This window comes from Pangasianodon hypophthalmus, chromosome 7 (assembly GCF_027358585.1).
Source record: "Pangasianodon hypophthalmus isolate fPanHyp1 chromosome 7, fPanHyp1.pri, whole genome shotgun sequence".
NCBI lineage: Eukaryota > Metazoa > Chordata > Actinopteri > Siluriformes > Pangasiidae > Pangasianodon > Pangasianodon hypophthalmus.
Window position 1 is genome coordinate 10,920,834 of NC_069716.1, and position 288,358 is coordinate 11,209,191.

The 288,358-nt window shown below is 39.0% G+C and overlaps 2 protein-coding genes, 2 long non-coding RNA genes and 1 other non-coding gene across 10 annotated transcripts; 2 read left to right on the forward strand and 3 right to left on the reverse strand.

Annotated features, from left to right (window-relative positions):
* The first annotated feature begins 6,899 nt into the window (after positions 1 to 6,899).
* sh2d1ab (SH2 domain containing 1A duplicate b) lies at positions 6,900 to 9,700 on the forward strand. The gene is made up of 3 exons (XM_026940355.3): positions 6,900 to 7,073; positions 7,546 to 7,609; positions 9,079 to 9,700. Exons 1-3 carry the CDS (start codon positions 6,937 to 6,939, stop codon positions 9,238 to 9,240), a joined length of 363 nt encoding a protein of 120 aa, XP_026796156.1. The 5' UTR covers positions 6,900 to 6,936; the 3' UTR covers positions 9,241 to 9,700.
* Positions 9,701 to 19,431: 9,731 nt separating this feature from the next.
* Positions 19,432 to 160,919, reverse strand: LOC113542771 (teneurin-1). Of its 2 annotated transcripts, XM_026940520.3 has the most exons (29): positions 160,696 to 160,919; positions 152,244 to 152,476; positions 135,409 to 135,564; positions 129,407 to 129,609; positions 122,060 to 122,261; positions 119,253 to 119,354; positions 116,416 to 116,610; positions 114,527 to 114,727; positions 100,873 to 101,058; positions 100,380 to 100,406; positions 99,047 to 99,193; positions 91,105 to 91,327; positions 86,734 to 86,853; positions 82,832 to 83,093; positions 80,872 to 81,139; positions 78,589 to 78,732; positions 76,072 to 76,321; positions 75,568 to 75,588; positions 69,715 to 69,947; positions 58,675 to 58,829; positions 47,192 to 47,558; positions 32,987 to 33,497; positions 32,328 to 32,500; positions 30,313 to 30,548; positions 29,408 to 29,701; positions 27,076 to 27,463; positions 24,372 to 25,592; positions 23,744 to 23,886; positions 19,432 to 20,904 (listed from the first exon to the last, which is right to left on the reverse strand). In XM_026940520.3, exons 1-29 carry the CDS (start codon positions 160,812 to 160,814, stop codon positions 20,152 to 20,154), a joined length of 7,533 nt encoding a protein of 2,510 aa, XP_026796321.3. In that variant the 5' UTR covers positions 160,815 to 160,919; the 3' UTR covers positions 19,432 to 20,151. The 2 variants fall into 2 exon arrangements, with proteins under 2 accessions (XP_026796321.3, XP_026796322.3); XM_026940521.3 differs by lacking the exon at positions 75,568 to 75,588.
* A 40,702-nt stretch (positions 160,920 to 201,621) lies between these two features.
* LOC113542731 (uncharacterized) lies at positions 201,622 to 222,818 on the reverse strand. Its single transcript, XR_008301983.1, has 3 exons — positions 218,736 to 222,818; positions 213,155 to 213,433; positions 201,622 to 211,361 (listed from the first exon to the last, which is right to left on the reverse strand). It is a non-coding gene; the product is annotated as an uncharacterized LOC113542731 (transcript).
* Positions 222,819 to 233,374: 10,556 nt separating this feature from the next.
* Positions 233,375 to 255,244, forward strand: LOC117597688 (uncharacterized). The gene is made up of 3 exons (XR_004578433.2): positions 233,375 to 241,931; positions 254,079 to 254,122; positions 254,229 to 255,244. It is a non-coding gene; the product is annotated as an uncharacterized LOC117597688 (long non-coding RNA).
* LOC128318577 (uncharacterized) lies at positions 251,996 to 260,842 on the reverse strand. Of its 5 annotated transcripts, none has more exons than XR_008301979.1 (6): positions 260,604 to 260,842; positions 253,214 to 253,306; positions 252,983 to 253,116; positions 252,751 to 252,868; positions 252,350 to 252,658; positions 251,996 to 252,238 (listed from the first exon to the last, which is right to left on the reverse strand). It is a non-coding gene; the product is annotated as an uncharacterized LOC128318577 (long non-coding RNA). The 5 variants fall into 5 exon arrangements; XR_008301981.1 differs by lacking the exon at positions 260,604 to 260,842 and having other exon boundaries at positions 252,350 to 252,426; positions 252,554 to 252,658; positions 253,214 to 253,928; XR_008301980.1 differs by lacking the exon at positions 260,604 to 260,842 and having other exon boundaries at positions 252,350 to 252,426; positions 252,542 to 252,658; positions 253,214 to 253,928.
* Positions 260,843 to 288,358: the final 27,516 nt, after the last annotated feature.

A 288,358-nucleotide genomic window follows, 5' to 3' on the forward strand; every position in this document is an offset into this window, starting at 1 on the left:
TTTGGTGGACTGAGGTCTGCTCACACCCCAAGGCCACCAAGGCTTGATATGTACTCCCTTGTATATTCACCAGTATGTGGTACATTCTTGCTCGATCGGGGGAGATCGAGCATATGGCTCAGTGTTATCACCTCCATGTGGAAATACTGAGCCTGGAAATGCCCAGTTTCCCTGCAGTGCCAACACACCTGCCTGGGCTTTGCCCCAGGTCCAGTGGGCTTGGGATGTTTCCTCTATGGAGAGAGAGACAAAGCATTGGGAAATGTTAGAGAGGCAGGGGAGGAAAAACGAGGTGGGAACCAGGTCCGGGGTGTCAGTTTCAGGGCCCTGGCACCTTGTTTCTGGGGAGGTGTAACTGGCTAATAAGAGGGGAGAGAAGAGAGCTAGAAAGACCAGGGATGCTTGGACCAGGAAATGCTGCCAAGTGATCTTTCGCCAGCTACATGGCTTTGTCCAGGGATGCAGGTTGATGGCACTGGACCAACTCCACCATTCCTGTTGGGTGACGAATTGATCCAGTACCACCAGCTCAATGGTCTGTTCTGCATCCTGCTCCTCTGCCATAAACCGGTGACAGGAGTCCCTTAGCTCCTGTGCGTAGGTGAAGGGGCAGCCAACCTTGGGGAGCTGCAGCAACCAGAAAGCTTCAGTGGTGCTCTTTAGGTGTATAGTCAAAGTGCTGCAGGACCACCCTCTTGACACTGGAATACTCCAGCTGTGTCCATGGAGGCAGCTGCTGGGTGGCAAGCTGAGCTTCCCCCGGTAGATAGGAGTCTCAGGGACCATTCCTCCTCTGGCCATTCCCACGCAGCTGCCGCATGCTCCAAGAAGGCCTCCAGATCATCAGTAGAAGCCATGTTGGTGAGCATCACATGTGGCAATGGGGGCAGGGGACACAGCTGGAGATGTGGTGGGCTGCAGCAGCTTCTGGAGTGCCCGCCGGCTCTCGGCTTGCTCCTGTGCAAGGGCTTCGAAGTGCAGCTGTTGCTCCTTGCCCAGGTCGAGGAGTGCTTGGTGTTGATGTTGGGCTTCCATGGCGGAGTCTGAGTCTTCCCCAGTCCCAGTTTTCAGCACCACTGATGAACCCAGTGTTTAGGAAGACTTGGGAGGCATGCGGAATTTTAGCCGAGCTCTGGACTCGCATTTATTCAACCTGCGCTTTTCAGCGCGCTTTCAAAAACCCAACAAAAAAGAGGTCCATCATGGACTCTCGGCCTTCACTCCGTCATGTTCAAGTGCATGCTTCTCGGCGTGAGTGTGTGTATGTGTGTGTGTGTGTGTGTGTATGTGAGTGTGCGTGTGTCTCACAGTCTCTTCCAATCTCCTCCTCTGGATAAATTTAAGTTCAGCAGTTTGAGTTCTATCATGAGCTGGGTTTGCAGTAAGTCATTTTAGCAAACTTCATAGATTGGCAAGGAGGAGGCAGGAACCGACTGAACTCCAACATAAAGTTTAATCACAAACAGAACTCAAACATAACAGAAACCATAAACGTAGAACAAACATAAAACAAGGGTGCATCTCTCTCTCCATCACGCATCTCCAGCGACTCCTTTATCACTTTCTCCTGCTCAGTGCCAGGCATGTGTCCTCACAGCCTGGCCCCTCCCTCCTCCTTGTCACAGTCATCTATTTCAATTGGCTCTGCCGGAAAAGCATCAATACTCTCAATATCTGTATCGTATCTCTCAACCTCTAAGTGGTATAATGTCACATTTTGAATATGTGCAGTGACCCCACTAGGAACCCTTAGGTGTAGGGAGGAAGGGGCTAACTTCTCTGAGCAAATCTTCCATTAGCAAACCATCTCCACATGGGCATAATCATAATGAGGAACATGCATAATTCTACCAAGCCTGTGAACAGTGTGATACAGCAGTGATGCATGTAAATTACCTGCTACAATAATCCCCTCCAGTGTTTTGCCAAGGTTTTGTAACTGGCACTGCTGGTCAAAGAGATTGTCCTTGATCACAGCTTTCTTAAGACCCCTTCTAAAGCTTTCACTTGCTTCTTCAGAGTGGAAATGCTAACAGTATTAGCTGCTGAGGTGCAACCTGGTGAGGTTAGGGAAGAACTTTTTGCAAATGCCTGCAGGTTTAGCAAACGTGAAGTACATGACCTTGTCTTCTATCTCGAACTCCTTGTCAGTCGCTTTCTGATCATAATAAGCTTTCCTGCCTTCTGCATTTTTTCAAGGTTCTGCTGAGCCCTAGCAAAGGTAGCCTGGAGATGGAACCACAGATCAGCTACATACTGATTGGTATTATAGGTGGTACCTACACTGACATCCTCAGTTTGATAAAGGAGATGTAGGGGAAGAGTCATCCTCCGTCCTGTCATCATCTCAAATGGCTTTACACCAGTGGACTTATGTTGCTGTTAAATACCAATTTTCTTGTGTGAACAGGAAGGTCTTGGTTTTTTTTTAGTACTTGTTTTTTCACGCTTTGATAAATGATTTTCCATTATGACCATTCTGTCTGTTTCAGACATTTTTTCCTTCAATATGTCACTGCTCTAGGGCTGCAATTATTTTTTATCCAAAGATCAAAACTTTTAATTTTACTTGATTTTACCCATGCAAACCATCAAAAGGACATCAGCATTTGTTCACTCTCTCTGGGTCCAACAGGCAACCATGATGGACAGTAAAATAGAAGATCTCTCTCTTAGGCTGATCACTATGTGCAGTCTAGCTACAAAGTGGAGGCCTACTTTTCTCTAATCTGAGATGTTATTGAGAGAAATTTTCTTCTCTTCCAATGGCGTAAAATTTCTTTTTTTCCTTGCAAGTCTACTTTCACTTTTAACAGTAAACAAAACAGCTGCTTTCAACTTTGTTGGATGGCCGAACCTCCATGAGTTATGAAGCTGACTGAATTTCATCAGGAAGTGAATCCATGGACAGATCAACCTGCAAAATACACATGAAGACAAACTAAAACATGCTGCATCACCATTCCTCAGCACTGAGCACTGCATGAAGGCAACTCCTTCAAAGGCCACTTCGGCGCTCATTCACATAGATGCTTCAAAGACTCACAATGATCTAAAAACAACTCCAAGTAAGACTGTATATCTGGACAGGAAAAGAAGTGTTGACTATTAATTATTTATTAATTTTACTTTGTTGAGTAATTTCAAGCTGCAAACTGTTCGTTAAATTCAGCATTCTTTTAAACAAAGGGAATCATGTGCACCACTGCAAATATGTCTGTACTGCCTCGCTTCCCCCACCTTTGTTTATGGTGTCAGCTCTCTCTTCCAGAAGACCTAGATCAGTCCACGGTGTGATGACGATTTCGCAAGGGAGTTGAAAGTTGTTTAATATGTTGTCTGTGTTGCTTTAACTGATGTCTAGCAGTACATGTTGGCTATATACGCAAGTTTATTCTGATTGAATAAGATTGTATCCAGTAGAGTAATAACTATTAAATCTCAAAATCTGAAGACACAGAGGGGTCATCCTCATCAAACCCAGCTCAATGACCTGGGCATCAGCATCTCCATATGCAGTTGGATTCTGGACTTCCTAACCAATAGACCTCAGTCTGTTAGGTTGGGCAACCACATGTCCTCTACCCTCATCCTGAACACTGGTGTCCCACAGGGTTGTGTGCTGAGTCTGCTGCTCTACTCCCTGTTCACACATCACTGTGTGCCTCTGAATAACTCCAACATCATCTTGAAGTATGCAGATGATACCACGGTGGAAGGTCACATTAGAACAATGATGAGTCGGCCTACAGGGAGGCGATCCAAAGTCTAGCAGCATGGTGTTCCACCAACAACCTTAACCTTGGGGGCAGTGGTGGCTGAACGGTTAAGGCTCTGGGTTACTGATTGGAAGGTCAGGGTTTCAAGCCCCAGCACTGTCAAGCTGCTGCAGTTGGGCACTTGAGCAAGGCCCTTAACCACATCTGCTCCAGGGGCACTGTATCATGGCTTACCCTGCGCTCTAACCCCAGCTTCTTAGCAAGCTGGGATATGTGAAGACTGCATTTCATTGGCTGTACTCATACTCTGCACAATGACAATAAAGCTGAATCTTAATCTCAATGCCAAGGAGTCCAACGAGCTCACTGTGGACTTCCAGAAATCTAAAAGCAGCAGACACTCTCCCATCTACATCAATGGGACTGAAGTAGATCATGTCTTCAGATTCAAGTTCCTGGGTGTCCACATCTCTAAAGATCTGTCCTGGCACCATAGTATTTCAATTCTGGTTAGAAAGATGCAACAGTGTCTTTACTTCCTAAGAAGACCGAAGAAAGTTCATCTGTCTCCCAAGATCTTAACAAGTTTCTATCACTGCACCGTTGAGAGCATCCTGAACAACATTCACAATGTGGTACTGCAGCTTCACAGTGTCTGAAAGAAAAGTCCTGCAAAGGGTGGTGAAAACTGTCCAACACATCACTGGTACCTTCTGTTAACTCACTGATAGTACAGGTTGATTCAGAACCCCTGAATTATGAATGCATCATATTCTTCTTTACAGGTTTATGCTTAGACTGTCTGTGAATGTGTTGTATTTCTTTTTCCTTGTATCTCAGTATGTTGGGTCTCAGTATGTGACAGAACAAACCAAGGTCAGAGGTGATAACATTCTCTGGCATTTAATTGCTAAATAAAATTAGTCAAAACATGCCTTCTGTTTTCTTCCTGAACATTTAATTTTGACACAGGGAGGAAAGTGATCAGAAAGTTACTAAGTGAACTGATAATTGATAATTCATATACTTCTTTTGGACATTTTTTAAAATAATTTATTTGTAATAGCAAATTTTCTCACTGAAAGTTTAAATTTCTCTGAAATTAAGGCACAGCAGATGGTATAATTTTCAGACCACTTTCTCCATAGTTTTGTCAGTTCTGTTTTCTTTAAATAAAAAAAGATGCCTGGTAATTATATTGTTATTGCTTCTTATATATTGCTATATATAAGTAGTCTTATAGATAGATTTACATTCTCCAAATGTTTTTTGTACAGTGTGAAAATATAAAAAAGAGATATTTTTATAAAACACAACTTGTAAAAACAACCAATCTATAGCAAGGGAAATCCCTGGAAACATTTTTTTAAGCAACCATCAGAGGGAGACATTTTATATTAATTGGGTTATTGTGTCCTCCATTGCACATGGTTTTGAGAAGCAGATGTGCTCGGTAATATCAGCGCAGTAGAGAGAAGGAGAAATGGTTCAGCATTTATTTTTCTTTTACTACAAACAAATTTCTAAAAATGTATTTATTCATTTATTTATTTTTTTAATTTATTGTTTGGTTTCAAAAATATTTTATTTGCTTTCTGATGTATTAAAAGTGCAACAGAGAGTTTTTTTTTTTTTTTTTTAAAGATTATCTTCAGTATAAGGGACTATGGGTTATTCATAATAATTCAGCATTCATCAGTAAAAAGCAGTGGGATTGCATCCATGAACAATGTAAAACCAGATAAAACATGACAGCCATTTGCATCTGGCTTTTTTCATATGGATATGGTTAAAGCAGTACTCTCCCAGCTGTAAGCTCAGTATCACTTGATTAACCTTCTAAATCAACTTTAAATGTATAGGTAACAAATTAGTTGATGCTCTTTCAAAGCCCAAAGAAATACAGTCCCTCGCTCCCGTGTTCTCTCCAAATTCACACCTCAAAACATTCGTATTCACTTACTAGGCTAGAACACCTCAATGCTAATGCAAGTCGGGAAGCTTTCTGAATTGACAAGCAAGGAAACATGTCTCCTTGTCCTCAATGGTTGGATGTTTGTGGTCCAAATCTTGAGTTCTCAGAGCCTGAGATGCCACGTAGAGCAAAATTTTTTCCTCTGAACAAATTTTTTAATTCACGCTGCCAGAACTTAAAAATAAATATTATGAAATGGTTCTGACTTATCCCCTGTTCATTTACTTCAAATTTATCATTTAATTCACATTAGTTCAAAAGTAACAAAAATCATGTCATGATAAGCTGTTTTAGATATCAAAAACAGATTATTTATTCATTATAATCATTATATTATTCCCAAGGGCATCACATTTTTAAAAGATGTCTTTTTATATTAAGGCCTCAGATGAAACTTGGCATTTCTAAAAAAAAATAAATAAATAAATAATTGAAATCTGTTTCTCAAATGAAATAAATGTGTCAATTTTCCATGCTGAGATCTGTGTGGCTTACATTATTGAAAATGAATTTTTTTTTAAAATTCTTGTTTGATTTTTGAAACCCATGTCCCAAAAGACATCTCCCAAACAATCACAAATCTAGCCACAACATCTGGACAGACACCTGATCGAACTCAACTTAGTTTCATAGACTTTTCTAAAATTTATTTCAATAAATACTTCCCAAAAGCATGTGTTGGTTCTTTTGTTATTCTTTAAACACCAAATCAATTATACAAGATTTGGTAACTTACAGAAAGGGTCAAAATAGTATTCTTTTTACTTTGAAAGCATAGTGGCCTTCCTTCCTATTCTGGTCTACATTCTAAGAAATGTATATACAACTGCAGACAGCAGTACACATTGCAAAATTAAAACATGTACCATAATATTGCAATGCATTATACAAAAGCTTTCCAACTATCAATAATGGCAATGATAATATTCAAAATCATGATATATTCAAGGTAGAATATGCACAACCTGTCCTTGTTTCTTATGTATAAATAACACTTGTAGTAAATCCTGAAAACATTTTGCACAAATGTCACCTTTACTGAAACAAAGTGTGCTTTATCTCACCTCAAGTCCACACCCAAACTGTTTAACTGACATTTTCCTCACTTGCACAAACATTTCTTGCGGAAAACATGTTTTGTCTTTTGATGTGATTTCCTGCCTTTCACGTCATTTCCCGTAGAAGGAACCACTACCTCTTGGTACTACTGAGATAAGGCAGAGAACCGCAACAAGCGGCACAATGGAATCGCTGTCTGTTTATCATGGGGCCATCAGCCGAGAGATGTGCGAGAGGCGCCTGGGTGAGGCGGGCAGGGATGGCAGCTACTTAATCCGAGACAGCGAAAGCGTCCCTGGTGCTTACTGCCTTTGTGTCCTGTAAGTTAATAAATATGAGCCTTTTTCCCCCATTTCCTTAAATGAAAGTGTATTGGGGAATTCATGGTAATGGCATACTTCTCTCTATGCATACTTCTTGAAATTTGGATCACGTAGCTACATATATGCACATAAAACAATTACAGATTTTGTGTGTGTGCGTGTGTGTGTATTTATATATATTTTATATATATATATATATATATATATATATATATATATATATATATATATATATACATACAAATATATAAATTATATATATATATATATATATATATATTATATATATATATATATATATATATATATATATATATACACATACAAATATATAAATTATATATATATATATATATATATATATATATATATATATATATATATATATATATATATACACACATATATACATATCCAGTGTCATGTTAAAGTATGCTGATTTGAGTTTGATTTGACAATGCATTGACAGGTGCAATGGCTATGTCTACACATATCGCTTACAGCAAAATAATGCAGGCTCCTGGGCAGCAGAGGTGAGACATGTCTAAAGTTTTTTTCATGAAAATCTCTCGTGTGTATGATGACCTGTTTGCATGTTTCAACTCATTACTTTGCATGTGTTTGTTGTAAATTAAAAGATTTGACCTATTAGCAATTAAAAATGTTTCTGTAGTGGTAATATATAAAAGCATGTCAGAGCAAAGCCAGATGTTTGGTGGGGAAAAATATTGTATAAATAAATAAAATTAAAAAATTTCTTCTTTTAGAAGCAATCCAAAATATTTATGAAGTAGATAGTATTGTAATTTGAATTAAAAATAAGGGCAGGAATTAAAAATTTTAGGCTGGGATTAAATCATTTTACATGCTTAAAGTGTTCTGTTCAGAAACTGCACCTCACAAACTGGCTTTTAATTTTATAAGAATCACTACAACTGGTTGCAACTGCATCCTAGTAAATAATGGAAGAATATATTAACATGACAAAAACAATTTAGATTCAAAGCTGTAAACAGAAACTGATCATGGATAATGCGTGCATGTGGACCATGTTGACCCAGTAAATTGACCCAGTGTATCGGCTGAGCTGTGAATTAATTCTATTTCTAAGAATTCACAATATTCTAATGTGCAAATTTGTATCTATTTGGTAAATCAGTCTCACTTTTCACATCAACTGAAGTACTTGGAATATATTGAGATTAACAAAACAAAGGAGCAACAAATAAACACAGACATAAATACATAAAGGTCAGCACTAAAACCTCATAGCTTCCTTGGAGTGCACAAATGTATGTTGTGTTTTTCGGAATTTGGGATTAAACCAGCTGCCTACAAAAAGAAGAGCAGATATTCTTTCCATTGAACTACTTTTTTTTTACTGTACAGATGCCAATGCAGCTTCTATAAAATATGATAAATAATTGTTGGAATTGTTTTCTAGCAAAAAGAGAAACTTTTGACAACCTGAAATTTTCTACAGTTAAAGGGTCTTTGAAGACTTGTGATAAAAGTATAAATATGATAGAAGTCATAAAGTTACAATCATAAAATAAACATTTTTTAGTAGTAATATGTATCATCTTAGATATGGGATGCTTAATTTTATGATCAGTAGTCAGCAACAGCTGGATCCCATTTCCTGTAGAAAATATCACAGGAAAAAATACATTATTTAGCCCTTTATGAAAATTGTTACTTCAAGTAAAAAAACAAAAAAACAAAAACATAGTTTCTATTGTGTGCAGCGGCATATGTTGTGGCGGCCTGAATCTGAGCTTAGATAACTCCCTAAAAAAGGGAAATGAAGTAGTATAAGAAAGACAGTAATTCAACAAGCAAGAAGTAGTTCAGGGAATATATTGGTATGCACTGAGTGACATTTTTACAAATGCGTAAGTGTTAGATTCTGCTGAGATTACTAGTTTTTTTTTTTTTTTTTGACAAATAGCCAGCATTAATAAGTCCAAAGTAATAATGCTTTCTATCTGTGATTTTGCAGACAGCACCCGGTCAACAGAAACGCTTGTTTCGTAAAGTGAAGAATTTGATAAGTGCTTTTGAGAAACCAGACCAAGGCATTGCCATTCCCCTACTCTACCCTGTGACTGTTCAGAATCATTATAACAGCCCGAATACATCCCAAATAAACCCCTCGGCATAAGGAGCATGGAAGAAGAAACTGAAACATATTGACACTCATTATGATTTTTCATAATAATAATAATAATAATAATAATAATTATTATTATTATTATTATTAATTATTATTATTATTAATATCAATTATTATTATTATTTTTATTATTATTATTATTACTACTATTATTATTATTATTATTATTATGGATTTGCATTTGGATTTGGACTCCATAATTTTTTCTGTTATACTCTTTATTATAAAAGGCTATAAATCCATACCCAGATATGTATATATTTTATGTTGGGCATTTGTCTAAAAAACAGGACAGTAGATCATTTGTGATTGGTGATTGTACAGTAGGTGTTATTCATTCTATATGCACCCCTTAATATGTTCCTTCTATTTGACTATAGTAAGTGAAACCTAAAATTTTGTCTATAAATGCAATAAAAATGCAAAATAAATACTAACTTCAAGCTGAGTGAAACTTGCTGTGCATCTTTGTAGACAAACATCTATTCCTGGTCTTATCTTGCATATGTTCTCTGAAGATGTTTTTAAAATGCATCTGATTAGAAGGTGTTTTCATGGAGAAAAAAATTGACTGTGCATACATGAGTACATACAGACTTATGATTTTGAGCACATGGCTTTGCATCAGTCTGCACAAACCAGACAAGCTCCACAGGAAGAGCACATTGTCTCCTAGCAACAGCACTCTCAATTCTCTGCTGGTGTCAGTGCTCAGGGCTGAAATCAGCCTTATTGCATGGAATCAAAATGGCCCATTTTCAATTATTTCTCATCCTCATGGATATTCATGGCTTCTGGCATTTACATATAGCCATCAGTGGCTTCAGAGGTGAGACAAGTAAAACAGATCTTGAAAGCCTTGCTGAATTAAAGGTTAAAAACCAAATGAAAAAATCTTGCCATACAGTAAGTAAAAAAGCAAACTGTTTTCTAGCACATTAAGGTTTTTCACTTCTGTCATGGGAATGCATTATTGACCACAAATAATATATTAAGGTACTTGATCAGCTTCTTGTCAATGTGGAAACAAAGTAATTATGTAACATGTCTTAAAATTACACAGTAAAACAAAACACTATTAGTACAATGATAGGCCACTCATTATGAAGTACCCAAAGCAAGAACATTCCAAGCATGCATTTAAGCTACAGTGCATGTTTTTTGTTAAAAATGAAAGAAAAAAAGATTATTGAGACAGACAATCCTGTAATAGTAATTCATAGACAGTGCTGTCACAGTCAAACAGATATGTCAGGTACAAAGGAAGTCTGGGTACATGAGATTTGCAGAAGCCACAGTCAATCAGGAGTGAGAGAGTTAAAGAGTCTGATATTATACTATTAGTGGAAAAAGGATTCAGGGCTAATGATGTTTTTGCTTTGTTCTTACTGAACAATTCAATTCAATTTTATTTGTATAGCGCTTTTAACAATGGACATTGTCACAAAGCAGCTTTACAGAAAGGTAAGATATTTAATTGTTCTCTGATTTGATGGGAATCCAGTTTATATGACAAATGATAGTCAGGCAATTTATGCTCATTACTGAATTTTGTAACCCAGTTGAGTTGTTGTTGAACTCATGATAGTTGGTATTGCCTAATGGGAGGTATTGGTGGGTTTCTCTCTATTTTTGCATTTCATATTTCTTATTTAAATATTGAACAAGAATGAGTGATTTGAGCCCTCTGCTTGCCTGGTCTATGTCTTGGTTGGAGAACACAATGCACAGATTTGATATGAAACTATATTAAATAACCAAAAGTTTCTGGAAACTTGACCATAACCATTAGGCAAGAGTGAGGAGGCCTGGGGAGCAGCCAGCGTTCCAATTCATCCCAAAGGTATTCAGTGGGGTTGAGGTCAGGGCTCTGTGCAGGCCACTCAAATTCTTCCACTTCAAATTTGGCAAACAATGTCTTTCTGGACTTCAAGTTGTGCACAGGGGCAATGTCATGCTGGAACAGGTCTGGGCCCCTTAGTTCCAGTGAAGGGACAGCATACATCACAGTAAGAGCTATGTCCTGATGGTAGATAAAAGATAAGCTGAGAGGTTTTGCTCTTTCATCTGATACTCAGATGATTAGTTATATACGTAATACCTGGTACATCTGTTTTAAATACATTAAAACCACTGAGAGGTGAAGTGAATAACATTGATTATCTCATTACAGTGGCACCTGACAAAGGGTTGGATATGTTAGGAAGTAAGTGAACAGTCAGTTCTCGAAGTTGATGTGTTGGAAGCAGGAAAAATGGGCTTTAACAAGGGGCAAATTGTGATGGCTAGACGACTGGGTCAGAGCATCTCCCAAATGGCAGGCCTTGTGGGGTGTTCCCAGTATGCAGTGGTTAGTACCCACCCAAAAGTGGTTCAAGGAAGGACAACTGATGAACTGGCAACAGGGTCATGGTGGCAAAGGCGAATTCTAGCCTGTCTGGTCTGATCCCATAGAACAGCTACTGTAGCACAAATTGCTGAAAAAATTAATGCTGGATATGATAAAAAGGCTTCAGAACACACAGTGCATAGCAGGTTGTTGCGTATGGGGCTGCATATCTGCAGACCGGTCAGAGTGCCCATGCAGACCCATATCCACCACGAAAGCACCTAAAGTGGGCATGTGAGCATCAGAACTGGACCATGGAGCAATAGAAGAAGGTGGCCTGGTCTGATGACATTTTCTTTTACATAATGTGGACAGCTGGGTGTGTGCACGTCGCTTACCTGGGAAGAGATGGGAAGAGATGGTACCAGGATGCGCTATGGGAAGAAGGCAAGACAGCGGAGGCAGTGTGATGCCCTGGGCAATGTTCTGCTGGGAAACTTTGGATCAGCTGCTAATGTCTTGGAGCCAGATACCAGCACACCTTCAGAGGTCTTGTGAAGGCCATGCCTCGTTGGGTCATGTTTTGGCAGCACAAGGAGATCTACACAATATTAGGCAGATGGTTTTAATGTTATGGCTGATCGGTGGCTGTATATATATGTACACCGATCAGCCATAACATTATGATCACTGACAGGTGAAGTGAACCATATTGATTATCTCATTACAGTAGAACCTGTCAATGGTTGAGATATATTAGGCAGCAAGCGACCAGTCGGTTCTCGAAGTTGATGTGTTGGAAACAGGAAAAATGGGCAAGCTTAAGGATTAGAGAGACTTTGACAACGGCCAAATTGTGATGGCTAGATGACTGGGTCAGAGCACCTTTAAAAAGACAGGCCTTGTGTTGTGGTCCCGGTATGCAGTGGTTAGTACCTGCCAAAAGTGGTCGAAGGAAGGACAACTGGTGAACTAGCGACAGGGTCATGGGTGCCCAAGGCTCAGCGAAGCGTGTGGGGAGTGAAGGCTAGTCCGTCTGGTCTGATCCCACAGAAGAACTACTGTAGCACAAATTGCTGAAAAGGTTAATGCTGGCTATGATAGAAAGGTGTCAGAACACACAGTGCATCGCAGCTTGCTGCGTATGGGGCTGTGTAGCCACAGACCTGTCAGACTGCCCATGCTGACCTCTGTCCACTGCCAAAAGTGCCTACAGTGGGCAGGTGAGCATCACAACTGGACCACGGAGCAATGGAAGAAAATGGCCTGGTCTGATAAATCAAATTTTCTTTTAAATCATGTGGAAGGCCGGGTGCATGTGCATCGTTTACCTGGGGAAGAGATGGTACCAGCATGCACTATGGGAAGAACACAAGCAGGCAGAGGCAGTGTGATGCTCTGGGCAATGTTCTGCTGGGAAAACTTGGGTCCTGGCATTCATGTGGATGCTATTTTGACACATACCACCTACATAAACAATGTTACAGACCAGGTACACCCCTTCATGGCAACGGTATTCCCTAATGGAAGTGACCTCTTTCGGCAGGATAACGCGCCCTGCCACACTAAACTAAAAATTGTTCAGGACTGGGTCGAGGAACATGACGAAGAGTTCAAGGTGTTGACTTGGCCTCCAAATTCCCCAGATCTCAATCCAATCGAACATCTGTGGGGTGTGCTGGCCATCAAGTCCGATCCATGGAGGCCCCACCTCGCAACTTACAGGACTTAAAGGATCTGCTGTTAATGTCTTTGTGGCAGACACCACAGCACACCTTCAGGGATCTAGTGGAGTCCATGCCTCGACGGGTCAGGGCTGTTTTGGCAGCAAAAGGGGGACCAACACAATATTAGGCAGGTGGTCATAATGTTATGGCTGATCGGTTTTTCAGATAGCTTTTAAGAATGCCTGTTGAAATGAAACAGCCATTTTCAACAAAGTACCTCCATTTTCAGGGGCTCAAAGGTATTTGGACAAACTGACATAATTGTAAATATAATTTTAATACTTGGATGGAAATCCTTTGCAGTCAATGACTGCCTGAAGTCTGGGGTCCATGTTCTTAAAACTCAAATTCTGAGTTTCCTCCCTGGAAACAGGCCTTCACTGCAGCCACCTTCAGTCTCTGCTTGTTTGTGGGTCTTCCTGCCTTCAGTCTTGTCTTTAATAAGTGAACAGCATTCTCTACTGGGTTGAGATCAGGTGACTGACTTGGCCATTTAAGAATATTCCCTTTCTTTGCCTTCAAAAAGTCGAGTTGCATTCACAGTATGTTTAAGGTCATTATCCTCCTGCACTGTGAAGCGGCGTCCTATCAGTTTTGTAGCATTTGGCTGAATGCGAGAAGAGAGTATAGCCCTAACCACCTCAGAATTCATCTTGCTAGTTCTGTCAGCAGTCACATCATCAATAAACACCAGTGAGCATAACACTGCCTCCACCATGTTTGACACATGATGTGGTATACTTTGGATCATGAGCTGTTCCTTTCTTTCGCCATACTTTTCTCTTCCCATCATTCTGGTACAAGTTAATCTTGGTTTCATCAGTCCAAAGAATCTTATTCCAGAACATGGGAGGCTTTTTTAGATGTTTTCTGGCAAAGTCTCATCTGGCTTTCCTGTTCTTGAATGTTACCAGTGGTTTCCACCTTGTTGTAAGACCTCTGTATTTACATATTTACGTAGATTTTGACAATGATATGTCCTACCTTCTCCAGAGTATTCTTGACTTCTGTTGATGTTGGGAAGAGGTTTTTCTTCACCAAGGAAAGGATTCTGCAATTATCCACTTTAGTTGTCTTACGTGGTCTTCCAGGCCTTTCGATGTTGTTGAGCTCACCAGTGCTTTCTTTCTTTTTAATAATGTACCCAACTGTTGATTTGGCCACACCTAAGGTTTTTATGATAGATTTATGTTGATTTTACAGCCTAATGATGGCCTCCTTCACTTACACTGAGATCTCCTTGGACTTCATATTGGTAGCTCCAGTCGAACAGCTCAACTCAATACCTGATATCAACTCCAGACCTTTATCTACTTCATTTGTCTTGAAGTAACAAGGGAATGGACCGCACCTGGTTAAATAACAACTTGTCAGTCAATTGTCCAAATACTTTTGAGCCCCCGAAAATGGAAGTACTTTGCTTAAAATGGCTATAATTCCTAAATGGTAAATGCCATATTTTTGTGGAACCTCTTAAAATAAAGCTGAAAGTCTTGATTGTTTTATTTCAAATCCATTGTGGTGGTGTATAAAGGCAAAATCATAAAAACTGTCATTGTCCAAATACTTCTGGACTACCTGAACCCTCCAGACATGATCAGGTTTTGTGAAAAAAAAAATAGAACAACCTAATCAAATGTACATCCAAAACCCAATTTGTGAAGCAGATGATGGACACAAACAAATAAAAGGGATATATTGTCATTATTTATTGAACAAAAGGGGTTAATCTCACAAAAACTAGAAATTTTACTTGTGCAGAAGTATGTGAAGCCTTTTATTTAGTAGCTTGCGGCACCTCCTTTTGCAGCCATTACTTCAACCAAACGTCTTCTGTAACCACTGACCAGTCTCTCACATCTGTCTTTGGGGATTTTTGCCAACTCAGTCAGCTGAGAGAGGTTGGAAGGACATCTGGCATGTACCGCCCGCTTCAGGTCTAGCCACAACATTTCAATTGGATTGAGATCCGGACTTTGACTAGGCCAATCAACAGTGTGAACCTTCTTTCTTTTAAGCCATTCCTTGGTGGATTTGCTTGAATGCTTAGGGTCGTTGTTTTGTTGCATCACCCATTTTCGGCCCAGCTTCAGCTCTCTGACTGATGGCAGGAGATTCTCTTCAAGAATTTGTTGATAGGTCTGAAAATTCAAGTTTCCCTGAATAATATGGAGTCGCCCTGGCCCGGAGGCAGAAAAGCAGCCCCAGACCTTCACATTTCCACCACCATGCTTCACTGTTGGGAGGAGGTGATGTGTGGGTTGGCCTTTACCTCATTTATTATTTTTCCGGTGCTTCTTGATGATAGTTTTGATGGGCGTCCACTTCTAGGCAGAGTTGTGGTCATGTTGAATGCCCTCCATTTGTAGATGATTTGTCTTACAGTGAATGGGTGGAGTTGGAATCTCTTGGAGATGGTCTTATAGCCTTCCCCAGACTGATGGGCTGTCACCACCTTCTTCCTGATGTCCTCGGATATCTCCTTTCCTCTTGGCATTGTTTGACTCCTTGGCACTACAGTGGTTTGATTGGTGTCCTCTCTCTTTTAATCAGTGTTGCCCAACCATTTTCCTAATGATGTCTAATTTGATTGGTCTGCTTAACTGATTAATTAAGCACCCAAATGTGTTTCTGAATCTGTTACCCACTTGACTTTACCAATGCAGCTGGGGCTTCACTTACTTTGCACATACAATAATTCAATCTTTCATGTAGTTTTTTGGCTACTCACAAAATTCCCTCTAAACAAACATATGCAATTGATCAACATACATCTGACATTTAATTTATAAAAAGCAGGTGATGATAAAATAAGAAAATCATGGTAAAACAACAGAAAACTCTGAACAGTTAAAGGGGTTCACAAACTTTCAAGCAGCACTGTATGTATATATATATATATATATATATATATATACACACCAATATACACTTTGACAAGTTAGCCCATCTGGCTAGCCTAATCTACATTACCCTCAGATCTTCAGTACAAAATTAAAGAAGCAAACATGTTTTGGCTGATTGACTTCATTTGGGCTAAGGGGGCTTGGAGGCTTGTCTCAGAGCAATGGTCTCTTCTCTAGAGCTAGACACCAGTTACTACAGTTACGTACCAACAAATAACTTCACCAAATATGAAAACTCGTAAATAGGTGTTATGCAAATAGAAAGTATGTAAATTAAGAATTCGGCAGTCAGTGTATTGGGACCACATGAAAGAACTCTGTGAGGCGCGGGTGGGCTGTCTCATACCCACATAACTGTGTCATTCATTTCCTCCTGCAGTGATTCATTTCTTCTTGTATATTTTCGTACTGCATTAAAAAATGTGCCATTCAATTGACATTTAATTTTAATCTCAGGCTTACAGCGGTCCAGGAGGTGTTTCTCTGAGGGATGAATGTGTTAAAACTACAGTGAGCACCATTTTAAAAATGAAAATTGTTAAAAAAAAAAACAAAACAAAAAAAAAAAACGATTATTAAGTCAGGGAAGAAAAAAATATATAATCAGATGTTCCTAAGCTGATGAGTCACCCTGACAAACTTGTAAATACTTGTAATAACTCACAGTCAAGTGACTTGGGGGGAAATTTGTACACACACATATCAAAGGCCAGCTCAAAGTGAAAGAGTCCAATATCACAGATCCCTGAGTAAGACATGTCACTCTGACATCAGCTGCGCCTCCTTGTTGCGGAAACATAGCATGAGTCTATAGTGATTTTTAATAGCAGCTCTAAATTTGTTTTTGAAAATGTCTTGTGCTGTTGGGTGCCAGAATTGGAAAAGTGTTTGTAAACATGCTCATTTTTACGGCACACTGCTGAATCGGACATGTATCCAAGCCAACAGATGCTTGTGGTTACAGACAATTAGGAGCAATAATTGGTCTGAGGAGCTCCTCAGGAACAAGTCATCTCAGGTAATTAGCTAACTGTCATATCAGTGAAGTTGGCTTACGAACTAAGAATTTAACAAGGCTTAGCTTACTAGGTAGTTACCATGCCCAATATATATTGTGTTAACAAACCTGCGTAGCTCACCTAAAATCTACATCAAGTAACTACCTAACGCTAGATAGCTACAGGTCACGTTCTTACTGAGGAGTTGCGTATAATGGAGGCTGTTCCTGGGAACTCGCAATATGCGGCCCAAAGAGATGATGCAAGTGAAGGAGGCCATCATTAGGCTGAAAAAACAAAACAGACCTATCAGAGAGACGTAAGAAACGTTTTGAGTGGCCAAATCAACAATTTAGTACATTCTTAAAAAGAAGGAATGCACTGGTGAGCTCAGAAAGACCAAAAGGCCTGGAAGACCACGGAAGAAAACTTGGATAGATATCTTGGAAGATAAATTGGATGATTGCAGAATTCTTTCCTTTTTGAAGAAAAACCCCTTCACAACATCTAACCAAGTCAAGAACACTCTGGAGGAGGTAGGTGTATCATTTACTTCAAGATGCAAACCACTGGTAACACTCAAGAACAGAAAGACCATATTAGACTTTGCAGGAAAACATCTAAAAAAAAAGCCTGAACAGTTCTGATGCAAGATTAAATTGTACCAGAATGATGGGAAGAAAATACTATTGAGAAGGAAAGGAACAGCTCATGATCCAAAGCATACCACATCATGTGTCAAACATGTGGAGGCAGTGTTACGGCATGGGCATGTATGGCTGCCAATGGAACTGGGTCACTGGGGTTTATTGATGATTTGACTGCTGATAGAAGTAGCAGGATGAAGCATATAGAGCTATATCTTCTGCTCAGATTCAGTCAAATGTTAGCAACCTCTTGGGGGTTGGCGGCTCAATTCCCACCTCCGCCTCTGTGTGTGGAGTTTGCATGGTCTCCCGGTGCTTCAGCGGTTTCCTCCCCCAGCCCAAAGACATGCATTGTAGGATGACCCGGCGTTTGCAAATTGTCCATAGTGGGTGAATGAGTGTGTGTGTGGGTTTGTGCCCCGAATCCCCTGCGATAGGCTCCATGCTCCCCCGTGACCCTGTGTAGGATAAGCAGTGCAGAGGATGGATGGATGGATAGTTACTTTTGAGCCTGTGAAAATGGAGGTACTCTGTAAAAAAGTGCTGTAATTCCTAAATGGTTAATGCAATATTTTTGTTAAACCCCTTGACTTAAAGCTGAAAGTTACACTTCAATCACTTCTTGATTGCTTCATTTCATACAGAGGCAAACAGAGGTGGTAAACAGAGGCAAAATTATGAAAATTGTGTCACTGTCCAAATACTTATGGACCTGATTGTATACACACACACACACACATAACAATGCTGGTCTCACAAAAAAGCTGATGTGGCCTGAGCAGACTTTGACTTAGCAGCACTAAAGGGTGATTTTAATGTTTCTTTCCTCTGTATTTTGTCTTTCAAAGACAGTAATATGGGGTGAGGATAAGGTAAATGTAGCCTTTATTTTCTGAATCTGTGTCTTAATTTGCTGCACTTTTTTTTAGCTAGCATGCTACTGTTAGCCAGCTAATGGCTAAAGAGGTGTGTCTTGCTCTGAACGTTATGCATTTCAAACTTGGTAATATCAGGTAAGCTAATCAACTGATACAAGCTATTAAGTTTTTATTCACAACATACTTCTGTAAATCCAAGGGGACAAATAACTGCAGATTTAGTTACCTTCAGATTCACAAATAACTGGGGCGTGCCCCACATTTTACTATTCTAAAACAGTATGCTAGTCACAGTTACGGTGTCAGCGCTATTTAGCAATGCTATTTTGTGCATAGAATGGGCTTGGGACATAAAGTCTAATTGAATGTGAATTACTTGCCACCATCAAATTAATCAGCATGGTGGAGGATGCAGCACATCACAATGAGAAAATTAGAAAATGTTCTTCCATATGTAGCTTGCAATACTATCAGTGTTTACTACTAGAGAGGGTGGGAAAAAAATTACATCCTGCAGATTTAAATGTTTCATCAGTAGTAGATGTGGGTTGTAATCTTCCACTGTTGAGCTAAACTATTATCACTACAGCCTTGTGTAAAACACTCTGCAGTAGGTGTCATTCTTCACAATTAGTGGTAACTGGAGGAAAAAAGAGAAATGTTTGAATAAATGAGGTATAATAATACAGTAATATACACATAATAGCTTTAATAAGTTATCTTAAACTCATTATACTCTGATTTCCAGGTTAGATATGTCCACATCATATATAATTAAAAAAAATTCTAGTCATATTAACACTTCATTATGGATAACAACATATTTTAAAAGTTTTAGTACTTTCTTTAAAGCACCTACATTTTCAATGCATATGTACAATATCTGTTTCATGACAGTATTTTTTTATTTTTTTTTAAACACGCCTAATCTGAAGTCCTATTCAGAAGGGATTTCTCTGTGACATGTTCTTTTGTCACCTCATTCTTTCATATCATAATTCGTTTACAAGGCCTCTTTTGCACAAAATGTAAACTCTATGTTGAGGTGTTCTATGTAATATAACAACCAAAATAATACAAGGATAATGCAATACTGATTCTGTGTCGTCTTCTTCTTTTATCATTACAGGTTCATAAATATGAGGAGGCAGTAAGAAAAAATACTATACTTAGGAGAAAAAAAGATTATCTTCACATACAAAAAGCTAAGCCACGGTGAGGGAAAAAAAAATGCTTGTCCCACGTAGAATCTCCACCCAGAAAAATAATAAAATACCATCATTTTGTCACAATTAAAGGCGGATGAGGTTTGCTTCTGGCAAATCTCGTTTTATGTAATAATATAAAGAGTCTGATTAATCTAGAAAGAGGCAGTCTTTGGTGAAAGGACCAGAAGGCATCATTTGTACCACCGTTACCTTTGGCCTATTTCGCTTTGCCTCATGAAATGAATGTTGTTAGCACTGTCGGCTAGCTCAGGATGCTGTTCTACTGACAGTACAAAATAGCCATCATAGCCAGACACTTTTCCACTAGAAAGCAGTTGCTGCTTCTCAGCTTCGGTCCATGTTCGGCTGCCACCTTCACTACAGAGAAGCCTGCTCTGTTCGTGTGCCCATGCTTGCTGCACTGCTCTCTCCCTTGCCAGCTCCAACACATGTTCCCTGGCCTCACTAGCTGAGACGCCATAGCGCACATTCAGGCCTAGCGCCCCCGACTGGAGCTGGATGTCCGCCAGGCGCCTGGTCCTGCCACCAGCCATTGATGTCATCTGTGTCACTGTCACGTTGACGCCATTCTCCAGGACACGTCCCCCAGCACCACTCATCACAATAAGGTCCTCCTCCAGTTGCCCAAGCTTGACGAAGTGGTGCGTGTCTCGCCCATCCACGGTGTAGCGTAGGCCCTCTAGGTAGACAGCACCATGGATAACAGTGGCCAAGCGCCGACTATCCTCACTGGCAACACCAATGATGTTAGCCAAAGCAACCCCATTCATTATGGAGAATTTTATGCCCTTGCCAAAGATGGTGGGGAGGGTCGAGAAGAGAGGCGTCTGGGCCAAACGTTGGTGGAGGCAGCCAATGGACTGAGACATCGGTAACCTTTCTAAGGAGATGAAGGATCTTAGTTGTCTCTGTAGCTCACACTGAATACCCAGAACAACCTAGGAGCACAAGCAGAAAGCACAGGGCTAAATTTGAAATATAATAGTAAAAAATCAATAAATGGATCCTCCCAAAGTACATACAGAGACCTAACAACATAAGAATCTAACACAATGTGCCATATCATTTTCTATGATATGAAATACAACCATTATTTATGCAATCCTCTATAATCTAGTAATACGTTGACAACACAGACCATATCATAGCATTTGAAAAATGAATAAAGACTAAAAAGTGGATTCACAGTTAAGAACACAATGGATGAATAAAGACACATTACAAACTGACACAAAAGTATTAAAGATATACACTCATCGGCCACTTATCAGGACCCCTACCCATTCATGTAATTATCCAATCAGCCAATCATGTGGCAGCAGGGCAACGCATAAATGCGCATACATATCAATAGCTTCAGTTAATGTTCACATCAAACATCATAATGGGGAAAAATGTGATCTCAGTGGCTTTGACCTTGGTAACAGACATGATGCCCCCCCAGTGCACTGAGCTAGACTAGCTCATTGCAAGTGACACAGAGAAAAGGGGGAATGTGCAGTATACAGTGATATGAGGTAAAATGGCAAGTGACTAATTACAATTCAAATGACATAAAGAGAAGAGTCAGTAATGTGCAAAAAGGCAAGATAGTACAAGAGGTATTATACTAGCAATAATACTGAGATATAATGGCAGAATGCCACTGCAGTGCAAATGCCACTGAGGGCTGTATCACCACCTATTGCTAGCCTCTAATTCGTCTTGTCACTGGTGTGGAACTGCTGTTTTCTAGCAAGGAAAAGGAATTAAATGGGATTCATGTAGTTTGCCAAATGGTTCCCAGTTCTCTTTAATATCCAAAAATAGACAGCTAGCAAAGTACACACCATAGCTAACTAATACTAACACAGCTTATCATGGGAAATTGTTTGAGGGTTCTTCCTAAAAGCAGGCAATTCTGATCAGCCTAATTGAGACATTAAGGAACATGCTGGAGAAATGTTCCTTAGGATCATGGAGACATGATCCTGGTCCAGCTGCAAATAAACAGAAATGTCGTACATTTGAGAATATGCGTTGCGTTCACAGCCTGTTGACTATTTTATTTATGTTGAGTAAACGATGACTGTATGCAACAAATGTTAATTAAACATCAGTTTTACTTGAGGCTGTCATTCTTGTATAGACCAAAATTTCAGGGTTTTCTTGCAGTAGTAATAATTAGTAGTATGTATGATCGGAATTATGACTGGTAGTAGTATGACTGGAATTATACTCATTTGTCCGGTAAACTGAATTGTTCCAGGATATCGTGACCGGCATCCAAAAATTCCCACCGGAAACTCTGATAATGGGCACAGACTCACCAAAACTGGACAGTTGAAGATTGGAAAAAAGAACAGTTTTTTTTCCCTAATCTTCAACTGTCCAGTTTGGGTGAGGGTGTGCCCATGATAGCCTCAGATTCCTGTTCTTGGCTGAGAGGAGTGGAACCCGATGTTCCGCTGTTGTAGCTCATCCACCTCAAGGTTTGATGTTTTGTGCATGCTGAGATGCTTTTCTGCTCACCAGAGTTGTAAAGAGTGATTATTCGAGTTACTATATCTTTCCTGGCAGTTCAAAACAATCTCACCATTTTTCTCTGATCTTTCTTATCATCAAGGTGTTTCCACCCAAAGAACTGTTGCTAACTCAGCGTTTTTTTTTTTTTTTGTGTGTGTGAAATTCTCAGCTTAGCAATTCCTGAAATACCAATCAAAATACCATCAAACCAGCCCTTCTGGTACCAACATCCATGCCACGATCAAATGTCACAGATATCACACTTTTTCTTCATTCTTATGTTTGATGTGAAAATCAACTGAAGGTCTTGACCTGTATCTGAATGATTTTTTGCATGCGCTGCTGCCACATGATTGGTTGATTAGATAACTGCATGAATGTGCAGGTAATACAGGTAATTAAGTGGATGGTGAGTGTATATACAGTGCATTCACAAAGTATTGAGACCGCTTCATTTTTTTTTCACATTCTATGTTGCAACATTATGCTAAAAGGCTTTTTTTCCCCACTTCAGTCTACACTCCATACCCCATAATGACAAAGCAAAAACCAGATTTGTGATAAATTTATTGAAAAAATCACACTGACATAAGTATAGTGTGTGTGTATGTGTATATATATATATATATATATATATATATATATATATATATATATATATAATACACACACACACACACACACACACACTGTATGTATATATATATATATATATATATAGATATATATATATATATATATATATATATATATATATATATATATGTGTGTGTGTGTGTGTGTGTGTGTATATATATATATACACACAGACACACTGATCAGTCATAACACTAAAATGCCTATAAGACTTCTGAAGGTGTGCTGTCGTATCTGGCACCAAGACATTAGCAGCAGAACCTTTAAGTCCCGTAAGTTGCGAGGTGGGGCCTCCATGGATCGGATTTGTTTGTCCAGCACATCCCACAGGAGCTCGATGCTCCTTCCTTGGACCACTTTTGGTAGGTACTAACCACTGCATACCGGGAACACCCAACAAGACCTGTCATCTAGCCATCACAATTTGGCCCTTGTCAAAGTCACTCAGACCCTTATGCTAGCCCATTTTTCCTGCTTCCAACACAACTTCAAAAACTGACTGTTCACTTGCTTATGCCTTGAAAGGTGCCAGTGTAATGAGATAATGTTATTCACTTCATCTGTCAGTCACCTTTAATCTTATGGCTGATCGGTGTACACAATATTATGTGTATACGCTGTATACCAAATGCTTACTTTACTTGTGTCCCAGTCCTGGGTTTTGGTTTGGGTCTTCATCATTTCATAAGTCTGTTCCATGCCTTCCACATCAGGTTTAGGAAAGCCAGGCACAACATTATGGAGCTGAAATCCAAACAGTTGTAGCCAGCTTCCAATATCTGCTTATACAGACACACAGAAAAAACAAATACTTGTCTGTTTCCATAAAAGTATGAGCATATTTTCATTGATACTTCTCCAAAGTCCTTGAAAAACTCTTCAAAGAGCAAATTATACTACTTGTCAATAATTTCAAACACTGCAAATATCAGAACAATCCTCTTTTTTTAGATCTCTTGTTTAAAACAATCAATGCTTAAATTAGAAATCTCAGGATGGGACAGAGTAATCCTTTTTTTATTTTTATTTTAAAGCATATTACCCAAAAGACCAAATAGTTTGAAAGATGAAGACTTCATTTGAAGTTTAGTTTTAAGGTTTAAGTTTTTAATGCAATCTTTACTATAACAACAACAGCGTAAGTCTATGTGATGTGTCTGATGTATACAACATTCAACTATACAGTGTAAGTTTATTATTTACTTATAGCAGTAGTGACTACTGTATATAATGTATAATTAATATACATGACATGCTATTTCACCTGAAGTGAACTGAGTGACCTCCTCAATATCTCCCACTGGGCAGTTGTTTTTAAATGTGTAGAGATTGAAAGGTTTTGGGTTGGCACTGAGCTCGGCCCACAAGTTGTAGTCAGGTGTTGTCCACCTGCCTGCTACCACATCATAGTCCCTTCGCCCAAAATGAATCAGCTTGGTGAATGGATCACAAAGTCCACCGTGGAATCCAATAATCAAGTGGAATGATGGGTTAGAGTCTTGATAAATGTCCCCATAAGGAGTGTACTGGACCTCCCTGATAATTTCTCCTTGACTACTGAAGATAGCTCGTGGAGTTCCAGTATTGTCACAAGCCACATAGTACTCCTCGCCGCTGCTTAGCTCCATGGCGATGATGTGGCCTTGAAGGTCATAATAGAGGGAGGTGATTTCAGAACTGCTGTGGTTGTACATATGCGTTATTCTTGTGGGATTAGCCAGATCTGCATAGAAGAACTGCAGGTGGTGCCCAGTGCTGGACTTGCTAGCAACACGCCTGCTGAGGCCATCGTAGCGGTACTGGATGCTTTCCTCTGAAACCTTATTGTAGACACGTATGAGGAGCCCATTGGAGTTGTAGTCAAAGATGTCATTGCCTCTCATACGGAGAAATCCATCGTCATCCATTTTGTATTGGATTTCACCCAATCTGGTGATTCGGTCACGGAGATCATAACGAAGCGGCGTAAGCCTGGCGCTGGTGCCATGGCTCAGGAGGTTGATGTTACCATTGAGGTCATAGCTGTAGCGCCACTGGGGACGTTCATTCATCAGTACACTCTGAAGCTGGCTGTCAGCATCGTATTCATATGAATATCGTGTGATGTTGCCATCCACACCAATCCGGATTTCGCAAACAACAGTGCGACCCATGTTGTCATAGTGCACTGTCATCCAATAGGCAATCAACTTGAGGATCTCATACTGTACCTCCACTACTTGCCCATAGGCATTGAATATCTTGGTGTGCTTCATGGCATGGGTAGTGATGACCTGGTTAAGATCGTAGTTTATAACGCTGAACTTTCCAAACTGCTCGATGCGTCCAGATACATCCACATAACGGTAAAGATCAATGGGAAGAGGGGTCTCATTGATCATGGCCTGCATGCTGGTCACACGAAAACTGTTATAGCTGTAGTCAAAGCGCGCATTCACCAAGCCCTCCTCACTGAATCGGAAGATCTGGCGTCCAACCAGGGGACCTGGAAAAAATGGATTTAGTCTAAATAACCATGTGCAAGGGGTACATATGTCATGTGTAAATTCTGTACAAACCAGATTATGTCCATAACTTCAATCATCTTTAAACTATTAACAAAATATTCTTTTGACTCTGATGTAATGGAGAGCTTCTTAATTTTGATAAAGCTACAGCCCTCAACTCATCAATAAATGAAATGAAATGGAAGAACAACGATTCTCGTGAGAAAACCAACATGGCTTTTAAACATAAAACATTAGGTTTAGTTGTTTTTCTTGCCATTTAGAATCACAATTTGCTCTAAAATATGATTAATATGATTTAAGCCTCAAGTCAAATGCTGTTTTAGCATTAGCCCATTTGCTGGAACCCATCCAACTAAAACACACACACACACACACACACACACACAAAAGAAAAAAAATGCCAGCAAAGTGGAACCTACCCCATCTGTTGTGTAAAATCTAAATGTGGAGAGAGGTTACTTACCAAGTGCAGTTCATCTGCATCATGACTCTTTTTCTCTGTTTCCTCCATCTCTGTTCTATGCCAGCATTTTAAAGCATCCATTGCTGTTGCTTATTTCATTCGACAAATAGCATTATCTCTGCTTTCAAAAGGCCCATTTTGTTTGAGTGAAATTAGATCAGTTAAAAGGAAGGTTAAACCCAATTGGTTCAGAGGAGAAAATGATAAACCAGTCAGCAGGGGTGCTGGGGCACAGAGATTAGCTTCATCTGACTTAGGGGAAACTATTGTGGGATTGTTACATAGGATGCAAGAATCCTCAACTCAAGGGAATTGTTTACTGATACCATGAACCACTGGTTTAGAAATCTACTGCTGCTCAAAAATGAACTAATCACAACCTGCTCTTAATTAATACAGGGGCTGCAAGACGGTAATGATTGGTCTTATATTTCTGCTTAAGTTATTAGAGTTATAGACCTTTAAATTGGAATTACACAGGGGATGTTTACTACAATTTGTTTTAATGAGCGCATAAAATAACAAAGATACTGAGGGTTATAAACAAGATCTTCTGGATAACAAGGTATATATTATGGACATAGATTCTAATAAAATGCTGTAATGGTACAAAAAAGGTCATGCCATTTCAAGGTCTAGTTAATTAGCACAGTTTATCGACTTACATGTTAGGCCAAGTAAATTTCCTCAGAGACAGTACGGACAGTACAGGGCACTCTGCCTCTGTATGTGCCAAGCAAAGGCAGCAAAAACATTATAATTGTTTTTTTTTTTTTAACTTTCTTTTTTGTTCAGTATAATAAAGATATTATTATAACCTGGTGTGTGACCAGTGGTTTCATACTGTAGATTAAAAAAAAATTAAGTAATTCATGTTATGTGGAGTCCCAATTAATCAACATGCATAAAAAAACAACAAACATGCAAAAGAAAGGTATATTTTTTGGTATTTTTCAGTATGTGTGACTGGTATCTGTAAATAAAGGAACACACACCTGTTTGCCTGTATCTGATGGTGCATATGAAGCCATCGTGCATGAGGTGGATGGTTTTAATCATTCCTGAATAGTCATCATAGGTGAAAGTGACCAGTGTGGTGTCATAGATGATCTCAGACAGACGAGTCTGCTTGGTGTATTTGTAGAGGACACGGCGGCCTGAGCCCAGGTAGAGTGTCTGGAGCAAAAGCCTGTCACGGGTGAAGTCCTGAATGATGTGAGCTCTGCTGTCTGGAGGACTGTAGATGTTTCTGTAGTAGCCCACTGACAGCATGGACTGCAGGCTGTGACGTACCATGCTGGGCATGGTCACGGCCAGAAGCCGATCTGTTTGGTCATACTCAAAAATGTATCTGCGTTGGCTATGTAACTGGAGCATAACAGACTATGGACAAATGAAAAGAACAAAAAAAGAGTTAGGAAATTAAAAATTATATATATATATATATATATATATATATATATATATATATATATATATATATATATATATATATATATATATATATATATATATATATATGTTAGTTAGGTCCGGAAGTATTTGGACAATGACAGAGTTTTTGTGATTTTGCCTTTATACACCACCACAATGGATTTGAAATAAAACAATCACGATGTGATCATGTAGACTTTCAGCTTTATTTTAAGAGGTTCCACAAAAATATGGCATTTACCATTTAGGAATTACAGCCATTTTAAAGCAAAGTACTTCCATTTTCAGGGGCTCAAAGGTATTTGGACAAACTGACATAACTGTAAATATAACCATAATTTTAATACTAGGATGAAAATCCTGAAGTCTGGAGCCCATGGCCATCAAGTTTCCTCCCTGGAGATGCTTGCCAGGCCTTCACTGCAGCCACCTTCAGTTGTTGCTTGTTTGTGGGTCTTCTTGCCTTCAGTCTTGTCTTCCGTAAGTGAAAAGCATGCTCTCTTGGGTTGAGATCAGGTGACTGACTTGGCCATTGAAGAATATTCCATTTCTTTGCCTTCAAAAAGTCTTGAGTTGCTTTCGCAGTATGTTTAGGGTCATTATCCACCTGCACTGTGAAGTGGCGTCCTATAAGTTTTGTAGCATTTGGCTGAATGTGAGCAGAAAGTGTATATACACCTCAGAATTCATCTTGCTACTTCTGTCAGCAGTCACATCATCAATAAACACCAGTGAGCCCGTTCCAATGGCACCCATACATGCCCATGCCATAACACTGCTTCCTGTTGATTTGGACACACCTAAGGTTTTTGCTATCTCTCTTATAGATTTATGTTGTTTTTTAAGCCTAATGATGGCCACCTTCACTTGCATTGAGATCTCCTTGGACTTCATATTGGTAGCTCCAGTCGAACAGCTGCCAAATGCCAACTCAATACCTGATATCAACTCCAGACTTTTTATCTGCTTCATTTGTCTTGACGAGGGAATGGACCACATCTGGTCAATTATCTTCTTGTCAGTAAATTGTCCAAATACTTTTGAGCCCCTGAAAATGGAAGTCCTTTGCTTAAAATGGCTGTAATTCCTAAACGGTAAATGCTATACTATTGTGGGACCTCTTAAAATGAAGCTCAAAGTCTACACTTCGATTACATCTTGACTGTTTTATTTCAAATCCATTGTGGTGGTGTATAAAGGCAAAATCACAGAAACTCTGTCATTGTCCAAATACTTGTACTGTATATATATATATATATATACGTATGTGTGTGTGTGTGTGTGTGTGTGTGTGTAAAACACTGCTTGACAAGCTAGAGGATAAGTTTTAATCAAAACAGCATATCTGGTTCAGTTGTAACTGATTAAATGCTAGTTAAAGCTTATAAAAGTCATCTGAAAAAAAAAGGATGTGCAAAAGATATTAAGTTCTAACTGCTTCTACAAACTGCCACAAACTATGAATAACTGTTTCCTGACAGAAAGGACAATGAAAATACAAACACACATTGGGGGGAAGTTTCACAATACTCATTCACCTCATTGTATTTGATACTGGGCAACCACAAAATTGGATAGCTGTCTTATATCTGACACATAATGACTTTGTTTTGTCTTCACAAACAAAAACAAGGCAATGGTTCTTTAGAGGCAACAATTTGGTTGTTTTTTTCTTTTAATATATGTTTCCACAGGGATTTATTATAGAATAATTCTGAAAGTATGCACTCTATGACTCATCATCAACTGTTAATTATAACTGTGCCACTGACTATAAAAAGAAAATGCCCACATATCCATTTGCAATATTTCCACAAAGGAAAAGTCTGTGCAGTAAAAGAAAATGCTTATGCATAACCTCTAACATTGACAAAGGAGGAAAGATCATGGTACCTTCTCCATGAAAGAGTAGCTCCAGATTTTGCCATTGATCCATGTTCTAGACACCACCCTACCATTTTCGTATTCCAATTTTTCAGACCAGTTTCCACGCCGAATGCTGGTGATGAGGCCTGCAGCTGAGTAGGTGACATTCACCTCATTGTATTTGCTACTGGGTGACCACAGAATGGGCCGTCCTAGCTCATCATATAGAATCCTTAAAGTAAATTTGCGATGGTCATCATAGATCTTGCCCATACGTGTGGTGTGGTCAAAGTCTATGGACAGCAGATTTCTGTTATGAGCCTGTTGATAAACACAACAACAAAGGTGTAAGGGAAAAAACAGAGAGATTGTATAGGCTGATGTTATTGGCACGGATTAGGCCAAACCCTGAAATAATGACACAGTCAATAGTGATTCTCCATTGAAAATCCATATCTGAGATGCTATAGACCAGCTATTAATCAATAATTCACAGCCTCTTAGTAAATAAAGCATTACTAACTAAAAGCTTGTATCATAACCAAGAAAGGCTCAAACAAAAAAAAAATAAATACTTTTGTATGTTCCAGTCACTCATTCTTTCCATTTACCACAAGTGGAACTAGCTGACATTTGTTATTTTCCCTTTCCATTAAATGAAAAATGATCGATAACAGAAGTCTGTGACCTTTTTTTGTCACTTGGCAATTAATATGAACTCACAAATGGGACTTTAGTACTGAAATAGTTGTTTAGTATTTCAAGCTAACATCATATGACTTGAAGTAAACTTTAAAGCAGACTTTTTGATGAGCCTGGTGATTTTTTTCAACATGTCTTTCACTGAGTGATAGGGTGGTCTGTTGTATAGCATGCTGATGAGTCACAGATACACCCCCTTTGGCAAGTTTTAGGTAACTGATGTTGCATACCCGCAGCTTGCATTCATAGGTTGTGTGGTTGGTCTTTGACTGCTCTCGCCGCTGCCTCCATTCGATCAGACTCGGACTGTGCTCGCTGGGCAGTGTGATGTTGCACCTGCTCACTGCTGGGTTGACCGTTCCAGCTGACACATGTGGCTCAGTAACAAGTGTCACATCCATGCCACTGGCAAAGGTCACATGGAAAGAGCCGTCAGTGCTCACACGGTATGTGTTCTGTGCATGGTCTGCAAAAGGAGTGGTTAACGTGTGAAAAGAAGTTGTACCCTAACAGCATTACAGAACTGTGCAAAATATGAATATGGCTAAGGTGTTGCTTCTGCTTTGCAAACAAAGACACTTTTGGTTTTCTCTTCATCTATTTCCACAGAGTAAAATCATACACATTTTCAGGGTTGAAAGGAAAGTACTACAAACATTGTATGAAAAAATGTTTCCTACTGTGCTTGCTTTTATTTTGCAGAAGGGGTCTGTTGATTCACACCTCTGCAAAATGTTCTCACAGGGAGTACAGCAATGAATTAATATTTAATATATATGTATATACAACATAAAAATGCTAAACTGTCAGTGTTTACATAACCCCCTTAAAATCTCAGCAGATTATTAAATTACTCATCTTAAAGCATGTTAATATTTTCAATTCAATTCAATTTTATCTGTATAGCACTTTTAACAATGGACATTGTCACAAAGCAGCTTTACAGAAATAAACAGATTTAAATTAAATTAAACCAAAATAAATTATAAATATGTGAATTTATATATAAATATGTAATTTTATTTTCAATTAATACTACAAATTATTCAGTAAAACTTATTCAGTGAAATTGAAATGTGGTCACATGTGGTCACAACAGGGAGTAATATAAATCTGTACTTGCTATTGAGGGATTTTTTCAGCAGTTTTTCATCAGGACATACACAGAAGACAAAATGCCTGATCAAAAGTAATCTTTCTTTCTGAGGCCACATTAACCTTGGAGATTTTCACTATTTTAACAGTGGTAACCAGATAGCACATATACATCACCACAGCATGTGCACTTTACATCTCTACAATGCCTCAGTGACATCACAATGACTTCACTAATTGGGAGGATGGTGGCACAGCATTGCTTATTTGATCATAAGTTACATTCAGCTATTTTTGCGTATGATGTGATTGAAACCCATCAAGTAAGACAGTAGCACCTCCTGGTGACAAACAACAGTTGGAATAGACATATCTGGGGTACAACAGTTGGGAGTGGCCTTCAACAGTTCTGCCTGCAATATTGAGCCAAGTACTAAATGTACTGGCAAGCTACTGAAATAACAGAAAGAAAGGGAATATCTGCTCTAATAGTCCTGCCACAACCTCTTTGTCATTAAAAAAGCTACTCATGCTGCAGTCTATATGCTATAGTCTGTGCTAATGAACTGGAAAATGGCTTCCGGGGAAAGAAGTCCTGGCATATTAAATTCTGAGAACACTTCAGAATTAAGGATGGTGACTTGTCCGCACACTAAACATGTATTCGGAATAAGGATATTTCATTAATTTCAAGATGGAGAAGGGCAAGCAGCAATAAATAATAAATTCAAAAGACCTCAAATGTCTACCCCACACACACACTGTTCCATAGTATTTCTTTCTTATTGATTGATTGCTTAACTTGCCAACAATGAAATACCAAACTGCAAAATGTTGCTAAATAGCCAAACAATTATTTATATAGAATGTCCTGTAAAGTGTAGCTTAACAATGTGTTTGATATCGTCTAGTGCTTGGTAAAATACCAAAATATGACAAAATATACTATTTTGTTATTATAACTAAAATATTTTGACAGTGTGTTGATTTCTTTTTGTATGTATGAAGGGTATGAACAATAAAAGCTATTGTAGGGTACTGTAACAGAGGACTATAAGATATCAACACTCACAAAGAACATAAATCACATATAAATTTGAGGAGTCGATAGAAAATCTATACATGACTCATCGCTGGTCGAGAGACATACCTTGGCGAAATGTGAAAATGGTGTCAGAGGAGGAAAAGTTAGTGACTGTAATGAAGTTCTCTGAGTTGGAGCTGTCTACTTCTACCCGAACTGACTTCTCCATGTTGTCGTGGAAACTGCTGACTTCCGCAGTCGGAAAGGTGACATTGACAATGTGTCCTTCACTGTTGTACCTATTCATATAAGAAGCCTTTCTCAGCAAAGTCACTGCAGCACAGATCTGATTTATGTAACACAAAAGGGCAAATGAAACCTTTTCATGAAGGACTGTGGACACTTATTGAAAGGTCATTTTTAGGTAAGATGCATTTTGCCAAATGTTTGAGCTGAATTCCTGTTGATCACTTTTCAGGATTTCTGTTGGGGTGCCTGGCTATCATATATCAAGAAGCAGCTGCTCCCAGTGTAACCTGCAGTTCTGACATGGAGGCTTGAAGTGATTTAAGTTGAAGACACCACAAGATGGCACTGATAACTCACACTGACACTCAAAGCTCAGAGAGTATTCTGAAATACTGTGAATTATCTAAGAGCTATATTCTGATTAAGGGAAGCCACACCAATTGCATGCACACAACATCTCTTTTAAAGATTACTTTTCTAAACAAGGGCAATCCAAAATGCACAGTGCAGTTATTATATAAAAAGCTGAGCCTTACTCATATACTGTGGTCCATCCATTCTCGTCAGTCTTTGTTGCTAGGAGACCAGTGTTGCCATGGTAAGTGAGCTGGGCGATGTCATGGCCTTGGGCAGAAACCCTCTTGAGGAGACGGCTGTTGCTGATGGTGAGCCAGTGCACCTGACCTCTGGGTGCCACTAACCAAAGGGGTATTCCATTGGCATCGCGTCGCACATGGATGGCACTGCCATCCCTACTGACCACAGCACTTAGGTGCTGATCAGGTGAATAGGTGAAGTTGTACAGGAAATCACCAGTGATCAGATGTTTGGTATGAAGGTGCATGCCATTGTGGCTGAATAAGTAGACCTCCTGGTCCACCACTGAGGCGATCTCATACATTCCAGCTGCATTTAGCTGTGGCTGGTTGGTGCTCACTGAGCGGATCCGGATATTTCCCAGGTCAGCAATGTAGAGTGTGCCATTGGGTGCAACTGCTAATGAGGAGGGTGCTTCTAAGCGGGCATCACGGGCATAGCTGCCATCACCTGTGGCCACAATCAGAAACAACATTTAAAATAAGAGCTCTGGATATTCATTTCATTTCCCTCAGGCATCTCTTTCATCGTATGTATTTGCTCTTTATAAAACTGTGTAAAGCCAACTATTAATTTGGAAATATAAATTCCCTGGAAATGGAATGGAGGTAAATGAATAATGCCATTATGAATCAATTTATTCTCTCTGATACAAATGATTAAGGCAATCCACCAATTTAATATATAATATCAAACTCTTATGGGTAAATTAAAAACTGACTAGTATTACCTCAAACATCTCTTTTCCAGCTTTTTAAATGACACTCCATTATTTATCATTCTATCTTGACTGACATCCACACATAGTGAATAATAAATCAGATGTTTTTACACCTCCACAAAGTGATGATAGGCGTTTCAGATTATATGGTACTAGCTCTCTGAAGTGTTTGCCAGGTTTAATTTTTAACCTTTTTTTTGGGGGTGGGTGGGTGGGAAGACAATACATTTTATGGCAGTACTCAAATATTCTCATCAACACATCCCTAGCAACACCCACTCAACCAAACATTAGCTGCCTTTGAATTGACCATGCACTGATCTAATGTTGGAACATGACAACTGTTGTGACAACTGACTTTGTAGCTCAGTGTATTTATGTCAGAGTCACATAAGTTCAATACTGTAACATTATAAGCAAAAACATCTCAACCAGAATAACTTTTTTCCTTACTGCAATTTGGTATCACTCTACCACCTAGACCCCACCTCCCAAAGTTTGAAGGTAGAATTGTACCCGAAGGCCAAAATTAATTGAAGTCCAAAAATTTGTGGAATGGCATTTATATATAGATGTATCTATATCTATCTATCTATCTATCTATCTATCTATCTGTGTGTGTGTGTGTGCTGAAGGTGTGCTATGGTATCTGGCACCAAAATGTTAGCAGCAGATCCTTTAAGTCCAGTAAGTTGCGAGGTGGGTTGTCCATGGAATGGATCGGACTTGTTTGACCAGCACATCCCACAGATGCTCGATCGGATTGAGATCTGGGGAAGTTGGAGGACAAGTCAATACCTTGAACTCTTTGTCATGTTCCTCAAATTATTCCTGAACAATTTTTGGAGTGTGGCAGGGCACATTATCCTGCTGAAAGAAGCCACTGCCATTAGGGAATACTGTTGCCATGAAGGGGTGTACATGGTCTGCAACAATGTTTAGGTAGGCGGTAAGTGTCAAAGTAACATCCACATGGATGCCAGGACCCAAGTTTTCCCAGGAGAACATTGCACAGAGCTTCCTCTGTCAGCTTGCCTTCTTCCCATAGTTTATCCTGGTGCCATCTCTTCTCCAAGTAAGTGACGCACATGCACCCATCTGTTCACAAGATGTAAAAGAAAATGTGATTCATCAGACCAGGCCAACTTCTTCCACTGCTCCATGGTCCAGTTCTGATGCTTATGTGTTCATTGTAAGCACTTTTGGCGGTGAACAGTAGCATGCTCAATTGGGTTGAGGTCAGGTGACTGATTCGGCCATTTAAGAACATACTATTTCTTTGCCTTAAGAAGCTCTTGGGCTGCTTTTGCAGTATGTTTTGGGTCATTATCCATCTGTACTGTGAAGCACCATCCTATCAGTTTAGTGTATAGCTCTATACATTTCAGAATTCATCCTGCTACTTCTATGAGCAGTCACATCATCAACAAACACCAGTGATCCAGTTCCATTAGCAGTCATATGCCTCCACTATGTTTGATAGATTAGATGATTTTGCTTTGGATTGTGAGCTCTTCCTTTATATACTAACATTTATATTAAATATTTATAAATCTGTGGTAATACGGGCATATTAACAGTAATGTAGGGGGTGCGGATGTTGTGCAAACAAATCTAAAGTCTAGTCCTAGGTGTTGTCCTGGTTCAGGGCACGAATGGCCTGGGGGAAGAAACTCCTACTCATTCTCTCTGTGTTGGCCTTCAGGGAGCAGAAGTGCTTCCCTGACCACAACAGAGAGAAGAGTCCATTGCTCAGATGGCAGAAGTCCTTCACTATCTTCCTGCTCTTGGTCCAGCACCACTTGCTGTAGGAAGACTGCAGGTCAGGGAGCTCAGTGCAGATGGTGCGCTCAGCTGATTGCACCACCCTCTGGAAACCCCACCTACCCTGCTTGGTGCAATTCCAAAACCAGGCCATGATGCTTCCCATCAGAATGTGACAGGACCATGACAGACCCTGCGTGATGTGAACACCAAGTTACCGGAAAACTGTCCACTCTCTCCACAGGAGCTCTTACGGGGGTGGTAGCTTTAGGGGGTGGTAGCTCCTCTCCTGCTTCAAGTCCACTGTCAACTCCTTTGTCTTGCTGACATTCAGGAGGAGGTTGTTCTCCTGGCACCAGTTTTTAATACCAGGCTTTTAATCTCCTCCAACTAGGCCTTATCATCATTATCAGAGAATTGTGGTAGAGATGGAAGTAGTGTATAATGAATACAGCAGGGGGCTCAGGACACAACCCTGGGGGGACCAGTGCTGAGGGTGAGGGAGGGTGAAACATGTCTGCCCACCCATATTGCTTGTGGTGTGCAGAAAACTGGAGGTCCACTGACACAAGGATGGGCTAAGTCCCAGGTGCTTCAACTTGGTGGTGAGTTTGGAGGGAATTATAGTGTTAAATGCTGAGCTGTAATCAACACACAGCATTTTAACATAAATTCCCTTTCTGGTGTCCAGATGGCTCAGGTCTGTTTGTAGGAAGTGTGTGATGGCATCATCTGTTGAGTGATTGGGATGGTATGCGAACTGAAATGGGTCCAGTGTGTCAGGTAATGAAGAGGTGATGAAGTGTCTGACCAGCCTTTCAAAGCACTTCATCACAACTGAGTTCAGAGCTATTGGGCAATAGTCATTGAGGCAGGTGGGGTGGGGTTTCTTTGGGACAGAAATAATAATGGACTGTTCAAAGCAGATGGGAATTACTGACTGTACCAGGGAGAAGTTGATTATGTCTGTCAACACGAGTGCTAGCTGGTCAGTGCAGCATGTAAGGCACCGACCTGAGATGCTGTCTGGTCCTACTGCCTTCCTGGTGTTCACTATCCTCAAAGCCTTCCTCTTCTCATACTCAGAGATGATGAATGCATTTACTGCTCTACGTTTGTGCTGATTTGTGCCACAAAAATGAACGTTTGTGCTGGTTTGGTGTTTGAGATATTAAACTTTTTTTTTTTTTTTGGGCTGTGTGACATCACTCTCCACCCCATGTTGCTCAAATCACTCCAAATAGGCACTGGTCATTTGTGTTTGGTCTGTGCCATTAAAACAAACACTGTAACTATTTCCCTTCCTTAGCTATAACAAGAGTTTAAATAGCACAAAACTGGTGCTGTTCATTTGTTCTCGATTAGTGCCAATTTGTGCCATTAAAATGAACATTGTGTCTTATTTCCTTTCTTTAGAAATAACAAATATAATTCAGGGCAGTGACGTCACTCACCGCCCCATGCTGTCCAAATTGTTCCAAACTGGTGCCATTCGTTTGTGCTCGATTTATGCCAGTTTGTGCCATTATAAGAAACCCTGTAACTATGATCCCTTCTTAAATATAACAAAACTACTTTTAAGGAACAGCTATGCACTTTCCACCCCATGTGGTCTACATCGTTCCAAACCGGTCCCATTCGTTTGTGCTTGATTTGTGCTGGTTTATTCCGTTACAGTGAACATTGTATTTATTTCCCCTCCTTAGAAATAACACATTGGATTTGGGCCAGCGGCGTCATTCTCCACCCCATGCCGTTCAAATCGCTCCAAAGTGGTGCCATTCGTTTGTGCTCGATTCGTGCGGTTTTGTGCCGTACAAAGGAACATCATAACTTATTCCCATCCTTAGACATTACAAAATCTCTGGCAGAGCAGTGACGTCACACAAGTCACTCTCCATCCATCTCATCGAAATACCTGTCTCATTCGTTTGTGCTCGCACGGTGCTGGTTTGTTACCGTTGTCATTGTTTTTTTTAGATATGGAAAAGTTTTTATTGTCAGTGACTTCGTCAAGCTCCAAATCCAACACACATGGTCTGTATTTGTTGACATGTATCATTTGTTTGAAAATTCACACTGTGTGTATAGTGATAGTGATAGTGAAGTGACTTGTGGCCAAGTATGGTGACCCATACTAGGAATTTGTGCTCTGCATTTAACCCATCCAAGTGCACACACACAGTAGTGAACACACACACCGTGAACACACACCCAGAGCAGTGGGCAGCCTTTTTTGCTGCAGCGCCCGGGGAGCAGTTGGGGGTTCGGTGCCTTGCTCAAGGGTCTCACCTCAGTCGTGGTATTGAGGGTGGGAGAGAGCACTGGTCATTCACCCCCCCCACCTACAATCCCTGCCGGACCCGAGACTCAAACCCACAACCTTCAGGTTCACCTTCGGGTTGCAAGTCCGAGTCTCTAACCATTAGGCCACGACTGCCCCCGACTGTATCACAGTGTATCACAGTGTTTGAAAACTTTGTCAGCATGTCAGAACATATTGCAACTTAATATCACACCCTTTGTTTGTGTTCTTGTGTGTCGCTGAAGCAAGTATTTAATCTCCTTTGTTATCATTATGTTTTTTGGATTTTATTCAAAGTAAGTAGTAGCCTTACTTTACCACAGGGAATAGTTTACTGTGTTATAACAACCGTTTGCTTGAGTAATAGTATGTAACATGATTAAAATATAGTTTGTTTTAAATGTGTATTGTGTTATGTATATTGCATATGATGAAATAATCGGAGCATATCATTATCTTTCTCTGAGGAAGCTGCATAACCAGTGAAGCAAGAACAGGTGAGGCGTGTTTCATTTTATTTAAAATATTTTTAAAGCAATAGGTCAAGAATTTGTTTTAGTTTCCTGCCAACTTCACTAATTAGTGTGCTGGTTTGCTGTTCTTAGGTTGTTTAGCCTAGTCTCCCCAGTTTGGCCATTTGAAAAGTGCACAAAACCCTTCTAAAGCCACCCATAGATCGTACTAGCAGAGCAGTTAAAGGGGTCCAAAATTGAGCTCTCTTTTGGTCAGCACTGACTTTCATTATATGAATAAGAACATTCTTGAAAATATCTTCTTTTGTTTTCCTGGAAACAAAGAAAGTCAAAGATTTTAAGACGACACGAGGGTGATTATATATGATGACAGAATTTTCATTGTTGGGTGAACTATTCCTTTAAGAACAACAAACCACCTTACACTGGTTGAAGCTGTTTTTTTTCTCAGCAAGGTAACCAGCTGAAATATTGTCACAGTCAAATAATGTTGCTTAGTTATCTATCTGTAAATTTCAACACATTAACCATACTGACAATACTGAACGTGTCAAGCAGAATACAACATCCAGCATTATCTATGTACAAATAACAGAACAATTAATGTGGAGAATGTATAAATTAATTTTCAAAGAATCATGGAAGTGTTTAAACTGGTGTAATGTCTATAAAAGATCAAATCAACTAGAAAAAAATTCTATTGACTATTCATGTTAGAGTAGGGTAAAAATGAAGAGATCTCTGTACAAATAACAGAACAATTACTAAAGAAAAAAAAAGAACTGCTGTTCAAAAAGATCATGGAACTGCTTAAATGGGCACAATGTCAGTAGAAATGAAAATTTTTTTATGGACTATTCTGTTATTTATTATTAACTCATTTCTGTGGAGACTAGTCCAAGAAATTCATTAACCAAAGATTTTAGTCTTCCTTTGTGAACCATATGACATGGGGTTGTATTTTGTTTATTGTTTATTGTGTTTTTTATTTCTCCCAGCCAATAGAAGTTCTTCTGCAGTAAGCCACGTAATGTCCAAGAGATGCCCTTGTATGTACTGGAATGAATGCGACATCCCCTCGCAAACTGAAGAATGATTGTCCAGCTGCATGTTCACAGGGATTTCAGACAGTGGATGGCTAGTATCCTCACTTGTTTCGATACACAGTAGTTGTCCAGTGATGCAGCTGTGTGTGACTGAGCCATTGCAGAGGAATTTCATTGATGAAACATCTTTTATTTTCCAGCTATCTGGGAAAGCTATCTCTTTGGGTGATTTCAGTGGCTTCAGACACTTGGACCTGTTGAGGTGTAGTCCATCTTCCAGTGCTTGAAGATTTTGTATTTTGACTGCAGTATTGAGAAGAGGACTCAGTTGTAATTGTTGCATTTGGTATGTGTTTCATTGCTGATGTGATTATGTTAGCAACATTGCAATCCGTGTTAACCTGCCTCACACCTGTTTTTAGGTGAACGCATTGAAATGTTTCAAACAGCATTTTTGCCCTCTTTGCATAAGCATCTTTTCCAACTCCTTTTGTGACAATGGTCTTCACCAAATCAAACATTTCAGTTGAGATAATGGCAGAATGATCCACTGTCACAGACTGCAGAACAAAGGCATGGGCAAAAGAAGTCAAAGGCTCAGGTATTATTTACACTTACAAGCATTTTGTCAACCGTGGTGGGCATTTTAGCCTGGTAGTTGCCATTTTTCAAGACATCAATTTTTCTCATTTTTTCTTTTCAGAATTGTGTTTGCATGCCACCACTCAGAGAAACGGGTCAGGTAGGACAGCCGCTTTTTTGGAGGAACACTGATGCCTTTCGAGTTTTCAACAGGGTCTTCTTCCACTGATTGTGACATAACCTATGATACATGCTCACTATGGGCAGTTTTTGGCTCAGTCTTCTGAAATATCATTTGGTGGTCTATACAACTTATATGCACTATAATCCAAGTCGTCTGAAGTCATTAAATTAGCTTTACATCATGAACAGACTGAAATTTAAGTCATTCACAAAAAATATTGTCATCCATCCTATATTTGCCGTGTTCAGTTATGTGGACATGCTGTGGACATGCTCATGTGAATTTTTAATATTCAATATTTCAATATTAATAAAAAGTGTCTATCAATTTCTTGTATTTTTTTTTAACTATGCTGTAAATTGTCCTGACATGCACACATGCCTTTAGTACTTTTTTTTTTTTTAGCTATTTTATCTCAGAGCACATGCTTATCTTTTTCCACAGCCAGATGTTATTTCCTGTTTTATTTTCCCACTATGCAGTGCTTGGGGTAAATAAACATTTTTTTAAGGGGGCAGAAAGACTTTAAACATCTATTACCTGTTAAAGAGAACTTAAGACACCACACAATTAGAATCAGAAGAATCAGAATGAACTTTATTGCCAGGTATATTTACACATATGAGGAATTTGTTTTAGTGACAGAAGCTCCACAGTGCAACAGAATGACAGTGACAAGACAAGACACAGACAATAAAAAGAATAATATACAAATATACAAATAGACAATGTACAAATAGCAAAAATACAATATACAAATAGACAATTTTGTATGTACAGTTATGTTATGTGCAAATTTGAAAAGTAAATAACTATGCGTATTACGTAAATAAATAAATGTATGATAGTGTTGTGTGCCATGTTTTATTGTCAAGTGTTCATGAGATGGATTGCCTGAGGAAAGAAACTGTTCCTGTGCCTGGCCGTTCTGGTGCTCAGTGCTCTGTAGCGTCGACCAGACGGCAACAGTTTAAAGAGGGAGTGTGCTGGATGTAAGGGGTCCTGAGTGATTTTGCCAGCCCTTTTGCTCACTCTGGATAGGTACAGTTCTTAGAGAGTGGGAAGGGGTGTACCAGTGATTCACTCAGCAGTCCGGACTATCCTCTGTAGTCTTCTGAGATCAGATTTGGTAGCTGAGCTGAACCAGACAGTTACTGAGGTGCAGAGGACGGATTCAATGATGGCAGAGTAGAACTGTTTCAGCAGCTCCTGTGGCAGGTGGAACTTCCTCAGCTGGCAAAGGAAATACAACCTCTGCTGGGCCTTTTTAACAATGGACTCAATGTGAATGTCCCACTTCAGATCCTGAGAAATAGTGTTGCCCAGGAACCTGAATGACTCCACTATCGTTACAGTGCTGTCCATGATGGTGAGTGGGGGGTGTGCAGGGGGGTTCCTCCTGAAGTCAACTATTATCTCCACTGTTTTGAGCGTGTTGAGCTCCAGGTTGTTAAGACTGCACCAGACAGCCAGCTCTTTTACCTCCTGTCTGTAGGCAGACTCGTCACCGTCCTGAATGAGGCCAATAAGTGTGGTGTCATCTGCAAACTTTAGGAGCTTGACAGAGGGGTCTTTAGATGTGCAGTCATTGGTGTACAGGGAGAAGAGCAGTGGGGAGAGGACGCAACTCTGAGGAGCTCCAGTGCTGATTGTACGGGTGCTGGATGAGAATTTTCCCAGCTTCACTAGCTGCTGCCTGTCTGTCAGGAAGCTGTTGATCCACTGACAGACAGAGGTGGGCACAGATAGCTGGGTCAGTTTGGACAGAAGGAGGTTTGGAAGGATAGTGTTGAAAGCCGAGCTGAAATCCACAAACAGGATCCTCACATAAGTCCCTGGTCTGTCTAGATGCTGCAGGAAGTAGTGCAGTCCCATGCTGAAACTGAAATCAGTGAAATGTTGTTCTGTGTCTGTGATCTGATCAGTGAGTTTGTGTAAAGCCAGGCTCATGTGCGCTTGTGGAGGAATGTAAACACTTACGAGAATGAACGAGCAGAACTCCCGCGGCAAATAGAAAGGTTTACAGTTAATGAAGAGAGCTTCTAGATCGGAACAGCACAGCTTCTTTAATACTGTTACATCTGTACACCACCTCTCATTGATGTCAAAACATGTCCCGCCGCCACGCGATTTCCCTGCTGATTCTGCGCCGCAATCCGCTCTGAGCAGCTGGAAGCCTGGCAGATTTAAAACGCTGTCCGGTATGGCGTCATTAAGCCAGGTTTCTGTTAAACACAGAGAAGCAGTGTTTGAAAAATCTTTATTTGTCCGGAAGAGCAGTAGTAGTTCGTCTGTTTTGTTGGGTAGAGAGTGGAGATTCGCCAGATGGATGCTAGGCAGCGCCGTTTGAAATCCGCGCTGACGAAGCTTCACGAGCATGCCAGCACGCTTCCCCCATCTGCACAAACAAACGGCACCAGTTTGGAACGATTTAGACCACACAGGGTGGAAAGTGGCAAAGCTGTTCCTAAAAAGTTGTTTTTGTTATATTTACAAAAGGATCATAGTTAGAGGGTTCCTTTTAACGGCACAAACGGGTACAAATTGAGCACAAACGAATGGCACCGGTTTGGAGCGATTTGGGCGGCATGGAGTGGAGAGTAACGTCACTGCCCCGAATTATATTTGCTATTTCTAAAGAAGGGAAATAGATACAATGTTCATTTTAATGAAATCGGCACAAAGCAAGAACAAACAAATGGCACCAGTTTGGAGAGGTTTAGATGAAAGTGGGTGGAGAGTGACCCCACCACTCCTGAAAACATTCTTGTTATAGCTAAGGAAGGGAAATAGCTACTGTGTTTGTTTTAATGCCACAAACCGGCACAAACCGGGCACAAATGAACAGCGCCGATTTGGAGCGATTTGAGCAACATGAGGTGGAAAGTGACGTTGCACAGCCAAAAAAATTATGTTTAATATCTCAAACACCAAACCAGCACAAATGTTCATTTTTGCGGCACAAATCAGCACAAACATAGCACAAACTAATGGTATAGTTTTGGTGATTATTTAATTTCACTGGGTGACAACTTCATGCAGATCAGAGTCATGCAGATCCAAGATGGCGGCGTGGCAGTAGCACGCAGCAGCCACTCCGGATACAAAATGGTGCTATTTTTGTCTTTAGCCCGACTTTTAATGGCACATGGACATCTGAGCTACCGGTGTACGTGTATACCACCGCCAGACACTTCTAAGTTTCAGAAACAACACTACAGCTATTCTGCATGATAATCTGCTGGATAAGCTACGCGATCTCTGCTTGCTGCGGGGGCCAGACCTCCAGCCCTCACGTCGCCTGATGCCGGTGGCCAGGGGAGGGGACGTCACAAGCGGTGTGTGAGAAAGCAGAAGCGCGGCAAGAGGGCGGGGGTCCATGCTAGGCTAAAAACAAACCCTAGCCGGCCGGCTCTCCCGCCCCCACCTCGGCTACTCAGACCACATCTCTGTTATGCTAATCCCAGCATACAGACCGCTTGTCAGATGCTCCAAACCGGTTCTGAAGCAGGTGAAAACCTGGCCAGGAGCCATCTCTGCTCTTCAGGACTGTTTTGAACACACTGACTGGCACATGTTCAGGGAAGCGGCAACTGATGGCAAATTCACCAACTTGGAGGAATACGGAACATCAGTGACCAGCTATATCAGCAAATGCATTGATGATGTCACCGTCTCCATGATCATCACCACACGCTCCAACCAGAAGCCGTGGATGACTGCAGTGGTACGTGCGCTACTGAGGACCCGAGACTCCGCCATCAGAGCAGGCGACAAGGTGGCCCTAAGAACAGCGAGGGCCATACTGTCCCGGGCCATCAGAGAGGCAAAGTGCACACACGCACAGAGAATCCACAATCATTTTAAGGCCAGCAGAGACACGCGGTGCATGTGGCAGGGCATCCAGGCCATCACCAGCTACAGGACAAAATCACCTGCCTGTGACAGTGATGCCTCCCTCCCAGATGCGCTGAACAACTTCTACACTCGGTTCAAGGCACAGAATGGCGTCACGGCGAGGAAGACCACCCCTTCTCCCAGTGACCAGGTGCTGTGCCTAACCACGGCCGATGTGAGGAAGACACTACACAGAGTCAATCCGTAGAAGGCTGCTGGACCAGACAACATTCTTGGCAGGGTGCTCAGAGGATGTGCAGACCAGCTGGCAGATGTTTTCAGACATCTTCAACACCTCCCTGAACAGTACTGTCGTTCCGACATGCTTCAAGGCCACCACCATCGTCCCCGTGCCAAAGAAGTCTTCAGTGTCCTGCCTCAATGACTACCATCCCGTTGCACTTACACCCATCATCATGAAGTGCTTCGAGAGGCTCGTCATGAGGCACATCAAGACCCTCACTGGATCCCCTGCAATTCGCTTACCGCCCCGACCGCCACCACCCTCCTCTGGCTCTCACCCACCTGGACAATAAAGACACGTATGTTCAAATGCTGTTCATAGACTTCAGTTCAGCATTCAACACAATCATTCCTCAGCACCTGATTGGAAAGCTGAACCTGCTGGGCCTGAACACCTCCCTCTGTAACTGGATCCTGGACTTCCTGACTGGGAGACCTCAGTCAGTCCGGATCGGGAACAGCATCATGCAGTGCTGTGGATAATGGAACCTCCTCCGAAGGGGCCTCCATCTAGGGCTTGGATATGAAGGGGTGTTGGATAGGTCGAAGGTAGAGCTTGAGCTCTTTGGTGATGGTTCTGTCGATGATTCTGGTGCAGCAGGAAATTTCAATCAGTGTCGTAAGAGTATACACATTGAGTGCTTTATCTGATCAGGAATTGAGAAAGCTTGAGGAAATAAATATTCGGAAAAACTCACTGAAGGTGGGCATTGATTAAGGGGAGCCTGCTCCTTCATGGTTGGTAAAGGACTAGAAACTGGACATACTTGACATTGAGCGACTTGATGTTGGTTGCTGCCGTAGTAGAAACACATTCCAGCTTTCCTTCTTCGTTCACGTTTGGGGCCTGCGAGTTTGGCCTGGCTAATGTGCATGCCTTTGACCTGGTTTGCATTAAGGCAGTCGTACACTAGGATTTTGAAGCAGACAGAGTTCCATCAGTGAATCCAGTGATTTCTCTTCGTCACAATAATAAAGCTCTGTGAGGAGGTTTTGGTTCAGCCTGTGGCGACAGACAGCCTTAAGAGCTGGTTCATTCCATCTCAGGTTAACGCTTTGTCAGTGAGAAGGTTGATGAACTGAGTCACCTTACGTTGTCCAGAAACTCAACAACAAACTGGACTGGTCAGACCAAACTGAGGTCCTCTATAGGAAAGGACAGTGCAGGAAGCTCAAGTCCTTTCATGTGTGAATTTGGCTTCTATGGATGTTTTACCAGTCTGTGGTGGCCAGTGTTATCTTCTTTGCTGTGGTGTGCTGGAGGGTTGGCATTGTGACTTCTGGTGCCAACAAATTGAGCAAGCTGGGGAGGAAGGCCAGCTCTGTGGCGGGGATGGAACTGGACAGTGTGGTGGCAGTGACTGAAAAGAGGGTGAGAGGGAAGAGGAAAGCTAGCAAGGACAATCCTTCTCACTCTCTCTATGCTGAGCTGAGGAGGCTCAGGAGCACGTTCAGTCACAGATTCATCCAGCCACGTGCCTCAAAACGTCTGGGGGCTCTTTCGTGCCATCAGACTCTACAATGCCACGATACCCAGTACCTACTGCTCCACTGACTCTGAGTCTCACAAAAACTGTCATTCCACAGATATTGCACATGTATATAAATACCAAAGATATTGCACATGTATATACAAATAGAACTCTATCATATGTACATACACACAAATCTATCTTATTATTTCTATTGTATAGGTATTTACGGAAATTCTTTACTTGTGCTGCTGTGTCAAATTGAATTTCCGCTATGGGGAATCAATAAAAGTATAGCTCGTCTGATCTTAGTAAATGTGATGTACTCATGCATTTCAGGTGGATGTCAGACAGCAATAGGAACAGTTATTACACTAATTTATTATTTAATTATTTATGGCACAATCTACCCCAAAAAATCTTTCCATATTTCCATATGACAGTTTCATAAAGAACAGAAAAATGCATAATTGAACTGGGTAATCCTGTTTCTTCAGAAAAAAACAAAACACTTTTTATATATACTCATCATAATCAGTTAATCAGTACAATAAATAAGTAATAATAAATAGTGCATGCACTTTAATAGATTCTGTTATATATATATATATACACACATTATATATACACATTATATATACACTCTGAATATATATATATATATATACACTCACACACACACTGGAAACAGCATTTTCATCAAAGCCGATAAAAAACTATTAAACTATTTAAAATAGGATGTGATGAATCAAGTGTTATTTCATAGACTGGCAGCCTATAAATGTGGGCGGAACTCGTACTGTTAAATTGAGAAATTTGCACTGATCATGTGATTATCACGCCAATGATCCTTTGCTCATTCTGTTCATGACAGTCAGCTTTCATATAATCACAGTAAATTAGACAACTACTGTTAGATGTTCATTTGAATGTTTGCCTATTTCTCATTCATATTTCATCATATTATTCTAAATTGTATTTTTATTGTCTCTTGCTTTTATGCTATATCATATTGCAATTAACAGCAAAAAGGGAAAAATGCAACCTGATTTGCCAGTTCACATTGTCCATTGCCTTATCTTTTGGGGGTTTAAAGAAAAGAGCTTGTCTAAAGATGGTGGTTTAAACACAACTGAAAAACTTCCTAGAGCTTCACACAAGAAAAATCCAGCATGTTTGGAAGCTTGAAACGCACGCAGGTAATTTTAATTTCTGGGCCACCATGAAGTCCAAGTTAATCACCTCCATAAGACCAGTCTGAATACTGGGAACTTTCCCTACATAAATAATTATGTGAATTTTGAATGCAAGTCACCAACTCTGGATACAGCCTTAAATGTACTTGCCTATTATTGTACAAGACAATCAATCTCAGGGTCAGGTGTTTTATATCACCGGCCTGCCCCACATCTTTGAATTATAGTAGATAGCATACTCTTGGCTTCCTGTCCACTTACCAGAGAAGCAGTCGCAGTTGGGGTCAATTTTGCAGTCACAGTCGGCTGGAGCTCCAGCCACCACAGAAATCTCACCACTGGTGGTAACCTGCTGGATGCGGTTGATCTTTCGCTCATCTGTCTCAGCAATGTAAAGCAGACCCTGGTGTGACACAGCGATGGCTTTAGCTGCCTCTAGAGCAGAATGCACAGCCAATTTGTTGAGCAGGGAGTAATCAAGCCCCAGGACTTGGCAATGGATTGGCCGGCCAGCTACAATGCGCACCTCAAGGCTGTCTGACACCTGCAACACGATGTTGTTGTCCAGAATGTAGAGGGAATCATCCAAGGGATTAATAGACAGGTCTGTTGGCCATTCCAGACGCACCTACATTGAAAAAGGTGGCCCAAATATATTACATTATTACTGTAATGGTTGTCTACCTAGTATTTTCATCTTGCTAACAATTAACACCATATTTTCAGATTTACAGCTCCTTTTTCACAGTATGTCAAGAATAAAGATTAAATTAGCGCCACTACAAATGCAGCTGGTTTGGTTGCAAGTAAGATTCAGAATTCCAACCTTTCTGTTGCTCATCTAACCTTTCTGCTGCTCATTATTTTCTGAAAAGTTGTGTAATAACCATGATCAGTTGCAGTTCAAATTACAGTCCTGCGGGGTATATGTACCTCGGCTGAAGCTGCATTAGTTGGCAGTGTCAAACATTGCAGGTGGCCAAGAATATTCTGCACACTGACTCTGAAGCTGATATGACCTAGGACTGCTTCCCTAAAAACTGATGAGCTCTATGGTTAAATTAAAAAATAAAAATTAACATATTCAAATTGGAAATCACTAATTTAATGATTTAATTTTAAATTTAATTCTACTCCATTTGATTCCTATGTGAGGCAGGAAAGGTAATTAGGAGTCTTCATCAACCCTTCAGAAGAATATCTATTATAGAGGAGTACAGCAAGTCATTATTTATTTGGTTAATGGATTATCTTGATTAGTTAGTATAAAAAAATACTAAATACCAAATGATGTAATTTAAATAAATGACACGTCCCTAACAACAATACAGTTTTACTGCCCTATATACGTATACACACACACACACACACACACATATATATATATATATATATATATATATATGTTAGGGCTGGGCAAGTTAACGCATTATTATCGTGTTAACGCATTAATTAATTAACGCAGACAATTATTTTATCGTGCATTAATGCAGTTTTTTAAATTACTACTTTATTTCGAAAGTCCGTTGCTCACTGGCTCTGAATACACATACAGACAAACAATGGGTCAAAAGAGGGGTGGGATGTTGATCAGTACTGGCTTGGGATGGGCGTCATCACGCATTTCAACCAATGAGAGCATTTGGGGTGGGCCTAAGACTGCTGAAGCGGGCACATGAACCAGGAAAACTGGAACAGAAAAATAGAGAAGGGTACACCGAACTTTTACATGGACATTTTCAGTTTAAATCTCTTCCCTGACATGTTCAGAACATGTTCATTTATAAATGTTAACTTGCTGTTGCTCTGAATGTGTTAAATTTTTAACTACTACTACGTAGGGAATACTGCTGTAAAAAGCACCTTATCTGTTTAAAGTGTTATTGCACTTTTGTTCATATAGCAGTACTTCTAAAATAAAAGTGCACAATACACTACTTTTGAATTCATTATTTAATTTTACGCTTAACAATGCGATTAATCACGATTAATCGCAGAAAGATTATGCGATTAATTGCAATTAAAATTTTTTATCATTTCCCGGTATGTATATATATATATACACACACACACACACACTATATACATATATATTAAACATATCGACATTTGATCTTCATTTTAACAATATTGGGAGGTTCAAGTAATATAACTAAACAAATAAAACCAAAGAAAAGTCTTTTTAAAATGATCTATAAAATGTAATTTTAAAAAAACCCAATTTCTTGTGAGGAAAAAGTAAGGACACCCCCACATTTATTTGTACTTAAAATGGCTAAAATTACCTACAGCTGTATCACATCAGGTGCAAATTATTAGAACATCCTTACAGAGCATTTTGAAGGAGGCTTGCCTTATTTAAACCTCAGACATTTAGTTTGGTTTGCTCTTAATTTTTGAAGTGAGAGGTGTTACCATGGTGAGATCCAAAGAGCTCTCTGAGGCCTTCAGAAAGAAGACTGTTGATGCTTATGAGTCTGGTAAGGGATATAAAAATATCTCAAAAGAATTTGTAATCACCCATTACACTTTCCGGAAAATCATTTACAAGTGGAGAACATTTAAAACAACTGCCAACATGGCCAGGTCAGGCCGTCCAAGCAAATTCACCCCAAAAGCAGACCTCAAGATGCTTACAGGAGTCTCCAAAAACCCTAAAATATCATCACGGGACCTAAAGTTGATGTCAAAGTGCATGAATCTACAATCAGAAAGAGACTGCACAACTTTAATTATCATGGGAGGTGTGCAAAGAGGAAACCTTTGCTGTTTAAGAAAAACATGAGGGCGAGACTGAAGTTTGCCAAAGAACACACAGACAAAGGCCAAGACTTCAGGAATAATGTGCTTTGGACAGATGAGTCTAAAACTGAATTATCTGGACAGAGCATGTTTGGTGTAAACCAAACACAGCATTTCAGCAAAAGAACCTCATACCAACTGTGAAACATGAAGGTGGAAGTGTTATGGTTTGGGGATGCTTTGCTGCAGCAGGACCTGGCCAGCTCACCATCATAGAATCCACTATGATTTCTACATTATATCAGAAGGTGCTTGAAAAACAAGTGAGACCACCTGTCAAAAAATTGAAGCTGAAGCAGAACTGGACCTTGCAACATGACAGTGACCCAAAACATACCAGTAAATCCACCAAGGACTGGCTGAAAAGTAAAAAATGGAGAGTTCGGGAATGGCCAAGTCAAAGCCCAGATCTAAATCCTACTGAGATCCTGTGGAGTGATTTGAAATAGACTGTGCAGAAACCCCTCAAACATCACACTGCTGAAGGAATTCTGCATTGAGGAGGAAACTTTCCAGTCGTTGTCAGAAACTGGTAGATGGCTACAAGACACATCTCATTGAGGTTATTTCAGCCAAAGGGGGAAACACTAGCTATTAGGGCATAGTCCTAACTTTTTCCTCAGTTGAAATAATCATTTTTGTTTATTTCTTTTGCTTAATAATTGAAAACAAAGTGATTTTTTGTTGTTTACATGCAATTACATTACTTTCATCTACAGGTACAAATTAAAACAAGACCAGAAATTGACATGTTGACATTTCTTAATAAAGAACTGAATATTTAATGAGGTGTCCAAATTTTTTCACATGACTGTATATATATGTGTGTATATATATATATATATATATATATATATATATATATATATATATACATACACACACACACACACACACACACACACACATACATATATATATAGGTCCGGAAGTATTTGGACAATGACAGTTTTTGCCTTTATACACCACCACAATGGATTTGAAATAAAACAATCAAGATGTTATCGAAGTGTAGACTTTCAGCTTCATTTTAAGAGGTTCCACAAAAAAAAAAAAAAAAAAATTCACAAAAAAACAACCCATTTACCATTTAAGAATTACAGCCATTTTCAGCAAAGTACCTCAATTTTCAGGGGCTCAAAGGTATTTGGACAAACTGACATAACTGTAAATATAACCATAATTTTAATACTTGGATGAAAATCCTTTGCAGTCAATGACTGCCTGAAGTCTGGAGCCCATGTTCTCAAAACTCAAATTCTGAGTTTCCTCCTTGGAGATGCTTTGCTAGGCCTTCTCTGCAGCCACCTTCAGTTGCTGCTTGTTTGTGGGTCTTTCTGCCTTCAGTCTTGTCTTCAGTAAGTGAAAAGCATGCTCTATTGGGATGAGATCAGGCGACTGACTTGGCCATTGAAGAATATTCCCTTTCTTTGCCTTCAAAAAGTCTTGAGTTGCTTTCGCAGTATGTTTAGGGTCATTATCCTCCTGCACTGTGAAGCGGTGTCCTATCAGTTTTGTAGCATTTGGCTGAATGTGAGCAGAGAGTATAGCCCTATACACCTCAGAATTCATCTTGCTACTTCTGTCAGCAGTCACATCATCAATAAACACCATTACTGCGCCCGTTCCATTGGCAGCCATACATGTTTGACATATGATGTGGTATACTTTGGATCATGAGCTGTTCCTTTCTTTCGCCACACTTTTCTCTTCCCATCATTCTGGTACAAGTTAATCTTGGTTTCATCAGTCCAAAGAATCTTATTCCAGATGTTTTCTGGCAAAGTCTAATCTGGCTTTCCTGTTCTTGAATGTTATCAGTGGTTTGCACCTTGTTGTAAACCCTCTGTATTTACATTCATGAAGGTGTCACTTGATTGTAGATTTTGACAATGATACGCCTACCTTCTGCAGAGTATTCTTGACTTCTGTTGATGTTGGGAAGGGGTTTTTCTTCACCAAAGAAAGGATTCTGCGATCATCCACTTTAGTTGTTTTCCATGGTCTTCCAGGCCTTTCGATGTTGTTGAGCTCACCAGTGCTTTTCTTTCTTTTTAAGAATGTACCCAGCTTGGTTATCTCTCTTATAGATTTATGTTGTTTTTTCAGCCTAAGGATGGCCTCCTTCACTTCTTGGACTTCATATTGGTAGTTCCAGTCGAGCAGCTGCCAAATGCCAACTCAATACCTGATATCAACTCCAGACCTTTTATCTGCTTCATTTGTCTTCAAGTAACGAGGGAATGGACCGCACCTGGTCACTTAACTTCTCATTAGTCAATTGTCCAAATACCTGTAATTCCTAAATGGTAAATGCCATACTCTTGTGGAATATCTTAAAATAAAGTGGAAAGTCTACACCTTCAATCACATCTTTATGTCAAATCCACTGTGGTGGTGTATAAAGGCAAAATCACAAAAACTCCGTCATTATACTGTCCAAATACTTCCGGACCTAACTGTGTATGTATACATACATTTTATATATATATATATATATATATATATATATATATATATATATATATATATATATATATATATATATACATATATATATATATATACACACACATACACACACACACACAACTTATGGTGTGAGGTGACATAGTAAGTGCCACAATGTGCTTTAAAATATAGACCAACTAATCAATAACGAAATTCATTGCAAATTATATTTTGTTATTAAATTTTTATAAATTTTGTCAATTAGTTGTTTCAGCCTTAGGGCAGAGGTACAACAACTAGAGTCCTAGCAATTAGCTGATGAGTTGAATCCGACTTGTTTGAGCAGGGAACTCTGTGAATTCTGGCCAATCACAGAGCAATAGAGCCTGAGACAGCATCTAATCCCAATGTAAACTGACTGTGCCAGTAAACTTTAATATGAACACATACATTAACACATATATGAATAGTCAAATCAGAGAAAAATAACTGTTACATGATGTGTAGTCTGTATTGGAGGGATGTAAAGAATGAAATGTAAGACTATATGAATATAACACACATTCTTCTTTGAATTTTGATACTGAACATCAGCTTAAGTTTGCTTACATAATTTACAGATACTTTCTCTCTGTTGTCACAAAATACCTGAACAAGTATAAAGTTAATCTACTGATTGCAATTGGGAGAGAAAAAAATAGCTAATTTTAGGTGTACATATGTTAGTAATTTCCATTAAAAATGTATTGACACCATTATAGTTCCATTGCAAACACTGGGAAATTTGCTAATTGCTGGTGCACTTGGTGCTCTGTAACATGAGCCACACAAAATTATGTTTAATTTAATAATTGCCAAGTCCTTCATAAATATTATTAGTTATTAATCCAGCGAAAACACCAAACCCCTTTCCTCTAGAAAGATGCATGCCAGACTGTTGGAAGCAAGACTATTTAGCTGTGTAGTATCTCACTTCTATACAGGAACCAAAACGCCCCCTGCTACTCTTTTCTGTGAAGAAGCTCATTGTGATTTGTTCATCACTATTCATGTGGCAGTCTGCCAGCTCAGAATGCCTTTGATCTGATCTGTGAATAATCAAAAATTAATACACTAAGAGGCCTTCCTGGCACTTCATACTAAAGCCCTTGTTACATCTAAAGCAGTGAGGACAAAAATGAAACAGTACTACAAATTTCTGGTGCCAAGAGAATAGCCAGCTCCAAAATTAGTGTGATATCCCCAAACACAAACAATTACACACACACACACATACACACACAAAAAAAAAAAAAAAACATGGAATATAATATATAACCATTATATACATTCACAACTGTTGGTGTATTAACTAGACCTCACTATCAAAAGGGGAAGAGAAATTAGTATGGTTTATGCTAATTATTGTATGCATGCTGTAGTTGGGTCAGTACTGTTAATCAGAGGCTAATTTGGAGCCAGCCTACCTCCCCCGGCTGATCTGCACGGATGGCCAACTTCCCTGCTGAGATCACAGGCTGTATGCTGCGTGTGTGTATGAGGCTCTGTGGTGTATGTTCAAGGCTGTGCATGTGTCATTTTAGAGCCCAGGCTAATGCGTCCTGCTCTGGCTGATCTCTCAGTGGAGCAAACCCTCTTCTATCGACCCCCTCCAAACAGGTGTTTGCCCTTGCATCAAGTAATAAATAATTCATTAGTGTTTTGACAGGACATAATGCTCTGCACATATCCCTGCCATCCCCTTCCCTGCTTCTACTCACCCAACCAGACAAGCCAGCCTGTGACAGAGGAGTGTTATGTTGCGTCCTCGAGGAGTCAAGAAGCTGCTTGAGGAAGTAAAAAAGCCCGGGTGCCTGAGAGCTTTTATTAACTCTTCAGCATAGACAAGAACATAAATTTTCACTAAAACCCATTTTTCAAAATAGGTTGTGATTTTTTGCGCTGTGGTTGAATTTTTTTAAAATGAATGGATAAATGAATTATTTTTTATACATTAGCTTTAGCATGCATATACAGTTGAGGTCAAAAGTTTACATCCCCCTTTCAGAATCTGCAAAATTTTCATTATTTTACCAAAATAAGAGGGATCATAGGGTCATTTTTATAAATTCAGCTATTGTTTTCTCTTGTGGACTATATGTAAACATCTTTTATGTGAAATATCTTATTCAGGTCAGCACTAAATAAACAATAACATGCATTTTGTATGATCCCTCTTATTTTGGTAAAATAATGAAAATTTTGCAGATTCTGAAAGGGGTATGTAAACTTTTGACCTCAACTGTATGTGTGTATATATATAAAATATACCCTCAGAGGGAAACAAACAGAATAAGGGAGAGGGTAAATAAATTGCTGACTGAGTTTGTTTAAGAAAAAAAGATTTTCAGGCTTTTCAAACAGTTCTTTTCCAAAGCTTGGCTAATATCAGTAATTAAATGGCAGGCAGAGATGTACAAGGACAGGACATTCAGCCCTTCAGTAGAGTTGGAGCTTAAAAAAAAAAAAAACTACAGAAGGCGGAGGCAGCAGCTTTCAAACTGAAGCAGCCTTCATTTTCTCTTTCTCTCTGTCTTGTTTGTCCTTCATCTTACATTTGAACGAAGGGAGTAAGAACGTAAAAAACACCAACACTAAGCCAGAGGGGGAATATGACCTTATGGCTTGCCATTTTGCTGCCATCGACACTCTAATCTATGCAAACTGTAAGGTATCACATGTTGCTGTAAGATAAGTAAGAGCTGCTCAGGGCGTTCCTATCAGGCTTGTTTGGCACTGTTAGCCGAGGGCTTTGATTTGTTTCATTTTGGCCCGTACATGTGCCCCCTACGCACCCAGCAGACTTTGAGCTTTTTTTAAGTCTACCACAGGCACTGTTTTTAACTTCATTATTTATTAAAAACCAATACCCAAAATGTTTCTCAGATGATACTTATCATTCAAGGATACATAATTTAACAGAGTCAAATAATTATTTCTAGCTGTATGAAACTGAAATACACTACCAGTCAAAAGTTTGGACACACCTGTCAAGGGAACAGACAGGATACTCTACCTAAGATACTTTTTATGAAGAATATAATGACTGAAATATCATGTGACACATCCACGGGCTTAGAAGCACACTAACAGAGCACTGCACTTACAGCCCTTTTTTCATTTGATTGATCATTTTAAAAAAAAAATATTTAGTGGATATTCCTTTACTTTCAATGTACCCAAATCGCAACAGTTCAAAAACAGCTGACACCCTCATCTTCTCCGTTAAAGAAAAAATCTAAGTCAGATCACCTCCGAGAGATCTAGCATGGGTAAGATGTAAACACCACTGCTAGGCTATAAGGCGTTCTGAAGTCTGACTTAGCTGCAATGAGAAGTGAATTCTCCTCACACAATTCAGGCAGACTACAGTTCAGACTACAATGCAGGCAGTGTGCTCTGAAATTTATCTACTAACAGGTAAACAAAGAACAGGTGAACAAGTACGGCAACTAGATACGCTTAAACAGCTGGTTGTGGATCTGCAGGACCATAGCCAACAGAACAACCTCTGGCTGCTGGGGCTGCCTAAAGGGGTCGACAAAGATGATGCAGTAGGCTTCATTAAGTGATCGTTAACATTGTGAACCCCTAACTTCCGCAAAGAAACTGAGGTGGAGAGGGCACATTGTATTTACACCAGAGTTTTTACAGATCGCAAAAACAAACAAACAAATAAACAAAACGTGGGTTCTCATTTTCAAGCTCCTTCATTACAGCAACAGAGACAAAGCCAGGAAGCCATCAACTGCAAAAAGAACAGACCTTCTTCACGGCAGTCAGAAAAGAGCTAAGAGAAGTAGGCAACCATTACCTTTCTTCTCTACCCAGCAACAATGAAAGTCATTTAGATTGGGGAGACCAAATTATTTGTATCTCCAGAGGAAGCTCGCCAACTTCTCAGCTCTTAACCCTGACCTTATTCAATAGGTTTGGACTGATTAACAGTGCACCTGCTGTTGATCTAATTGTACTGAGAGTTAGCTAGCAGGCTCACGAACAGTATGCTTTACAATGTTTGCCTTTTCCCCTGTCTCAGTAACTGATATCTTTGTTAACTTGTTACTTCACTGTTCTGACTGAACATTTTATTGTATACTTTAGTTATTTGTTCCTTTCTCAATATACAACTATTATACAACTATTTATATAACTATTTGCTGTATAATGAGAAAAATAGCTCATTTTAAGACTATGACTGAAAATAGGAAGACAGCCTTGATTTATGTTTATGCTCTGCCTACTAGCACCCCTGAATTTTTTCCTGAGGTCTCAGCTTTCCTACTCAAGATGTCTTGAAAGACTTGAAAGTGGCAATGGGAGCAGATATGAAGGCTGTAATATCCCATAAATTAGATAATTAGATAGGTCTGGAAAAAAAGAATCATATTTGCATGCACTTGCTACCAATAGATTTAGACAATACATGTTCTCCTCTTCACTGTCTGACATGTGGCATCTGCTTAACCCATTAATAAGAACATTTTTATCTTTAAGGCACAAATCACATTCAACTGACTTGGTGTTTCTTTCTGGTACTCTCTCTTCGACAGCACCTACAGCAGACATTTGGCCTATGTCCCTATTGTTCACAGTGGTAACTTCTTTAGACTCTCATTGACTGCTCCATCACTGCAACTGCAATTACTGCATTATAAAGGATTCTGTTCTTCTGTTCCTCTCTCCTCTACTATTTGCATTTGCACCTTTAGGTGCACCCTTAGGCTGTCTGTCAGTTAGAATCTATTTTTCCTATCATTGTTAGAAACACGTATCATCATATTTCATTATATGCAGATAATATCCTGTTATTTATTGATAAACCAGCACTTTCAGTTCTTCATGTTATGACACTATCAATTTTAGCCATTTTGCAGGTTTTAAGATAAATTAGAATAATCTTGCTTTCTACCTGTTTATTTTGATGTAGCTTCTTTACCTCTTCCTGATGTTGTTCTAACTGTCAATTCTTTTAGATATAAAAATGTGTCAAATGTCAAATTGGACAAACTAACAATTATGAATATAAGCAGTATTTTTATTATGACTGCCTGAAGTGTAGAACCCATGGACATCACCAAATGTTGAGTTTCCTCCCCGAGATGCTTTGCCAGGCCTTTACTGCTGCCGCATTCAACTGTTGGCTGTTTCTGCCTTCAGTTTTATCTTCAGTAAGTGAAAAGAATGCTCATTTGGGTTAAGGTCAAGTGACTGACTCAGCCATTTAAGAACGTTCCAATTCTTTGCCTTAAGAAACTCTTGGGTTCATTTGACTGGATTTGAGCAGAAAGTACAGCTCTATACACTTCAGAATTCATCCTGCTACTTCTATCAGCAGTCGCATCAACAATAAACACCAGTGACCCAGCTATACATGCCCATGCCTTAACATTGCCTCCACCATGCTTGACACATGATGTGGTATGCTTTGGATCATGAGTCCCTCCTTTCCTTCTCCACAGTCTTCTCTTCCCATCATTCTTGTACAAGTTAATCTCTGTTTCATCCGTCCAAAGAATCTTGTTCTAGAACTGGGCAGGCTTTTTTTTTTTTTATGTTTTCCTGCAAAGTCTAATCTGGCCTTTCTGTTCTTGATTGTTAATAGTGATTTGAAAGGCATCTCTTGATTGTAGACTTTGACAATAATATGCCTACCTTCATGAGAGTGTTCTTGATGTGGCTAGATTTTATGAAGGGGTTTTCTTCACCAAGGAAAGAATTCTGCTTTAGTTGTCTTCCGTGGTCTTCCAGGCCTTTTGGTGTTGTACCAAATGTACCAAATTGTTGATTTGGCCACTCCTAAAGTTTCTGCTATCTCTCTGATAGGTCTCTTTTGTTTTTTCAGCCTAATGATGGCCTCCTTCATTTGCTTCGACATCTCTTTGGACCACATATTGACAGTGCCCTTGAACAGCTACCAAATGCATATTCAATGGTCCAAATACTAATGGACCCGACTGTATCTATTATCCTATTATGCATTAATGTATATCTTTCTCTATATAATATTGTTACCAAAAATGTTATCCTCTCAAGAGTTCAGAACTCTCATATTGCTCCTCCCTCACATTAGTTTCTATAGTTACATGATCCCTCTACTTCTGCCTGTTAGTTACTGGGACAAGCTAAATTCAATACTCTCCCTCTACATTTGGAATAGGATAGAGGATTGGAGAAAAGGTTTCATGGCTGCTAAAAAATTATTAGTTAATCGTTGGATCTGCCCCACCCAAAATGTTTAGGCATATGTGGGCCCTCACTTTAATGAATGTTATCTTAATGGAACTCTCAACAGCTCGCATTCATTGTAATCTTACGCAATATTAAAAAACATATGAGATCAAATAATTTCTTGTCATTCATCTTAGACCTCAGACTTTTTTATGCTATGTGTCAGCAAGACCGTATTTCACCTGTTCAAAAACTGTGATAAATGTGTAACAGGCACATACCTGTGTGATGTCCATTCGGGAGTCACAGCTGAGTGGCTGAGTGGACATGAGGCCATTGGAGCCGATGAAGGTGGTCAGCACTCCTTTCTCATTGATCCTCTGGATGGTGGTTCCATCCACAAAATACACAAAGCCCCTCTTGTCCACTGCAATTCCTGCAGATGGAGACAGTAGAGCTATTATTAAAGATTGTCAGTGACAGAGAATCCAGGTTTATCCCCATTCTGTTACTCATTCTGCTCAACAAATGTCACTTTCAACAAACTCAATCCACCACAAAATGTAATTACATTTCTTTTAGAACACTAAAAAGATTAGAGCAATGCAAGGGAAAGAGAATCAGTAATTTGTGAGATTATACTCCAGGAGTATGGCTTTGAAAACAAGAATGCTTAGGATTGCATAAAAGTGTTGGTGCACTGCAGCAGCACGAGCATTTCTCTTTCACTTAGTGGATGGTGAGTGGGCAAAGGGGTAGCGAACATGATGTAAATGTTAGGCACATGATGAATCATTCAGGATGGACAACCTTCAGCTGATTTTTATAGTTTCTAAATGGACCCATTCACTCAACCATGATGATTCACACAATCTACTGAGACCATTCCTTACAATGTACATCATTCAGCCTTCCATGAGAGTGCTTTCTGACATTTCTGATCTCTCACATGTAGGACCAAACAATTGTGCATGTCCTGGAAATCAGAAATGTCATAGTGATTTATAAGAAAACATCTGTGAGTGATGTCACTGCTAGTGACACTCCTCTCACATTGCTAATCTGACACGCTCATGTCAATTTCTTCTTTATAACATCAGAAGAATTCGTCCATTTCTTTCCACACAGGCCACACAGGTACTTGTTCAGTCCCTTGTCATTTCAAGACTGGACTACTGCAACTCACTCCTGGCAGGTCTGCCTCTGAGCGCCATTCGTCCTCTGCAACTGATCCAGAACGCGGCTGCACGATTGGTTTTCCCCTAGATGTCCGAACAGCTGAGTCACTGGCAGTCTTAAAACGACATCTAAAGATTTACCTCTTCCTAAAGTACTTAAGTTAGCACTTACAAAACCAAAAAAAAAAAAAAAAAAAAAAAGGGGGATTGTCTGAGTGCTTGTCTATTACCTCCCCAACAGAGTTTTGGACTGATGGTATTCCTAGTTTGTGACCTAGTGAGCCAGTATCAGAATGTATTTTTGATAGACTTCAGAGCACTTTTGTAAGTCGCTCTGGATAAGGGTGTCTGCCAAATGCCATAAATGTAAATGTAGGTCAACATGGGACTGATATGCACATATTTATGAAGATTTGACTGAAGCAAAGAGGCAATAGAGAACAAAGAGACAGCAAAGATTTAAAAAAAAGCCCACAGCTTGTACCTTGCTTCAGCTACTGAAAGCGATGATGCAAACCACCAGGTGAAACCCCTGTTTAGCTGCAGTGGCATCACATTTGTCATGCTCTTTTATCTAAGGGCATCACAGTATACACAGGGCAAGTCATAGCCTATTGACTTTGCCTGTGGAAAGACTGTCCTCTCTCGCATGGCTAATGAATTCGGCAAGCAACAAAATGGGTCAGTGCATTACCACTATTATCACTATGGCAAAGGTGACTATGACCTCTGTTGCCTCCTCACCCCTTCATCATCCTCCCAACACTGACAGATTATATGGCTGAGCCCCTCCCTTCCACCTGCGCCCTTTAAAATACTTCCCTAAGCACCCATGCTGCATCAATTTCTCTTAAAAAGCAGGTTCTTACTTTAAGTTGGAACACTCTAAAGGCTCTACATGCATTGCTGGGTTCTGATATGCTTAAAGCATCTGCTAAGGCTTTAATGAGAGAACATTACTTAGATCATAGATTGCAGTTCTTTGGGGCTGTAAAAGCATGTTGGCTCTATAAGGAGACAAGAACCTTCAATTATGTTGGCTGTTTGAAAAGCATGAAATATAGTACTTTCTTTAAACTCTTTCTTAAATTTCTTCTTTGTAGTAGCAAAATAGTAACATTGTTGAATGGTTCCTACATTCTATGTCACCTCTTCACACAACTTTCTCTCAATGCATACAGTATCTTGGCTGTGGCAGCACATATGTGCTGGTTAAATAATACTGAAACCTGTAATTAAACACTTTGAAGATATTCACTAAAGCCAAACTTATTGTTGACCTTGAAATAAGAAATACATGAATAAATCTCATCTACATAATTAATCTCCATCTTTAAACTCTGGTTACAGCAGTCTTAATGTTGTATTTCATCAGACACATTTCCAAAAAAAAAAAAAAAAAAGCACAAAATATGCCTTGGGTAAATATGCATTCTAATCATCTGTCATACCACATGTTGTTTAAGAGCCTGCCTGATTTCTGAATGTATTAAAAGTCTATTTGATTTCTGAGCATATTCCCAGTTGCCACAGTCATCAGCGTTAATAACTGCAACACATTTGGATGAGAGCTGAGTAACTGTTAGACAATTTCTCAACCAATTCTCAAACTTGGAATTACCACAGAAAGAGACTATGACACTGATTGTGACGATGACATTCTTATTTACAAATGCAATACCAATTTCCCACATTCATACCACACATTAATGCAGAGGCCTTGCCATACAAACACAATCAACACGCAACTACATGCAACAGTTCTTGCTCAGATTGTTCTTGTATAGTATATGTGTAATTCAAATAATCACTCTCCAAATTTATCAGAGGTTCAGGGGTTATAATTTCGTTTTCATTTTCTTCCATTTAAAATCTGGCTTCTTTAATGCCTTCTTTAACACTGGGTTTAAAGTAGCCATTTTGAATCCAGAGGAAGAGAAGGGCATTTTATTTTGCCTCAGAGACAAAATACAGCCATACGTTTTTTACAGAATATAGCTATACTTTTCCTCTGTCTTTTTCAAAATAGAACTTCTTTTCCTCTCTTTTCCTGATGAATTTTCATCCTAAAGACAGTAAAGACAAAGAAAAGCAAAAACATAGGCTACTATTTATAATTAATATGCATTCTTTAACTATTTTAACAGAAATACTGCCAGGCTGCCAAAATACACATATGTCATGTGATATTTAGAAGTGTAATGTTTCCTTCTTTTTACAGACTAAATTTCCACAGTCTCAGTAAGAATTGATCAAAATAGCTCATTTATGGAGAAGAAATGGCATGCTTTGTACTCTGTGTGGGTATGTTCATGTGGGCATAGGATGCTTATGCAAGTAATGAAGTGAGTTTTTAGGTCAGGATGTGGAGGGTTTTCCCCCCTTTCTCTGAACATATGCTCTGGTTGAACATTTCTTTTTTTTTAACGCAACAGCATGACAGGAAATTGCACCTCCTCAACGAACAACGAATAAACTGCTGCATCTGCAGCACTACAACACACAGTGTGAATGTTTAGTACAAAAAGAAGACTGCTGTGATTTTACTATAGATGCCTTAATTGTTCAATAATAACACCGGCAGCAGAAAAAACTGCAGGAAGTAATTTCAATGCTGAACAGAGTATATATATTACACACACACACAAACACATTATATATATTATATATATATATATATATATATATATATATATATATATATATATATATATATACATACATACATACATAGATACACACATACAGTTAGGTCCAGAAGTATTTGGACAATGACATTTTTTGTGATTTTGCCTTTATACACCACCACAATGGATTTGAAATAAAACAATCAAGATGTTATCGAAGTGTAGACTTTCAGCTTCATTTTAAGAGGTTCCACAAGAGTATGGCATTTACCATTTAGGAATTACAGCCATTTTCAGCAAAGTACTTCCATTTTCAGGGGCTCAAAGGTATTTGGACAAACTGACATAACTGTAAATATAACTATAATTTTAATACTTGGATGAAAATCATTTCCAGTCAATGACTGCCTGAAGTCTGGAACCCATGTTCTCAAAACTCAAATTCTGAGTTTCCTCCCTGGAGATGCTTTGCCAGGCCTTGACTGCAGCCACCTTCAGTTGCTGCTTGTTTGTGGGTCTTTCTGCCTTCAGTCTTGTCTTCAGTAAGTGAAAAGCATGCTCTATTGGGATGAGATCAGGCGACTGACTTGGCCATTGAAGAATATTCCCTTTCTTTGCCTTCAAAAAGTCTTGAGTTGCTTTCGCAGTATGTTTAGGGTCATTATCCTCCTGCACTGTGAAGCAGTGTCCTATCGGTTTTGTAGCATTTGGCTGAATGTGAGAAGAGAGTATAGCCCTATACACCTCAGAATTCATCTTGCTACTTCTGTCAGCAGTCACATCATCAATAAACACCATTATTGAGCCCGTCCCATTGGCAGCTATACATGCCCATGCCATAACACTGCCTCCGCCATGTTTGACACATGATGTGGTTTACTTTGGATCATGAGCTGTTCCTTTCTTTCGCCACACTTTTCTCTTCCCATCATTCTGGTACAAGTTAATCTTGGTTTCATCAGTCCAAAGAATCTTATTCCAGAACATGGGAGTCTTTTTCTGGCAAAGTCTAATCTGACTTTCCTGTTCTTGAATGCTACCAGTGGTTTGCACCTTGTTGTAAACCATCTGTATTTACATTCATGAAGGTGTCACTTGATTGTAGATTTTGACAATGATACGCCTACCTTCTGCAGAGTATTCTTGACTTCTGCTGATGTTGGGAAGGGGTTTTTCTTCACCAAGGAAAGGATTCTGCAATCATCCACTTTAGTTGTCAACCGTGGTCTTCCAGGCCTTTCGATGTTGTTGAGCTCACCAGTGCTTTCTTTCTTTTTAAAAATGTACCCCACTGTTGATTTGGCCACACCTAAGGTTTTGGTTATCTATCTTTATGTTGTTATGTAGATTTATGTTGTTTTTTCATCCGAATGATGGCCTCCTTCACTTGCATTGAGATCTTCTTGGACTTCATATTGGTAGTTCCAGTCGAGCAGCTGCCAAATGCCAACTCAATACCTGATATCAACTCCAGACCTTTTATCTGCTTCATTTGTCTTCAAGTAACGAGGGAATGGACTGCACCTGGTCAGTTAACTTCTTGTCAGTCAATTGTCCAAAAGCCCCTGAAAATGGAAGTACTTTGCTTAAAATGGCTGTAATTCCTAAATGGTAAATGTCATATTTTTGTGGAACCTCTTAAAATAAAGCTGAAAGTCTACACTTTCAAAAACAAAAACGCTGTCATTGTCCAAATACTTCCGAACCTAACTGTAAAATATATATATATATATATATATATATGTGTGTGTGTGTGTGTGTGTGCGCGCACTGGGAAATTTTGAAGACAATAAACATCTTCTACTTAAACTTTTGTAGGCTAATAATTTACAGTAAGACCATGTGTGATTATTCATAGTGAAACTGGGTTGCTTAGTTGACAATAACTGTAAAGTAGCTAGTAAAAACTGTCATAAGTCTTTGTCTTCGAATTCTAAACTGAAACCAGTCAAACATTTCGAAAAATCAGGTTTTTCATTTGTACTTTAGAAATCATTTCTACTTTAAGACAGCATAAGTACATTTTACCAAAATAACATGGAAATGTATTTATTTAGGCTATATTCTAACCTTGCCATGGCTACCAGCAAAGATAATTTCAGGGAAGGAGCCAGTTTAACAAACAGTAAATGCAATCAGTCTTCCTAGATATGTCTAAACCTTGCTAGCTAAGTGTGATTTCTTCACACAGGGAATGTCATTCTTTCATTGTTGTCATCTGTACACACTCTTTAGAATAAAATGCAGCAGAATAAAATGACCTAATAAATGAAATTAATAACTAGAAATTTAATCAACATAACAGAACCCACTGAATTAATCAGCAATTATTTCAGTACAAATATTATCGGGAACAGAGATCATTTTAGTGGAGAAATGACGATGAGGCTTGTGTTTAAATGCTCCAAGTGACTTTTACCTCTAGAGATGACTCAGAGACTCATTTTCCATTGTAAACTTCTTTTAAATATTGGCACAATTGTTGTTTTCCAGTGATTACATAAGGCTGTAAATGTAGAGGTGGGCTTTAAATGCATCTTTAACTCTTTAAATGCTATTTACATTTTGGGATAACCAGACCTTAAATTCTACAAGTTTACTTCTGACTGAGATCCATGCAAAAGGGACACATATGTCATATATATACAATACTGTGCAAAAGTCTTAGGCACATGCAAAGAAATGCTGCAGAGAAAAGCTGCCTTCAAAAATAATGAAATTAAGTAATGTTTCTACATTAAAAAATACTATAAAGCGCAGTAAACACTAATAAATAAAGCAAAGACAATATTTAGTGTGCCGACCCTTTGCTTTAAAAAATAAAAAATAAAATATAGTAGTCTAAGGTACAATCTGCGCGATTTTATAAGGAAATTAGCTGGTAAGTTTTACTAAGCATCTTGCAGAACCAGCCACAGTTTTTCTGGAGACTTTGACTGTTGCACTTATTTTTCCATGCAAAACCCAGCAGCTTTCATTATGTTTCTCGTCAGAAAAGTGGTCTCTGAAGTCATAAAATAAAAATCTATAACAAAATTTGTACTAAAATAGGGTGCCTAAGACTTTTGCACAGTACTGGATATATTCATATTTTCACTTGTATATAGAGGAAAATGTTGTGTGTTTTCACAAGCCACCACACAATTAGAATATTATTCTTGCCAATTCCTCAATTATTTTTTGTCCAGATTTCTATTAAATAAAACAATAAAACAACTTTCATACAAAGCACAGTATTCAGGAAAAATAACTGTAAAAAGAATTTAATCACATAATACTGAATACTGGTGTAGTGCAAATAATTATATAGTATTATGCCATTACACAAGTTGCTCTCAGCAGGATCATGGCTGAGTGTTGCAATACCTAATGTTAGCTGCTTCCACAATGGAAGCAAAGTATGTGAGTTGGCAAAGGTTTTAATTCTGCATTTAGAAAGTGCCTGCTGTTATAGTAATGAAATGGACTGCTGATGAGCAAAGCTAGATAGAATAAAGATGGTGTAGACCTTGTGTGAAAAGCATCCAAAAGCCAACAGTTTTGTTTTGAATTTTGCTTTTATATATATATATGATACTGAATTACTGTAGTAGATTGAGAACAAGGCATGGCACATACTTTTGTTCTAAAACATGTTTACTAAATTTGTTGTTTCTTGTTTCTTGATTAATCCTTAGCTGTGCAGTTCATAAACACTATAAAATGTATAATTTATAATTTACCCAAAGGGCAGATAGAGAGACGGACAGAATGACATAATGATACAATTTTATGTTTTTATTTATCAGGGCCGAAATAACACTTTTTTGGTCCTCACCAACTCCTACAAACATATAAACTCAGGTGACAATAAAAACCACAACACATTTCAATATGTAGTCATTTTTTTTCCCAAAATAAAGCAACATTCAGAAGCCAGGTGGGAAAAAAATAAGTACACCCTTCCCACTTCCCAGCAACTGAAGGCGGCTGCAGTAAAGACCTGGCAAATCATCTCAAGGGAGGAAGCTCAGTCTTTGGTCCATGGGTTCCAGACTCCAGGCAGTCACTGACTGCAAAAGATTTGCATCCAAGTATTAAAAATAGTCCTTAAATTTATAACTCTGTTAGTTTGTCCAATTACCTTTGAGCCTGTGAAAATGAAGGGAAAACTTCATTTCAAATCTATTGTGGTACTGTACAGAGGCAAAATTACGAAAACTGTGTCACTGTCCAAATACTTATGGACTGGCTGTATTTTCAAGAGTATTATAATCTTTCATACTCTTACACAGAGTAGCAGTGCAAAATAGGAAGCCACTGACTGTGGTTATTTTTGGTGTCTGTGAATGTTTCTCCAACTCATTTGAAATGTCTGGTAGTATTGAGGCACAGTGACTAGACTTGTGTTATCATCAAGTCAAGTTTTATTCAAGTCTAATTTGTGTCAATCAATCAGCAACCATAACAGTGTTTCACAACTGACAGTGTGTGTGTGACAGTGACAGAGCACTGTCTTAGAGCCTTATGGCAGCATTTATTGATCTCCTCCTTGATTTACCAACAGTAAGCCTAAAGAATCCCTCATAAGGCAGCCTATGCATTCAAACATCTTAAATGTATCTTCCAGGCAAGCTTCTTGACACAAAGTTTTTTAATGTTTTGCTCACCTGTGGCAAGCAGCACATCATAGATAACATGACAGATACAATACACCCCTGGGTCTGGAATGTGTTAAACAAGCTAAAAAATGTCTACTTGCCTTGTAATTCATTGTTTATGTGTAAAGTGTTAGCTGGCCATGTCAGATGTCCGGCTTCTAAACAATGGACCCGAGATGTGCTTAATACAGGAACATGGGAATACAGACAGCAGAAATAATGCTTTTTTTGCTTGGAAATATGGAAACCACACCATAAAATTAACTGAAACAAAAGAACAAACAACTCATGTCCCAGTGAAGCAGACTATGGTCATGCTTCTGTAAGCCTTTTAAAGCAGTGTGGTGAAGAAACCACATTACTCTGGGACATCAGGGAGTTGAACCAGCATCTAGGTTAACATGATAAAAATAGCCTCTCCTTGCTAGACACTTTTATTATGGTGAAGATTGCCCTTTGATCTGATATCTCTCTCAGCTTCTATTCACCTATTTGACACCAATGCTGATATAAATGTCCCCTCTTATATTATCTTGATTCCACCTGCCATTTTCATTCAGGCTTTGGTGGCCCTGACACCAGCAGTGCTTGTGTATTTTCTGGTGCTTTGGCTGTGTCTGTGATTCAAAACTGCTTTCCTTGCTTCTTGCGCACTCTGCCTTTTACAACAGAAATGTGGCTATAAAAACTAGCCTCCCATCTACCAGATGGAAAGGTCCTGTAAATGGTGTTGACTCAGAGGCAGGGAGGAGAAAGGGAGGGGCGGGCAGACAGCCCTAGTGAAAGGACAGACGTGATGACTGTGTGTTAGCACCAGATAAAGGCATTAGTTTCCCAACTCTGCAGCCAAGGGAAACTGGCAGCATGGGCTAAAACCCAGATCCATGGGTTCTTTCTAACTGGTGCCACTCTCCACAGCAGTAGCTAAGCTCAATTTGCCTCTAACAAACTGTGGCGATTATTTTTGTACTCTCTTGGAACTCAATGCATGAAGGCAGTGCACTGACAAAGGACTCATTTGATTCGAGGGGGCAAATAATAAACAGTCTAAACACAAATGCCAGATTCACAAAATTCCTCTGAAAAACAACACTTTTGATCCAACATAATCAACCTAAACCAAAATTCATTCAGTTCATTTAGTTCCTCATTTTTGATCTTCTAATAGTCATATTTGTACATTGTTAATTATCTCCGGGAAAAGCAATTTATTACGTTTCATCAGTTAGGAAACACAAATCTTAGAAACCCAAATTTTAACCCAGACAAAAACAAAATGAACACACTCATAATAAACCTGAGTGCTATGAGGTGTCAAGTTAGAATGTGATGAGAACAACATTAGATTCATTTCTAAAAGATAAATGCAAAAGTATATGGCTACCGGATGATAGAATAGTATGGCTGCTTCAAGATCAATGCGCCCATGACTCAAAGAAGAAGAAGAAGAAGAAGAAAACAGCTGGTAATTGAATGATAGCATTTCATTTTTATGTCAAAAGCACTGATCATTACAAAAGCTTTTGCAGTAAGATATGAAAATGTAATGTTACAAGCTGGCACCTTTCCACTCTCTTTTCAAGATTGATAACTTTTTTGCTACTTGCTGAATGTATTTTAATTAAATTTTAAGGTATCAGGTCACAACACAAAGGGGACTGTGCTAAAACATCTACCTAAGGTAATCTAGGTCTGAAACCAAGGGACCTAGCCTCAGCGGTATTATCTCAGGGCATCATTCATCAGCTAATCTTGAACCCTGAAGGCAATGTATTGTGTAAAAAAAACAAGTATATGTCAGGGTTGGGGGGAAAAAAAAGATGACCCACAACCTTTTCCAGCAATCTCCATACCAAGCAGGCATGTGGCTCAAACCACATCAAAAATTCCTATGTGCACCCCAAATTAACAATTAAGATGAACATTAACATGAAGGAACAAGAAATGAAAATGAGCTGGAGGGGAGGGGAGCTCCTATAGGTAAACAAAAACTACTAAATAAGAATAAAATAAATTAATGTGTACAAGTTGAACTTGATGCCAATGGACAGACAGACAACCTTAAAGCATAATACCCTCATGACTCAGTGGCAGAGGAATAATAATAAAAAAGCATATTTAAATTATTTTTACTTTTTCTTTTTTTTCCATACAACATTCCCATGACTAGATAAACTACTTAAACTTCCAGTAGCAAAAAAATCATTTGTAAATAGTATTTTTAAATAAATGTATTTTCTCTCAAATGTGGAATTACAACTGGAATCAGCATGTTTGGACTGCACACAAGGCTGGATTGCATAATTTCACTAAATATAGTTATGTAATCCCAAAACATGTACATCTGTACTGTACCATCTATTGCAAATTAGAAAATACACAAAATTGTCCTTTTTTCTTTTACTTGATGGTTCACTCTTTGAATCATGTTAGAGAAACAGTAGGGAAATCTAGCCAATTTGGGAAAGAATGAAACTGTAAATAAGATATAAGAATGTATATAGAGTATCTCCTAATCTAAGTGCTGACTGTCTTCTTAATTAGTTCAATTTACTGCCTTGGCAGCTGATACAGGCTACTGTCCAAGTAAATCAATGGCAATTTGCACATACTGTGTCAAGTTAAAACTTAATTAAGCCTAACAATGGTTTTACTTTCTGTACTGACCAAGAAAATGCCTTTACTAAGTAGTATTTTGAGATAGCTTAAAACACAAAAGAGAAGTCCTCATCAGCTCAGCTCCATATAAGCCAAAATAACATTTGATTTCATGCTACGCTGACCTAAGCAAAAGGTGGGCGCTGCAAATGATTTGACTTGTATTTTGTCTAGCTGAAAAGATGGTGAATCTTTCAGAATCTGCAGAAAAGGCTTACCTCTGGGGTTGATCAGTGAAGCAGCTGTGGCTTTGCCACCCTCACCACAGTGGCTCTGGTCAAATGGAAGGCACTGTTCCCCCGTCCCTGCAACCACTTCCATGTTTTTGGCCGGATCCTTGGGCTCGCTCAGCTTCTTGAGTCTGTATATTCTTCTACTGCTTGTATCTGATACATACAGAGCTTCATTCACCGGGTCCATTGCCAGGTAATACTTATGGGCTGGGCTGGTGCTGTTGAACCAAAATCACAATTTTCAAATCCTGGCATGCTATAATAGTTACATTATTTTTATATCTTTATACCACAGCGCTGCTGAATGCTCAATTTTGATTAGTCCGGAAATGTGGATAAATTTTCTCATGGTTTCAGCATGGTTCTGACAGAAGTTCTGCCTGTAAGGTTTATATGAATACAATTGTTTGAATATGTTATAATTTCTATACTAACAGCTTAGACAGGGACATTTATGGTGGACTCTCCACATGAACAAATTTTTAAAAAGTTGAAAGCTGATTTGTAATTGTTGAAGTGGTGAAGTTTTCTGCAATGATAAGTTTATTTGGCATTTTTGGAAGAAGACCCCAGTGACAGTGCTTTGTAATAGTCAGAGATAAAGCTGTAAAGTTAAGTTTTCGGACATGGGAAAGTAATATGATGGGCTGCATTTCTGTATTATTAACTTTACAAGACAGAAAAAACAGAGACTGGTCAGGGAACAACTGGTTTCAACAGATTTTCTTGCTGTGGTATATAAGGAATAAAACACTTCAGGACTGTTACTATAAAAACAATCAACTTTGTGGTGGTAAGACAATCTCCACTTTGCTTTGGGCCAAATCACACCAATTCGTCATTGATTATGATCATACATCAGCATGCTCCACTGCTTTATATTCTATACTAATTGTACACAAAGTATATGTCATTCATAATTAAATCAAAGTATGATTCATTCAATGTATACTAGAAATGGTCTTAAAATAAACAGGGCTATTAGTACTATAGGAGGAATATACATTAGCAGTAATTCTGTGGCTGTTCAGTTGACAAATTCCACAACAGCAGCATTTACAATTCAATGTCCATGATTAAATATTAAAAGATCTACATGTAACACACACCACACATAAACCACAGACACTTAACCACAAGCTCCATTTTGAAGGCAATGTTACATAAGGCAGGGTGTTATACAACAGTACGAACACAAAACTGTGACTTATTTTTTCTTTAAATTCAAATTATACAGCAATCCTATGTTCCAGCAGTTCCTGTGCTCCCTATAAAAATGGCATCACTGTCTGTTATCTAACATGGCCGCACACTTGCAAACTCTTAAATACTGCACAACTCAATTTGTATGATTGAAAGTTAAGGTTAATTTTAAGTTTGGGGTAAGCTTAGACTTGTCTCATGAATTCATTTTCAGTCAGGTCCATAAGAATTTGGCCAGTGACAATTTTCGTAATTTTGCCTCTGTACACTGCCACAATGGATTTGAAATGAAGCAATCAAGATGTGATTGAAGTATAGACTTTCAGTTTTAACTCAAGGAGTGTAACAAAAATATTGCTTTAACCGTTTAGAAATTATAGCCATTTTTTACAGAGTCCCTCCATTATACCAGGCTCAAAAGTTATTGGACAAACTAACAATCATAAATATTAGGATTATTTTTAATACTTGGATGCAAATCCTTTGCAGGCAATGACTGCCTGAAGTCTGGAACCCATGTACCTCACCCATTGCCAAGTTTCCTCCCTTGAGATGCTCTGCCAGGCCTTTACTGTGGCCGCCTTCAGTTGCTGCTTGTTTGTGCGTCTTTCTGCCTTCAGTTTTGTCTTTAGTAAGTGAAACGCATGCTCAGTTTTTTTGAGGTCAGGTGACTGATTCGGCCATTTAAGAATATTCCATTTCCAAGCTCTTGGGTTGCTTTCGTGGTACATTTTGGGTCATTAACCATCTGTACTGTGAAGCACTGTCCTCTCAGTTTTGCAGCATTGGACTGAATCTGAGCAGAGAGTATAGCTCTATACACTTCAGAATTCATCCTGCTACTTCTAATGGCAGTAACATCATCAATAAACACCAGTGACCCAGTTCCATTGGCAGCTGTACATGCCCATGCCATAGCACTTCCTCCACATGTTTGACAGATGATGTGGGATGCTTTGGATCACGAGCTGTTCCTTTCCTTCTCCATACTCTGTTCTTCCCATCATTCTGGTAAAAGTTAATCTTGCATCAGAACTGGTCAGGCTTTTAAAGAATGCACCATATTGTTGATTTGGCCACTCCTAAATTTTCTGGTATCTCTCTGATAGGTCTGTCTTGTTTTTTTCAAGCTAATGATGGCCTCCTTGCACTGACATTTCTTTGGAACACATAGTGGGAAATCCCATGAACAGCTACCAAATCCATATTCAACTCTTGGAATCAACTCCAGACCTTTTATCTCCTAAATCTGCCATGACATAAGGAGGAACAGGCCACATCTGGCCATTAAACTGCTTATCAGTCAATTGTCCAATTACTTTTGAGCCTGTGAAAATGGAGGTACTATGTAAAAAATGGCTGTAATTCCTAAATGATTAATACAATATTTTTGTTAAACCCCTTGAATTAAAGCTGAAAATCTATACTTCACTCACATCTTGACTGCTTCATTTCAAATCCACTGTGGTGGTGTATAGAGACAACATTACAAGAATTGTGTCACTGTCCAAATACTTATGGACCTGACTCTACATATAAAAGTGAAATAAATCTAACCACATTTCCTTTGCTCCTTCAAATCTCTATGCTTTTTAATGACATCAGGTTATCATAAAATTTGTGATTTCTTGCAAAATAAAAAAAGACTCATAGTTTCATAGCTGTTCTGTTTTCTAACAGAATGTCTCGCCTAGAGAGTACAAAGTACTCTTGCCTCCCACAAGTTTTTAAACAGATTTAAAAACTACATAATCATGAATAATAATTATTTTGGGTTTAAAGGACACAAAACATTCGTAACATAAGGGAAGAAAATCAATTAGGCATGGATAACTTGATGGGTCTAAGACAGAGAAATCAGGATGGTGGAATCTTTTTTAAACTTTGAGCTCAAGAACCTCCTTGACAGATCAGAGTGCAACTTCCAGGGATTTGGGGTGCACACATCACATAAAAAAGTCAGCATACAAACCTCAAGTTCCCCTCCCACTGATATCTCTCACAAAGCAACGGCTCTGAGCTTCCCACTTAAAAACCTACAGGCAAGACCAAAAAAAAAAAAAAAAAGAAAATGTGCTATGCTCCAACTGCTCATAACTGTTCTGTTTAATATTCCTCCTTCATCTCCTTGACATTTAAAAAAAAGGCATTCTTGGCCACCATCCAGTTCCGTACTGTAAAAGCGACTGCTAAAGAATCCCAGAGGGTCCTCTGCACCACCTGTCACCGTGTTCAGAAATATTGGCTGTAACAGAACCAAACAGCTTCTTCAGGCACAAAAGGACTAAGCGCATAGACAAAAGCTACACACGCACTGGGGCACAGAGGTTTCGTAACGAAGAAAACACCACCATTTCAAAAGCTGCTTCTACAGATCGTCTCATTTGGGGGATCTTAATTAGGCAAACAGATGCTGCTCCTGTCACCGTATTCCATACATTTGAGTCTTGCTCAGTGTTCGTTAAGGAACAAACAGCTGTTGATATCTAGTGAAATTCTGCTTGTCATAATATGTTTGTCTTCACACAAGGACTGACTATTTTCAGTCCAGAACGCTCTATCATATCAGGTGCACTCCTGATAGTTTGTTCTCTTCCAAGATGGCATCAGATTTGAATCGCTCCCTCCTCCTGCTCACAAAGGCAACTCAATAAAGTTGAATATTGATTGACAGCGCACATCTGGCTAATCCTCTGGCTGACAGTGCAAAGTCCCTTGATGTGGTCTGCAGCAGAGCTGCTGTTTACTTGTACTTGACAGACGACAAGGCTTCAGGAGGACAAATTCAAGCATATGGACAGGCAAGATTGGAAAGGTTACTTTCAAAATTTTCTTTGTTATAGATTACAGTTTTTTGCCTTTTTTAACTGACATCACATACTCACTTGAATGCCTTGTTAATTATTTTATTTTTGAATAAATCAGTATTTGAAAACAAGCACCAAAGTGCCTGATAGACATTGACTTGCCATTACATTACTTAACAGAGTCATAATTTATGTAATATGTGTTTCCAACCAATAAATCAGTATCAGTATTCTTTTTAAATGTTACACACATCTCTGAAACGTCCTTCATATTAGAGCACCGAAGCTACACTGCCTGGCCAAAAAAAAAAAAAATAATTTTTTTGTTGCACTGCATTTAGCTTTGATTATGGCACACATTCATCCTGGCATTGTTTCAACAACCTTATGCAACATCACGACATTTATTTCCATCCACAGTTGCATTAATTTTTGGCTGAGATCTTGTATTGAGGACAGGAGAGTCTAACCACTCCGTAAAGTCTTCTCCAGCACATCCCAAAGACTTCCAACGGGGTTAAGGTCAGGACTCTGTGGTGGCCAATTCATGTGTGAAAATTATTCCTCGTTCTCCCTGAACGACTCTTTCACAAGTTAAGCCTGATGAATCTTAGCATTTTCATCCTGGAATATGCCTGTGCCGTCAGGGAAGAAAAAGTCCATTGACGGGATAACCTGGTCATTCAGTACATTCAGGTGCTTAGCTGACTTCATTTTATTGCCGCACAATGAGGCTGAGCCTAGACCTGACCAGCTGATGCAACCCCACATCATAACACTGCCTCCAGAGGCTTGTACAGTAGGCACTATGCATTTTACTGAGACGGGTGAATCACTTCATGCATTTCCCTTCTTATCTTGACACGCCCATTGCTTTGGAATAGGGTAAATCTGATTTTATCAGACCACAGGACCTTTTTCCATTGCTCCACAGTCCAGTCTTTATGCTCCAGAGCAAATTGAAGTCATTTTTTCCAATTAGCCTCACTAACAAATGGCTTTCTTGTGGCCACACAGCTGTTTATTTCAAATCCTATAAGTTCTCATCACATTGTTCATGTGGAAATGCTCTTATTTTCACTATTAAACATAGCCGTGAGTTCTCCTGTCGATTTTTTTACGATGTGAAATCACCATGCGTTTTAAAGATCTCCGATTACGATCATTCAAGATTTTTTTCCGACTACATTTCTTCTGACATTTTATAACCCAGTTCCAGTGATTTCAGCAATCTCCTTGGTTGTTTTCTTTGCTTGATGCAGGCCAATAATTTTCCCCTTCAGTAACATGTTTTACATGACCACGGGATACGTAATCTGCCATGGTTGTTTAAGAAATGAGAAGCTACACACTGCATCAGTTAAGGTTAAAAGAACTGTTACCAGCTGAAACATATTAATCAGTACAGTAATGATCCAATCATAGGCTCTTAAGTATTTGCTTATTTAAACCAAAACAGCAACCTTTTTTTTGGCCAGGCAGTGTATTTTTTTTCTCTCTTTGTTTTTTTAATGTCTCAGCACAGTTATATGCATGACTAAAATATTTGTCTTATAAATCAAAGGCTTAGGTAAACTGACTGAACTGACTGGAGTATTTAATCCATACTTCATCATGCTATTTTTAATGCAGTACCTTAACAATACCTTCTTATAAATTTGATCTTTTTTGTTTAAAACAAACCAAGCACAGCCACATTTGGCAAAGTAAGACCAAACAAAAAATAGTAGTGTGGTTTGTAAAATCTGCGCTCACTGTGTATTCACTTGACAACATGATATTCACTGTGCTGACTGTATATTCATTTGATGTGATGATGAAATCCTACCTGTGTCGTGTGTCCCTATTCCTGATGGTTACACATTATAAGAAGAGAGAAGAGAGAGAGAAGTTCATTTTCAGAATACATTCACAAGAAGCCAACAAAATATATCTATTCAATTTGCAATATAAATGTTATAAAACATGCCTGATTTACAGCATATAATTGCTGATTTTTAGATATGTATAACAATGCAGTGTTTTAGGTGGTGTTTAATTCTGATGATGTTTTTCATATTTGCAGATTAATTATCTTTATGCTTGTAGGCATAGTGTCATCTAAGGTTTTTTTTTTTTTTTGACTTTTGCATATACTCTTTGTCTGCAGCAACATGTACAAAATACAAAAAACTGTCTTACAATTACCAATTAATAAAGCAATGGCAAAGCAATGGCAAATGCAATGGCAAAGCAATGGCAAAGCAAACATGGAAGCAAGAGAAAGTATATATTATCAGCCTGTTCTAAAACAAAGGAAATGCCAGAGCAGGAAGAAAAAGGTTATTTTTACTTGAGTTCCAGGATGTTGTAGGTGTATCCGCTAGGCAGGATGCGACGCACAAAGTTAAAGTCACCAACGTAGATGCTGCCGTCAGAACCACAGGCTAAAGCCACAGGAGCGAAGAGTTTTCTCTCCAGAGCCGGGCCACTGCAGCCATGACAGGGAATGGTGCGATGGTAGCCATTTCCCATGACTGTTCTGATGACTGGAGGCTGCTGGGAAATGAAGATGTTCTCTCCATTTCCCTTGTGCAGGACACCTGGACACATGGGAGTGGAAAAGGCAGTGTGATTGGTGTGTGACCTGGCTTATTTTGAAAGAAAGTTTTTGGACTTTTTCTTTCAGAGTGCTGTACTTCAGACTTTTTCTTTCTGTGTAGTTCTTTCATAATGCAGTTAATTTGTCTGACAAATAAAACTAAATATACTGTATTTTCAATGCTTTTTTCTATGAAGACTGTATATACAGTACAAATCACACTGGCAGCTGTTGGCCACTGCTGTAACAGCTTGCAATGCAATGCAATTATTACTAGCCAACACAAATTTCAGGGTTTGTGTGTTCTTCTCTTTTATTTAAATAAACAGTTCAATCAATAATTTAAACTGCATTTAAAACTGTCTTGTAAATATCAGTTATTATTAAACTTAAATTTAATAATTCATTGACCTCCCACCCCCTCCACTACTTGCTTTCCAAGTAAAAGTATGAGCTATTTATTAATAAAGCATGATATTTTGATCCATGCTGCAGGATAAACTTGATTTGGTGGTGATCCATCAGTGAGAGAACTTGAATTAGACTCAATGTCCTTGGGGTATTTCCTCTGAAGTGGACTTATGCAAGTCTCTTTTAGGCATAAGCGTCATCAGTGTACATTCTGAGATAAAGGACTTTCCTGTAGTTTTGAAGCTGTTACTCTAAGGGTACAAGTTGAGTTACGCATGCATAGTGAGGAGTTAATACCAAATTTGCATACATCTTTTTCAGAAATCAAACACAGCGACTATGGGAGTATTTATGTTGCATAGTTGGCTAACAAATAAAGTTCTACAAAAATAAAACAAGACCCACTAATAAATATTAAGTAATTTACATGATTTACTCATAGTAAGTGATTTAAATAAAATGAGATCCACTAATAAATAAACAAGATGCAGGAATATCTTTGTGTTCCACAAAGAAACTTTTCCCTATAAATAAATATATGCATATTTCCAAATACATTTGGAAATATGCATATATTTATTTATAGGGAAAAGTATTTGCATTTATTTGTGAAATCAGTAGCACACCATATGGATTAATTCATCATGTGGCATTTGTTTGAACCGCCTGCATTCATTTGTGGATTTCTGAAACATTTCTCATATTGACTCATGCAGAAGTGTGTTTTTTTTCCACTGGTCGACATTTGAATTGCTGCAGTTCATTCATCAGTAAGGTCCTACTATGACTAAATTAGGACACCAAAAACAAAACAAAATTACCAAAACTAATACATCATCTAGAAAGGCAAGCAAATCAACAGAAAATAGGCCTATAGCTGTCAAATAGAAACAATGTTTTTACACTGATGGTTGTTCAAATGAGGTTATTAGTATTTCAATGGAATTTAAAATGCATGGAGATAGTAAATGAGGACTTTATGAAGATTAATATTTGTTGAATCGCTGATATATACGTGATGGAATTCTGCCCCATCTGCCCTTATGTACAAGCCGCCACTGTACTTTAGCCAATTTTTCTTAATTTTGGCTCAAGGGAGGAGCAGTACACTGTTTGACATTTTGATGTAACAATATATCACCCTGAAAAACATTTTGGACAGCGTAGAAGATCGGGGGAGACAATACTTTTCTATAGGACCTAATTGTACATGGCATGTTATTTGTTAAAATAAAATAATCCACCTTAGCCTACCTAAAGTGAGCTTGGTAAGCATGGTCATTATACCATGAAAATATTGTATTTAAAGAAGAGTGCAAACTAACCAACACATGGACCCAATCCTAAAACTCAAAAAAGCATAATGAAAACAGTGAAATGGTATATTGCACACACATTACAATTTACAACCTCAGTTTCATAGCTCTCTGTCATATTACGTTGTGCAATCTGCTATGTCAGTCCATATTATATGTTTATTATTGGTATTATATTTTTCCTGAACAAATCCCAAAATTCGACTTTAATTCTCTGTCTAGATTTTATTATAAGCTATCATAAGCTTTATCACCATGTGCTCTGGTGGCACAAACAACCATAATTAGTTAATTAGTTTACTTTAGTTTACATAATTAGTTTACACAAAGATTAATACTATTATCAGTAAATTATTTTCTTTTTAATGAACCATCATAAAGCATGAATACACATACATTTAATTGTCTTTCTGTAGTATCGTATAATTTCCCTAGAGTTAGGATGTCATCAGAGGCGCACAGACTATTAATTGTTAATATGAAAGTTTCAGTGTGTGTAACATAAGCAGACAGCGCACAGTCAGGTTCTTGCATTTATTACCACTCTGCACATTGAGAATGTGATGCTTGTCCAAGGTCCATCCGCCCAAGCTGGAGCCCATCATCTCAAAGCCCTGAATTAGTGTTGTCCTTCTCTCCCAAAGAATGAAGTCTGGACAGGATTCATACTCATATCCCACAGACACTGGACACACACACACACACACACACACAAACACACACACACACAAGGCCGTCTCAGATGGCGGGTCTGGCAGAATGTCATGCATCTTAATCAATGAGCCCACACAGATTTGCGTCTGGCTTTGCAACTCCCGGCACCTGTACTTGCCAAAATCTCCTATTATTGACAGCATTGTGATTAATTACTATGATTTATATGGTTTCAATGGCCAGAAAGCTGGCTGGACTCCATAAACTACACTCCAATCTCAACTTGGTGCCAGTGTTTCCAACTTAATATTTCACTAAGAGTCTTGTCACACATCATTCTTTCTAGAAGATCATTTAATGCATGCTTAATGATCACATTTAATTGTTATAAATGAAGTGTAGTAATGGCTCTTATATTGCCTGATTCATCAACATCACAAAATGGATAAGGAAACACGTGGAAATAAATATTAAATATAAAAACCCTACCTTTCAGAAATACCAAGCTGAATTTTTTTTGATACTACACAATGAGCAAAAGATGAATTTACACAGCTGAAAATGAGGGGAAGAAAAAATAAGCAGGTGTTTCCAAAAACAAATTATACGTGTTATGACTGTGATGATTATATTGCTTTTGTAGTCCTCTGGAGAATTATGCTGGTCTATGTGAGATGTTTGCAAAATACAGATGAGGGAGAGGATGGAGGATAAAACATGGCAAGATAAAAAGAGAGAGACAACATGTGTGATGAAAATGAAAGAAATGAAAAGAATACGCACAGGAAACAGACAAGGAGAGAAAAGAATTAGGAGAGAAAAGAGCAAGAAAGAGAGAAAGGTGACAGACAGACAGAGGCCACTACTAAACTCCTGCTGTAAGATTATGTTGGATTCCTATAAACACAGTGGAAAACCCCTTGAAGGACTAATCTAATTGAAGTGTGATTTTTTGTGCCTGAATAACTGACAGTGCCCACCTTCCACCAATATCAATTTGAAGATGGGTTAAACACATGTTACAAGGTGACCGGCCAAATTCCTTCTTCAAAAGGGGAAAAAAAAATGTGTTGAACTGAATAGTAGCAATCAAGCCACTGCAATCAGACACTTTTTGAGACACTTGCACCTGGTCTATTACAATACATGGTTAAATGAGTATGGAGTAGCTGGATATTAGATGCCATTCGAGACTATGACACCAATTTTCCACTTGTGCTTAAGGCGATGCAACATAGAACAAATCAGACACTCACAATAATAAGCCTTAGTAGCAGCTCTACAAGGTCTCACTTAGGGCTACAGTGTGTCACTCAGGGCTGTCATACCAATTTTCCCACTTGTGCTTCAGACCACACTACAGTGCAAGCCACTAAACAATGACATGCTTTTGGACTGTGATACTGGGCTTTCTCATATATCCACAAAAATGGTGATAAAGAGCAATAACCTGTCCAGTATAAAGAGATGAGATAAGCTTCATTAGTGATTAATGACAATTCAAAGGTGCTGCTGCAGATCAAAACATTTCCCCTGCATGTCTCGCATGACACAATCACTGGGAAAGTGCTACAATTATAAAGCTGGCCTCTATATCAACAAAAAGAGAACGATCAGTGACTTATCAATGCTTACATTATGCAATAAATAGCTTATATAGCTTAAAACAAAGCATTAAGCTTTAAAGAGTGATATTTCTTAACAGAGGAATCGGATAACATGGAGACACCACAAAGCTCTCCAAAGAACAGAAGTTAGCTCTCTGTTTTAGCCACTCAGGTTCCATCAGTCCAGGCCATTTCCTTTGAATTTATAGCAACACAATGCCCAATATAACTTATCTTCATTTTAATTATTAAAAGAATAAATGTAGTTAAGGAATTTGTATTAAATATTTATGGAAATAGATGCACCAAACCCTTTCAAATGCTTGAGGGTCCTACTGAAGAGATGGAGGGAATGTGACAGAGGCTCAAATATCCTTTTTGTATTTCTAATTATTTAATACTTATAAATACATAATTTATAGTTAAGACTTAAGCTCTTTATTTAACACTTTCATTTCACCTTGTTAACTTCAGATATAGGTAATCTGAAATAGGTCAAGCAGGTTGTAAGGGAAACCAAGCATTTTTGTTGGCAAACACACAAAGCATTGCAGAATGCTCACCAGATGCTTTAGTCAGGCCATACACCTCCTGGTCATAGATATCGGTTTTGTTCCAAGGCAAAACATAAACTAATCCCGGGGCAGCTGGGTACCATTTCTGATACTTCCTGCCTTCGACGACAGCAGATACGTGCAGTTTGCTGAGATCCGGTGGAATGGAAGTATGTGAAAGGATGACACGCAGCAGGGATTGGTAGCCAGCAGCACGTGTGCTAAGATAGCTGAGCTTCATAAAGCTGTCTGGAATAGTGATTTCCTCCTGAACAGCCTGGAGTGAAACAAAAAAATTGAGGTATCATACCATCTGAATCATGAAACAAGCTTGGCCTCCCAATACAATCATACCTGTTCATTTTAAATGCCTAACTTTGGGAAGGGATGCTGTTATCTACTGCCAATGGAGTGGATTACAACAAGGCAGGATATTTAGTCCATTACGACACTACAATCACAGCCCCAGACATATAGATTTTGGACGTGAAAACAGACCTTGGGAACTGAGGTTGCAGTAGCTTGTGATAGCTCTTTTTCTCCTACACTATATTAGACTCCAATATTAGACAACTAATTATTCTGAAAATATTAAATTAATCTAAGTGAAGACAAATCATCTTCTTTCAAACTGCTCAGCAAACAACATACATTCCCCTCAGAACGTATTGGAAGGGCAAGGCCAGTTCTTTTGTTGTTGCTATACACAGAAGACATTTGGGTTTGAAATCAAAAATATGAGAAGACAGATCAGAATTTCAGCTGATTTTTTTTCCCTGATATTTACATCTAGATGTGTTAAACAACTTAGAACATGGAATGTTTTGTTTGAACCCACCTATTTTTCAAGCGATCAAAAATATCGGAAAATGTGGCTGAGAGGTGTTCCTTGTTGCCCAGGTGCTCCCTGTTATGTTGATTGTTTAAACAATTAATATCTGAATGCTCTGAATACTCTGAAATTCTGATTTATCATCTCATATTCATCTTTTGATCTTAAATCAAATGTCTTCAGTGTATAACCAAAACAATAGAACTGGCCTTGCCGGTGCAATACTTTTGGAGGGGATAGTATATAATGTCCTAATCTGAAAATAGAAATCTGCATATGAATGATTTTTTTTTAATGTGCAATCAAATGTAAGAAGTTAATCAGTGCATGGACAAGACACAGACTTCAGATTTCCCCAGTGAATGCTGTGAAGTTCTAATACAGAACTAAGAGAAGACTGACTGTTTGCATAGATTTGCAAAGGAATAAACGAAAAAAGATCACACAGCCTTTGCCTTTTTAAGAATATGGCAAACTTATTTTAGCCCTGGCCTATTTTATTGATTGATTTATGTTTAGGTGTCAAATCTTGTAAAGAGTCATACATATGTATTTCTTTCTTTTTTCAGGATAATCTAAAATGTAAAATAACAAAGTACATATCCTTTTTATTTAAAAGGTCTCATACTGAAAAGGTCTCAATTTCTGCACATTCGATGCCAACAGCATTTAAACACAGCCTTTTAAAAGGTTTGAATTCAAATGTACCTTATTAGCATAATGCGTTTATATCTACATGCTTATACTCATTGTATTTTGTACAACCTATTTTGAAAAAATTCCCATGAATCTCACTGCTTTTAGTTGGCACTGTATTTCAAAAGACTCCTGAAAGACTTTCAGGAGTCTCTTTGGGATCTGGATGCGTTGTGCCTACCAGGAACAGGCAGCACACTAAAAAATCGAATTTCTATATTGGTTCTTCCCCCGACTTCACACATGATGTATTTTACACAATTTACGCAATTTTATGCAATTTATCCAACTGCACACCTGTTATTATAGATCAGGGCTCAGAACACTGGACTCCACTGAAAAAACCCACAAGAGTATTTGTTTATAATTTATGTTTATATATATATATATATTGTTACATCATTTATAAAGGGGAAACTGCACAAAATAAGGTAAGCTTACTTGTAGTTCTGGGATGACTGGTCCCCGAAGTGCACACTCCCCTGTGTATCTGGTGAGTGGTGAAGGCATCAAAATGGGATAAGGGCTGATGAAGTTCCTCACATCACAGGTTTGGCGCACAACCTCCGTCTCAGCCATGACCACATTGTCCAGCACCAGGAAGTTGTTCCATGGCAGCCATACTGTGCGTCTCTGTGTGAGGAAAGGTGGCCTCTGGAACACCAGAGTCATAGAGACAGCCCCTGGTGCAACAAGGTCAAAACTGGACAAGAAAGACAAAAGAACGTCAAATGCAGTGTGTGCAGAAAAGTGAGCTAGCATTAAGTAATTTATTTACCATTTGTTATTTACCTTCTTCTTAATTACCTTTTTACTTAGCAGTGCATATTCCATTGAACAAGGCTTTCTTTATTTTTAATGCAATACAATAGTAACATTTATTTTACAATACTCAGTAATATTATCATCTCGCTTATTAGCACCTAAACATTATTTATGCAAATTGACATATAGTCAGGTCCATAAGTATTTGGACAGTGATACAATTTTTGTAATTTTGCCTCTGTACACCACAACAATGGATTTGAAATGAAGCAATCAAGATGTGATCGAAGTGTAGACTTTCAGCTTTATTTTAAGAGGTTCCACAAAAATAAGGCATTTACCATTTAGGAATTAAGGCTTTTTTTTTCTTTTTATTTTAAACAGAGTCCCCTCCATTTTCACAGGCTCAAAAGTAATTGGACAATTGACTGATAAGCAGTTTAATGGCCAGGTATGGCCTGTTGCCTCATTATTTCATGACAGATTAAGGAGATAAACAGTCTGGTGTTGATTCCAAGCACTGAATATGATGTCGATGAAAGAGATGTCGATGCAAGTGGAGGAGACCATCATTAGGCTGAAAAAACAAAGCAGACCTATCACAGAGATAGCAGAAACTTTAGGAGTGGCCAAATCAACAATGTGGTACATTTTTAAAAAGAAGGAATGCACTGGTGAGCTCAGTAACACCAAAAGGCCTGGAAGGCCATGGAAGACAACTAAAGTTGATGAATATAGAATTCTTTCCTTGTTAAAGAAAAACCCCTCACTGTCAAAGTCTACAATCAAGAGACATCTTCATGAATGTAAATACAGAGGGTTTACCTCAAGACGCAACCACTGGTAACACTTGAGAACAGAAAAGTAAGTAAGTAAGTAACCTTTATTTAACCAGGATAAAAACTCATTGAGATAAAATCTCTTTTACAAGAGTGACCTGGCCAAGAAGGCAGCGAAAGACACAACAACAGTTAACACAACAACAACAATTAAGCAAACAAACAAACAACAACAACAAAATAATAATAAATAAATAAAAACACCAGATGGGAAGAATTAGTGGAAAAATAGAAATCAATCAAAAGAAATAGAAAAATACATAGTAAAAGAGTCAAGTATCGCAGAAGCAACTTCCAATATGGGTGTACTCAAAATTATTTATAGGTGCCATAAATTCGACCAGCGAAGGGAGCACAGTAAGCTTTAAGTGTTCCTGTCAGTTGTTCCATGTCTTTTTTCCCCAGCTCAGTTCTAACATGGGGAACAAGTTGAAAAATGTCCTCTGTGCGAAGATTGAAATGTCCGGTTTTTACAGAACTGATGGATGACAAATAATTAGGTAACAAACCACATATAGATTTATAAATAAAACAATACCAGTGTGAGCACCGTCGTAAGTCCACAGGCGGCAGTTCAGCCTTAGCAGAAAGAGAGCAGTGATGGGTTTTATAATCACAACCAGTAACAAAACGTAAAGCACTGTGATAAAGGGTGTCTAATTTTCTCAAGTACTGCACTGGGGCATGCATATATAATATATCACCATAGCCAAGTATATGTAAGAATGTTGAAGATACCAAATACTTTCTGGCACTGATAAGAAAAGAATATTTATTTCTAAAATAAAAACCTAATTTTAATTTAAGTTTAAGAAAAATATGATCAATATGTAGCTTGAATGTCAACTGGTTATCAAGGACAATTCCCAGGTACTTACAGGTTGTAACCAATTCAGTTTAATTGCCTTTAAAAGTTACTATATCAATAAGGTTTGGTGACAAAACTTTTGTATTTGTAAAGAGCATTAGTTTGGTTTTATCTGCGTTTAAAACCAATTTAAGTTTTTGTAACCATACCTGGACCAGGTCAAAAGCAGACTGTAAATATTGCAATGCCTGTGAGGCAGAAGATGCAGTACAATAAATAATTGAATCATCAGCACAGAGATGATACTGAGCATTAGGAATATTGTCACAAATATCATTTATATGTAGTGAGAATAAAATTGGACCTAAAATTGACCCTTGAGGAACTCCCTTGATAACTGGTAACACAGATGACTTTAAACCCTCGATTTGTACACACTGGTTTCTGTCGGAAAGATAATTAGCAAACCAACCAAAAGCTTGATTGGATAACCCAATACCATGAAGCCGTTTTAACAAGACGCAGTAGTTAACTGCATCAAAAACTTTAGAAAGATCAAGGAAAAGTGCTGAACAAGTCTTTTGTACTGTCTATGGCTTCTATAATGTCACTGGTTACCCTAGTTGCAGCAGTAATAGTAATATGTTGTTTTCTGAAACCAGACTGAAAATCAGACAACACACTGTTCCTTTCCAGAAATCGCTTCAGCGATTAAGCCAGATTAGACTTTGCTTAAAAAAAATAAATAAATAAATATATAAAATAAATAAATAAAAACCTCTAAAAAAGCCTGACCAGTTCTGACGCAAGATTAACTTGTACCAGAATGATCAGAAGAGAAGAGTATGCAGAAGGAAAGGAACAGCTCATGATCCAAAGCACACCACATCATCTGTCATCAACACGTGGAGGCAATGTTATAGCATGGGCATGTACGGCTGCCAATGGAACTGGGTCACTGGTGTTTATTGATGATGTTACTGCTGATAGAAGTAGCAGAAGGAATTTTGAAGAGTATATAGCTATATTTTCTGTTCAGAAAATTAATTAAGAAGATTAAGTCAAATGAATGAAGAAATTAAATATTCTTAAATGTCCGATGACTTCAACCTAATTGAGCATGCTATTCACTTACTGAAGACAAAACTGAAGGCAGAAAGACCCACAAACAAGCAGCAACTGAAGACAGTAAAGGCCTGGTAAAGCATCTCAGGGGAGTAAACTCAGCATTTGATGATGTTTGATGGGTTCCAGATTTCAGTCAGTCATTGACTGCAAAGGATTTGCATCCAAGTATTACAAATAATCCTAATATTTATGATTATGTTAGTTTGTCCAGTTACTTTTGAGCCTGTGAAAATAGAGGGATCTTGCAAAAAATGGCTGTAATTCCTAAATGGTTAATGCAATATTTTTGTTAAACCCCTTGCATTAAAGCTGAAAGTCTACACTTCAATCACATCTTGATTGCTTCATTTCAATTCCACTGTGGCAGTGCACAGAGGCAAAATTACAAAAATTGTGTCACTGTCCAAAACCTTATGGATCTGACTATACAAGATCTTCACATGATTACATTTACAGCATTTAGCAGATGCCAATATTCAGAGTGACTTACAGAAGTGCTTTGTAGTCTTTATCTAAAACACATCCTCATGATGACATGATTAGGGCTCCTCCTGATGGATGTGTGTACTGAGTGCAAACTAGACATGAAGGCCATGTAACAGGGGCTAAAATTTCTCATTAAATTCAGGTAGAAACATTGAAATTACTTATTTCAGTGCATTCAGGTTCAATAGAAGTTGAGCCATTCACATATTGCTCCATTTTTAAAAAAGAATAACCTATTTTGAACCGAATGGAAAATAATAGCAGACTATTATTAAAATAATCAAAAAAAAATAAATAAATAAACTGCCAAGTGCTACCTGCCATCCTGCCGACTGATGGTGAATCCATACTCCAAGTGCTGAAGGAAAGAGATATTGACCCCAACCAGAGGGGTACCATCGACTGTCACCACCTGCCCTCGCACCACAGCCACTTGACTAAATCAGAAGATATGGAAGAATAGATTTGAAATAGAGTTCTTACTAAACACCATTTTGATGTCAGTGTCAGTGAAATGCTGATGTTTCCTTTTTGTTATAATTTTATTTTTTCTGCTTTAGGAAAGCATGGTCAACTCACACACTATCTGAAATTGTAAATTAGCTACTCCAATTGTATAACTGTAGCTAAATAAGGTAGTATAATATAAATAATAAGTATAATGTAAATAATAAGCTGAATAAATTGTATAATAATGTTCTGTAAAAACAAACAAACAAAGACACTAGCAGCAGATCCTTAAAGGCCTGTAAATAAATAAATAAATAAATAATAAAGCAAAAAGAACACTGTTAAATTGCTGAAGCTACACTCTTAAAACTGGAAACAATACTAGACTCACCAGCCACTCAAGTGCTCAACAACCCTTTTGTATTGACAGATAGATAGATAGATAGATAGATAGATAGATAGACAGATAGATAGATAGATAAACTTCATTGTCACAGTACAGGTACTCAGCAATGAATCTACCAGAAGTGCAAATAGTACCATTGTGCAAAGTTAACAACGTGCATAGTGTTTAAGTCCTATAAGTTGCGAGGTGGGACTTCCGTGATCCGGATTGAGATTCGTGGAATTTTCAGGCTCCAGGCTCCCCACGATCCTGTGTAGGATAAGCGGTACAGAAAATGGATGGATGGATATATATACAGAGCGATAACATTAAAACCACTGACAGGTGAAGGTGAATAACATTACCGTTTCACCTGACAAGGGGTGGGATATATTAGGCAGCAAATGAACAGTCAGTTTCAAAGTTGATGTGTTGGAAGCAGCAAAAAATGAGAAACTTTGCCAAGGGCCCAGTTGTGATGGTTAGATGACTGGGTCAGAATATCTCCAAAACAGTAGGTCTTGTGCTGTGTTCCCGGTATGCAGTGGTTAGAACCTACCAAAAGTGGTCCAAGGAAGGGCAACTGGTGAACTGGCAACGGGCACCCAAGGCTCACTGATGCGCATGAGGAGCAAAGGCTAGCCCATCTGGTCCGATCCCACAGAACAGCTACTGTAGCACAAACTGCTGAAAATGTAAATGCTGTGATATGTTAATGCTATGATAGAAAGGTGTCAGAACACACAGTGCATCAAAGCTTGCTGCATATGGGGCTGCATAGCTGCAGACCGATCAGAGTGCCCATGCTGTCCCCTGTCCACCGCCAAAAGCGCCTACAGTGGGCATGTGAGCATCAGAACTGGACCACGGGGCAATGGGAGAAGGTGGTCTGGTCTGATGAATCTTTTCTTTTACATCATGTGGATGGCTGGGTGCATTTTCGTCGCTTACCGGGGAAGATATGGCACCAGGATGCACTATGGGAAGAAGGCGAGCCAGAGGAGGCAGTGTTATGCTCTATGAAATGTTCAGCTGGGAAGCCTTGGGTCCTGGCATTCATGTGGATGTTACTTTGTCACGTACCACCTCGCTAAACATTGTTGCAGACCAAGGACACCCCTTCATGGCAACAGTATACCCTAAGGGCAGTGGCCTCTTTCAGCAAGATAATGCACACTGCCACACTGCAAAAAAATTGTTCAGGAATGGTTTGAGGAACATGACAGAGTTCAAAGTATTGACCTGGCCTCCGAATTCCCCAGACCTCAATCTGATCAAGCATCTGTGGGATGTGCTGGACAAACAAGTCTGATCCATGGCGGCCCCACCTCACAACTTACAGGACTTAAAGGATTTTCTGTTAATGTCTTGGTGCCAGATACCACAGAACACCTTCAGAGGTTTTGTGGAGTCCATGCCGCGATGGGTCCGGGCTGTTTTGGTGGCAGAAGGGGGACCTACACAGTATTAGGCAAGTGGCCATTGTTACATTCAAGCTCTGTCTGTGTTCTTGAGTTTAACACCAAAACTGACCTCCAGCTATAAAGACCTTCAAAATTTAATGATTTCTGTGTCCACAGCAAGATTATGGGCTCACAAAATCCAAATTTTTAAATGCATTCAAGCTTCCTGCTCATTTGTTGTGTCCTTCCTCTGTTCTGTGTTTAAAATTCTCAACAAATTACTACACCACAATCTATAAGCCATTAGTTGTCACCTCACCTACTCAGTCTAAGGTAATTATATAAAAATAATTTCTATTAGAGTTGTAAGCACAGTTTAAGATCTATAAGGTAAGGGTATCAATCTTATGCAAGGACTTGATTATAATTATCACTTTCATTTCATGCATACTGCATTTTCATAATAAATCCTATTATGCATATTTAATCTCAGATATAATTACCGTGTTTCATTGTCTGTATTTGAGGAAAGTCTGCCTTTCAAAATAAAAACATACAACATAAAAACCAATATAATGAATCAAAATATTTGAAAGCAGGATGTATCTTTCTAGATGTTTGTAGAATGTGTAAGAAAAATGCTCTGCAGTCACCAATTTGCATACTGCAATTGATTTTGCCCCAACACAGGCTATTTAATTAATGTATTTGTTTATTAAGTAGCATGTGTGGGAGAGGGTTTAAAGAAATGCATTTCACTCTTTTTTAGAAAGTCTCTCGCTAGCCTGTGTGTTTTATAAAAAGATGCTGCCACCATTTTTCTTCTCTCAGGCAGGAGGAGAGGCTCTGTTTAAAATTTACAGTGACATCTTTATTTTCACTAAGCACAAACTACCATAAAGCATAAGGTGGCAGCAGGGGAATGGTCAGGTGTTGGCTGCAGACAGAGAGGAGGCAGGGGACCAGCAGGTAACGTGTGATGAGTCTCACCTGTGCCTTTTTACCGATAGGCTACTTATGAGTGTTCCTCTGTGCTTTGAGGAACTGCCGTAACCAGAGAGAGAGAGTGGCATAGGGGGAACGAACACAGACACAAACACGAAGTGTGAATGTGAAAAGTGAACTTGAACAGGGTGAAAGCCACAATCTAGTGATGGCCACTTTTCACTTGTGTTGTTTGGTTGAGTTTTTGATAATGCGTTGAAAAGCTTGGTGCAAGATAAATGTGAGCATCAACTTTTGTCAACAGTTGCCTGTCTCCCAAGTCCTCTTTCCCAACCACACATGCTAGGGTTGTACAGTGGTGCCTAAACAAGGGAGGAGGTACCAGACACAGTCACGGTAAATTCTCTACTTAGTGAGTTAGTTAAGTACCTCTTCAAACTCCACCAGATGCAACATCAGGAGCAGGCCGAGAACTGACGGATGCTCCAGATGCTGCTGCAACCAGCTATGCCTCCAGCTGAGGCATTGAGAGACCTTTTGGAGCTCTTCGAGGTCTTTTTCTCTCTGTGTGTCTCTCTCTTCCTCCACACTGTCTTTCCCTAAAGTGCCAGCTACCTACCTAAAACTGGCCCCCTTGAATCTGGTTTCCACCCCACTTTTCCTCCACTCCTTCCTCTCTGATATCTGCCCCCGCCCCTCTCTCCACACAGCTAGAAAATTCTGTTGCTCTCGGTAAGACAGAGTAAATAAAGCACAATAGAGAAGGAGTGTCTGGTCATCAAGTGGGAGGTCCTCACCCTCTGATACTACCTACTGGGGCACCCCTTTACCTTTTGTTCCAATCACACCCCTCTCCAATGGCTCCACCGCATGAAAGATGCCAAAGCGTGGATCACTCATTGGTACCTGGCACTTCAGACATTCAAGTTAAAGGTGGTCCACAGGCCAGGGGCACAGACGGTAGTGGCTGATTACCTTTCCTGCCAAGGAGGGGGTGGGGGGCCTGAGTCAGGCAGTTGCACAGTGCCAGCAGTGGACCGAGAGGAGGTGGGAGAACCAGCAGGCAACAAATGATGATCCTCACCTATGCCTTATTACAAATAGGCTACTTATGGGTGTTTCTCTGTGCTTTCAAGAACTGCTGTAACCAGAGAATGAGTGTGGCATAGTTGGCAACACAGACGCACACACAGAGCTTTAACTTGAACCTTGAACTTCAACGGGCAACAGCTGCAAGCTAGTGACGGTCCCTTTTCTAGTAGGTTGTTTTTTGGTTGAGGTTTTTGAAAGTGCACTAAAAAGCACAGTGAAAAATAAACACAAGCACAAAGCTTTGTCAAAAGTCACCTGTCTCCCGAGTCCTCCCACCCACAGCCAGAGTTGTACACATAAATACAAAACAATCTCATTTTATGTGTTGATAGTATGTATGAAATACTATAGACAATGAGGTGTTTGAATAGTGTGTGAAGTGTTTGAACGCTGATGTTTGTACATACACACACCTGGCATCAAAAGGCATTTCTCCATACAGAGTGTGTGTGCTAGCCTTGCCCATAAGGAAGCGGACTCGCTGAAAGAAGGTGTGCTTGGACAGAGGAGTTGAATCTGGCTGGCTTCGGCTCTGCTGCAGCAAAGTGAGTGGATCAGGAGCTCCTTGACAAAAGGGTTTATTACTGCAGTTGGACTGCTGACAACAGTCTGGATCAACACAGTCTGTAAGGCCGTCTGAAACATATACAGAAACACAGAAATCAACAATGTTAATCGTACTTTCGCAAATTCTGATCACATAGAAGTTTGTTCGGGGTATCTGAGGAAATTAAATACATATTGAGTTATAGGGAAGAAGATAAATTCTTCTCTTTTGGAAACAATACTCACTGCAAGGCAGCACTACAAATTTGAGCTACACACAAGATTCACATGATTATGTTCTAAATTATAGCAGATGGCATTTTCTGTTGCATCCTGAGGCTGTGGAAGTAAATTTCTCATGACCTTAACACAAGTATTTATTCTTGAATAAAAAGATGATGGTCTCCGTTAAAATGACAACATATTTCCATTTCAACAAGAATTCATATATTCAATTTATTTCCCCCTTAATTCTGCAAATGCCATTGACAAGTCTACCTAACCACACAGTCTCTCTTTAAATGCCAGTAAGCAGAAATATTCACACTGGAAATAATAGCTTTTGTCCATGTCATAATGACCTATTTAAAACCACATTAGCAATATTGTGCTCTCAATGAGCACATTACATGTTGCCTGGATGAACCTTATCGCTGTGAGGTAAAGTTTAAAGAGCATGAACTGAAGTGTTTTCAGTTCAAGGTCATCTGCCTCTAAGATTGCAAACAAATTAGGATGAAGAATATTTGACTTGTAAATGTCTGTGTTGCGTATTCAAAAAAGTATTTCTTCTAAAGAGGCATTCGATGTCTTTTGAACTAGTTTCTCTCTGAAACTAGTGATCTCCTAGGACTTTTTATGCACAAGAGTCCCTAAAGTTTACATAGAATGGTGCAAAAAGCAAAAAACATCCATTGAGTGGGATAAAAAGCATCAAATAATGCACAATACATTGAACCTTCAGGCAGATGGGCTGCAACAGCAGAAGACTATATCGGGTTCCCCTCCTTTCAGTCAAAAACAGGAGTCTGATGCTACAGTGGGCACAGGATTACTGGAGAGCTGAAGATTCAAAAAATGTCACCTGGTATTTTTCCAAACTGTTCTTTCAACAAGATCATATTTTTTTTCTCCAATATGATGTATGATGTGCACATTAACTGAAGCTCTTAACTGCTTGGATAATAGCATGAATAAGCAGGTGTATACGTGTTCCTATTAAAGTAGCTTGCGAGTGTATATTGAGTGTAAGTCAGTATACTTATACTGTCACCTCACCACGGGAGGCATTTAGTGGAATGTTTCCCTAGGCCTACTTCCGATTACGTCACGTTCAGAATATAATTTTTTTTAATGAGCATTTTGTTGCGAACCATGTATTAAACTTTCATTTTAACTCCAGATGCCCATATTTTAATAGAGCTCACTTCATATCCCCTTAGACAGCATCTAGCTAGCTCAAACATCCATATTAGACCAGAAACCACAGAAATGGTTCATCAGTTGTCTAACGTTTTATGAGTTGGAACTGCACTGAAGTTGAATGCAGAAACTCCATAGCATATTAAATGTGAGTGAGCAACAAGAAGATTTAGAGAAGCTGTGGGCTTCTCAGTGGCACTGTCCTGACTGCAGTATTCAGGCTGTGATTCAATACTAGCACTGTGGTGAGCTATTTTGTCTCAGTGTCACTCTACTGGTGGGCTGTGAATAGTGCACCCATCCCTATTGTCCTTCTCAAAAGCCTCTGAAAACATACCAAATTTTAATGCATATTCAGAAGCATGCACCACTTTTCGACACCATATCAACCCTCTTGGAGTAAGGTGAGTTCAGAGAGGGGTGAAAAGAGATATTAAAAATGATCACATGCTTTTGTGAGAGCCTAGGCTCAATAGGTATAGCTGCCTTTCATCTTAACCCAGCTGTTTTTTCAACAAATCATTTTTTCTGCACTGGTTTGTCACCTGCATCGCTGAACCCTTTATCTGCAATCTCTCATGCAATCAGATGAGGAAGAGGCTGTTTTTTTTTCTTATATAGTTCTCTCTCTCTCTCTCTCTCTCTCTCTCCGAGCTGGCCCTGAATCTCGGCACACTAACGCACACTAACACTGAAGTGCCTAACCTCAGAACAATCAGAATAAACCAACTTATGAATTTTCAAAAACAAAACTGCATAAGACATCAGAGAAACCAAACACAAGCACAAAGTAAAATGCAGTGCTACCTGGCCCTAAACTGACAGTTCACTATAGTAGAAATACCTGAACACAGTAACTGAGCAAAAACACAGAACCACGCTGACAAAGTACAGACTCAGTGCAAACAGACGGGCAGTTATTAGAAATCATGGTTGTCTACAGAGCAGAGTACTGTGGAGACAAACCTGCATTTTCTAACTGAGTGCAAAAAATACACCAATATACACAAATTTATTTTAAAAAATTAAACTGAATTGAATTGAGAGACAGAGAGAGACAGAGAGTCCTCAACAGGAATGGTAGACATTGAAGGTATTGCCATTGTCCAGATTTAAAAAACACCCAGTAGTTGGGCTACAGTGGCATATAGCCATGGCCATGCCTGCCTTGAAGAGCTGGGAAAACACAAATCTAGACGCACAATATGATTCATCTAATCATTCCTTCCTGACTTCCTGGCATTTTTGCAAACTTTATCAAACTGTAAAAGATCATCATTGGAATGTAACATTTGATTTAAAAAAGTGGTCATTTACCTCAGCTTGTCCCCATCAAATGTCTTTAGCCCACAATGGCTATGTTTACATGCAGCCTATAATCCGTCAATATCCTGACTGAGAGATCAATTGGAAAAACAAACATTCGTGTAAACACATCGAATAGACTAAACCAACTGAGGCCAATCCGATTAAGATTTCTATCCGACTGAATAAGGTTTCATCGTATTCCTTTGAATAGACCATATATAAAAAAAAATAGAAAGATAGATGAATAATACCTATGTAAACCTTTGTTTCTGAGAATTTTCACTAGCAGAATCTGTATGTGAGTTCTGTGCATCTGCGTTTAGATCACAAAATGGCCATGTAAGTAAGCAATTCATGTTTCAAATTTGAATCTGTTGTTCTTGTGTTATTCCCAATCAAGGGTCTTTAATCTTGGTAATATTAAAAGAGGAGTAAAGGCATTATAACAATCTATAATGTGTGTAGTTATTTTCAACAAGTAGAGAATCCTTGTTCCTGAATGTCAGACAAATATAAAAAGGTTAATCAATTTTACTCGGGTCACAGACTTTCACTGTCCTTTCAATAATCACATTTGAATGAGAGAAAGAAATAATTTAAAACTGGCTAAAACACAAGCAGTGCGATTAAGGACCTGAACATGTTGACTGGACTCTATACATACTCTACAGGGTGTCCAGTTTAAGATACGTATAAATGATACAATAAGAAACAATAAGAAACATATAAATGGTTAATTCAAACTGCAACCAGAATGAAATATGAAATGTATGTAAAAATATTTTTACATATAAACATTAATCAATCATTCATCACTTCTTAAGGATATCTTAATATAGTATTTACACTGGAACACTGGGAGAGAGGTAGTAATACAGTCTGAATGGGACACCTTTCCACTGATGGAACCCATGACCCATGCCACTGTTTTCATAATTTTGCCACACTTTTCGAAATTTTGTATTTGTACACCACCACAGTGGATTTGAAATGAAAAAATCAAGATGTCATTAAAGTGTAGACTTTCAGCTTTAATTCAAGAGGTTTAACAAGCTATTGCATTATCCTTTTAGGAATTACAGCCATTTTACATAGCCTCTCCATTTTCACAGGTTCAAAAGTAATTGGACAATTGACTGATAAGCAGTTTCATAGCCATTTGTGGCCTGTTTCCTTGTTATTTCATGACAAATTAAGAAGATAAAAGGTCTAGAGCTGATTCTAAGTGTTGAATTTGCATTTGGTGGCTGTTCATGGGAACTCTCAACATGCAGACCAGAGGGGTGTCGAGGCAGGTGAAAGAGGCCATCATTAGGCTGAAAAAACAAAACAGACCTATCAGAGAGATCGCAGAAACTTTAGGAGTGGCCAAATCAACAATTTGGTACATTCTTAAAAAGAACAATCTCAAGGATGTAGGCGTATCATTGTCAAAGTCTACAATCAAGAGAAGCCTTCATGAATGTACATACAGAGGGTTTACCTCAAAATGCAAACTACAGGTAACACCACTGGTAACACTGTGGAACAGAAAGGCCAGATTAGACTTTGATGGAAAACATCTAAAAAGTCTGCCCAGTTCTGAAGGAAGATTCTCCGGACAGATGAAACGAAGATTATCTCGCACTGGAATGATAAGAGAGGAGTATGAAGAAGGAAAGGAAGAGGTCATGATCCAAAGCATACCACATCATCTGTCAAACAAGGAGGAGGAAGTGTTATGGCATAAGCATGTATGGCTGCAAATGGGTCACTGGTGTTTATTGATTGACTGTTTACTGATGCGAATGAGAAATAGCAGGATAAATTCTGAAGTGTACAGTGCTATACTTTCAGTTCAAATTCAGACAAATGCTGCAAAACTGATAGAACATTGCTTCACAGTACAGAAGGATAATGACCCAAAACATACCGCGAAAGCAATCCAAAAGCTTTAGAAATCCAAGGCAAAGAAATGGAATGTTCAGTCAACTGACCTCAACCCAACTGAGCATTTTTTTTCACTTACTGAAGACAAAACTGAAGGCAGAAAGACCCACAAACAAGCAGCAATTAAGGTGGCCTGGCAAAGTATCTCAAGGAAGGAAACTCAGCATTTGGTGATGTCCATGGTTTGCAGATTTCAGGCAGTCATTGACTGCAAAGGATTTGCATCCAAGTGTTCCAGTGATTCCAATGATTAATGCAATAATTTTGTTAAAGCCCTTGAATTAAAGCTGAATGTCTATTCATATTGGTTGGAAAGTATTCATATTAGTTTATCCTTTTTAACAACAAATGCAGTCTTCTCAGGCAAAACCCAGGGCTCAAACCAAGAATAGACATTCAGAGCTATTAATTGTTTAAACACTCACACCTTGACAACAAGAAACACCTGTCAGTCACGTGCTCCAATATTTCTGATCACTTGAAAAATGGGTGGGTTCAAACAAAAGGTGCCATGCTTTAAGTCATTTTAAAAGTATAGTATAGAAAAGTGAACTATATATTTTCAAAGTATGTAACCCCTTTTTGGCCCCTCCTGAAACCTAACAAAGTGTTACATTTACATATATAGCTTCCTACAAGGAAATCTCTGGGTCCCCAGCTTGTGATGGTGAAATGTGCTGGATGTTAAAGAATATAAATGCAGAGCCTATATAGGGCTAAAATGACACTTTCTACCCATAGAAAAGTAATAAAATACCCAATTTATTTAAATCTAGGCAAATGACCAAATAAACAAATCAATCAGTAGATAAACAATGAAAAGGAAAGAAACAAATAAAGGAATCAGTTAGCTTAGCAACGTAACCCTCTTACTTTATTAATACAGCCCAAATAAACTATAAACCCTCTTAATTTAGTAACACAGTTCAAATAAACTATAAATTCACCCCCACCCCTTCAGCTATGTTTATTCTTCTATTCACAATTATGCTGAATACTTTACCCACTACAAAAACACTCCTGAAAATTAAATACAGAGCCAATTATTTATAACACCAAAATAACCTTCGTGTTTCAGTAGTAATTCTCAACCCCTACGGACAATGCAGGAATGGAGAGGAAAAGTTCAAACCCCAATCAGGCATGAGTATGTCTGGAAATGTTCACAGTTTAACCTCAGTGGTTAACTTGGAAATATTGAGAAGACAAATTCAACCAAACTCTCACGTGAAATAGTTCTTAAACTATACCAGCACTGGTAACCTCGTTGGGGCCCATATAAGATAAGATAAGATAAGATAAACTTTATTGATTCCACAGTGGGGAAATTCACTTATCACAGCAGCTCACAGACAGTTAAAGTGCAGGAAGAAAGAAAAGGAAGGAAGAAAGAAAAGTTAAAACTATAACTATATATACACCCTTAGTAATAATAAAAGAAATAAAATTATATAAAATTCTATAAAATTTATAAAATATTGCACATATGAACATCACAGTAATGCGGTGTTGTAAGAAATAAAATTACATAAAATTATAAAATATTGCACCTTTGAACATCACTGTAATGCGGTGTTGTAAAGTCTGACAGCCACTGGTATGAATGACCTGCGGTAGCGCTCCTTCCTACACTGGGGGTGTAGCAGTCTGCTGCTGAAAGAGCTACACAGGGTCTCCACAGTCCCATACAGGGGGTCAGCTTGGCTAACATCCTCCTCTCACCCACCACCTCCACAGAGTCCAGTGGGCAGCCCAGGACAGAGCTGGCTCTCCTAACCAGCTTGTTCAGTCTCTTCCTGTCCCGTTCTGCACTGCCTCCCACCCAGCAGACTACAGTGTAGAGAATTGTGGAGGCCACCACAGTATCGTAATATGTCCTTAATAATGTCCTGCACACTCCAAAGGACCCTAGTCTCCTCAGCAGGTGGAGGCGACTCTGGCCCTTCAAAGCATCAGTGTTATCCAGCCAGTCCAGTCTATTGTTTAGGTGGACACCTAGGTACTTGAACCTATCCACCTACTCAATGTCCAAGCCCTGGATGGTCACTGGTATGTGGTGCGGTGTTCTCCTTCTCCGGAAGTCAATCATATATCGCATATCGTTGGGGCACATATGACAGGTAAATCCTTGGAAATACGGCAACAAAAATATAACCAAGTACTCACTGTACTCCAATATGTATTCACTGGTGGAACTTTGAAAAGAAACCTGCTTTGGCTCTTCTCTCCCGAGGACACGATACGAACCTTTCGCCGCGCCGTTCAACTGTCCACTCAGCATCCAACCGGTGGTGAATCAACAGGTACCCGTAGACCTAACAGCCGACGAGCGTGAAAATGGCGTCTGGAGCGGCAATTGTCCACGGCTCCGCACTTTACTCGGCCTTCGCCCTTTTTTTTTTTTTTTTTTTTTTTTTTCCCTTCACGTCACTTTGCTGTTTTTAGAATACAGTACTCACTGTAGCCGGGTTAACGGCTCTAAATTTTGTGGGCCAGTACTTACGTAGTTAGTCTCAACCAAAGTTTATCAAAACACGCTAAACTGTGTCCAATATGGCGTTCACTCGCCGTCTTCTCTCTCTCTCTCTCTCTCTCTCTCGTTCCCGTCTTCCCGCGCTCTCCTTTCTCCAAAACTTCCACCTGTCAATCAGTTCCTTATTGAATACTCCCCCATGGGAAAACCCAATCAGTTCCATAACCTCTCCTTTTTTCCGTGCATGTCCAATAGTGTAGCAAAACAAAAATATATCCATTAATTAAGTACAATATTTTAAACAATAACCATTTTACAAAAAGAACACAATAATATTCATTCTCATTTATATAAAACTACAAAAACACATTTATTAGAAAAAACACTGAAAATAGCAAACTTGGCATATTCACGTTCACCAGTACCCTACAAGTATATTTAGATGTAAATATCAGGAAATGAAAGAGGAAATTCTGGTCTGTTGTCTCATATTAATCTTTTGATCTCAAACCCAAATGTTGTCAGTGTACAGCAAAAACAAAAGAATTGGCCTTGCTGTTCCAATATTTTCAGAGGGGACTTATATATATATATATATATATACACTTCCCCAACTTGCATATCATCTATCAAATCACCTTCCCCATTCATTCATATAAGGCAAGATTCTTCCTTACCTCCATCATTGTCAACACTGTCTTCACACTCACGCTCCGTCACTGTGTTGCAGCCTGGGCCACTCCAGCCAGGCTGGCATACACAACGCCAACCGCTTTGCTCCATAGTACAGCGGCCTTTGCCATTACACAAACCTGGGCATCCATCTAACACAACAGTATTACTGAGGATTAGTATTCAAAGTGTAATATTGTCAGTCAATGACTGTAATACAAACATATGTCTCAGTAATAACATTGATTCTATCCAATTCAAATCAAATCGAATTTTATTGATCACACACACAATATACGCAGTACCACATGCAGTAAAATGCCTTTTATGACTGTCCGGTGATATAAAACAGAATTTGCAGAAAAACAGAATTTACTTAAGATAGATGGCAAAAAAAAATGCATTAACTGTATATGGTATAAAGTGTGCAGTTGTATAGTCAGGTCCATAACTATTTGGACAGTGACACAATTTTTGTAATTTTGACCTTGTACACCACCACAATGGAGAAAGTGTAGACTTTCAGCTTTAATTCAAGGGGTTTAATAAAAATATTGCATTAAGGAATTGCAGCCATTCTTTTTACATAGTAAATTTTTACAGGCTCAAAAGTAATTGGATAGGTCTGGGGATTTTTTCAGCCTAATGATGGCCTCCTTCACTTGAATCAACACCTCTTTTGTTTTTCGCATATTGAGAGTTCCCATGAACAGCTACCAAATGCAAATTTAACACTTGGAATCAACTCCATACGTTTAATCTTCTTGGTTTGTCATGAAATAATGAGGAAACAGGCCAAACCTGGTCGTGAAACTGCTTACCAGTCAATTGTCCAATTACTTTAGAGCCTGTGAAAATGGAGAGACTATGTAAAAATGGCTGTAATTCCTAAAAGGTTAAAGCAACATTTCTGTTAAACCCCTTGAATTAAAACTGAAAGCCTACACTTCAATCAATCTTGAATGCTTCATTTCAAATTCATTGTGGTGGTGTACAGAGCCAAAATTAGGAAATTTGTGTCACTGTCCAAATACTTATGGACCGGACTATATGTGCAATATGTGCAGATGTATGTGCAATATAATGCTATGCAACTCCTCAATGCTGTGCATTTCTTCATATATTGATGCGAGAAACATTAAATCCAAACCTGTTGAGCTAAACTGTATTTACACCATACAGAGGAAATAAATGCATTATAATTGAGTATTTGTTTGCACTAAAATATTACTGGCATATGATACTGTGCCATTCAACTACAAAAACAATCTATGATGGAATCTATGATGAAATGTGAATGAATTTCTAGGATTGCTAGGCATATATAATACCATGTACCTTTTACAACAGCATCCAGATCTTGTGCTGCAGAGAAAGAGCAAAGGTGTCCTGAACATATTTAACATGCACACGAATATGCACGCACACACCTACATGTAGAAGCACACACACACGCATGTGTGCACGCACGCAAACACAGGTAGATTTAAGAGATATGTTAAATGAGAAGAGGAGAGCTGCAATTACATTGGAAGATCCTGAAGAAGCTAGTATACAAAGCCACACAGCACACAGCTGATACTTAATGGTTCTTCATTAGCCAGAATTCAGATTAGCCATGGCAGTTTGTAAATTTCAATATTTTTATAATAATAATAATTATTATTATTATTAATAAGTATTATTATCACATAAATATTATCACATAATAATAATTATTATTTTTTTAATTTTATTTTTTTTTCCTAGTGTCAAGTCCTGCAAAGCTAAGTTATCATGATCAGCAACCGCAGATGCAGCAGCTGACTGGGTAAGTTTTCTGGAGACTTACCAATGGTGCAGTGTTCACCTTCCCAGCCTGGCTGGCACTGGCATTTTCCATCTATGCACTGGCCGTGCTCCTCGCATCGGGGGTGGCATGGCCGCTGATCACATATACTGCCCTCCCAGCCCTCCTCACACTGGCACCTGCCCTCTGAGCAAACACCATGACTTCCACAGGGCACCGGGCATAGCTCTGATGACCAAAAGAACAGGGACAAGGAAACAATAAGTTGAAAAGATATCAAACAAGTTTAAAAAAATACAAAGAAGTATTACAGTGTATTTTAACATGAGTTTTTTTTTAACCTGATGAAGTGCTACTTAATTATAAACATTTGCCTTTGTAGCTGCTAAATGAAAAAAAAAATTGCCCTCTTAAATTTCAGTCTAGCAGTGTTGTTGCTTCTCGTGTTGTCACTACTAGTCACTCTTCATATAACAGATAGCTTTTTCATTCCATTTATTGCCTTTCCACCATCATTCCCCGTAACTTTTGCTCTCTGTCTAAGCCACTTCACCGCCCTGATTTCCTCCACCATAACAAACATTTAAGAAGCTTTTCCTCTCCATCCAAAGATAGTTTTTTGCTCTACATTAATGGATTTCCTTGATAGCCTATGCCTATCCAGATGCCTTCTCTCTGCACAAAACACCATGGATTTTTGATGCTTTCTGAGGACTAGAGCTCAAGCTCAGGACTGTAGGAAGATGAGCATTGCTGCTACCATGGAACCTTGGGGTAACAAACAATTTTCAACTTTCCTTAATAGAACACATTGCAATGATTTCACATATTTGCTCTGCATGTCATGAACCTCAGACAGTACCTGTTGTAATATCCAATACAACTCTTTCACCAGGCATGCTTGAAATGGAACTGTGCTTGGCGTAAAAGCCACTGTATGACAGTAAGCCTAAAAGCAGCTTCTTTTGACTCAAGATTCTGCCATGGTGAAAGTAATTTCATTCATTCTATAGAATTCCACACAACTTTCAAGAAACACTTGAAGACTGCACATCTGAAAGCCCCTTATCCCAACACTACAAGAGCTTTTTTAGTCCAGTTGTATTCTTAAGTAATCTTCACCAACTTGGCATTGGCTCAGCGTCTAAGCTTCATTAGAATTTTATTAGCCTAGGCTTTCATGAGTTAGTGTTATACAACAGAGCAGGGTGATGATGTGATTAATAGTTTGGCTCAAAACATTCTTTTGTTCTTCAGTTCTTTTGTGTATAAGAGTAAAAGATAGCAAACTGCAAAAGTTACCTTTGTAGCATAGTTGCGAATGGAATAATAGGAACCATGAGCTTGAGATGATGACATGAAATAAACACTCACATATGCACATACAGAGTATATGGAGCAAAAGCATATACGTTTCTTACCATTATTCGAGCATTATGTTTTTTTAATGTCAATAGCACAAAGCTATTAATCACAATCTGATCTCTTGACTTATTTTTTCAGGTAAGTTGAAAACAAATCACCTCACTGGCAATGAGGCCTATGCCATTTTGTACGATTCTCCAAAAAGTGGAGAAAAGGCAAACAGGAGAGATTTAAATTTGATAAAACATAAACACTTTCCATAATCAGGCTCAGTGCTCACATTACACTGCAGTCAAGTGCAGAGAGAGGAAGGATAAAACAAAATTACAGCATGGCTCTTCAGCCTTCAAAAGCCTCTTGCTGATAAAATGAGGAAGATTACATCAGACAGAGGCTAACAATAATTAAAAAAAATAACAGAAGTAGCTCTTCAATCAAATGCATAATAAACCCAACAAAATATAGACACATGGTCAAACCAATACCTAAACTCTGTAGTACCATGTGCAATGACAGCATTTAATCAGTCCTGCTACAAATGAGGAGGTTCACTGTCACATTTTCTTTCACAATCCTTGCGATTACAATTCCCTTCATTACTCGGGCTGTCTATAGTTTTTGCTGACAGTCTCTTCTCTGTTACTAAGTATGTTCAGAGTGTTCAACTAATTAGTCTCAGCTCTGCATGCCAGCCTAGAAAATGGACATCTACGATCTACTGGCATGTCAGAATAAACAAGTTTATCCAGAGCAAAACATGGGGGGCATGCTGTTATAGGAAAATAATCAATCGTGAGGTGGTGTGATGTCACCCTAAAGTGTTTTATCGCTCTTAATTCCACAGCATTTTGCCAACACTAATATTTTTAATTATTGTTTATTTTTGTATGCATAACATTATATCCATTTATAGCCAGAAGTTTACAAACACCTAAAGATATTCAGTCTCTCTACACTCTATACATTTCTTGTTTCTTGTTGTCTTGACTTGTTACCATACATGACAAGTCAATTAGGGCATCTACTTTGTTCACATCAGAGGTCATTTTAAAACAACTGATTAGAGTCAGATTTAATTCAGCTTTAATTCACTATATCAGAATTCCAGTGGGTAAAAGATTTACAAAGACCAAGCTGACTGTCTCTTTAATCTGTCAGGAAGATTACAGAAAGTAATGAAGTAATGAGTTTTAGAAGCTTCTGAATGGCTAATTGTCATAATTAGGAGTTAAATGGGAGTTTACCTGTAGCTGTACCTGTACAGCTGTACTGTAGCTGTACAAATGCCTATTAGCCCTTGATACCATGGGAAAATCCAAGCAATTCAGCCAAGATTTTAAAAGAATTGTTGACATCTACAAGTCCGGTTCCTCTGTAAGAGCAATTTCCAAACAATTGAAGGTACTATGAGCATCTGTACAACAATTATATGCAAATATAAAAATCTTGGGACCACACAGACACTGCATCATTCAGTAAAGAATGGAAAATTAACTCCAGGGTATGAACAAACTTTTGTGCGAAATGTTCAACTGAACCCTAAGACAACACAAAAGGAACTGCAGAAGGAGTGGGAGGCATCAGCTACCAAAGTATATACATCCAACATTAGGACAGTCCTACATCACCATGGCCTAAAAGGCTGCCGTGCAAGGAAGAAAGCCCCTGCTCTAAGACTGGCATAAAAAGGAAGACTAAAGTTTGAAGATGATCACCAGTCTTTTGGAGGAGTGTTCTCTGGTCAGATGAAACAAAAATTGAACTGTTTAGCCATAATGATCAGCACTATGTATGTAAGAAAAAAGGATGAGGCTTTTAATCCAAAGAACAGCATCACAACTGTGAAGCATGGAGCAGAATGTAAACTTTTGACCCATTGAAAATCTGATGTAGTAAATTAAGTAGCTGAAATAAATCTTAGCTATTTTGAACTGACCTTTTAATGAAATAAAGTATACAGTAATTGACTTGTTACTTGTTGAAAACCTAATTGACTTGTTACCAGGAAATGTATGGTAACATGAAATGTGTGTGCTGCGTGAAAAATTGAGTTTGAATTTCTTTAGCCTAGGTCTATGTAATCGTTTGGCCTTCATTTTACACTACATGCTGTGGAATGTCTGCGAATCAAGTTAATTCCCTTAATTACTTAAATTATAACAGCTATAAACATTCTCTTACCAGCCTTTTTTCTCTCTCTCCAAGTTAATTAGACAAAAAATGCATTTCTGCTTGAGTCTTACAAAGTGCTGACACTAGAGATGCATTCCATAAATAAAAATAAATTTCCTCACAGAAAATTTCACCATTTCAACAATTAGTGCCTGCCATAATAGTCACTGTGTAAGTTATTACTACAGAAAAGATGATGCATTAGAAGGAAGGCATTAATATAAACCTTGCAACCAAAACTACTGAACTGTGCTGTTATAGAAAATTAATCAAAATTTGCTGATCAATCAGAATGAAGCATTCTGATTTATAATTATAAATAGGGCAGACAGTAACACTTTATTATGTGTCTAATAAGTCACAAAGTATGTTTCCATTTGAATGTTTCACAAATTTAAGCAGATTAAAAACACATCACTTTACAGAAGTTTACAGACTTTTTTTTTTTTTTCTTGTGATCTCAAGACAACAAAAGTTGTTTTCTCAAGATCATGACTTGTATTTTTCATTATCTTGAGAACACAACTTATTTTTTTCATATGTCGAAATGCATTATTAGACGTACATAATATAAAGAGCACCTTAACAAAAACTAGCCGGTATAGTGGTAGAGTTATGGCCTTACAGCCCTAAGGTTGTGGGTTTGATCCTGAGCAAATTTCCCCTTCGGGATCAATAAAGTCTATGTATCTAGTGATCAGGATCACTATAGTGTCTTTATACTATAATATTATAGTATTACTATAGTGTCTGAAGCGCCTTCTCAAGTGACTGACACTAATTTGGAAATGGTCTAGCACTGAAAAACCTAAGGCTAGAAAGATAGATAGACGAATAGATTAATAGATGATCCTGAAGCAGAAATCTAGCACAGGATCAAACCCAATCTCGAGAAAACAACTTTTGTTATCTTGAGATCACAAGAAATAAAGGAAAAATAACTGATGGCCATTCTGGACTTTTGTTTGATTTGTTTGATCTTTTAATGGTGTTTTTTCCTTTTATTTTTCCTATTCTATTTATCAGGTTCAGATTTTATCATGTTCAAAATGTTCAAAATAGATACATGGAAACTACAGGAGTAGATCATTTTGTAAGCGGCAATTAGGTCAAACTAGCCAGGGCAAACTGTAGAAAAGGCATGTTAGACAGATCCTAGAGAAAATCTCTTGGTATTGCTTATTAATTTATTAATATTGGTATATTATTGGTATTGGAATTGCTTATTAACCAGTTTTAACCAAGCACTCCATTTATTTGTACCGCTGTCTCTGATTTTGGATGGCAAAGACGCCAAAATCATTTGTCCAGAGTATTCAGGCTATTTAAATTAAAGGTGTAATCTGGACATTTCTTGCTCATTAGGGTGTCATGTGCTAGGTATATACCAAAGTAGCAAAACTGAATGTATAAATTTAAAAAAAGCCTAAACTTAGACAGTAGTGACAATATAAAGATTGTAAAAAAGTTCAATTCATGTGAAAACAGCAACCACTGTGGTACAAATGATAAAAACTTTGAGAAAGCTTGCTACTTCATACCACTTAACACAAATGATAGCTACCAAGATTGAACAGAGCCTCACCCTTATAATAATAATAAATACCAAGGTACACCTTTTTGGGCATAATTCCAAAGATATATTTGGTGCAAAAAACAAGACAGCTTATCACCCAAAGGATACCATACCCTCAGTGAAGCATGGTGGTGGCAGCATCATGCTATGAGGCTGCTTCTCTTCAGTTGGGACTGGTATAATGCATAGATCCAAATAGCAATCTAATTTGACAAATAAACCTGCAGGTCTCAGTTAAACAGCTGAAGATGAAGAAAAATTTAACGTCCCAGCACAATAAAACCCCAAAGCACAAATCAAAATCAACAAAAGAATGGGTTAAGAAGAAGATGATCAAGGTTTTGGAATGGCCCAGTCAGAGACCAGATCAGTTTTGAAGGAAGAATAGAATAAAATTCCCAAATCAAGATTCATTAACTTGGCAGTAAAAGATCTAAAATATTTTAGCTAGCTAGTTATGTTAAAGCAAATCACTTTGAACTATGCACTAGATAAGATTAAGATTACTTCCACAGCACTTTCATCATATATCAAAATGTTGTGATAATCAGTCAACATTTTGAGATATTTTGAGCTATCACATCTGAACTTAATCTGAACAGCTATCACATTCTCAGCAACATTCCATGTAAAGAGGTTTGTAGGAATTTGTAATATCTTTTCCAAAGCCAAACCAATAGCTCTCTGGCTCTTTGTTCATGCTCTTCGATGCCACATGTCCAGTATACATATATTTAAGCAGCCAGTTTTTAATGCTTCTGGTCAAATTATTTTTTGGCCTTTACTCATGATCCTATTTTGTCTGTTAAATTTCATTTTTGTAGTTCCAGTATTATGTGATGTCATGAGGACAACAGACACTGTAAGCTGTGGGAACTGTTTGTGGAAACTGTGTGAGCTCTTTGGATGTCTGAGAGTTTTCTGCCATGGATAGGAAAACTGCTCATGACTGTGTGTATGTGTTCTTCCAGTACACAGTGAATTGAGAGTGTACTGAGAGGTATTGATTTCCTGGACAGCGTGTTGATTATTGGAATATCCTTGCTGGGAAAATGTACAGTTTCAGTGTAATATTGCCACAGCCGCAGGATCACCATTTGCAGGTGTAGTGGGCCAGTGGAGAGGCTTTTTTCCCCAGTATAGATATAAAGGGATGAACACCAGGTTTTCTGCAATAAAGATATGCATGCACTTAGAGAAAAAACAAAACTGCATAGATGTGTTCCCTAAGCTTAGCATACATGTGTTATCTAAGTATATGTTATTGTCTTACCCCGCTGGAGGAACACATCACCCAATAGAGATTGTTGCTTGCATCAGAGTAGAAAAAGGATGAGACCTGGGTCTTCACTGACCACTTCTTTTATTTACTGTAATGTGTTCTCATGAGTTTCACATCACGCAAAATGGTTGGTCTGTTTAAATAGTTGCTGTAATGGTGCAGTAAGCTCTGACAATTTTTTTATTATTTGTTTTTTCTTCTAAGCAATGTGACAAGCAAGTTTGCATTATGCTCTTTCTATGTTCTCCAAAACACACGGATGTCATCAACAATGGCTACCATAACACTGAGTGCTTCATCAGTTTGCTTTGAAACTCAAGGTTAGTAGAAGATAACGGGGTCACTTGATTGATATCTTGCCAATATAGCCATGGAACTCCACAAGTTTCCAATACAGGGCTTCCACTCTGTGTGTTCTGTTACCTTAGCAGTAATTCCAGATCATGCCATGCTAGCAAGCTCCTCATTTAGACAGCTGGGCAGTGTGAATAGAATAAACCACAGGATAAACCACAGCAATGGCTACTGGGTTGTATGTGGCATGCATACCTTGAAATACATCAGCTAACCAACAATGTATTTGGTGTGTGTCCAATCAGGCACTAGGACTACACACAGAGGAAGAGCACTAATGTGTTCATACCTAGGCTTCGGATTAGATGTCCGTCCTACCATGAGCTTTTATGTATTGTGGCACCTCAAGGCTGCGGCAGGCTGAACACATACATGCTAGAGGTACTTTTATTTAGCTTTTTAGTTGGGTGAAGGTGAGAGAGGTGTAAGGTGGGGGTAGAAGGGAGTGGCTTCGCCATCCACTGCAGGAGAGCATGGTCCGTAACCAGAGTGAAGTGATGGCCTGCTAGGTAATAGCGGAGCTCCTCATTGGCCCACTTTAGGGGCAGGGCTTCTCTTTTGACAGCGGCGTACTTTCTTCCGGTGGGAGTTAGCTTCCTGCTGACATATAGGACCGATTTTAGCTCCTCATCAAACATCTGTGAGAGCATGGTGCCCAGCACAGTCTCGGACGCGTCAGTGTGGACGGTGAATGGCTGAACAAAATCTGGATTCCCTGAGTACTGGGGAGCTGGTGAGGGCCTTCTTTAGGGCCTGGAATGCCTGCTCTGCCTCGTCGGACCAGCGCACCCAGTCTGGTTGGCCTTTTCTGGTGAGATCTGTGAGGGGGGAGGCTAAAGAGGAGAAGTTAGGGAAAACCTCCAACTGTAACCCGCCAACCCCAAAAAATGCATGTACCTGTTTCTTTGTGGTGGGGCGAGGGTACCCTTTTTCAATCAATCTTCTTTTCCTGTGGCTTCAGCAATCCCCAGCCAATGCAGTATGCAAGATACTGTGCCTCGGTCAGCCCCAGGTGGCATTTTCATGGATTGGCCATTAGCCCTGCCTTCCAGAGCTCCCCCACGACCTCTCTGAGATTGTGTAGATGGTCTGACCAGGTGGCAAAGTGAATGACGATATCATCCAGGTAAGTTGCAGCGAATTGTCATGAGGCCATAGTACGATGTCCATCAGCTGCTGGAATGTCGCAGGCGCTCCCTGAAGCCCGAAGGAGAGAACCTAGTACTGCCAGATCTATGTGGCCAATGGAGGTGCTGAACGCCATCTTTGGCTTGGCATCTGGAGCTAGGGCTAACTGCCAAAAGCCTTTGGTGAGGTCAAGGGTGGGGATGAACTGGGCTCTCCCCAGCCTCTCCACTAGGTCATCCACTTGGGGGAGGGGGTAGCTGTCAAAATCCAAAACCTGGTTTAGCAAAGCCTGAGACTCCCGTCGGGCTTTGGGACCACCACAGTTGGGCTGGACCAGGGGCTGGCAGACTCCTCGATGATGCCGTCTAATAGCATCCGGCTAACTTCCTCCTGTATATCTTGTTGGCGGGCTTCAGGTACACGGTGCTGTCGTACCACAACTCCCAGTGAGGTTTTAATCTTGTGCTGGACCAGATGTGTTGTCCTTGGTCCACTGGTGACGTTAACTTTTGGCGTTGTGAAGGGGTGAGGTCCTCTCCCTTCTGGACCAAGGTATGCTCTGTGGGATCTGAGGAGAGACTGGCAAAGATGGACAGCACTGGGGCAGGCTCGATGAACTTTTTCAACAGGTTGATGTTGTGACATGTTTGAGTGTCTGCATGCTTACTGGGCTGTTGCAGGCAGTAATTTACCGGGCCCACCTATTGGAGGACTGCGTATGGGCCTTACCAGCAGGCCAGGAACTTACAATTGGCTGGAACTCTTGGGGGTGGGCTGGCTGGGTGTATATCCGCTGCTATTCTGTCTGGGCTTCCTCCATGTGTTGTTGAATAATAGGGGCCACTCGGTCGATCCAATCCTGCATGTCTTCTATGAGGGTGTGGCATGGCGAGGGCTGCTCCTCCTATGCCTCATTGGCCACATCCAATGGTCCTTGAGGCCATCTTCCAAAGAACATTTCGAATACCCATGGAGGCCTGGAGTGTTTCCCATATGGTGAAGATGACTTGGATAGAAGGAGGTCCCAGTTCCTCCCTTCCTCATCTACCACTTGCTGCAACATCTGTTTGAGTGTCTGATTGAACCTCTCACCAAGCCATCAGTCTGGGGTGGTAGATGGACATTCTCAGTTGTTTCTCCTGCAACAGCCGACACAGATCAGACTTTAAACGAGACACAAAGGGCATGGTCAGTTAATTTGGTCAGTCGACAGGTCCTTTGGCATCCCCATGCAACTAAAGAGGAGTGGAGTTCTTTGGCGATGTTCCAGGAGGTGGCTTTCCAAAGGGGGACCGCCTCGGGGTGGTGTAGTCGATGATGATGAGGATGTACCCATGGCCCTGGGCAGATTTCAGGAGTGGCCCTACTAGGCCCATGCCTATTCTTTTGAAAGGAACACTAATGATGGGGAGCGGGATGAGTGGGCTGGGCACGGGGTTCTTGGGAGCGGTACTTTGACACTGAGGGCACTGCTGGCAGAAGTTCTGGACCTTGGCATCGGCCAGAGGAACCGGTGTCTCAGTTTCTCAAGAGTGTTGCAGGCCCCTAGGCACCCACCTAATAGACGTGAGTTGGCCAGGTGCATCAGTAGTTGAGTCTTCTGTCGGAGGACCACTAGGAGGTCGCAGACTTGGCCACATCGCTCCATACGGTAGTAGAGGAGCCCCCCCTTTGGACCAGAAAATAGGAGGTAGGTAGTCTTTGTTCTGGACCTTGGTTTACCCCCTCTATCTGCTGCACCTGACCTCAATAATGTTTCAGGCGGTCATCTTCCTTATGATCATTCCCCTAAATTGCCCTCGCAAGTCACCTGGTGAAACACAGACAAAATTGGGTTAATGTGGGTGTGATTCACCTTCCACTCCTGCCTCGGCATTGTCCTCTTCTTGGGCCAGTAGTATGCCGGCTGGACCCAGGACTGGCTTGGCTGAGGTGTTCTCCAACATCATCTGGACCCTTTGACTTTGGCAGGGGTGCTGGAAGTTGGGGGGAACCCTGGCCTGTTCCAAGGAGCAGGGGCCCCAGTAGCTCGGGTATCAGGCACACTAGCTGCGGTCATTCATTGGAGCAGCTCCTGACCCAGATCTCTGTGGCAGAGACCTCCTTGACATCTCTGTGCACACAGGAGACCAAGAGGAGATGGGATTGCTAGGTGGGTAAGGGTAACTGTGCTCCCGGAATCGAGGAGGGCTGGAACAGGCATGCCATCTACCTCTACAGTGAGAATGGGAGTGTGCAGTGAGGAGGAGTAATGGAGAGCACATCCGGCTAGCCAGGGCTTATTGGCCTGTTGCGGGAGGCGACAGGTATGGCTCGGCTCATCAGGTAGTGAGATGTAGGCGGAGCGGCTTGTCACAGCTCCCTTCTCTCTATTAGAACCAGGGTCGGGGAGCTGGGGTACATTATCTCTGCAGGGACTGGGGATTAACTCTCTTCTTTCCCCCTGCCAATTGCCAAGGTGGCGAGGGCACACTCCAGGGCCTCTAGCATCTCTCTGGGGTTGCCGGGGGCTCACACACTGACTGCTTTGCGTTCCTCTGTCGGCACAGCCCTCAGGAACTTGTCCATCACCACACTCTTGGCGACCTCGGTGGCTGCATGCTTCTCAGGTTGCAGCCACCTCTTGGAGGTGTGGCGCAGGGTGTCCATCTGGGCCCGAGGGGTGGCTTCAGGATTGTAGCCCCACTTGTGAAACTCTGCCACCATATTAGTGGGAGACAACCCACAATGTGCCAGGATCTCACCTTGCCGGTGAGAGCACATATTAGGGTAGCTGGGCCTCCCCAGAGAGGAATGAAGTGAGGATTTGGGCCCAGTCCAGCAGCTCCTTAGCTTTTTGAGCTCCAGCAGCTCCTCAGTGGCAGTGCGTAGACTTAGCGCCAGCTCTTGGGTCACCGTGTGCTGCTGGAGATTAGTCTCCAAGAGGCGTTTCAGCATGGGGTCCATGGTGTGGTTGGACACAGGCACACTGGTGGCAAAGGTAGTGGAAAATAGGTGCTCTTTTATTTAACATTTTAGTCGGGTGAAGATGAGAGAGGTGCAAGGTAAGGATGGAAGGTCACAGTCGTCCTGTCTTGGTGCGTGGCGAGCATGGGTGAATGGCGTAGAGGCAAGACCCCGGGTGTTCCTTTGGCTGTCGGAGTGCAGTCCTTCGGTGCATCACTGGCAGGGAGTGTCATCTTCGTTGCTGTCATCTGTCTCTGCACGAGGGGATCAGCACTGTCATAAAGACAAAAGTCGCTCACTTTGCTGTGTCTGCCGAGCTATTTTATACTCTCCCGGTTTCTCCAAGAGGGTGAGGATTCTGTCCATTCAGCACCCGGGTGGCAGTCACCCGCTGTCACAGTATTGTATCCCAAAACAGGTTTATGAATTAAGTGGCTTGAACCGATTAATTAATCCCCCCAATTAAAATATTAAATCACTATGTGGTCCTATTTTGATCTCCACAAAAGCTGGTTCCCTTCCTCATGACCTTATTTAAATGGTTCAGGATTTTTTTTTTTTTTTGCATTGATGCTTGCTTGCAGAATATCACTGTTTTTTGTGTGATTTTTTTTTTTTTTTTTTTTTTTTTTTAATTTTAAGCTAATGCCCATGTATTAAAGTCTCAGGAGCACATACCCAAACATGGAGGTGACAATATTATAATGTTTCATTCATGATTCCAGTTGTACTTGGTTTCAGTAATAACTAGGTTGAAATGTGTGTAACTTCTAATTACCTGCCAGGGTGCTTGAGCATGAAAAAAACACAAGAGTCATGTACATGATTACATGATTGTTTTAGGAGTACTGGGAATTGCAATAGATTTTTTTATGTTGCAGATTATTGATTGAGGGTGTTTGTGGAAATGTTTTACAATATACATGTTTTTGTTTGTTTTTTTTTTTCTTTGTTTCTTATATGATATTCTCATACTATTTTTGCACTTTTTGGGATTGTGGACTATACCTGTCACATACCTTATAATAATATCATTTAATATCTCTCAGACATTGTTCATGTTCTCAAGGCTTTTCAGGGGAAAAGTGGGCAGAGACTCTTTGTGAGGAGAACAACCCTGAGTGTCTGTAATAGTTTCGACAAGCATTTCTGAGAACTAGAACTGGAAAAAGTGGTCAATAATAAGCTTGTAGACAGAAGATCAGCTATTTATTATCCTTCTGCATTTGTGTCATTATGTCTAATGTAAAGAGCATATTGGTAGCTTGGTATCCAAGGGCACTGCCCAAGTCACTCACAGACAATAGCCCTTGCCTTTTAAACTTCATCAGCACCTCGCAAAACTGCTGAGACATCCCATTCCTAGCCTTCAGCTATGCCTGGGTGTGTGTGTGTTTGTGTTTGAACTTTCCAGACAAGTGGACTAGTGCTAGCCAAGGACCTTGTCTTAAAAGCAAGCAAGGTATTGTCTGCTTAGGAACATGTGACCATGCCGGGTATGTATCCATGCCCTATAGATGGGCTATATAGTCAGTGTGGGATCTTATTCTACATCCTCCAGAAAACTAAAGAATAATTAAAAATTAAATCTACTTAATTTGGGAATTATGCCCTCTTTAGTACAAAAATGCTACTGCAAGCATTTTGGGGAGGACACTTCATTACATGCATTGTGCTGTGCTCTTGTACAGTACTTGGATTAATCTAAAGGTAGCGAAAGGCAAGTAATAAACATTCAGTTAAAATCCAGGGCTGCATCCCAAACTGCATTCTACACAGTAAACAAATGCCAAATTGCAATATACTGGCATATAATTTAGCACAAAAGTGTGCAGTTTGGGATGCAGCCCAAGTATTTGAAACTCAGAGGTAATTATTTGCTCCCATTATTGTTTTCTCTTAAATATTCCAGAGGTGTTACTGGCATAAAAATTTTATTGTGCACATCTTATTGTGTGCACATTTTATTGTGTCTGAATATGTAAACTCTCTCAACAAGAGCTGGTCTTTTAGCTAGGATGCTACTGTTAAGCAGGTTAGATCAGCTGTGTTAGAGGTAACAACACGATAACACTACTGTTTGCTAGATTCAGTTTTATTCTGAGCTGCAAGCTCAGGAGCACAGTAAGATGCAGGTCACAGGCTTGTGAGGTCCATTCAGAATGACTTTATATGTGATCTGAGAAATTATTAATCTTGGGATACTATCAATACTTCCTGAAGTATTATTAATCTGTCTTGATCCACTGGCCAATTTTGTACCAGGAAAATGTGCAGTATCAGTTTTATTTGGCCCTTTCCCTATCTTAGGGAGTATTTCTCCCCTGTGTCAGTCTCAGGTAGTGTTCCTCCTCTGTCTCATTCTCAGGTAGTGTTCCTCCCCTGTGTCAGTCAGAGGTAGTGTTCGTCCCTGTTTCAATCACAGGTAGTGTTCCTCCCCTGTGTCAGTCTCAAGTAGTGTTCCTCTGCTGTGGCAGTCTGAGATAGTGTTCCCCCCATCTCAGTATCAGGTTATTCTTTCCCCAGTGTTAGCTTCAGTCCTATCGCAATCCTCATCTGTTTCCCTGTTCCTGTTTATCTCATTCTGATTTCCACTCTGTGGATGACCCATTTGGCTATGGCTATTCTTCACATCTGTTTGTTAATTGATTTATATTATCATTTTGATTTATAATAATAGATTTTCCTGCATTCTTTCAATGAAACTGGAAGGTCAAATACATATGGCTTCACACTCCTTACACTTTTGGACTGTGCTGTATATACTGTATATTTTCCTCTATGCAAAAAGGAATGTTTTCCTTCTCCTCCTGGAAGAAACATGTTGAGATTTTCAAAAGACAGCCACTGCATCTCTAGAGCTCTATCCTTACCTGTGAAGCAGTCAGATCCAGTCCAGTTGGGTTGGCACATGCAGGTGCCACTCTCAGGCATATAGGTGCCATGACCGGAGCATTGCTCCTGACAGGCGGTAAGTGGGTTCTCACAGCTCATGCCACCCCAGCCAGGTGAGCACAGGCACTCACCCCTCACACAGACACCATGTCCCGCACAGTGGGGGTCCAAACAGTCCACTAGAGAAATAAGGTGCAGAAACGAGAATTACGTTTTCAGGACTACCTATTGCAAGTATCCTATCAAGTACGTTGAATGTGAGTATAGTTGTGACAACCTGATTATGCTTTTTCAGAATTTCATTATCAATCAAGCAATCATATAGCAGATAAATACACTGGCACTAAGGGGCCCAAACATGTTTGATCATGACAGTGCCCCTATGCACAAAGCAAGGTCCATGAAGACAAGGTTGGAGTGAAATAACACAAGTGGCCTGCACAGAGCACTGACCTCAACCCCACTTAACACCTTTAACACCTGCACCCCAGGCCTCCTCACCTGACATCAGTGCCTGACGTCACTAATGCTCTTGTGGCTGAATGGGCAAATCCCCATAGTCTCAAAAGAGTGTAGGTTATTATAACAGCAAAGAGGGGACTAAATCTGAAATGGGATGTCACAAAAGCTTGCGAGTATGATTGTAAGGTGTCCCCAAAATATTGGCATATAGTGTAAGTGGATTATTAAAACTACTGAAACTGTATGTACACAGCTCTGAGTTGTATTCTATCACACCTCTTTATTAAATAAATATTGCAAGATACAATAGAAGGACACTGCAGTACAACTCCACTTTATAGCAATATAATAACATTTTTGTAGGATAAATGGTCTGTGCTGCTCTCTACAAAACTGCAGTGCTTGATAAGGATCTCTTTCCATTTTACAGGCTTGAGTGGTATGAAAATGTTCACAATGCCTCTCCATCTGAAAAGCACATTTAACAAGTCACGATATGGCAGCACATTCTGTGGCAAATAAAACCGCCTGACACCTTAACAATCTCTCCTCATGGCTTACTGTATTAATGGCCTAGTAAATCTATTCCATTTAGCCTGTGTAATTAGTCTGATTCTCTTGGCTTTCATTGAAGCGCAGCCTCATCAACTCAAGGTTATACGTGTTAGCAAGGTTTCACAAAGTCCAGATCGCTATTATCACTGTGGATATTTGACAGGCGATCCCGATTGATTTTGTGTTTGAAACAGGCAGATTGCTTGAGGTACCAGCATGCAATGAAAGAAAATAACCCAGGAGACCTTCTGGCTGTGAAGTAGCCCAATGTTTTGCAAGCATGGTGGCAAACAGTCATGTGATTTTTAAAAAGAGGTGTAACAGGATATAGCTCAAATAAGAGCACCAGCAGTATCAAATAATCCACTTCTTTACAAGCCATGTACCACTGTTTCATGTGAAAATGATAAATAAATAATGTTGTCACTACTACTATACTACTGAACCTTCTTTTTTATCCAATAGTTAGATCACAGATTTCTGGCTATGATTTCCCAGGAACTTTGCAGTAAAGCTCAATAACACATTATGGAAGATGTGGTTTATTTGCAATACTATGCTGGGCATCTGAGAGACAGAGAACAGAACATTAGGCCTACATCTATTTTATCTCTGCTGACTGGTCTGTTGGCAAGAGGTTATACTGAGTATAGAACAAAGCATTTTGGTGTGAAGAAAACAGGCTTGGAGACAGTGCAGAAATGCATCCCCCAAAAGAGTGAATCGCAGCAAACAACAGCTGTGAGATTACACTAGTCAGATAATATCCTACTTCAAAACAGCAATAGCATAAATTCAGAATCACAAGTTAGCATTTTAGCCTAGCAGCCTTTTAATTGTGTGCACTTACCTTGCTCGCAGTTGTTGCCCTTGTAGGCAGGGATGCAGATGCAGATGCCTTGGACACACTCTCCATGGTTGGAACAGGTCGGGTCAATGCACTGATCTGCCGGGATGCTGCATTCTGGCCCCTTCCAGCCCTCATGGCACATGCACCGTCCTTTTCCATATTCGCCATTGCCACTGCACAGTACTGGGCATGTGTCTGCAAATAATGGTGATCCATCCAAACAGGAATGAGAGTGACAGAAAAAAACTGTGCAACTGCTCATCCATCATCATGGCAAACAGTGTAAGATGATTGCATTTTACATTGTAATGGTTTGCTCTATCTGCATATCTTGCTAACCAAGTGGATTAACTGGGACACTGTATGTACTTGTAAAGTATTTGTATGGCTAAATTCTATACTTAAAGCTATAAATAAATTAATAGGGGAAATTCTAAAAGTCAGGCACTCTGGGAATACATTTATGAGTCATATCATCCATCTTAATATCACAAATAAGCAAACAAAAGCATCTTTAGGCACTGTCATTTGTCAGAAAGTCTATGCTGTCTGTTAAGTCATAGGGCCTTGGAGGAAAAATATATGCTACTTGTTTCTCATTTAAACAAGTTAGGCACATAATCAGTATGCACCAGCAGTTTGTCTAAGCAATGTTTGTGGATACACTGTGTTTCACTCTGGAGAGTTCAAAGCACAAAATTGTCACATAAGTAACCATATGGAAAATGACACATTTACAGTGCAAATTTAATGATTCATATGCATCATGTTTGCTTTTCTCCACCTTGCTTCCTGCTCAATAAAAAGACACTCACACCACTTATTGTTCCACACAGAGGTGAGTCAAAAGGGGTCATTCCTGCTAAATATGAAAATGTCTCACTGCAGTCACACCAGTCTGCACAGTACATATTTAATCAATATTGATGCAAAGGATGTAGCTCGCTGTTTGTCTCTCTCTCCCTCTTCCTATCTCTAAATATCTCACTCCACACAAGCCAAAAAATGTCTTTTTAATTCTCATGTTTATAAGATACTTTATGGAACTTTGTGTGCTTGACTAAATTTCTCTTAAAGTTTCCCTTAAAGAGTAACAATTGACACAAAATTTTCATTCCTTATTTGCACACATAACTGGATGAACCCCAAACACCTGAGGGGTTTTGTGTGTGTCTAGTATTGTGCTAGCCTGTATGTGCTAATACTAACATAAAAATAAAATATACTGGGTATTTCAAAATACATTTTTTAATCATAGCACCATAAAATGAAGATAAAGGTCAGTAGATGATCCATTGCTACATGAAGACAAGGGCTGAGGGCTTGCCTGAGTGTAGCTGACATGGCAGTGGCTTAAAACCAAATCTCCTATAAAAAAAAAAAAAAAAAGAGCGCTGCTAAGCCATGAGCACTGCATGAAAATAGATATTTATAAACAGCCAGTAGAGCAGCATTAACCGCAGCCTTGACTGTTCTTGCTGAGGTCATACCCTCTTCATCTCCTTTTCTGGCCTTCTTGAGAACAGCATAGCGCTCTTATCCAAGCCTGTCTATTAGTCTGCATAACATCCCAGGCATGAGGCCCATGACATCAGCAATAAGTGGCACATTACGCTTGTTACAATAATTCATATGCCTGGGGCCTCTGGAGACTGCGAAAAAGGTGCAGGAATCAAGTCCGAATAGTATAGGTATAAGGAACACTGAATGACATCTCTGAGACCCAGTGGTGGAGCTAAAACCAACCTGATTTACTGGCCCTTTGCATCCCAGCAGAGCCCTTTTTAAAGTCTCTGAAGCCTGTAATCATTTACAGGCATGACAGTAGACAGAGAAAGAGGGAAACAGGAAGCAAGGGAACAAGAGAGAGTGAGAGAGAGAGTGGGAAACTGACAACTTCACTGAAGCCGTTTGCTTCCAGATGCCTTTCACTAGCTCCAAAGGTTTTGCTCTTTACAGAACAATGCACTAACCTTTTATGCTGCACGCTGTCTATTTTGTTTCAGTCCTCATGACTGTGGCATCAAAGGCTGCTGGATTACTTGCATACCCAAACACTAGCATGTATGGAAGCCCAAAATGATCAACTCACAGGAAAGCAGAGAGAAGATTATGTTGTATAAAACTCTCAGGTTTTGATCTCCCTCTGAAGAGAGCTCTAATGATGGAGGAACCCAAGCCAGCATGGCATAATTTGAGGCAGAATCTGAGTCAATATGCATGAAGGTATGAAGAGCTATTAGACATGCCATGTCTTCTAGTCTTGTACATTTTTTAGGCATCATAGAGGTCATGCTCTCCTTGGGTGTAGTCACAAATACACAAATCACAAAACCTTTATTTGCCAGTGTGAATCACACTGTCCTGATTTGAAGGCAAAGGAAGCAAAAAAAAAAAAATCTTAATTCAGCATTGCACATTTTAGCATAATCTTGCTTAACCAGATTTGGTCAATGAGGCAGAAGCAGCAAGTGCAAATTTTGTACACAACAAGTATTATGACCTTAAATTGGTTAATTCACAAAAGTATTCACTGCTTTCACTGTAGTGACAGTGACACTTGTTTTTGTCTTTGAACAAACACATGCTTGTCAGAGTAAACAAAAAAAAGCATTCCATTTGCAAAGCCTACATGAGCTTTTTTCTTTTTTTTTTAATTCTCCCATCTGTGCGCTCAGGTAGCTCAGGAATGCAGTGACCTTTCCCCCCATTGAACCCTGGAAGGAGATAAGAAGGAAGGGCAGAGGAGGAGAGAGGAGGATGGGGAGAGATGGTATGTGTCCACAGCATAATTCAGCAGCATTACCCATAACCCTTGAGGAGATCCGGGCACTGACCTTTCTCACAGTTTGGTCCGAGAAAGCCGGGGAAACAGTGGCAGTGACCAGCAACACACTCACCATTGCCATTGCAGCTGGAAGAGCATCCGTCCATGGCCTCTGCACAGCACATATAAAAGTATTATTACCTTGGAATACATTTTTCAAACCATAATTATTTCTGACAAAATATAATAAATAATAATCACACAATATAATAAAGCCATTTATTATATGTTCCAGACAAACAGTTGAATCTGCACATAACACATATTCCCCTAAGTATTGCGTAATATGAATAAGGCAAATTTGTTTCATAACATTTCAGTTTTCTCATCAGAAGACTAGTGATGGCAGCTGGCATACAGACAGCATTTCTCCCATATAATTACAATCACATTTTTTCTGCTTGTCATGACAAATTTTGAGAAATCCCGTGAGCTAGTTAGTAATAGACGAATGGAGGAATCATTCCAAAGTAATGCAAAGTAATACAGTAGTTTTTGCAACCCTTTGATTAACTGTTTAGCATAGTTTATAAGCCATATTGTGATTATGATGATGATGATGATGATTATGATTATTATTATATTATGTTAGAGATGTAAGCAAATATGAAAAGGAATGAACAGATAATGTGTTTTAAACCTATAAAATACAGTTACAAATAGGAGGCACACTACTGAGTGTTTTCCTGAAAGCTTGCCAGAAATGTTCACAGGGCTTTTGCTGGAGAATAGAGATGTGCAAAACAAAAAATGAAAAAAAAAATTCCCATTAGTTTTTACTTTCATGTGGTAACATGCAAATGGTATGATATGAAGTGCAGAGGGAGGGATATGAAGTGTGGAGGGAGGGGTATGAAGTGCAGAGGGAGGAAGGGAAGGGAAGGGAAGGGAAGGGAGGGAGGAAGGAAGGAAGGAAGAAAGGAAGGAAAGAAAGAAAGAAAGAAAGAAAGAAAGACCATTCTGGTTTATGCCCACTTCCGGTATAAATCTAAATACAGATATGAATATTTGTAGCAGATACAGATACATGTCATGGCACTGTGTTACACTCCAATGGGCTACGATGGTGGAAGACCACATCACGTTCCACTAATGTCAGCCAAGATACCTTTGGGATGAATTGGAACGCCAAAAGCACCCCTGGCCTGCTCACCTGACAGTACCTAACCTCACCAATGCTCTTGTGGCTGAATGAGTAAATCCCCACAGCCACACTTCAAAATCTAGAGTAATGCCTCCCAGAAGAGTGGATATTATTAAAATAACAAAAGGGGGACTAAATCTCAAATGGGATGTTCAACAAGCACATAAGAGTGTGATGGTCAGGTGTCCACAAAGTTTTGGCCACATAGTGTATGTATGTATATTTAGATCCCTAATGAGCAGGCCAGATGCAACAGTGGCAAGAAGAAACTTCCTGATACGACATGAGGAAGAAGACTTGAGAGGAACCAGACTCATAAGGAAACCCATCCTTTTCAGGGTGACATTGAATAGTGGTAAATCTACAATATATAGTATGCCTGATTCATCCTGATGCTCCACTTCTGCTTGGAGCTTCTGCTTGGACTCTGTTGTGGAAGGTCCCACATGGATAGCCCAAAGTTTCATTCCTAAATAATTCATAGTAGGCACGGAATAATATGCTTAATATTGCTGAATAATTGAACAAAAATCTGGAAGTTTAAAGGGTTTAACTTGTCACATTAAATGTTTACAAACACATTTTAAGGATATGACACTGAATGTTGAAACTCCATATATTAATTTAATCACAATATATTTTTCATTTTGTGCAGCAGGTACAAATATTCTCAATGAATAAATAATATAACTTTGACTGATGTGAATGGATTAACTAGCATACATTTGAAATGAAATAATATGATGCAGCTACATTGCAAATGTTCATGTTTTATAGACCTTAAAGGAACAATTGCAGAATATTACATAGTAAAGAAAAGGTTTAGTTTTCTCAATTCCTCTGCACATGGGTGACCACAATGAGAATTTGTCTTCAAGATGATACATCCACCGGATGTGTGCACCTTATCAAGGTGCTGATTAAAGTGCACAGATACCGTATAGCATGTTCTTTGACAATAAAAGGTCATTAATGTCCATTTCTGTTGCTCAGAACTGTCATGTTATTTGTTAATGATAATTTACAATGATTCACATTTCCTGGAAGATAAAATGTACAAGCTGCCTTTACATGTACCGGTTTATGTTTTGATCCATTCATCAATGGACAAGACAGACTATCAAATAAGACTATTTGAATATATGTGTCAAAATTCCTCTTTCTGATGATTAGAACAATTCAAATAGCAATCATTTGAATATAATATTATTTTTCCTTTAACTGTTTCTTTTTTTACATCTTTCTTTCATACCATAGAGCCCATACATCCATCCATTCTCTGTACCGCTTATCCTACACAGGGTCACGGGGGGAGTCTGGAGCCTATCCCAGGGGTACTCAAAGCACATTGCAGGGCACAATCTCACACCCTTCGGACAATTTGAAAACGCCAATCAGCCTACAATGCATGTCTTTGGACTGGAGGGGGAGGTCGGGGTACCCGGAGGACGCCCCTGGAGCATGGGGAGAGCATACGGGCTCCACATGCATGGGGCAGAGGCGGGAAGTGAGCCCCCAACCCCAGGCCAGGAGTGCGAGGCAACAGTGCTAGCCATTAAGCCACACTGTCACCCCCTCCCCCCCCAAATAGAGCCCTTTTCTCATTAATTTAAAAGATGGACAGATATATAACAAGCACAAATTCTGAATTTCTTGCTCTTTGGTAGCCTTACCAATAGCAGTGCTCAGAAGCAAGACCTGTTCCACCTTTCTGCCATCATTGTAGAATGCCAAGTACCATGTTCCAGGGTCCATGTACTCAATGAAGCCTGTTTCCTGCAGAGAATGAAGCTGCAGGTTCCTCTGATCAGAGCTCAAGTTGATCAACTGCTCAGAGATCAACTGCTTTCCATCCAGGAGCTTCACAAAGTCAAACTAAAAAGAAGGGATAAAGGCAAGTCAGAATAAACGTATACACAATTCAAGGGAACTTTTTGAACATTTTGATTCATGCCCAGTAAAGTTTGTTTTAGGAAGAAGTATGGCAATGAAATAAAGCAAAATTGGTCCTTAATATTATAAGGTTCTGGGTCTAGAGTTGTTTTACAATATGGGGCATCTAGCAAAACTGAAATCCACATTTACAGCTCAACAAGGCCTGCACTGTTAGTTCACATTACATGTTACATTATCTAAATTAGAAAATGGATTTTTGAACACTAGCCAAAAACAGGCAGAACCGTATTATTTTGTTAGCTCCAAGTGCCAGTATTTTCAGAGGGGACTGTATGCATTGAAAAAGTTATATTTTTATGAGCATATTCTAAGGTCCACTATGCAATTTATTTCATCTTTGAAAATCTGAAGCTGTTTATAAATAAGAAATTTTACATTAACCTTTACATTATTGTAATCATATTAAAATACATTGGAACATGCAATATGTTTCTATGTAACCACATACACACACACATACACACACAGCAGTTGAGTTATGGGTTAAGATATTGTGATATAGAAGCAAAAGAATGACACTGCATTTTCACTCCAGCAGAACAACTTGTAATTAATTATATAATGAGTATAAAAGCATGATTGCAAAAAGAAGAAAGAAAAGCAACACCTTGACAATTAACAAAGCTCAAGAAGCAGCATGGCAGATAATATACAACAGACTAAATGCATATGAATGACTACATACAGCGAATATGAAAAGTCTACACACCCCTGTTAAAATCACAGGTTTTTGTGATGTAAAAAATTAAACCAAGATAAATCACGGCAGATCTCATTGCACTTTTAATGTGAAATAGCAACCAAAAAAATTCAAGTGAAAAACAAATACAAATGATCTAGGGGGGGAAAAAAGAAAAATAAAATACTTATAATAACCTGGTTGCATAAATGTGAACACCCTGCATAAGTGTGCACACCCATCACTGTTCTCAGAATTAACCAATCACATTCAGACTCATGTTCAAAAGTAATTATCATACACCTGTCATCAATGAAGTGATTCTGATGACCCCAAATAAAGATCAGCTCTTTCTGTAGGATTTTCTTGACATCTTCTTGGTTTCACACGTCTGAATCCATCATCCGCAAAAAGCTTGGGGAAAAAAATGCACGGGATCTCACTGTTGAAAGGTCCATCGGGAGAGGGGTACAAAAGAATTTCCAAAACATTAGATGTACTATGGAACACCATGAAGGTCATCATCAACAGGTGGAAAAAATAGGACACCACACTGATATTACCAAGAACAGGATGCCCTTCCATTAAACAAAAGGAAACAATACAAACCTATCAGGGAGACTGCTATGAGACCTACAGCAACATTAAAAAAGCTGTAGGAGTATTTGGAAAGGACTGATCACTCCCTGTATATGACAACAGTCTCTTGTGTTCTTCACATGTCTGGGCGATGGGTTAGGGTGGCTAGATGGAAGCCCTTTCTCACAATCAATCAATCAATCAATCAATAAATAAATAAATAAATAAACCAAGCCTGTCTAAATTTTGACAAACCATGTGTTATGACGCAAAGAACACCATACCCATGGTGAAGCATGATGGTGGTGGCATTGTCATACTTTGGGAATGCTTCGCTTCAGCTGGGAGTGGGTATGTACACTCACAGAGCACTTTATTAGGAACACTACACTAATACTGGGTAGGGCCTCTCTATGCTTTCAAAACAGCCTCAATTCTTTGTGGCATGGATTGGAAACATTCCTTTAAGATTCTGGTCCATGTTGACATGATTGCATCATGCAATTTCTGCAGATTTTTATCAGATTCTTATGCTGCAAATCTCTCATTCTACCACATCACAAAGGTATTCTATTGGATTCAGATCCAGTGAATGGGAAGGCCACTGAAGAAGACTGAACTCATTTTCTGTGAGCAACAATACTCAAATAGGATGTGGGATTCAAGCAATGATTGATTGGTATTAACGGGCTCAAAGTGTCCCCAAAAAAAAAGCCTTCCCCACACCTTTACATCACCTTCACCAACCTGGACTATTGACATAAGTCAGGTTGCGTCCATGGATTCATGCTGTTGGTGCCAAATTCTGTCCCTACCATCTGTGTGCCTCAGCAGAAATCAAGATTCATCAGACCTGGCAATGTTTTTTTTTTTCCAGTCTTCAACTGTTCAGTATTGGTGAACCTGTGCCAAATGCATCCTCACCTTTCTGTTCTTGGCTGACAGAAGTGGAACCCGACATGGTCTTCTGCTGTTGTAACCTATTCACCTTGTGTATTCCGAGATACTTTTCTGCTCACCACAATTGCACAGAGTGGTTATCTGAGTTACTGTAGCCTTTCTTTCAGCTTAAACCAGTCTGGCCATTCTCCGTTGACCTCTCTCATCAACAAGGCATTTCCGTCCGCAGAAATGCCACTCACTGGATGTTTTTCTTTAATTTTCAATAGGAACTCATTTATGCAGTTATTATTTATGCTCATTTATGCAGTTATCCAATTATTCAATCAAGTGACAGCAGCACAATGCATAAAATCATGCAGATACAAGTCAAGAGCTTCAGTTATTGTTCATATTAAACATCAGAATGGGGGAGAAATTTGATATTTGTGACTTTAACCATGGCATACTTGTAGGTGCCAGATGGGCTGGTTTGAGTATTTCAGATACTGCTGATCTCCTGGGAATATCACACACAACAGTCTCTAAAGTTTACACTGAATGGTGGAAAAACAAAAAACACTGAGTGAGCAACAGTTCCGTGGGAGGAAATGTCTTATTTAAAAGAGAAGATTGTTGTGTGTGAAAATCCCAGAAGATCAGCAGTTTCTGAAATACTCAAACCAGCCCATCTAGCACAAACAACCATGCCACGGTTAAAGTCACAGAGATCAAATTTTTTTCATTTTTTTTAACCCCACTGCTTATTTCTATAACTGCTGATAATTGCATGAATGAGTGAGTGTACAGCTGTTCCCAATAAAGTGCTCAGTGAGTGTATAAATATATATTTACTGAAATGAATAAACTGAGTACAGAATTTTCTGTGTTGCTGTAGCTCCTTATAAAGTAAAAATCACTAAAATACCAGAAAATATGCCTTTCATAATATAGCCCCTTTAAAGCACAAAGAGTATATTATAGTGACTGACACAACCTTGTCCTTGCAATGGGAATTATTTGTCCATTTCCACCAAATCCAATTTAAAAGGACCAACATTCATCCTTTTATTGATTTTGACATCCAACTACAAAGTAAAAAAAAAAAAAAAAGAAGATGATATTCCTCCAAAATAGTAATGACTACCCAAGACCAGGTGTTACAGTGGATATAAAAAGACTTACACACCTCTGTTAAAATGGCAGGTTTTTGTGAAGTAAAAAAAATTAAACCAAGATAAATCATGTCAAAACATTTTCCACCCTCAATGTGAAATTACAATGTATAAAAATTAAGTGAAAAAACATCAGAAACATTTTAGGGAAAAATAGGAAAAATAAAAAACTTACAGTAACCTGGTTGCATAAGTGTGCACACCCCTAAACTAATACATTGTTGAAGCACCTTTTGATTATATTACACCACTCAGTCCTTTTGGCTAAAAGTCTATCATCATGGCACATACTGACTTGGCAATATTTTCTCACTCTTTTGTGCAAAAACATTCTAGATCCATCAAATTGTGCAGGCATCTCCTGTGCACAGCCCACTTCAGGTCACCCCACAGATTTTTAGTTGGATTCAGGTCTGGGCTAGGTCATTCAAAAACATTGATTTTCTTTTGGTTAAGCCATTCCTTTGTTGATTTGGATGGTCATTGTCAGGCTAAAAGGGGAAATTTCTTTTCATCTTCAGCTTACTAGCAGACACCTGAAGGTTTTGCAATAAAAAAAATTGACTGGTATTTGTAGCTATTCATGATTCCCTACACCTTGATAAAATCCCCAGCTCTGGCTGAAGCAGCCCTAAAGCATGATGCTGCCACCACCATGCTTCACCGTGGGTATGGTGTTCTTTTTTTTTTTTTTTTTTTTTGCACCAAACATACCTTTTGAAATTATGGAATTATTATACCTTTTGGAATTGGTTTAATCATACTATAACACATTTTGCCACATGGTTTGGGGTGATTTAGTTGAGCTTGGATGTTTTTTGTGAGAAAGGGCTTCCGTCTAGCCATCCTACCCCATAGCCCAGACATGTGAAAAATATGCAAGATTGTTGTCACATTCAGAAAGTAATTAGTCTTGTCAGTATATTCCTGCAGCTCCTTTAATGTTGCCATAGGTCTCTTGACAGCCTCCCTGGTAAATTATTTCTTGTCCTTTTGTAAATTTTGGAGGTAAGTCCTGTTCTTGATAATGTCACTGTGGTGCTCCATTTTCTCCACTTGTTGATGATGGCCTTCACGGTGTTCCATGGTATATCTACTGTTTTGGAAATTTTTTGTAGCTCTCTCCTGATTGATACCTTTCAACAGTGGCACCCTGTCCAGGCTTTGTAAGCTCTTTGCAGACCACTGCTTCAGAAGTCAGATGAAACCAAGAAGATGTGAAGAAAATCCTACAGAAAGAGCTGGCCTTTATTTGGGGTAAATCAGAATAATTTATTTGATGTCAGAGTATGATAATTACTTTTGAACATGAGATTGAACGTGATTGGTTCATTCTGAGCACAGCCACATCCCCAGTTATAAAAGGGTGTGCACATTTATACAGCCAGGTTGTTGTAAGTTTTTTTATTTTTTCCTATTTTTCCCTAAAATGTTTCTGATTGTTTTTCACTTTTTTTTTTTATATTTTTATATTTTTATATTTTTATATTTTTATATTTTATATTTTTATATTTTATATATTTTATATATTTTATATATTTTATATTTTTTTATTAAATTTTTATATGTTGTAATTTCACATTGATGGTGGAAAAAGTTCTGACATGATTTATCTTGGTTTCATTTTTTACATCACAAAAACCTGCCATTTTAACAGGGGTGTGTAGACTTTTTATATTCACTGTATGTTACCTTTGCTAGAATAAATGCTTATTTCTTGTATCCTTTGCCAGAAAATAAGCAGATGCAATTTGGATGTGATTTTGATGCCAAAACTGACAAACAAGGAATTGTTTGACTGATTTCTGTTAGCTAAATTAAGCCCTTTGGACACAAATGGATATGTCTGAGGTTTTGATCATATTTCCTTGATATTGAGGTTGAGAATCCATATAAAGACACATACTTTCAATAGCACTGTTCCAAAGTTGTTGACACCCATTAAAGAAGCAGAATTCTCACATTCTAAACCCCAGTTTAACACTGAACATGATGGTTCAGCACAACCCACCACAAGGTAGCACTCTGATCTGCATAGCCAATTTAAAATATCATGAATTTGGTGTGATGAAGCAAAAAAAAAAATCCTTCTATGTCTGTTCCTTTCCAGAATTTAAAAAAATTTTTATCAGTCAGTCACTCACTCACTCACTCAGTGTACTCAAGAGATTTGTGACGGTGCTCAGAATATACAAGCTGACACTGACTGCAGCAAATGTGGGGTCCAAATTGTTTAGACAGGGATCTAACCTGGCCCCGTGACATTGTCTTTTCTCTTGGTGGTAGTTGAGATAACGAGGGCTTGGTCCTGAACACGAACACACACACACACACACACACACACACACATGGCTGCTTCACTGAATCACTAGATAAGTGGGCTATGACTGTCCCTTCAGGCAGCCAGCGGTGCCTCACCTCACCGCGTGTCACTAGCTTTTGCTTATTTCCACCATGATGAGGTGGGCTGGCAGAGAAAATTATTTCTTTTTCTCTCCTAGGCTCTGTTACTGGTGCACTCACTTTTACACCTTCAGGACAATAATGTCAGGAGGAGGGGTTTAATTCCTGCACTTCCATTCTAGTAAAGACTCAAGATAGAAAGTGCTGTGTTAATGCTTCCCAGAACTCTGCAAAGGTTCTGACAAATGCACAAATATACACAAGTGAAAAGAACAAGTACTTTTACATTGAAGCAATTATAAATTATAGCAATTTTGGAGAAATAATGGACCCTATAACATTGTAGTGTTAAATATTGTAATTATAATGTTAATAGCAGCACCACCATTTGAAATGTTGAAATGAAATATTGCTTTGCCATTTTTTGACACTGACTGCAGCAAATGTGGGGTCCAAATTGTTTAGACAGGGATCTAACCTGGCCCCGTGACATCGTCTTTTCTCTTGGTGGTAGTTGAGATAACGAGGGCTTGTTCCTGAACACGAACACACACACACACACACACACATGGCTGCTGCACTGAATCACTAGATAAGTGGGCTATGACTGTCCCCATAACATGGATATATATAATGGACCCTATAACATTGTAGTGTTAAATATTGTAATTATAATGTTAATAGCAGCACCACCATTTGAAATGTTGAAATGAAATATTGCTTTGCCATTTTTTGTGAGGAAATATCCTTGACTTCAGATCTCAGGTTTACCCACGTGATTTATGTCACACTGATATCCAAAAACAACCAATTAGTCTCTCTCAAACTAAGAGCATGCAGGTCCAGTGGATAGACAGCATTTCACAGAAGAAGGGAGGAGGAAGGGAGGACAAAATGAGTAGATGCCACAAATGGTCACTCAGATGACCTACTATGACCTGCAGCAGCAGTCAGCTTGTATTGCAAGACCTGGGTAAAAGCAGCATATGTCCACTTTTGTGGGTCTTCATGCAGATTATTCAGTATTCAATGTCAGTGATGGCATTTGTGCCCACACATGTGCCCACACACAGACACAATGCATTTAACAGTTTTTTTTCCTCATTGTGTTGATGCTTTTATCAGTTTAAAAACAACAAAATCCTGAAAACTATATGCCTGAGGTTTGCACATTCCACACATGGATAATGGGAGATGAATTGAAAGGTATCAGGAGGATCTACAAAAACTTCCTAGGAGAGACAAATTTCTGAAAAGTAAACAAACCGGTACTTTCTGTACCATTCTATGTAGGGAGATGTTGGGGGAAGAAACGTTCTGGAACGATAATTGGAGAAGCCTTAGCGTACCTGCGTGTGCGTGGGTGGGATGTTCCTCCTTCCGTAGATGCCAAGTAAAGCATTTTGAGAGACAGAAAGATTGAACTTGATATAAGTAGGGCGATGGACAGCCATGTGGAAGCGCCAGAACAGCCCGGGAGGGATCACCTGCACAACCTGCGTGCCGATGTCCACCTCTCCACGCTCTAGGGCCCGCCCTCGCTGGTACTTATCTACCACACACATACAAACACACAAAACATAAATCACATACTCCTCTTAACTAGCACACTGATTTCTGCTTCTGATTGGAGCAAAAAGATGCAAAGACACTCATCTTTAATTTTAAATAATTTTTGTTGTTACACCTAGCAGCAAAAGCATTTTTTATTTTGATTACTAGCTTAATTGTTTTTTTTCACATTTATGAAGTGTTTGCAGTGTACTGAATAAATAGAAGCTGGACTGTCAGGATAGTTGCTGTACTGCTGAGGTTTTACACTTCGTCAAAAACATTGAGGCTGTCAGAAAGTTCCCCCGACCTCCTACTCAGAATTCCCACTCTAAGGTTTATGTGAATGCTTTCACTCTTTAACTTGTAATTGCGACATGAATGTGGCATTATGTATGGCTGGCGGTAGTCCCATACCCAACTGAGGTAATTAAGCGTTTGAATTAACTGGCTGACTGAACTCTTTTGTCTCCTCTAAAGTAGGCCATAAAGCCCACATTGGCAAAGCCCACTAAATTCATCTTCTGGACCACACTATTGTGCCTGAGTAAATTTAACCTTCTCAAGCCCTTTTGTTGGCTCTACTCAATTGTTAGCCATCTCCTTCCCCTGCCACAACATTACATTACAAGAAAAAATATATTGCAGCAGAGGTTATCAGTCATTATCAGACAAAGGTGAGGCTGAAATGAGCTGTGATTTATGAACACTTGTTTATTTACCATCTATAATGCCTAAAACTACCTTACTACAATTTATTGAGAGCCATTGAGTTATTGAAAGGCAGGGGCAATAAGTCATGCTATATGACTGTGGTAAAGGAGATGTTTTCTTCCTTGGTCCTGGTCTCTATACAGTGCAGCCAGGACAGGACTCTGCAGTTCAGTTCAATAGCATTCAAATAAAAGATCCCTTACACTGTACGTATAAACACTGTATTAAATATATGAGAAAGTGAACAATAAAAGAATAAAAGATTACATTAAAATAAAGCACATTCCACAAAATCAGCTCCATCTCTGAGTGCTGACATTTGATAAGCTAATGAAGACTGAAGCTCAAATGCATTAACATGTCTTTATCCTACATTCGAAACCTAAAACTGCATCTGGACTGCAGAGTCGAAGAGACTCTAGCTGCAGGTTTAAAGCACATTGATTTCAAAGGCACTGGCACAATCAGGGAACAATAGGGTACTTCAAATCTTCTTCTGAATAAACACCTACAGTTATGAGTCAACATTGATATCCCATGCACTGTATCCAGAGTCAATGTCAAAGGCAATCAGATTTTCTTTTCATTCACTGCCAGAAAAATACAGTGTTTTTACTGCATTCTGCTGATGCTGAAATCTCTTATGGCATAAAGGTGCATAAGTACTATATGTATGTTTAAAATTGATTTCATTTTTCAAAAAAGGTGCATTCAAATAACACTGCAAATGACACTTATATATAATGCCACCTACAGACTGTCCTTATCTGAAGCTCTGAATAAAGCAAATATATAATTAGACTGAGAATCTTGAGAAAAGACAGGTCATTTTGTTGACTCAAATAATATAAACCACAGAAAAAAGACTTTCATTATTCCTATGTCTGATATGATGCAGTCCAGTTTCCCCACTGATATCTCCAAACAGGCTCTCTTATGTGTTTGATGTAAATTGTTTATTTGCAATTCCCTGTAGCATTTAACAAAATAATTATGTCTGTGATCTATCTATTTTCAACAGAAATGCCACTTCAATTAAAGTTATTACTTAAACTCTAATGAAGCCATCATGCTGACTATTCATTTAATACCCTGTTTGACAGAGAGCAAATGAAACTGAACACTAAACTTCAATAAGGAGTGAGATCTGCAGACCTTCATATAATAATTTATAACAAATAAATGATTGTATTCAGATTAAATTATGTACAGATAACATACAGTTACTGGTCACTTTAACAGGAACACCTCTACACTTGCTCATTTATGCAGTTATCCAATCAGCCAATCATTTGGCAGCAGCATAATGCATAAAATCATGCAGATACAGGTCAAGAGCTTCAGCTAATGTTCACATCAAATATCAGAATGGCAAAAAATGTGAAAAGTGTTGTGTTGTGTTGTGGGACATGGACCTGTCATTAAGATACGTGTTATTCCATGACGAGAAACTGTCTCCCCAGCACAGGCAAATCGATGAAAGAAAGCAGTCACAAAGCAGGGCATATGAGAATAGGCAGGAAAAAAACTTATAAAGTGGCCCCATATGTTCTCTAGACTGTCACCTGAATGGTCAATCCATGTACATACTTTGATAACAGAAAAAAGGTATATACAAATGATCAAGCAGAATACAGTCCCCTCCGAAAGTATTGGAAAGGAAAAGCCAGTTCTTTTGTTTTTGCTATACACCAAAGACATTTGGGTTTGAGATCAAAAGATGAGACGATAGATCAGAATTTCAGGGTTTATTTCCTGTTATTTACATCTAGATGTGTTAAACAACTTAGAACATGGGGCAGGTTGGAGGGTTGGGGTTCTCCGTCAGTCTCCTTTTTAGGAGGTGAAATGCATGCTCAGTTGGGTTAAGGTCTTGTTATTGACTTGCTCAGTCTAAAACCTTCCTCTTTTTTCCTCTGATGAAGTCCTTTATTGTGTTGGCAGTGTGCTTTGTATCATTTTCTTGCTGCATGATGAAGTTCCTCCCACTTAGTTTGGATGAATTTCTCTGTAAAGTGGCAGACATAGTGTTTCTGTAGACTTCTGAATTTATTCTGCTGCTACCATCATGAGTTACATCATCAATAAAGATTAGTGAGCCTGTTCCAGAAGCAGCCATGCAAGCCCAAGCCATGATACTCCCTCCACTGTGCTTGACTTTTGTGGCTCACCTCTGTATTTCTTTGCAGATTCCAATCTGGCATTCTGCTGATGAGTGGTTTATATCTTGTTGTATGGCCACTATATTTCTGGTTTCGAAGTCTTCTTCAATTGGTGGATTGTGACACTTTTACCCCTGCCCTGTGGAGTTTGCTGTTGAAGTCACTGACTGTTGTTTTGAGTTTTTTCTTCACAGCTCTCACAATGTTTCTGTTATCAAATCCTGTTGTTTTCCTTGGCCAACCTGTTTGATGTACATGAATGGTCTCTTTTCTTCCCAGATTCAAAATGGCTTGCTTTTCTCCCATAGACCGCTCTCTGGTCTTCATGTTGAGTTTCCTTTTCAACAGCAAATGTAGTGTTCACAGGCAAAGCCCGGGACACAAACGAAGAGTAGACATTCAGAGCTATTAATTGTTTAAACAATCAATCTAACAGGGCACACTTGGGCAACAAGAAACACCTGTCAGTCACATGTTCCAATATTTCTGATCACTTGAATAATTGGTTGGTTCAAACAAAAGGTGTCATGTTCTAAGTTGTTTAACACATCTAGATGTAAATATCAGGAAATGAAAGCTGAAATTTTGATCTATCATCTCATATTCATCTTTTGATCTCAAACCCAAATGTCTACAGTGAATCTGAATGTGCTAAACTTGGAAAAAAGAATATATAAATATGGCCAAAAGTATGTGTTCCCCTGACCATCACAACCAGATGTGCTTGTTTAACATCTCTTTCCAAAACCATTGTCATTAATATGGAGCTGGTCCCCACTTTGCTGCTGTAACAGCCTCCACTCTTCTGGGAAGTCTTTCCACTAGATTCTAGAATGTGGCTATGGGGATTTGCCCATTCAGTCACATGAGCATTAGTGAGGTTGAACACTGATGTTGGACAAGGACTGGTGCACAGTCAGTGTTCCAATTCACCCCAAATGTTTTCAGTGGAGTTGAGGTCAGGGGTTGAGGTTACTCAAGTTCTTCCACACCAAGTTCAGCAAACATCACAACCATATGGGGTGTTGTCATGCTGGAACAGGTTTTGGCTAGGCCCATTAGTTCGAGTGAATGGAAATCATAACAGTACCGCATGCAAATACATTCTATAATTGTGTGCTTCCAACTTTGTGGCAATAGTTTGGGGAAGAAACACATATGGGTGTGATGTCCACTAACTTTTGGGTGTATAGTGTATTTTCAGTGAGCAATTTTACCAATACTTTTTTAACTACAACATTTACAAAGTAGAAGATTAGTTTTTGGACACTACTCTTACACAGTGAATAATCTGGCACCCCAATTAAAGCCAAAGATAATGATCATGTAGTGTGAATAGAAATTAATGAAGAGGCTTAATGATTGGAAGTCATCACTGTTCTTCTCCTTTACTCACTAATGATTCTGTGGCTCCTGTTTCTTTATTAGTGAGGATCTGGTTTCATTATAATTAAGTGGGGGTCTTCTAGTGGCCTTGGATTGCATTCATGACATTATAAAATTTCTATGATTTTCTAGCATGCTTAGGAAAAGAGTGGACCAAAAATTGAAATTCTATATATGGCTGAAAGGTACAGGTATAAAGACTGACCTGGAAACATATTGCAAATTGAATATGGTGGTGCAGCATTTAGTATTGCCATCTCACAGCTCTAAGGTCCCTGAATCGATCAGGTTACTCCAAAAAACATGCTAGCAGTTGGACTGGCTACTCTAAATTGCCCCTAGGTGTGAATGAGTTTGTGAAGGTGTGTGTGCCCTGTGATGGGTATATTCCCACCTCATACCCAGTGTTCCCAGGACAGGCTCCGGATCCACTGTGACCTTGACCAGGATAAAGCACTTAATGAAGATGAATGAATCAATTAATTCATTAATGAATTAATTAATAACAGAATGAAATACAAAATATTTTTTAGGTAAATTAAAACAAGGTAGCATATTTCCTGTTCTGACACCTTCCATAAGTAGAAATCAGAGAGGAACATGATTTTCCTGAGGTAAAATCTTGCTGACAATTGGATGACCTGAAAGGCTTATTCATGCTTAAGTACTTCTACTTACAGTGGGCTAGATTAACAACCATTTTGTCTCTCCAGCTTCTGCTCCACATACCTGTCAAATTTAAAACACTGCTGAATCTGAAATACAATGCCAATGGTATTATAAATTCAGCTAATCCTGCAGCCGTTTTTCAGTTGCCTGCTAATCACAAAGCTTGCTTGTGGAGTGGAGTGTAAATGGTGATATCTGACCTTGAGTGTTCCTTCTTCTCAGTACAGACTGTTACAAAATCTTGTGGGGCCTTATAGTCTCATGCAAAATGCTTCCTTTTAACTTCCTTCACTTGCTTTCATTCATTATTTTACATTATCAATGTTATGTGACATATACAGTACCTTTAACATGCATGCATGTTTCTAATGCGGTATATTCTCACAGAAAATGATGTACAGATGTTGGCTAGCCTATTCCTTTCCTCTGCAAATCCAGGCAGTGTACCTTTATTACATATTCACCTTCGAATTGGCATTCTACAATTATATTACAGCTCCATAACCCAAGTCCCTCCCCCCTCCCAATTAGTGGGTCCACAATAAGGTCACCATAAGATGACCATAAGTTCCTTAATCCAATAGCAGAGGTACTGAATTATTCAATTAGTTAAAGTAACAAGAAATGCATCTCAAAACACTTGTTTGCGTTTGGGTTTTTTTGTTTGTTTGTTTGTTGCATAGGCAACTCTGATGAAACCGTTGATTTGACTCCCACAATCCTGACTATGTTTGACAAGCAATATAATACCTCTATAGCCCAACTGCCAATGCAGTGTTACAAAATTGAATGATACATCAAATGGGCTGATGTGTCCTTGAAGACAAGAAGGGGTGGAGATGTAAATAGGGAATTATATGTGTGCTGACCTCCTTTGGGGCCTCTCTGGATCTTGTCCCTGGTGTATGTGTCCAGTGGGGTGATGGCACTGTTCTTTGAGCCAATGTTTTCCTTGCTGATGCCGTTCTCATACAGATGTGCCTCTGATGGCTTCAGATGCCATGTCAAGCCAAACAAGTGCACAGCTATGGGGCAGAAAGGAAAAAGACGTTGAAGACAACAGCAAACAGTGCAAAGAAACAAGTTCAAACACAGTATACTGACAGAACATGTTAGAGCACACAGCCTATCAGCATTCAAAGTGCAGAGAGACCAAGAATATTAACATTTTATGCTTTTAAAACAGCTCCCCATTTTTATGCTTATTAAGGTGCAGTGTGACAGGAGTGGGCAATTAAGCTGACTCTTCTGAGGCTGACCTCAGGCATGCACTGAATTGGTACATATTCTTTTATGCATAACTAATGATCTTTTCAAAGAGTTTATTATGTCCACATTCTGGAAGAAGTTTTAACTGATATCACATTTTTACCAAGAAACAATCAGAGAAGTAGCACAGTAATGAATACCTGAATAAATACAAACTGCCTGCTGTTTTAATAATGTTTAAGCTAGATTCAACAGTGTCCATATGAACTGACAAATCCTTGTAATTAATCATGTACTGGCCAAATTTTAGCACATAGACTTCTATAAAAATTAATATAAAACGCAAATAGTTCATCACTAGGAGATAATTCATTCTCAGTTGGCATATATTAGGCTTTTAGAGTAATATCCAGGCTCTCAGATAGACTGGTATCACAAGGTTCTAACAGCTAGCCAATCATTATCCAGCATGAATATGCAAGATACAGTAGGTGTAAGTGGCCAATCAGAATCCACATTCACTTTATGTGCTGCCAGAAGAAAGCAAAGCAGAAGCATCAATATGTCGAGCCAAAGGAGAAAGAAAGTTTTAGCTGCAGCTATTTGATATATTTTAGGTATTTGTGTATAATAAGGGATTGTTCATGATCTATAGTACTCACTGGTCTTATGATACCGTAAACATTATGGCACATTAGATATTCATCAGCACAACTGACAGCTACATGCTGGCTAATATTGGCAATATTTTATGTACAATATTGTGCTTGTAACAATGCTTGTTAAAACAACAACAACAAAAAAAAAAACCCTGAAAGTTTGTGAAAATAAGGACTGCTGTGGCTTTAATTTGATTTTATTAACAGTGAAGTATTTTTTTTTTGTTAGTGCCAGCACGCACCTATTTCCCTTTTTCAAAACCCATACAAAATAAAAAGTCCTTCAGTATACAAGTATACTTCTAAAAGTCATACACTGAAAATGAATTGGATGGTATACCCTGAAAGAATACTTATAAAGTCAATGTACATCATTTACTAAAGGTTTGGGTTGGGCAAGCAGAGTGTGTCATTATTCATTAATTTTCAGTAACAACTTTACCCTGACCATGGGCACAGTGGATCTGGAGTCTATCCCAGGAACACTGGGCATGAGGCGGGAATACCACTGGGTGGGATGCACACACATTCACATTCATTAACACCCTATAGGCACTTTTGAGTAGCCAATACACCTACAGGCATGTTTTTGGGAGGTGGAAAAAACTGCATAACTCAGAGGAAGTCCACACGGACACAGGGATAACATGGAAAACTCCACACAGACAGTAACCTGAGCTCAGGATCAAACCAGGGACGCATACCAATTTTAATCATTTACCTCTGGAAATACAAGAGATACATAGAATGGGAAATCAATTTCATTTGCCACCAACTTCAGAGATGACTGAAACTCTTAAAATGATGTCAGTACAGTGTTACAGCACACAAGTACCCCATTGTTATGAAGTATTTGGATTAAACACTGTAGCTTTGCACTGTGGCTTAACAATACCATTACTAATACCATTTGCAACAACACTGCTGACAAAAAGATTCATTGAGGTGTATGGTATCATGTGATTCAGTATGCATAACAAATAAGCAATGGACAGTACGCTAACCCTGTCCCCAAATGTCAATAGGTCTCATTATCATCTTTAGTAGCAACTAATAAACACATACAACTGGCACTTCCGATACTAGACCAGTGACAAGTTCTAGTACTTCAACATAAAAATTAAGTGTATGTTTTTGTCTAGTTTATTTTCTGGAGAAACTAGTATAAAAGGTTCCACCTACAGTACCAGGTCCAGTTTGGGACCAACACACACCAAGACACAAGACCAACACACACACACATACACACCCATACACAGAGACAGAGAGAGAGGGAGAGAGTGAGAGAATAGACTTCGGAATAGAGAATAGAGAGAATCTTATGCCATTATGGTGTCTTGTGCTGTTTTATTTCTCAACATTCACAAATATGTAATTGCTCATTAACTCTACAAACAGCACAAACATGATTTTTAGATCCCAAATGCAGCACAAAGAAAAATAAATAGTTTGCTGATTTTCATCAAATATAGGTTGAAAATCAAATGATTTTACATTTTTCTCCATCTTATTGTTCATGAGATTTAAATGTTCATCAATGAGCCTTTTCATCAAAAACTTGGTTGCAGCTGTTATGAACTGGTTAATCAAATGGAGCACATCTTCTATGCTAAAACTAAACAACACAATTGTCGCTTTTACTGTTGTTACAACAGCAGTTTTGATTATCTCTCAACTTGGTGAAAAGAGTACTAGAAGTACTAGAATAGAAAAAAAAAGCGCTAAGTATTTTGGCTCCGGTTTGTGCTAGTTCTAGTCTCTGAATGTGGAGTGGAAACACAGAGTGGAGTAGAGGAACAGTGCTAAACTATGAGACAGTACACTTATACCTTAAAAACTGATTCATTTTAATCAGGTACATGTAATCTAATCAAAATTCATTTATCATGCAGACACGTTTCAGGGAATATTATAATGTTTATAGTATACTGATGCACCTCAGCTGGCAGGACATTAAATAAAAACCCTTAATTATTTCAGGACTGAGAAACTACAGGAAAGATGTCCAATTGTATACTGTATCATAAAAGATTGCTATTGCTGTGAGCTTTTTGTCTATTTTGTTTGTGTACATAAATAGAAATTGATTAACCTTTTTAAAGACCAACATCCTTTGCTGTTTTGTGCGCATTTTGCTGTTTGATTGATTATTTGCCATAATGAAACTATCATAGTTCATTATTAACTAAAATAATATATATATATATATATATATATATATATATATATATATATATATATATATATATATATATATATATATATATACAGCCGGGTCCGGAAGTATTTGGACGATGACAGTATTTTTGTGATTTTTCCTTTATATACCACCACAATGGATTTGAAATAAAACAATCAATATGTGATCAAAGTGTAGACTTTCAGCTTTATTTTAAGAGGTTCCACATAATATGGCATTTACCATTTAGGAACTACAGCCATTTTCAGCAAAGTACCTCCATTTTCAGGGGCTCAAAGGTATTTGGACAAAGTGACACAATTGTAAATATAACCATAATTTTAATACTTGGATGAAAATCTTTGCAGTCAATGACTGCCTGAAGTCTGGAGCCCATGTTCTCAAAACTCAAATTCTGAGTTTCCTTTGCCAGGCCTTCTCTGCAGCCACCTTCAGTTGCTGCTTGTTTGTGGGTCATTCTGCCTTCAGTCTTGTCTTCAGTAAGTGAAAAGCATGCTCTATTGGGATGAGATCAGGCGACTGACTTGGCCATTGAAGAATATTCCATTTCTTTGCCTTCAAGTCTTGAGTTGCTTGCGCAGTATGTTTAGGGTCATTATCCATCTGCACTGTGAAGCGGCGTCCTATCAGTTTTGTAGCATTTGGCTGAATGTGAGCAGAGAGTATAGCCTTACACACCTCAGAATTCATCTTGCTACTTCTGTCAGCAGTCACATCATCAGTGAACACCAGTGAGCCCATTCCATTGGCAGCCATACATGCCCATGCCATAACATTGCCTCCACCATATTTGACACATGATTTAGTATACTTTGAATCATGAGCTGTTCCTTTCTTTCACCATATTTTTCTCTTTCCATCATTCTGGTACAAGTTAATCTAGGTTTCATCAGTCCAAAGAATCTTATTTCAGAACATGGGAGGCTTTTTTGGATGTTTTCTGGCAAAGTCTAATCTGGATTTCCTGTTCTTGAATGTTACCAGTGGTTTGCACCTTGCTGTAAGCCCACTTTATTTACATTCATGAAGGCATCTCTTGATTGTAGATTTTGACAATGATACGCCTACCTTCTCCAGAGTATTCTTGACTTCTGTTGATGTTGTGAAGGGGTTTTTCTTCACCAAGGAAAGGATTCTGCGATCATCCATTTTAGTTGTCTTCCGTGGTCTTCCAGGCCTTTCGATGTTGTTGAGCTCACCAGTGCTTTCTTTCTTTTTAAGAATGTACCCCACTGTTGATTTTGTTATCTCTCTTATAGATTTATGTTGTTTTTTCAGCCTAATGATGGCCTCCTTCACTTGCATTGACATCTCCTTGGACTTCATATTGGTAGCTCCAGTCGAACAGCTGTCAAATGCCAACTCAGTACCTGATATCAACTCCAGATCTTTTATCTGCTTCATTTGTCTTCAAGTAAAGAGGGAATGGACCGCACCTGGTCAATTAACTTCTTGTCAGTCAATTGTCCAAATACCTTTTAGCCCCTGAAAATGGAAGTACTTTGATTAAAATGGCTGTAATTCCTAAATGGTAAATGCCATACTCTTGTGGAACATCTTAAAATAAAGCTGAAAGTCCACGCTTCAATCACATCTTGATTGTTTTATATCAAATCCATAGTGGTGGTATATAAAGGCAAAATCAGAGAAGAACTATAAAATTGAAACCATTTATGTCTGTATGATATGAGACATGCATTCATGTGTGAACCACAAATGCACGAACATCCACCATAATTCATGCTGATTCTTACCTCTGTTTAGGTATTTACCAGTATGTGATAAACAGTGAGCTCAAAACCTCATTTGAATTTAATCGGCCACACGTATACTGTTTAGGTTACAAACCTATAATGCTTCTGTACCACTTTGGCTGCTTTTACTGTTAACTGATGCTTCAACTAACCTCAATTTAGTGGGCAAAGACCATGGCCAAATGTCTTCTGCTTCAGGCTCACTATCATTTTGTTGTTCCTTCTCTACTCATCACTGCTGTTCACCTTTACTAGACAACTAAGGTGATGCTGTAAAGCAGGTACTGGTCCTCACCAGTAGAGGAGTTAAGTCAAGACGGCTAAATTGTGTCTCACTGAAGAGGTGGGGACACACTCTTCCCCACATTTGATGAGTCCAATCTTCGTTGCCATGTGCCACACAGATTCACAGATTGCCCATTAAGAACGAGACTTATGGAACACACGTCACATTGGTAATGGATGAAGAGCAATACTTATTAGGGGGCCAAGCACCGAAGGTTCATAGGCACCCTATTGTTATTCTATGTTTTCTTTTTCTTCTTCTGGCTAGGGTGTCTATGGGAGCCCATAGGACCGTCTGGAAAAAAGTTGTTAAAGTTGTCACAATGATTGGGGAGGGTCTAAGGAACATTCTGACCAAATTTGGGCCAAGTGTTGCCAACGCCACCTTGCGGTCACGAACTGTAACAACTTTCATTTTTTTTCCTTTTTTTTTTCCTTTTATCATTTGAAGAGTTCACAGTTCATTTTCACAGTTCATTTTTCCTATAATCACTGGAGTATGCAAAAGTGAAAGCACACCAACATCTGAAATTCAAGTCTACTTCCTGTCGACCATCTTGGATTTTGTCAAAATATGTTTTTTTGCTACTCCTCCCATAATCATCACCAAATTTGGCATACATCATTTTCAGAATAATCCTCACAAAAGTTATCAAAAGAATTTTGAATAGTCCAAATGGTTTGCACGTAATGGGCCAACAAATCTGGAGGCAAAGCCGCCAAACAGGAAGTGCACACCCTCTTATAACTGAGGATGTGGCTGTGTTCAGAATTAAGCAATCACATTCAAACTCATGTTAAATAGGAGTCAGTACACACCTGCCATCATTTAAAGTGCCTCTGATTAACCCCAAATAAAGTTCAGCTGTTCTAGTAGGATTTTCCTGACATTTTCTTAGTCGCATCTTACAGCAAAAGCCATGGTCCACAGAGAGCTTCCACAGCATCAGAGGGATCTGATTATTAAAAGGTATCATTCAGGAGAAGGGTACAAAAGAATTTCCAAGGCATTAGATATACCACTGGAACACAGTGAAGACCGTTTTTTACCAAGAACTGGACGTCCCTCCAAAATTGATGAAAAGACGAGAAGAATACTGGTCAGGGAGGCTGCCAAGAGGCCTACAGCAACATTAAAGGAGCTGCAGGAATTTCTGGCAAGTACTGGCTGTGTAGTACATGTGAAATCAATCTTCCATATTCTTCATATGTCTGGGCTATGGGGTAGGGTGGCAAGACGGAAGCCTTTCCTTACAAAGAAAAACATCCAAGCCCGGCTAAATTTTGAAAAAACACATTTGAAGTCTCCCAAAAGTATGTGGGAAAATGTGTTATGGTCTGATGAAACCAAGGTTGAACTTTTTGGCCATAATTCCAAAAAGTATGTTTGGCACAAAAAGAACACTGCACGTCACCAGAAGAACACCATACCCACAGTGAAGCATGGTGGTGGCAGCATCATGCTTTGGGGCTGTTTTTCTTCAGCTGGAACTGGGGCCTTAGTCAAGGTGGAGGAAATTATGAACAGTTCCAAATACCAGTCAATATTGGCACAAAACCTTTAAGCGTCTGCTTATATATATATATATATATATATGTATATATACATATATATATATATATATATATATATATATATATATATATATATATAGTGTGCGTGTGTGTGCATGTGTGTCAAAGTTTGTAATAATGTAATGCACTACTGCAGTACATCAAATATACTCTATGTGCTTCAGATTCCCTTTTCTGTATATGAAGCCAGGAAATCATGCATTAAAAAGAACTAAATAAAATAAGGAATGATTTGGACTACAGTCATCTTTGCCTTTGTGGCATCTATCTCTATCTATGATTAAAACTGGATATAGAATGATATTTTGCAATGGACCATGTCAAATGTATAATGTTTCCATTGTTTTGCTTTTAATTTCAGACACCTCTCACTTATTATAGGCAAATTTTGTAAAAGGCAAACAAGGTTAAGGACTTCTGTTCTCAGTGCATTGCTTTTTAAGATGAATAGACAAGACAAAAATCCTAGGCCAGAGAAAGGTCAACTCTTTGATGCTTTAGCAAAATATTTCCCCCTTGGCATACAGAGCAAAGTACAGTGCTTATTATGTATTCAAGCAATGAGAAGTGTTAAAAGTTTTAAAAAGAGAAAATCTTTTGAAGATAATCCCTTTAATATGATTTTGAAACTGATTTTTCTTTACATGTTCTTTACAGAAGCTCAGAGAGCATGGGGGAGGGAGAGAGGGGAGAGAGAGAGAGAGAGAGAGAGAATGATGACAGAAAATAGAGAACAAGAGAGACAGAGTACTAAAGAGAAAGAGACACTGCAAAGTGTGGGTGGTTTAGAGGTGCAATCTCATACGGACAACAGATTTAGTGTGAAGCATGACAATAGGGTTATTTATAAAATGACTCACTATGGGGCATTAAGAGAAGGAAGCTTTATTGTGTAAATTTTAAATTATTGATAGATTAACAAATGCTGAAATGCTGTTTATTACTAATTCACACCATAAAAAAACACTAATCCTGTTCTCTGACAACCAAATTGATCCTTGGCAGTATGAAGATTACCTATGCGTGCTGGTTCCATGTTGCTCACAGTCTTCAGTTGCAGTATATTTTTTAGAACTGTTTCTGAACTGTATGCTGAAAAGTTGAGACACCAATCTCTACTTTTCTATTTGAAACAACTAGAATAAGAATAATTTTATTTACCAGATGTGCAGGAATTATACACAGGAACTGGCAAATGCAACAACATTCAAATACCAAAAACAAATAGTAAAACTAAATAAAATTCTGTCACTACTGGCCAAGCCATGGTGGCAGAAGAAACTGGACAGAAAGCTTTAATTGAATATGTTGTTCTATAAAAGGACAAAAAAGCAACCATCCTCTTTGCCAATGATGCAAACAATGGTTAGAACCCACAAAAAGGGACTTGAAGGCCAGCAGAACCATGGGGAGGAGACAGAGTTAGTTTGTAGTGACCTGGGAATCTGGGGGTAAGTAAATATGACACGGATGAGTGGCATCTAGCTCTGGTGTGCAAGGAATAATTCATAGCATGGTGCACTCTATGTCTGCCGTTCCTCTATTCAATGTGCTAAAAGGGCAGCCGGTACCTCTGTGGAGGAATATGGCATTCTGAGACAAAGAATACAGAAAGAATGGGTCGATCAATGGCACCTCAATGAATCATAAAAGGAGAGGCCAGCCACCTGAAACAGGAAAAATTCCTAGGGTTGGCACTGGTCCCTTTTCAAGAGCATTGTAAATTAACAAATCTAATTCCTAAAGACACTCCCTGGCCTGTAAACCAAACAGAACTGTCAGTGAAGGACAGTGGTTAATGAGAATCAAACATAACGCTTTGCTTTAAAACCAAATGGCTCAAGTTTTTCCCAAAACACTCATATCTTTTGTCACATGCCAGTCGTAGCTGGCCTCTTGGACACTTCTCTGACAATTGCCCTTCTTGCCCATGAGCTCAATTTGGAAGGATGGCCTGATCTTGGCAGTGACCGGCGTGTGCCATATTTTTTCCACATTGCTGTAATGGATTTCACAGTGCTCCTAGGAAGGTTCAAAATTTGCTGATTTTATAACCTTCCCCAGCTTTTTCCTATAACAACTTTATCTCAAAGCTTCATGGACAGTTTCTCAGTCCTCATGACAGCAGGACTGATCTGATATTTTAATTGTGAGACCTCCCAAAGTCAGTGATATTTCTTGTAGACCAATACTATTGGACACAGGTGAATTTAAAATTAACACAATTGTACCTTGTTTAACATATTTAGTGTTAAATGAAAGCAGAATTCAGATTTTTTTATTTTTAAATAATTCTGAGGACATCAAAATAATTTATTTATTTATTTATTTCCAATTATTGCCGAGTGATTCCGGGGGCATCACTTGAATGTGATTGCCATGCAGCATTCAGTTGCCATCATCACTGTAGCAGTGCATCTTTCATAGTGCCTATATCACATGTCTTCCAAGTGTAAATTTGAGAGAGATTTAAAATTTTTCACACAATCAATTTTACAAATAATAAAAATATTTCTACACTATACACCTCAATGCAAAAAAAAAAAAAATTAAATCCCCTCCATCAGAGTACAGAAAATGTTATTATAACACCACTGCATTTCAAAAGATGTCATATTGTTCATTACTTTATAATATTTAAAATCAACAACAATCCTAGACTTAGTTTAACCCGGAGGTTGAAACAGACACATAATATCATGACCGGGTCTATTTTCTATTCTATTTTTCCTGGTTGTATAGATTACAAGTTTTGCTTGACCAATCATAAAGTTGATGAGCTGTCATTTTACCCTGTGTTTTTGACTGTACTCTGCACAGTCTGCACAGTCTGTACAGTGGTTTGAGTCTCACACAAACCAAAAAAACAATGAAACACTGCTTATTTTGAACCACAAAGTACACAATTATCATGAACACTTGGATTGATAACAGAAATAAATGCATTAACAGCCATAGCACCATGCAAGATTCAAAGGTAGTTTGTAAACCACCCTCCAAACCCATCCCAAGCTTATCCCAACAAACTGTATCAACTCTCCCATTTAAAGCAGTTTTATTAAGAACTTTAACAAAACATTTATATAACACTTTTCCTTCTACTGTTTCCAAATCTGAATCTTGCAAATCATGAAGATCCAGCAAAGGACCTGACATATCCTTTAAGTTCGGACTAATCTTAAGTTTTGGGAAAGGGTCCTTTACATCAGGAACCAAACAGCCATTGCCATAGTCTGTTAGCAGAGTAGTCTTCTCCTCTGTGAGCTTTTTCCTCCATATTTCTACTATTGTTTTTGTTTGGCGAGTTGATCTATGCCCCAGCAAGAGGACTAATACTGCTATGTCACTTAACTCAGGACTGGCCACTTTAACAAGTTGTCTCAGTTTCACAGTCTTAGAGGCATACAGCATCTATGTGAGGCCTGGCAAATCCCCAGTTATATCTAAGCAAGCCGCCTTTACAAGTGGCTCCTCGAAAAGCCAGAACAAGGAGTCTGAATTCTCTGTTCTCTTGGAGATAAAGTGTTCCCATGTTTTAAAAAGTCCACGGTAAAAAGAAGATGATCCATTCAAGTGCAGTTTCCTATGATCCATAAAGAAAAGGCCAGTATCCAATCCAAGTCCTTCCACCCTTTGTAAAATAGTCTTGGCCATGTTCCTCCACACCAGATCAGCAGGGTCTGTTAACAATCTTTCTATAAACTGCAGACGAAATGTTGCCAGTCTGCTTGGCAAATGCACCAAACCTTGTACACCTTCTTCCTTAGGCAAAAACAATATACTTTGGGGAACTCAGTGCAGTCTATCCCAAAAGAAGTCTACTAAGATTGTTTGCAGCGGAGATAACAGATAACAGATCTACACAACACAGCTTATGCCAGAGCATTGATGCAACCAAGTTATTAAGTATTAGTGCTCTTCCTCTAAAGGATAATTGTGAACAAATCCATTTCCATTTAATCAGTCTACCTGCCATTCTCTCTACTATCCCCTCGCAATTTTTTTCCACTGTATGGTTGTGTCTCCAAGATAAACTCCCAGATATTTAAAACCTTACTTTTTCCAGCTTATTCTATCAGGTAATACTGGTAGGCCCTACTCCCATTTCCCCAAAGTTAATGCATCACTCTTTTTCACTTTAGCAGCTGAGATGACTCCAAAATCCTTCATAATACTCCCTATATAGTTAATACCTTGCTGCCCATTAACCAAGATCATTATATCATCAACATAGGCTGATACTTGATGGTGTACATCACCATGGTGCAACACAAATCCTTCAATTTTTGGTTGTAATTTGTTCTGCAAAGGTTCAATAGCCAGAGAATATAACATGATAGTGCACAACCCTGATAGTGCACTAGTGGGTAGTAGACCAGTGGGTCTGTTCAACGTGAACGACTTGCCCCATCACCTCTCTCAGCCAATCGCCAGAGTCTTAGAGAGGATTTTTAGGTCAGAGCATATCAAGCTCACCAGTCTGCAGTTCTTTATATCCTGTAGATTACCCTTTTTAGCAAAGTAATCACAGCTCTTCTGCAGCTCAAAGGCAGCAACCCCTCAGGCAGGCATTCTTTGAGAACTACCAACAGGTCCTTACCTAGCACTGCCCAAAACTCTTTATAGAACTCCACATGGAGTCCATCAATTCCAGGAGCTTTTCCGCCCTCCATGCCTTGCAGAGCAGTGAACAGCTCCTGTTCACAAAGAGGCCTTTTAAGCTCCACTTTTGAGCTCACTGAGACACTGGGTAGACCTTCGTAAAAAGTAGACAATTCATCATTCTCCACATACTCTCACTTTGAAAGTATATTGTTGTTTTCTTCCTGAAATCCCACCACTCCCACAAATTTTCAAAACACTGTTTTCTCATCTTAAAATTACACGCAAATGCAAATTTACGATGCAATGCAATTTTCAGTGCAATTAAAATCTCCACCAAGAAACAAATAATCATCAAAATTACAATTTTGCAAGATAATGTTAACATTGTTTAAAAGATAAACTCTTTCAGCACCATTCGTTGGAGCATAAATATTCAGAGAAACAAAATGAAATCTTTCAAATTTTGCCTTCAAAGCCATAAGTATATCAGGTATCACCTGCTTTAACTCATATGAGATAGACAGGAAGTTTTTGGCAAAAAGAACAGCTACCCCTCCTCTGGATGAACTCATATGAGTAAGCACTACTTCTCCTACACATTCTTTTTTTTCCAAGCAGTTTCATTTAGACTGTCAATGTGTGTTTTTCTTGAACAAACATAACCTCTAAGTTCTTTTGTCTGCTCTTTTTTTTCATATCTCTTGCACCATTCAAAATTGAGGGTGCCCGTACTTATCACACTCAGTAAGAAGTAGATTGTCAAGAAACATGATATAAACAGTGACTTAAATTAACAAAGAGACTTATGTAGTTTCAAAACCATCTTCAGTTTTTTGTTTTAGTTCCAATTTAGAAACAAACTTCTTCAATCTGAATACTTTTTGTGTGGTGAATTGTTCCTCACTGTCACCATCTCTCAAGACCTCCTCCCCTTCATCACCACTATCATCAATGGCTCCATAACATCTGGTCATGTACCAACCTCATTCAAGAGAGCAAGGGTTATTTCCATCCTGAAGAAACCCACTCTGGATCCCTGTGACATCAGCAACTACTGACCGGTATCATTTCTTTCTTTTCTTTCTTAAACCCTTGAACAAACTGTCTACAATCAACTGTCTCTCTATCTCTCACAGAACAACCTCCAAGATCCTAACCAGTCTGGCTTCAAACCGGCACACTCCACAGAGAATGGTTTGCTTCCTACCTGGAAGGTCGGTCATATCGGTGACATGGAGGGGATCCACATCTGCTCCCCACAGACTCTCCACTGGTGTCCCACAAGGCTTAGTACATGGTCTTCTTCTTTTCTCCCTTTATACTCTATCTCTTGGCGCAGTCATATCCTCACATGGGTTTTCATACCACTGCTATGTGGATGACACTCAACTCATCCTCTCCTTCCCTCCCTCATACACTCATGTTTCTGCTCGGATATCAGCATGTCTGGCAGACATCTCATCATAGATGACAGCTCATCAGCTGAAACTTAATAGCAGAAAAACTGAACTGCTGTTCATCCCAGGTGATTAACCCCCATGTCAGGATCCCCATGCGATCTCCCTGGACAACTCTATAATCTCGCCTTCAGTTACTGCACGCAACCTTGGGGTAACCTTAGACAATCAACTGTCCTATTCCTCTCACATTGCTAATCTGACATGCTTATGCTGATTTCTCCTTTATAACATCAGAAGGACTCATCCATTTCTTTCCACACAGGCCACACAGGTGCTTTTTCAGTCCCTTGTCATTTCGAGACTGGACTACTGCAACTCACTCCTGGCAGGTCTGACTGTGAGCACCATTCGTCCTCTGCAACTGATCCAGAATGCAGCTGCATGACTGGTTTTCAACCTTCCTAAGTTCTCCCACACCACCCCATTGCTACGCTCCCTCCCCTGGCTTCCTGTAGCTGCCAGCATTTACATTTAAAACACTGATGCTTGCCTACAAAATCAAAAATGGACCAGCACCCACTTATCTTAAAGCAGTTATCACACATCGCATGGCACCACACTCCCTCCCATCCTCTAGCACTGCTGACCACCATCTCTCAGGGTACAAGGAAGGCATGCATTGAGACTCTTCTCTGTTCTGGCACATAGGTGGTGGAATAAACTTCCCCTAGATGTCTGTACAGCTGAGTCCCTGGCAGTCTTCAAACAACATCTAAAGACTTACCTCTTCCTAAAGTACTTAAATTAGCACATAAAAAAAATAAACTTTGTATTGTCTGAGCACTTGTTACTATGTTATCTCCCAACATGGTACTCTTAGTTTGTGACCTAGCGAACCAGTACCGGAATGTATTTACTGATGGAGACTTCAAAGCACTTTTGTAAGTCACTCTGGATAAGGGCGTCTGCCAAATGCCATAAATGTAAATGTAATCCTCAACCTGAACATTCTTCATATTTTTGGTCTTTTGCAGAAATTATCTTATTTTACCAAACATGTAAGCACTTCGTCAGTTTCGTCTACTTATACTGTTGTTGCCTCACTATCAGAGTCATCAACCGTACTACATTCAGTGTTGTAATTTTTATTAACTGTCTTTCCTATCGCCGGACAAATGCTTATTTGCCTCAAGCTTTTCCTTAATCTTTTCCTTTTAGTGGAGGGAGTTTTAAAAAGTACTTCATCCCTCACCATCTCGGTATCCAAACTCACTTCAGCCACAGTAGACTCTGCCACAGCAGTAACATCATCATGCATTACATTCAATTTCATTTTCTACACTGTCCGCACCCGTCATTGTACCACTGACATTTTCACCTCCACTCTCCCCGGCATTCTCAGCTTCGAAAGACTTGCATCTCCCATCCTCCTTTAAGTACATCTTCACCAGCAACAGCGGCACTCGCCCCGGCTTCAGCAGTCCCACCCATCCTTTCATCATTTACAGGTTCAGATCATTAACCCTCTCAGTATACGCACTTCTAATATGACCCTCCTTTTTCACACCTGAAGCATTTCATTAGATCAGAGGTAGCCAAAATCAAATAGTCAAAACCATCAATTCGAAACTTAAAGACCACATTCAATTCATCTAAATCATTCTTTAAAATCATATACGTGGGAACTTTTTCATTTGGGACACTACTTTAAAAAAAAACGGGGGGCCATTGGACGGAATAATTTTTTTCACCGATTGAAGCAATGGCATTAGAGGGGTGAAGGTATCTTGTATAACAATGACATTCTGGACAATACTGTTTACTTTTTCAACAATGTCAAGGAAAACAACAACAGCACTGTTCATACAGTGCTATTCAGCAGATAGTATGCTGTTGAAGCCAACAGTTTTTCCTACAGCCAAACCAGCAAGCGCTGGATAGCAGCGTTCTTTTCAACTAAAAACCACCTTCCCTAACCTGCTTTCCCAGAATATCACAATAACACTTTGGAAACGTCTACACCAAAACTTTTCAGCAAAGAGACATGTAAAAATTAAGAGAAAAAGCAAACTCCACCCACTCGCTCCCAGCATCCACTCAGAGAGACAGAGAGAGAGAAAGAGACAGACAGAGAGAGAGAGAGAGAGAGAGAGAGAGATAGAGAGGGGGAGAGCACAATCCAGATATGGACCCAGCTGAGCACCCAGATGAGGATGGGTTACCTTTTGAGTCTGGTTCCTCTCAAGGTTTCTTCCTCATATCATCTCAGTGAGTGTTTCCTTGCCCCTGTCGCCTCTGGCTTGCTATTTTGGTTTAAGTTAATTTGAATCTATTTATTTCTGTAAAGCTGCTTTGTGACAATGTCTACTGTTAAAAGTGCTATACAAATAAACTTAAATTGAATTGAATATGACGATGAATAGGAGAAAAACACATCTATTAATCAGATATTACCCAACAGCACAGTAACAAGCACTGCAACTTGGTAATTGATTTTTTGTGGATGACACTCTCATTCTGGAAAAAACTCAAACAGCTGTCTGGCCAACTCAGGGATGTGAGAATTAAACTACAGCTCTATCACAAACCAGAAACTTGGTAGTATGTATTTCCTATTTCCCTCCTTCCCTGAGGCTCGGAATAATGCATAGGAAGATCCCATGTTGATCTAACTCATTCAGATCCATCTGGAATTAAATAGGGTATGTTAATGCAACAATGAGAAGTGACACTGAACATTTCTGCTTGGCTGTGACTGTTTTAAAACACCAAAAGCGTTAAAAATAGAATTCTAGGACTGGCACTACAGGAACAGGCTCAAAAACAAGCCATGATTTTTTTTTTCTCATCTGTCAAAAACACTACATTGGAAATACAGTGCACTTCACAAGACTGTTCTATGAAATAAAAGTCAGCTGAGTACTGCTCACCATAAAATGATTTATCCCCCATTTCCTTGAGTAATATGTGAATTAATGTTCACAGACGTAGCATCCATTATTTACCTTGCAAACACCCAAATCCTGTGTTTACACCTGAACACTGAACACATGCTAGAGGCCTGCCATTTGTCATTTTGTGATTTACTGTAAAGTCTGTTGAACATAATTTAGGAGCTAAAGAGCAAAAATTTATCAAAGAAATTCAAAGGTCATATTTAGCATTGTGTGTTCAAGAGAATAAGATAGCACATGAGAAAGGGATAGATGAAAGCAAAAAAAAAAAAAAAAAATGACTGCAGGGTTGCTGCATCCTTACAGTATTCTCCAAAATTAACCTACAGCTAACTACATGATAAAATTGTCTCCACAGTGTATTGTGCAAAGTCTATTTTGTAATGAGCAGTGAACATAACATACAACAATGATTATGGATTTGGGTAATGCAGTCACTACACCCTAATTTTACTTACACTGACATCTTTGACTAACCTATCCAATTCTCAGAACTCAAACAATGACCAGAGTATAACAATGGATGTTATTCCTATGAGTAATTGTGAAATGGCTTTCTAACAATCAAGCTGGAATGAGCTGGACAGCCTAGTACAGCAAAATAGCAAAATAATGTCTGTCGTGGGCAGACAACTGGCACATTTTTCATTGTCTTAAACTCATTATGCTTGTGGTCACATTACTAGAATAATTAAGTATCGAGAGTTATTATAAACAAACAAACAAACAAACAAACAAATAAATAAACCAACAAAGCTGAAAAGCCAAAGAAAGTAAGCCTAAGGTAAGCATTTCATCAACAAATAGGGAGGACAATTTCCTCTTTTTTCCCCCCAAGAAAAAAAAACAAAACCAATTTTAGCCAAGCTTGTCTCTCATAGCTCTTGCCCAGTCCCAATCAACTGCTTTTACACATAAATAAAATATATATGTTATCTGTGTTAATTTTTCCTGATGTTTTATAAAGTTTGCCCTTACAAATTACAAAGGAACAGCTGTAATTAAAAACTGAGTGAAAGCTGAGGAAGAGTGGTACAAATAAAAAAATAAAGGAGTGGCTTACCCATAACGTAAGTGAGAAGGAGGGTCAGCATAAGGGTGACAGCTGTGGCACTGAGGGCAGTACACTTCCAGTTGCAGCACTTGTACGGCTTGTTGAAAATGAACGTGGGTCGGGAGAAAGTGCTGCGGGGCAGAGGACGTGGGAGTGGAGAATAAATTGTGTTGGAGGTGAGTGGGTAGTTCTGATTGGCTGTGGCTGGCAAGGAGCCTGGCCCATGCTTGAACAGGAAATGCCTGAGGAAAAGAGGATTCTTTGAATGTTCAAATTGTGCAATGGACATCAGTGGACATCCTACTGACCCAAAGACCAGTTTTGCAAAGATCAATCATTTTGCCTTGGTATTTTCAGGTCAAATTGACATGAACATAGTGTAAAGGGTACTTCTCTCGCACTGGACACCAATAATGTTGCTGATGATTATAGCTGATAATGATTCAGACAGTGAATCATTATATAAGTGATACACTGTAAATTTGTTATATTAGTATTGTGATTAAACTGATTACACATTTGTAATATTTCCATTTCTAATTAGAATTGCAAATGATTTAGATTCATAATAAAGGAGACTGATAATTTAACAAGACTTAACAAAATGTACAGTGTAGGACCCACAATAATGGTATACTGAGGCATTGCACCAACAGTAGACTATGTAATAAAAATTTTATTAATCATATATTATCTATTATGTAGCTGGATAGAAAGATACATATACTATACAGTAGATATAAAAAGTCACCCCTGTTAAAATTGCAGGTTTTTGTGATGTAAAATTAAACCAAGATAAATCATGTAAGATCTTTAATACATAGTAACCAACAAATTGTCTCCACAGTCTATTTTATTTTGTATCAAGCAATGAACCTAACATACAAAAATGATTATGGATTTGGATAATGCAGTCACTACACCCTAATTTTACTTACACTGACATCTTTGTTAACCTATCCAAGGCTCAGCACTCAAACAATTACAATAATAATAATAATAATAATAATAATAATAATAAAAATAATCATGTAAAAACAATTAGAAACATTTTAGGGAAGAAAAGTAAAAAGAAAAAAAAAAAAGTACAATAACCTAGCTGCATAAGTGTGCACATCCATTTATAATGGAGCATGTAACTGTGCTCAGAATTACCCATTCGCATTCAAACTCATGCTCAAAAGTAATTGTCATACATCTGTTATCAATGAAGTGATTCTGATTAACCCCCAAATAAAGATCATCTGATTTTTTTACTTTGATTTTCTTGACATCTTCTTTCTTTGGACTGCTTAAGCCATGGTATTAATTAGAAGAGGGGTTCATAAGAATTTCCAAAACATTAGATGTACCATGGAACACTGTTAAGGTCATCATCAACAACTGGAGAAATTGGGCACCACAGTGACATTACCAAGAACTGGACATCCCTCCAAATTTGATGACAGAAAAAGAAGAAAACCTATCAGGGAAGATACCAAGAGATCTACAGAAACATTAAAAGAGCTGCAGGAATATCTGGCAAGTACTGGTCACTCTGTGCATGTGACAACAATCTATGGTATTCTTCACATGTCTGGGCTATGGGGTAGGATGGATAGATGAAGTTCACCTAAATCACCCCATACCATGTTGCAAAATGTGTTATGGTCTGATGAGACGAAGGTAGAACATTTTGGGTATAATTCTAAAAGATATGTTTGGCGCAAAAACAAGATGGATTATCACAAGAACACCATACACAATGTGAAGCAGGGTGGTGGCAGCATCATGCTATGGGGCTGTTTCTCTTCAGCTGGGACTGGGGCTCAGCTGGGACTGGGGAATAATGGACAGCACCAAATACCAATCTATTTTGGAACAAAACACTCAGGCCTCTGTTAGACACCTGAAGATGAAGAAAAAATTCTCCTTCCAGTACACTAAAAACTGACAAATTAAGATGTGCTAAGTTGGTAGGCTCTTACCCAAAAATAGTGAGTGCTGTGTTACAAGCAAAAGGTGCATTAACAAGTTTTAGTTAAGGGGTGTACACACTTATACAACCAGGTAATTGTAAGTTTCACTTTCTTTTTTTTCTTAAAATGATTCTATTCGTTTTTCACTGGAATTTTTTTGGTTGCTGCATCACATTAAAGGTGGGAAGATATGACATGATTTATTATTGAAATTTTGCAATTTTAACATTGGTAAATCCACTGTAGATAGCAGGGATGTAACTGAATACGAATATTTTATTCAGATAATGAACAGATAATGTGCGCTAAATGAATTCAGACACAAACAGTAGGCAAAGTATTCAGGGTTTTTTTGTTTGTTTGTTTTTTAGAAAGCTTACCAAGATGCTTCAGAGTTCAGTGCCGCTAGCAAGTCTGAGAACGCTTTACAATGCTCTGTATTTCTTCATAAATTTGACCTGAAATGTGTTTAGATCTTCATATAAGTCCTAAAACTAGATAAAAAAGACCCCAATTAGACAAATGATGCAAAAACAGTACAGGTTTTACATTTATTTGTTGAGCAAAATTATTCAATATTAAATATCTTTGTCTGAAAAAGCATGTGAACCTCTAGGAGTATGAGGTAATTTAAAGAGGTAATTGAAGACAGCTGTTTCAATCAAGGAGATGGCATTGAGGTGTGATTTTAGCAGGCCCTTGCATGTTTCAAGAACATAAACTTGGATCTTCACTATCAAAGTCTGGTCTCCAATGGAGTGGTCATCCAGCAAAAATGAGTGTGGCAAATTATAGTAAGGGAAGTCACAAAGAACCCCAGGGTAACATTTAAGGACCTGCAGGCCACTCTTACATTGAGTAATATCAATTTTCATGAGTCAGCAATAAGGCAAATAATGAACAAGAATGGTGTTCATGGCATGATAGCAAGGAGGAAGCCACTACTCTCCAATAAGAACACTGCTGCACATCTGAAGTTTGCTCAAGACCATGTGGATAAGCCAGAAGCCTATTGGAAGAATGTTCTATGGACGGATGAATCCAAAATAGAACTTTTTGGTTTAAATGAAAAGTGTTATGTTTGGCGAAAACCAAACACTGCATTCCAAAACAAGAACCTCATCCCAACCATGAAGCATGGCTGTGGCAGTTTAATGGTTTTGGGCTGCTTTGCTGCCTCAGGTCCAGAATGGCTTTCCATTATTGATGGACCTATGAATTCTGGATTGTACCAGGAAATTCTATAAGTGAATATTAGGGTATCTGTCCATGAACTGAAGCTTAACCGTAAGTGGGTCATACAGCAAGACAACAACGCTAAGCACACAAGTAAGTCTACAAAAAACATTTTGGAATGGCCAAGTCAAAGTCCAGACATTAACCCAATAGAAATGTTGTGGAAGAACTTAAAAAGTTGTAAGGAGGAATGGGCCAAAATTCTTCCAACCCATTGTGCAGAACTGATCACCAGTTACCAGAAACATTTGGTTGAAGTTATTGCTGCTCAAGGGGGTTACACCAGTTACTGAAAGCAAAGGTTAAGATACTTTTTTCCAACAAATATATTTAATGTTTATAATTTTATAATTTTGCTCAACAAATAAATATAAAAACAATAACATATTGCATCATTTGTTTAAGTGGGTTCTCTTTATCTAGTTTTAGGACTTAGATGAAGATTTGATTAAATTTCAGGTCAAATTTATGCAGAAATACAGAAAATTGTAAAGCATTCACAAACTTTCTAGTGGCACTGTAGGTGTCCCATAGGACAACACAAAAAATGTTGTTTGCAAGGTGGTTACTTTATCATAGAGCTTGAAATGACAGCTCGCAGAAGCTCATGGGTAGGGTTGCCATGTTTCATAAAAATTCCCACCTCAACTACAACTGAAAAACTGCACAAAAAGACTTTAGACTAACCCAGAATGGTCAGGTATAGAAAAAGGTAGATGTATTTTTCTACTTTTCTCAGTCTTTTCATGGGAATCAGTTAAAGTTCTCATTACTAATTTTGCCATTTTACCTGAAACCTGGCAACTCTGCTCACTCAAATAAAAAAGAAAATTTAATTAAAAACCGAGCCCTCAAGTTTAAGAGATAAACTATTCAGGGTTTTTTCATCAGTGGTTTACTCTAGAAACCTGACAAAAACTGAGCTCCAAAATAAACTGTATATATATATTATATATATATATATATATATATATACTGGCACATTCATTGAGCATGGATTTTGGTGTTCTTAAATGATCATTCTCAGAAAAATCATATGGGCATTATAATGATATGCTGCTTAAAGGAGCCAATTTTGACTCTCAGAAGCACCGCAACCCAGATTCACAGAAGACTCTAATAGTGTTTCCAGCTAACTTTTCTGGTTTATGCAATTTAAGAAACCCCAAAACTGAAGTAAATCTAATAAAGTATTATCATGAGGCTATTCCTGTCAACTGTAAATAACAGTTTCTTGATTTGGGAAAAACATCATTGCTTTGTTACTGTTAGTTTGCTTACTCAGTCACAGTAGATAGAAGATAGATAGCTGTGCAGGGCATATGGTTCAGGTAGTGAACAAAGTTATGTTCTGCAAATTGCTTATTGCTGTTATAATTTGTGAATAAAATGACTTATTTTCCAGCAGGCCTGTTTTTTCAGTGTTTTCCAGGACATATGAAAACAGATATGCATATTTTGAGCATAACACATATACAAATAATGTCATTCTTTTACAACCCTGATAGATAGATAGATAGATAGATAGATAGATAGATAGATATGTCCAGTACTTAAAAGACATAATATTAAGAAACATTTATTAAATTTGACAATAGGTTATTTTACGACAAACATTTGTTAGGTATGTTAGCAATACAATTGGTCTTGGCAATTTTCCAGTAAATGTAGCAAAAGGAGTAATTGTCAAAAATTAGCAGCTAACCCTATACCTTTGTACAAAATTAGTGTCAATGCTAGTGTGTCCAGGATGTAAGTGGACATGGTTTTCACAGCTAGGCAGAGGGGAGAGCTACTGTATATTAACACTTTTAGGCCATTTATTAGAAAACCTTATCAAGAAAACCTTACAAAAGCAGCACAGATTCTGTAGTTCTGAATGATGAGAGTATGGGCTGGACTTGGGTGGATTTTGTTATGCACTTCTGTGCAAAAACAGTGGCACCATTCATACATCATTCATCACCATTCATTATTTTTGTCGAACAAAAATCATATATTGCTTTAAATACACTCTTCTGTTTATGTCTTTTATATTTCCTCAAACTTTCACAGCAATATCCACAGGCTACAACCAACAATCAGTAAGCAATACCTTAGAGAAAAACAAAAGAGGAAAAAAACAACTCTGATTGATTGCTGTAAAGCAGTGGTTCAATGTCAGAGTGTCTTGGTAAGCACACAGACAATTTATCTCTGATGGGCTGGGAGTGCTAATTAATCAGTCCACAAGGCACATTAATGATAGAGAACAAGCAAAAGCTTGGAAGCATTTCCTGCAAACAAGCAACCCAGAAATGGGAAATACTATACAACTGTTTGCCCTTATTTTTCCATCCCTGCCATATGTGGAGGAGGTAAGAAATATCAGACGGTGGAGCAGAGAGAAGGAAAGAGACAGAGAGAGAGAGAGAGAGAGAGAGAGAGAGAGAAAGAGAGCACATCTCATTTTGCCTCCAAACCTCCCACAGCTGAGGTTTGCAATTCAAGGGAATTATTCATCCAGACTGCTTATCAATTATCACTTCCCCTAACCTGTCATATTTGTCTTTGTGTTATCTGGCTTATTCTTTCCTTAAATAAAACTGAGTAATGAATAATAAAATGAATGAGATGAATTAGGTTGAAAATAAATGTTTATATTAAGAGCACGGGCAACAGTAAAGCATTCCATATTCAGTAACAATGCTGTACATTGAAACAAAAGGTGAGAGGGAACATACTAAGTAGGATAGACTTGCCTGAGGGGGAGGAAAATAAAGATTTAAAATGCATTCATGTTTGCCAATCTGTATTGAGAATTTGTTGCCCCTTTTTTGTATATTTATATCTAACCAATCATTAATTTAAATAGTCACTGCATATATCCTATGTTTATCCTCCTCTCCCGTTTCCTGTATAACAGATGATCTAATTACAGGTAGATTCTTATTTTAAAGCATTTCTTCATGGCTGGCTGGATGCCAATCTCATCCCAACTCAGTTAAAGTAAGAATTCAGCTGTTAACTCTTTATTAAAAATGTCTTGCTGTATCTCTTTGAAAATTTCTGAAAAGATACAGAAAATTAGATACTGCAAATAAGGAAAGAAGAGAGTCACTTTGCACAGTCATTACTGACTCTATGAGTGTTTAGAATTGCTTGCCACACAGAAAATCTGGCATTTTGCACAGTTGAACAGAGATAAAGGTTTAAATCAAAGTTACAAATCTGACAAAAAAGTCAACACCACAGATGTTCACCCAAAGTCATCCAGATGGGAGGCAAGAGGTAACTAATATTGCAGTCTAGCCTGGTACTGCTACTACCTGTATAATATCAGATGGGACATAATACCCATCATAACCTCCAACTGTTCTGCAAGTCATCCAAAAACATTCCTTCTACAACAACAATCTGACTTAATATACGGGGTCATGTTAGCCAAATAAATGAATGTATTAATAAATTAATGTTTTAATAGCAGAAAGATTGTTTACTCATTTATAAAGATTTAAAACTGCTGGTTTCCACTGATACAGTATATAATGAATATTTCTGGGCATATGGTAATATATACACGCATTTGCTTACTGACTGCAGGTGTGTGTGAAGGCCACCCATATTTTGAGCTCTATGTTATCCCACACCCATTTTGATCAACTTGGCTTCCCAAATTTCATCTTCCCAATACTCGTTAACTACTCATGCCACCTTATAATTAGTTTAACCTGCTCTTCATTTCCTCCTTTTCTTTTTAAGCTTCTTGTTTTCCATTTGTTGTTGCAAAGTATTCTCTATTGTAATTCTAAGTTGTATTTTCCCTAGTTTATAACGGCAAGTGTGGTAGTTTCTTTTTTTCTAACTGAGCACATGGTGAGCACATATTACTATCAGCTTTCATTTCCTCATATTTACCTGACATTGGCACCTTTGGTGTCAGACCACCCAATTTTTAGGTGAGCAAATGTATAGGAACAGATAGTATAGGAATAGCTAGTCTTAAAGTAAATTAAAGTAAATAACACCTTAATATTTGATTGCTTGAAATAACTGCATCAAGCCGGTCACCCACTGACATCACCAAACTGTTGCATTCTTCTTTTATGATGCTTTTCCAGAATTGTACCACAGCTTTGTTTGTAATGCAACTTTCAGGAGGTGAAATGCAAGCTCAGTTGGGTTAAGGTCTGGTGATTGACTTCGCCAGATAAAGTCCTGATGAAGTCCTTTGTTGTGGTGGCAGTGTGATTTGGGTCATTGCCTTGCTGCATGATGAAGTTCCTCCCAATTAGATTTCTCTGTAAATTGTCAGACAGAATGTTTCTGTAGACTTGCTGATACCATCAAGAGTTTCATCATCAATAAAGATTAGTGAACCCATTCCAGAAGCAGCCATGCAAGCCCAAGCCATGACACTACCTCCACTGTGCTTGACAGATGAGCTCATATTTTTTTATATCATTAGCAGATCCTTTCTTTCTCCATATTTTGTCCTCTCCATCACTTTGGTAGAGGTTAATCTGGGTTCCAGAACCTTTATGTCTTATCTCTGTATTTCTTTGCGAATTCCAATCTGGCCTTCCGATTCTTACTGCTGATGAGTTGTTTGCATCATTTGGTATGGCTTCTATATTTCTGCTCTCAAAGTCTTCTTCGAAAAGTGGATTGTGAAATCTTCACCACTGCCCTGTAAAAGTCCTTGGTGATGTCAAGGACTGTGGTTTTTGGGGTCTTTCTTTACAGCTCTCACAATGTTTCTGTCATCAACTGCTGTTGTTTTCCTTCACCGACCTGTTCAGTGTCTGGTTGTTGGTACACCAGTGTTTTTTTCTGTTTCGGGACATTCTAAATTGTTGCATTGGCTATACCCAATGCTTATGCAATGGCTCTGATCAATTTTCCCTCTTTTCTCAGCTTGAAAATGGCTTGCTTTTCTCCCATAGACAGCTCTTCACAGGCAAAATCCAGGGCTCAAACTGAGAGTAGATATTCATCTCTATTAATTGTTTAAACAATCAACCTAACAGGGCACATCTGAGCAACAAGAAACATCTGTCAGTCACATTTTCCAATATTGTATATATATCCAGTATATAGCACAAACAAAAGAATTGGCCTTGCCGTTCCAATTCTTTCGGAGGAGACTGTATATATGTATATGTATGTATATACTTCAAAAATGTAAAAATGTGCCCAGTGTTCCCGAGATAGGCTCTGGATCCACTAAAACTCTGAACAAAGTAAAGTAGTTTCTACTGGTGGCTTTTACTGCTCTTAGTACTAACCTGGCTTCAGGTGAGATGTTTCTTTTGAGTACCCAGTTGTTCTCTGGTTGTCTGGTGCTCAGTTCTGACGTTTGGTTGGTATGGCTGCGGTCGTGGACAGGTATGGTGTCCCTCTGCATTGTGGAGTGGGCATAGGGTGCTGGGTGAGTACAGGTGCAGGCATGTGGTGGAGGAGGTGGAGGAGGCAGGGGTCGGAAAGTGAACTGTCCACCTGGACGGCTAGGGAGGTCTACAGACACAGATGCAAACAGCATAAGGATCAGCTAATACCAACTTCATCATCACACCAACAAACAAACAAAAACAAATAAATAAATAGAAAGTATTTTATTGGATAAAAATGAATGAAAAGCTATGCTTACTAACCCTGTCCGTACATCTACATGAACCAGCAGCATGTAATGCATGTGCATATTTTTTCCATCTCCAGTCAACCCAATATCAACCTGTGGCGATGACCAGCTGTTACCCATAATACCAGTATATCTCAGTGGTGCCTCACATCAGTGATCCTGTGTCATTGTTTATAACAGTCATGGCTGCTTTCTGTAATATCATAATTACAATATCAGCTGTACTATTCAAGGCCATCATTTAGCAATGGACAAAAGCAAAGTGAGGCCACAATTGAAACTCAGCCAAATTATATTAATTATTATTTAAATTATATATATTGTGCTAAAAACTGATTAAAAAATGTTAAGGGTATATTTCTTGTGGTCATTGCTAGCTCTACTATTTGTAACCTTGTCAATTTTGGCAGCAGTATTCAATCAAAACAGCTGAGTTATTTATTCAGAGAATCACAATGACATCCTTCTTTCACTATGCCTTTTATATACACATTGAGGCAAAAATGTGAAGTGAGAATAGGGGTCATTACAAAAGAAAAACATTTTATGAAAGCTCCTAGCAATGGAAATGAAGTTTCTGTGGGATGTTTAGTTGATGACCCTTTGATGTGTCTTACAGAGCTATAGCAAAAGATGCCAATATTACAGTTTTACGCCTTTGTTATTGACACTATGTGAATATAACAGAACATTTCAAATACCAACACTGTATTCCATGGCAAAGAGGTTAATATCTCACAAAGAAGGCAATGTCAAACTGTCTTTCACATGAATTATTATAACAAGGAAAACAAAGTTTATATTTTTCTATAAACAAACTATATTTGAAATCTGTTATATACCATTCTTTTTTTATTAAAACGTAAAAAGGCCTTTAATTTTTGCCTGACTAACATGTGACTAACATGTAATTTCTATTTTTCAGATAGCTGTTAATGAAGGTTTTTAAGGTTAGAGTTAACATAGGTCTAGACATAGCATACAAAGAGTCCCCTCTGAAAGTATTGGAATGGCAAGGTAAATTTATTTATTTATTTTCTGGCTATAATTTGAAGGCATTTGGATTTGAGATCAAAAGATGAATGTGAGACAATTGGTCATAATTTCAGCATTCATTTCCTGATATTCACATCTAGATGTTTTAAACAACTTAGAACTTGGCTCTTTTAGCAGAAACACCTGTCAGTCACACATTCCATTATTATCAAGTGATCAAAAAATATTGGAACATGTGACTGACAGGTGTTCCTTGTTGCCCTTGTGCGCCCTGGTAGATTGATTGTTTAAATTGGATTTTGCCTGTGAAGACTGCATTTGTTGTTAAAAAGGATAAACCAATATGAATACCAGAGAGCTGTCTATGGGATAAGCCATTTTGAAGCTGAGAAAAGAGGTAAAATCAATTAGAGCCTTGGCACAAACATTGGGCAGAGCCAGTAAAAAAAGAAAGAAACCACTGGTGTACTAACAATCAGGCATCGAACAGGTTGGCCAAGCAAAACAACAGCAGTTGATGACAGAAACATTGTGAGAGCTGTCTGCCAATTTACAGAGAAATGTAATTGGGAGGAACTTCATCACAATGACCCAAAACATACTGCCAACAATCACCAGACCGTAACCAAATTGAGCATGCATTTCACCTCCTGAAGGTGAGACTGAAGGGAGAAACCCCCCCCAAAACAAACAACAACTGAAAGAAGCTATGTTACAAATCTGGAAAAGCATTACAAAAGAAGAATGCAACAGTTTGGTGATGTCAGTGGGTTGCTGGCTTGATGCAGTTGGTGCAAGCATGGGATAATGCAACCAAATATTAAGTGTTATTTACTTTAATACTATCTGTTTCAATACTTTTGCAGGTGTGTGTCAGTGTGTGTAGCTGCAGAGGAGCCAGATGGTACATTACAGAACTTACTTGCAGTAGCTTTGGGACATCACAACGAAAGTACCATAAACTTAGCAATATGACTTCATGCAAAATTTTCAGTGAAAATGTAAATGCTAGCTGGAAGTAGCCTGAGAGCTGCCAGTGATTCCACCTACAGGACACTAACTCTATGCTGAATATATGTATATCACATATTATGTCATATTTCAGCAGTCAGTGTCTGTCAGTCAGTCAGTTTCATCAGTTTCCAACCTTCAGCATTTAACAACTTGTAGTAATGATGAATGGCTGTACAGATTCCTTATGATAATTCCTAAAGATTATTATTCATAATTCGAAGGTTCCTGTGATTTGTGAATGCGCTTCAGAATTATAACACAAGGAGCTCTAAAGGCATGAACCAAATAAACAATGCCCTTATAACAATGACAAATGTGGGTGAAATTTCCACTCTTTTACCATTCTTTATCTATTATCACTGCCATAGTGCGTAACAATCACAAATGTTGGCACAGAATGGATTCACAAAATAGCTATAACTGAAGTATTTGCCAATCTTGATTGTTGGATTAGCATTTATTTTGTGCAAACTTCCAATCACACACAGAAACTCACATTTAATGCCCAGTAAAGCATTTTAGCTCTAGCTGGCACATGTATTGCTGTATTGCCAACAGAAATGTTCTTCTTTTCTCAGGGTGTGTAAACTTATTATAAGAGGTCATGATTAAACAAAATTTATATTGGCTAGTGGTTAGGTTCATGAAATGAGATTCCAGGTGTATGACTTTTTCTGGCTTTGTCTCTCTCCCTCTTAATAATGGAGAACCTCTGCTCTTGACTTCCTTGAAGTGGAGATGTTTATGCTACTTTATAAGGTTTCATTTATGTTTCCCAGAGTTGTGCTGTACTTATTTATATAATGTTGTATCATTTAAATATGAAATTTCTTATTTCATTTAACTATCAATGACCTGTTTATGAATGATTTGCAAGCTGCTGTCACGTTTAAGAGCCACCAAAAGTAAAATAGTTTCCAATAGTGAAACTGATCAGGATAAATGGAATTGAACTCCCATAAGGTCAGAGACAAACATCTATCTAGACAACTGTCTAGGGCTGAATGGAAGGTTCACAAGGAATTAGGATGTTACACACAAATGCAAAGTAAAATCAGATGATGTTTAAAAAAAATTATGTTTAACACATAAAGTTCTGAAATTATCACAAGTCAGAGCACCCACAGTAACAATAATCAATGATAACACACCTGTCATGTGACTAATCAGTGCTAACACCTCTCATGTCACTTGTCTACACTATTACTGAAATACTTGAGTTACTTCTTTATGTGTGTGTCTGAGTGTGTGTAGCTTCAGGACCACAACAAAAGTGGCAAATTGTATATCCTACCTTAAATCAGTCCAGGTGCTGCTCATATTTCCCTGAGCTAGCCTGAGATCTTTAGGGATTTACTGAGGGCCTGTAACCTGTCCAAGTTATGCTAATATGGGATCATTAATTTAAGCCCTAATCTTTGAAAATGATATCTCTCCTAAAACTCTAGACCATAAGCCATCTTAAAGGTGTGTCAACTTGGATTACATGTGATTGTGTCATCATTTTACATATTTTGCCTGAACAGTATCACTGCTAGACTAAGTGGAATAATATTAGAATCTTAAGGGAAATTATGGTGAAAAATTAAAGAATTCTTCACTGACCGTACAATTGTGGCACTATTTAAGGCTATTTAACTTTTTAAGCTGCAGATGACATTTATTGTAAATCATTTGCACAAAAAATTTGGACATGAGACAATTTTTTATTCATCTGTAAACATCTATGGACAAAGTTAAATGATTTCAATGCCTCTGGTGTCTGTAGGTAAACTATATGCTTGATCTATAGTTTGCCAAATGCAGCACTGTTAGCCTTAATGTAGACTGTAGTTGGGTATAGTTAGATCGATATCTTCAAAGTCTTTATTTGTGCTTCATTATATGTAATGTGAATTATTACTCTGATAACTAAAATTATGAGGAATCGAATATGGCATATAAGAGAGACTCGGTTTAAAAAGTATGATGTGAAATTCAGTAACTGATATCTGCTTTAACTGAAGGCTTTAAGTAGAACTTACTTAGGATTACTAAGGTTCAACTGTTTTAGTATGTCGTTGCATAGATTGTCTGAATATCTAACTGAAAATAATTAGACTGTTAAAGACTTGGTGGCAGTTGAATCAGTGAGAACTGATGAAAGCTGATTGATAATTGTCAATTATTATAATTATGGGTGTTGATGGGTGCAAATGTCTAGATGATGATGATAAGAAAGCATCAACTTTGATATGATGAGGAATACACTGATGCTGCAGAAATGATAAAAACCAGATGCAGCATGATTATACCAATATGGGAAGCTTCCCTATTACCTCTTCCCCTTCTCTGTAGTTGAAACAATCAGGGTGCTACCAGACAGAAAAACAAAATGGTTCAATTATGCAGCATTAGGATTTATTTGTACTGTACTTTTGACAGCCAATGCTGAATGTCATTTTAAGGGCATTTTGAGAGCCCTTAAGTGTTGAATGCTGAGTTATCTTTTTTCTCTGGGAGAATATTTTACTATATGTGCCATGACAAGTGCCACAGAGTTCCCATTCCTATGGTTCTTCAGCATACCAATTGGGATATCTTGTTGCGCCATGCAAAACACACACTTGGTGACAGAGCTGTCTGCCGAGTACCATGTGAAACTGGGTCCAAAGACCATAATGAGCTTCCAGTTTGAATGTGCATTAGCTGTAATGAGCAATAATGAATTGGAGGCTTCAGCATGAAAAAAAGGCCCCAGCAAACAAAGAGCACAGTAACATAAAGCTACAGCATAGTAAGTAAACACAAGGTAAAAAGACCTTGTGTAAAATAACCAAAAGACCAGCGAATCTAATGGCACATTTCCACAAATGTAACAAGGTATATTAACAAAGCATGAACCAAAAGAGGCATAGATACCTAGTAAGTATACTTTTATGCCTCAGGGTGTAGGGTGCATATATTGAAATATATAGAAGTTTATTCTGCAGGTTTGACAGTGCTCACTGGACTCAACAGCAATGACTATGAGTAGGTCAATGATGCTAGATGCACAAACAGAGCACATAGGCTTTACAAACACCAGAACCAACACATAAGAGATATACAGGAAGGGGAGGGAGCCACTAACATCCCTCAATTCTCTCTGCTCCAAAACAGAGCCGCCTGTTGAGAGAGTGTTGTGTGTATCAAACATACTACTTGAAAGACTGTCTAATTGTTTGCAATGGGAGACATTTTGCAGTCTCTTTGCTCAGCTCAATTTTCTATTTCTGAAAAAAAAAAAAAAAAAAACAGCCCAAACATGAATTGTTATGCCTACGTGCTTGCTAGACTAGCCCATAATGAGCTTAATTAGTGCATACATCAGGATGACTATTGACAGATGAGTCAAGTCAAGTGGCTTTTATTGTTATTTCAACCATATGGTATGGTACAGTACACAGTGAAATGAAACAACATTGCTTCAGGACCATGGCGCTACATAAAACAACACAAAACTACATGAGATTACACAGAACTACCTAAAGACTACAGTACACCGACCTACACAGGACTACATAAAGTGCATGTGTGCAAGCGTGCAAACAGTTCAAGTCAAGTACAAATTTCCTAAAACAGGACAATAGGCACAGGAGACTACACGTTCCTCATTATTCATGTAATCTTAGAAGTTGTCTTTTCAGACTGGACAAATGCAAACCAGAAGCTATATTGAAGTGAATGACCGCATTGTGCATGGTGTAGTGTAAAGTTTTGCTCAAACATTTTATCTGAAATTAATTGTATTTAGTAAATTGAGATGTCAAAAAACAGAATGCCAGGTTATATTGCATTTTTTTGTACTTTGGATAAAAGCTTGCACATTCTAAAAAATTGCATGTTGTTGTCTTGTACCCTTTAAAACCACCTTATTAACACTCCAGAAGAGCTTCAAGACATACTGTAAGAGCAGCACATGTTTGGAAATTAGGGGGAAAAAAAGAAGAGAATGAGACATAAATTGCTGAAAGGTGCACTGTCTAAAATCCTCTTGGGTCAGCCTGAAAGTTGGGGTCAATGGGGTGACATGCTCTGAAGAGCCAGGAGAAAGTGTGTGCATGCTGGGAGCAACATAGGAGCGTTACACTACACTGATCACACCTATCAAAACAGACGCACTACAACACAGCTTCAACCTTCAACAGGCATTCTGAACTCAAGGCAACATATGCAGAAGTTGTTTCACAGGACCATGTGACAGTTTGACGCACAGGTCAAAGCTGCTTTGGAATATGCATGCAATTGGGTGCACCTCCTACAGCTTCAGAGGAGTACATGTCTACATGAAATCCAGTGTAGTGTACTTCTATATATACATACAGTAATGTGCAGAAGTCTTAGGCAATGCAAAGAAATGCTTTCATGTAATATATTGCTTTACTGACATACAAACCTTTTTCTGTAAAATTTAATTGTTTGTTAAAAAGGAATAATTGTTTGTTTGGAAATATAAATGGTTTTGTACAGATTCAATAATGCAGTAGTCATAAAATAAACATCTATAACAATTTGCACATAAAAAAAATATGGCACCAACTCTATATATACAGTCAGGTAAATTTGGCATTTTTATACGAGTATTTGGACAGTATTCATAATTTTGCCTCTGCACCCCACCACAATGGGTTTGAAATGTAGCAGTCAAGGTGGGATTGAAGTGTAGACTTTTAGCTTTAATTCAAGGGGTTTGACAAAAATATTGCTTTAACTGTTTAGAAACTACAGTCAGTTCTTACAGAGTCCCTCCATTTAGGACAGGCTCAAAAGTAATTGGACAATTGACTGACAAGGAGTTTATTGGCCTTCCTAATTATTTCATAACAAATTAAGGAGATAAAGGGTCTGGAGTTGATTGGTAGCTGTTCATGGGAACTCTCAATGTGCGGTCCAAAGAGGGTTCGATGCAAGGGAAGGAGGCCATCATTAGGCTGAAAAAACAAAACAGACCTATCAGAGAATAGCAGAAACTTTAGGAGTGGTCAAATCAAACATTTGGTACATTCTTTAAAAGAAGGAATGTACTGGTGAGCTCAGCAACACCAAAAGGCTTCAAAGGCCATGGAAGACAACTAAAGTGGATGATCGCAGAATTCTTTCCTTGTTTAAGAAAAACCCCTTCATAACATCTAGCCAAGTCAAAAACACTCTGCAGGTAGGCTTATCATTGTTAAAGTCTACAATCAAGAGAAGCCTTAATGAATGTAAATACAGACGGTTTACCTCAAGATGCAAACCACTGGTAACACTCAAGAACAGAAAGGCCAGATTAGACTTTGTTAAAAAATCTCTAAAAAAAAGCCTGACCAGTTCTGCTGCATGCTTAACTTGTACCAGAATGATGAGAAGAGAAGAATATGGAGAAAGAAAGGAAGTGCTCATGATCCAAAGCATACCACATCATCTGTCAGGAGCAGGATGAATTCTGAAGTGTATAGGGCTATACTGTCTGGTAAGATTCAGTCAAATGCTGCAAAACTGATAGGACAGTGCTTCACATTACAGATGGATAATGACACAAAACATACCCCGAAAGCAGCCCAAGAGTTTCTTGAGGCAAAGAAATGGAATGTTCTTAAAAGGCTGAGTCAGTCACCTGACATCAACCCAATTAAGCATGCTTTTCACTTAATGAAGACAAAAATGAAGGCAGAAAGACCCAAAAACAAGCAGCAACTAAAGGCAGCTGCAGTGGAAGCCTGGCAACGCATCTCAAGGGAGGAAACTCAGCATTTGGTGATGTCCTTGGGCTCCAGATTTCATGCAGTCTGCATGAAGATTTGCATCCAAGTATTAAAAATAATTCTAATATTTATGATTGCTATTTGTCCAATTACTTTTGAGACTGTGAAAATGGAGGGACTCTGTAAAAAATGGCTGTAATTCCTAAACAGTTAATGCAATCATCACAATGGTCCTGAAGAAACAACATTTCGTTACATTTCCAATGTATATATATATATATATATATATATATATATATATATATATATATATATATATATATATATATATATATATATATAGATAGATAGATATATATATATATATATGTATGACAACAATACTTTTGTTAAACTCTCTGAATTAAAGCTGAAAGTCTACACTTCAATCACATCTTGATTGCTTCATTTCAAACCCATTATGGTGATGTACAGAGGCAAAATTATGAAAACTGTGTCACTGTCCAAATACTTATGGGCCTGTCTGTATATATTATATATACCATTCAGTCATAACATTAAAACCACTGACAGGTGAAGTGAATAACTTTGATTATCTCACTACATTGGCACCTGTCAAGGGGTGGGATATATTAGAAGGCAAGTAAACAGACAGTTCAAGAAGTTGATGTGTGGGAAGCAGGAAAAATGGGCAAGCATAAGGATCTGAGCGAAATCGACAAGGGCCAAATCAGACAAATGAGTCAGGCCATCTCTAAAACGGCAGGTCTTGTCTCCCCATTATGCAGTGGTTAGTACCAAAAGTGGTCCAAGAAAGGACAACTAGTGAACTGGCAACAAGGGCATTGGGGGCTCAAGGTGCATTGATGCGCGAAAGGTGTCAGAACACACAGTGCATCGCAGCTTGCTTCATATGGGGCTGCGTAGCCGCAGATTGGTCAGAGTGCCCAATCTGAAACCTGTCCACTACTGAAAGCACCTACAATGGGAACATGAGAATCAGAACTGGACCACAGAGCAATGGAAGAAGGTGGCCTGGTCTGATGAATCACGTTTTCTTTTACATCATGTGGATGGCCAGGTGCGTCGCTTACCTGGGGAAGAGATGGCACCAAGATGCACTATGGGAAGAAGACAAGCCAGCGGCGACAGCGTGAGGCTCTGGGCAATGTTCTGCTTTGAAATCTTGGGTCCTGACATTCATGTGGATGTTACTTTGACACATACCACATACCTAAACATTGTCACAGACCAAGTACATGCCTTCGCAGCAACTGTATTCCCTAATGACAGTGGCCTCTTTCAGCAGGATAATGTGCCCTGCCACACTGCAAAAATTGTTCAGGAATGGTTTGAGGAACATGACAAAGAGTTAAAGGTGTTGCATCCAAATTTCCCAGATCTCAATCCGATCAAGCATCAGTGGGATGTGCTGGACAAACAAGTCCTATCCATGGAGGCCCCACCTTGTAACATACAGGACTTGAAGGATTTGCTGCTAACATCTTGGTGCCAGATACAACTGCAAACCTTCAGAGGTCTTGTAGAGTAAATACCTCGACAGGTCAGAGCTGTTTTGGCAGCACAAGGGTGACCTACACAATATTAGGCAGGTGGTTTTAATGTTATGTTTTAATGTGATATCCATACAATACGTGGATGAGAACCTAAATTATGAATCAGCAACCCAGCAATTCATCAAAAAAGACAAAGAGAGCAAGGAACACCATACTGATATCAATTAACAACTTCAACTTAGAATATGCTATGTGCTAAGCAAAATTATTGATTGAATACTACTTGTATCTTTATATTTTTTAATATTTATATGTAGTGAATAGAAACCTACATATAAAGTGTGTGGTTTGAATCTTGTGGTATGACCTCGATATTTCTGCTCTCGAAGTCTTCTTTTAATGGTGGATTGTGATACCTTCACGTCTGCGGTTGTTGGTGAGGTCTCTGACTCTTGTTTTTGGGTTTTTCTTCACAGCTTTCACAATGTTTCTGTCATCAGCTGCTTTTGTTTTCCTTGGCCGACCTGTTGGATGGTCTGGTTGTTAGTACACCAGTGGTTTCTTTCTTTTTCAGGACATTCCAAATTGTTCTTTTGGCTAAGCCCAATGCTTGTGCAATGGCTCTGATGGTTTTTCCCTCTTTTCTCAGCTTCAAAATGGCTTGCTTTTCTCCCACAGACAGCTCTCTGGTCTTCATATTGGTTTATCCTTTTTAACAACAAAAAGTCTTCACTAGCGAAACCCATGGCTATAGTATATTATAGATATTATATATTATATATTATATTATATATTATAGATATTCGGAGCTATTAATTGTTTAGACATTCAATCTAACAGGGCACACCTGGGCAACAAGAAACACCTATCAGTCACGTTGAAAAATGGGTGGGTTCCAACAAAAGGTGCCATGTTCTAAGTTGTTTAACACATCTAGATGTAAATATCTGGAAATGAAAGCTGAAATTCATCATCATATTCATCTTCCGACCTCAAACCCAAATGTCTTCAGTGTATAGCAAAAGCAAAAAAAAAACTGACCTTGCCGTTGAAGGGGACTGTCAAAGTTTCCACTTGGAATTTTTGGTGCCGGTCAAGGGATCAATGCAGTTTACCAGACAAATGAGTATAATTTCGGTCAAATGTTAATTACTACTGATGCAAGATAACACTGAACTTTTGGGCTATACAAGAATGACACCATCAAATGAAATTAACATTTAATTAACAGTTTCCATAAAGTCAATATAAATAAAATAGTCAACAGGCCTATAAACGCAACAAACAGCCAAGAACAAGAAAAGATTTTTGACAAGAATTTGTCATATGTACAGTAAAACAGGCAGTTACGCTGTACAATGAAATTCTTACTCTGCATACCTTCTGATAAACCATGGATACTGTACATACAATGTTATAAAATGATTGGAAATTAAACTGTGGGGTGGGATGTACAAGTGGAGTGCGATATATATTACAAGAATGAAATGAAATATGCTACAAGTACTAATGTGAGGTAGGTAGGCTGTAATGGCAGTATACTTAATGGCAATACAATAAAAGAGACATTAGGTGTCAGATTGTATAAATATAAATATAGTGCAATTATAGACCAGTGATACAAGATGTTTTGTTCTTATGTGTAAGAGGCCACAATCAAAAAGTGCATTGGGCAAAAATGCGCAACATTGCAAGGTTCGGTATCAGTGGTATGGTTGTGTGTCTGTTTGTCCAGTGGGGTGCTGGGGCTGAGTCAGTTGTATGTACTGGTGGAAGCAGCAGTGGGTGAGAGTTACTGACAAGACTGATGGCCTGCAGATAAAAACTGCTCCTTGGTTCTTGACTTTACACTCCTGTAGCATCATATTCTATCATATGGTAGGAGTGTAAACAGGTTGTGTTGGGGCTGGGTTCTGTCCTCGATAATATTATGGTGTCTCTTGGTGACCCTGGTGTTGTAAATGTCCTCCAGTGATGGGTAGGCTGTTCCTGAGATGGTTTGACCAGTTCTAACTACTCACTGATCCTTGTTGCCCTCTGAGTGGAGCAACTTCCAAACCAGACTGTGATGCTACTGGTGAGAATTCTCTCGATGGTACCCCTGTAGAAGTTGCTAAGAATTTTGGCTGGCATGCCAAATTTCTTTAGCCTTGTCAGGAAGTACAGATGCTGAGTTCCTTATTAGATGTGTTGAGTTTGGGATGAGGCAAGATCTTCGCTGATGTGAACACAAACAAATTTGAAGGCATTTGGATGGAATGACTGTATTGAAGGCCAGGCTGTAATCAATAAATAGCATTATCATAAAACTGTCCACATCTCTAGATGTGAGAGAGCCATATGGATTGCAGTGTTGATGGCATCTTTTGTGGATTAGTTTTGGAGATAAGCAAACTGGAGAGGGTCTAGAGTGTCCAGTATGTTCCTATGAATATGGGTCATGACTAGGCTTTCAAAACACTTCATCACAATTGTAGTCGGTGCAAACAGTTGACAGTCATTAAGGTCACTGGGCACTTCTTTGGCACGGGCACAATGGTGGTTGTCTTGAGGCAGGTGGGTACTGAAGCTTGTGCTAGGGACAGGTTGAAAATGTCCGCAGAGACATCAGCCTGCTCTGATAAGCAGTGTGGCCTGCTTTTGTTCTGATAATCTGTGATTTGCTGTATGCCATATGCACTAGGTGTTAATGGTGGTGTAGTAACACTCCAGCTTCACCCTGTACTGTGTTTTGGCCTTTTTGATGGATCTACATAGGGCATATTGGGCCTTTTTGTTGTCAGCTGTGTTGCCTGAGACGAATGCAGTGGAGCGGGCATGTAGTAAGGACCGAATCTCACAGTTTATCCATGGATTTTGGTTAGCGTATGTCCTGATACATTTTGTGGGAATGGTGCTTTCAACACAGGTACTGATGTAGCTGGTTATCACCACAACATAAATCAACAGCACAGTTCTCTCGTGTGGCAGCAGATTTAAACACATCCTAGTCAATACTCTCAAAGCAGTCCTGAAGCACCTGGTCAGTTTCCTCACTGGGGGGGTTTTCTTGAGGCTTTTTTCTGTATGCTGGATATAAGATATGGGAGTTTATATGGGAGTTTGTGCTGCGAGGTGATCCTGGTCCTATGCTCATTCAGCTTGTTTCAGAGGGAGTAAACATTCACTAACTGTAAGCTAGGTAGTTGCTTGAAATTTTAAATTTGTATATCTTTTCTACACCTCCTTTTATTTAATAATGTGTATCTCTTCCTGTATCTCTTCTTTACCTTCTGCTTTAGGATTACCCAAAGGTTTTCTATGGTATTCAGGTCAGGCAACGGTTTTCACTTTCTTCTTTTTTTTAAAAACTCTTGTGTCTGTTTTGCAGTGTAGTTAAGATCATTGTTTTGTTGGAATATTCCTTTCCTGCTGAGTGTCTTGAGATTGGGAATCATCTTTTCATTTAGTATTTTGGTGTACACACTAGCCTTTATGATGCCATCTATAAAGGTCATCTCCCCTACACCTGCTGAACTCATGCAACCCCATATTAACAAACTCTTTCCTCCATATTTCACAGTTGGCACTCTGCAGTCATTGTGGTGGTCCTGGCCAGTCTTTGGCAAGCCTGGTCTTGTAGTGTTGTGCAGATTTGTTAGTAATGGTTTTCTTCTTGGACATTCTCCATAGGGGCTGACTACATGTAAAGTTCAATGTACGTCTGGGCACTCACTGAGATGCCAATTGGAAGCACCGATCCATCTGTTTTTCAGCACAAGGTTGCCTAAATGGCGGATTGTGTGCTTTATCATCTTTCGAGGAGGGCCACTAAGGCTTTGGTCCAGGTCGCTCTTACGATACTTTCTGATGACTGCAGCAACTGTGTTTTGGCTAATATTTAAACGCTTACCTGACCTTGACCCCTGTCAGCTGTCTAACTATAGGCCAATATCAAATCTCCCCTTCATTTCAAAGATCCTAGAAAAGGTTGTAGCACAGCAGCTATGCTCATACCTACATAGGAATAACATTCATGAAATGTATCAGTCAGGATTTAGGCCTCATCATAGCACAGAGACAGCACTGGTTAAAGTGGTAAATGACTTACTACTGGCCTCTGATCAGGGTTGTGTCTCCTTGCTTGTGCTGCTTGACCTTAGTGCAGCTTTTGATGCCATTGATCATGCTATTCTCCTCAAGACTAGAAAATGTAGTAGGCATTAAGGGAATGGGCCTTTCCTGGCTCACGTCTTATTTGACTTATCATTATCAGTTTGTAGACATAAATGGTGACTTCTCTATGCATACTAAGGTAAAGTTTGGTGTCCCGCAAGGCTCTGTTTTAGGCCCACTGCTCTTTTCTTTACATATGCTACCTCTGGGCAAAATTATTCATAAACATGGTATTATCTTCCACTGTTATGCTGATGACACACAGTTGTATGTTGCTGCAAAGTCGGATGACAGACACCTGCTTAATAAAGTGTAAAAGACATTAGAAACTGGATGCTTATTAACTTTCTTTTACTTAATTCTGACAAGACAGAAGTACTTGTACTAGGACCACATGCAGCTAAAAGTAAGCTTTCTGATTACGTAACAACTCTGGGTGGCCTTTCTGTTTCATCATGTGTAGCAGTAAAAGACCTTGGTGTGATTATCGACTCTAGTCTTTCATTTGAAGCTCATGTAGATGATATTACTAGGATCGCTTTCTTTCATCTCAGAAATATTGCTAAAATAAGAAATATATTGTCTCTACACGATGCAGAAAAATTAGTTCATGCTTTTGTTACCTCTAGGTTGGATTATTGTAATTGTAATGCCTTGCTGTCTGGATGCTCTAGTATATGCATATTTGTTTAGTCAAGCCTTTTGTGAATAGTTTTTTCTTAGGTAAAGGAGCAGGTCTGGAGGGTTCACAGGCATAGTGTGTTGTGGTGAACTGGGATATTTGGATGCTGTCGCCCCCAGTCTCACGCGTTCACTCAGGTTTGTTGACGGTGGAGTGGCTGTGTTCCTGGCTCTCCCTTTTAGTTATGCTGTCATAGATAGTCTTGCCGGAGTCCTTGCTTGCACTCTGCCTTACATTGTTCTTAACCATTAGAGGACAAAAGCTTACCTAACAATTGCTCCCTCTCTCTCCCTCTCTCATCCTCTCTCTGTCGAGCTACACATGGTACTCCTGAGATGCCAGTGATCCTGACCCCTTCTGCTCTCCGGACCTGCCTGACCCATCCTGATGCCCTACTTCTGGTTAGAGTTCTCATCGGATGAGATCGCTCGCTGCTGCTGGGGGTGGCCTCATAAGGATGGCCTGAAGAGCCATTTGGATTGCTGGAGATAATGCCACCTGGGGACTGTGGAGATGGCTTGGGGATCTCATATGGGGAGTTGTACTGTGATGGCTTGAGACTGTGATTGCTGTGGTGGCTTTGGGGCTGCAGTTGCCATGAGCAGCTTCGTACTCAGGGCTCCATCAGTGGACAGCGGATAGATTTTATCCAACTGGACCTCTTGCGAAAACTGTGATGAATTTACTGGTTGCACATTTGTTTGTAAATGTTTTCTCCCCCTACATGCCCTATTTCATCTTTGATAATACATTACTTGACTCATTGATGATTTACTACTATTAGTAAATCATACTAATATAAATACCACTAACTGCATTTTTTTCTTTATCCAGTAACTGCTCACAATATTACCCATTCCAATTATGGATTCCTTATAATCCATTTGACCCTGAAAATAGAGTGATAAAACCATTTTATATAATCTTCCCCTGGCATTTTTTTAAAGATTCATCTTAGTTTCAACTGCAAGGTACAGTCAAATGTAATGAGAATATATGCATAATACTTCCCACACAGACAGTATAGGGGAAAAGGAAATGTACAGAAAAAACACTATACAATAAATTACCACAGTAGTAATTATTATCTGAGAAGACAATTGTGTGTATTTTCTCTACTAAATGCATTGTGTCTCTCCAATAGAGTGCCTTCAAAATTCTTAGCCCCATGTATTATTCAACGAGCATTTGCCAGCAGTTCACTGCACATGATGAGCCCCATCGTGACAGCCACGCTGCTGAGAAACTCCTACCAAAGAGGCTCTCTCCTCCTAGGGAGAGCACAAATGTCAAGTGCACTGCTGGCCACTGGCTCTCCTGAGGACTGCCAATAGCGATTTAGCTCTTACAATCCAGCATTAAAGTCGGAGGAGTGTAGCGAAACACGTAACATCAAGCTGTTGCAGAGCGAGAACATCTTTTGCAAAACAACATATCCACTGGAGTGTCACAGCCAGTAACAAAATAATCACATGAGGGATCGAACAGGCCCAGCCAATGCTTCTTTAAAAAGTTGATAGAATCTGTCAAGACTTCAATATAGAGAAAGCAACAAAATGGGCTTTTTTGACCGTTTATGGATGCTGCAAGGACACCCACTCTCTCACTGATTAAAACAAGTAGCTCTCCTAGAGAGTGGCTAAAAATAGACTGTTAAAGCAACGAGGCTGCCTATGTATTGAATAATACCATATAACAACATACCCTGGCATGAAAAATTCTTATACACAGAAAATCAGATAACATGCTAAATAAAGCCAATTAAACAGCAAGAAAAAGTCAAGTCAAAGTCAAGTACTGGCAGGAGGATTAACTTGAATATTGGATCTAGGATATTGGATCTCTTTGCTTTTCCAAAATAAAAGTAATGCTCTCAGGGTGTCTGCTAAGATCTAGTGGTTATGAGACCCAGCAGGGAGGTGGACAGGAACATGATGATTTGTCTCATTGTCTTGAGACAATTTCAAATATTTACTTCCTTATTTTTCAAATGAAGGAGAAAATAATTGGAAGGGGGAGTTATGGAACCAGAAAGATTTACTGTCAGTGTGTGTTAACATTACAGGGTGATTTAATGGAACTGTCAAATGGTCTGTGAAAAAGGATGATGAATACTGATGAGAATTAAAGGATAGATAAACAGAGTCACCATCACAGAGATTTGATTGCATGATACATGGAAATGGAAAATGAAAAAGCTATTACTGAAATATGTCACCAAAGAGCTTGAGGCCCAAAAAAGCCCCAATGCAACCATAACAGAAAAAAGACAGGTTCAACAAAAAGTTCCAGTTTAAACTGAGAAAGAAGTGGAGAGCTCAATGATAATTGGATAAAGTAAAGGTGGGTACTGACATTTGGTGGACTAGACTGTGGTGAAATTAGCATTTTTATGGCGAGTTATTTCCTACAAGCTTCAGTGTAATAAAATAATGAAGGATATCCTCTTATAATGTGAAGCTTAGGGACATATATAATATACTGTATGGTAAATTCTAATAACATATTTCCATAACAACTTGGTGTTTCTCATAATGAAAAATGAAAGAGAATAAAATCTATATCAGCTCTCTAAAATGCAATTGTCTGCAGAGTTGTCTCTGCCTCTTGCTCTCATTCTTCAGCAGAGAGATTTTCAGCTATCTGTTTCTAGAAAAAAATATTTGGGTTTCTTTGTACATTCCTAGCATGCTCTCACTCAGATGTGTGGGAGAAGGCTTGGTGTGGTGAAGAAAACCCCTGATTAACACCAAAGGTTCTGATTGCAGTACTTAACAATCAGTCCCGCACTCTCCATGATGAAGATGCCATTTCAAATAAGCAATACAGGACAGAAACTCTTTAGCTAGGGCTAGCAGACCTTGACCTACCATGTCTTCAAAGCTCTGCAACTCCACAGTTGACCCCACTCTTTCTTTTGATATCCCTAACTAGGGATTTTTTAAATCTAATTATGCCTACCCTTATTCAAAATGTCACACTGTTCACTGATCATGATCATTGGTGCAGCAAAGAAACTTCGAGTCAAGTGAAATACAAATTTAAAAGAGGGAAAAGAAAAAAAAAAGAGAGACACATTTCAGTCATTGTGCAAGATTGATCAGCAATGAGGGTGGCAAGAAGAGCTTGGGATGTTGAAGAAAACAGTAAATTCCCTTTAAATCGAGTATCCACCCCCCAAATCTTACTCAAGGTGAAAGTCTTAGTAAACAGCTTAGAGGCATGTCACTATACCTACATGGCATCTAGTGCCTAAGCTGTTATTATGGGAAACACAGGAATTCATGCTTCCCACACACTTCAGATTTATGAGACAAGCTCTATTCCACGCGGGATCCTATTAGCAGCATTACAGATTCAGGATTCAGTGGGTATATGAATTGTGCTGGTATAACCTGCCAAGATGACCACTCTTATCAGCATTTCTCTGTGGTTGCGCAAAGAGCTGACAAGAAGCTTGCAAGAGCAACATGTACTGCAAGCCTGACTAGACTTCTTGGGTGAACAGAGAACACTTTCCTGATAACTTTTTAATAAATCCATTACATGATTTATAAGACACACTGACATGGTGCTTAAAGGAAACAAATAAATAAGCTCTAACATGCCAGCATGCTTAGATAATGAGACTCATCCATGTCCCTTAGAGAGCCAGGATGAATGTTCCATGTAATCTAAACTGAGCCACATTTCATGACTGGATCTTATTATAGTTAGAGGCTGATTCTAATTGGACACAACTGTAAAATAACAATAAAGGAAAAGTGAATGACTAAACAGAGTGCTAGACATCATTTAAGGAATATTTTCTGTAATAAAACTGCCTTATAAAGGCTGGTTTGTTTACTGTAATTTGCCATCCAAATTACAGCATTTGCATTTACATGTAGGGTCTTGCTCAACAGCAACATAATAGCATGCATTCAGACAGACACTGGGGTGTAAATGATTCCCAATAAAATAATATTCCCACATTTAAAATTTTTAGAGATTTTGATAAATACAGCCATTATTATTTTAAATATAAATATATAATAAACTGCTGGTATTATTATAGCATATGCTACTATCATATACTATATTCCACATCATTTTATTTATTAATCTTTACTTGTCATTTTCATTATGTTAAGTCATGTAATTATGTGCAGTCATGAATTTTCAGTAGGACTAGTAGGACATTTTGTGGGATTATGAATAATATTTATATTTCTCCTCATAGTGAATTAAGAAATGTAGATAACAATAAATATTGATCAAAGCATTGCTTGATAAATATTTACCAGAATGTTTGCTTAGATTTGTTCAGTGAAAAAAAAGCCAGAAGTTTTCACTCAAAAGCATTTTACATAGGGGCTTGTTAAATCATGGGGCTGGACTGTGAATACATTGTGACCTTATTGTCCCCAATTCGGACCTTAGGTTCTATTTGGGTGAAGAGCTGTTTTGAGATGTGGGACATCAAAGTTTTGACATTCCAGCTAGCAAAACTCTAAAATCCTGAAATTTATTTTTATGTCAGCAAGAACCACACTTTCAAATTTACATTAAGTTAAACTCTAAGACAGAGAAACTGAATTTTTTGAACAGTGTCCAAACACAAGTATAAACAATAGTAGTTTATCTGTAAACTCAATTGCTTTTTGATTTTACACAGCTTTTTATCCAGATGTTTCTTATTAAGCAATCTCTAAATCTCATTAAGTAACTAATAAATGGTATAACTCAGTAGAGAAAGACAATTTGAAACTATTAAGATCACATTATGATCATAAATCCTTTTCAGTAAGTTTTATTTTTCTCAGTGTATTTTCTAAAAACAAAAATACAAATTGTTTAAATTTTTAAAAACTAACATTAAACACATAGCATGTACACTTACAGTAATCTGTCTTCTCATTTACGAATCTTAAATATCTGATTACAATAGCACTTCTTAGTTTATTCAACATTTTACCGATGCATTCTGCTAGGGACAAAATCTTACTTTGCTGAACATGCTGCACTGCTGTGTTGAATAAAGTAAAATTGGCCCCAACTAATAATTTGTTCAGCAAAAATGACCTCAGAAATATCCCATTGGCACACATAGGAAATTGATCAGATGTGATTAAAACTGAGTAATCTATAATCTGCTAGTTCAGTTGAGGAATTTAATTATATTGTGAAAAAGACCTATTGTAATTAGATACTTAAAAGATTTTAATGCAAAATGTCTCATTCTTAAGAAAAAAGAAAAATGTTTTTAGCAGAAAAGTGCTTTTATTTCTTAAAAACTTTCCTAAAAATTTTTCAATGTTGTTCATATAGAGAAGAAAAGTGCAACTTCAATAATTTAGAAAATTTATTTAAGAAATAATAACAAAGTCTGTTTTTTTTTTCTGTAAACGTTCACAGAAATATAAATGCGTAAATAAAATGTTGTAATAAATGCAAAACAAAAATCCCCATTCTGGACAACAGAAATAACAGAACATTAATATTTAAAACAAATGACTCAAAAGACTAGCAGTCGAATATGTTGACTGACTACTTCTCAAAAACATTCGTAATTACAAAGGTGTCCTGTTCTAAGTTGTTTAACACATCTAAATGTGAAAAAAATTAAATGAAAGCTGAAATTCTGACCCATCATCTCTTATTCATCTTTTGATCTCAAACCCAAATGTCTTCAGTGTATAGTAAAAACAAAAGAATTGGCTTTGACGTTCCAATACTTTCTGAAGGGACTGTATATTCCATTGTGTAGCTGACTTGTGGTGTGCACTTGTTAATATTCATTAACTTTATTAAAAATGATGAACAGAGAAATATTAAAAAGCTTATATATCTTAATAATTATCACCTTTGCGAATCAAAATCTAACTTTGCTTCAGAAACAAAGTCTCTTTTATTTCCGCACTCCACTATGGCACTAGCATACCAACTTCTTACAACCAAGAGTGATGCCCTCATATGATCTATAGACATTTCTGGGTGTATCTGTAGTTAAATGAGAAGTGACATGCATAGCAGCTATGAACAATTATTTATTTCTTAATAACTTTCTTCATTGCATACATTTTACATATGATATACATATGATGCCTTGCTTTGCTTTCAAAATTCTTCGTGGCATGGATTCCACAAGATGTTGGAAATGTTCCTTTGAGATTCTGGTCCATGTTAACATGATTGCATCACACAATTCCTGCAGATTTTTCAGGTGCACTTTCATGCTTTGAATCTCCAATCCTACCACAACTCAAAGTTGTTCTACTGGATTCAGATCTGGTGACAGGGAAGGGCACTGAAGAGCACTGAATTCTTTGTCATGTTCATGAAACCAGTTTGAGATGACTTTTGCTTTGTGGCATGGTGCATTATCATACTGGAAGTAGCCACAAGAAGATGGGTAAATTGTGGTCCACGGATTCATGCTGTTGGTGCCAAATTCTAACCCTACTATCTGTGTGCCTCAGAAGAAATCAAGATTCATCAGACCACAATACATTTTTCCAGTCGTCAACTGTCCAGTTTTGGACAGTGCAGCCTCAGCTTTCTGTTCTTGGCTGACAGACATGGAACTTGATATGGTCTTCTGCTGTTATAGACCATCTGCCTCAAGTTTCGGCGTGTTGTGCATTCTGAGATGCTTTTCTGTGCGACTCAGTTGTACAGAGTGCTTATCGGAGTCACTGTAACTTTTCGGTGACCAGTCTGGCCTTTCTCCATTGACTTCTCACTTCAACAAGGCGTTTCAACCTGCAGAACTGCTGCTCACTGGATGTTTTTTCTTTATTGCATTCTAAGTAAACTCTAGAGCCTGTGTAAAAATCCCAGGAGATCAGCAGTTATAGAAATACTCAAACCAGCCCGTCTAGCACCAACAATCATGCAGAAGTCAAAATCACTAAAATCACATTTTTTCCCTATTCTGATGGTTGATATGAACATTACCTGAAGTTGCTGGCCTGTATCCGCATGATTTTATGCATTGCACTGCTGCCACGTGATTGGATGATTAGATAATTGCATGAATGAGTAGGTGTATAGGTGTTCATAATAAAGTGCTCAGTGAGTGTATGATATGCATACAACCATTTCATGAATCCCAGTTTGACTGTGTTTATGAGATTTTTATATGTAAGAAACTACTTGGAACCTTTTCTACAGAATGTTGATAAATAAAGGGCGTGGTAAGGATTATTGAGATAGGATCCAAGAATGTGCAACTTTGTCCAAACGAACTCACCAAAATTCACAAAAGTGCACAAAACGTCCAAGATGATGAATGACTGAAGTGTGCAGTGTTCCAGTCCAGAAAAGTCATGAGACCTCATGTATATTGAAAGTTTGTTATTGCATGTCGTACTATCAACTAAACCTTCCAAAAATTTGTAGCAGGAATCTGACACTGCTATCTCAGAAAAGCAGCCTCTTCCTGTTCTCACAGATTCCAGGCAACAGGATCACCTTTTGTATGGCACTGTATATGATAATAATTAAAAATGTACTATATCAGAAATATTTTCTCATATTTCCAAATCAGGACAGGCTAGAGATGGTTCTTGTCAATTGATTCATGTCACTGGATGGTTACGAGCAGCAAATTTCCATTTCCATAACATACGGCTTGCAGATGGAGACTGACACAGTTACATAGCAGCAGTCTTTTACATTGATTATTCCTTCTCCCGTTTGTTGTCAGTGAATCATCAGTTAACCATTAGAATTCTAGCCTATTTTGAGCATGTTTTACTTTATTGCAAGGCATCTAATTGTGTAGTAAAAAGAGGAATTACGTTTACTGATAAAAAGGCACATTTCTGCATGTATTTCAAAAAACTATGATGTCACTTGTGATATCCTTTTAGAAATACCAAGAGTAGATTCTCTGTGATCTGGGAATAGATGAACTTTGATTGCGGGTCTTTCTATGGCTGAGTACTGTGAAAGAATATATGAATAGATTTCTCTAATAGCAAATAAGGCATGCTTTGTACTTGAATCATACTACATTTTATATTTTTCTTCTATAATCCTGAATGACATGGGGATTAACTATCATCTGTTTATGGTACTTGAAATTAAATAAATTAGCATTAGTTTATTTTACTTCATATGTTAGGTAGGATTTTTTTGGGGAGGGGATTAATTTGAGTATATAACAGTGTGTGTCTCCTGTCTCCTACTGCACACAACATTGTCTAACTGCATTTTGAGTGACATTGAAGATTTACAGTGAAAAATTAAAATAATTTGATAAGTAAATAAATAAATAAAAATCATGTACAATTGCTAATACAAACAGCTGTGCAGGTCTGATGCAATCTCTCTGTTAGTCTTTATAAATCTCTGTACCAATGTACAGATACAGCAAAATTCAGGATATGTGCCACATGAGAAATTCTTAAAAGATATTGTGGCTCTGTAAATGGATTTCACTGAAGTTTACAGTAGCATGGTAGCAGGTGATTGTTTGTAATCTGATCTAAGAGCGGATATCATTATAACAGTAATAATAAGAGCATCTCCAAAATGGCAGTTCTTGTGGGGTGTTCCTGGTGTGCAGTGGTTAGTATAACAAGAATAAATACGGAATGGGATGTTCAAAAAGCACGTATGTGTGTGATGGTGTCCACAAACTTTTGGCCATATAGTGTATGTTGTCCAGGTCAACCAAGATTGCTACACTCTGGTAAGCATAATTTCAGCACAATAAAAAAAGAAAAAGAAAAAAAAACAATGGGTGCATCTCAATCAGCTCCCTAGCTCCCTAGGTTGTGAATCAGTATATTGTGTACAAGAGTACGGGCACTGGTAAGGACCCCGACGCTCTACACACTGGGACATTGGCGACTCAATTTCCAGTGACATGATTACGTACTTGCGTTGTAAAACCTCACCACTGGCATTTGTTAACAACAAAGTTAAAAATCACTAACATAAGTAATCATTTGAGAGCTACAATAATGATAACAAGCTACTTACATTTGTAGACGAAGTTCGCTGAGAGTTCTTCCATCACTTTTTTGAGCTGAGAGGCTTCAGAAAATATGATGCCATTTCCAATAAAGGAACATAGTTAGCATTGATGCTTCCTGTTTTTTTGCATTGTTTGATTTTTTAGGCAGCGAACGTTACAGTGCACTGGAAATATTCTGTGATTGAGACAGCCTTTAAAATGGCCGACTCCCTGATCAGTACCCTGACTACTGAACTAGGGAGCTGATTGAGACGCACCCAATGACATGAAGTAAAACACAAAGTATCTTGTTACTATTTCTCAACCTTGTATAGTATTAGTTTTGCATAGGTTAACTTGGCAGTAAAAATGAAAAAACTATATGTTATGCAACCCTACAACTAAATGATAGGACTCATTTAGAGTATTAAAGTGGTCACTTATTAATTTTACAATTAATTACTTAATTTAGATGAACATAACCAATGCAGTAGTAGTCTTAAGAGAGAATGTTTGCCAGGTGTATTCGGTAAAACCAGACCTGTACCCAAAGAAGTTATGTATAAACAGGGTGATATTGAATATTAGAATAAATGCATCCATCAAAAATATCTAACGTGATTTAAAGACATTGAGATAACCACATATTTCATTCCAGAAAAGTCCTCCCACATCCAAAATGGGATAAAAACACTATATACGTCATAGCTGTGTGAAAGAGTTGAAAATACTGCTTAAAGGTGCAGTTTATAATTTTTTTTATTATTAAAAATGTAGTTTATAACTTTGGCACTTGCAGATCTACAATATTTAGCATATAGAGCAATAGCAATTACAGACCCATTTTTAACATCTCATTGAGCACCTCAATGGTCCCCACTTCCTTTACCCTTTACAAACACAACTATAATAACTGCGCCCAAGAAAACCAAGATAGACTCCCTTAACGATTACCCACCAGTTCTACAGTATATACATATACATACACTACCCATCAGCCCCAGCATGTCACATGAGCTTTTCACATGCCTCACTAATCACCCTCACCTGTGCCTCATTATGACAAGTTCAAGTTTCTTGTTTGTCTTATGCACAAGTACAGTGTACCATATGCAATGAAATTCTTACTTGCATGTTCTCCCACATCAATAACACAACAAGACACAAACATACATTATCGACATAAATTGCACAGTTAAGACAATAGCACAATTGCCCTTGAGTAGTGAGAGTGGAAGCAGTTGACTGAGTGCTTAAAGTGGCATTTGTACATAGTGTACAAGCTACAAAATGCAGATGCTACATAATGCCAGAAATGCTAGAAATGTGATAATCAATTATTTATATATACAATTAAATAACCGAAACAAGACTATAAGAATGAACATGGACTCTAGACAATGCGATGCCAGAGCAGGAAGTGAAGCCCAAGACAGAGCCAGGATGGGGGGTGGGGGTGGGGTGGGGTGGGGGGTAACTCCACCGTGAAGCCAGAGGAGGGTGTGACTTTCTACACGGGGACAGAGGGAGGACGACGTCCTCTCTGAGGCAAGAGGGGGAAGCGACGTACACTGCAAAGCAAGGTGAAGGAGCAATGTACTCAGCAGAGTTAGAAGGTGGAGTAACATCCTCAACAAAGCAGGGAGGGAGAGCAACATCCTCAGCCAAGCATGGAGGCAGATGACTTCCTCAGTGGCTCAAGGAGGCAGATTGATGTCCTCAGTGGAGCAGGAAGGTAGAGAGACATCAGAAGCGGAGCCGGGTGGCATAGTGACAACGGCAGTGGAGCAGGGAGATGGAGTGATGCCTATAGCGGCAAAGACAAACCATTGCCACTCACTTAAAGCATTACAGGCTAGAAGTAAAGAATATGTCTTTTTTCCTACTGAGACCATCTTGTTTTATGTAACATTTGAGAGCATAATGTGAGTAGAATGGATCACAGATGCTTTCATAATCATGCTAAAGTCATGGGTACAGACTGGTCTTGAGCAGCATCTATGATCCATTCTAAACACATCTAAGAAAAAAATGAGAACTATACTGAAGAAAGGACAAAGACTTTCTGTATGTGAAATGAAGGCTATTATAAGGTACTTACTTGCCTAACAGGAGATGAGAGAGGATGAAACTACTGCGAGCAGTTAAAGCTCTCACATTTGCTGATCCACCTTATACACCTGTATATCTAGATGATGTCTCATACATACAGTTTCTGACACATTACTGCTGTTTCATGAACACTCTGAGCAACCAAGTGTATTAAAATTAGTATTTAATTAATGTAAACCACATTGCAGATTTTTCAATTAAGAATAAAGATAAACTAGGAATCCATATACAGTAAACAGTGAATTAACATTGCAGTTTTATAAATATGGTGACTAACTATAATCAATCATGATCCAGTCTCAGATACTAAAATCATTTTTAAAAAATTCCCCACACATGAGGGGGAACAGGAGGACATGTTTTTCAGCATTTGCTGATAATGTGATGTCCAGAAGTAACATCTATCCAGTGAAAAAACAACAACAACAATTCAGCATTGAATAAATTATGGCACCTTTACTGTCAAACAAGAGATATTCTGCTGACAGCCAGGCCTAAATACTGGCAAAGCTGCTTGAATTGAAACTTCTCCCACCATTAAATGTGAAGGCTGTGCTTTCTTGCGAAAGCCATCAGCAGTACAGAATGTCAATTACCAGGCAGGGGAATAAATGCGAGTGATCCAGACAGGGAGGAAAAGAACAAAGCATGCCCCTTCTTTCACTCTGTCATCCCAACTCCTCATTCAACATGAATCTGAACTGCAATACAACAAAAACTTTCGACGAAAGCCTAACTGTCTCTATTTCTCTACTCCTTATTTCACTGGGGACTGTGATAGCAACAAGCACCTTTGTCCCTACAACATTATGTTATTGGATTTTTGGGTCTTTTTTTTTTGTTTATTCCTAACTAAATAAATAAAAGACTAAATAAACAAATAAAGATGTATTAATGATTACCTAGACACTGGTGGGGATACTAAATTAAGTCAGAAACATATAATCTCCTCTTTTTAAAGGCACATTTTTATTTTCTCATTCTTCCCACCATACAATCCCCTTCAAAAGTATTAGAATGGCATGGCCAATTCTTTTGTTTTTCCTGTACACTGGAGACATTTGGTTTTGAGATCAAAACATGGCTATGAGACAACAGATCAGAATTACAGCTTTTATTTCCTGATATTTACATCCAGACGTGTTTAAAAAAAAAAAAAAAAAAAAAAAAAAAAAAAAAAAAAAACAACTTAGAACAAGGCACCTGTTGCTTGAACCCACCCATTTTTCCAGTGATCAAAAATATTGGAACATGTGTGTCCTGTTGCCCAGGTGTGCTCTATTAGATTGATTGTTTAAATAATTAATATTACCAACATGAAGACCAGAAAGCTGTCTATTGGAGAAAATCAAGCCATTTTGAAGTTCAGAAAAGAGAGGAAATCAATCAGAGCCATTGCTCAAGCATTGGGCATAGACAATACACGAATTTGGAATGTCCTGAAAAAGAAAGAAGCCACTGATGCACTAACAACCAGACATCAAACAGGTCAGCCAAGCAAAACGGCAGCAGTTGATGACCAACATTGTGAGAGCTGTGAAGAAAAATCCAAAAACGACAGTTAGTAGGGCAAGGGTGAAGGTATCACAATCCACCTTTCGAAGAAGACTTCGACAGCAGAAATATATAGGCCATGCCACAAGGTGCAAACCACTCATCTGCAGTTAGAATCAGAAGGCCAGATTGGAATTTGCAAAGAAATACAGAGATGAGCCACAAAAGTTTTGGAACCAAGATTAACCTATACCAAAGTGAGAGAAAGGCCAAAGTGTGGAGAAAGAAAGGACCTGCTCATATGTTTGCTGCTTCATATGGCTGCTTCTGGAATGGCTCACTAATATTTATTGATGATGGTAACTCATGATGGTAGCAGCAGAATGAATTCAGAAATCTACAGAAACATTCTGTCTGCTAGTTTACAGAGAAATTCATCCAATCTAATTGAAAGGAACATTATGCAGCAATACAATGACCCAAAAGACACTGCAAAACATCAAAGGACTTCATCAGAGGAAAAAAGTGGAAGGTTTTAGACTGGCCAAGTCAATCAACAGACCTTAACCCAATTGGGGATGCCTTTCACCACCTGAATAGGAGATTTAACGGAGAACCCCCCCAAAACAAACAACAACTGAAAGAAGTTGCAGTGCAAGCCTGGAAAAGCATCACAAAGAAGAATGTAACAGTTCAGTGATGTCAGTAGGTTGCCGCCTTGATGCCATTATTGCAAGCAAGGAATATGCAACCAAATATTGTGTTATTTACTTTAAAAATATACGTTTGAATATCTATTTTGCTCACCCAAAAATTGGGTGTTCTGCCATCAAAGGTGCCATGTTCTAAGTTGTTTAACACATCTAGATGTAAATATTAGGAAATGAAAGCTGAAATTCTAATCTCATCTCACCTAATTCATCTTCTGATCTCAAACCCAAATCACTTCAGTGTATAGCTAAAACAAAAGAATTGGCCATGCCATTCCAATACATTCGGAGGAGACTGTATGTACTTTGCCAGTGCTGACAGGATATTTAAGTGTGTGACACCCTCTGTTTGAATCTTCTGTAGATGGATATAGCAGGACAATTTGATTCAACAACTATCCTTATGTACTCGGAGAGGCACTAGTGTGGAATGCTTCACTCACAGCTCAACTTCATTTTAATATGAATAAACAAAGGGTATGGCACCAAGCCCACTTTTTGTAGAGTGTTCACATGGAGTTTGAAAACCTTGTTAGACATTACAGAAAGAATCTCCATCCTGCTATTCCTTACATGGGAGATCAAATATTAATGGTAAGGTGCCAATAAAAAAAATTAATTAAATAAAAATGCACTATTAGGAAAATATGTTATGTTTGGGGGAAAAAATATATAAAATCTAAAATCTAAACTGTATAGCATTAAAATAGTGTATCCTTTTTTTTCATTTTAAGGAAAGGTGCCAATAATTTTGGAGTTTGCTGTATATATGATTATCACTAAAAATTCAAAGACAAACACAGATATCTCTATCTTATGATGTTAAAGATTTAAACCTCTAAAGCTCTACAGCTAGTAAATGAGAAAGATAGGAAGCAATGTGATGAGAAGAGTGCAGTTGCCATGAGACAGAGCAGAGCATTGGCTAGGCTGTCAAAAGCACTGGATAGGGGTTGTCATGGAGATCACACCCTTTGTTGGCTACAGTGTGGCAGATGAGTTCAGCATTCTTTTTCCAAACTGCAGCCTCCACTGACAATGAAATATTGCCCACCTCAGTCATTTAAAAACCATTGGTGTGCCTGACTATTCGTGTTCAAATCAATACATGAAAAATTATTATCCAACTGTAAGAGTAAGAAAAGTTATCTTAAGAATTAAGAAGTCAATATTGGGCAGAATGCATTAATAATTTATATGTTTCTAAATAAAAGAGAAGAAACTCTTCATAGAGGCCATGGAATGCTTTCTGGATTTGGTCAAGGCATTGCCAGATTTTCTTGGGTTTTATTTCCATTGCAAAACCCGAGGAGATAATGTATCACTACATCAGTGCTACAATTTAAAGACACTACATGTTAGAAATGAAATGATTAGTAATGCCCTAGGCTCCTTAGGAGATAACAGGCAAATGTACTCCAGAGGATGCCTGAATTTAGAGAATACGCTGGGAACAAACAGGATTTAAACAACAAATGAACATTCTATGTCCTATGTGTGCTGCACTGATAAATACCTAAAGCATGTGCATTGTTTTTAAAACATATTTGCGTAATGCACTGTAGGTATAAAAAAATGCAAATTGTGAGTTAAAAACACTGCATACAGATCTGTCCATGAAGATCTGCACAAATAAGTAGCTTTTGTCCCCTTTTGACACTTTCATTCTCAAGGCTTTTAGAATGTGGGAAGATAGTGATGAGAATAGAAACAGAGACAAGAGGAAACAGCACTTAAAGCCATTTTAGATGTCAAAAAATTGTCTATTAGATATCTGCCTTCTTGACACACAAAGTGAACCACTTGACTATAAGTTATTGCAGTGCAGAATGGAAATAAACACCTACCTTGGAAATATACATATTTTACCAGTGCTAACAAATATGCATGCAATAATGTTGTAACAAGACAATAAGAATTATAAAATCATTTGGCTGAAACCCTGTTGCAACGATCAGGCAGTATAGCAATGGATAGGAAAAAATTAATATCCATGTAACAGCATATGAAATATCAAGACATCATTTAGCTTTACTTTCAATTTAACCAAGAATGAGAAGAAAGACAGACTTATTACTTCAATATCTCAAAGAATATTAATTCAGAATGGCTTATTCTCAAATAACCCACTCAATAGCTATTAATAATCCCCAGACAGCATAACTGGGTTACAGTGTTTTATTATAAAAATGTTAGCAACGTTGCCATTCTTTGTCACAAAAATAAGGGAAAAACATTTTACTACTGCTTTTCTTCCCATATTAGGCTTTTAGAAGGTTTAAAAGGTGACAAGCTGAGATTTTATCCATGTGTCAATTGATCAAATGTAACCAAATTCAAAATAGAAGCCAACTTCAAGAACAGAGTGGTGGACCATATGGAATTAGTTAGATTTCCGCTGGTCATCTCAAAGTTCTCCATGGTCCTACTTCTGCTCCAGTCCAGGCAAGAAGGTATTAGTTGATTCCATCATTTCCATATTACAGCTGTAACACAATGCCATTCTCTGTATCTGTATCTGTTTAATGCTCCAAATTAAAGGTCCATCTCTGTGGACAAAGAAATGATAGCCTTTTTCTGCTCCAGCAACCTCTGCAGCATGTACAAACCACTGTATTCCATCTCGTGTGTAAATTATGGGTAATCCATGTACTGAAAGCCAAGCTTCTCCTGTATTTTTTGTAGCTTAACAGTGGCTTTGTTTGGTGATAGCATCTTGGCACTCTTTCAGAGCAACTGTCACAACCAAATGCAGGCAGTGAGCCACCATCTGATAAGGCTTTGATGTTAATGGCATGATCAGGGACAAAGATCTCCAGCCAGAGGCCGACAGGGCGGCCTCACATGCACAGCTTCCTCCAGAGGCCGACAGGGCGGCCTCCAGAGCCCAGCTCCAGACAGAGGCCGACAGGGTGGCCTCCTTACCCAAGCTCCAGCCAGAGGCCGACTGGGGGGCCTCCATAGTCTAGCTCCAGCCAGAGGCCTCCCAAATTCTGCTCCTGCCTGAGGCTGATGGCACGGCCTTCCACTTCATGCTCCTGCCCGAGGTCAACGAGGACCTACTCAGGCCAGAAGCCAACGGCATGGCCTCCCAAGCCTTGTTCCTGATACCGACTAGCCTGTCCCAGCCCCACCACCCGACCCTGGCCAGCCTATCACTGACCCACTGCCTGCTTCCCACCAATATGCCCCACGTTTGCTTCCTGGTAGAAGCCAGGTTTTTGGTGGGCTCATGATCCAAAGCATACCACATCATCTGTCAAACATGTGGAGGCAGTGTTATGGCATTGGCATGTATCGCTGCCAATGGAACTGGGTCACTTGTGTTTATTGATGACATGACTGCTGACAGAAGTAGTAGGATGAATTATGACGTGTATAGAGCTATACTTTCTGCTCAGATTCAGTCAAATGCTGCAAAACTGATAGGACAGCTCTTCACAGTACAGATGGATAATAACCCAAAATGTACTGCAAAAGCAACCCAAGAGCTTGGAAATGGAATGTTCTTTGTTACTTGACCTCAACACAATTGAGCATGTTTTTCACTTACTGAAGACAAAACTGAAGGCAGAAAGACCCACAACCATGCAGCATCTGAAGGTGGCTTCAGTAAAGGCCTGGCAAAGCATCTCAAAGAAGGGAATTCATCATTTGGTGATGGCCATGCCTTCCAAATTTCAGGCAGTCATTGACAGCAAAGGATTTGAATCCAAGTCTTAAAAATAATCCTAATATTTATGATTGTTAGTTTGACCAATTACTTTTGAGCCTGTGAAAATGGAAGGACTATGAAAATAATGGCTGTAATTCCTAAAAGGCTAATGCAATATTATATAAATATATATATTTTTACAGCTAAAAGGATCCCTTTTGAGAAGGCCTGGTTTAGAACACATTACATGTTGAACAGAAATAATGTATTTGTATTCAGTTAAAACCTTATTCCAAATATATAACACATTTTGCCACTGTGCATTTCTGAGCCTTGTTACTTTACTGGATTTTATTGCACCAATCCCTGCTTGGTTTATTGGACAGCTCTACCTGCATTGCCTTTTTCTGTTGGTTTTCTGCCTGCCCTGACAATGATTGTGGTTCATGATTTGGATTATGTAGAATAAATGGCTTGTGATTGCATCCCATCAACTCCTCCTCATTGTGACAGAAGAAATGGCCGATTGCATGGATACAACATACCATTACAGTGCAGAAAGGAGAGAGCTGGAACTTGGTAAGCAAGTCAGAGAACAAGGGAAACTGGTCTGAGAGTGAGAGTTGGTGTTCCTCGGCTCAGCAATGAAGTGGTAAAGATCCTCTAACAATGCTCCATCCATAATCAACCCACTCTGACAGCTCAACCAGCAACTACTCACCTTAGTCCATAATGTATGTCAGCTCTCACTCCAAGACCCATTCGGCTTTTCCTTATTATGTTGGTTCACTTACTAAACGTCGTGGCTTTCTGCGACAGTGCTTTTTATATTTCACTCATCAAATAAATGCTCCCAGCACCAATACTGCAAAAATTGCCACTGTGATCTCTCTACTGACTGGAAGATAACTGCTGGACAACTGCAGTTTGGGAATGTCAGGGTCACAATATTGTTCTACGAATGTTTCATCAGTCTGCTTAGATCAGTATTTAATCACCCATCTATGGGAGGCATGGTGGATAAATGACTGTTGCAACTCTTCATAAGGGTTTTTGGGAACACTCACAGCAGGATCTGGCTTGCCGTAATGAGAATATGACTCTAGATGGATTGGATCGTGTGACAATTCATTGCTGTAACTGTTCTCTATGCTTCATACCTCTTCTAGACTCTGGTGCAGCAAGAAAATTCCTGTCAACTGCATTGGTAAAGCAACCCTACAGTCCCATCTGTTGCAAGCTCCCTTCCAGTTCATCCATTAGACACCAGACCTATAGGAAAAGGTTCCATTATGCATGTCACAGAACCCTTATACTTCACTGTAGCTGCCTTAGACCATGTATAAGTAATTGACTCCTCTACTTACAAGATGGTCCTATTGTCTCCTCATTCTGTGGCCCTCATTCTGTAAATAGAACAGCCTCTGCCGAAGCCAGAGAATAAATGCAAGAAGCTCCTATACAAGACTTTATTAACGCTTCTACCTCCCCTGCATCCACCAGCTACTTCTTCATGAAGATAAAACAAAGTTCTATGCACCTGCATAGATTACTGATGGTTAAACGCTGCCACCTTCAAGTTTAAATACCCTCTCCCTTTGGTTCCTTCAGACTTAGAGCAACTCAGAAACTCCAGCCTAGACTTGAGAAGTGTATGTTAATCGGTGATGAATTCAAAACTGCCTTTTCTACCCCAGGGGGCACTTAGTAATGCCATATGGCTTGGATAACACCTCCTCTGTAAGCCGGGCTGTCGTCATTTATGTTCTCCGTGTCATGAAGCAGATAATAGTGTACACTCACTGAACACTTTATTAGGAACACTATACTAATGCAGGGTAGGGCCTTGCTTTGCTTTTAAAACAGTCTCAGTTGTTCATGGCATGGATTCCACAAGATGTTGGAAATCTTCCTTTGAGATTCTGTTCCATGCTGACATGATTCACACAATTCCTCACTCAAGTCTTGCAGATTTTTCAGGTGCATATACATGCTGTGAATCTCCAATCCTACCACATCCCAAAGGTGTTCTGTTGAACTCAGATCTGGTGACTGGGAAGACCACTGAAGAACACTGAACTCTTTGTCATGTTCATGAAACCAGTTTGAGATGACTTGGTGCATTATCATGCTGGAAGTAGCCATTAGAAGATGGGTAAATTGTGGCCATGAAAAAATGCACATGGTCAGCAACAATACTTAAATAGGCTGTGGAATTCAAGCGATGATTGATTGGTATTAACAGGTCCAAAGTGTACAGAGAAAACATTCCCCACACCATTACACCATCACCACTGGACTGTTGACATAAGGCAGTTTGGGTCCATGGATTCATGCTGTTGGCACCAAATTATGACCCTACCATCTGTGTGCCTCAGCAGAAATCAAGATTCCTCAGACCAGGCTACATTTTACCAGTCTTCATCTGTCCAGTTTTGGTGAGCCTGTGCCCACTGCAGTCTCAGCTTTCTGTTCTTGGCTGACAGAAGTGGAACTTGATGTTGTCTTCTGCTGTTGTAGCACATCTGACTCAATGTTCAACTTGTGCATTCTGAGATGCCTTTCTGCTCCCTGCAGTTGTACAGAGTGGTTATCTTCTTTACTGTAGCCTTTTTGTCAGGTCGGACCAGTTTGGCCGTTTTCTGCACACTGGATGTCTTCTCTTTATTGCACCATTCTGAGTAAACTCTAGACACTGTTCTGCATGAAAATCCCAGGAGATCAGCAGTTATAGAAACACTCAAACCAGCCCATCTGGCACCAACAATCATGTCACAGTTTTTCCCCATTTTTCCCGATTCTGATGGTTGATGCAAACATTACTCAAAGCTGCTGGCCCGTATCTGCTGATTTTATGCATTGTACAACTGCCACATGATTGGCTGATTAAATAATTGCATGAATGAGTAGGTGTTCTTAATAAAGTGCTCTGTGATTGTATATTAATCCTTTAACAGGCAGCTCAACCACATGGTAACACACATTTATCATTGTAATTCCGATATATAGTGTTCAGAAATTCATCTTCAACTTTTCCCTTTATCCCAAGAAATTACAATGAGTGTTTTTGCCATAATACATCCACAAAGATTACAGCTTTGAAATTGGCATGAAAACCAAAAAACTACTCCTCATTCATCAATTACCAGGCACAAATGCCAAAATTTAGTAAAAAGATAAAACACACACCTTGTTTTTCACTTCCACTCTTGACCTTATGAAGATATAATATAACAATCAACAATTATCAAAAACTGAAGCATCAAATAAATCCATCAGTAAAAGAAAAACCCTCACCCATGAGCCACAGTCCTCAGGATTTATTTACCATATTTAACAAAAAGAAAGAGCGACAATTTAGGCAAGCTCACAAACTTAGGCAAGCTCACAAACTTAGGCAAGCTCACAAACTTGACCTAGGTTAAACTTTTGTGATATTTTTTACTAAATTATGTAAAGTTTCCAACAATGTGTGTAGGATATGTAGTACATTTTATTTTGTTATATTTATTTGCTTTTATTTTATAGAAGGTGATAGTCTTAGGGAAAATGATAGTTATGGTCTGTTCCTGTCTAGTGTGTGTAATTTCATAACTAAGTGCTTGGGGAAAAAATGCCTCTTTCATCAAACCACCATCTCACTACTAGGGCATGCAGTGTTGGGAAGTTGCTAGCTATAAGTAGTGATGCTACTAGCTTGATTATATTTTTAGTAGAGTGACAGTAGTTAAACTATTTCCAAAATAATGTAGCTTTTCCAGTAACAAGGTTTTTCACAAAATGCTTCAATGGTTCCTTTTCCCTTTTCACATAACCAGTTCAATGTTATTTCTGAATCAAACAAATTGCATTGTGTAAACTATTGTCTCTATTCAGAACAAAGATCAATACTTCTAAATAGTGGAGAAGACACATCAGTGCACATGTCTCAGCCCGCAATGATTCACACAGTAATGAATACACATTTGCTCGCAACCTATGCAGAGCACAAATTAAAATACTGTTAATACTGTTAAGAGGGTGACCAGGAGTGATAGCATTTGTTATTTTCTGTTGAATAAGTACAATGGACCCGTGAAATATAAAAACAGGTAACTGTTTCAACTGAGCATGACAGCTGACCTCAGGTACGTAGCCTCACAGTGCTACAGAATAAGAGTGATGTTCACTTTACACAAATCCATCCCAAGTTGCTAAAGATCACCTGGAACATACTAATAGAACCAACAGACCTATGTTCTGCAGAGAGATAAACACTTGAATTTTTAGTTTTAACAATAAAATGCTACATATCAACAGTTAGACCCTATACTAGCTATGAAGGAGGTACTTTGCTGAATCATGGTTGGGACTACACTCTTAGAAAGGTTGTTCTTGAAGGGGTGTTTGTATAGTAATGACAGAGAACCCTTTGTTGTAGGATTCTACACAGAACCCGTAAGGCTCCCCCCTGAGGGACACTCAAAGAACTTTTAAGGTTTCTAGATTTAAAAATTTTGTTTTCTAGGACTAAGTTTTCAATTACACAAAAAATTCTACAGCAAACTTTTACCATTTATCTGTGAAAAAAAGATAATAACTTAAAAAAAATTAATGAACAAAAAAGTCCTGACATCAATCCCACTGAAATGTTAAGATGTGATTGGAAGCAAGCACTTTGCTATATCATGCTTTAAGGTATCAAAGTCATATCAATGACTTTGATACCTTAATGTATTTTCTTCTAAGTAATTATGTGACTCTGTCTTTATTTATTACTGACTTTTTATTATTACTTACAATTGCTATGAGTTACAGATATTGTAATACCACATTTTAGCAGTAATTTGTACAGAAATATATTGTATGAATAATATATTGTATGAATTTGAATATGAAAAGCTCATGGTGTAATTTGTTTAGGGGTGTTATTAAATATTAGGGCTGGATGATAGATTAGTATGCAATATTTCATTACAAACTCAAAAAGTTATTGTTAACATAAGCTTTATGAGTACAGATGCTGATAGTCATCCTGAATGAATTGTCTACCCATCAATGATAGTCTGTTGCTGCTACAGTTGATTTGTCAGCAGATTTCTGAGACATTTTTTCTAGCTTTGCAGTCACTAGAGAATAGTGCCTGTGTACAATACTTAAATCCCAACTAGATAGTCTAGACAGACTTTTGTTAGAGCAAGACCAGAGCAATTCCAAGCATTTGAAATTGTACATCATTAACTGGCTACTCCAAGACAAGAGAGAGAACAAGCACAATGTGACTTTATTTTTCTTTTTCACTGGAATATGCAATTATTATGATAACTTTCATAATAACCATCAAGAATGTATGACATCTGCCCAACATACATGGCAGTGGTAAAGAAAAAAACATGCATTTTGCATGTTCTGTTCATTACTTGGATGACCCATTGACCCAAGCCACCTTTTCCAATTTTATAGTGATAGAATTTTAACATTTATCTTAAAATATAAGTGTAACTTATTTGAATTATTAACAAGAACTAAAAAATGGGGGCATTTTGATATACAAAATGGGCTGACAATCTTAAAGAAAAAGATGCTCACAATAAGAAAATATATGAATACCCTTTTAGTAAGAAGCTTTGTAAACAGTGAAGAATAACAGATTCACAGGATAACCTCACAAATTCTTTTTTTTTTCTAATACAAGCACAGTCAGATGTAAGAATATAATTATCCACCACACTTACAATCTGCCTTTTATTGCTTGTGCATGCTGGGCTCGCAGCCGATGTTTTTTCCCATTTTGCTATCTCTCAAGGCAAAGCTGCTTGTGATTCGCATTCTGCTTGGAGCTTGACACTGAGAGAGGTGAAGAGGCAAATCCAATCCTCTACTCTCATTATACACAACCCTGGCAGGTACCCAAAGCAAACAAACTCCATCTCAAACCAATTCCCCCTGCTCTGCCTTTATTCTCACTCTTCCACATTCCCTGTAGTTCAACCCCCTCTGTCTATTTCTCCTTATCCAGCTCACTCTATCCTAACATATTCTCCCCCATTCTTACCCACTTTCACTCTTCTGCTTTCCTCCTTCTTTTTGCATCATCACCTTACTCCATTTATCCTTCTCTTATTCCCCATCTCTCTTTTTTCTTCTTTGTTCCACTTCTTTTGCCCTCCTTCCTCTCCCAAATTCTCTCTCTCTCTCTCTCTCTCTCTCCTTTCTCTTACTTTCTCTCCAAGCCTAAAATTCTTTCTTCCCTCTTTCCTACACTTGTCCAAAACATGCAAATAAGAGACATCCTATAGGGCCCAAGATTTGTTTGTGTAGGAATGCAAACTTTATTTGCTATTTGCCGAAGCTCATTGAATCATGCTTTATAAATTAACTCTTGCCAAAATGTAAGACAAAACACAGACTCAGAATTGCCTCACATGCACAAGTAGCATAATTTTTTTTTGTGATCCAGAACTGCATACTTATTCTGCACCTCACTGGACCTGCAAGCAAGGTAAGAGAAAAACTCAATTCACCTAATATCTCTAATGGATTTAAACATTTAAAGGTTGGCTCATATCTAACTCTCATCCAGCCATGAGAGACGCTTCAGTGTGCCCTCCAACAGACACAATTACTCAATTCAAATTGTTTTCAATTTGTTTCCATGAATGGACTATTATAATTCATAAGACAAAAAAAGAAAAAATGATAATATTCCTGTTGCTCAATGAACACAGAGCTATCAATGCATATGAGCAAAATACAGTGAAGGAAAAGCTGAATTTTGAGAATGCTCTGTGTAGTACTATGTGTAGTTCTATGTGTAACCTGAATATTCTGTGCATGATTTAAATTTTGCATGAGACATTTGTTTCTAAGCAAAACAAAGCATCTAAAGTCTTTTGATGATCATCAGGGGAAAAAAGTTGCACAAAAAAACAGTCTACCATCAACTGCAACAATGTGGCCAGTTCACACTAGGTTAATCATCAGACAGATTGGTGCCACAATATATGGTAACAAATGTGTTACCCCACATTTGGTTGCCAAGTTCCCCATACTGCAGTGAAACACCCTTGCTGAATTCTGTTATCCTTTGGGCTGGGGTAGTAAAACTATTGATCAGGGGCAAATAGTCGGAGTAGTGCACACAATTAATTGGCCAAATGTAGTTATAACAGAATCATGTGTCATCAGCCAAGCGAGACAACTAATTTTGTCTTCCAAACATGTAGCAGCAATGCAATGCATAAAACCATGAAGATATACTCTCACTTTAATAGGAACACATGTACACCTGCTCATTTCCTGTCAGCGTAGACCAGTCTGGTCATTCTCGTCTGATCCCTATCTCAACAAATAGGTGATTCGGCCTGGAGACCCCCCGCTCAGAGGATGTTTTTTGTTTGTTTGTTTGTTTGTCTATGTAAACTGTAGAGACTGTTGTGCAAAAAATTCCCAGGAGATCGGCAGTTTCTGAAATACTTAAACCAGCCCATCTGTCACCAAAAACCATGCCATGGTTAAAGTCACAGAGATCACACTTTTTCCCATTCTGATGTTTGATGTGAACATTAACTGAAGTTCTTGAACAGTATCTGCAGGATTTTATGCATTGTGCTGCTGCCACATGATTGGCTGATTGGATAACTGCATAAATGAGCAGGTGTAAAGGTGTTCCTGTTAAAGTGGACACTAAGTGTATGTCAAGAGCTTCAGTTAATGTTCACATCAAACATCAGAATGGGGAAGAATGTGATCTTGGTGACTTTGACCATAGCATGGTTGCTGGTGTCGCACGGGCTGCTTTCAGAAACTGCTGATCTACTGGGAATTTCACAATCTTCAACTGTATGGAACTGCAGTGCACTGGATGTTTTTTTGCACTATTCTGTGTAAATTGGGATTTTGTGCCTGAAAATCCCAAGAGATCAGCAGTCTCTGAAATATTCAAACTAGCCCTTCTGGCACCAACAATCTTGCCACAGTCAAAGTAATTGATATCAAATTTTTTCCCCATCCTGAAATTCTGATGTTTGATGTGAACATTAACTAAAATGCTAGACCTATATCTGCATAATTTTATGCACTGTGCTGATGCCACCTGATTGGATGGTTGGTTGAATGGGTAGGTGTTTGGTGGTCCTGTTAAAGTGGTTGGTGAGTGTATATTTAAAATTGTATAAGTTTTAGAGAGTGAAGCATGAATTATTTTGGATTGTAAATCAATCTTGGATGTCAGAAAAGCAATAAACAGTATCCTCCGAAAATATTGGAACAGCAAGGCCAATTATTTTGTTTTTGCTATATACTGAAGACATTTAGGTTTGAGATAAAAAAATAATAATATGACGATCAAAATTGCAGTTTCCATTTCCTGATATTTACATCTAGATGTGTTAAACAGCTTAAACTCTGGCAGATTTGGTGACAAACCATCCAATTTTTAGGTCCTCAAAAGTATTGGAACAGTCACTTAATATTTGGCTGCAAATCCCTTGTTTGCAATAACTGCATCAAGGCAGCGACCCACTGACATCATCAAACTGTTGCATTCTGCTTGTACTGCATCTTCTTTCAGTTGTTGTTTCTTTTGGTTTCATCCTTCAGTCTCTTCTTCAGGAGGTGAAATGCATGCTCAATTGGGTTAAGGTCTGGTAATTGACTCAGCCTGTCTAAAATCTTCCATTTTTTCCCCTGATGAAGTTCTTTCTTGTGTTGGCAGTGTGCTTTGTATCATTTGTTTGCTGCATGATGACATTCCTCTCAATTTGACTGTATACATTTCTCTGTACACTGGCAGACAGAATGTTTCTGCAGACTTCTGTATTCATTCTGCTGCTGCCATCATGAGTTACATCATCAATAAAGATTAGTGATCCCATTCCAGAAGCATCCATGCAAGCCCAAGCCATGACACTACTTCCACCGTGCTTGACCAATGAGCTTGTATGTTTTGGATCATGAGCAAATTCTTTCTTTCTCCACACTTTGGCCTTTCCATCACTTTGGTAGAGGTTAATCTTGGTTCCAGAACTTTTGTGGCTCATCTCTGTATTTCTTTGCGAATTCCAATCTGGCCTTCCGATTCTTACTGCTGATTCCGATTCTTACTTGGCTGACCTGTAGGATGTCTGGTTGTTAGTACACCAGCGATTTCTTTCTTGTTCAAGACATTCCAAATTGTTGTATTGATTAGGCCCAAAGATTGTGCAATGGGTCTGATCAATTTTCTGTCTTTTCCCAGAATCAAAATAGCTTAATTTTCTCCTATAGACAGCTCTCTGGTCTTCATGTTGGTTTATCCTTTTTAACAACAAATGCAGTCTTCACAGGTGAAATCCAGGGATCAGACCAAGAGTAAACATTCAGAGCTATTAATTGTTTAAATACTCAGTCTAACAGGGCACACGTGGGCAACAAGAAACACCTATGATCCAACCTGATGCCCTACTTCTTGTTGGAGTTCTCACAGGTTGAGATCGCTTACTACTGCTGGGGGTGGCCCCACATGGATGGCCTGAAGATCATTGGAATTGCTGGGGATGGTGCCACTTGGGGGGATTTCTGTGGTGGCTTTGGGGCTGCGGTTGCCACAGGCAGCTTTGTACTCAGGACTCCATCAGTGGACAGTGGATAGGTTTAACAAACCGGAATTCATGTGAAAACTGTGATGAATTTATTGGTTGCACAATTGCACTATTTGTATATATAGTACACAGTTATAGGAGGGATTTATTTATAATTGCACTATCTGTTGTTACCCAGATGAGGATGGGTTCTCTTCTGAGTCTGATTCCTCTCAAGGTTTCTTCCTCATATCGTCTCGAGTTTTCCTTGCCATCGTCGCCTCTGGCTTGCTCATTAGGGATAAATTCATATTTTTAAAATTTATTTTGGTTTAATTTAATTTCAATCTATTTATTTCTGTAAAGCTACTTTGTGATAATGTCCATTGTAAAAAAGCGGTATTCAAATAAAATTGAATTGAATTGAATCAGTCACATGTTCCAATATATTTGATCTCTTGAAAAATGGGTGGGTTCAAACAAAAGGTGCCATGTTCTAAGTTGTTTAACACATCCAGATGTAAATATCAAGAAATGAAAGCTGAAATTCTGATCATATCATCATATTCATCTTTTGACCTTAAACCCAAAAGACTTCAATGTATAGCAAAACAAAAAAATTACAAAATTGGCCTTGCTGTTCTAATACTTTCAGAGGGAACTGAAAATGAGTATTATATCATGACAGTTAAGATTATTAATGTCTATTATTATCATTATTATTATTATTATTATTATTATTATTACTACCTAGCATGCACACAGCCCAGTACTACATACTGCCTCTATGCGCCATCAGTGAAGATACTGCAATGTGACCAGTATTTAGAAAATTACGTTATAACAGAATGTATTAATAAATCATGTTACGTACTATAGTAATAATATGATATTGATATTATATTGATTAATATAATATACCAATATTAATAATATTGATACCACCATGTTGAGGGCTATGAGAAAAAAATAGGAGCAGCTGAGAGAACAAGTGGATAATACCAAAAGGCTGCTATTACTCTAGGTGTTTTTAATTCAACTGCCACCACAAGTTTTACATGTAATCCTATTGTATTCCGTAACATTTCACATCTTTAACTGTATTCGAAATGTGATTTTTGTCATTGACAATATATTTTGTTACCCTGCACAGATAGGTAGCCTTATATGTAGCCACATAAATTTATCCCAGGATAGTCTCCAGATTATGACATACAATATGAATAAAGCAGTTTTTGAAGAATGGTTAAGAGCAGAAATCTTACATGAAAGAGTAAATCCGAAATGAAAAAAATAACAGAGCAGAAGAACTCAACACGGATTAAGGATTCAGAGTGAGAGGACTAACTTCGGTAAAAAGGTAAAATCTTTTAATTTCAACATACTTTTCTGATATTTTTTGTTAGCTAGTCTTAATAATCGTTAGATTTTCTGCACTTTGTTAGTTGCATGCTGTTTTGTGGAACTTATTAGCCCATGTTAACAACTTTCACTAACACGTTTTGACCACTGCGCATTATTTGAAGCAATTTCTCTTCAAACTAGTTATTTTCCGCTTGATATCTGCAAGGTCAGCTGCCTGGTTGCCTATTAATTACTATTAATTAATTAATTTGTGCTAGTGATGGGCAGGAGTATACGAGTAAAGTAATCTGAATTGATGATTTATCATGATTATGCGTGAGCAGCGTGACGTGAGTTTTTACGGTATTCGAAATTCAGTGAAAATTCTACAAAATGTGTCAAATGGTGACCTCAGTTTTAAATCTGTGATTGTGACTGAATAGTTTTCATAAGCTGTCAGCATATGCTGTAAGAAAAGCTGGGCGCGCCACTTTCAAACGATGCAGCACAGAGAGAGACACAGCTGCATTCATTCTAAAAAGCGTGAAATCGAGTCAAATACATGTAAGAGACAGCTACATTTTGATATCGGTTCTTTTTAAATTAACGTAACATTTTTTTTTTTTAACTTGACACGGTGCGTTAAAAACACGGCTATGGGTGTTGAACTCCAGTCAAGCCAGTTGTGACAAAAATATGCATGCTTATTATGGTGATTACGGTAATCAAGGCAGCAAATAAAACGGTCATTTTGAGGGGTTTTTTTTGTTGTTGTTGAGATTGTAAGAGAATCCCTATCACTCCACCTCCACAAACACGTGACAGGGATTGGAAATTAAAGCGGAGGCCATATGTATTTTTGTTATACCATGTCACATTAAAATACCAAGCATTATGTCCTGATGTCTGAAATAGATCATGAAAGAAAATTTACAGCTCATTCAGTCAAACTGACAGTTAAGGAATTTCTGTAGTGCAACCTTATGATTTGAAATGATTTGTTTCAGTTTTTTTTTTTTTAGTTAAACGGCCCCAACCCGGAAGTGTTTCCCTTAATTTAAAATGCAATAGGCTCGCTAGGAAAAGAGTGGATAAGTTAGCAAATAAACTTTAACAGTTTTAGTTTTAAAATAATACTTAATACCTGTGTTTTTTTTTTCTTCTATTAAATGAGTGGCCAACTACATTGAATAAGTGTCTCACAGTTAAAAAATAAACACTGCATCTGATTTTGTTGTTTGCTCATTGACTTTTGATTGATGGAATAACTGTTTTTTTTCTTCTTTCTTTCTAGAATACCAGTTGATAAGCTGCTATGCAGTGGAAATGTAAGTTTTGCACTTGCACTTACACTTCAGAAAAGAGGGCACAACTTCTTAAGCACTACCGCATAAGCCATGGAACATATTCACGAGTTGTTCCAATACCATGTCTTCATACTGAGTGTCCATGTACTTTTAAGTCATTTAACGCATTAAAAGTACATTTATCAAAAATCCATTCCCAACAAAGAACTGCAGAATCAAGTAGTTCTGGTCATGCTTTAGTTTGTTACAAGTGCCATGTTTGTGATTTAACAGAGCAATGTAGCGAGTCAGATTATTTTGCCCAATTGTGTACTCATTTGAGGAATAAAGAAAAAGTTCAATGTCCTTTCAAAGACTGTTCATTTGAGACAAATGTGTACTCCACATTTAATGCACATAAAAGTAAGGCACACCAGCACCACTGCCATGAACATTTTAAGTTGGGGGTTGTGTTAAGCACTCATCTTGGTCACATAGAAGAATATACAGCTCATACGCTTGTTGACAGCTCAGGCAGTGAAGATGAATGTAATATGGCAGAGGAACAAGGCAATTTGGATGACACAAAACAAAAGCTGGAACACAATTTGGCATCACTTTTTCTGAAAATGCAAACACTCTTGCATATTTCTGATAGTGCGACACAAGAAATTATCCAACAGTAGAATCAGATTCATTTATTGTCTGAGCCACTGTTATACAGCACAATACGGCAAACTATTGATAAGCACTACGGTGAGGTAGACAGCACAGTTGTGAAAGAGCTTGTCAGGGCAGTTACTGACAGCAATGTGCTGTTACACTGCACAAATGAAGGAGGTCCTCTTTCCACGGCCAATAGGAGAGCATCATCCTTCACGAGAGAATATTCAGTTGTTGTTCCAGTTGAGTACAAAATAGATGGAGTTGAGCAATATTATGTGTATATCTCAATTATTCAAATGTTGCAGAAATTGCTAAATAAAAAGGAAGTTCTTGATGAGGTGATGGCTCCAGGTGAGACCTCAAGGGGATACAGCAGTTACAGGGATGGTACGCATTATAGAGATAACTCATTTTTTGCAGGTGATTGTAGAATATTCCTTAATCTTGAAAGATTACTTTGAAGTGGCCAATCCACTTGGAACATCATGAAAAAAAACACAAAATGTGTGCCATCTACTGGGTTCTTGCGAACTTACCAGCAAAACACACATCATCTTTGCACACCATTCAGCTAGCTCTTCTGTGTAAAACAAACGTAGTTAAGCAAAATGGCTACTCAAAAATACTCCACCCACTAATTGAAGACTTGAAATGTCTTGAAGAGTGGGGAGTATATGTTGAGCAGTTAGGTTCATGTGTAAGGGGATCTATTCTGCATGTCCTGGCAGATAATCTGGGTGCCCATTCGTTGGCAGGCTTTCAGGAGAGCTTTAGAGTGAATCGCCCTTGTAGATTTTGCATGGCCACAAGGGATGACATTCAACTCAAGGAAGTTAAGTCAGGCTCTTTTGAAATGAGGACAAAAGAAAAACACCAACAGCAGGTTCAAGATGTTCAACAGGTGGCACAGTATGGCGTGAAGAGTAGCTGTCCGTTGAGTGACAATTTGAAACACTTTAATGCAATTGGTGGTTTCCCCCAGATCTGTTGCATGATCTCTTGGAGGGTGTTGTTCCTGTGGAGACGGCGTTGTGTATGCAGGATTTAATTGGCAAACATTACTTTTCCCTGGATTCCTTAAATGGTGCCATCAAACAATTCCCATACAAATTTTCAGACAGGACTGATCAGCCACAGCCAATTCCAATATCGTACACAAGTAAGCAAACAATAGGGGGAAATGGCCACGAAAATTGGGCCCTCTTGAGGCTCCTCCCACTCTTGATTGGCCATAAAGTGAGAGAGAATGACAAATACCTGGGAAATTCTAATGTTGTTGAAAGTTATTGTTGAATTGGCTTTGTCTAGCCACTTTTCTGATGACACTGTGGAGTTCTTGAACTCAGAACAGAGCTTTGCTTCAGGATGTGTTTCCAAACTTTGTGCTGCGTCCAAAGCATCACTACCTGGAGCATTATTTCATTATCTAACTGATCAGAATGTATGGGCCGCTGAGGAATTTATGGACAATCAGATTTGAGGGGAAACACAAGTTCTTCAAGAAAGTGATCCATGATGCACACAAAAATGTCCCCCTAATGCTGGCCAAGAAGCATCAAATGGCAATTGCCTATCACATGGATGCCAGTTCTTTTTTCAAGCCAAGAGTACAAATGGACAGGGTCTGTAGTTCACTTATCACAGACTTTCCTGAAAATGTTCAGGAATATCTACAGCTGCAGAATCCTAATTGTAGCACTGTGCTAGTTTCATCCAGTGTTTATGTTAATGGAATTAAGTACTGTCCAGACATGGTGGTTTCAGTTGGATCTTGTTCAGTTTGCCAGAATTCATGCGGATTGAGAAAATCTTGACAATCAACACTGACATAATGTTCCTCTGCAAACCTCAGACTGCATGGTATATTGAGCATTTACGCTCTTATGAATTGTGCAGTTTACATTTACTGCAAGTTGTTCTGCCTTCTGAACTAAATGACCCCTTCCCTCTTGCAGTTTATAGTCTGGCAGTTTAGTCCGAGGCCGGCTCTGTGAAGTATTACTTTTGCTGCTATATGACATTGCATTGTATTTTTGCTTGTAATTTTGACTTTTCTTTCTGTTTTAGAATTTCACTTAGCCATGTCAATGATTATTGTGCATGACAGTGACATCCGAAAGTTAATAATTCCTGAAAAACCAGCTGATATTGATGCCTTAAAACAAGTGCTGCAAGAGAAGCTACAGCTCACATACGCATTCAGTCCAATACGAAGACCCTGACTTTAATCATGCCTTATGTAATGTCAGTGACATTAATGATTTGCCAGAAAGGGCAACACTGAAAATAATTCCTCTACACACATTCCCTACTCAAGTCAAACTGACACTGTACTTCTCTCAGGATATGATGCATCAGAGCAGTTGTCTGCTGAACGACAGTTTGAATGGCCAGAGGTTTTTGAAATACCCAAATTCTCTGTCAATGTTGAGTACCGTCTCTGTCAGGGAAACCTTGCTTTTATGAAAGATGGTACAACACTTGATGTTGGAAGAGACATAAAACATGACATACTGGAAGCACTTGCTGGGGCCATGTACACCTATAAGGCATATCCAAGAGATGAAGATTTTGCCCAAGTTGCTGCAGCACATCCTCTAATCAAAGCACATCCCTGTTTGACTGAACAGGGCTCCCCAACAGGCTCAGCTGGCTGGAAAAACAGCTTGAAATTTAAAATGGCCAACTTTAGAACAAAATTGCGTACATGTGGCTGTAGTGATGTTGCAGTTGGGGCAAAGAGAGGTGCAATGATGGCAACAAAATCAGGCATTAAAAAACCGAGGCAATTTGAATTAAATTTCTTGCCAAACTTTCCTAATGGGGAAGATGAAGAAAGTCAAGAATGCACAAGAAAAGAACTTGTAGAAGAAATGAAAAAGAGGCCCCCAAACATGAGCTTGATTGGCAACAAGATGGACAGTACATTTGCCTTGAGATGGAAGGAAATCATCCACTCTGAACCTCCTGTCTGGAAAGTCAGGTTTGTTTCCTCTTTCTCTTCAAAACCCTGTGTGTTTTTGTATGAAGTGTGTTTGAATGTTAATAACAACTCTATGTTTGTGCTTAGATCTTAGCAGAATTCAATCGCATATTGGGAAAAAATCTGAGATCTGAGTTCAACGCTGCGTTGGACACACATTCTGCTCGCTTGATTGAAATTTTTTGGAAAAAAAGAGGAAATCAGGGAAGAAAACTTGATGAAATTTTGCAACAAGTTGATTCAAAGGTGTTTTTTATGATGTCATCTTTGAATCATTATTTGCTGATGTGATGATTACCCTTGGCCTATAACATGTCTACCTGTCTCTTCTTTTTCATAGTCATCTGATGTAACACATGTTCGCACCGCAGTGCTTCAGGGTCTTCCAGTTCTTCTGGGGGATGACTCGGAGGAATTTTTGAGGATGTGCTTTGTAAGTAAACTTATTGGTGTTTCTGCCTTGTTAAATTGTCATTTTGTATTATTCCATTAGAGTATAGATCAGTTTATAAAAAATACTAAAAGTTGTAGGTAGTTTGCAGTAAATACTATATTTGTCTTTTCTGAAACAGTTTTGATTTGTGACACTGGTCATTTGAATGCCTTAACTAGTTGAAATTGTGTATAAACAGATTACAGAATTCTTTTGGCTTCATCAGCATTACACAATTTGAATTAATAAGATAAAATTATGTAAATAATGTGTGTGATTTATCCGTAACAAAAAGAAGATAATGTTCTATAATCTAAATGGTGGATCAAGCAGTAAGAAGTAGCATATTGTAAAAAAAAAAAAAAAAAAAAAAATTAAATATATTCTTAATTCAGTTTTATGATGTTAATAATTCAGAACAATGTAAAAGTACAATGAAGTAGTCCCTAGAGCTTGTATTTATTTTCCAAGTTGTCTAACGGCATGCAGTAGGTTCTGTTGAACAGAAAACAGAATTTAAATGAATAGTTCACCCAAAAATGGTAATTCACCCTTATGCTCAGTGATTTAAATCATGTCTTCTGAAACAATGTGTTTCATTTTATAACTCCTACACTATGAATCTTGTCATCTCTATTTGTTGATCATAATTTAAAGCTCGGCGTACAGCGTATATAATACAGGTATAAAGTTCTTTTTAATTGACTATTAGATTAAGGCTTACACATAGTTTCCAATACAGAGTTTAAGAGCAATCCTTTAATCTTACAACTGGAGCTGCTAGTTTGCTTCAAATGCTTATCAAACAACAAGCACAAACTATGCAGAAGCAGACGCCCTTCCAGTGTACTCGGTGTCTGAATTTACTCACTTGCTTTCATTCACTCCATCAAGTGAACTATATTAGTGGGCTTATTGGCAATAGTGAATGAGGAGGCGATTTCGGATACAGCTCTGCCTTGGAGACTCTGCTAATGAGCTGATAACCTGATTCAGGTGTGCTTGAGTAAGGAGACATGCAAAATGTGTAGTGTTGGGGGGCCTCCAGGAACATGGATGGGGACCACTGCTGTAGAACATTTCCAATAGTGTTCGAATGAAGAAATTCACGCTTTCCCTATTTTTCTTTCTCTACTTAGGATATAGATGTTGATGCTGACTTCAGCGAAGCAGATGTTGGCCTGCTCACAGTTTTAACTGAAGACATGCCTGCCAAACGTCAACACACGCTCACTGTGGACGCAACACGAGCAATCATTCTGGAGGGAAGAATTGTTGTGGATGATGTCCAAAATTTGCCACATGCAGTATGTCTTCTCTTTGGTTTGATCTACCCTCTAAATTTAGACTACCCAAAGACAATGAGGAACACATTTGATTTTATTCAGCAGGTGTTTCTTTCTTTGGGAGGGAAGAATCTCAAACCCAAACTTCAGACACTTAAAAATTAGCTTTTAAGCTAATCTGGTCACTTTCTGCCTTGGATGCCTATATGTTGCCATGTTTAAAGTATTTAAGATGTTGGCATATTGGCATATTTAATTGCACTTATTTCAAGTAGCCAGTGCATGGTTCAAATCAGTCGTTAGTTATTACCTATAAAACCTTACCAAAGGTTTGTATTTCAGGGTTGCATAGCCCTGTTTAATTTTATTTTATTGTATTTTATTTTAATTTTATTTTATTTTTTGCTCTGCTGCTCTGTTTGAAGTGCCTGTCCTGAAAATACAACAGCACAGTACTGTCTATCCAGAGAGTGAAAAAGAAGATTTTCAGAAAAATAAACAGTCGAGAATTTAAGACTTGTGTTAAGTGTATTCCATACATGTTGAACTACAAAAAATTCTGTTCACTTTACTTGAAGAAACTGTGGAAAACGACTGCATGTTTTTTAAGTCTCCATAGCTTAAAATGGCAGATTAAAACCATGTTGTGACTAATAGCATTTAAGATGTTTGCAGAACACAATATAACACTGTTAGTTTAATGGAATAAATAAAGTAGTCTTACTATTAAATCTTAAGTAAGATTAATAAATATTCTAGATTATGTTAACTAGAATTGACATTAAAGTAACCTGATGTTTATTACTTAATTTACTTAGGGAGTGTTTGCTTTCTTTACTTTTAGCCAATTATTAACTTAACTTCGGGTTACTTTGCTTAGCAAAAATAAGGCAGTCGGTTTCCAAACTTTTTTTAAGTAAACTGAATTTACAGTGTGTTTTAGATCTTTCTTTGACAGAGGTCTTCTCTCAAAAGACGTCAAACTCATCTAAAGATCCATTAACACTACAACCTACATAAAAAAAAATATTTTAAACTGCTATATTTAATTTGCTGTTTGAGCTGATGTAAAGCTCTTGGGCACAGGGGTTCAATTCTGCCAGCATAAATCATGTTTTGTTAAACAGATGTGGTAGAACATTTAAAAAAATTATCTTTCAAATCTGTAAATGAAAATTTGCTTGTAATGCACTTAAATGTTTATTTACTGTTAACACTATTGTTGTTTGGGAAATAAGGTTACTACTGTACAACCTCCACACAGTGCCTCTTACTTTCATGGGTGCTATTATTTAGACACAAGTGGTGGATTCCAGTTCAGAATTCAGATTAATAATTGCATAATCTTTAATGAATGGCACTATTAATTACACTTTTTTGACAATACATTGCTGCAGAAAATTTCTCAAAGTAGTGCTCCTGATTGTGAGACTAATCTCAAGATCTTTGTGACACAAAAGCGTTACTTAATTAATAACAATGTTCGGATAACTAGGTAATATTCATTGTATTATGCAAAATTATGTCAAGCAGTACTTGCCATTTTTGCTGACCGACTTCCTTTCTTTCTCTGTGTCAGTAAGAGAGAGAACTGAATTGGCACGGCTGGACAAACAGGAGCTCGGTTCTGACTTTGCTTCCTCCAACCAGAGACAATGGCTGGGTGATGGAGCCACTTCTACATCAGCTTCTTCATCCACATCTGAGCCAAGAGCCACATGAAGTGAATAGCCATGCTCCTCGTGAACGTTACTACTCGGCATCTTATCTGGCTTGCCAAACTCTAGCTCTGCAATGGAAAGAAACAGGCATAAAATGGTTTGATATGTATAGAGTATTGTGCAAATTTCTTAGGCACATGCAAAGAAATCCTGTAATATAATGATGCCTTAGTAGAAGGAATATGAAAATAATGAAATATAATAATGAAAATAATAAAATTAAATGTTTCTACATTCTGCACCTCCACAGGGCAGGGCGAAGGTATCACAATCCACCATTCGAAGAAGACTTCAGGAGCAGTAATATAGAGGCCATACCACAAGATGCAAACCACTCATCAGCAGTAAGAATTGGAACCAGATTGGAATTCATAAAGAAATACAGAGATTAGCTGGAAGTTCTGGAACCAAGACCAATGGAGAAAGAAAGGATCTGCTCATGATCCAAAACATACAAACTCGCATTGCTCCTTCTGGAACATGCTCACAAATCTTTATTGATGATGTAACTCATGATGGTAGCAGCAGAATGCATTCAGAATCCTACAGAAACATCACGTCTGCCAATTTACAGAGAAATGCATACAATCTAACTGGGAGGAATGTTATCATGCAGCAAAACAATGACCTAAAACACACTAGCAACACAACAAAGGACTTCACCAGGGGAAAAGATTGAAAGGTTTTAGACTGGCCAAGTCAATCACCAGACCTTAACCTGCAACCAAATATTAAGCATTATTTACATCACGTCTGCCAATTTACAGAGAAATGCATACAATCTAACTGGAAGGAATGTCATCATGCAGCAAATCAATGACCTAAAACACACTAGCAACACAACAAAGGACTTCACCAGTGGAAAAGAGTGAAAGGTTTTAGACTGGCCAAGTCAATCACCAGACCTCAACCTGCAACCAAATATTAAGCGTTATTTACCTTAAGACTGATATGTTCCAATACTTTTGCTCACCTAAAAGTTGGATGGTCTGCCACCAAAGGTGCCATGTTTTAAGCTTTTTGACACATTTAGATGTAAATATGATTATTATAGGTAAATATAATAATAAACTGGCCTTGCCATTCCAATACTTTCGTAGGGGATGGAAGATATAAGATATAGAATCATAAGATATAGCTCACTTAATAATTATTGGCTAACAAAGCAAAAATTCCAGGCCAGTATTGGTCAAACTGTTCGTCTATCAACTTTCCTTAAACAACTTTTAACAGTAGTTCCAGTGAAACAGAACATTTTGGCAAAAGTTCTTTATCAGCTGTGTAAGCAGACTGCTTATTATACTACATATAATATGGGTTTAATACAAGAATATGGGTTCAGTATCAGCCAAGAAACTTGAACTATACAAATTAACAAATTATTAGGCTGCATAACAAAAGAGATTTTATTCATTCACTCACTTTCACTCATTTTCATTAACCGTTTTATACTGGTCAGGTTTGTGGTGGATCTGGAGCCTGTCCCATGAATGCTATGTGTGAGGTGGGAATACACCCTGGAAGGGATGCCAGTGCATTGCAGGGCACCATGCACACACATTCCCACACTCATTCACACCTATGGACAATTTATCTTAGCCAGTCCACCTACTGGCGTGTTTTGGGAGTTGGGAGGAAACAGGAGAACCCAGAGGAAACCTGGAGAGAACATACACAGAAATTCCACACAGACAGTAACAGCGGCTCATTAACAAACCAGGGACCCTGGAGCTGTGAGGCAGCAATGCTACTCACTTCACCACTGTACAACCCCCCAAAAAAACTTTATAAAAACAATAAGATTCCAGCATACTATGCTTGTCCCACAATTAAAAACAAAAATGAACCTGTGATCTTTTACCTTGTCCCTTCATACTGAAAGTTATCTGTCTTTTTTTGTGGCTGTGGTAGTTGACATCTTGACCACAGTCAGGTAAGGTGTCGTGGGATGTGTAAGATTTGGGCTGGTGGCGGCCACCATCACTCTCATCCGATGAGCTGCTGTATGACATTTCCATCTCCCGCCGTGCTCTGGACAGTGGCTGGTAGGGTTTACATTTCATCTCTTCCATGGCTGGAAATGCCCCTCGGTGCTCATTCAGACATCGGCTCAACTACACAGGACATTTCACACTGAAGTCTGAAAAGACAGATTGAAAATAAAATGACTGAAATGACAGGCCTACAATTCTCCATTACACATCTGCAAATTGTTATAAATATTGGGAGAGATGTCAGCGCAAGCATGTAGAAAAGAAGTAAGCAAGTGAATACTAAGAAAAGCAAGAATGCAGATATTGACTGCAGATGCCAGTTCTTGATGTAAAACAGAGAGGAAGCTGACATTAGGTTTTACATTGAACACAACACATTTTCATTGTAAAGGTCATCTAATACAACTGCTGTATTACTGACCATGTAGAGTTCTGCAGGATGCTAGAATTTAGCCCTGGTTTTCAATTGCATTATTAATATTGGATGTCATAAACTGCTCATTTGTCCATGATTATACTGCTCTCAGTTCATCAGGTGATTCTCAAGGTCTTTTTGAGGTTATTTTTTGAAATATAAAATGAAATATAAAAAACACTGTTACCACAAAATTTGGATTTGAGAGTAATCATATACAGCTGTATAGAGAAGTTAACATATATTTTCTTTGTTAATCATGAGCAGAATAAATTTAATGAACATGTTCAATTATGCTTTATTTATGTTCCTATCTAACACATGCTATAATTTGTGATCAAACAGGGCTTTCCCAGTTAAAAAAAATTATATATTACTGTAAAAAAAGGATTTAAACATGAAAGAATAGATACAGTGACAGAGACGGTTCTATCACATTCAAGATGAAAGTAAGGCTTCAAAGCACGTTAAATTTTCAAATAAATATAAAAGTGATCTTTTACTAGTTTCAACCAGTCTAATCTTGGTTTGATAATGATTTTAATATTTAGTTTCTTTAGCAGTTAAGAACGTAAGGTCCTTGGGCAAGGCCCTTAACCTCAAATGCTCCAGTGGCACTGAAGAGGGGACAATACCCTTAATCCCATAAGTGTGAGAAAGGCCTAGTTGTTTGCTCTAGTGCCATTATTGCTTATAAAAACCACAGTGTTTATGCTACCATGCAGTGATGTCTGTTTGTCATATCAAAGCCTGACAAAAGCACCACATTGAGGCATGTTTCTAATCACTCTCTGAAACTCTAGTGGTTCAGGAGAGACTACTGGGCCAACAACTTCAACAGCTTTCTATTCTCAGAACTGCTGTAGAGGAGCTTATGCATCAATTACTAAAACTAACCTCCCACCAGACCCTAGAGAATCAGCAACCTTCACTCACTAAGGTCTCTCTGCTGATGCGGTTGGATGGTCTTCATCATCCCCAATACAATTCCGGGGACAAAAGCATACAACAGAAGTGGTAGTTTGTCCTCGTCTCACCCATAAACTGATTTTGGGGACAAATTGGCTGGCGTTTCTCACATTGTTAAGAGGAATGTTTGTGAATGGGTCCTGTAATAGCATAGCATGGAGTGGGACATGTGCAACATTGGCTGCAAGCATTGGAGTTGCCTTGGCCGGCACTGTCAGCTCTGCATCAAGAAGATTCGCCCCCTCACCCTTCAGGGGAATACCCCTTGGAAATTTCCTCTTGGAGCAGTCAGAAGACAAAACCTTCAGGCATGCTTTTGACTAAGTGAAAGTAATTGATGGTCAGAGAGTCCAGCCAAATGTTGTACTCTCCACCCCTGTTTTTCTATTATTAGGAATATATTGTATCAAATGATGCAGGACACTCAAACGGAAGAAGAGATGACCCAGTTGTTGATCCCAAGGACGCTCATCATTATCTGATGGTGGGCCAATTAAGTCAGGATAAAACAGTGAACTGTCTATTGGCCCATGTCTATTGCCTGGACATTTGTGGAAATGTGGGCAGGTGGTGTGCAGCATGCTGTGAATGTCAGCTAGTGAATCCTCCGGGCCACCCCAAAAGTGCCATTGTGCCCCCTTCCATTGATTGAGGTCTCCATCGAAAGAATTGGCATGGACCTTGTTGGACCATCAGAATGGAGTGAACAAGGGCAATGCTTTGTGCTAGTTTTAGAGGATTATATAAAACAATATTCAGAAGCCGTGCCACTTCTCAACATCTCAGCACGCCATGTTAAGGAAGCACTCTTCAAAATAATCTCCTAAATAGGAATCACGAAAGAGATTCTTACTGACCAAGAAACCATGTTTGTCATGAACACTTCGCAAATTGTACAAATTATTGCCACATGGAAGCATGGCAATGAAGCTTACAGCAGGTTATGGTCGCTGAACTGCTGGATGTCCAGGTGGTTCTCTGAAAATAATGAGTGCTTTTGAGAGCAAGGCTGGCCTTTTATGGTGGGACAGTATCCATCCCACTCGGGAAGGTGCTGCTCTCATTTCTTGCAGCATAGCTCTCAGAACAGACCTAGTTAATCAGTGACAATCCAGAGCCAGGGCCAGGGAGCATAGAAGCAGGCTAAACCAAGGGGGTGGCAATGGGTATTTGGGGGGTGATTGGAGGTTGGCAAGAGGGGAAGGTAGTGCCGGCAGGCTCCCCGGAGGCATGTGGCCGTGGGGGTGTCATCAAGCGCCAGTTTGTTAATGAAGAGTGGAGTAGGGAGAATGAGTGGTAAGGATGAGCCTGCACCTGTGGGTGATTTACTAACAAGTGCTTTGTGTTTCCGGGAGCAGTGGAGACACTAGAGAGAACATGGCAGAAAGAGACAAGAGCCACACAGTGAGAGCTGACCTGTTTTGTGTTTGTGCAAAATAAAGCACTCAAGTGACAATGGCACTGAAAAGTGTGCATGGAAAAAAGAGAGCATAATAAAGAAAGTGAAACTGCAAGACTGTCTCCCGTTTCCTCATTTCTGTCTGAACCCAGGAGAGTGTTGTATCGTGATATCTGAGAATACATTTCATGTCCATTTCTGATGTCTGTTGGCTTTCTGAGCATCCCCACCTCAACAATATCCCCAACTCTGCAGAGTCAGGCCCTCAATGAAAGATCAGTGGAATAGAAACTATGTTGTGTGGCTACACCACACAATATCTCCACCTCACTTCTTTCTGAAACAGCCATGCTAGACTGTCACTTCAGGTCAAACCTGGCTCTGTCAATGCAACCCTCACATAAATTAGGAGGACCAGGATTTTGCTTAAATTTAAATTTAAAATTTTCAACACCAATCTACATATAGACTATATAGTATATTGTTAAATAATAATAAAGTACCTCTATCCTCTTCTAGCACTTGCTGTTTTGGAGCCACTTATTTTTCTTTGCTAAGCTTGAATTACGTAGCACTTATTACTTGGCCCAGATCAGGGATGGTGATAATCGGAAGACGGCATTTATTACTAATTCAGGTCACTATGAATATTTAGTAATACTTTATTGCTTATTAAACACCTTCTTTGTCTTACATTAACGATGTTTTGAGAGACATATTAGGGCATTTTGTGATTATGTTCACTGGTGGAATTAATTTATTTTCTGTCATTCTTCAAATATGCCACACACATCAGAAAATTGCTTAAGAGACCCTTTAAGAACAATCTATTCATTAAAGCTGAAAAAGATTATGTCCGCAAAGAAAAAAAAAAAGTTTTTTGAGTACATTACTAGTAATGAGGGAGTCACCATGGATAACAACAAGACTGAGACTGTTCAAAACTGGCCCACCCCTATCAGTGTTAAGGAGCTACAATGGTTTATGTTGTTTACAAATTTCTGTAGGCAATTTATTTCCCAATAAGAAAATAGGCTGGTGAGTTTGTACAAGCATTTTGGACAATCTGCCACAGTTCAGCAACTGTAAACGTAAACTGTTTTAGGATAGGTTAAAGTAGACAATTGCAATGCTTTGACTGTACTTCCCTGTGCACTGTTACATATACACCCATGTAGTATGTGCCCCATTGTGATAATACAAATGAATAAACTGTGTAACTGTATTTTTTTCTTTGTGGCATTTTAGGATCCTTTCTCTAAGGATTAGAAAGGAGTTATTTAAATATTAAATCATTTCATTCAGTGATGTGCCTGCTGATGCATTACATTACCCTATAAAAATCAGCACAGGCACAGTGTAGCATATTTAATTACTTAAAATCCAATTATGCTACAGGAATTAATTGTTTTTAAACCTATGTACTTTTTCCAGTCAAGAAGCGAACTGTCTGGAAAAGTGTCTGAGAAAGTTGCAGAATTTATTGACTGCATAAAGAATAGCACTGCTCCGTCACTGCTGGAGATAAGAGAATCTGGGTGAAACACACCACAACCAAACACATAAACAAATGTTTTCAGTGAAGACATATCAGGAGGTAAGTTGAAAGTTTACTAACCAGCTTTACAACTTTTGCAAGAGAATTACATTAGTCAGTGTCATTTAGATTCAGCAGATAGCACAAAAACTAGGATTTATTAGCTGCCTAGTTGAACTACCTAGCTGCTACCATTCAGCAGCTGTCAGTTACCATATCAAACCCTGTTCATCCATAATAATTTTTTCACTTCTTTGAAACTTCATTTTAATTTCATGTTGTATAGCAGATGAGGACTCTGGTATTGCTAGGCCCAGTTCTTCTCTAGCTAATGTAGGTATCCACACGGAGACCACTTTTGGTAGGTACTAATCACTGCATACCAGGAACACCCCACGAGATCTGCCAGTTTGGCCCCTGTCAAAGTCGCTCAGATCCTTACGCTTGCCCATTTTTCCTGCTTCCAACACATCAACTCTGAGAACTGACTGTTCACTTGCTATCACTATATATCACTTCCTAATATATCCCAACCCTTGACAGGTACCACTGTAACGAGATAATCAATTTTACTTGCTCCGTCTGTCAGTGGTTTTAATGTTATTGGTGATCAGTGTTTGTGTGTATATAATATAAACAAGGCCAGTCAGTTGTTTATACATATATATATATATATATATATATATATATATATATATATATATATATAGATAGATAGATAGATATACAATTACACACACACATACATACATACATACATACACCAATCAGCTATAACAATAAACTACTGACATTGACTCTTTTTTTTAATTTGTAAATAAATACAGTGATGATGAGAAGTAAAAGTTCTGGAACCAAGATTAACCTTTACCAAAGTGATGGAAAGGCCAATTTGTGGAGAAAGAAACGATCTGTTCATGATACAAAACATAAAAGTTCATTGTATTCATGCATACATCTAATTGGGAAGAACATCATCTATCTGTTCCAATCTTTTGCTCACCTAAAATTGGGACCTACAAAATATTAGGCAGGTGGTTTTAATGTTATGGCTGATCATTGTAATCAGTTATAGATTAAATTAATTAAATCTCTTATTTTCAAATCCATAAAATGATAATATAGTACCTTGGAGCTTTTTATGATTCATGAGCATAATCATGATCATGACGATGTCCTCCACATTGAGAACTCAAAATTGTCACTCTCTGTAGAGATGAAAAGTAACATCCAATTAGAAGGCATTTCAATGTAATGTATCAAAGCCATTTTATAGTTATACAAGCAAAACAGGAGAAAGCATGGGATCACAAATTAAAAATTCACAGTAGGTACCTGAGCAGGTGTCTTAGCTTGTGTAATTTTGCTACTACCATTTCTTATTCACATTATAAGCTTATGATGCAAGCTTAAGATTTTAAAAACAAAATTTCCATCAGTTACTCCTTTCAATAATGCTCACTTATAAGGGCCCTTTAAAGCAACACTTGAAAAAGCTTGGAATGTGCTTAACCTGTAATTAGTGTTTTTCCTTTGGTAATACATTTTGGACCACATCAGTAGCGGAGGCTAGACATATGCAAAACTGGTGCACATGCACAGGGTAAATCAGGCAGATGACACAGAACTTTAGGTGATATTATAATTATTTAAAGGTGGCATTTTCATCAGTCATGAAAAAGGTAACCAGAATATATTTTAATTTGCTGAAATTTCTGTGCAAAAAACTGAAATTTCTCTAGCAAAAACAGCTTACTTCAATTTTTTTTTAAAAGATGATTCGCTCTATGATCTGTAAGTGCTTTTCAGCATATAAAACTGGTTGCAAACATAGTGAAAAGTTATGATTTTCTGGTCACTTCTCTTTTTTATGCAGCCTCCTTACTAACTTAATGCTATGTGTTAACCAGTTAACTACGGTAATACTGAGGTCATAACATTATCATGAGACAACATTACAGTGCTATACAACCATAACTGAGTTAATATTATTCATAGCTTCTGGATAAAGACATTACCAAAAAAAAATAATGTTTCTTAGCTTTTCAGTGAAACAGTGTTTTAGGAGTGTATAACAAAGCTGTCTTTTTGACTACTTGGAGACGTTTTGGCCATTGGCATTATGGAATTTAGACATATGGCATCATGAATGTTTTCTGCTTATTGCATTTTTCAATCACTTCATTTAGAAAGAACTCTTCAAAAGAAGAAAATCCCCAGTGTTATATTCGTCTGACAGTATACCTAGGCTTTGGTATAGTAACTGCCCAGAGTAATCTGGAGGAATTACGACGAAGTCAGTGCAGCGTATCACGCTAGAGAGCTCCTGGAACTGTTGCTATGCTGAAAGTTTGCTTTAACCAAAAGCTTCAGGCATTAGCTGCTCTCACACTCTCAAGTGTACCATCGGGCTCCACTGATGTATTGTGAAACATGCATAACTGCATATGCATATTAATTTGCTTTCCAGTATCCTTGGGTGCATTGCATAACTACTTTGCATTACTTTCCACAAGCGCAAAAATACAAAATGTATGTTTTCCCATCAAACAATTTTAGTGACTAAACATTTTATTGCTGTTAAAGTAGCTTATTTCTCAGATGGAAGAAATTCAATCCAATTTTACATAGGTTCCAATCAAATCCAATAAAATGTCTGGAAAAAAAAACTAATGTAATATATCAGTGAATATATACATTATCTCCCAGCTATAAAAGGTAGTGTCCAGTTTTCTGTGTAGTCCATCACTTCTGACAATATTCTAGTTTGCCAGACAAAGTTTGACAACTTTTTTGTATACACATTGAAAAAATAACTAAAAAAACCCATTCAAGAAATAAATAATTGCGACAAATACAGTAACATCTGATATGTTTAAAAAGTGTTAAACGATTTACTGTTAACTGACTTATTAACATACTATTTATGGAAATATCCATGCTTATGATTACAAGATGGTTCTATGCAAAGATAGTCTGCTCATATACCCTGAAAGCTAAACGATATTGATATTTACAAATTGAGAAACTGGAATGTGCATACAATGTATATACTTCTTACACACAGTCTACCCCAAAAGTATTGGAACAGCAAGGCCAATTCTTTTGTTTTTGCTATGCACCAAAGACATTTGGGTTTGAGATCAAAAGGTTATTATGAGACAATAGATCAAAATGTCAGCTTTCATTTACTATTTACGTCTATTTAACATCTAGTGTTAAATAACTTAGAACATGGCGCATTTCGTTTGAACCCACCCATTTTTTAAGTGACAAAAAGTATTGGAACATGTGACTGACAGGTGTTCTTTGTTGCCCAGGTATGCCCTGTTAGATTGATTGTTTAAACAATTAATAGCTCTAAATGTCTACTCTTGGTGTGAGTCCTGGGTTTCACCTGTGAAGACTGCATTTGTTGTTAAAAAGGATAAACCAACACAAAGACCAGAAAGCTGTCTATTGGAGAAAAGCAAGTTATTTCGAAGCTGAGAAAAGAGGGAAAATCAATCCTAGCCATTGCACAAGTGCTGGGCATAGCCAACAAAACAATTTGGAATGTCCTGAAAAAGAAAGAAACCACTTGTGTACTAACAAGACATCGGACAGGTTGGCCAAGGAAAAAGCAACAGCAGTTGATGAAAGAAATATTATGAAAGCTGTGAAGAATAACCCAAAAACAACAGTCAGTGACATCTCCAACAACCTCCACAGGGCAGGGGTGAAGACATCACAATCTACAATTCAAGGAAGACTTCAAGAGCGGAAATATAGAGGCCATACCACAAGATGCAAACCACTCGTCAGCAATAAGAATTGGAAAGCCAGACTGAAATTTGCAAATAAATACAGAGACGAGCCAAGATTAACATCTGCCAAAGTGATGGAAAAGCCAAAGTGTGGCGAAAGACAGGCTCTGCTCATGACCGAGCACATTGTTCAAGCACAGTGGATGTACTGTCATGGCTTAAGCTTGCAGGGCTGCTTCTGGAATGGGCTCAATAATCTTTATTGAGGATGTAACTCATGATATTGGCAGCAGAATGAATTCAGAAGTCTATCATCATCATGCAGCAAGACAATGACCCAAAGCACAACAGAACAAAGGACTTCATCAGATTAAAAAAAGAGCTTGCATTTCACCTTCTGAAGAGGAGATCTGAGCGACTTTGACAAGGGCCAAATTGTGATGGCTAGAAGACTAGGTCAGAGCATCTCCAAACCAGCAGGTCTTGTGGGGTGTTCCCGGTATGTAGTGGCTAGTACCTACCAAAAGTGGTCCAAGGAAGGACGACTGGTGAACTGGCGACAGGGTCGTGGGCCCCCAAGGGTCACTGTTCTGTGTGGGAGCGAAGGCTAGCCCGTCTGGTCCGATCCCACAGAAGAGCTACTGTAGCACAAATTGCTGAAAAAGTTAATGCTGATAATGATGATAGAATGGTGTCAGAACACATAGTGCATTGCAGCTTGCTGCATATGGGGCTGCATAGCCGCAGACCATTCAGAGTGCCCATGCTGAGCCCGTTCACTGCTGGAAGCGCCTACAATGGGCACGTGACCATCAGAACTGGACCAGGGAGCAATGGAAGAAGGTGGCCTGGGCTGATGAATCACACCTTCTTTTACATCATATGGATGGCTGGGTGCTTGTGCGTTGCTTACCTGGGGAAGAGATGGCACCAGGATTCAATATGGAAAGAAGGAAAGCCCACGGAGGCAGTGTTATGCTCTGTGTAATGTTCTGCTGGGAATCCTTTGGTCCTGGCATTCATGTGCATGTTACTTTGACACATACCACATACCTAAACATTGTTGCAGACCAAGTGCACCCCGTCACGGCAACAGTGTTCTCTAACCGTGTTCCAGCAGGATAATGTGCCCACACCGCAAAAATTGTTCAAGAATGGTTTCAGGAAAATGACAAAGAGTTCTAGAAGTTGACTTGGTCTCCAAATTCCCAAGATTTCAATCCAATCAAGCATCTGTGGGATGTGCTGGACAAACAAATCCGATTCATGGAGGCCCCACCTCGCAACTTACAGGAGTTAAAGGATCTGCTGCTAACATCTTGGTGCCAGATACCACAGCACACCTACAGAGGTCTTGTGGAGTCCATACCTCGACGGGTCAAGCTGTTCTGGCGGCACAAGGGGGACCTACACAATATTAGGCAGGTGGTCTTTTAATGTTATGGCTGATCGGGGTGTACAGTATACAGTATGCCATTGCTTATGAATGCAACAAACTACTGAGAACAAGGAAACTTTCCGCTAACAAAAAATATTACTTTATGACACAGCTGCTAATAAAATTTTATTTATCTTTATTTTAGCTAGACTGAAATGTATTTAAAGAAGCATGTAGACGTTACCTTGAAATATTATGTCATGTCAGGAGGAAATTCTACCAGAGAGTCCGTCACTCAAACAAGCCCCTGTGATGAGTGCCGTTAGCATTATTTACAGTGGATATAAAAAGTCTACACACCCCTGTTAAAATGGCAGGTTTTGTGTTGTTAAAAACTGAAACTAAGTTAAATCATCTCAGAACCTTTTTCACCTTTATTATGAAATTGCATAAAAATCAAATGTTTTAGTGAAAAAAAAGAAAAACAAAAAACTTGCATAAGTGTGCACACCCTTTGTCCCTAATTCTTCATATGTCTGGGCTACTAGGTCGGTTGGCCAGACAGGAGCCTTTTTTTAACCAAAAAAAAAAACAAAACATCAAAGCCCAGCCCACAAAAAAAAAAAAAAAAAAAAAAAATTCCAATCTCTCAAAAATGTGGAATAATGTGTTATGGTCTGATGGGACCAAAGTTTTTAACTTTTTAACTTAAAAATTGGGAAACTTACAAAAACTATTTAGCATGAAAAAGGTGAGTATTTGGTAGTGCTTCAAAGGTGTCTCAAACTTATGAGTAGCGATAAATACTGCACTGAAAAACAGAAAAAAAAAACATGCTGCCACGATCATCTGTGCTTGTAAGTATATACGGCAATTGAATGATGATGCCAAGGCAATGGTCATGCTCTGTTCATTTGTTCTCAAAAGTAAAACAGAACAATGTAATATGTGGACTAAAATGTAAATAAACACAATTTTACTGAGAACGTGCTTCCAATCTCTCCAGATGATTAGTGTTCACTCAAATCCTAACCACCGAAAATAGTATCAGTGGCTTTAGCTGTTACACATTCACAAGTGCTGGAAACTTTACATATTGGTTTTAAAATATCCAGTTGTTAAAATTTACATTTAAATTTATGGCATTTGGCAGACACCCTTATCCAGAGCAACTTATAGAAGTGCTTTGAAGTCTCTACCAATAAAAACATCCTGATACTGCTTCACTAGGTCACGGATTAAGAGTACCACCAGTCTAAAAAACCCTTTTGGGGAGGTAGTACAGTATGAAAAACACAGAAGACAACACAAGATTTTTTTTTTTAATGACAAAATGCTAATTTAAGAACTCCTTTAAATCTTTAGTCATCCTTTGAAGACAGTGACTCAGCTGTTCAGACATCTAGAGGAAGCTGATACCACCAGCCTAGGTGTCAAAACAGAGAAGAGCCTTGACGCATGCTTTCCTTGTACACTAAGAGATGGTGGGTCCAGTCATGCAGTGCTAGAGGATCGGCGGGAGCATGGTGCAGTGTTGGGTGTGATCAGTGCTAAGGTAGGTGTGCGCTGGTCCATTTTTGGCTTTGTAGGCAAGCATCAGTGTTTTAAATCTGATCTACACATCTGCAGGAAGCCAGTGGAGGGAGCATAGCAAATGGGTGGTGTGGGAGAACTTGTTGTAAAGGAGAAATCAGCATAAACGTGTCAGTTTAGCAATGTGAGAGGAGAAGGACAGTTAATTGTCCATGGTTACCCCAATGTTGCATGCAGTTACAGAAGGTGAGATCTGAGAGTTGTCCGGGGGAGATCACAAGACATGGGGATGCATCACCTGGGATGAACAGCAGTTCAGTTTTGCTGGGATTAAGTTTAAGCTGATGAGTTGCCATCCATGATTAAATGTCTGTCAGACATGCTGAGATCCGAACAGAAACATGGCCGTTAGAGAGAGGAAAGTAGAGGATACATAGCAGTGGTATGAAAACATGTGAGGATATTACCTCACCAAGAGATCAGGTATAGAGGGAGAACAGATGAGGACTATTATTAGCAATGAGCCTTGTGATGGAGCTTCTCAGTGACAGCCATTGTGGAATGGATTGGATCCAGCGGGCGGGTGGTGGGAGTGCAGAACAAAGATGACTTGACGAAGAAAGCAAGATGAAGATGAAGAAAAATGAGTCAGCGAAAGAGAAAGGGAATCCTGAACATGTAGTGTACAAGTCGGGGTAGGAGTGAAGGTCTGGCAGATTATTTTCAATCAAAAAAAGGTGGCAAAGTCATCAGCAGGCAGGGAGGATGGAGAAGGAGGAGGGGGCAGTTAAGAAGGGAAGAAAAGATGTTGTGGAGCTTTCGAAGATCTTACACAGAAGCTTCCAGCTTGAGAATTTGAGAAGATGAGAATTTGGACAGGAAAGAGCAGTAAGAGACGAGGTCTATTTCGATTTGTGACTGCCTCCACTTTCTCTCTGCTGTTCTTAATTCTCTCACACTGCTGCACAATATGTCCGATAGCAAAGGAACAGGGCAAGAAAACTTCCTGGGTTTAGAAGATTGAGAACAGAGGAGGTCCATGGATGTGGAAAGTGAAGAGGAATGTGTCAGTGGCTAACCACAGAGGTAGAGAGGAAAAGAAGACCCAACCTCACTAACGCTCTTGGGGCTGAATGGGCAAAAATTCCCACAGCCACATTACAAAATCTAGTGGAAAGTCCTCCCAAATGACCCAAAAGGCTGTTATAGCAGCAAAGGGCGGGGGGCCAACTTTGGAATTGGATCATCAACAAGCACATATGGACAAGTATGGTCATATACATTTTGCCATATAGTGAATGAACAAAAAGGTGAATAAAAAGCAAAAAAGATATGTTTAAAAAATTGATAGGGAAAAAAGTATTCAGACATAACATAAAAGACAGATTTTACACAACAAGTAGCAATCATGATGATTGTGAAGGAGCTTCCTAAAGTTCTCAGGGACAAAATTATTAAACACAAAATTATTAAACACTCAAATGGAAAAAGGTATAGAGCCATAGCAAAGAGCAAAGATCCCTAAATATCCCTCCCAGTACAATAAGTTATTGGAAAGTTGAACACAACAAATCTTCCCCAGACATGTGCACCATTCAAGTTTTCACAACATACTCTCTGACTAGTGATAAGAAAGGTAAGACAAAAGCCAGTAGCCACTCCAAAAGAGCTGCAGGATGACCTGAAAGCAGCACAAACAACACATACACAGAGAACAATAAGCAGTGAAATGCACCGCAATCATCTCCGTCCCCAAACCCCATGCAAAACTCATCTGCTAAAAAAGAAGCACAGAGATCCACCTAAAAGCATTTAAACAAACTCGGAACTCCTTGAAATTGAATTGGATCACAACAGTTTTGCAACAAAGTATTAATGTTGTTAATATTGTTAAACTATGGTGTCCGAATACATTTTTCCCTATCAGTTTAGTTTTTTAACCATATCTTTGCTTATACTTAAGAATACATACTTCCTTATACATATTTACAAGGACAAAGTTACACTATGTGTGTAAATTTGAAGTGGATATAGGCACTGGAAGTATAATAAGCAAGTGACTGAATACTTATTTACCCTGGCTCTATACCTCACGACAATCCCTTTGGTCATGTTCTTGCTTCCACTTATTTCACCTGCTTAAAAAAAAACAAAAAAAAAACAGCGTGGTTAAACCAGAGCCTTTCTCTGTCATTCTTGCAATGCCTTCCTGGAAGATGCTCTGATGCCCTTTTTTCAAGGTGGCAGGGTTTAAAGGTTAATGCACAGATGTACAAAGCAAATTGCATGTCTGCAGCAAACTGATGAGCCTAATACCTCAGAGGATAGCACAAGGTATGAAATTTCATGGCCCGCTCATGGACTCAGGGCAGCTAAACCTGAAATAGAGCCACCTCAGAGCCTTGAGGCAAAGAGAATGGGAGCACTTTGATTAGAAACATGGGTTATCAAGCAGTGCAAGTTTGTTAGATGTGTATATACAGATGGGTGACAAATTAAAGGAAAAAATGTGTTGGGCCAGCATGAACCTTCAAAACAGATTCAATGTGCCTTCACATCGATTCTTAAAGTCTCTGCAACTGTAAAGGAGGGTTGAACACCTTTCTTCCAAAATAAACAGCCATAAATGGTATTTTGATTATTGTGGTGGAGAACACTGTCTAAGAAGCCTTAAAGTTATATGGTCAAATTAATTATCTGTCACCATATCCATGATAACTGGGGAAGTATATGTGCAGTGTATACCCAGAGAACTGTACAGTCCTGAATGCTTGATCCCTGCTCTGGTCCGGTGACTCTATTATGCTGTGGTGGGCATTTTGCTGGCATGTTTTGGGTTCACTTGTCCCCTTAGAGGTAAGGATCACTGCAAATCAGTGCAAAGTTATTCTGACTGATTACTTTTATCAAATGATAAATCATTGCTCTCCTGATGGGATTGTTCTCTTCCAAGATTAACTGTTTCCAAGAGCAGAGCAAGAGGGGTCACTGAATGGTTTGATGAGCATGAAAATGAAATAAATCATATGCTATGGCAGTTGCAATCACGTGATCTATCTTAATCTATCTATCTTAGACAAATTAACATAAAGTAAATTGCCATTTCTAATACTTGGACACAAATCCTTTGCAGTCAATGACTGCCTGAATTCTGGAACCCATAACACCTGAAGTCACATTTAAAGATGAGCCTCTTCATTCAACTGATCGTTATTACCCCCTCTAACATCAGTGAGGCAATTAATCACTGATTAAATCAGTCAGTTCTGTTATAATGTCAATTTATTAGGTCATATTAGGCTGTTTAAACCTTTTTTAAAACAGGCATCACTACAGAACATCCAAGTGCTCTTTTCTGTTTGGACGATGATGTGACCCTGACATTTTGCCAGTATCTGATTACAAACTGAATTCATAAGGCTTATGTCCATTTACAACAGTGTGTAACTAGCAAAAACTTAATCAAATAGTGCAAAAACCACATACAGAATTATATACTCATTTGAATCAAGTAAATTCAGCGCATCACCTTTTTTCAGTGTGATGTACATATAAAAGATATCTTTAGTGCTTGGTAGACGTAGAGCAAGGGGAAATAAGCCTTCAGACACTTTCGTTTTGCTATTTAAAATATGTCCAGTGCATATATCCACTTCGAATTTACACAGATAATGTCTTTACTTTATAAGTACAAACAAAAAAGTATGTATTCAAAAAAAAAAAATTGTTGGGTAAAATGTATTCATATACAACAAGTTAATAACATTAGTACTTTGCGGTAAACAGGTTGTAATTAAAGCTTTGAGACATCTACGGTGAGAAGCAATTAGCTTTTTGCAGCATTGTGGTTAAATTTTGACCTATTTCTCTTCAATTCCTAAGGTTATGAGGGCCCCTCTGACAGACAAGCAATTTAAAAATCCTCCATAATTTTTCAACAAGATTCAAGTCAAGAGAGTGGCTAGGCCATTGGTCCTCAACCTTTTTTAGTCATGGACCCCTAGCATATTCCTCTAGTCCAGCCTTTGTTCTCTCTTCATTGACTACCCATCTTGAGGTCCTTATGATGATTTCCTTGGCCATTGTGAAGCCACTGGTGAGATAGTACATCCTGCCATAATGTTTATTTCCAACTTCTGCCATGCTGTTGTAAACCCAGCTGTTGTAAAACACAGTTGCTGTTTCTGAAAGTATAACTTCACCAGTGTTGTGATGGGCCCTGGAACTTGGGAGAAGTGGAATACTTCCCATAGAAGCCCATGGGAAACAGAGCTTCCCTGAGAAAGCTAACGTGGAGGTCTCTCTTCTCCTGCTTGGCTTCTTGAATCTGGTGACAGGTCATGCTTGTGTGTTCCAAGCCCCCAGAGAATCCAGGGATTTTTCATCTTTCTGTAAAGATGTGTCAATGTACTTGTTTTTTGCCAAGTAGTTTGATAACCTCTGTGCTATTATGCTGAAGAAGATTTTCCCTCGACATTCAGAAGACAGATCAGGTTGAACTGACTGATGGTTTTAGCATCCTTCCCTTTTGGAATTAAGATGCTGCCCATCTTTAGCCATGCTTCAGCCATGCCATGCTCATGATCACGAGAGATAGCACAGGACAGGTGCATTCTTATAGAGCCTGTATGACACTCCATTAGGCCCAGCGGCGGACTCTTGCCCATAGCACTGCGTTTTGCACCACCTTCAATTTTTTGGGGGGTGGGGCAACCTCCATTTGGTAGACAGGAGGCTGAATTGGAGGGATAACAGATGAAACGATTATTTTCTATGCCTCTTCACACTGTTATCAGTCTTCTTCAGGTGATCCTCTAGCTCCTGCTTTGATGGTCCCACTTTTTTCCAGTATGAAAAGACCTTTGAGAAAATTGAACAGGTTTTTGTTGAACCATATTATTGTTCGTTCTTTCTTTCTGCTTTTTCCTCAAGCTCTCAGCTCTTCACAAGGTTGACAGAAGGCTCTTAATACTGGCTTAGAGTAGGCTGAGGACTTCCCTTTTATCATCTGGCACTTTTTACACTGCTTCCTCAGGTCTTTCTGCTCTCTCATCAGTCATTCAATTTCCTGTTGTCTCCCAGATTTTACTGATGTTGGTGATTTCTCTCCTTCTTTCCTTTCATGGACCCCAAACTGATATTCTCTATACTGGCAGATAATCTCTTCTATTCTGTCCAGCTTTTCCTCTGCTGTCCCCTGTAGTTGCTCTAGGATGTTGATCAGTTCATTCCTCTTGGCCACATTACATTAGGTTTGTGCCCTTTGATATAATTTTTTCTGTTGGGGGTTGGGTGGGTTCCTCAGCTGGGTCTTCTGTGCTTGAATTAACCTCTTGTATAATAGGAGTGCTGCTTCTCTGCGATTATTGGTTTTTGTGTCCTGTCATTGTGCTTCACTTGAACAAGATGAATGACTTCACAAGAAGCCAAGCACTCTTTTTTTTGGATCTCCCTTGGTGGATCAGTCCCATTTCTGATGTTACTCTTTTGGGTGGTCTGTCACCAAAAGTGCCATGTTTTAAGTTGTTTAACACATCTACATGTAAATATCAGGAAATAAAAGTGTAAGGTTTTAGGCTGGCCAATCACCAGACATTAAACCAATTGAGCATGCATATCACCTCCTAGAGAGGAGACTGAAGAGAGAAACCCCCCCAAAACAAACAACTGAAAGAAGCTGTGGTAAAAGCCAGAAAAGGGTCACAAAAATATAATGCAGAAGTTTGGTGATGTCAGTGGGTCAATAGTTTGATGCAGTTACTGCAAGCAGGGAATATGCAACCAATCTGTTCCAATATGTTCCCTCACCTAAGAATTGGGTGGCCTGCCACCAAAAGTGCCATGTTCCAAGTTGTTTAACAAATCTAGCTGTAAATATCAGGAAATGAAAGCTGAAATTCTGATCTATTGTCTCATATTCATCTTTTGATCTCAAACCCAAATGTCTTCAGTGTATAGCAAAAACAAAAGAATTGGCCTTGCTGTTCCAATAATTTTGGAGGGGACTGTAATATTAAATTTAAAAAAAAGTGTAAAATAAGTGGCCTTATTTCCTCACTGTATATGTGTGTTTAGATACATATTTTTGTTACATCCTTGGAATTACCATGCTTTCATTTTATGCATTTTGGATTTACTAACTGCAAAATGGTAGAAAATAAAGAATAGTGACATATATAGCAACATTTCTGAAAGATTCATGCAACATAAACTACAGAACAATTTATACAATAAAGAAGTAACTTTCTTGTTTTGTAATGGACTGTTGGTTAATGTAAAAAAAAGGCAATCTTTTTATGTTACTTGATGTTAGTGTTTTTCAGGTCATTGTGTTATGAATGATAAAGTGTTCTTGTTGAAAGATCCTTTGCTAGTGTTGAATGAGTTTATTTTGAGGCATGGAGGTTATATGAAGCATATTGCTATTTTTAGTGCATTTTGGTTGTGAGTTTAACTGCTGTGCTGAACTGCATGTTGATAAAGAGAAATGTGTGAGTTCTGAAAAAGTAAACTCAGTACTGAGAAATGTGTGTAACCAGTGATTAAAAAAATTGTAATAATGGGGATGGTAAAAAGTCACATTGAGTTTTTTGGCAGAGAACATTTGCTTCGTTAATTTTCAGTTAAACATTTTAAAACTTTGTATGACGTCATCGGTACAGAGTAAGTGTAGACACTTTGCTCTGTCTTCTATGTAATGATGTGACGGCGAAGGGGTGGACAATTTTCCCGATAATAAGCTGAATTGATTTTTGTTTCATTATGACTTTTAACTATCAACTTGATTGAAGCATCACATTCATTGTCTAAGAAAAGCACACTTAAATAGCAAGATTTTAGACATTTTAAGACAGGCTGACAGCATTTATGTCTATACTTGTTAAACTGGCTTCTTACCCAGTGTCACCTTTGCAGGCAGAATTTTGCCTCCTAAGTAGCGCAACAGAAAAGTGTTCACCCAGACGGAGATCGCGAGTTCAAAAGGCAGATAGCACTTTGCCCCAAGTGAGTTACATTGCTCTGTGTTCAAAAAGACTTTTTGTCTTGTCATGGGGGAGTAAGGGTGGGTGGGAACAAGAGTAAACTGAGGAGGAAATGAGGGAAAATGTTAATTCCAATTAAACGATAATAATTAAACTCAAAGCTGGTCAGAACATGTGTAAATTTGGGCATAACGAGCAAGTATAGTAATTACAATAGTGTAAGCCAGGGGTCAATCTTCTCCGCAAAGATAACTGATTAACTGATTAAACAAGTGGAATCGAGTATGACACCTGTTTGGTTGGAATGAAAGCCTGCAGCCACATTAGTCCTTTGTGGATAAGATTAAAGCCCCCTGTTGTAATCAATAACAATAAAAGACTGTTCTCTAAGTGTAATACCATTACATAAGATAATAATATACAATAATAACAATACATACAGTAATGTCAGTACAAATGTAAAAAAAGAAAAAAAAAAACTATTGGACCATCATTTCATCCACTGAACTAGGTTAACTGTTTTAATGTTTTTGAAGCTTCCAAAAAGAATATTTTTATTTGCAGCAACTAAAAGGATAAGCTTTGCTGAAAATAATATTGCTCTATTTAGGCCTAACTGTAGTCCACTTTCCTTTTACTCACTGCTCACTTTTACTCACACAAAAGCTGCATAAAAGAGGTGGGTTTCCCGTAAATTAGATTAATTAACATTTTTATTTACACTTTTCACCAACCCCTCACAAACCTCACTCTTGTTCAGAGTTGCACAATGCCTCAAGGACATGAGAGGGTTAATTAATGAAGCATCACAAGACATCCAAACATTTTACGAGGTGGATCTGTATGTAAAAGCTCCGAAAAGCCTATATTTCAATGTCAACATGAATTCCTTAACATCAATTAACCCTTACACTGTGTTGTAGACTCGTCTGCCCCAAGCCTTAGAACATTGCTTTGCATGGCCTTATTAGTGTTGGTGAGGTCAGAGCGTTACAAAGTGGTGGCCTGTACATACACACATATTTTATGTCCCAACTCTTAAATGTACTTGCAAATACAGTATAGGTATATACAACAATCAGCCATAACATTAAAACCACTTGCCTAATATTGTGTAGGACCCCCTTGTACCACAAAAACAGCTCTGACCCTTCAAGGCATGGACTCCTCAAGATCTCTGACTGTATGCTGTGGTATCCGGCACCAAGAAGTTAGCAGCAGATGCTTTAATTTCTGAAAATTGGAATTTGGGGGCTCCATGGATTGGACTTGTTTGTCCAGCACATCCCACAGGTACTTGATCTGACGGTGATCTGGGGAATTTGGAGGCCAAGACAACACTTGAACTCCTTGTCAGGTTTCCCAGCAGAACATTTCCCACAGCATCACACTGCCTCCACCAGCATGCTTTCTTCCCATAGTGCATCCTGGTGCCATCTCTTCCCCGGGTAAGCAACACATGCACCCGGTCATCCACATTATGTAAAAGAAAACCTGATTCATCAGACCAGGCCACCTTGCTGGTGCTCCTGTGCCCATTGTAGGTATTTTCAGCGGTAGACATAGATCAGCATGGGCACTCTGACCGGTCTGCGCCTATGCAGCCCCATACGCAGCAAGCTGAATATGTCCAAGTGATGCACTGTGTGTTCTGACACCTTTCTATCATAGCCAGCATTAACTTTTTCAGCAATTTTTACTACAGTAGCTCTTCTGTGGGATCGGACCAGACAGGCTAGCATCAGAATCAGAATCAGAAACAATTTATTGCCAGGTACAGTAAAGGACACTCTACAGTACTAGGAATCTGTCTTGATGTCAGGTGCAAACACATAATCAAAGATACAAAGTCAAGGGGGATACAGAAATGAAGAATACAAAAACACAAAAATGCAACACAATAACAAGGGTAAAACAATACCGAAGTACAAGACACCATAGTGCAAGATGAACATGCTATATATAAATATGAAATATGTAAACAGCAGACAAAATAGAATATATTAAATAAAAAATATAAATAGTTATGTACAGAAAAAGTGAGTGTACATGGGAGATAGAAAAAATATTGCAGCTTCAGAGGGGAGAGTGACTGTCAGTAGGTGGGGGGGGGTCACCTGGGGGGAATTGGGGCACTGTTCAGCAGGCTGACTGCAGCAGGGAAGAAGCTGTTCTTGTGGCGTGAGGTCCTGATCCTAATGGACCAGATGGCAAGAGGAGAGGGGCTGGAAGAGTACATGCCTGGGGTGAGAGGGGTTGGCTGCAATCCTGGCTGCACGCCCCTGGGTCCTGGAGACGTACAAGTCCTGGAGTGAAGGGAGGCTGCAGCCGATCACCTTCTCAGCGGAGTGGATGATGCGCTGCAGCTTGGCCTTGTCCCTGGCCGTGGCAGCAGCAAACCAGACTGTGATGGAGGAAGTGAGAATCGATTCAATGATGGCAGTGTAGAAGTTGACCATTATCTTCACAGGGAGGTGGAACTTCTTCAGCTGCCACAAGAAGTACAGCCTCTGCTGAGCCTTCTTGGTGAGTGAGCTGATGTTCTGCTCCCACTTGAGCTCCTGGGTGATGGTGGTTCCCAAGTGTGATGGTGGTGGTGGATCAGTGTGCATTGGGCACCATGACCCTGTCACCATAACCCTGTCACTGGTTGTCATTCCTTGGACCACTTTTGGTAGGTACTAACCACTGCAAACTACTGGAAACACCCCACAAGACCTACTGTTTTGGAGATGCATTGACCCAGTCATCTAGCCATCATAATTTGGCCCTTGTCCAAGTCACTCAGATCCTTACACTTGCCCATTTTTCCTGTTTCAACACATCTACTTTGAGAACTGACTGTTAACTTGCTGCCTAATAAATCCCATTTTGCAGGTGCTATTGTAAAGAGAAACTCAATGTTATTCACTTCACCTATCAGTTTTTTTTTTTGTTTTGGCTGATCAAAGTATATTTTTTACCCTTGCTTTCCCTACAGCATCACCTAAACTTTTGCTACTGACTTTTAGCCCTAGCTTCATCGCAGTTGACACAGATCCTTTTTCCCTACCCAAGCCATTCTAATAGCTCTGTCAGTACTTCATTAATCATTTTTGTCACTATGCATGCAGAGCAGGTGCAGGTGGATGGTGTTACACATTGCTCCTGAGTGGAAAAAGCACAACCTGGGCTTCAAGGCAGCCAGAAAGCTGACCTTTCAGCCCTTGGTGCCACTTGTCACTACATTACAGTAAGACCTGATCATACTGCCATCAACGAGATCTATAGCCATGTATCTGGAGTGGAGGAGGAAGGGTGCTCCCTGGCAAAACAGATTTAGCAAATCAGCGAATGATTGTACGGATTGGATTCTCAACTCAAAGAGTCAACTGATTGCACCCTGAATCGCGAAGAAAGATAGAGTTGCATGCATCTTCATGGATAGAGTTGGACTTAGAGTGTACATCAACTCAAAGCTCCAGAAGCTGGATGAGGTCATCTTAGCACGTCTGCATCGTTGGGACAAAAAGTAGAAGAAAGGAGGAGTAGATACCTCCTAAGCAGTAGATACCTATCATGGTGTCCTGCAGTCTACTCCACCCGGCCTCTTCTACAGGCACAGCTGACAGCATCCCTCCATCCTTCCAAGAAATAGAAGTGAAACCCCCGATTCTTCAGGTTGGGGAATTGAGAAGCTCTATTGATGTCGTTGATTTCATCAAGCAATGTGAAATCTATTGATACTTAGATCACTGAGCAATCAGGAATTCCTGGGTGAGTTCACAGTGCCGAAAGGTCCGGCACGCAGCTTTTTGTGCAAAAAATCAGATGTTGGAGCATTTTAAGAGGTGGATTTTGGAAGCCTTTCTCTCCAAAGACTATCAGGCCAAAACAATTCTGGGCCATGATCCAGACACCATCACAGTGTTTCAGGGTCTTTGCATGACTATTGTGCACTCTGTCTGAATTGGCAGCCAGATATGGCCAAAGAAGAGACAGCCCCCAATGCGAGTGATCTGTGTGAAATTGTGGTCACAGCTGGAGAAGACCAGGTAACTGATCAAATCACTGGGAGATCCAGTACTACACACCCTGATGAGCACAAGTCTCTGTGATAAGATCAGACATTAAGATGAGACACTGGAAATGGGCAAAGGTTCAAAGTATGTTATGGGTAATGGACAGGAGAGTAGAACCACTGGGAGTTATACTACTACACACCTTGTGTGACTTACTGCCACCATTTTTGTCCTGGAGGATGAATAGCTGTACAGGTTGTTGCTGTTCGGCTTTGACTTCTTACGTATTAGCCAGATGCTGTTGAAGCCATAGCTGGGGTGATATTTTTGCCTGGTGGGAAAGAATACAAGTTTCTCTGCAAGGCTCACTCTGCACTCCAGTGTGTCCACCCTCCACCAAATGTCAAAGACTCTTCTTTTAGATTTTGTGTGGAAAGACTCTTTTTTTTAAAAAAAAGATTTTGTGTGGATTACTGGGGCTTTAATGCTAATACACATAATGATGCTTACCCAATGCTGCTGGTCCACAAAATATAGGAGTCCCTGCAGGGTGCCCATGTCTTCAGCACTCCAAGTGGTTACTTGCAGGTAGCCATGGATGAGAATGGTACTGGTACTCGGCTAGGACTGTACAATTTCAGGGTCATGCCCTTCAGGCTGAGAAGTGTTGGTGCCATATTTCAGCATGAAGACATTCCTGGAGGAGCTGAGAGGAAATATCTGCTTTGTTTACATTGACAACAACTGTGACAACATCTGGTGCACCACTGAACCACCTAAAGAAAAAGGGCATTCCCTGGGAATGGACGCCAGACTGTCAGGCTACCTTCAAACAGTTGCCCTACTTGCCCTACAATCTCCACTAATGCTGGTCCAACCAAGTCCTCACCATTTCCCACCAAAGACCACCAGATGTTTGAGGTTGTAGGCATTCACATTCAGGGTTCACTGTGAGAAGGGTTTTTGCAACATAGTCCTTGACACATTGTCACAATCTCCTGCACAACCAACTGGGAACATCTGCATAGCGTCAAATGTTCGTGTAGCCAAAGCTAGACAAGCCAGAAATTATAATGGATGATGCCGAAATGTACACTTTGACATGTGTGTTAGAGTGCAGCTGCAGTCTATAGTGGCCAAAAACTGGAATTGGCCAGCTAAGGAGGAGAGAAGATTGAGTCCATTAAACTACTCTGTCCTTGGGTAGCTGAAAGTAGAAAAATATAATTTGGTGTGGCTGGGAATGGGTGAGGAGTTGAGAATGTAATGGTTGCCTATTACCAATGTGTTCTAATATTTAGGCTGAAATTACATTTATTTTAGGTATCCTCGGCCAGCCATAACTTGGGTCACCCCTGGGATGAGCAATTTGAAAGGACATGCGCAGGTGATTGGTCAGCAATACAGAGGGAATTGGAAAGAGAAAAAGGACTGGGCCGAAGCAAGAGCAGCATGCTATGTGTTCCGCTGTTCATGCCAGCAAGAAGCTAATCAGTTGTGTGTACAGAAAAATGTGGATAATGGTCATGCAGGTGGATTAGCACAAAGGGACAAGCCATCTGGATGAAGGAATCAACATTATCCAGAGCCAGCAACAACCAATGGAGTGGTGATATTCAGGGTCTTAAAGGAGACCAGAGTCCCGTGCCTCCTGCCTATTCATTTAGCTGCGTGCTGCTACTTCTAACTACTGCATACACATGGCATATACAGAACTGTGAACATAACAGCATCACAAACTAGGGATTGTACACAAACTGTGATCACATTTATGGATTGCAGTGTGGCACAAATAGTAGTATTGTATTCTAGCGTGTGTGTGTGTATGTGCATGTACACCTGTGGTTGGTGCTTGTATATTGGGAGAAAGAGAAAAGAGAAACAGCATGATGTGTGCACATTAAACAGTTTATCGAGATTAAAGTGGTGCATTTTTTGGTGCTAAGTATTAATTGGTCAACCATAGCTTCCTCCAGTTTCCACATTGCCTTACCTGTTTTAACAGCCATTAGCCCTTAATCTATGATTAAGCTTTGTAGGCTTGTTGGCCCCAAGCCTTAGACGTTGCTGTGCACAGCCTTTTAGTCGTAACGAGGTCATTCTATGTCGTAGCACAATCTCATGCAAAATTCGTTGCAAGTGTAATGAAAGAAGACAATTCTACTTGAAAATGTCATATGTACAGGTACAACCATGGAGTCTGCTTTTAACCCTAACTTAAGCAGTAACTTTTCATATGAGTCCATACAATCTATACCATTAAGCGTTGCTCAGACAGCGGCATACTAGATGTGCAGTATGTGGAGTTTGCCCAAAACTGAGACGTGCCACAGACATTAATGATTCCGGCTTTGAATTAGGCAAAGTGCCTTTCTCTAGCATGAAATGGGGGTGAAACCAGCAAAATTGAACTATTAAAAATTGCAAGTAAAATTGAGCTGATTAAAATGCAGTTGAGAAAAGATTTAAACAATCTTTTGACTGGTAAATTCAAAGATTTGGATAAAATACCAGCTTTGCCAAATATGACCATTTTATCACCATGTCAGTCCCATCAGCATTTATCATTCACACATAGCAGTGCAGAGTGTGGTTAGCATGCAGAGTGGTCACCACAGCAGGGTGGAAGTAACAAATATTCATTACTTAAAAAAAATTTTTTTCAAGTAAAATTTTTTTTGCATTTGAGCCTCAGTTTTAATAAGTTTTATTTCCTTCCACATAAGTAAACTGCAGGAAAAAAATACACCATTGTCTACAATGGTACTGTACTTCTTTATTTTGATACATATTGCCAACCTGTACACTTTAAAGACACAGCCAAATTAGGTCCCAATGCATTTGGAAAGAAACAAAAAATTTTATTTCATTTTTCAGAAGTCAATATAATTAATATCTGATTTCATTTGGAACTACAGACTCTGGCAGAAGGCACAGAACAGTGACAGCGGTTCATCAGGTTAATTCACTGGTATGTGTGCAAGGTTAGTGTGGCAGTGGGGATGTGGTCAAGCATCTGCTTTGGACAGAGAGTATGTGGGTTGAATGGGCAGGCAACATGTGATGATTCTCACCTGTGGGTTATTACCACCAGCCTACCAACTATATGTGCTTTTTTGTCCTTTTTGTGAGTGCCGTGAGCCAGAGAGAGACAGAGCTGGCAGAACCTGCACATATGCACAGAGCTTTGAACTTGAATGAAGTGAAAGCCAGGAGCTGGTAACAGCCCATTTGGGTTGCATTGCTTTTGGTTTTGTTTGACTGAGTTTTTGAAATCGCACTGAAGCGTGCTCCTGTCAAAGAAAAGTTTGTTCCGAAGTTCCATCAAAAATTCACCTGAACCAGGAACTGCCGAGTGTTCAGGGAATAACTGCTCCAGTACCACCAAATTGATATGTTCCATGTCCCGTTCCTGCGCCAGCAGCCACCACTGACAGGAGTCTTTCAGCTGCTGAGCATAAATGAAGGGGCAGCCAAACTTGGTGAGCTGCAGGACCAGAAGTATCGACGGTGCGCCTCTGGTTTTAGACTGACCTGCTGCAGTGCCGCCCTCTTGACACTCTGGTACTCCAGCTGAGTCCGCTGCTGAGCAGCAAGCTGGGCTTCGTGGTCGAGGAAGCTTGTGTGGGGCAGGAACTTGGGCTTCCCCCGAAGGCAAAGAGAGGAGTTGCAGAGCCCATTCATCATCTTTGTGAGTGTCACATGCTGGATGGTGGAGGCGGACTCAGCTGGAGATGCGGTGGGCTGCAGCAGCTTCTGGAGCGTCTGACTGTAGAATCCAATGTGTGTAGGAAGACTTGTGAGACAGGCAGATTTTTGATGGAGCTTTGGGGCTCACTTTTAATTGTCAAAACACCTTTCTGCATGCATTCAAAAACACAACCAAAAGAATTGCAGCCCAAAAGGGCCTTCAACAGCTCGCAGCTTTCGCCTCATTCAATTGAGTTCAAGCTCAAGTTCAAGCTCACGCGCTGTGCGTGTACATGCTCTGCCAGCACTGCATCTCTCGCCGACTCTCACTGAGAGATCAAAAAGCACACATAAATGCAGGCTTGCAATAATAACACACAGGTGAGAATCATACACATTACCTGCTGGTTCATTCCGCCTCCACTCTGTCAACAGCCAACAGTCGACCACGCTCCCACTGCCGCTGATAGTAACTGAGAATTGCAGTCTGTTTCACACGTGAGGGTCTACCCCCAATAAATCAGCACTTAAGAGTAATCTGAATAGGGCCTCCAATATTGCAGGGTCTACCAGTTTTTTCCTTATTAAAGGACCATTAAGAAAGTGATCTTCTTGCACTCTCATTATGATCTTTGTTATATTTATACATTTGTTCTTTTTTTGGTTCTAATTGGAGCATGGAAGTAAAAAATTGTGTAGCTTAGATGCACAGTCTAAGCTTTTGGGGATACTGTAGGTATGTATTGTAACGATTATGATTATGGTTATATAGTGAGAGGATTCATCTAATTTCATGCAGCATGATTTCAGTTTTATATAGCATAAATTTACTATAGCTCTGTTTTACCTTAAAGGATATCCTTTTATGAATATTTTTATGAACACAAGACTGCAATCATGTGTCAAATCTTGATTAGTCTTTCTTAAGGCACTAAGCAAATAGGCAGCAAGAAAACCATAAAACAATGAATTCTCGTTTACAGACACTGAGGAGTTACCGCCTGCCTAATTTCAGCTATCCTGTGAACAACAGAGCAAACATTAGAACATCCCTGACCAGAGGATGAACCATCTCAGCCAAGAGGAACCCTGTCAAACCTTTTGATTTAGGCCATTGGCCAAGACCGGATGGCTGGTCCACAGGATAACACCCAAGGACACTAAGCCATAAATCAGACAACCTAAGGCCAAAAGGGGGGTGACTCACCCATGGAAGCCTCAAGAAAGAAACAACACAGGCTGGCCTTCTGGACTGAGACCCTTTGTTCCTTCCCCCAGGAACACAATTATCACCCTGTTCTCACCACCAGTCACACATTCCACAGAACCCGGCTTTAACAGACTGCATCAGATTACGTTACATCCCCTAAAAGGGCAATGACTCTTAAAATGATGCACCATAGTTTGAAAACCTGTTGTCTCTTAATGTTATGCCTTATTTGTATCATGCTTATAGCCACACGGTTGCCATTATTAATTTGATTGTTTAGCATGCATTATCCTGGTTGATGGTATGATTATTGGGGCTGATTATTAGCAGTCCAGGAACCACAGATTATAAATGTCTTGTTTGGTATGTGTGTGATCGTTGTGTAATTTCCTAAGAGTTGGGATAAAGTAAATTTGAGTACATTGTTGTTATATCCATGTTACAAAATTCATAACCAAGGTCTAAATTTGACTTGTGGAAAGTTTGCCAAGCACATAACTCAGAGACCAGTATGTTAATTAGTGTCAGAGGAGGAGAATGCAGTTTACACCCTGCCCAAGATTCTGCTGATTGGAGCAAGCACTTTGGGGTCAGCCCAACTGGAAAGGGTTAAAACTCAGAGTCTCTACCAACATCTTCAAGGGGTCTCTTTTAACATCTGCAGGAGTCTCTTCCAACATCTTCAAGGAGCTCTCTTCTACAAACATCTTTGAGTCTCTTTCATCGGCTCCAGGAGTCTCATCCATCCACTTCATCAGGAGTTCTCTTCAACCAACATCTTGAGGGAGTCTTTTTTAACAACTCTGAGTCTCTTCCAACAAATCACCAGGAGTTCTCGTCAACCAAGCGCTTCACAGGTTCTCACCCCTCAATCATGAGAAGATCACACTCGCTCCAAGGCTCCGCATCCAGACTAGTTCCGGCAAAGGGAGGGAATCCCTGGCAACACAAATGCAAGTATAATATCTCCAGATTCTAGCTGAACTGGTGCATTTAATATAAAGTTTAAAGCCCTTCTAAACAAAACAAAGGTTAAATTGACACGTTGATTGTTCGTTCAGGTCATTGTCTGAGAAACAGCATACAGTCCTAGAAACACGGAACTTCATTCATTCTCTGTCAAAACCCTTCTCTGTGTAACCTTTGTGTGTGAGCCTGCATGTGTTTATTTGTTAGATTAGTTTCTGTGTTTTAGAATAGTAATAAAGTCTTGTGTGAGATTTAAAGGCACGTGTCTTGTGCCTCTGTGCTTATTATTTACTGTCTTACACTGCCACTGCCTTACACATCTTGTTACTATGTTCTTAATATTGTGTTTTCACTATATTTAGGATATTATGGTAACACCCCATGCACAATTAATAAATACACTAATTTCAACTTATTGCTGGACGAATAATTGTTCAGTTATTAAAATATTAAGTTTGCCAAATTTCCCCTTCTGAGCTGATCTGCTGATCAGCTTAACTTAGTTTCCTACAATTAATTCATGTATTCCTTGTATTCACAGGTACTTGTGACTGCTCTGAATTAACCTTAAAAAATATATACACTATACACTAATAACTGTACACTACACTTGCAGACTATACACTAGGACTGTGAGATATTGATTTTCCATTGAATGCAATTTTCCATTTTAAAAATTCATTATAAACAATTTAATTGTCTAGTATCAGAGGCCTAAAAAAGACAGGATATATATTTGACATTAATGAACATTCTCCATTTACCTTTGCAGAAAGCAAGTGATACTGGGGGAAGAGGACACAGCTTCCAAGAGGTGTCTGTTAATGTCAGAAAGTTCAAAACACATTTTTCTGTTTTAACTCATACTAGTATTACCTTTCCTGCTCAGGAGAGCCTCTGATCTTGGAGAGCTCCAGAGCCAGATCATGCCATATTTTTTCTGACATTGGGGTAATTTCTTTTCTCCTCATAATGATGAGTCAGAAGAGATTGCTCCTGATTAGGTAGCTAGGTATTTATTCCAGACAGTTTTATTTCCACAGACAAAAACAAAAGAACACCTTCAGCAAATATTACCCCCCGTGGCCAATAATTGCCAAGTCACATAGAATGATAAAGATTCCATAGATTAACATGTTTATCAAGTTTTGTGAGAATTGCTCACAAAACCTAAGTAAAAAATGTCTGAAATTGTATGAAATGTCACTGAAAGCTTTATGGTTGAAGGTGGCCATGTGTTTGAAGTAACCCAGTAGAAATTAAAATCCAGTTACCAGTTAACCATTTTTATGTGCTCATTCAAAGAATTATGAGGAAAAATAAATTTACTATTGACCTCATTTTTCCAAAGATATACTTTGTATGTATACTTTTTGTGTGGAAAAACCATGAACACACCCCAGTGGCCAATCTGAGTGAGTTACTTGGCTTACTAGTCCTTGCAAGTCCTTCTGTGTGCAACCATGCAAGCAATCATGAGTTAGAACTGTATTTGTAAATTAGTCTCCCCCTCCTTAGCAATTATTGAAGAATGGTGGCCATATTATTTACAAATGTCAACAAATGTTTTAATAATTATCGAGTTTCACACTCACCTGAGTATTTTGACATCAAAGTTGTGAAGATTGGCCAAAAATCCTACGACTATTTAGCAAAAGTATTTTTCTCATATTATGCAAATTATCTCAAATTTAAGTGGGCAGAGCCAAAAGGCAATTTTGTAGAGTTTGTGCAGGCAAATTAAGCTGAAAAAAGAATTTTCACTGTACACCTTACTTTCCAAGAGATATGCTTGCTTTTGTGCGCATAAATAGCACCCCCAGTGGCCAATTTCAATCAGACTGCATCACATAGCAGAGGGTCCATACCCAAACGTACCATTCAAGTTTCATGACAATAGCTCAATGTTAACCCTGTCAAATGCCTGCTGAAATCTGATTGGCTGAGGGCGGCCATGTTGTTTTTTAAAGTAAATAGTAAGTAATTAGTAAGTAATCAACATCAAAAATCCACTTACAGATTAGCACATTGATGCCCCATACCAAATTTCAGCTTGACCAGACACACAGTTGCAGAGAAATAGTTATCTAACATTAGTTCCACCACCTTTGTATGTCCACATCCCAAACTGTTTAAGTAATCAGGTCATCACTTTTATCACAAAGGTCCACTTACCTATTAGAACAGATATGCACACTACCAAATTTCAGCTCAATGGTCAATGCTCAATGGACTCAAGGTTCCTGAGAAACAGTTATTTAAATTTAGCCCACTCTCTATGTATGATCACACCCCAAACTTTGCATATGACCTCAGAATCTTGTCCTATGTACTGTATGCATTTCAAGTTTCATGCAAATCCACCTAAGCACTCATGAGTTACTGATTTACAAGTGGCGGCTGAATTGTTTACGAATGTCAACATTTTAATTATTGAGATACACACTCTACTGAGTAGTTTGACATCAAATTATTCAAGACTGACCAATAATCCTAGGAGTTTGCAAAAGTAGGTTTTGAATATTATGCAAATTAGCAAAAAATTAAAGGGGGCAGTGCTTCATGGTTCTTGAGGCTTTTTTGTTTGGGAGAACCCAAGGAATCAGTGGAAAAATTTTATTTGTAGGACTCACAATTCATGAGACATGGACTAAAACATAAAACCCTGTACTATAGCGCCACGATTAGGCCAATTGGGCCCATCTTGCTTTAATGCAGAAAAGAAGAAGAAGAAGAAGAAGATAAACCTAGGTTATAAACCTAGGGTTAATACAGCCTCAAGCGGCGATCATCGAGGTTCCATAACAAAAAACTTGATAACTATGAAATGTCTGAAATTCTGTGATATGTTGCTGAAAGCCAAAAGGCTGAAGGCACCCATGTTTTAGAAGTAACCCAGCAGAAATTAAAATCCAGTTACAGATTAGCAGAACAATACAGCACAACAAATCGGACTTGTGGTTCCTGAGAAACAGCTATTTGAACTTAACTCTGCACCCTACTGACATTCATACCCAAAACTTTGCACATCTCCTCAGAACATTGGCCTGAATACCTGTTTCAGAATTATATAACCAGTCCTCAGTTACAGCAATGGCAGTTGGCAATGTCATCTGCAAATCTCAACTTTTTTCTGATAATTATTGTGGATTAGAATCTTCTTAGTAATTTGATACCAACTTTGTGAACATAGGCCAAAAATTCAAAGACAAGTTTACAAAAATATATTTAGCATATTATGTAATTTTTTATAAATTTGAGTGGATGTGGCTAAATGGTCCAAAAAACAAATCATGTGTTCAGACAAAGGATTATCAGGAAAAAGAAATTTCACTATTAACCTTAATTTTCCAGATATTTTGGAAAAACCATGAATACTGTGCCCAGTGGCCAATTTAAGTAAGTTGCATGGCATACTACTGCATCCCTAGAGGAGCCTAGCATTCAAGTTTCATGACAGAATGTTCGAGTTAACCCTGTTAAATGTTTGCTAAAAGCTGACTGGCTGATGGTGGCCCCATTAATTCACTAATCAGGTCATCACATTTATCACAAAGGTCCACTTACCTATTCGCAGAGATATGCAAATTTCAGCTCAACAGGACTCAAGGTTCCTGAGAAACAGTTATTTAAACTTAGCCCACCCTCTATGTATGATCATACCCCAAACTTTGCATATGACCTCAGAAAGTTTTCATGTATGTACTTTTCAATTTTGCAAATCCACACAGCCAAGCATGGGTTAAACTGTTTGAGTAAATTAGATTAGATTAGATTCAACTTTATTGTCACTGAGCAGAGTACAAAGCCTAGGGATTGCATTTAGCATCTAACCAGAACTGTAAAACAGCAAGTCTCCTTAGGTATCAAGTGCAAAGGGACAATGCGGTAGGGTGGCAATAAAGTGCAAGTGATGTGCAAATGGCATGGAATCAACAGGGCAAATGGAATATACATTCTCCTCCAAAAATATTGGAATGGCAAGGCCAATTCTACTGTTTTTGCTATATACTGAAAACATTTGGGTTTGAGATCAAAAGATGAATATGAGACAATCGATCAGAATTTCAGCTTTCATTTCCTGATATTTACATCTAGTATTGGAACAGATAATCTTAAAGTAATTAAGGTAAATAATACTTAAAATTTGCCTGCATATCCCTGCTTGCAGTAACTGCATCAAACTATTGGTTCACCGACATCACCAAACTACTGCATTACTTTTTGGTGATGCTCTTCCTGGCTCTTACCACAGCATCTTTCAGTTGTTTGTTTTGGGGGTTTCTCCCTTCAGTCTCCTCTCTAGGAGGTGATATTCATGCTCAGTTGGGTTAAGGTCTGGTGACTGTCCAATCTAAAACCTTCCACTTTTTTCCCCTGAGGAAATTCATTGTTGTATTTGCAGTGTTTTTTGGGTCATTGTCTTCCTGCATGATGAAGCTCCTCCCAATTAGATTGGATGTATTTCTCTGTAAACTGGCAGACAGAATGTTTTTGTAATTCTGCTGCTACCATCATGAGTTACACTGTCAATAAAAATTAGTGAGCCTGTTCCAGAAGCAGCCATGCAAGCCCAATCCATGACACTCCCTCCATGGTGCTTGACTGATGAGCTTGTATGTTTTGGATCATGAGCAGAACCTTTCCTTCTCTACACTTTGGACTTTCCATCACTTTGGTAGAGATTAATCTTGGAACTTTTGTGGATCATCTCTGTATTTCTTTGCTAATTCCAATCTGGCCTTCCGATTCTGCTGATGAGTGGTTTGTATCTTGTGGTATGGCTTCTATATTTCTGCTCTTTTCCTTGGCCAACCTGTTTGATGTCTGGTTGTTAGTACAACAGTGGTTTCTTTCTTTTTCAGGATATTCCAAATTGTTGTATTGACTATGCCGAATGCTTGTGCAATTTCCCCCCTTTTCCCAGATTCACAATGGTTTACTTTTCTCCCATAGACAACTCTCTGGTCTTCGTGTTGGCTTATCCTTTTTAACAACAAATGCAGTCTTCACAGGCAAAAACTAGGGCTTAAACCAAGAGTAGACATTTAGAGCTATTAATTATTTAGGCAATGAATCTAACAGGGTACACCTGGGCAATAAGAAACACCTGTCAGTCGCATGTGTCAGTATTTTTGATCACTTAAAAAATGGGTGGGTTCAAACAATAGGTCAAATGAAAGCTGAAATTCTGATCTATAGTCTCCTATTCATCTTTTGACCTGAAACCCAAATGTCTTCACTATATATAAAAAAAAGAATTGGCCTTGCCATTCCAGTACTTTTGGAGGGGACTGTAAGGCATGAAAAAAAAAACAGTACAAATGACATGATGTGTGTAAATGAGTCTGGAAACATAGACTACAATAATGAGAATAGTACAGTGCAGTGAACGAAGGTGCAAAGTCGAACAGAGGTAGTATTGTGCAAATGGTTTAAGGTTAGTCCATGTGCAGAAATAGGGATGTGAGTGTGCAAACTGTGTAATGGTGCAAGTTGAACCGAGTGCAAACTGCAACATGGGGGTTGGAGGATGGGGACTAGCAGTGTTTTGAGGAGTTCACTATTCTGATTGCCAAGGGGAAGAAGCTGCCTTAGCCTGCTAGTACAGCAGTGGAGGCTCCTGTAGCACTTCCTGGACAGGGAAAGAGTGAGCAGTTTATGGTTGGGGTGAGAGATATCCCTGATAATGCCTTGATGAAATTAGGCTTCGCCTTATAAAAATTGATTGGAATCATGGCCATATTGTTAATAAATGTCAACATCTTTTTGATAATTATTGAAAACTAATCACACTTTGCTGAATAGTTCCAACAGCATATTTGTGAATATAAATATCCCAGTTTTTTCAAGTTTTTCATATTATGCAAATTATCGCTAATTTGAGCAGATGAAGCTAAACAGTCCGAAAGGCAAAATAAAAAAAAAAGATTGAGCAAAACAATCATGTTAAAAAAGAAATTTAATGGTAGTCCTTATTTTCCAAGAAATATGTCTGGTTTTGTGTGCAGAAACACAAATAGCACAGCCCCCCCAACTGGCCAGTTTGAGTGAGACTGCATTAGATACTAGTAGGTCACAACTTGGACCTGCCAAGTTTCGTGAAGGTAGCTCAATATTAACCCTGTCAAAAGCCTGCTTAGATAGCAGCCATGTTTTTAATTAATTAGGTCATCATCAAAAATCCACTTACATATTAGCACATACAGTCATGTGAAAAAATTAAGTACATCCCATTAAATATTCAGTTCTTTATTAAGAAATGTCAACATGTCAATTTCTGATCTTGTTTTAATTTGTACCTGTAGAGGACAGTGATGTAATTGCATGTAAACAACAAAAAAATCACTCTGTTTTCACTTATTAAACAAAAGAAATCAACAAAAATGAGTATTTCAACTGAGGAAAAGTTAGGACACCCTATGCCCTAATTGCTAGTGTTTCCCCCTTTGGCCAAAATAACCTCAGTGAGACGTTTCTTGTAGCCATCGTCCAGTTTCTGACATCGACTGGAAGAAAGTTTCCCCCATTCCTCAATGCAGAATTCTTTCAGCTGTGTGATGTTTGAGGGGTTTCCTGCATGCACAGTCCGTTTCAAATCACCCCACAGGATCTCAATAGGATTTAGATCTGGGCTTTGACTTGGCCATTCCCGAACTCTCCATTTTTTACATTTCAGCCAGTCCTTGGTGGATTTACTGGTATGTTTTGGGTCACTGTCATGTTGCAAGGTCCAGTTCCGCTTCAGCTTAAATTTTTTGACAGATTTTCTCACATGTTCCTCAAGCACCTTCTGATACAATGTAGAATTCATAGTGGATTCTATGATGGTTAGCTGGCCAGGTAATGCTGCAGCAAAGCATCCCCAAACCATAACCCTTCCACCTCCATGTTTCACAGTTGGTATGAGGTTCTTTTGCTGAAATGCTGTGTTTGGTTTATGCCAACCATGCCCTCTGTTATGGTGTCTAAATAATTAAATTTTAGACTCATCTGTCCAAAGCACATTATTCCAGAAGTCTTGGCCTTTATGTATGTGTTCTTTGGCAAACTTTAGTCTTGCCCTCATGTTTTTCTTAGACAGCAAAGGTTTCCTCCTTGCATGCCTCCCAGGATAATGACATCAACTGTAGCAAGAGCTTGCTGTAGGGACCGTGATGATATTTTAGGGTTTTTGGAGACTTCTTTAAGCATCTTGAGGTCTGCTCTTGGGGTGAATTTGCTTGGACGGCCTGACCTGGCCATTTTGGCAGGTGTTTTAAATGTTCTCCACTTGTGAATAATTTTCCGGACAGTGGAATGGGTGATTACAAATTCTTTTGAGATCTTTTTATATCCCTTACCAGACTCATAAGCATCAACAGTCTTCTTTCTGAAGGTCTCAGAGAGCTCTTTGGATCTCACCATGGTGACACCTCTCACTTCAACAATTAAGAGCAAACCAAACTAAATGTCTGAGGTTTAAATAAGGCAAGCCTCCTTCAAAATGCTCTGTAAGGATGTTCTAATAATTTGCACCTGATGTGATACAGCTGTAGGTAATTTTAGCCATTTTAAGTACAAATAAATGTGGGGGTGTCCTTACTTTTTCCTCACAAGAAATTGTTTTTTTTTTTTTTAATTACATTTTACAGATCATTTTAAAAAGACTTTTCTTTGGTTTTATTTGTTTAGTTATATTACTTGAATTTCCCAATATTGTTAAAATGAAGATTAAATGTCCATAAGTTTTACTATGTTAAAAAAAACACAGTCTTTCATGGGGTGTCCTATTTTTTTCACATGACTGTAGATGCAGCATACCAAATTTCATGTGACTTATAGTTCCTGAGAAAATGTGATCTCACCTTATCTCCTTATCTCCACCCCATGTATGACCAGGCCCCAAACTTTGTAGATGGCCTCTGAATCTTGTCCTCTACATGCCTTTCAAGTTTCATGCAAATCCATGTAAGCACTCATGAGTTGCATCTGTTTATGTTGTATAATTTCACAGCCTTCTGAACAATTAGACAGCAATTTTTGCAGATTGGGCTAAAATCCTAGGATGATTATTCAAAAGTAGCTTTTGCATATTATGCAAGTTATCTTAAATTGGAGGGGTCAGGACTAAATGGTTCAGAAGTCATATTTGTGTGCTTTCATGATTAGTTTAACCCTGTTAAATTCCCACTGAAAGCTGATTGGCTGATGGCAGCCATGTTTTTTTTAACTGGGTCATCATCAAATATCCACTTACAAATTAGCACATAGGTGAAGTATACCAAATTTCTGCTTGATTGGACTTACAGTGCCTGAGAAACAGTTTGAAACGATCTGAACCTAGCTCCGCCCCATGTATGACCCCGCCCCCATGTTTGTGAATGACCTCTGAATTTTTATCCTTTGACTTGCGAAACTTCATGCTATTTGAGTAAATAAGGCTCCGCCTCATTATAATTTATTGACCTGTGGCAAAAATATTATTTGCAATTTTCAAAATGTTTTGGATAACTTTTGAGTTTACCACTCCCGAATAATATGACACCAACATGTTGCAGATTTGGTTCAAAACTTAAAAGGAATATGCAAAAGTAGGTTTTGCATATTATGCAAATTATCTTAAAATGCTTTGGGTGGGGTTAAATGGTTCTTGAGGCTTTTTTGTTTGTGAGATACCAAGGAATCAAAACAAAAAAGAATTTTGTTTGTAGATCTCATGCTTCATGAGATATGGACAAAACCATAAAATTCTGTGCTAAAGTGCCACCATTAGTCTGACTGAGCCCTCTTGTTTCTTGTCTTTACGACTTGATCTCCACGATTTGTTTTAGCGAAGAAGAAGAAGAAGAAGAAGAAGAAAACAATAGGGTTGAGGTTGTGGCACACACTCATAGCCTCAACCTCACTCCCCAAACTACAATACTCACAATGCAGTGCAACTACCCTAGAGGCCAAAGGTTTAAATACACCTAAGCTATAAGACATTTAAACTCAGTTTTTAAACAACTGCATACATTTCATGTTACCATACATTTCCTGTGCTAAGTCAAATAATAGCTAAGAAAGATTTATTTCAGCTTTAATTTATTATACGCTGAGGACATTAGGTTTTGCTTCAGCATTTCTTGATAATCCTTCTTCCTCGTGACTAGTGCACCAGTCCCTTTTCCAGCAAAACATCCCCACAATATGATGCTGCCACGCCCCATTCTTCACAGCTGGGATGGTGTTCTTCCTCACGGTCTTTTCTCCATACAGTAGTTACTCATCCAGAATGGCCTTATAGCCGCCACTGGTGCCGGCGTCATTTTTCATTTGCTACTGCTAACCGCTAAGTGACGCTATAATCATAGAATATCCATAAGCGGGAGCTGAAGGTGTCAAAGCATATTCTGCGAGTGGCAGTTTGAGTTAAAGAATTTGTTTTTACCTAAACAATGTCAGAAAATGCCCGCTGTAAGCTTCCAGCATGCACTGAATGTTCCGCTGAAGTTAATATACTGTACCATATGGTTCTCGTATCACTATTTTTGAGGGAAAGAAATTACTAAAGTTACAGGGATTTATTTTTTATGTTTTATTTTTATAACCATAAATTATAGGTTTATTGACAGCCTTATAAGAACTTACACAGAACGTTCACTTATAGTTATTGCAGGTTTTATTTAACTACAAAAGTTCCTACAGCAGCTAAAGCTCCTAAAGCATGCTCAAACCCAAGCGGTCAGAGAGGTAGTGTACACAGGGGACCCAAGTTCGATTACGGTATAACCTTCACTATCCTCTATTAAAAAAGGCTACAATATATATATATATATATATATATATATATATATATATATATATATATATATATAAACATGTACTTAGAAGCAGCATTCGGGCAGGAAAAGACCTCTTGCAAAACTGGGTTAACGCCTGAAAATATGACAATTCGAATTTTTGATAATCTTAATTAATGCCTATCATTATGGAGTTGAACAAAAACCAACTTTTTTTTATATATATATATAACTTAAACCAATATCTCTGTGGGTTTATCACTCAAACAGTGTGAAAATCAAATTGAATTGTTGCTGAAATGCAACTGTTTTGTGGACCATTAACATGGCAGTGATGGATGATAAAACTTAGAGTTTTTATAAACATTTATACCACCTTGTCAGGTGAATCTTTCAGAATAAACTTAAAGGATAGTTTAAATAAACTCATCCTCTAAGCTCTGATTCAGTCCATTTGACCTTTTACGTTTCTTGTCTCCACACTGCAAATGTTTTACACTTTTGACCCTGGTGTGAGAGTCAACAGTACGCTTCTAATCCAATGGGGGTGGTGCGTTTCAAGAGTGGGGAGGCATAAATATCAGTGAAAAAATGTGTACTCAGAGCTATTTTTTATATAATAATTACATACCAGCGATTTACTGCAGGCCAGTTCTGAAAGCGATTTGCAATTCCCCTGGCTTTCATCCGAGCACCGGCTTAGGCTCAAGAACCAGAACCATTTCGGTGGAAAAGAGGTGTAAATACGGACACTTGCTATGACTCCGATCAGTTCTAATCAGCTCCGAAGGTTTCGAAATCACACAGAACAGAATTAAACAGTTGTAATATTAAATTGAACAAATGTGTTAATGGCGTTAAACCTTTTTTTTAATTAAAGCCTTAATATAAATTAATTTGCCCTTTCAGATTTCTTTACCATCACTGACCCACGTTCTATACAGTAATAACTTTGTTTGTGTTCTGTTCTTTAATTATTGTAAACATTATGTACCTGTCTAATGTAAAGCTTGAGTTGCTTAAACGATGTTGGCACATAACTCCATAACAAGCATTGTTTTTATTTTCTTTGTTGTACTTATAGAAATGAGAGATTGCAGGCTATTGTGGTCAGGCAGTTTATTTACTAATTAATGGCAACAGTACAATAAATCTGCTACATTCCAGATGAGCCCCCGTTACGCTCGACCACAGCTGGCAGTCGATTTATCTGTTGCAGGCTGCTTTAGTCTGGCGATCTGTCCAAAATGTCACAATGGCCCGAAGAAGCTCATCTTTACTCCTTGGCTTGGCCTCACGTCTGACAAACTCCTTCAGTATGTGCCAAACCAGCTTGACTGGGTTGAGATCCGGTAATCTGCAGACAAATAAATAATAAAAAAATAAGAGTTAGATTAATTTGACTTGCTCACACAACAAGTTCACCTAAATAGGCTACTCAAGAAAGACAGACAGATGAGAAACATACTCGGCTGGTGTTTTCACCCAGTTGACACCCTCCTCAGCAATTACACTGTCTGGCCACTGTATGTTTTGGGTCATTGTCTGTAATCACACAGAAACATTAGAAAATACATAATCAATTAAGCTAATATAATTTAAATAATAATAATTTTAACAAATTCAAAGGAACTGCTCATTGTGGTCAGTTGTGTAGTACATTGTGTAGTACATAAGTTTTGGAAGAAGCAATGAGGTCCTTCGAAGTGTTGCCATAAGTATGGCGCCAAATTAGTTTTTTTGATGCATTCTTGATAAAATTCACAGTCCACAATTCCTGAGGATAATTCAGAGATGCAGTTGTAAATTAATAAAATTGCAACTGTTGTCACAAAATGATGCAACCTTGCTGTATTGGGTTGAACTAACCTTTGAAGACAACTAGTGGTTCCGCTCCCTGACGGGATATGGTGGTTAGATTTGTCAGAGAAGATTACATTGTCAAAGGTCTCTTCAGCAGTCATCCACTGCTGAATTTGGGTCTGTCCTACAAGATAAAATATTTCACTATTTGTAAAAACCGTAAACACAGAAATTAAATCTATAAGCTGCATTGCGCAGTAACATTCTGCCCAACAGGCTTTGCTGTATGTCCACCCACGAAGCTTTATGTGTCTCCTGATGGTGCTGGTTGATACTCATAATTGCAATCGGGACTGAAGCTCACTCTGAATATTTGTAGCAGACCGCTTATCATCCTCATTCAGTATATCGTCAAGAGCTTGTCGTGCTACACTATAACAAACACACACAAAGTTGTATACAATATAAGCTTGATCGAGATTGTATACTGTACATATCAGCTAGATCGAGAAAAGAAGCATAGCCGTACCTGTTCATTTTCAGTACAGTTGGTTTTTTTAGTTGCAGGAGTCTCACGACGACAATGTTGTGTAATTGTGCTGTCGGAGACGCACACACCTGACTGCAACAAGAAACCTCTGATGTCAGTCAGGAAGTGTCCGGCTCTCCACATAGACCTGATTCTTGTTGCTAATCTTGGGAGAGATCTTTGTCATGGCTGAATGTCTGGTACAAAGTCTTGTAAGACCCAAGCTCCAAGAGCAGGATTATTAATAGTTGCCATTCTAAAGAGGCTGCACCATCATTTAATATGGTGCTAAATGTTATGATAATTTGTAATTGAAATGATGATATGATTTCAAAGAAGTGGTGTAATGTATTACAAATCAAACAATTATGCAGCTATTTATGCAGCTAGGCATTTATAAAGTTTATATAGGCTATTCATAAGAAACATTTGATCACCTAAAAGTAAGGTACTGTGAATGGTATCTTGATGATCTTAGGAAAAAAAATGTTGATGTAGAGAGGGACATTCCTTGGTTTTGGTGAAAATAAATCTGCCAGCACAAGACAAAATATACATATATTCATAAAATACGCATACAGCAATACTGTTTGTAATGTAATGTAAAAAATTATTTTTCAATAAAACACTGACATGTAAGTCATCATCATTTACATTCATTATAATATAAACTTTCATAAAAATTCATACAATTTGTACATTCATAAAAATATAAACTATTATAAATATTTTCCTATGCATCCACAGGTTTCCCCCCCCAAATTCACTCTAACCCCATCCACCTTTCACAGCTGCCTAGACTTAACGGTGGCACGTGCCACATTACTAATTCGAGACAAACTAAAGAGTACCTGTTCCATTTCAGTGAACAAAAATGAACACTGCATTGTTTTACGGAACACAAAGAAGGTAAAAATTCAAAATGCCTATAAAACAAAAGATTATACTGACATTGGTTGTTGTTTTCATATTACCTATGAACTGCAATGTTGTAATCATTGCACTATTTTGACAGACACCTTTGGTGGAAAACAGACCGCGCACAGCAACAGAGGCACTGAGGACTCAACTCGACTGTGCCCGCCCCCAACATCAGACTGTCCGACTGAGGTTGCTTCTAGCCTGAGAGGAGATGCAGACAATAGGCAAACACCATCTTCTGTCATCACCGAGGGTCCAAGGCCAACAACGCCAGCTGGAAGTTGCTATCCCGAACTCCAGTTTTCTTGTCCCTCGCCAGAGCAGCTAGGCATCTTTATGACGCAGAGACAGGGACAGCCGGAGCAATATGGTTACTTGCTGTTCTGTGCCATTTTACCAGTGGTATAAAGAGTGGGCTTCGACCACCAACTGGGATAGTTCGAAGGGCAAATCTGCATTGCTCATGAACCTAAGGCACTTTATCTTGAATACTGTTTCCCAGAGCAACATGACCAACACTGACCGGAAGCGCATCAAAGAAAGAGTCAATGAGTTCTCATACTCTCCAAGGAATGCTGTTGCCCACAGGCGCCTGCATTTTTAACCAACATGTAACTATTTTTATTTTAGAAAAAAAACTTAGTTTGATTTAATGTTTCCATTTTCTTTGTATGAATAAATTTATTTTGTAAAACATAATTATGTCTTATCTTTCTTTCCTTAAGACACTTAAGAAATAAACAGATTTTAATGTCAAAGACTCAAACTGTTATTAATACATTAGCTCAAATACATTGCCAAGCATATGAAGTCATGTCTAATATTTTGTTTAGAGAAAAGTTTAAGAATAATTGAAATCCACTTATCCTGCCATTTCTCATTTCCATGACAACCAAACACCAGCATTTTTGAAAAAAAAATTTTTCCAGCAGTAACAGGATTTTTTAATACAGGAAATATAGCTTGTCTACATAAATTCTGCTTGAATTTAAAACCTGATTTTAAGTTTATTTTTTATTTTTTTAAATTTGTGTGTGCCATGGTGGTGGCGGTCCCCGCAGCGGTAAGGGGTATTTTGGTTGCCAACCTACATAGCGCTGAATATTTTAGCCAGACAGGCCAATTTTCCATCATCTGACCAGAGAACATGCCACCAAAAGACTATGTCTTCATCCTGTTGATCACCTGCAAACTTCAGTTTGGCTTTTTTTTGGCCAGTCTTGGTGTAGAGGCTTCTTCTTGAGCCTTTCAGACTACAGCAATGTTGGACTCTCTTAACTTAATGGTGGATATACATACTTTGGTAGCTGATGCCTCCAACTCCTTCATCAGTTCCTTTGTCGTTGTCTTTTTGTTCAGTATTGTGGACTTGTAGAGGTCCACAATTTTTTTGAGGTCTTAGCTGAGTTGCTTGGATGTTACCATGGTATCAAGAACTAAAAGGCACTGGCTCTAAATATAGCCACAGGTGCACTCCCAATTAATGCCTAACTATAACATCTGGCCACACAGAACCTGCTAAATTTTATTACATCAATTTCTAGAATCCTCCAGGCTGTTTAAACTTGGTCAACTTGGTGTATCTAACCCACTGGAATTCTGATATAATGAATTAAATCTCCAATAAATCTGTCTCTAATCAACTGTTTTAAAATTACATCTGATGTGTACAAAGTACATAACCTAACTGACTTGGCCCAAAGAAATGTATGGTAACATGAAATGTGTGGAGTTATGAAAAACTGAGCTTGAATATCTTTAGCCTAGGTGTATGTAAATTTTTTGCCTCAACTGTAAACATTAACCCTTTACTCTTTAACATTAGCATATTTCATTTTGCGGTGCTCCAAAACAAAATGCGGTTAGAAGGTCTGGTAACATAATATAAACTGTGATAACAGTCTGTCATAATTTTGCGGCAATGTAATAGCATGAAGAGATGACAATATAGTTATATTGCACAAGCCTACTGTATACTCTTAGAGAAAATTTAGAATCCATAAGAGTTCTTCAGTTGTCCGAATGGTTCAGATAGCTAAGAGAGGAAGCGGCATACCACTTGAGAACATAAATAAACCAATGCTCTAATTTCTTACTGGAATTTCTTAATAATCCTCCACGATGTAGCAAGTCTCTCTCACTCACACACACACACACACATCAAATCTTCAGTGTTGAATAAACCCCTACCTTGTTCAAAGAAATCCAGCTGTACGCAAATGAGCACAGTAAAAGATAAGTTAACACTGGATTTTACTTTAGCACAGGTGAGTATTTATTTACTGTGTATACTTTTATGTGTTATGGATGAAAGGTAAAGATGTTGAACAGTGATTTTGGTGTGCTTTCACAAAGGCATTCTCAGTAGGTGCTTATTCTCATTTAATTCTTGCTAGAAAATTCACAGAGTTAAGTTAAAGCTGTAGGTATTGTTTCAATAGTGTAGTTTTATACAGCTTTATTTAATATCTCAAAAAATATAGGACAGTTTGTTGCTGTTACATAACACATGCAATTTTATGCCAAAATGTTTTCCTATTGACCAGAACACCAAAAAAGTATACGCACAAGACTCTATATTTAAGAAATGTAAGTAACTCGTGCTAACTAGAATTCAATAGGACAGGTTTTGCTGCCTGTGCCAGCTGGACTATGCAATGCCCTACTTTAACAACTTGTATTGGATAAAGGCCAGGCAGTGTCAGTCTCTCAGTCAAGACCGCTGCACTGCCTAAGGGTTGGCACTGTAAGGTATGTGGCAGGCGTTACATCTACTCTCAGCAGCACATCAGCTGACAGCCAAGAGACTGCATTGAGTGCAATCTTGGAATCTACTCTGAGTGCACCTCTGCAAAAGTCCCTACCTTTCTTCTGTGACATATAAGAGTTTTGTATTTTTAGGTATTTTTTCAGTATATTTGTGACCACATCACGGGAAGCTAAAATTATAGTACCAGCTGTTGTTTGCAAGAAATGCCATTATGTTTTGAGTTGTAAGCAAAAAGGCTGTCAGGCACAGGATGGTGTATTTTTTGCATAATTGTTACAAACAGCATGCATGCAACATTCCTTGATTTACATTAAAAAAAACTGCAGTACTGTCATGTCCTCATAGGGGTGTTTCCATTAAGACTCATATTATGCCAACAAAATGCCCTTGATTTCTTTTGCCAGTAGACTGAAACATAAATGCAAATATATTTGCATAATAATTTTTATTTTACAAGCTGCAACAATGGAAGAATTTAGCCTGAGCGTGGATGAGTAGGTAGTATACAGTACCCAAGCTCACATAGATGCTCGTCTATTAATCACAAATAGCAACAACAGATTGCCTAGGTTTTTATCAGCCACAATTAATTCTGGAGACTGGAGATGAGAAAGACACAGCCAAACCACTTCATTCATTTAATTCCTTGCCAATAACTGTTGAATTGCAAGCCAATACGAGTAGCACAGTGTTGATTTATGTAGTCATTCCATGGTGAAGGATGTATTCACAGGTTACAGTGAAATGGTCACAGAGTTTGAGTCACAGAGCACCACTTCAGGCTTGAGAACCTGACACATGAGGTACAAGAACTTCTTCCCAAATCCTGAAAATCTGTTGAACGACATGTTGCCTTTATAGGAGCTGCCAGTATACAAACTTAAAGCATTATCAATATAAATATCAAACATGCCTGGAATTTGTAAATGAATTTGCTCAACTGTAAAAGTAGATTTTGAATGTCATAAAACACAATAAAACTATGACAACAAAATTAAATTAAATTAAATTAAACAAAAAAGTCTACCCTTTAAGTCAATTTACCCTTTAAGCCCACTTTCAAAAAAGAAAGAGAGAAAAAGAAATCAGTAATGTGCACTGTTAGTTGTTTTAGTCAGCTATTTATTACCTGATTGATGTTTTTTTCAGATTAGCAAATATTGAATGAGAACCTGCAATGTGCATGCAGTCCCCAGTGACCTTGAAAAAAAAAGTAAATAATAATAATAATAATAATAATAATAAAAACTTTGCTGTTTAGCAACTACCCAGAAATGGACATTTTTTCGTCTGGTTTCAGCTATTCCTGTGGTAAATACTGTAATATTATGTATCTGATTTACATGATTACATGATTTATGTAAATGATGGAATGCATTTTAACAATTAATACTATTTCTTGTCAAACAGAAAACAGACTTTTTCAAGTTCCAAGTTAGGTGGGCATAAATGGTACAGTGTTAAGATAACATTTTATTGATCCCAATGGGAAATTAGAGAGTGTTACATGACTTACATAGTTAACAGATTTTAAATGAGAATAATGAATTGTTTTTAGATATTATTAGTAAAATATTTAAGATATGTTTTAGGCCTCATAGTAAACCTTTGCAGTAGAAATGTGTTTTTATATAAATTTCAAAAACCTTTTCCCTAATTATCATTGCTGTCCATTTAAGTCCAGTTTGTTCCTTTCAAGCCTACTTCAATGTGTTTAAACGAAAAGCTCTTCTTTTGGAACTTCGGTTTCATTGTACTGTTGCCTAAAGGTGACTGACCACACCATTTTTAATTTTGCCTTATTGGAGAGCCAGCATTATAGAAGCAAAGCTTGTACACATTGCTGGCTACATAAGATAACTGAATAAGCCTACACGTTAACATCACCTAATGTGCACCATTCTTTTACTTGCAGCGAAAGAGATAGCAACGAAACAGAGAAATTATAGTAGCTGTCCAAAATGGTAGAAGCATGTTATCTTTACATAATAAAAAATTACATTTAAAAATACTGCCCTTGCTAAAAAATATGGAGTGGACAGAAAGCGTGAGAGATAGGCATTGCAGGGAACGGAGACCTGCTTAAGCTCATCTATAGAGAGGGACATTTCAGTCTGTCTACAGGTAGTCTGTAAATAAAATAAAAGTTCAGATTTGCCGAACAAAAAAGTAACTCAAATTAATAAAAATGGAAAATGAGAGTCCGTAATGTAGGAGTGGAATGGCCAAATAGACCATCTTCCTTCTTCCTCTTTATTATGCAAAAATCTGCAGCATTGCATGAGCCCTCAATGAATCTACATGACCTAATGATCATGTGTCATGCCCTGAAGTTTCCTTTAGCGAAAATGTAGAAAATGAGCAAAAAAGGGTCATTCTCTGTATGTGCTGAACTTTTTTCATATAAAGACTGTACAAAAAAAACAAAAAAACAAATAAACTGAAAACCTTGAAATTGACTAACTGAATGAAGTAAAAAATGACGCAAAACAAAATCTATTCCTGGTTGAATTTAGTAAGATCAAATGATTTTCTTACTAATGTTTTCCTGTTGGACTGATTAGAGTTTTCCTGTTGGATTGATTGGATTGACTGAAAGATAGTGCTTATATATATCTATATATATATAAAACTTTAACAATTTGCTGATTTGGAACACCCATGGGCTTAAACGGAGCATTGTGTACCATTTATGCTCATGTCAGAGGTTTCACATATTTCACAGTATTTTTATATTTTTGTGTGAATGGATTAATAAACTTTACATAAGGTATTTTAATTTTTCATGTTAACAGTAGATATCCCATTAAAATCAAACCAATATAAACCAATATATACTCTTACCCTAATTGCAGGATAGAAAAAATATTTCACCTATACTATTTCCAAAAAAGTTAAATACTTAAATAAGTACATCTAGTTTTGAACAATCTTGCACAATGACAGTTTCATTTTTTCAGCCTACAATTCAACATCTCAAGTGGCAAAAGAGACACCTGCAGCTTCACCTTCAAGTCATCTGGACCTAATCAGTGGAAGAATTCGTTTAACAGTGTAGGTGTTTATTATAGGCTACTGTATATATTTAATCCCTGATGGTGTGTGAATTGAAGAATTAGAATATGTCCGTTCGGGAATGTACTCCAAACAACCTATGTGATTTTTTTTTTTCTCCCATACATTTGTCATAGGCCTCCATGCTAAGACTACCTCATGTATATTAACTGAGCCTTCTCGTCACCTAACGTTACACAGGGCTGTGGGATAGGTGTGTCTTGTATAGCTAAACTACACCAGAACATGCAGCTCTGAACATGAAAACACAGACGGGACACACACATCCGAAGGGCTTAGTCTCACAGCTGTATACGTTTCAGCTACCAGAGCAATGGTCACGTAACATAGCTTTTAGCCTTTCTTCTGTTCTATCATCCTTCGTCCTATGCGGGATGCTCTCCTCGGACCCTCACAAATAAAATAAAAATGTAAATACCACTGTGTGCGGTATCAATCTAGAAACAGCGCGTAGCTGAGTTGGCTGTGCTGTCATTCACTAGAAAACCTTTAAGAGACATTTTTGCCCTCCATGCATGTATAGCCATGAGGAGATGTGTACATCGGATGGTGGCATGTCTCTCACACGTGCCCCCTCACGCGTTGCAAACATTGTTAACCGTATAAATTAAAACGGCACAATACCTTGTTTCGATGTGTTGCCCAAACAGGTTAGTTCCATTCCATTTGGTTCGCACTTCTAATCACTGTATAAATTCCTAGGAGGCAAGAGGTCTATCTAGACATCTTCAGATAAGCTGAGTAGAATAGTACGTGGTAAAAGGACTGAAGTTCGGCAGAAATTCGTTTGTGAGAAATTGCCCTCGCGTCTTCATTAACCGCAAGCCGGAGCGCAAGTCTTCGAGACAAACCTCTCCCATAGTCGCTATATCAGCATCTCTGGACCGTACCACTTGCTCAGACGGAGGGGGAAGGCGATCTTTCCGCGCGCGCGACCAAGTTCAAATCTAACGTGTATTTGTTTGTCTGTATATGCTTTTTTTTTCCCCAACAGGGACACTTTGTCTCACCGATTATGAAGTTCACTGTAGTTTGAATGGTAGTACACGAGTCCTTTACTGCTATACTGGCTGTACTCTTTGATGACTGCTTGGTTTGTATTCTTTGCATTTACCTCTTTTCCTTACTTCATGAACTTTCATGTCCATCATATATGCTGATAAAATAAATTGTTTGGCCAACTAGCTAGAAAGCCTATTAACACTTTTATACGTTACCTAATATATAGGCTTCAGTATTTAGAATGTCATAGTGCACAATTATAAAATGTTATACGTTACATAGCAACTATTTTTACATAGTAAAACAGAAATTACGTGTCCCATACTATTTATGGAAATAAGGCACAAGTTAAAAAGAGCTAAATAATAAAACGTTTTTACACAGATAAAAATAATAAAAATTGTTTACACGGATAATTTCTCAGTGTGACCCATATTACTTGATGTGTCATATCTGAATATAACCTATTTTGGTTATTACTTAATTACTTACTTATTTTTAACAGATATAATGCCAGCAGACTGAAGTGGAATAATAAAGATAATATTCAATAATTGGCACCTCTTCAATCAGTTATTATTGGTTAATGTCAAATCTATTTCTGCTGCAGAACTGCATTGTCAGGCACAATGCAAAAGTGAGTAAAAATTATGAGAAGAAAGCAGGGTTAAGTCCATTTTTTTAGAGTTTTTAAAACTCTCTAGAGAGAATCTTAAATAGTAAATATGAATAGTAAATTAGCTGTTTATTGGACTATTATTGAACATTAATCACAGATTACATGACTATATATTAAATACGGTCTGAACAACTAGTGTGTATGCGTGTATGTATGTATGTATGTATGTACTGAATCTACTTTGTTTAGAACAGTCAGTCATTTTGTCTACACATAAATTACTGCAAATTTAACAATATGGCTTTCACACTCATTATTCAGCAGCTTATAAAACAGAACTTGATCCAGCACATACTATTATCTTGCATTTTATTTATTTATTCAGTCATAACTTTAAAAATGAATATGCTGTCTCTGCCAATCCCCTTTGTGCAAAAAACACCCCTTTTTGCCCATTTTAAAAGGTACAATATTAATCAATTGCAATATTAATCAATTAATAGTCATAATTATATATTTAATACTGGCCTCAAGTGGCATTTCATAGTTTGAGTGTATTACAGTGTAGGGAAAATTTAGCTCATTTAGGTTAAGCTGATGTATTCTCCACCAATATGTAAGGAAATTAGCTGTTTAGGTTAAGCCGTTGTATTCTCCACCAAAATATGTAGGACATTAGCAGATCAGCTCAAAAGGGGAAATTTGTAAACTTAATATTTTAACAGCTGATCAACTATTCGTCCAGCGATAAGTTGAAATGAGTGTATTTATTAATTGTGTATGGGATATTACCTCCGTGGCCACCGGCAATAATATCCTAAATATAGTGAAACACTATATTAAAAGCACAGTAACAAGATCGGCAGTTTAAGGCAATAAATTTGAAGCACAGAGACACAAGACACTGGCCTTTATAAAATCAGACGAGACTTTATTACTATTCTAACAACACAGAAACTAATCTAACACAAACACACACACACACACGTGTAAACAGGGGTGAAAATGGCTTTGAAAAGACAGTGAATGAAATTCCAAGTTATTAGCAGTTTCTCAGACCATGACCTGAACGAACCATCAACTTATCAGTTATTTTAATATTCGCTTCGTTTAGAAGGGCTTTAAACTTGTATTAAATGCACCAGTTCAGCGAGAATCTGGAGGTACTATACTTGCGTTTGTGTTGCCAGGGATTCCCTCGTTGCGTTGTTGTTTGGAAGGGGTTTCCGGCGATGTTGATTGGTCGGTGGTCTGGTTGGCCTTATGTAGCGTCTTGAAAGACCAATGAGGAAGATAAACAGAGTGAGGCGCGAACCCGGCGGAGTCTCATAGGCGGGTTGCAAAACTTTGAAGAATGGTTCACAGCGGTGCGAAGGCGAGAGTTGGAGGCTTTGCAGGAACCAGTCTGGATGCAGAGTCTCGGAGCAAGCGTGATCTCCTTGTGATGAACTTCTAAAGCTCTTGGTTGATGAGACTTCCTTCAGATGTGGATGGAGACTCTTGCAGAGATGTAGTGGATGAGACTCTTAGAAGATGGATTGGATGAGACTCCTGCAGAGGTGTGTTGGATGAGACTCCAAAGATGTTTTTGGACTCTCTCAAGGATGGATAGGATGAGACTCTTGCAGAGGTGTTGTGGATGAGACTCTTGGAAGATGGATTGGATGAGACTCCTGCAGAGGTGCGTTGGATGAGACTCCAAAGATGTGTTGGACTCTCTCAAGGATGGATAAGATGAGACTCTTGCAGAGGTGTGTTGGATGAGACTCAGAGTTTCCTTTGTGTCAGGGGGTTTTAACCCTTTCCAGTTGGCTGACCCCAAAGTGTTTGCTCCAATCAGCAGGATCTTGGGGCAGGGTGTAAACTGTATTCTCCTCCTCTGACACTAATTAACATTCTGGTCTCTGAGTTATGTGCTTTACAAACTTTGCATAAGGTTAAGTTAGAACTTTGTTAAGGAATTTGGTAACATGCATGTAATACATCGTACTCAACTTTACATTATACCAACCCTTAGGAAATTCAATAGTGATCACACACATACCAAACATGACATACCTGGTGTTATTGATACACACACGAACAATATGGTCCCTGTTAAACGATCAAAAAGCATTATAATGACCTGGTGGCTATAAGTATGACACACATACGGAATGACATTAAAAGAGGCAACAAGTTTCCAAACTATGGTGCATCATCTTAAAAGTCATTGTCCTTATAGGAGATGTAAAGTAGCCTTATGCAGTCTGTTAAAGCTGGGTTCTGTGGAATGTGTGAAGGGTGGTGAACTTTGTGTTCCTGGGGAGAACAAAGGTCTCATTCCATGAGGGTCCTTGGGTGAGTCCCCCCCCCCCCCCTTTTCTGTAGTTATCAGTTTTAGCATCGTGTTGGGTGAGCCATCTGGTCTTGGCCAGCGATCTAGATCAACAAGTTTGACAGAGGTTCCTCTTGGCTAAGAGGGTTCATCCTCTGGTCAGGGATGTCCTATCAGTTGCTGATTGTTCACAGGGCAGTTGAAATCCAGCAATCAGTAAACAAGTGGTACTTAACTTGGGTCTGCAAAGTCTGGGAGCAGGATTCCTAGCTTTATGGCTTCTTTGCTTTCCTTGCCTGTTCACTTCAGATCCTACAACAGTACAAAAATGACATTGTGTACTACATCAAACCAGTGGTATGGACTTGATACTGCTCCTTGCTTGAGCCGATATCGCACATGAAAAATACACTTAAGTTCAAAATTGCATGTAACTGCCTCTGTTTTACTCAAACTCCATCCCTCTATCAGGCATGGTTGTAGTTGCAGCTAATGCTTTTTTCAAGTTGGCAAACAAACAAAAAAATCCAAAAACACTTGCTCAAGGACAGGCAGGGTCAGTCAATTCACAAGCTGGATATCAAAGACAAAGGCAAAAATCACAAAACCAGGAAAACACACCAGACCAAAAACCATGAACAAGAGCACTGATACAAAGGCTGTTATGACAACAGGAACGAGGGGACCCAGAAGCAGAACACAGACTCAAGGACTGAGGTTAAATGGGTTTTATTGAAGGTTGGGGTAGATAGGATTGTGTAAGAGAGAGATGTCGATGCACCACAGGGGAGGTGAAGCAGGGCTGGGCGTAGCAGGCAGTGAGCAGACAGGCTGGATGAGCTGTGGCCCTGGAGCACAAGAAGAACACAGATATCTCTTTTCCACCAAAATGGTTCGCAATCTGGTTCCGGAGCTGGTTCTCGGCAAGTGTGCGGCCGGGCGAACTGGAGCCTATCACAAACCCACCACGAGTTTCCACAGACTTGAGAAACAAACAGTGACATAAAGGGATACGTTGCTACGTGTTGTTTATGTGGCTAAAAAAAACAACATGATGGTTTTTGGACTGCACACACGGTGTTTGTGTGCAGCTGTTACTCATGTTTTTGCGAATTTTTGTGAACTTACAGAGAAATGTATTGCATCATTATTACATTGCTCAACGCGACTGCCATCAACAACGTCTATGCTCAAGATGGCAGGTAATGAGTTAAATCTTTATTTTATATTTATTTTAGTATGGCTTTGCTAGCTAGCAAGTGAGATACTGTAAATTGAAACAATGGAATATGTATTCTCATTGCTGTTTATATTATCTTTACATCTTGATTGAAAATTCCACTGTTTTATTTAACAGATAGTCTAGCAGATGATGAGAAGGCAGACGTCTGGGCATATCCAAACTCAATTCACTGGTGGGACAGCATTGTTCCTGCATTCACTCTGGCCCAATTCATCAAGAATTTTGGAGTCTCGAGGGAGTCTTTTAATTACATATGTAAACATCTGAGGCATGAACTGGAACGAAGAACCACAAATTATTGTTTGTGTGTGCCCCTCAAAAAATGAGTTGCCATTGCCCTTTGGAAGCTGGCCACTGGCAGTGAGTACAGAAGTGTGATTCATCTTTTTGGGGTAGGCATAACCACAGTATTTAACTGTGTGCAGAATGTCTGTAATGCAGTACTTAAAGTGCTTCTGGCTATACACATACAATTCCCTGATTTTGCTAAGCTGGTGGAGTTGGCACTTTTTTTTTTTTGAAAATTGCTGGGGAGTACTGCAATTTGTTGGTGTGATTGATGGCAGCCACCTACCCATTATTTTTAATAGAAAAGGATGGCATTCTATTGTACTGCAAGCAGTGGTGGATGGAAAAGGACTCTTCTGGGATTTGTGTGTTGGCTATCCTGGGGGTGTGCATGATGTAAGAATCCTCAGACAATCATCTCTGTGGGACAAGTTAGGAGATGGACATCTGTTTAGCCAACACAAAGTCAGCATTTCTGGCTGTGATGTTGGCTACTATTTGATTGGGGACCCAGCTTACACTGGCCGATTAACTCCACAGCAACAAAAGTACAATTACAGGTTGCGTTTAGCAAGGTCAGTTGTGGAGATGAGTTTTGGGACGTTAAAAGGACGATGGAGATGTCTACAAAAAAGGAATGACTGTACACTGGAGCTAATTAAGAAGATGGTGCTGACTTGCTGTGTGCTACACAATATCTGTGAGGAGCTTGGAGATTACTATTATGGTGACAATTCAGTTGTGCATGTGAATATGCAGCAACCTGTCCAGGCATAACTTCCCTGTGGTGGAAAGGTGCAGAACAGTTCGAGAACTGGCCCAGGCCAGGAACCCACACTGGAACTGTGTCGGTGGAAAAGCAACAAGGGAGAGACATGAACAGGAGCGCTATGCCCACACACACAAACAGAAACAAGAGAAAATGCTGGAGACACAAGGAAGGGAGAGACACAGAAAATCCAGCCCTGGCCATGACAAAGGCTTGGTACGTAAGAGGCAAAAAACACAGAGCTGAGTGGACACTTCAGAAAGAGTGAATGTATGGAGTGTGCTCATATATGGGAGTAGTAATTGAGTACAGGTGTGTGTGATCACTGATGATTGTGACATTAAATGAGACCGTTGGGTGTTCTCCTTGGCGGGCAAATTTGTAGGCCACTGTGTGTTCTGGGAGATGGAGTTCAGCACCGATTCCAGCGTTGACATGACATATTATCCCTGGTGGAGATCCACACTCTATCTCCAGGCTGATATTCGGGGTGTCTGCCCGATGTCTGTAGGCAAACTCCTTGTTGTTCTGTATAACTTGCTCTAAACATTGATGGGTATTCTCCCACACCTTTTACTCTGCCTGAAACACATCCACTGCAGGAGAATCTGTGGGGTTAGTGTTCCCTGGAAACAGAGGAGGTTGGTAACTGAGGATGCATTGAAAGAGAGTTAGCTGGGTGGCTGAATGTCTCGGCGAGTTTTGTGCATATTCTGCCCATGGAAGGAAACAAGACCAATCCTTTTGACTGTCAGCACAAAATGACCACAAGAACCTGAAGACTAGCCAATTCATGATATGCAGAGGTGAGACTGACGGCTTTTTCATAAAATCCTTTCCGGGCCTGGGGTGGGAATTCTACCCCTCTGTCACTCACAATGTCCTCTGGTATTCCAAAATATCTGAATGCATGTTTGAACAGTAGCTCTGTAGTTTTAGAGGCTGTGGGTAGACTTGGTAGGGGGATCAGGCAGAATGACTTGGAAAATTGTGGCTGGGGATGTGTGGGGCCTAAGTGACAAGTCTCACACTGGGGGTACAAATGTTTTCCCATTGGGACAGGCCCCAGGGTTTTGAAGCCAGTTAGCATGTGCTATTTCTTGATCCAGGTCCAACATGAGAGCACCCACGAAACATGACTCTGGGAGGATATTCTCTTCACATTGTTCTCTGGGAGGAGCAGGGTACATAAGGGAGAGTGAGTCCACTTTGACATTCTTGGAGCCAGGTCAGAACAAAATGCTAAAATTAAAGCTGGCAAAGAAGCATGCCCATATCGTTTGGTGGGAATTGAGCTGTTACAGCAGCTAATGCAGGTAAGGTGGAGGGTCGAATGTAGAAGCCCTGCGTAAGGGCTTCGTCGATACACTCCTGCCTCGCTTACCTTTCTGTGGCGGAAAGAAGATAGATCTGGTTTCGGGGGGAAGTAGTTCCAGGCATGAAGTCAATGGCACAATCATAGGGGCAATAGGGAGGCAGACCACTGGCTTTGCCTTTGCTAAACACCTTGACGTACTCTTGATATTCAGGGGGAATTACCACTTTGCAGGAGGAGTCAGAGCTCTCTAGGCTGTCATAACTGCGGGTACGCGGAGACAGGTGTCTAGGCATTGTAGAGAGCAGATGATGAGTTCTCTCTTGGACCAGGAGTTACAGGGATTGTGTATCTGCCTCCACGGGAAGCTGAGGACTATGAGATACTTGGATGTGATGGTTACGAGGAGGGAGATGTCATGATGTAAAACACTGACCTGAAGTTGGAGAGCTTTAGTAAAATTATAGAATAGAGTTATAGATCCTCCTCCTCCCATCCAGGGCTTGGACCTGAAAGGAATTTTGCAGAGGTTGAACACTGAGGTTGAGCTTTTCCACAAAGGTTCTGTCAATTAAGTTTCCACTCATTCCTGAGTCAGTCTATGATGAAAAGGAACAGAGACCTTCTGAGTGCCTTATCTGAACAGGAATGGCAAATGCTTGGGGAGATACTACAAGTATTTACATAGACTCACTGTGAGTAGATATTGTTTGAGGATGGCCTGCTCCTTCAATGGTTGTGATGAATGTGGTGGGGGATGTGAAGGGCACTGTGAAATTCAGTGCTGAGCATCCCCACAATAGAAGCAGAGTCCAGACCTTTGTGCCGTTGGTGTTCTATAGTTGTGAGCTTGGCTTGGACGATCTGCCTGCTTTCAGTGGGACTGAAAGCTCTTCTTGCTATGTTGGGAACCTGATGGTTATGAAGTAGCTGGTCCAGGTAGATGAAGAGGTTGATGAGTGAATCCAGGGATTTCTGTTCATCATGACATGCAAGTTCAGTTAATATCGTAGGATCTAGTCCTTGGCGATATGCTTCCTTGAGCTCAGGCTCATTCCACCTACTGTATGCAGCAAGTGTTCTGAATTCCAGAGTATAATCAAAGGCACTGCAGTTACCCTGGACCATGGACAGGAGCAGCTCTCCAATTTTATTTCCTTCAGGTACATGATCAAACATATGACAGAATAACTGGAATATAGCATGGCTATCTGCTGTTGTTGCTCCCTGACAAAGCGGCCCTTGTAGTGCTTGTTACCAATCTAGCATTCCCACTGTCTCCATGCTAAAGGCAAAGTATACTGTCAGGCAGCAAACACGGCTGCAGTTGTGGGTAATGCTTTTCTGAAGTTGGCAAAAAAAAAAAAAAAAACACTTGGTTTAAACATGGTAAAGGATAGGCTGTAGGTCAGGTGATTCACAAACAGGAAAAGGCAAAAATCACAAAACCAGGAAAACAGACCAGATCAAAAAACATGAACGAGAACACTGATACAAAGAGTTGGTACTTCAGATGCAAATAAAACACAGAGCTGGGTGAATACTTCAAACTGAATGAGTGTATGGAATGTGCTTATACACTCACTGTCCACTTTATTAGGAACACCTGTACAGCTGCACATTCATGCAGTTATCTAATCAGCCAATCGTGTGGCAGCAACGTAATACAAAAAAATCATGCAGATACAGGTGAAAAGCTTAAGTTAATCTTCACATCCAACATCAGAATGGGGAAAATGTGATCTGTGTGACTTTAACTTTGATGTGTTGTACATTCTGAGATGTCTGTTCAGACAAGTCTGGTCATTCTCCTCTGATCTCCCTCATCAACAACATGTTTCAGCCTGCAGACCTTCCGCTCACAGGCTGTTTTTTGTTTTTTGCACTATTCTGTGTAAACTCTAGAGACTGTTGTGTGTGAAAATCCCAGGAGATCAGCAGTTTCTGAAATACTCAAACCAGCCCATCTGGTACCAAAAACCATGCCATAGTTAAAGTCACTGAGATCACATTTTTTCCATTCTGATGTTTGTTGTAAACATTACCAGAAGGTCTTGATCTGTATCTGCATGATTTTATGCATTATGCTGCTGCCACATGATTGGCTGATTAGATAACTGCTTGACTGTGTATATGTTCAGGTGCTCCTAATAAAGTGGACAGTAAGCGTATATGTAAGTGCTGACTGAGTCCGGGTGTGTGTGATCAGTAATCTGGTGACTGTGAAATTAAATGATATGGTTGGGTGTTGTAGTCCTTGGTGGCCATATTTGTAGGCATTGACAGTTTTGAATAGCACTTAGGTCTGTGAGGTACATCTGAGGTCTGAATAACAATGTGCACAATTTCATCCCATTAAATCTTCATTACATGCATGTAACTTAACTCTAAGTATGGTCCTTAGTGAAAAATACAGCTTATTACTGTCTTTCTGTCTGTCTATCTGTTTATGTGACTGTCCATCTGTCAGCTTCTCTGTATATCTTGTCTGCGTGTCCACCCTTCTATATAAAGTTTAGACCAAAAGTTTAAATATTGTACACCTAGTCTAAAGATATCTCAGTGTTACATTCCATACATTTCATGTTACCATACATTTGTTTTGGCAAGTCAATTAGGACATCTACTTTGTTCACATCATAGGTAATTTTAAAATAATTGATTAGCAACAGATTCATTTCAGATGTAAATCACTATATCAGAATTTTAGTGGATCAAATGTTTACATACACCAAGTTGACTCTCTCATTACACAGTCTGGAAGATTCCAGAAATTGATGTAACAACTTTTAGAAGTTTCATAATTAGGAGTTAATAGGAGTGCAGCTGTGGCTGTAGGGCCCACCTTCAGAGACAGTGCCTTTTTGCCCTTAATAACATTGGTGGATAACAAAATTAATAACAAAATTGTGGATGTCTGGTTCCTCCTTAGGAGCAATTTCCAAACAACTGAAGGTAACACAAACAATTGTTTGCAAATATAAAAATCTTAGGACCACACAGACACTGCATCTTTCAGGAAAGAGGCACAAATTAACTCCTTGGAATGAACGAACTTTGATCCAAAAGACTCCAAGACAGTGACAAAGGAAGTGGAGCTGGAGGCATCAGGTAACAAAGTATGTACATCCACCGTTAAGAGAGTCCTACATTGCCATGGCCTGAAACTCTGAAATGAAGAAGCCTCTATTCTAAGAACTGCATAAAAAGCCAGACTGAAGTTTGCAGGTGATTGCCAGTCTTTTGGAGGAATGTTATCAGATGTAACAAAAACTGAACTGTGGTTTGGCCATAAAGATCAGCATTATGTATGGAGGAAAAAGGGTGAAGCTTTTAATGCAAAGAATACCATCCCAATTGTGAAGCATGGGAGTGGCAGCAGCATGTTTTGGGGGTGTTTTGCAGGAAAAGAAACTCGTGCACTTTATATATCAGACACCCTTGCCCAGGCAACATAACTGGGAGTGATCAGGCACTGACTTGTGTCCAAGTAGCTTATGTGTTCCACAGATTACCCCGCTTGTCCTTCAGGATTGACAAACATGTCCAATGCATCCAGAACCATATAGGCCTCCCTAGTGACTAAGGCTGTACCAAGCCCCACTGGCACTGTTAATGCACATTCGTTGTCACTGATTCTGTATGGATTTCTCGTTACACTTAACACCACACAGACATGTCCACCTAACACCTCCAGCGCCATACAGGACTCCCCAGTGACTAAGGCTGGAGCAAACCCCACTGAGACTTGCCTGTGAAGCCTTTGCAGCCAACTTTGATGTATTCAAATTGAGCCCTCTTGCACTTGCCTACCAGTCCCTCATACTTTTCCCTTTTTCTTTTGTACTCGTCTTTCATCCGATCTTCCTAGGAAACTGTGAACTCCAGCAGGATCATTTGCCTAGACAAAACATCTAGACAATGTCTGGCCTGAATGTTGTTACTGTGATTGTGTCTGGGAAATTCAGCTGTCTCCCTAGGTCAACCTTCAGTTGCCAGTTCTGTGCCATAGCAAGGAGTCTGCCTGGTTTGGTTAGTTGAAGCTGTGGCTTCTCTTCTATTCTGTCAGAAGCAATGGCCTGTCTTGCTTGCATGCTGTTTGTTGCTGTGAGTTTTCCCTATGCAGTTATGGCATCTGCTATTACCCTTAGTATCTGATCATAGCACCAACAATAGTGCCCCTCTCCCAGGGCCTTTGGGCAACAGCTCAGTATATGCTCCAGGGTTCCTCTCCTCTGGCACAGTGAGCATGCTGGGGTTTCCACCACACCCCAGCTGAAGAGGTTAGATGGGCTGTGGAGGACATCATAAACTGACTAGATCAGAAACTTGATCCAGAATGGCTTGGCCTTCCAGAGCTCTATTTCCCCACATTCCTACAATCCTGCTTGCATGAACTTTCTCCACCCCTGATCACATCTCCTCCTGGATCAGCTGATGTCTCTCCTTCTCTCAGGCTTTATTATAGCGCAGTCTTGGAGTGCTGCCCAGCCCTGCCCATCTACACGCACACTAGCACTCTGCTGCAGCCATGATTCAGCCTGAACAATGGCTTCTTGCACTCCGCCACCTCCTCAGGAGAAACTTTGTCAGGTGTCAGGCAACAATACTGAAGAATACTATGCCCTCAACAATGAGGAAAGAGATTGTCCTGAACTGATCGATGTTACTATAGTTCTCCTCTTTCAGGATCCAGACACCCTCCACAAATCTCCACTGCTGGGCCACCTTTTCCCTCTTCCATACCACCATGATAATTCTCCATAAATGGTGCAAGAACCTGGGGTACCTCTTATATAGTACTATGTATGGCACTCTGGTGGGGCTTTGTGCAGAGCTTGTTCTGGCAGTTCTAACAAATTCCTGAACCTCCTTCATGGTAGGCTTAATACCATGAAGCGCCCAAATAATTTCTGGTCACCTGTTGCTCCTTTGTGCCAAATCTTTCAGAGGCAATGCTGATGATGATTGTACACTGTAACAATCTTCAAAGATGGGCAAGGAGGAGGCGGGAACCGAGTGAATGTAAACATAACCTTTAATCATAAACATAACATAAACACATGGTATGCTTGTGTGTCTCTCTCTGTCTCTCTCTCTCACCTCCTTAGCGTCTCCAGCCGCTCCTTTATCCGTCTCTCCCACTGATTAGCCAACTCAGTGCCAGGCATGCATCCTCCCAGCCTGGCCCCTCCCTCCTCCTCGTCACATACACGTAGACCCTAGCCTCTGGTCTACGTCAACCGTGCAGGTGGTTTCAAGGACCCCATCCACATCCTAATCAAATTTCTGCCACTCACTCAGCTTGTTGGCTGCAGGGCACTGAACCTAACAGTGTTCTGATTGCCTGCTCTGGGCATGGGCCTGACTTCTCCTGTGTCTCACCAGGTGCTGGACCCGTTTGGGTTAGTACTCAGTAACTGTCTAGAATAGTTCATAAGTATGCAATCTGAGACACAGTGCTAATTTGTTTAGCAGAGGTAGATGGACAGGGAAATTTGTGTGACTAATGCCACATGTCAGGATGAAAAAAAAAAATAGTATGTACACTTTTCATTAAATGTGGCTTGATCAAATGGGACTCCCAGTAACATTCCAAATACAAAATCCATTTTCACAATATTTCTAATATTAATTTGCAAAATTAATGAATAAAACAGAAAAGTAGATTGTGAGTTTCTCTTGAAACCGCATTTGTAAATCAGGCGACCTCATGTGGGATCACGACCACTAGGTCGGGAACCTCTGTTATAGTAGTTACTGTATAAACAGTTGTCTCTTTTTCTCTCTCTTGAAGTTAATGAGACAAAACAAAATGCAGTTTTTGTTTTCTTGTCATTTTTACCAAGAAACAAGAAAGTGCAGATGTCTCTGTCCTGAACACTTGAGTCTTGTGGATGTTCCATAACATTAAATGTAAATATAAACAGTTTATTAAGTGTAATATGTCATTCATTAATAAATAAAAAATTTTAATCATTGGCAAATTGCTGTCATAAAAGAGTAACGCAGGAAATAGAGACCGTATACAATATCTCTGCCATAGAAACTCAAAAACTCCTCAAAATACTGTGTCCGGTGCCCAAACCAACTCAACTGTCTCCTTTCAATTTGGAGGAGCAGCGACTCTGTTCCAAGGCTCTCCTGGATTGTCAAGCCCCTCACCCTATCATGGAGCATAAGCCCAGCAACCCTGCAGAAGAACCTCATTTCTACTGCCTGTACTTGCAACTTTATTCTTTTGGTCACTACCCACAGCTTGTGACCATATGTGAGAATAGGGATAGACATCAGAGATCAGTGAACAGAGCACTTCATCCACAAACTGAGTTTCTGCTCCACCACCAGAGACCATTATAGTTCCTGTAACACTCACCTAATCAGTTTGTCAATCTTGCCTTCTCATTTTCCATCACTTGGGAATAAGATCCTCAGATTCTTAAACTCCTCTGCCAGGAGCAATTTCTCTCTCCTCATCTGAAAGTAGCATCCCACCTGAGAGAGAACAATGCCCTCAGGCTTGGAGTTGATGATTTTAATCCCAGCCACTTCACACTCAGCAGTGAAAAATTTGCATGCATGTTGGAGGTCTGGTTTGAATGGTGTCAAAAGAAGGTCATCATCTGCAAATAGCAGGGATGTTACTTCTAGCCCCCCATACCGAATACCTCCCCAACCTTGCTGCAGCTTCAAATCCTGTCCAAGAATACCACAAATAGAAGTATTGGAAAACAAACCTTTGAGAAAGTTCAACACCCACTTTAAAGGCTTTCAACTTAATGCCATGAATGCAGACAACTCTTACTGTACTTGTACAGACATGGTATCACATGAAGCATTGAACGCTAATACCCCATACGCCTGCTGTAATACCTACAACAAATATCAAGGCTCGCAATCATAGGCCTTCTCCAAAACACATATGGACTGGATTAGCATACTAACATGATTCATCAGAAGATATGTAATTAATGAATAGTGGCATATTTTTGTATTTATTATTGGTCTCAAATTGCATTCAACCCAGCTCCCTTCCACTGCAGTGAACGCAATCCGGAAGGATTCCTGCTACAGTGCCAATTTTATTTTGAGAGCCTGTTGGATCCCAAGCCTGAATAGAAGCAGTGGCTGAGGTTCCAGTTGTCCCAGCTCACCAGCCAAGCAAGGCAGTGGGTGGAGATCCTGATCTCCATGGGAGACCCAGGCCTGGAAAACACAGCTGACTTTGTGTGCCTCCTGAGAAGGGTGTTCCAGTGGGCAAATTCAACCTGGACTTAGAAAAATTTTCTACTATAAAACTGCTTCAACTCCTTCCTTAGGCTTCCTTGTGTGAACTGCTCTGTTTAGGTTCTTCCACAAATTTTCTGTTGAGTTAAGGTCTGGACTTTGACTTGGCCATTCCAAAATGTTAAATTTCTTCTGCTTTAACCATAACCATTTCTTTGTAGACTTACTTCATTCATGTCCACAGACCATTCTTCCAAAAGGATTCTGGCTTATCTTCTGGCTTGTTCAGGCCTATGTGGTCCTGAACAAATTTCAGATGGGCAGCAGTGTTCTTGTCAGAGATTAATGTCATCCCCCTTGCTATCCTGCCATGCACACTATTCTTGTTCAGTGTTCGCCTTATGGTGGACTCATCAACATTGACATTACTCAATGCAAGAGTGGCCTGTAGGTTCTTAATTGTTACCCTGGGGTTCTTTGTGACTTCTCATAATATTATTCTCCACACCCTTGGAATGATTTTTGCTGGATACCACTCCTTTGGAGAGTAACAGTGGTGCTGAACTTCCTCCATTTGTATATATTCTACATCATGGCTGATTGGTGGAGGCCAAACTCTTTAGAAATTGCTTTGTAACCTTTTCCCACCTGGTGAGCATCAGTAATTTTTTTGTAAGGTCCTCAGGAATCTCCTTTGATCGTGGCATGTCACACTTCTGTAAACCTGTGTGGTGAAGACCAAACTTTGATAGTGAAGACCCAAGATTATGTTCCTGAAACATGCGAGGGCCTGCTAAAATCACACCTGATTGCCATCCCCTTGATTGAAACAGTTGTCTTCAATTACCCCTTTAAATTAACTTATACTCCTAGAGGTTCACATACTTTTTCAGACAAAGGTATTTAATATTGGATGATTTTGCTCAACAAACAAATGTAAAAACTATAATCTTTTTTTGCATCATTTAATTGGTCTTTTTATCTAGTGTTTGGACTTAGATGAAGATTTGATCACATTTCAGGTCAAATTTATGTAGAAATAAAGAAAAGTGCATAAATAAATAAAAAAAAGGCATCACAAACTTTCTAGTGGCACTGTAGTTGCATGCAAGCTCAAACTTTATTGGAAAATCCAAACTGGAAGACAAAATGGGAAGCAAGCAGGAGTCAGTTGATCAAACAATAAACAATACAGGGCAAACAAAATCACAATTGATTTTGTTGAGTTAATGTGGCATTCACATTGATAAGATGTGGATGCCACATATTTGTAACAATAGTCCACTGAGGTGAGCATAGTGAAGAACCCAAGTGCAGCTTTTATTTAACAAAGTGAAATCCAAAATACGAATACAGACTTGACTTGGCACGAACAAACTAGACTCGAACAGACAGCAGATTACAACATCAATACACGACAAGAGACAATGGCTACATGAGGGCTATATATAGCAAATAACCAAGGTCACATGACACAATCCAAACAATGAGGAACAAAACACATGACTTAACCAACCAACCAATCAGAACATGACACAAAGACAAGGGTAGCACCTGACACGATCACATGTGGGGCAAGGAACACATGGGAAATGAGTCCAGAAAACAATGGCAAGAGTCCGGGGTGGAGTACCCTCTAGTGGAGTTCATGGGCACTCCAGCTGGCGATTGTAACAATATTAAACTTATATTGAATTTTTTTTAATATTTGAAATACAGGGAGTGTGAGTGTGTATGTGTTGATTGATGTATTTGTCTGTCACACCATTGTCTAAGTGGACTAGCACAAGACATATCAGAACTGGTAAGAAGCACTTTAGAGCTGGATGGACTACCCTCAATTCTAGGTGATTAATGTATTCTGATCTCACACTAGGGAGCCACATATCAGATGTGAGGTGACTGTCACCACATATCAGATGTGAGGTGACTGTCACCACATATCAGATGTGAGGTGACTGTCTATCATTGATGGGGTATTGCTCCCAAGTTGCTCCTTGCATCCCCAGCCAGCAAAAGCCTGTGCCTCTCTCACTAAAATGAAGACACATGTCTGCCTGGGTATTTGGGGTCTAGCTGTCAGCTGATAACTCACTTCTGAAAGCCTCTTAGTTCCAGCAAGCCCAAGATAACTACCACTGTGGCTTTTGTCATAGCAGCTCAGCTAAATCCAACTGGTGAGTTCTACAATACATGCAACACACTGGCACATCTGCAACACATTATGGCACATGATTTCATGGTAAACTCTCAATTTGATATGAAGCTAGATTCAGGGTTTCAGGGTAGATTCAGATACAGGGTTTTCTATGTTCATCTCAAAAACACAGGTGGCGGTAGGAGAGGCCTAAACATAGAACTCTGAATTGAGTTGAAGTGTTCTGGAGCAAAGGAATCATGGTAAAAGGAAGATCAACTGACATGAACCAGTCCAGTGGCTGCATGGCATGAATTACATCTGACAACCTTAGCGTATCATAGCATAGGGAGGGCATTAAGGAACTTTTTCATCCTTTTTAAATTTAGACTTGCAGAGTAATCTCTGTCTATCTTCTGAATAAGAAGATGATGATAAGTCTGATGTAGCCACTGCCCAATGAGCAATGTTTTTTACTTCAGATAACTTTTCCGGTAGCCCCTGGGCATACTCTTCAGGGCCTAGTAGTGATGGGGGTGAATTAGGTGCCTGCTAATGGTATAAGAGTGTGTCTCTCCTTGTCTAGGAGTCTGATGGCTTGGGGGAAGCAACTGTTGCACAATCTGGTCATGAGGGCCTGAATGCATCTGTACCTTTTGCTAAATGGCAGGAGGGTGAAGAGTTTGTGAGAGCGGTGTGTGGGGTCATCCACAATGCTGGTGGCTTTGCGGATGCAGAGTGTGATGTAAAAGTCTATGATGGAGGGAAGAGAGACCCCAATGATCTTCTCAGCTGTACTCACTATCTGCTGCATGGTCCTGCAATCGAAGACGGTGCAATTTCCAAATCAGGCAGTGATGCACCTGCTCAGGATGCTCTTGATAGTCGATCTGTAGAATATGGTGAGGATGGGGGGTGGGAGATGGGCTTTTCTCAGCCTTTGCATAAAGTAGAGATGCTGCTAGTCTTTCTTGGCTATAGAGCTGGTGTTGAGGAACCAAGTGAGGTTCTCCGCCAGGTGAACACCAAGGAATTTGGTGTTCTTGACAATATCCACAGAGGAGCCGTCGATGTTCAGCAGAGAGTGGTCACTCTGTTCTCTCCTGAAGTCAACAACCATCTCTTTAGTTTTGTCCAGAGACAGGTTGTTGGCTCTGCATCAGTCCGTTAGCCACTGCACCTCCTCTCTAGATTACGACTCTGAAGACACTGGCTGCACAAGTACAAGTCTTGCAGCATGGCTAACCCGAGTACAGTGTGTTTCATGGAGGGGGGAAAACCATTCAAACATGCTAGTAGTCACGGGCCCTTTAGTTGGTTGGATTGAGGCGGATGTGAACAACTGAGTGGAAAAATGGTCAGGGAGTAATTGACCCAGCAGGGAGAATGAAGGGTAAACGTATGCTAGACACTCCATTCCCACTGCTGTTGTGTTAAAAATCCACCTAACTAGTGTAGCAGGCTTGGTGAACAGCAGAGTAGGTGCAGTGAGGGGAGAACTACTCAACCATGCTAGTGATGCTTAGGTAGTCAGTAGATGGCTGGAGGATGAAAAAAATTCTAAGCAGAAAAATACAGAGGGATGACCTGACCCAGTCGGGTCAGCGAGGAAAGCCTGTTCAACCACATCACTGGCAATTAGGCGCAGGCCCACTAGTCAGTCAGTGGGGAGTTTGAGAAAAAATGAACAGATAACACTGAGGGAGAACCTGATCCTATGGAGAGATTAGGGGAGAATGGTGGGAATTATATGCATACCTCGGGATTCATGTTAGTGAAGTCTAGCTAATTTTCCAACCCAGCAGGAAAATGAGAGGTGAGTTTTGTATGCTAGCAATACCAAAGAGGGAAAACCACTTGAAATACCATGGAATTACATAGAATTCTTTAAAAACACAAAAACAAAAAGTCACTGGGGCAGAAAAGAATAAAGGAAATGACAGGAGTCTATTGCCAATTACCACATAAAAGGCAGATAGCTGCATAATGTGTATATATGGTTCAGCATTTATGAAGTGAAAAGAAGAAAGGGAAGAATGGCTGTAGGATAGCAGTATTTATTACCAGCACTGCATCAAATGTCACTTTATGACTTTTTTTTTTAGAGGTCTTCCATGTGTGCAACAAGATGAAAAACATGATACAGGCAAGGGTCTAAACAAAAAAAAATCAAACTAGTGCTATATGGAGCGTAAGAAATGGAAAAAGTAAACAGAGGAAAAAGGCTTGGAGACACACATGTACATGAAACAAAACTTTGAAAAAAGAAAATGAGAAGCAAGATGGTATATGTAGGATGTTTCTCAAATGGAAGGCTGCGTCCTAATGAGGCTGTGTCCTTCCTAGAACAGTCCTTTTGAGGCTACTAGGCTAGACTCCGCCTTAGCATTAAACACTAGAATGAGACGGCCTAGTAAGTCCACATGGCTACATCATGGCTACATCATGAAGGTTTCTGCCCCCGCGGTCAAAGCGCGAAAACTTTGAAAAGAGAACAAGTGCTATTGAAGATGAGAGATGTTGTACCTGTGCTGATCCTCTGCTTTGTAGAAATGGAGGAAGCCAGCAGGAGGTTGCACTTGTGTCACTTTATTTTCAATTTCAGCAGTTGAACTACAACATGACTATACCCAGACAGCAAAAAGGTATATAACCTTCCAGAAGGGAGAAGAAATAAGAACATACACATAGTGCACATCTTACTGTTCATATTACAGAATACATAAAAGAAAAAACTTATTGCTACACTTCTGCTTAACATGTAATATTAATACTTAACAGCTTGAGCTAAAAATAATATATTCAAACTTAACTTAAATCATTCTCTTTTACTTTTGCTAGGGGTGTAACATATGAGATCTGCACTGTATGAAAACTGCCACAAAAATGTAATGGTAGTACATTAATAAACTATAATGGTATTACGTTATAGCATTATGGTGAGCTGCTAGTAACACTGTAATATTTTCTTTATTTTTCCAGTACTGATATTTTTATAAATGCTATTGATTTTTTGTAATTGTAGTATTGTAATACTATTTAAAAATAATTTAGGAAAAATACTTTTTAAAAATCTTTATATTAACTGAATTTATATAATGCAATACAGTGAATGTGAATCATATGGCAACTGTCTGTGGTTTATAACATGGGCAGCATTTAATTTACAACAAAACAAAACTAAACAAAACACGAATGCCTTCATCTCCGAAAACATTTTTGGTCTTAAATTTCATAACAAACTCGGGGGAGCTCAGTGCCGACTTGTGTCCTGCCATTTTTTTTTGTGAAATTTGGAAATGTGCAAAGGATTGTGGGTGATTGGAGGATGTGAAGGATACACTGATGCATCCTTCAAAATCCACTGAATAAAGGCCATGAAACGGAGGCTGCCTTCCAAAGATCCTTCAAACTGAGATGGCCTTCGACAGGGCTTGATGACATGGCAGCCAAGATATTCAGCCATACTAGGATGCAGCCTTCCGTTTGAGAAACACCCATAGGAACTAATTAGGAACTAAACAGGTACAGCTGGATACAATCGGGATGATTACACATTACAGCACAAAGGGGCGGAGACAGGACCAAGAAGTGAAAATAAACAATGTCACAATAAGAGCACAGGCTAAAGCACCGTGATCTGAGAAGGATTCATGACAAATACATGTCATCTTGTGTGGTTGTTTGTGTGTGTGTATAAGTAGCAGTTCACATATGTGAATATTATATGAATAATGCTTTAAAAAAATCAAATATCAATTTTGCCTAAAATATCCATCCCTAGAAGCAAACATTCACGTGGACAGCCATATCTAATTGATGCTCGTCATAAGAGTGAAGGCAGTGACTCAGAATCTTTCTCACAGAAACAATAGAGTAACTCTTTAATAGACTGTACGTATAATAATAATAATAATAATAATAATAATCTTATGTATCTTGGCTAAGGAATAAGGAAAATGGCATTTGCTCCAATTCTTACTCATGCAATGACATACAGTTGAATGCAATATTTAAAGGAGAAAATAAGTGTTTATTTTCACACAGCTTGATTAATATCTGATTTGTGTTTAACATGGACTAAAAAATATATATATATATATATAATGGCACTTTCTCACATGGTTTATTGAAAACAATAGCCATGACTCAAGCCCCACTAACTTATTTTATCTGTGTGCTACATTTTACACCTTGAACAAAGCAACAAAAAGATTTCTTTAAGGTTTAAAACATGCAGGCTGAAGAAAGAGAAGGGTTCTGGGTGATCCTTTGTAGATATATGCTAAAGGGCCTATAAAACTGAATAGTGCATCTCCCATTAGTATCATGTTAATACACATTCCTGAGCAGGGTTGCCCTAACCATAACCCATAACGTATTTTGCAAATCAGAAATGTTCACCATTGTTAACTTAGTCCCCTGAAAGACTGAGAAAAAGAAGAAAAATGTACCTTTTACTATGATAAAAACTTTTGGCTAGTTTCAAGTCTTTATTTGTGAGGTTTCGGAGTTGGGGTGGATATTTTGCTGAAAGCAACTCTACAGTAGATATAAAAAGTCTACACACCCCTGTTAAAATGGCAGTTTTTTTGATGACAAAAAAATTAATCCAAGATAAATTATGCCAGAACTTTTTGCACCCTCGATGTGAAATTACAACATATAAAAATTAAGTAAAAAAAATAGAACAGAAATTTTACAAGAACTCAGTTGCAGGTCATAACCCCCTTCTTAAGAGTGAACTTCAGATTCACAATTTGCACTACTGCATGAGCATTGGTTGCTGTTTGACATGCAAAGTAAAAACACTAGAGAGTTGTTTTCTGTAAAAACAGTAAAAGGATCTATGTACACCTCAAAATGCTTCTTTGTCAATAGTGCTGCAGTTCACCTGATTAAACATCTGAGAGAAAAGGCTAACAGGATGATCTATACCATGAGAGTCTTTCTAAATTTCTGAACAGCACAGGCACCAGTCCCACTTGCATCTACTTCTAGTTTTAAGGGCTTCTTGAAATCTGCACCAGAAAGAACAGGTGCACTACATAAAAGTGACTTAACAGCTTCAAAATCATACTTACATCTAGAAGACCACACAAAGGGAGCTGAGTTACAGAGGAGATTTATGAGAGGCAACACATCATCTGAGAAATTCTTACAAATTTATAATAGCCAGCCATCCGGAGAAAGTGCCAAAGCTCTCTTTTAGTGATGGGTGTGGGAAAAGTGGCTGTGGCATGAACCTTAGCATCCTGTGAGCAAATGGTACCCTGTCCCAATTGTTTACATTTACATTTATGGCATTTGGCAGACGCCCTTATCCAGAGCGACTTACATTTAATCTCGTTTTTTTTTTTTTTTTTTTTAATACATCTAAGCAGTTGAGGGTTAAGGGCCTTGCTCAAGGGCCCAGCAGTAGTAGCTTGGTGGTGCTGGGGATTGAACTCATGACCTTCTGATCAGTAGTCCAACGTCTTAACCACTGAGCTACCACTACCACTGTTTACCAAGGTAGGTTACAATTGCATGACCACACTCATGTTTTGCAAGGTTTAAAGTAAGAGATGCTGTCTCAAGGCAAGAAAACACACAGTCTAAGGCACAAAGATGGCTATTGTAGGTATCGGTGAAAAAAACAACATTGTCAAGGTAGGCTGCACAATTGCCAACATCACCTAGGACCCAAGTCATTAAGCACTGACTGTATAGCCATGACTGCATACTGGAGAGACATGTCATATATTGAAAGCAGAAATCTCAGATGCACATAGGGTAAGAGGAACCTGCCAGTAACCATTTAGCAGCTCCAGCTTTGTAACAAACATTGCACTACCTATCCTATCAACACAGTCTTCCATTCTTTGAAGGGGAAAAGAGTCACCTTTATTTAATGCAGTGACCTTTCAATAGTATGTGCAGAACCAACAGAGTTTATAAGACTAGCTGACAGGATGAACTAGCAAGCAAGGCAAGACCATCCACCTCAGGAGGATACTCAGAAGGTGACACCATCGTAGAGGCAGCAGCTACTGGAGAGACAAAAGGAACTGAAGAGCAGACATCTGTGGTGCACTAAGAAATATAAGGCTTGCACATATTCATGACAAACACAAGAATTCACAACATAGTCTGTGTCATTAAATCAAGATTTCAATAGCATAAGGACCTGAAAACTAAGCCTGGAGAGATGAATCTGTAAATGGCAGTGAAACCAGAACCTCATCACTGGCTTGGAAAGCATGCACCACAGACACACTTCTCAAAGTGAGTCTTCATACAGGACTGCAAGGTTGTTTGGCTAATTCACAAACAGTATGCAGACACTCATGAAAGGAACTAACATAAAACAAAGCTTACCCAGCTGGGAGTTCAGCAGGATTTGGAGACAAAACTCCTGTAAAACCTTCAACGGCTTACGAGAAGAGTGACCAAACACTAATTCATCTGGGCTGAATCCAAGTGACTCTTCTCCAGCATCAGGAAAAGCAAACAATAAAAGCAAAATCCCTTTCTAGTCTTTTGAGTTACTGGATGTATTTTTTGGCAAACTGAAAGCAGTTACTGGATGTATTTTTGGCAAACTGAAAACTTAACAAGAGCTCTTATAATACCATGAGACTTTATTCTATGCAAAGATATGGCTTCAGGATACCTAGTAGCAGTGCACATGAAAGTTAGTAGGTATGTATGACCAGACAGGACCCACATAATCTACTAGGATTCTTTCAAAAGTTTCTCCTATAACAGGAATAGGCTGAAGAGGAATAGGCTGGGGAAATAACCTTGGTAGGCTTTCTTGCAACTTGACATGCATGACAGGAGCATCAATATCTGGAGACATCTGACTTCACAGCAGGCAAAAAACAAAATGCTTATGGCATGGTTGTATGTGTTCCTGACAGTTAGGTGACCAAAGAGCTCATGGTCATGGGCAATACTTAGCACATTTCTCCAGTCATGCTCAGGGGTTTCCACGTATGCATTAGGATACCATCATCAAAGAAATAATCTGTAGAATGTTGAGGTAGCTGTGATTTATTTACTGTAGCAGTAATGCACTGAGAGAGCAAAACATCTGATTTCTGGGTTGCAGAGAACTGTTCTCACCCAACATCCCATTTACTATAATCCTCATAACTGAAGGAGTCTTCACTTCTGGAACAGCCACAGGGATGGGAAACAAGTCTTTGTTTTCAAACACATGATCATCTCTGCACGTAGTCTGAAAGATCCTCAGCACTTTTTGTTTTGCATGCATGGGCATGTCACCACACAAGCACTGAAAACAGAAGGAAATTCACATGACAGCTCATCATTTTCAATAAAATCTGGAGAATCTGTTACAACAGGTAAATGGAAAACCTTCCCTCCAGCTAAACTATTACCTAAAATAAATGAAATTCCCTAACCGCAACCTTTAATAAGGCCAGAAACTACATCAGAATGGAGATAAACCATATGCAAAGGGGCCTTTGCTACACCAAATTCAGTAACTTGAACTAAAACATCTGCACCATAGCTAGACTGTTCAGAAATAGGGAGAACACTGTGGCATCACGCTACCGAGTGAGGCAGAACACTGAGTGAAAAACCCCAATGGGGAATTGTTTATTTACAGGTGGTAGTAAAGTGGGAGTGGGGGTGGCGTGTTCAGTGCGGGTGAAGCTCTCTTGGCAGGTAAGGGTCAGTGTTGTAGTGATTTCGAGGAGCATGTCAAGGCCCATGGCTTAGAGAGGTGGTGGTGACAGCAGTTCATAGCTGGTAAAATAGGGGACAAAGGAGACAGAATTAGTAGTGTATAAGAATCCACCCCCCCTCTGTCTGTGAACACTGTCTGTTATGCTCCCTGGCATGATTAGGAGATAAGTAGCATAACAGCTTAAATGCCCCCACCATGTGCGCCTTGGGCACCCATTACAGTGGTGCTGAACCACCATGCTCGTTTGGTGAGGCACAATCTGCAACTTGTAATGGGGTGGGATGGCTTGTTCGGCCTTGTCCATCCAGTGCATGTTGTCGGGCTGTCCCTTCTTTGTGAGATCTGAGAGGGGGAGTCTAGCAAGGAGAAGTAAGGGATGAACCTCCAATAATACCCCGCTAACCCCAAAAAGGCACGTACCTGGCTTTTGGAAGTGGGCTGAGGGTCTTCCTTTACTGCCTGGATCTTCTTTCCAGGGGTTTCAGTAGACCTCTGCCGATACAAAAATCCAGGTACTGTTCTTCAGTTAGCCCCAGGTAGCACTTGCAGGACTTAGCTGTGAGTCCCAATTTTTCTGAAGCACCTGCAGCATTTCTCTCAAATGGAACAAGTGGTCTAACAAGGTGGCCGAATGAATGACCACATCATTTAAGTATGCCACAGCATATGCTCGGTCAGGCCGAAAGACAATGTGGATGAGGTGCTGGAAAGTTTGGCAAGGCATGACCTGCCACTTGTGATAGTAGCAGGACAGCCCATCGTCACAATACCTTACAAAATAAATGACTGTATCATTCCAGTGTATCATAGAATGCGCAATGGTTCTGCAGTGGCTCTGTATCTGTTTCTGAGAGTGAAACTATGCCCTCTAGAATAAAATGTTCGAAAGCAGTTTCAGTGGAGGAAAGTGAAAGGGAACTGTCACAGTGCTGTGGTGGCACATGCCCTATGGCCACTCTCTTAGGAGTGTTTTGCGCTTTCTGTCAATTTTTGTGTGTTAGCATGGGAAAAGCAATGGGATTATTAGAAATTATGTGAACAGATTTAAGAAAATAAAAACATTCGTGACATCATTAGCATTTTCGGGTGTGCTCACAGAAGCTATAGAGCTGCAGCCGTGCTCAGGAATATAACAACATGGAGGAGTAACAGCTCATCCTTATGGCACCGCTCAAACTGCACTAACAAGGGGCAAACTTTCCATGTTAAATTAAGCAGCCACAAATTTTTTGCAGTCAATGACTGCCTGAAGTCTGGAGCCCATGTTCTCAAAACTCAAATTCTGAGTTTACTCCCTGGAGATGCTTTGCCAGGCCTTCACTGCAGCCTCCTTCATTTGCTGCTTGTTTGTGGGTCTTTCTGCCTTCAGTCTTGTCTTCAGTAAGTGAAAAGCATGCTCTATTGGGTTGAGATCAGGCGACTGACTTGGCCATTTAAGAATATTCCATTTCTTTTCCTTCAAAAAGTCTTGAGTTGCTTTCAGAGTATGTTTAGGGTCATTATCCACCTGCATTGTGAATCGGCCAGTTGTGAATGTTACCAGTGGTTTGCACCTTGTTGTAAACCCTCTGTATTTACATTCATGAAGGCGTCTCTTGATTGTAGATTTTGACAATGATACGCCTACCTTCTCCAGAGTGTTCTTGACTTCTGTTGATGTTGTGAAGGGGTTTTTCTTCACCAAGGAAAGGATTCTGCGATCAACTACTTTAGTTGTCTTCCGTGGTCTTCCAGGCCTTTTGATGTTGTTGAGCTCACCTAAGGTTTTTGCTATCTCTCTTATAGATTTCTGTTGTTTTTTCAGCCTAATGATGGCCTCCTTCACTTGCATTGAGATCTCCTTGGACTTCATATTGGTAGCTCCAGTCGAACAGCTGCCAAATGCCAACTCAATACCTGATATCAACTCCAGACCTTTTATCTGCTTCATTTGTCATTTGGAACAAGGGAATGGATCACACCTGGTCAATTAACTTCTTGTCAGTCAATTGTCCAACTACTTTTGAGCCCCTGAAAATGGAAGTACTTTGCTTAAAATGGCTGTAATTCCTAAATGGGAAATGCCATATTTTTGTGGAACCTCTTAAAATAAAGCTGAAAGTCTACACGTCGAGCACATCTTGATTGTTTTATTTCAAATCCATTGTGGTGGTGTACAAAGGTAAAATCAAAATCACAAAAACTCTGTCACTGTCTACTTCCGGATTTTACATATTTTGTTTTGAATTTTTTTTATGATTTCTGCATTAGTTTATCACATTATTTTTATATTGCAGTACAAAAACATGTACCAAATGTTACCAAACATTAATTTTTACAAAAAAATTAAATTATACAGAAAGATGTTTGTATGTCAGTATAGTGTACCACAGCACACCTTCAGAGTTCTTGGGAAGTCCTTGCCTCGACGGGTCAGAGCTGTTTTGGGGCACACGGGGGACCTACATCTAGGCAGGTGGTTTAATGTTATGGTTGATCGCTGTGTATGTATGTATGTATAATATTATGTAGGTCCCCCTTGTGCCATCGAGGCATAGACCCCACAAGACCTCTGAAGGTATGTTGTGGTATCTGGCACCAAGACATTAGCAGCCAGTCCAGTAAGTTGCGAGGTGGGGCCTCCATGGATCAGACTTGCTTGTCCAGCACATCCCACAGATGCTCGATCAGATTGATACCAAGGACCCAAGGTTTCCCAGCAGAACATCGCCCAGAACATCACACTGTCTCTGCTGGCTTGCCTTCTTCCCATAGTACATCCTGGTGCCATCTCTTCCCCAGGTATGCGATGCACATGCACCCAGCCATCCACATGATGTAAAAGAAAACATGATTTGTTAGTCCAGACCACCTTCTTCCATTGCTCCATGGTCCAGTTCTGATGCTCACGTGCCCACTGTAGGTGCTTTTGGCAGGGGACAGCGGTCAGCATGGGCACTTTGACCAGTCTGTGTCTATGCAGCCCCATACACAGCAAGTTGCAATGAATTGTGTGTTCTGACACATTTCTATCATAGCCAGCATTAACGTTTTCAGCAATTTGTGCTACAGTAGCTCTTCTGTGGGATTAGACCAGATGGGCTAGCCTTCACTCCCCGTGTGCATCAATAAGCCTTGGGTACCCATGACCCTATCGCCGGTTCACCGGTTGTCCTTCCTTGGACCACTTTTAATAGGTACTAACCACTGCATACTGGGAACACCCAACACGACCTGCTGTTTTAGAGTTACTCTGACCTAGTTGTCTAGCCATGACAATTTGGCCCTTGTCAAAATCATTCAGATCCTTACGCTTGCCCATTTTTCCTGCTTCCAACACATCAACTTTGAAAACTGACTGTGCACTTGCTGGCTAATATATCCCACCCCTTGACAGGTACCATTGTAACAAGATAATCAATGATATTCACTTTACCTGTCAGTGGTTTTGATGTTATGGCTGATCACACCGATAAGTGATCGTGATGTTATGGCTGATAACTGATATAATCACGTAAAAGACATACAAATTTCAGGGTAAATAAAGTACATATAATTTTTAAAGCAAGTAAAGCTCTTTTCTACACCTCCTTTTATTCAATAATGCATGTCTCTTTAAATGAAAATAGATGATATGCTGAAGAAAAAAAAGTTGCTGTTAAAGTTGCTGTTATTTACTTTAATTTACCTTAAGGCTATCTGTTCCAATAGTTTTGTTCACCTAAAAATTGGGTGGCCTGCTACCAAAAGTGCAGTGTTCGAAGTTGTATAACACATAAGA

Excerpts from the sequence above, each read along its gene's own strand:
- sh2d1ab (XM_026940355.3), top strand. The coding sequence starts at position 6,937 with ATGGAATCGCTGTCTGTTTATCATGGGGCCATCAGCCGAGAGATGTGC. Across the intron at positions 7,074-7,545 it reads GCTTACTGCCTTTGTGTCCT|GTGCAATGGCTATGTCTACA; the intron begins GTAAGTTAATAA and ends ATGCATTGACAG. Across the intron at positions 7,610-9,078 it reads CAGGCTCCTGGGCAGCAGAG|ACAGCACCCGGTCAACAGAA; the intron begins GTGAGACATGTC and ends GTGATTTTGCAG.
- LOC113542771 (XM_026940520.3), bottom strand. The coding sequence starts at position 160,814 with ATGCAGAGGGACACCATACCTGTCCACGACCGCAGCCATACCAACCAA. Across the intron at positions 135,565-152,243 it reads CCTTCTCACTTACGTTATGG|CTGTGCACTTGTTTGGCTTG; the intron begins GTAAGCCACTCC and ends TCTGCCCCATAG. Across the intron at positions 81,140-82,831 it reads CAGTCATCCCAGAACTACAA|GCTGTTCAGGAGGAAATCAC; the intron begins GTAAGCTTACCT and ends GTTTCACTCCAG.